This window comes from Dicentrarchus labrax, unplaced genomic scaffold (assembly GCF_905237075.1).
Source record: "Dicentrarchus labrax unplaced genomic scaffold, dlabrax2021, whole genome shotgun sequence".
Classification (NCBI taxonomy): domain Eukaryota; kingdom Metazoa; phylum Chordata; class Actinopteri; family Moronidae; genus Dicentrarchus; species Dicentrarchus labrax.
Window position 1 is genome coordinate 25573569 of NW_026136720.1, and position 288358 is coordinate 25861926.

Consider the following 288358-nt stretch of genomic DNA (forward strand, 5'->3'; position numbering starts at 1 on the left):
GACCCCCAACCCTGCATGACAGGGGGGCAAAAGATAAGATAGAACAGGACAGATTTAGGATAAAGCAAAGCTAAAGTAGACTATACAGTGAAATTGAACCAGACATTTATCCTCTAGATGACAATGCATCAGATGCTGTACTTCCGTCAAAAAGGAAGAGGACCACCCTCCCAAAAAACAAACAAACAAACAGACAGACAGACAAACAAACAAAAAAGTAGACACAATTATTATTTGACTCTAAATATAGAGTCTAAATTGGCTGACTATCTCCACAAGTATAGTCAACACTAACAGACATAAAAATAGAAAGATATAGACAGACATGACTACTCAGAGAGTAGTGTGTGTATGGTAACTGCTGTCTGCGGCAAATGGGAGCTTTTCCGACAGATGGGCACTATGGGAAAATAGCCAAAATAATAAAGTTCTTAATATTAACCCCAGAAGAGAAACTGGCAGTTCTTCTGACAAGATGAAGGGACAGCAGCTCCTCTGGCAGCTAAATATGTATTTGCTTGCCACAGCCTGAGTGAATCACAATCACTATCGTATTGTATAGCAACCAAAGAATGGACTGCATCTGTGACACATGTACATTTAATATGTATATGTAATATACGTAAATCTATTGTAAACTGCTTTGGTACATGCCAATAAAGCTATTTGAATTTAAATGGATTGCTCAGTGCCCTGCTTCAGCTGTCAGTGGGCCACTAGCTATATTTCTGATACTGATAGCTGCTTGAGCTGCTTCCTAGACTCCCAGGTGTCAAGGAGGAGAAAACATATCTCAGGGAAATTCTTCCTGCAGTCAGTGAAGGGCAGGAAGTAAACTGATGTGGTGCGGCTCACTACACTGACACAGAGAACTCTGGCATATCGTCTGTTCCTTTTATATATATAGTATGTAAGCAAGCAGAGGTGGAAGAAATATTCAGATTATTTACTTTAGCTGAAGCAGCAGTAGCACAGTGTAAAAAGGCACCACACAGTTTAATGTCTGGATGTGCAATGTCAGTACAAACTTTGACAAGACACTATGTCCTGAGTTAAATACATTTTGACACATTGATACAGTTTTGGATTTCGGCTCTGTTTTGGAGATGGTTATTCTTGTACAGTAGCTCAAACTGGTCTCATAAAATAGTCTATAGTATGTGAAGTCACAAAACACTAACGTAGTGACCAGGGGCACCGCCAGGAATTTTGGGCCCCATGACAAAAAAATCAAATTGGGCCCCCTCTGTGCAGCTGTTGTCACCACATTTCTCAGACCTAACTGTCCCATCAAAAGCTTTACATAACTCTAATTAAAGGCTTGCAACTGTCTTGCTTCTTGTAGTTCAATACTAGTAAAAGCACAATATTTACTGCTGGTGATTTGTACATGCATGCAAGTCTGCATACAGTATGCAGTTCACTATTTGATGCAAGATTAAAAACAACCATAAAAAATTTGCTAAAGGCTATCTTTTACAGTCTCAATGTATTTTATTGTAAAATTTCAAAATGGAAAATTCTTCTCAAATAAATTGCCCTTCATGATGGGAATAATAAAGTCTGTATCTATAGATGTCATTCCATAATTCAATCTAAATGAACGTATCAAACTGGATTATTTTAATATTGTCTGTATCTTAAATGCAGGCTCAGGTAAACTATTCACTGTTTCCAACTGTCCAGCAACCAGTACATACAGTAGGTTGTTGTTGTTTTTATTTTATTTCATAATGATCATTATGTGAGAAAATAATTGTTATTAATGTGTTTGAATTTCTGTCATTAATAAATATTTCATTTTCTTTTTTGTAATGGTAAAAAGAGCAAGAGAGAAATCCCCACAGACTCCCTGCAATGACGCTGACTGGCCTGTCATTGAACACAATGTTGCTCACCTTCTTCACTGGGACAGGGAGGGGTACAGTGATGGGGAGACTGGGGTGCTGCTGACTCATCTGTTGTTAAGTCTGCTAAAAGGGGCAGGGACAATGATTTAATGTGAATATCTTGCTAAACGTTTCCCTGAACTGATTATATGGTGATTAAATGTAGGCTAACACTAGTCTGTAGCTGACTATCTTATTTCACTATGGACATTAAGCCAACAGGTTAATACCACTCACAGACTATAGGCTCCTTTCTTGGTGAAACACTGGGTTACAGATTGACATCCTTTCCTTTGTCTTTCCTCTCTCTCTTTTCTCTCTTTCCTTTTTTGAAAACCAGATTTTGATTTACTAGGCAACATTGTGATCACTGTAGTTCTGGCACATCTACTGACTGCAACTAAACACGTCACTGATAAGTGCGCTAAAGCAGGACCAAACCATTTCATGCAGATACAGGAGGGTGGTCGGTCAATATGGATGTTTACTTTTTGGTCAATGGGGATATTGCCAAAAACAAGTAAAAACAAAGAGATGATTAATTCTATTATTATATTTGAAATATATATACTGAATGATGATGGTTTATATTTATTTTATATTAGTTTTTACCGCTGTCAGTCATGGGCCCTTGGAATTGTCCTAACTTTCCCCCCCTATACGGTGCCCCTGGTAGTGACTGTTAAATGAGGCACTGACGTAGCCCATAGGGAAAGAATTGATAAAAATTTCAGCAACAAAGAGAGAGTATGCTTTTATTTATTATTATTATTATTATTATTATTATTATTATTATTATTATTATTATTATTATTATTATTATTATTTAAGACCGAGGTCATATGACAAAAACTAGATTAAAAATTATTAAAGGTCCATTGTGTAACATTTATGACAATCTACTGGCAGAAATTGTATATAACATTAATTGATGTTTTTGTTCATGTATATTCACCTGATAATAAGAATAAGAATTTTTGTTACCTTAGAATTAGCCATTTTGTATCTACAGATGCTGTGGGTTGCCTTCCACGGAAGCCACCATGTTGAACTGCAATCTTTCTACAGCAGCCCAGAACACACAAATCAAACACTGGCTCAATATTTCATGGTCACTGTAGTTTCTCTCTTGTGCTTGCAAGGGGAGGGTCAAAGGCTGTCACCTTTTATTCAAATAAAAGGTGCCTTTAAACACACACACACACACACACACACACACACACACACACACACACACACACACGCACACACATATACGATAGATTGATATCTCACAATGAAAGAGGTGAAGAGGTAAACAACAGTGTGGCTTGTATGTGATTCTTATTTTTAAAACTGGAATATTTGGTATTGTTATGAATTATGTTAATTACTTAGGCTATTGGCTTATTTATTTAGTGTATCACTCCTTAAATTGATCACTGCAGCAAACAAAAATGTAACAAGAGGACACTTTGCTGGCTCTCTAGCTTTGCATTTTGTTATTATTTTATGAGTAAACACTTTATTTGAAGCATGCATGAGACTGACATGACACTGTTATGACAACAAGCCAGTCTGACAGTGTTTACAGTACCGATGTGGTTTTTCCTGCCGGGTTTTGCTCCTGGCATCCCGGGCCTGAGTCAGCTAAGTGTCACAACATTGTCTGGATGTATCTTCTAACAATGACATAAGTTCCCCACATTGTTAATGTGATGTGTGGCAGCCCAGGCCTGTGTCTGTAAGAGAGAGGGGGTGTGTGCATTACTGTCAGTGTAGAGAGAAAGGCACAAACAGTTATTTGACCCACAGGGAGATTTCTATTAATACTGTTGACAGTAGTGCCAATGACTGGTGATGAAATGTAATTCTCCTTCCAGTTTAATCTGAGTCATAAGAAGTGCCCTGTTCCTGGGACTGTCTTTCAGCACTACACAAACAACTAACCGTGCAAGGCAGCTGGACTTGTCCTTTTGCCCAGCTTCAATCTGTGCCCTTGTGTCCAGCCACAGTGGTACCGGACCAATCAGCGTCCGATAAGGAATACCTAGAAGCTACGGCATGAGCTGGGCATGGTTTACCGCTAGATGTGTGTGACGACGTGTGTGACGACGTGTGGGAGAACTGACTCTTTTTTCAAAAGAACAATGGTGGCTGCATGGAACAGCCTGTCGGCTCATCTGTTGTGACTAATAGCAGTCAGCATGAAATATCACTAAAACTGGGTGCTATCCAGGTGGACACTCATAGTTGTGTCTTTGCTTTATCTATTTTATTATTTTGTGCACCCAGCTTTTATTTATGTGTCTGGCTTGCAGTCTATGCTGCAAAATAGTAATATCAAGTAGTACCTTCATATAGTTTTGGTCCGTTTGTTTGTGAGAGAGAGAGAGAGACAGACAGTGAATAACATGGGGGATGAATGGGTATAGGAAGCAGAAGCAGAGGAAAAATAAAGTGTTACTTTCTGATTGTTTCACAGTGGTTGTAACCCACACACACTGCCGCACCACCCTTTGCTAATCACACCTGATTTGGTGTGAAGAGAGTGTATTACCATGACGGTGAGGCTAGAGGGCGGCTGTTGCTCAGTGGTGGAGTGGGTTGTCCACTAATCGGAATGTTGTTGGTTCGATCCCTGGCTCCTCCTGCTGCATGTTGAAGTATCCTTGAGCAAGCTACTGAACCCCAAATTGCTCCAGATGCTATATCGTCAGTGTGTGAATGTGAATGAATGAGCTGTCATCTTCTGTTCGATCGACTTTACCATCACTGTGTGAATGGACATGTGGCATGTAGTGTTAAAGTGCCTTGAATGATCGGAAGACTAGAAAGGTGCTATACAAGTACAGGTCCATTTTCCATTTACCTTTCTCACTTTTTCTTCAGTATGTTATTACCCTCTTTACTAGTTCAGGAACTATGTTAACTTAACAGCAGGCGAAACATCCAAAGATTACTGATACAAAACTTTGTGGCCAGGCCTTTACCAACCTCTACAGAAAACATTAGGAAAACCATCCATTAACCATCCATAACCATTTAAGCCTTTAAAGGCTTGCATGGTTAGGTTCCTGTCTACTTATGCAATCTGCTAACTACATGAGAGCGACTTACAGCTTGAGATCCTCTGGCAGTGCCCTACTAATGTCCCCAGAATCTTGACTTGTCACTATAGCTAGAACTCCTAAGATCTCAGGAAAGGAAACTATCTTCTTCCATTTTTTTTTTATTAAAATGTATTTTTATCTTGTGGCTCTTGCTTAACTGCTCTTATTTGTTGTAAATGTTTCAAGTTGTATTTACTAATTATCTTTACATTTTTTAATTTTTATTTCTTTTTTCTTCCTAGCTACATTTTCAATAGTGTATAAATACATTCTCTCTGTGACCCTTTGTGAAGTTCAGTGGTGTAGCAGTGCATATGGACAGGTATATAGGGGATTTACACTTACCTAAATAGATGAAGCCTGATATGACATTGTCAGTGTAAAGAACAGGTGTACTGTGGTCATGCTAGCAGTGGGACTTAATGGGAATGCCAGTCAACTGCTCAGTAAGTTGTTTTTTTGACATGTGTTTCAAACTGTAATATCCTTGTTTGATGGTTTTACATGAATTAAGGTTCAATGTTGATAGCTTTGGATATATTGTTTGACTTTTTGAAACTTACTTTCATCATACTTACTTTGATTTATGAACAAATTGTTGCAAAAATAAGACATTCACATCAGCCTCAGCTGTACTTTGTGTTCACTGCTAAATATCAGTTTGTCACTATAAGCATGTTGCCATGCTGATGGAAGCATTTTGATTTAGCATTTGGCTCAAAGCAGTTCTGTTCCTAAGTACAGCTTCAACAAGCTGCTAGCATGGAGGCTGTTGCAATAATAAAGGGGTGATGAAATAAAAGTATGTAAGGATGTTTATATTACTCAGCATCCTATAATAATAATGAAGCTAAATATTGTAAGCCCTCAAAGTAGCCAACTTAAAACCCTAACCCTAACCCTAATGGAAATAGCCTACTTGTGGGATCTATTTCGCATAATTTACACTTATTCTGACTATTTATGTAGCACTGCAGGGCAGCAAGTGAGGTGGGGGCTGCAACATTAGACCCCTGGACTCCATTCAAAGACAAATGACCACCACAAATGCTTTCCCTTCACTCTCTCCTGTGACCTCTCTCTACCAACCCTCTCTCTCTGTCACACGCACACACACACACACACACACACACACACACACACACACACACACACACCGACTTCAGCTTGATGTATTTCACGGCAGGTTGTCAGTAGGAAACAGGGGAGCCTTTGAGTCACCGTATACCACACTCCCCCTACACGCACACACAGAGGGCCTATATGTTCACACCACCTACCACCCTGCACACCCACAAACACACTGGAGAGCTGTTTGACATTTGGGCTTCCAACCAATGGGCAGGCAACAGGCACAAGGGCATTTTTACTGCTATGCCAGGTGCTTATAAGTGGTGCTGGCAGACTTGCTCTCCCTCCAGTTATACACACCAGCCTGGGGTTCCCTCACACTTGCTCCCAGTGACAAGAGAAGACAAGGGACACAGGGAGGAAATCTCTTTTTGTATTACCTGTCTATTTATTTAATCCTAAACCAGCTGAATCAGATACACGCAGAGATAACCAGACAGACAAACAGGGTATACACATACCTGCAAAGAAAAACAGCAAACAGTCATAATGTTTGGTTATGGTCGTAATAATTTTACCTGGAATGGAACTCTGAAAGAGCTTGAGAGCAGCTACCCAGCCATCTGCAAAGGTAGGCACAGTCTGAGAGTGTGTTTTTGTCTAGTGAGACAATCATCTTCTTACCTGAAATAAGTAGCCAAACTGAAAAACAGTTATGCAAAGTGACTTTTGCATAAGAGGCTGCATGCACACGACAGCTTATGTGTCCAGGGCAGTCAAACTGCACTGCTATCTCTGCTATGTGGCCCTGCTATGTCCTGAATGTGAGTGTGCATTCTGTGTCTTGGCTCTCCAGAGTAATGGGATGTCAGATCAGAGGCATAGCAGAGAGGAGCAAAGTACATCCAATAGTCCAATGGAACATAAGTGATTTGATCATGCTAAAAGAAAATCAGGGGAACCGTAAATCAAATTCAACAAAGCAAAAGACTGATACTCTCTACTTGGGCTGCCCCGCTGCCCCCAATGGTTGTTCTGACACATAACAATGTGATCTTAACTGCTTTTTTCGTTATCGTTTAACAGGCGGCTGTTCAAATCTATATATTTAAAGAAATTAATAAATATCATAAACATACTTCAACTAGTCGACTATTGGCTTTATTTAATGACTACTGGTTGACATTAGTTCGGGGTAGCCCTATTCTATACATTAAACTGATGGTGCAGAAGTTAAAGTTTAAGTTTAAAGTTTGGGCTGTCAATAAGTCTTAACCTGTGTCATAGTATATAGTATAGTAGTATATAGTTATATAGTGCTAGAAAAAATGACATCCATGGCATACAGTACACTACTTTCTGCTTACAACCTCATTTCCTGCACTTATGCTATGCGCTACAGTGCAAAAAAGCTTACCTAAAATACAAGAATTAAACACTGAATTTGAGGTAGTAACATGGCTGAGTATGCACTGGGGTTATAACAAATTTGTATGAAAGGAAAAGGCAGGGAAACTATGTCTATGGCACCCTCCCTCCACTGGGGGAGTAAGAAATAGTACAGCTAGTTGGACTGATGGATGAATTAATGGTAGGTGTGCCTGACCAGTCGGAGACGAGGGCGGTACCTGGAACAGGGCACGTGAATTATCATCCCCTGAATTATCATCAAACCAGAAAGAGTATCTGGACAGCTCCATAATGGAACAGGAAGTTAGGGCAGCTATCTAATCAATAAAATCAGAAAAGTCACCTGGGTTAGATAGCTTTCCAGCAGACTATTACAAGCCAGATCCTGAGATACTGGCTCCGTCACTAACAAAATTATCAAATAGCACTATTATTAGGGCAGCTACCAGCAACATTTAAGAATGCACTGATTTAATTGATTCTTAAGAAAGACAAGGACCTGACTGACCCAGGACATTTTAGACCTGTTAGCCTGAATGATATTACCTGTAAAATACTGACCAAGCTCCTTGCTCTGAGTCTGGAGAGGGTTTTATCACATGTAATTTATACAAATTAGGTCGACTTTGTCAGAGAGAGCCAGAGATACTTTTCACAACCAGACACACTTATACAGTAAATAGGGTTAGGGTTAGGGTTAGGTTACAGTAAATACAGTAGATGCGTAAATAAATAATAGGTCATAGAAATGACTAATGACTATACTAGTACCAAGGATCAATGATCTGGGTGGTTTTTATCACGCGCTGCAGAGTCCTCCTTTTATGCACATCTCATACCAGTTTGTTTGGTGTTACCAGTCAGGTTACCTTTTATTGCTCTTTTGTAAAAGCTAACAAGACCTTGGCACATCAGTGGAGCCAGGCTGAAATCTCATCAATTATTGAAGGGATTGCCATGAAATGTGGTACATTTGGTTTTTAATTATCCTATAAAATAACTTTCAGTCTAGTCTAGATGGATTGGGACAAAATTCTGACAATTTCTTTTACAAATTATGCAACTTCAAGTTAGAAACAAGATGAGACAAGCCAGTCTTAATACAAACATGCATGACACATTTAGTTATATACTCTCACAATTAATATTCAGTGCCTTTGTGATAGTCCTGACAGTCCTGAATGTCGCTGTGTTAGTTTATTGGACCAGTGCTGCATAGTATTAATAGGAGTTATTAAAGTAATACTCTTACACATGCACAGAACAACTGTCCCTGTTGCAACCAGTTCATGTTTACAGGAATAGTAAAAGGGGAAATGTGTGTTACAGTGATTTTTGTTCCTAAAGCATCCTTGGCTGCATTGGAATGTAAAGTGGTTCAACCCTCACCTCAGCAGTTACTACGTTGACACTGCTGTGCATGTGCGTTCCTCACACAGCATGTTACTATAGCAACATCACAGAGTAGCTGCAGAGTGTGAGAGTGGGAAAAAGGGAGTTTGAGGGAAAGAGTGTGCAAGTATTATGATCGTATGTGTGTGTATGGGTTGGTGTGACACAGGTGGGCATCGTAATTCAGCTGATCTGTTACCGTCTGCATGCAAACAGTCACCTTGCTGTCTCACCGACTGTCTGCTTGTGTCCCCAGAAGACACTGAGCATTCATAAAATCTCTCTTTGTATAAATGTACACAAATACACAATAGCAATAATAGTACAAAAAAGACTGACCAGTTAGGCTTGTTGAAGGTCACCTAATGATATATTAACTTCCTGTCAGCCAGTGTGTAATGGTGATATACAATTTTTTCAGCATAATCCAGATGAAAGGAAAAATGCCTCTTTAACCCTTTAACATTACATCATTATACTGCTATTTAACAATACAATTTTAGATTTGTATTAATGTATTTATATTTTTACCATAATACAATATTTTTTTTCTTCCTGAAAAACTAAATTTAATGCAGGCTTACGTAAGCATGGACCAACCAATTTCAACCAATAATATCATGACATCCACCTGTCAATCAATCTTCAACAGCAATACAGAGCGAAGATTCATTAGTTAAATAGCTAGCAACAGGGTAGCTGTTGAGTGAGTGTTTCTGAGGACCAGGCCTCACTGATTACTTTACAAAAACAGAACTTTATCACTTGTAGTCAGTAATCAGTTTGGCAGAGTCAGCTAATAAGACTGTTATAGCTGCTTGACAGGGGATGTAACACATTCAGCACTATTGGCTCCCAATAGTTCCACCCTAGATGCCTGTTTTTTTTTTCTTTTACAGGAAACAGGTATTATTATTATAATCATTATTATTATTATTATTATTATTATTATTATTATTTATGTTGCAGGTTGCTTTAAATACCTGAGGGTAGGTGAATATGACAGTATAAACAGTATGCACTGCATGTGTAAATTGATTGATTGATTGATTGATTGATTGATTGATTGATTGATGATTGGATAGATAAATACTTTATTAATCCTGAGGGAAGTTCAAGATTGATGATATTTACATTTTTTTAAAACAATGAGAATAATTTACAGGTACAGTGGATGTTTGAGTCACAGGGTTATTGCACAGGGATTGTTTCTGACACTGTGTGTCTGGAGATAACTGTTCATCAGAGTGATGGCCTGTTGGTAGAAACTGTTTCTGTTTCTGTTCATTTGGGCGTACAGTGCTCTGTAGCACCTACTGGAGGGGAGATGTTGAAACGATGATGGTGAAAGTAAATATTAAATGTGTCAAAGAGAAAAGAGTCTTTTATTTAATACATTTTATTGTATTGGAGGTTATTCATAGAGGGAAGAATTGTCTCTCAGAGCCTGTAATGAAGCTAATGAGTAGGATCTCATCCATAATGCTAAAGGTTGAGAGAAAGAGGGCCTCCTATGCTTCAGGTTTCATTTGCAGTGTGATTTATATTAGTAGAAATGGTCCAGGATCACTGTCATGGAACTGTCACAACACCAAGAAAAAACTATTGAACCACTGTCAACCTCTAGAGGCTGCAGTGTTAATTACAGACAACAATATCAGTTGAGAGAAGAAACAACATTCTGACACTGAACTTCCAAAGCCAAAAGGAGTCCTTCTCTGGGTAAGAAGAATGTGCTCAGGAAATGTTATGGGAATCTGCCTGATGATGTTTTAGAGCAGGGGTTCAGGGCCCCCACAAGATCAGTGATAGTGGTTTTGAGATGATTAACAGGATAGGGAAAAAACATTATTGATGCACAAAGTTACATTTATCATTGTCTTATTATTTTTTGATTCTGTACGTATCAGTGCAGAGTGCAGAGTGAGGAAAACACCAGACAGCTTTTAATTACACAAGTCATGTGTAAAATTACTCCCAATGCTATCTATCTATACATTTATCTTAAATAAGAGCAGAACATATGATGAGCCAGTTGCTGTGTATGATGGAAAGCCCAGAGTTGCATTTCACTGTCACAGCCTGTTGTTTGGAGGCATCAGTGAAATAGCTTAACAGCTGAATCAACACAAGGTCTTCCCTCATTAGTGAGGAAATGTAAGTGTGTGTGTGTGGGTGTGTGTGCAGTGTTTGTTGAGACAGGGGACTCCTGTCTGGGACAGAAGTGTGAGTATGATTTCATCCATAGATTAGCATTCTATCCCCGATGGGCATGACAAGGCCTATTTGAGTGGTTCCATAATGTCTCAAAAAGTTTGTGTGTTTGATGCCAAATTTTGATTACCCGTGTGTGTGTGTGTGTGTGTGTGTGTGTGTGTGTAAGAAAGACCCTTAAAGTCAGCACACTGTAAAATTCATGGGCTGAAAGTTAGGATTAAGGATGTGTATAATCAGGATGGTAAATGGTTAATGGACCTGTACAGTGCCTTTCTAGTCTTCCAACCACACAAGTGCTTTTCCACTACATGCCACATTCACCCTTTCACACACATTCACTCAGTGATGGCAAAGCCCATCGAACAGAAACTAACACATTCATACACACACCGATGAACAGCTTTGGGAGCAATTCAGCATTCAGTATCTTTCTCAAGGATACTTTGACATGTGGCACCAGGAGCAGGGGATCGAACCAACACCCTTCCAAGTAGGGGAAGACCCGCTCTGCCTCTGCACCACAGTCGCCCAGGATGTCCTTCAGCTTGACCCTGTGTCTACTACACACACACACACACACACACACACACACACACACACACACACACACACACACACACACACACACACACACACACCCCTTGGCTTTTTTACTGAAACTGATACAAGGTTCATTTTCCAGGGACCATACCAAAAAAACGCTTCTGCTGTGTAATTTCAGCATCAAGAGTAAGAGTGATATATATACACACACACACACACACACACACACACACACACACACACACACACACACACACACACAGCTCTTTCTTGCTCTTTCTGTCAGAGAGGTGTGAAGGGACAAGAAGGGGTGAGGAGTTCAGATGAACTTGATGCCACCACTGGAGTATAGAGCATTTGAGGGGTAGGGATGAGGCCATGAGGGGGTACAAACTATTTTGTCCCTGTCATCACCTCTAATGAGAAGAACCGACCTGATCTACAGATGGAAGCTTGTATACATCAGATAAATAACACAACAACTTCTCCAAATTCAGTGTGTCATTTGTCTGTGCCTTACAAAACTGTTACAAATCACTGTTGAAAATACATATATAAATCTGTGGAAATACATCTGTTTTATGATGTGACATTATGGTTAAGGTTTTGTTTTGTTTGGAGCTGTCACACCACCAAGCAAAAACAGTACTTTGTTGGACAGATCATGGTTTGCGTTTAGTAGTAGTTAGGGACTGTTAGGGGACTTTTATCTTCGTGATTACAACAATAGAGTGCTGCAAGGATAAAAAAAAAAATTTCATAGGCCAATTGTGAAAAATTGTTGATTGTTGAGTCTCAGTCAGTCTTTGCCAACCCATCAGCCTGTATTTGATGGCCTGGGAACATGAACACAACCTTGCTCCGAGCCACTTTGTTTGTTTCCCATTTACCATAATCCAGAGTGTTGGTTTTTGAATGCCTGGGAATGATACATAAACAATCAACTATCTTGCTCCAGAATGACTGACCCCACCTTTAACATGTGAACAATACACAAGTGCTCTTCTGCTAACAAGGATATCCAGATTTGGGTTAGAAGGTTATTTCAAAAGCCAAAACTTGTAAAGTGCATGGACAGATAGACAGGTACAATTTAAAAACAGGTCTTGTTCAATGAGCAAACACATTGGTAAAAAACAATCCCAAAAAATATAATGCAGCTTGTCCAGTTCACTATCATACGGTGGTAATACTCTTTTGCATCAAAAAAGATGTGACAGTTTAAGTGAGAGTTTAACAGTAACTAATGTAAAGGTGAAAGTAATCACATTGTGCATATTGTTGGTTATGTTATTTCAATAAAACATAGTTATCTGCTCTGCTCATTTTGATTCCTCCGAATTTCTCTAATGTTATTCATGGTTGATAATGAAATTGCTACACAAGACAATAGTTTCCAAATTGGGGCACAACAGAAAAAGAGTTGTGAGAACTATTGATGAGTGGCCTTTTTTCACAAAGGTCCACATTTTTAGTTTAGTTTTAGTTTTAGGGAAGTGTTGATTCAACTTCACAATCATTTTGCAGTCTGTGCTGCTGTTGAAATATATTTTCATACAGATAGGTGTTTAAGCTTTGCAAACAAGTTTTTTTTATAATTGTCTAAAGTTAGTTCACTGGCTCCAGAGGTTTCCCCCTGTGCTATGTTCAACACTGCAGAAATCACTGAATTCTTGTTGTTTTTTTTGTGTAAGAGTTAACTGATTGCTATAAAAAGTGGGATAATTTAAGGTTATTTTTTTAATAAGCCATCAAAATCCCTTATTGACTGAAGTCTATGACTGTATATAGATTGAATCCTGCAGCTGCCCAGCTGGCCTTGTCAAGGCCTTTTTATAGTGGCAGCCTTCTCAACATCACAGCACAAATGTTTTCTGGAGCGCTTTATCCTGGAGGGATAGGATTACACATGCACAGGCACGTGCGAGACAAAACAACACACATTAAACCACCCATATGTATGTTCATGTATCTAACAGTATTTTACAACATGACCAAAGCCCGTAGCAAAAGAGTTGCTTGTAAAAAAGGAAGACCATGAACAATGGAGTTTTGTAAATTTAATGTAAGATGGTATACAAAAGACACTCTCAGAAAGACATACATTCAAACACACACTGTCCATACTGAATACACATGCCTTCAGCAGTTCGACACACACACACACACACACACACACACACACACACACACACACACACACACACACACACACCCCCCTCCCTGGGGCTGGTGGGTATTCCCAGTCAAGTCAGGGGGAGTCTCAGTGTTGCTGCGCTCTCTCCTTAGGCAAAGCAATATTGCATGTGCACGTCTGTGTTGGTGTGAGAGAGGAGAGACAGGTGCTTTAAGTTTCGTGTGTGTGTGTGTGTGTGTGTGTGACGCTGTGTGCACGGTGGTGAGGACGCACTTTAAATTTCCTCGGTCTGCCTCTTTCTGATTGACAATCTCCATCTGACCGTCTTTTTTTCTATTTGTCCGTCTGCCTGATGATTTGTCTGTCTGTATGTCTGTTAAACCGTTTGTTTACCTTTCTGTCTGCCTGTTTGTTTGTCTGTCTGTCTGACCAACTGGTTGACTGGCACAGAGCGGCATCGACAAAATATGACAGCCTCCCCACACTCCTCTGGCGGCCTAGAAGTCCTCCTTTCCACTCTGCAGGTAGGGATCCACAGTGCAAGTGTGTTACTTGTATTAAGTATTGTTCATGCTATTTTATATACAGTGTCACAAAACTCACCACATGGCTGTTAAGTTTTTAGGGTTTTCTCTCTTTAGTTAGTAGTAATCGTTTTTTACAGAGTGATACAGTATTGCAGCAGGTTAGATGTGCGTCGTCACAACAATGAGGTGAGCAAGAACCGGCATCTCCTAGGCCGCCTTATTCACTGTGTAAAATTCTGTGGCTTGTTTGAGTTAGCTTTGCGAGGCAAGGATGAAAGCGAGGGGTCCAGCAACCCTGGGATTTTTCGCGGACTTGTCAACTTAGTGGCGTCGCTGGACGAGGTGTTTGAGGAGCACCTGAGAATGGCCACAGCCTTAAAGGGCACAACAAAGACGGTGCAGAATGAACTGCTGGATTGCATGGCATCTGTCACCAGAGAACGTAAATCGGCTAGATTCGTGGCAATCCAAGCAGATGAAACCATATAATTATTATTATTAAATGGTGAGTTGTGTTATGTTGTACTCTCCAAATTGTAAATAGTTGTATTGATTGCATATTGCCAGCCAAATATATACTGAATATGTTCTGGAAACTACAGTTTTAATGATAGTATAATATGTTTTGATTTGATTATCGCTATGGCATCCATGATGGCTATAAACTGTAGACTGTGCTAACAGTGATTTCATGGGCAAACTAGTAGATGACAATGTAGCTGTGTGTTTTACTGTGGAACCAAATTTATTATATTTGAGACATTTAAATTTATATAGCTTTACAAAAATACTGTACAGTATGTATAATTCATGTCATGTTGCCATCTAGTGGTTGAACAGGAAAACCAAATTAAACAATGCAATGTAACACTGTCAAGTTAGCTATCTGACTTTTATTTATTATTATTTGACCCATTGAACGGGTCATCTTAGCCATCGTTGCAACAGTTGCCCCCCCTGAGAAATTTGTCAGGAGCCGCCACTGATTGCACACATTCGGAATAACTGATGTGAGATTGTCATACGATCCAGCATAGGCGTATAATAAGTGATGAGACCATAGACACCAGAATTAGTCATGTATCCCTAGTAGATTTTGGGATCTGTTGCTCCATGCTGACATTTCAGAGAACAGTCTGTTCTCTGACCTCTGGCATTATCAAGAGTATTAAAATATCCTTCTCAAGTAGAAGTAAGAAGTTAAAATACTACTACTCTTAATAACAGTACTTCCGTACAGTTACTGTGAAAGGACTGTGGCATCCTAAATTTAGATTTCATTATGATGATGCCCTACTGACCAATTCATTAATGCTCTTCAACGTGTCCAAGGAGCCCATCTTTTCTTTGTTTAACAAGAAAAGATTTCTCACAGACTTACTCATATTGGGCATGAGGCTGACTCATGAAATCCTTCTGAATCCTTTCTAAAAGTAGTGCAGTGCAAGTTTTGAGATATGTCTCACAGAGATCGATTAATTAAAGCTTACTGCGCCAGATGTTTGTTAAACAGAATCATCGGGGAACTTGTCATTGGAAACTGTTCGGAAAAGGGTAGGCACTTTCAAAAAACTACTTGGCTTGGGATTCGTTACCAATTTTGAAAGGAAGTCTAAAATGTTGATATATTGTCTGTCATAGCTCCTTATGTAACTTTCCTTATCTTTGTGGTCATATTGCTAACCATTTCTTCTATTTTAAGAATCAACCTGCTTGATCTAACTACATGATGAGTAGGTGGATAGCAGCAACCTATAGCCTACGATACATGTTGTCATAGTAGTTCATGTTTACTAGCGTTTCATTGTATGAAATACAAACTAGCTGACCATAAGTTGATATTAAATCCTTCTTCCTGTGAGTTTAACTCAGCACTGATCTTTGCCAAGGTCATGGCAGAGGGAAATGACATTAACACCAGCTTCCAGATTGTATTTAATGAAGGCCAGGACTGTCATATCTGGCAATAAACCCACATGTATTCCATTTAGAAACACAAAGATAGAGAGAAATAAAATAATTAGAAGAAGGACAATAAACCAATTTGCAGCATAGCCATACAATTGCAAATTTCTACACATACAAGTCAAGGATAGCTTCAAAGATGTATTGTATGCAAAAAAAGAAGCAAATTTCCATAAACTGCAATAGACAAGACTGCCTAAGAGAGGTTTAATTACTCTATGAATTTACATGTTGGTATTATTATTCTATATAATTTGCATGGACATGTAAACATTACATGGACATAATTTTGCTGCTTTGGGTTATTGCTGTATCAAACATGTATCAAATGTGCATCCAACCTGATCCACATTGCGTACACTGTATATCAGGTTCTCATAGTTTGGTTTATGGTTGACACTGGAGCCTCGGTTGACAAAAATAATATTAATACTGTACATATTCTCTGGTCCCTCGTCAACATTAAGTGTTGCTGGAGCTTTAAATCCAACTGCATTGTAAGGATCTGCTCCCACCAGATTGAGATTTGAGACTGACTGACTTAAAAATGTATCATGTCTGCAGATGCCCCAAACGTGGATGGATGGGCCATCGATATACAGTTGTGACCAAAATTATTAGCCCCCCAGGATTTATGGAACATTTTCCTAAAATTCTTCCCAATGTTTGCAGCATTGATAAAACTCGATGTAATCAAACATTCACCAGTGCTTTTTAGTAGCTTTTGGTACATTTTGGAATATAAAATAACATTTTAGGCTTGCTTTATATCAAATATAGAGAAAAATGGGGATGTCAAACATATTAGCCCCCATGATGGGGTGGTCAATAATATTTGTGAATTCTTGCCTTCAAAAACACACCTAATTAACAAATCAGTTTTCAAACCACACCTGTGCAGTCAATTGGCTTCCTAACGACACCTGAACATTCAATCAGCATAAAAGGACTCCAAGGAACAGGGCACTTGAACACATTATTGAGAGGGACTACTTTTACTCACCATGCCAAAGACAAAGGAAATCAGTCTTGAGCTCAGAAAGAAGATAGTGGAGGCTCATGATAAGGGGGAAGGCTATACTGCCATTTCCAAGCGTTTCACAGTGTCTAGAACCGCTGTACGTTGCATCATTGCCAAGTACAAGGAGACAAATTCTGTAAGAAACAAACCTGGGCATGGTCATAAGCTCAAGATTTCAAGAACTCTAGAGAGGAAAATTGTCAAAGATGTCAGCAAGAATCCCCGGACATCTGCCAAGATGATTGTTGCTGACCTGGCCTCTTCTGGAGTTGATGTTTCAAGGAGCACAGTTGTGAGGGCTCTCCATCGTGGTGGGCTTCAGGGCCATCGTCCAAGAAAAACCCCTTTACTCAAAAAGCGGCACATCAAAGCCAGACTGAGGTTTGCCCGTGAACATTTGATAGGTAAAGATGAGTTTTGGAAGTCTGTGCTTTGGTCTGATGAGACTAAACTGGAATTGGATCTTGCTTATGTTTGGTGAAGAAAGGGAGAGGCCTTGGACCCCAAGAACACAGTTCCCACAGTTAAACATGGTGGTGGGAGCATCATGCTGTGGGGCTGTTTTGCAGCCTCAGGAGCCTTGTTTGGGTGCATGGCATTTTGAGGGATAATATGCAGAAATCTGCTCGTAGTCTATCCTTAGATCGTCGCTGGGTCTTCCAACAAGACAATGACCCAAAGCACACATCGAAATTGGTCCAACAGTTCCTGAAGGATACCAAAACCAAGGTCCTGGAGTGGCCCGCACAGAGCCCAGACCTCAATCCTATTGAGAATCTGTGGCGGGTGCTCAAAGTGAATGTCCATGCTCGGAAACCACGCAATTTGGACCAGCTGGAACAATTTGCAATGAAAGAATGGGCCAAAATCCCTCAGGAGACCTGTGTCAACCTAGTAAAGAACTACTCTAAGAGGTTGTTGTCAGTTGTGACTCAGAAAGGGTACACTATTGACTATTAATGGCCAGGGGGCTAATAATTTTGGATTTCTAATTTTTGCCCTTTTTTGTTTTAACTCATTGTATCAATAAAATATCCTTATCAAACTTGTCAACTTTTGTCTTTGTAGAGTATTTGTTTCCAAAATAACAAACATGTGTTGTTAATGGCCATTTCCATGGAGAAATCAAGAGTTTTGTCTAATTTCATAAGGGGGGCTAATCATTTTGGTCACAACTGTATCCAACAGTTCTTGTTATGACCTGGAAATGAGCCTTGGACCCAAGTGTGAACCTATCATGACATCACCTATTGGTTAGTGGAGTACCGTTTTGAAATCTGGAGTTTGCCATTATGGCAGTCACCATGTCAGTGGTGTTGACATAGTTCAAATTGAGCTGCACTCATTGGCAAACAATGGCAGCTTCCCTGGTCACACATGTTTGTATTACAGGTAAACAGTAAACTAAAATATGATTCTGAAAAATAATCAATGCAGTAATAGAATCATGATTCATATTTGATCAGCACTGCCTAGTTTGACAGCTTGATGTGAGTTTGTGTGTAGCGCTGGACAAGCTCACTGACAATGACATCCATCGCAAGGTAGCCACGACCTAGAGCATACCCTGCTTTATTGTCTAAATTACTCTAAATGGGACATTTACAAAACAAAAATCATACTGTATGGAAGAAGACTTGAAACTAGAGATTGACACCATAAATCCATTAGGAAACTCTTTACTAAGCTAACAAATTAAGTGGGAAGTAGTGGAGATAAATCTAAGAAGACTCAGTACACTAGATGTCTGTTTAGCAGCCCATGGAGCTGCCCCCTCCTGCCCATTAGAAAAAATTAAGACACTTCCGTGTTGCACTTCACAGCTCTGTCCAATAATCATAAAACTAAAACTGTTCACCCAAACGGTTCACCTGCTCCACCTCAGCTCCACTGATGTAAACAAGTGTGTCCGCTTTGCCACTTTTTTCCTAAAATCAGCAATCAGCTCTTTGGTTTTGCTATTGTTGAGCAGTAGGTTGTTTTTTGTTTACAATATTGTTGATTTCCTCCCAATACGGAGTCTCACTGTTGTTTGAAATCTGGCCAATGATGGTGGTGTCATCCACAACTTCAGAACAGAGATTTCTCCATGTCGGGGGATGCAGTAGTGGATGCACATCCTGAACAGGACGGGGCTGAGCTCACAGACCTGGGGGGCTCTGTTGTTCAGCTATAGTGTTGTGGAGGTGTGAACTGTCTGCATTTTGTTTGTGACTGCTATTTTGGGATTATTTTTGAGTTAACAAATGCTGATCACATCTTGTTTTGGAAATCTGTTACCCTGAAAGAACCAAAATCTGAAATGATCTTAAAACAATCCTCACTAAAATGCTTAATTATCTCAGGATAGGACACGATAAGAGGCTTGTGTACTTTGAGGGTCCAAGTCCAAGTGGGTTACACTGGAACAGAGTGAAATGTCTAAAGAGAGACCAAAACAAAAAGACAAGAGGATAACATAATTATTACCATTATATATTTTATAATAAGATACTGAGATAATCACTAGTATGACTATAGTCTAACCTTCAGTCTGAGTAATTTTGAATAAAAGCCAAGAAATCACAACCTGAGATCTTTTTTGTTGTTGTTGAAAACTGCAGGATGCTTTATGTCTAGTGGTGCCTTGGAGAGTGTTATTCAAGCCACCTTTATGACTAAATCTGTGCACCCCTGTAAGTCCCTGTGGGCCCTCAAGCTGTCCTGGTTTTCCTCCAACTATCCTCACCATGTTCTCCTTCCTCCAGCCTCCAGTGTATTATTGATGGTAAATATTAATGAACAGCAAGTTACTGATAAGCTGACAGTTTCAAAGATGAGAGAGTTCATCAGTACAGAAAATGACTAAACAGAATTGAACCAAAACAGTAGATCTTGTAATTAGGTATTAATCGAATTAGCTAACAAAAAATTCACACCTTAAGCTCCCTTCAATAGCTGTACTTTTTTGATCATAAGACACAACCTTTCTCATTCTTGACCTTTGAAATAGGCACAATGCCATAGCAGGGGTGGTGGGGAAAGGTCCAAGTTAAACAGATTGTTTTCACAGCAGTCTCGGTCTTTCTCTCAAGTGTACATGGTTTTGAATGTTTCTTCTCTTTTCTGCCCTGTGATCACAAAACACACACACACACACACACACACACACACACACACACACACACACACACACACACCAGCCTAATGCAAGCTGTGCTGAATTACTTTTCCATGACAAAATGAAAATCTCTTGTTTCAACATAGGCGACTAAAACACAAACAATCGCATTACATTAGACTACTGCAACCCCCATGCTCATACACCAGATACATTTGTACAAGGGCCAGAATTTTGTGACCAGAAAGTGAGACCAGAATCCCAAAAAAGATGGGAATCCATAATTACAACTAGATACTGAACTAGAACATACTCTCCACCAAGGAAGCAGTTCACTGAGGAGTGATGGTTAAAACCATAGTTAAAATCTGCAACTGCAGTCCTGAGTGGGGTGGCTGTGGCTCGTCCACTAATCGGAAGGTTGTTGTTGGGTTCGATCCCTAGCTCCTCTCGCTGCATATCGAAGTACCAAGATACTGAACCCCAAATTGAATGTGTATGAAAGAGTTAGTTAGCTAACAAAAAGTGGTATACAACTACAATCCATTTATGATTGGCATGATATTAATCATCTTTAACTGTTCTTGCGCTCTGATGCAGTTGCACCATTGTTGTGCATGTGACACTTCTATTTAAACAAATACAGTTTAATACTACAGGTCACAGAATTCTGGGGGCAGCTTAACAAACTATTGTCATTATAATAAACTTCTAATAAACACATTTCATTTCCTGTGACGACTACTTCATAATAAAAGTAAACTTGTGTTTTGCCAGTTAAATGCTGTTAATGTGAAGCTGCAGCAGCAGGAAATGTTTGCATTTGCTGTAACGTAATGCTGATTTTCTTTAGGTATTTCAGTACAGATGCTCTTCATGTAATACTGTCAATATTTAAATTTTGAAATAATTTTATCATTGGCCATGCTGCATTCTAGATGGGAAGCTTTGGCCGGCCGGATATGGCCCAGTTCGGTGCCCATGTCATACCCAGTCTCTAGGAACAATATTATTATGATATTATGACAATATTTTATTTACACGGCCCATACACATCACACCGGTGACTACAAATAATTCCTCTTAGCTGATTAGCTTGGTCAAGCAAAGTGTTGTGGAGAATTAGGTTTTTAAGTCATGTTACTCTTCTTCACCCTTTACATCTGCATTGAATAACATTGCAGCCATGATGCACCTGTAATCACAGAACACACATCAGCCTAGAGCTTTTCACACAGCACTAAATGGAGCCGGAGCCTTAATTAGTATCATTACTAACATTTGATAATCATTCATTATTCATATAGGAAGAATAAAGAAATTAAAATGCTAGCAGGGAAATCAAGTTTAAGGTTAGTAAGATTTATTTATTTCAAACTGACAGAAACCAGTGATACTCACCAAGCAAACATATGATCCAAAATATGCTTATCTTTCTCCTGAATCCGCTGTGAAGGCAGCAAGAGAGCCTTCTGTCCGTTGTTTTTCGCTCATTAGTTTCAGAGCACGTTTTGGTTAAGAATAATAATAAATGGTAAATGGACTGTACTGACAGTATATAGCTCCTTTCGACCATTTAATGCGCTACATACCACACTCACACCATTTACACACATTCAAACACTGATGGCAGTGGCTGTCATGCAAGGTGCCACCTGCTCACCAGAATGGAAACTAATCATTCATACACCGATGCTCAGCATCGGGAGCAATTTGGGACATGCAGAGAGAGGAGTTGACCTTCCTCCAACCTTCAGATTAGTGGACGACCCGCTCTACCTCTGAGCCACAGCCGCCACCAAGAAGAATAAGAATCCAAACAGTCTGAATAGGGCTTTCACAGTGCTTGGCTGCTCTGGCCCTTTATGACTTAAAATACAGTTTTAGAATGACTGCGACAAAGAATGCAGCTGTTCTCCAATAATTTTATTGTAATGATGATGCTTACTTTCATTCCTCCACACCCCTGAACATTTACTGCATGAATGGGTGTGATTGTTGGGTTGTCTGTTTGGGAAAGTGACAAAGGTTTTCTCATGCAAGTGCTTATATTTGCTACTTAAGGACTTTTGCCTTTTTTGGGGGGCTGGGAGCACACTGTTTAAGTACTCTGGGTGTTTCTCAAAACCAAGAATGCAAAGAATGGACTTGTGTTCTTGCTAGTTGTTCTTAGAAGAATGAACTCACGAGCACACGCAATACCGACAGCACAGAGTTCCAAAATAACAGGCAGGCTTTATCACCCAAGGATACTCTAAGCTTAGCTGATTACTCCACAACTGTATACTAATGATGTAATGTTTATTTAGAATAAAGCAATGGCTGTTCTGTTGTTCATTGTCATTATTGTTCATTACATTTTTTACAACTTAAACACCATTACTAATACTGCTACAAACAATATCAAAAATCAGAACTTATCCGTAGATCTGCTGCACCCTACATACATACTGCCATGCACACTAAGTACTGTCTTCATATTAACTTTCAGAATTGTCACACCATAACTACGTCAAAGCTATCACCTGTACTGTTCCTTTTGCCTGTCAATAGTACTTAACACTGTTTGATACCGCACTATAGCCAAAGGTAGCCTTTAAAGATCCAGTTTGTAGGATTTTGTGACATCCAGTGGTGTCTGTTCAATAATTTTTTGTAATCATGATGTCAATGGACGATGTCCATTGATGGCTCACCATTCAATAAGCACCCTGATTTCCTCAGATTTCCAGGTTGCTAGTGCGATGACTAAATAAAAATAATAAAAATATCTTAGTTGTTTTTGCTGCAATGGTCTGTGTTACTGTGGGGCAAGATGGGTCTGTGAGAGTGATTGCACATTAATCTCATTAATCGAAATCTACAAATATGTGTTGGTTTCTCGCCTCAAATGTTCTCAGAAGTGAATTTAGTGTTGAAATAACATATAATAAAAAAAAACAATACTTTACTCTGTTGTTTGCCTCTTTCTCTTGGGCTTTCCATTCCAAGCTGGAATACCTAAAGTAATGCTTGAATATCTGTAGTGGCGTGTTCAAGTTACCAATGCATCCGTGGTAAAATGGGTGTGGCAAGAACACTTCTGGGAATTTTAACCGTTCTTGGCAAAATGCAAACTTGCGTATTGGGACAGCACTTGGGCAGCAACAGATGACATTTCACAAGAACACAAGAACAAACAAGAACAGACAGTACAGGCAGATTGAGAAAGGTCCAATCATTACCATTTCAATATTCTATTGAACTAAGTTTGAAGTTCAGTATGTGAATTAATGTACTATACAGTAATTCTTGACAAAGTTCTCGAACCAAGATGAGACTTTCTCATCAGCACTGTCATTTTGAAGTATGAAGGTACTCCAGGAACGTTGACTGACATTGACACACTACAGAGCTGACGTGTGCTAACATACTGCTCTTGTGAAGGGCCATCAGTGTAGTATGTCAGTGAGCTGACTGTCTTGTTGATTGTCTGGCATGTAGGAATTTCATTTTGTTTGGCACTGTTTTACTGTTTTAAAACTGTTCAGACAGCCTTGGACTAGATAGGTAGCCCACAGTTCCACAGAATTTTGCCATTAATAGCTACTGTCACAAAAGCTGATCTTATCTCACTATTGACCAAATTATGACTTTCTTGCATTTCTGCCTTGATTGATCTCTGAAACTGAGTTTAAATAGCAGGGAGTGCAACATTTGAAGAATTGTTGCAAGACAACATTGAGTGGCGCATACTGGCGACTGTGGCTAGGAGGTAGGGCGGGTTGTCCACTAATCGGAAGGTTGTTGGTTTGATCCCTAGCTCCACTTCTGTATGTCGAAGTATCCTTGTGCAAAATATTGAATCCCAAATTGCTCCTGATGCTGTGCATCGGTATGTGAATGAATGAGTTAGTTTCTGTTCAATGGGCTTTGCCATCACTGTGTGAAAGGGCAAATGTGGCATGTAGTGTAAAAGTGCTTTGAGTGTTTCGGAAGACTAAGGGTGCTATACAAGTACATGTCCATCCATTTACATGGGCTGTGTAACATTTTCTTCAACATGTACTTTTCATGTTCTATTTTGTAATTCTACTCTTTACTTTTACATGGCTACATTTGCCATTAATACATTCATAAGGGATGGAGAGAATACTAGAGTATATTAGTAAGTAAAAGTACTGTTACTTTAAAGAAGTTTTAGTCAAATAGAAGTAAAATTACTATTGGTTGACCAATATGGATTTTTCAATGGCCCATGCCGATATTTAGAGGGCAGGACAACCGGTGGCCGACATATTATACCGATATCAAAACAAAGAAAATTCATGTAATATTTCATGACTCCATGCACATTGCAGTCTAATTTACATAGCTGTCTCAGCCAGTAGAAAGTTGTTTTAGATTTTTATGAATTAATGAACAATGAGAAATACATATAGAGAAAGGGGATGACTCACAGCAGTAGGTCACAGGTTGGATTCAGACCATAGGCTGCTGGAGCAAGGGCTCCGGGAACTTTACAGAAGCAACATATTATTATAAAATATATATATATACAGGGGGCCATATGGCCCGGTTCTACAAGGGTGCAAAAACATGCATTGCACCTTGAGTTTAATAATTTGCACCCTTAATGCCAAGCGCAAGGTGGTCTTATAGGGGCCTGGACTGTGTGGGCATCTCCATGCGCACCTTCTAATTTGGTCCATGTATGTTCAGCAGTGCAACCTGCAAAAGGGCTGGGTGAAGGTGAATATAGATCACAGGTGGTGATTATTAAATACTGTATCAAAATAAAGACATTGATTTGGCTTATACTATTATAAGCTATTTGACTGACACTCTTTTAGTAATAATTATCATGTATCTCACCTCGTACATGGTCATATAGTTCAGTAATTAATGTTACTTTAATTATCTTTTCATTAGTTAGAACCGCTGCCAATTATCTCAAAATGCTACTTTTAGATCCCGAGTTACCCCCGTATAGGTGGTACTGGACCAGCTCTCCGTTTTTAAAGGGTCCAAGCCTCTTGCCTGTGGGTATTACCCTGCCAGGTTCAGAAGAGGACTGTTTAAACTGGTGGCGAGGAGACACGCCTAGCTTCTAACTGCCTTCTTCCGAACGCCTACCCTGCTCACTCTAGTGCAGCACCTGACTGAATAGCCCTAGGGTCAAATACCACACTAGTCACGTCCGTTCACGGCAGCTCTCCTCTTATTGATCTGTGCACTTGGTAGTTGCTAGGATTATTTTTAGTGGCTTGTACAGTAAGCCCCAAGGGTCTGTTTAATTTATTTAGCTAGAGTAACCTGTTAGAACCTTCAAGTTGTTGAACACACTACCTAATAATTACTACCTGTATAGATGACATAAGTCTAATGTCCACAATTTATTCTTTAACTGCAGATGTTATATTTTATTGCAAGATTCAGCAAGGGCTAGCATACAGCATGAATTGATTCAAAATGGATTATTCACATCTACTGATAAAGATCAATTATCTCTGATATTAAAACAAATTGTTTAAATTTCAAACCCTGATGAGAAGGCCAGGGGCGCCGCCAGGAATTTTGGGCCCCATGACAAAAAAATCAAATTGGGCCCCCTCTGCGCAGCTGTTGTCACCACATCTCTCGGACCTAACTGTCCCATCAAAAGCTTTACATAACTCTTATTAAAGGCTTGCAACTGTCTTGCTTTTTGTAGTTCAATACTAGTAAAAGCACAATATTTACTGCTGGTGATTTGTACATGCATGCAAGTCTGCATACAGTATGCAGTTCACTATTTGATGCAAGACCATAAAAAATGTGCCAAACGCTATCTTTTACAGTCTCAATGTATTTTTATTGTAAAATTTCAAAATGGAAAATTCTTCTCAAATAAATTGCCCTTCATGATGGGAATAATAAAGTCTGTATCTATAGATGTCATTCCATAATTCAATCTAAATGAACGTATCAAACTGGATTATTTTAATATTGTCTGTATCTTAAATGCAGGCTCAGGTAAACTACTCACTGTTTCCAACTGTCCAGCATCCAGTACATACAGTAGGTTGTTGTTGTTTTTATTTTATTTCACAATGATCATTATGTGAGAAAATAATTGTTATTAATGTGTTTTAATTTCTGTCATTAATAAATATTTCATTTTCTTTTTTGTAATGGTAAAAAGAGCAAGAGAGAAATCCCCACAGACTCCCTGCAATGACGCTGACTGGCCTGTCATTGAACACAATGTTGCTCACCTTCTTCACTGGGACAGGGAGGGGTACAGTGATTGGGAGACTGGGGTGCTGCTGACTCATCTGTTGTTAAGTCTGCTAAAAGGGGCAGGGACAATGATTTAATGTGAATATCTTGCTAAACGTTTCCCTGAACTGATTATATGGTGATTAAATGTAGGCTAACACTAGTCTGTAGCTGTATCTTATTTCACTATGGACATTAAGCCAACAGGTTAATACCACTCACAGACTATAGGCTCCTTTCTTGGTGAAACACTGGGTTACAGATTGACATCCTTTCCTTTGTCTTTCCTCTCTCTCTTTTCTTTTTTGAAAACCAGATTTTGATTTACTAGGCAACATTGTGATCACTGTAGTTCTGGCACATCTACTGACTGCAACTAAACACCATAAGGGGCCTATCAGGCCGATCTGAAATGCAAGTAGCTTTGTGGGCGAATCTCGGGCGCTGTTGTATTATGCCGGCGGGATAATTGACTCTTGCGCCCGGCGCAAATCTAAAATGGGTTGGTCTGAAGTAGCTACATTAGTCATAGGTGTGGTTTGGGCGTAACGTGCAATAAACCAATCAGAGTGTCATCTCACATTCCCTTTGAAACAGAGGCACGCTTGTTCCATGGCGGATTGCTATTATAACGGCGGATTTGCCAGGCGCACACCAGGAGCGGTTCACAGCCAAGGAGACCGACGTTCTCGTCAGGGCCGTAAAATACCGATAATAAATAAATGTAACACAGCCATACAATCAAAACAATGTAATGCAGCTTCGCAGGAAGAAGACCCTGGCCTTGGGAGCAGTGCGCACGGGCCAGCTGAGGAGGGAGCAGCGCAAACACCAAGGTGCAGAGGATCCAGACCCACTACACGCTGGAGGACCACCCGTTCCTGCAGCAAACCCGGTTTGACATGCTGGAGCGGGAGCTGTCCAGTATTAAAGTATTAATGCCCGTCCTGACCGGGTGGCGATGTTGCTGCTGCCTTTCAGGCGCATCCCCTCAATCTGCGCCCTTAAAATAGCATCTGAATAAGCGCCACTGACTTTAGACTAGGTTTTTCCTGGTCTGTGGCGGAATTGTTTTCTGAAACAGCAAAATAGCACCAGGGAACATTTGCGCTGGAACACGCCTCCTCTTTTCGCTGAACCGCCCCCCAGAGCACAAGTTCATTCCCTAATTTAAGGCTTGCGTCGGTGGAGGGAAAATTCCAATGTGCGTCGAGTGCAAACTAGGAATTATACATGCGCCAGTGTACGAAGTCAATTGCGCTAAGTGCAAGATAGAGCCCTAAGTGCGCTAAAGCAGGACCAAACCATTTCATGGAGATACAGGGGGGTGGTCGGTCAATATGGATGTTTACTTTTTGGTCAATGGGGATATTTAACTTTTACTGCCAAAAGAAAGTAAAAACAAAGAGATGATTAATTTTATTATTATATTTGAAATATATATACTGAATGATGATGGTTTAATAATTTTATATTAGTTTTTACCTATTTTTTGGGGCCCCTGTCAGTCATGGGCCCTTGGAATTGTCCTAACTTTTCCCCCCTATATGGCGCCCCTGGAGAAGGCTGTAACTGAAAGGTAAATGTCCAATTTAAAGAAAAAGAGGGAAGGGGTGTACGGTCAATACAGTCCTCCCTTGCCTGCTGTACTGTTGGTTATTGTTGAAACTCCCGACTTTGTACAAAGTCCGCAAAGTGAACAAAAGAGTGATCCTTGGAGATCAATTGGAATCCTAAAGCCGGGTGGAAATGGTTAATCCTCCTCTGCTCGACACTCTCGTTTCGGCTTTAGGTTGTTGAACTTCTCTTTCTGCGATGTTGGCTTGTTCGTTGCTCTGTCTCTTAAGTTGAAATTCTAAGTTCAAAGATGAGTTGCTCCCAATGTGGTCGATCGATCAGCAAGTTTTGAACCCGAGAGCCGGCCGAGGACTAACCCCAATCCTCCTTGTGCAGCACCTTTTATCCCCCTTGTCTCCTAGGGTGTTGTTCGGTTCGTACCTAGTACTTCCTCTTTTGCTCCTCACAAGATGTTTCCTGCGTGTGCACATCCTTACATGGTGTGTCCTGTGTGTGTGCTCCAACTTCCCTTTTCTCTCAGCACCAGTCATGTCCGGTTGCAATATGTGCCTTTTTACCTAGTTACTCAACACTTCAACATGATTTGCTCTCTTGACCTTACTTTCCATAGTTCTATCTTATTACTATGCATTTATACTTATTATCAAATAATCAGGTTTCCTTTCATTGTTACATATTTCATTTTGTACTATAGAATCAACTTCAATCATTATACAGCTTTTGGTTATTATAATCTCTGTGCATTGCGTTATTCAGATGGAGAGTCCCTAATGCTCCGTTGTTATCTTTCTCCGTTACTCGATGGAAAGTCCTTTGCTTTCCAAAGTGGTTTTAGAGGATCAGGGATCTCAACTTACTTGACACTACATAATCAGTGTGATTAATCATCCAACAGATTAATCAGTCTATCTATAAAAATGATCTGTATAAGAATTTACACATGTAAAAGTACAAAGTAGGTCAGTTAAAATTAGTTAAAAAACATTACTGCTTTACATTTTTGTTAAAGGGGGTAAAACAAAAAGTTATATGATGATTATAATTTTGTGTGATAGAACTGTTAAATAAAAAAAAAACCTTTAGGTTCCAAAATAAACCAACCATTCCAAATTTCAACGTTCACACTGATGTTGAATTGCACCACTGAGCTTATATTCGCACCAACAAAAAATTATCTGTTTAAAGGCAATTTGGGTAGCATTACTAGAATTAACCAAGGAAGATGACAAAATGACACACACACACACACACACACACACAAACAGAGCCTGCCACATTATGATGGTTGACATTTTCCTCTGAGCAGTGAGTTTCATCCATCAGTGACTTAAGGGGAGACACTATACCTGTTGAATACACCATAAAACTTCCCTAGTTGATTACTTACATTATGGCAATTAATCATCAATAGTTAATTTAATTTCAATTCTGATGTCATAACAATGACAACACATAAAGGACATCACAGGAAAACGTACAAAAGCACATGAGCAGAAACAATAAGAGAAGCACTACTCCAGATTATGAGAGCTATGTTATGTTGTATATGCAATATGCAAATGAATCATTATCTAATGCTGACCCAAAACAAACTGCTATGACTTTTATTTGGTTGCAGCACTAAGTCGCAGGATACTACAGTAGGTTAATAGGTACATTTGACATAACTCATCTGACATAACTTACAGTAACTCACCACAACTCTGTACTGTCTCTATCTAAACATGCAGATTGTTGGCCACCAACAGGCTGTCTGCATGCAACACATTAAGTTATTTATATCAGGCAGATAGTTGGCCACAGAATGGGTTCTCTTCATACAACACACACATTTTAATGAGTGAAATGTTTGACCATCTCAAAAGATTTCTGTTGATAGTCCGTAATTTAACAAGCCATAGAATGTAGTCAGCCATACCAATACACCTCCAGTCCCACTGAGACCATTTTGAGCATTTGGATGAGAAACCTTTCTGGGAAGAGTGGCGTTACATCAACATGTAGAGTAAATTAGACATCAGATAGGTCTATGTAAACCTTTACTTTACTTTACTTTGTAACGTTTGTTGTGGGGATGGGTCCCTCACAGTAGGGGGCCCTATTGAGGTAAATACTGGCCACTTACCAACAAAAAAATAACTTTCGTTTTCACACAGGCGGCTGTGGCTCGGAGGCAGAGCAGGTCGTCTACTAATCATAAGGTTGTCGGTTCAATCCCGGCTCCTCCTGCCACATGTAGAAGTATCCTTGAGCAAGATACTAAACTCTAAATTGCTCCTGATGCTGTGCATCGGTGGGTGAATGTGGCACGTAGTGTGAAACAGGATTTTGTGAGACTATGGTGGGTAGACGCCAGACCCTCTAGGTGGGTCTGGGGCCATGCTCCCCCGGATGATTTTTATTTTTATTTTAGTGAAATGCATCAATCTGGTGCACTTTGAAAGCAAAATTAAGAGGCTAGATCCATGAAGAACTGTGTGCTCTTGTAAACAATTTAAATCATAAACACATTGGTTGTATAGATACGAATGGTGAAAACACAAAATCAACTAGAGCATACATCTGAGCCATCAAAGAAATTAAGCAAAAGTGGTTATCTGTGTTGAACTAGTTTATTTTTTAGCAAATAAAATAATAAATAATTAAACTGTAAGCTAAATTGTAATAAAAAATGAATTGGATTCGGAGGGTACATCATCAATTCGTCGTTAGTTGCAGCCTTAAGGGGAGACATGGCAGGCAAAAACATTTTGGGTTATTTTGTCTTCTTTCAGACTAGTGGAAAGAAAACATCCAAAATACAATTCAATTCAATTCAATTCAATTTTATTTGTATAGCGCCAATTCATAACAGAAGTTATCTCAGGACACTTTTCAAATAGAGCAGGTCTAGACCGAACTCTTTAACATTAATTACAGAGACCCAACAGTACCACCATGAGCAAGCACTTGGCGACAAGGGCAAGGAAAAACTGCCTGTTAAAAGGCAGAAACCTAGGACAGATCCTCCGGCTCTAGGTGGGTGGTCGTCTGTCTCGACCAGTTGGGGTGAGAGAGAGAGAGAGAGAGAGAGGGAGAGAGAGAGAGAGAGAGAGAGAGAGAGACAGACAGACAGACAGGTGCACAGCAACAACAGTATTGGCAATGGCAGTCAAGCAGGACCATGGCAGGAGGCTCCACCAGGATCCATGAGAACCTGCGAGACAAGAAAGCACAAGAACTCCGGGGAAGAAGTGGAGTTAGTAACATGCATTAAAGGGACATGAATGAGTGCAGAAAGAGAGAGGAAGAGAGTAGCTCAGTGCACCATGGGAAATCCCCCGATAGTCTAGGCCTATAGCAGCATAACTAAGGGATGGTTCAGGACTCACCTGATCCAGCCCTAACTATAAGCTTTATCAAAGAGGAATGTCTTAAGCCTACTCTTGAATGTGGTGAGGGTGTCTGCCTCCCGAACCACAACTGGAAGCTGGTTCCACAGGAGAGGAGCTTGGTAACTGAAGGCTCTGGCTCCTGTTCTACTTTTTAGAGACTATAGGAACCACAAGTAGCCCAGCATTCAGAGAACGTAGTGTTCTAGTGGGGTAATAGGGTACTATGAGCTCTTTAAGATATGAAGGGGCCTGACCATGAAGAGCTTTATAGGTGAGGAGGAGGATTTTAAATTCAATTCTACATTTTATAGGGAGCCAATGCAGAGTAGCTAGTACAGGAGAGATGTGATCTCTTTTTCTAGTTCCTGTCAGTACTCGTGCTGCAGCGTTCTGAATTAATTGGAGCGTTTTAATGGACTTATTGGGGCAACCTGATAATAAAGAGTTGCAGTAATCCAGCCTTGAAGTAACAAATGCATGGATTAGTTTTTCTGCATCTGTCTGTGATAGTATGTGTCTAATTTTTCTAATATTACGGAAATGAAAGAAGGCAGTCCTAGAGGTCTGCTTTATGTGGGAGTTAAATGACAAATCCTGATCAAAGATAACTCCAAGATTCCTGACAGTGGTGCTAGAGGCCAAGTTAATGCCATCTAGAGTGACTATATCTTTAGACAATGAGTCTCTAAGGTTTTTGGGGCCAAGAACAAGAATTTCGTTTTTTTCTGAGTTTAACATCAGAAAATTGCAGGTCATCCAGGATTTTATGTCCTTAAGACATGTTTGTAATTTAGATAATTGATTAATTTCATTGGGTTTGATTGATAGATATAACTGCGTATCATCTGCATAACAGTGAAAGTTAATGGAGTGATTCCTAATAATGTTGCCTAAAGGGAGCATATATAAAGTAAATAGTATTGGTCCAAGATACACATTTCTACAACTCTCCCTACATCCCTATTTACAAACCTGGCACCCTGAATTTGGACATTTAATTTTCCTGGGCTTTGAAAAAAACAGCTCTAATGCCCTTTGGTAGTTAAATTCCTCTGGACTCGGCCCACTGATGGAGACCCTCAGGCAGCCAGCCAGGTGCTCTCCTTGCAGCCTGTTACGTAGGTATGATTTGACCTGAAAATGAAGGTAACTACAATTAGCCAAATGAATGAAAATATTTTGAGCACACTGCTCTTTTAGTTAAGAAGAGCATGCAGTTTATCATGTAAGTGTAATGAGTTAAATGTTTGGCACACATCTCAGCAACATATTTATATGAAACTACTCTGACCTATTGCCCCTTTCTCTGCTGTTAAACTCACCTGCTGTCCCTCCCTCAGGAGAGGCCGTCTCCCCTGCTGTCCCTACGTGAACTACCTGCTCTGCTCTCTCAAAGTCTGTCCCTCTGTCAGTCTTTTTTATGAGTTTTACTGAAAATCTGTTAGTTACAAGGCTCACAGGGCTCTCGTCCGCGACGCCTTGTAAACGTTAAGTTAACTTACGTTGTCAGAGCCGCTGGTAATAACAAAGATTCTCTATATACATTTATACTTTCTGAACCGTCTCTGGTAATAACATTAACGTTATAAATAATAATAAACCTTTGCAGTAACGTTATCTGTTTGCTGTCATACATTGATCAGGATAAAATTGTGTTTGAACTAGTAGATTCTATAAAATTGGTTAACGTTTCTTACCTCAAACGATGTGCTGTGCTAAAATGCCTTGACGTCTCGGATGCTGTCAGGTAACTTTATATAGTCCAGTGCCCGTGTGTGTGTGTATGTGTATGAGTGTGCGCGCGCCACGTACAGCAACAGGGGGTAGGGGCAGAGCCGACTGACTGGGAGTGAGAGATGCTTTGCTGAAGCAGCGGCGCGAAACACAAGTTACAGATCTTTTATGTTATTATGATTTTTTTCCCCGGTTCATTCTGAGACTGTCGCGGGCCGCCACAGTCTAAGTAATTAATGGGAAACACTGCAAGTACAGGTCCATTTACCATTTACACATATATTAGTCCACAGAATACACATACATTATTTTAAGAAAAGATAACCTTTTGCATTAATTGTATTTTTCCTACTTTGTTTATCTGTCTCTGCAGAATGCAGGGGATGTGGAGAGCACCTTAAATATCCTCAATGTCCTTGATGAACTTCTGTCTGCTGGTAAGCCAAGTTCAGCTCTCAACCATGTAACTGCATTTACAGTAATATGGTAATATTAAGACCCAGAAATTAATATTTGTATTCTTCGGGGGCATGCCACTGAGGCCTTTATTTCAGACTCCATGCATGCAGTCTAATTTAGTCTTAATGTTCTGTAAAGAGGACATCATGGGCTTTGATGTAACAGACTTCTGTCTTTTTAAAATGGCAAAATGCAGCAAGGCAGTAAGGTAGATAAGTGATTTCTCAAGATGATGTCACTGAAGATGTACATTCCTCAAGATCAATGTGGCGCTCCTTGGTGGCACTGTGTCGCTGCCTTAATACCAGTAAAGATTTCCAGACAATTCCGCCCATCCATCATCCTCTTAAAATCAAGCTGTTTATCTCTGCATGATATACTGTATATAGCAGAGGTGGCATTGTTTTACAAGTCACAAGCAAGTCCTAAGACTTTTATGCCCTAATGTCATAATAAATGATTAATAAATTCCATTTTAACAACAGAACGAACAAGAAGAAATTAACTTTGGTATAATTTTTGATCTCGAGGTCAGTAATGTAATGTGAGGTCTTAATGGTTCTCTCCTGCAACATGATTAGATGCTATTGGATTTGTTCAAACAAAGTGGATCTAGGGAATTAAATGTCGACTCTGGAAATGAATTGCGTTATTGTTAGTTGATTCAGGAAATGAGGGGAAATCAATTGATTGGTGGTAAATAACATACTGTATCGTATCAATAATACTTTTTTAACTTTGAGTTTAAAGAAAGGTATCAACTATTTTCAAGTCAAAAGGCTCAAGTCCAAGTGAAGTCAGGAGTCATTGGTATTATGAAGTGCATGATTGTTTAGATAGCAGTTGTTTCAATGTAATCCTTTCTGGCAGGGGACACACCAGTATCCAGTTAACCCCTCCCTCTCTCTGTGTTCAGGTACAGATCGTCGTATCCACTATATGATCAGTAAAGGTGGCAGTGAGGCCTTGCTGACTGCACTGGTCAACACCGGCCGCAGTTTCACTCCCAACTATACCATCCTGCTTCCACTGCTGCACCTGCTGGCTAAAGTTGGACACAGAGGTGAGGACAGATGAAAAGATGAATACTAATAATATTGGTTCTACTTCTACTAATTAGCTACCCCACTAATTGGATTTGTTTACAACATAAAGTTGGTTAACATTGCAGATAACATGGTTTGCAAAGGGTTGCAGCTGGTGATGGAAAGTAACCAAGTACATTTATTTAAGTACTCTACTCAGGTACCAACAACCAATCAGAGCAGCAAAACGTGACGTAGCGCAGTTGGTAAATAAGCCTTACCAGATCCTGTTGGGAGCATGCATGCGAGAAGATGATGGCTCAATTTCAGGAGGGGCAAGGTGTGTACAATGAGGTGTGGTATTTCACCACCATGGACAGTATCATGGATTTATCATTAAACAGCAACCGTCTGATATCTAAGCAGCTAAAATAGAGCAGGTCTAGACCGTACTCCTTATAAAATTATTTACAGAGACCCAACAGTTCCCACCATGAACAAGCACTTGGCGACGGAGGCAAGGAAAAACTTCCTTTTAAAGAGTCAGAAACCTTGGACAGACCCTTCGGCTCTATGTGGGTGGTTGTCTGCCTCGACCAGTTGGGGTGAGAGAGAGAGAGAGAGAGACAGACAGAGAGAGAGAGAAAGAGAGAGACAGACAGAGAGAGAGAGAGAGAGAGAGAGAGACAGACAGACAGATGTGCACAGTAACAACAGTAGCAACAACTACACTAATAGTAGTGACTGATGATGATGAACACAAAGATGATGACAACGACAACAACGAGTAGCGACCACAGCAACAAAAATAACAATAATAATAATAATAATATTTCAGTAATATTAGCAATGGCAGTCAAGCAGGACCATGGCAGGAGGCTCCACCAGGATCCATGAGAACCTGCGAGACGAGAGAGCACAAGAACTCCGGGGAAGAAGTAAAGTTAGTAACATGCATTAATGGGACATGAATGAGTGCAGAAAGAGAGGGAGATGATGAGAGGAGCTCAGTGCATCATGGGAGTACCCCTGATAGTCTAGGTCAAACAACAACAAAGTAAGATTGACTAAACTAGTGAGCATTCAGCATTTGACATTCAGTGATGCTGGATGCCCAAACAGCCACACAGTCATACAATCAAGCCACATAATAAACCCCACATGACAACAAATTAGGCTACAAGTATGCACCATTACAGTCTATGGTCTGATTGCAATGTGTGTCCTGCCATTTGGCTACTACAGTAACAATTAGACATGGCAATCGGCAACACAAGCATGCTATTTCTTAAAAGGCCAGATAGCCAGCATCTATGACAAGCCTGTCATCACAAATAATGAATATGAAACAACTCACCTTTTTTCACCTTTGCATTTTAACCTGTTGGCTAGTAGAGTTAACAGCAGGACTCATGTCATACATGGAGGGTTGACTTGTTGAGTGAGTTTATGAGTGGAACACGAGACCACAAGATTCTTGTCTCTGCTCACTGGATTTAAAAAAACCAAAACTTTTATAATTAGGAAAAACAGCGAGAGAATGACGTCACACTCCTGTCTGTTTTATAGTAAAATTAGTTTAATTTTTATTTATGGAGCCTGGTGACGAGTGATAGCATGTCTGGTAAAAAAAAACATTTACAGGATCTGAATTGGTCAGAAGGGATCCTTTCCATGACACTTTTTTTGCCTGTCAGTGGCACTATTAGTAGACACGCTTTGACAGGTGGCTTTGTCCCCATAGATTAGCTAACATGGCAGCCATAGAAGCCAACTTTGCTGCTATTTTCTCATATAACTCATTGAATTAGGGGTTTATTTTTCCCTTTATTAGACAGGACAGCTGAGGATAGACAGAAAAGTGGGTAGAGAGAGACACAGAGCAAGGGACCAGGGGTCAGTTTCGAACCTACGACCACTGCTCGGCCTTTGTACATGGGGGTCCCAGCTTAGGTGAGCTATCTGGGCAGCCCAAATTAGGGGTTTATTATGATATTATTATACGTTGGTGATTATTGGAAAGACTGGAATTTTCAGTGTTTCATCTGCTGGGTAAAATTACTGGTTTTATCAATGGAGTCTGGTCTGTTCTGAGATGCTGGTGTACATGATAGCAGGTTCAACAGAAACAGCTTCAAAGCCAACAGATGCACATGGAGAGACTGACATGCACGTGCAGCAGAAGCGGAGAAGTGAACAATGCTTGGAGATCAAGGAGAGGGAGTGTTATGTCATTCTCAGCTAAGAACGCTGACTCCACTATATATTTACATAGCAAATAGATGTTTGCTGCTTTTATTAATGTTCTAAACTTCATATATATATGACCTTAAGTAAAGGATCTGAGTACTTGTTCAGTCATGTAAAGGACTTTGAAACGTTTTTGTGCTGTATAAATAAAGCATCATACACGTGCATGGAAATTTCCTTCTCTTGGTATCCACAAGTTTAATATATGGGCTGATTTTTGTGTCAGTAGAAATTAAATCTGAATTGCTCGACTTGAATAATTGCACTAAAAAACTGAATTTGAATTGCATAATTTGAATTTGTATTGTTAAACTTGAATAACTGTATTGAAAAACTGAATCTGAATAGCATAATTTGAATTTATTAGTTTGAAACTAAACTCACTAAAAATTCAACTTATGTACTTTCAAATTCAGTTCTCTAAATTCAAATTCAATTCTCAAAATTCAAATTCAGTTCTCTCAATTCAAATTCAGTTCTCTAAGTTCAAATTCAGTTCTCTCAATTCAATTTCAGTTCTTTAAATTCAAATTCAGTTCTCTCAATTCAATTTCAAACCACAAGATTACACTTTTAAGGTCACAGACGGGTCAAGGTGTTCAGTAAGAAATCCAGTGCAGATGCACAGAGCTCCTCTTTGGCTAATCATTTCCTGGACCTAGACATTGGCTAGTGAAAAACATGCTTAAAGGAGACATATTATGCCCCTTTTCAGGTTCATTTTTTTTCTTCATTTTTTATTTTGGTTTCATGTGTGAACCACTTTGACTGTTTTCACAACCTCGGTCAGTACAACACTGGACTGGCTAAAAGACTGTTCCTGAAAGAGGGATTCATACCAACTGTCTGTGGAGAGACGGCAGAGGAAGTAAATGTAAGTATTTTTTGTAGTAAAATAATAACTAATTTATGCTTTGTTTTTCATTGTTCGTGTACCGCTAGCACATGCTAACCGTTGTTAGCTACCGGAGCCTTAGTGATGCTAACGTAGTTATTGTTTGTTAAATGTGTTCAAGATGAACTTGAAACTTAAAAGGTGAGGTTCATTTATTAAGCCAGCTGGTGCAGATGTCTCCATATTTTTCTCCTGCTGCTATTTTTTATAGAGATTCACACAAAGTTTATGCCATGAATTACCAAGCTTCGTGCTGGGGTGTGTGTGTCTGTGATCGAGCTACCGTGAGAGAGAAATAGTCAAACTATGATCAAGCCTCCTTAGAAGCTAAGAACAAAATACGGGGAGTAAGTTATGGTGATTGTTTTTCATGATGCTTCTTGTGTAACTTTATACTGACGTGCTAACGTTATCTCAGCTAGTGTTAGCTTTGTTGTTATTCTGCTTCATTCAGGTGTGTGTGTGTGTGTGTGTGTGTGTGTTACGGTTTGTGTGTGTGTGTGTGTGTGTGTGTGTGTTAGTGTGTGTGTTACGGTTTGTGTGTATGTGTGTGTGTGTTACAGTGTGTAAATTAACTTGATCAACGTGCACCGGAGTTAACAATAGAGCTACTGTAAGAGAGAATTAGTCAAACTGCAGGGATTCATTAACGTACCGGAACTCAGACCCGATCGAGTTTCATGCTAATATTCTATATAACTTCCCTTTAACTACTAAGTTAAATGATCATGTAATGGTTTCGGTTGATTTTAAGGTGCTAAAGTAAAGACGAACTTCTTACCTTTCTAACCGTGTATCGTTTTAACCATTTACTTTTGCTCGGTCTTTACTAGAGTCGGTAAAAGGATGCTAACGCCGTTGATTTAGCCGTGAGCTGCCGGTGTCCTCAGTCGAACGGCAGCGTCTGCTCGCTGTAAACATTGAACACTGCTGGTGTTATGGGGGTATTAAGTTGTTCCTGAGACTGACAAACTAACATCAGAGAATGTCTAATAAGGGGAGAAGTTCCACTCTCGGTATACTTCCGGGTTCTCAACTGTTGCAGTTCCACTCTGGTTCCATATGAGGGCGCTCACAGGATGAGTGCAGAATGAATGGCGGTCTATGGAGCTATACCCTCAAAATCCACTTTTCTCAGGATATAATTTTTTGTCTAGTAATTTGAATGTTGCATTCGAAAGGGGATGCAAAGAAATTACACATTGCTGGGTGTTAGATTTTTTAGAGTCACTTATTTGCTTTAAAAAGTCTTTTAAAATGTCAATGACGTTATACACATCGTACGGCCAGAGATACTGCTTTACGGCAAGCCTCGAGTCACTTTGTGCTTACGCGCTCGGCACTTCCTTTTCTCTCGAGGCATCGACAACACAGACATAACGATAGGCAGATAAAAGTACCAGCAACCCAAAAAAAAGTTGCTGTGTTAAAAAAAAAGAACTTGGGCGAAAAAATCCACCTTAACATTCTGGTCCCGCTTCGGATGCCACGATGCCATCAAGCGGGATCTCTGGTCGTAATCAGTCCTTCACTGACCAATCAGCGTTCATTAGCAGAATGCTAGCGCGTTATGGGCAACAACAACTCAACCTGTAAGAAATCGAAAGGACGTAAGTACTCGTTCATTCAACTTTCGACCTATAACCCATGTTGAACTACAATCAAATCTGAGATTTCTCAATGACAATCAGGTGAAAGAGACAAATTTAGCCGTCTAGCTCCATCTGCTCCCATTCATTCTGCACTCATGGGTAATCGCCCCCAGTGGAACTCTGGTGGAACTGCAACCAAAATTCGGTACAATGGGACTTAATAGAGAGTGGCCAGGCTCTCCGTAGACGGGCTCTGCTAACATCAACTCATCTGGGATCGTACTTTCCTCCTTCAAAATAAGATACAATGCTTTAACAACTCTAATTTATGCAGTTATACCGCCACCTACTGGATATTTTGTTAAACACTTCTCATTTCAATCACTTGTAAAATACAAGCTGATGCATTTAATTTAGCAATTACAAACACATATGCTGTTTGCACATAACAATTACCTGTAATAGACTAAGTGCAGAGTTAGTGTGTAGCTTAATATAACAAATAAATGTTCATGCATACAATTATATTATTTAATCAAAAGACAAATGATATGACAAAAAATATTTTACTAAATGACACACATCTTGACAGGACAAAAAACAGCAATATATACAATGTATACAAAACAAATATATAAAGAATAATCAAATTAAAAACAAATTAAATAACAAACTTATCAAACATATTAAGACACCAAAAACACCAAAATTCGTCCTTGTCCAGCTCCGCCCAGCCGACACAAATGGTGTGAAACCATTTGGCACATTTGTTGCACTGGACCCACGGCACCAATCCCTCCGAGCAGACACCCGGAGGGTCAGGTTCCCTGCACTGGTCACACAGATCTTCCATGGTGGTGGTGTGACCTACTCCTAGAAAAAATATATTTAAGAATATGTTTTAAATAAGCCGACAGATCTCCTATAATTCCAGAGAAATCTGCCTTCAAGGGTCCAAAGAAAGTCATATCCAGAGGCTGCAGGATGTGAGACGTGTGTGGTGGAAGGCACAGGAGAATGACCTCCTCCCTCTTTGCCACCCGGACCAGCTCTGGATCCAGGTGGGATTTGTGCCCATAGAGGGCGTCGGGGACCCCCTCCTTGTAATAGGGCCCCCGGGGATATCCCCCTTTGTAAATTATGAAAGGGGGGATATCCTCCCCAGCCGCGTTGAGGCAGGCCAGGACGGTGATGTGGTCCCTGGTCCCCTGGGCCTGCCTATAAGCATAGGCCTTTCTTCTCGACGAGTCCAGCTGAAACCCCGTCTCATCGCAGTTATAGATTTGACGGGGTTTCTCCCTCAACCCGTGCTCCTCCATGGTTCTGAGGAGAGTGAAGTAGTGTTCAATCGGCCCCCTCTTTGCACAGGATGCCCTCCCACGGCCAATATTGTCTGGGGTCCGAGAAGTGAAGCACTGGCCTTGCCTCCTGCGGAAGTTGAGCCACCACGTCTGGCCCAACTTCCCCCTTCTCTCTTCTGGATGGCCCTCTGACCATGCACAGTCAGAGGCCACCCTTCCACTGACTCGGTCACTCAGGCTCGTTTTTGGGACCCCAAACTGTTTGGCTGCCTGCCCCAGACTCAGCCTGCCTGCTTTCACCTCCTGGATGGCCTGTCCCATGGCCTCCGGGGTCCACTTCCTCGTCTTCCTCTCCCTCTGGGGCAGCTGTCTGATGTTAGGCATCTAAAAGAGGCATATTATTTCAGAAATTACAGTAACATTTTTATAGGTATTTTATTTCATGTTGCATCAACAAGCATAAATGTATTTATCACATGCATACACACAAATATACTTACCTTAAACCAAAGCATTGTTTTTAACCATCTTGATGCACCTGTAAAGGAATAAAAGCAAATCTCTCTCTCACACACACCCACACCCCTTGCCTACCTTATGTCTCTCTCTCTTGTATTTTCTCTCTCTGTCGCTCTCTCGTCTTCTCTCTCTTTCTCTCTCTCGTCTTCTCTCTCTTGTCTTCTCTCTCTTTCTCTCTCTCGTCTTCTCTCTCTTTCTCTCTCTGTCGCTCTCTCGTCTTCTCTCTCTTTCTCTGTCGCTCTCTTGTCTTCTCTCTCTTTCTCTCGTCTTCTCTCTCTTCTTCTCTCTCTTGTCTTCTCTCTCTTGTCTTCTCTCTCTGTCGCTCTCTCTTTCGCTCTCTCACTTCTCTCTCTTTCTCTCTCTGTCGCTCTCTCTTTCTCTCTCACTTCTTCTCTCTCTTTCTCTCTCGTCTTCTCTCTTTCTCTCTCTTGTCTTCTCTCTCTTCTTCTCTCTCTTTCTCTCTCTCATCTTCTCTCTCTTCTTCTCTCTCTTGTCCTCTCTCTCGTCTTCTCTCTCGGCTTCTCTCTTCTCTCTCTTGTCTTCTCTCTCTTCTTCTCTCTCTGTCGCTCTCTCGTCTTCTCTCACTTCTTCTCTCTCTTTCTCTCTCTCTTCTTCTCTCTCTGTCGCTCTCTCGTCTTCTCTCTCACTTCTTCTCTCTCTCTGTCTCTCTCTGTTGTCTCTGTTCTCAGACAGAAACACAAGAGCAAAATTGAGTTTCAACAATACTGGTTTTATACATAAGGAGGTGTATCTATATAACCAATATTTTCTATCATAAAAGCCTCTACTGGCTTTCAACACATCTCTCACACCCCTCCCTCTCTCTTACTCACACGCACACACCAATAATATATAAATTATTACAAGATGACACCATGATAAAAAATATACTTTATTTATTTTAGCTTATAAACAAGAAAATACATCTGAATAGCTAATTTGAACCTTATTTTTGCATTAAATCTTCATGTGTACTGTGATACTTCACAGTTTAAAAAAACAATGCTGCGCTTGCTCTGTTCCTTTGTTCTTCTTTCCCGCGTCTGTAACTTTTTCAATTTCAATAAAAAAAATTGGCCTCCGCCCACCTCGACCACAGATTGTATAAACACAATATCCGACATTTTCAATAGCTAGACTAATCAGTGTAAACCTAGCTACGATATGTACCCATATGAGAGCTTATTTAAGCTGTTAAGTGAAAATAGAAACAGACTTTTAAAGATTGTCGCCCAAGCGCAATCTAAGCGTTCCCGCGGCTTTCCCTCATTAAAGTAACTTTCATATTATAATTATACATGTAAATGTTGATGTATATGTATGAAAAACCACATATAGACTCTGTAAAATGTAGAAATTCCTTGGACTTACGTTAGATGGCGATCGTGTGCTGGGAAGTACCGCGAAAAGACCGGAAACTGTGTCAAGCCGGAAGTCGTTCGGGTCCCGACGCCGGCAAAAACAGCTTTCGGGTCTGAGTTCCGGTACGTTAGTTTAGTATTATTCTGTAACTTTGCACCAAGTAGCTGGGGTTGCTCGCTAGGCTTTTTGTGGAGTCAAACAGCGACAAATAAAAGTGTTCTGATCCATATATATACTGAAGTATTGCTATTACTGACGATATAAGTGTAGGTCCAGTGTAACATCTTATACTCATATAATCTCCTATTGTATTATAAACACTGAGGCTCACTGCTTAATGTCTGTTATTGCACCAGGATCTTGTCACAACATCAGTTACAGTCAGTAAATGTCCTGTGTGTGTATCTGCTGCCATTAGCTAGACATTTGTGTTGGTAACCTCAGATTGTTTCAACAACACATCACTAGAGCAACAAGGGACCCACCAGAGACTCTGCTTTATTATTTTAGTTTATAATTTATGACTACTGTGAGCCACAATGAGCTGTTGTACTTGTATTATATTATACTGTATATTATATGCTGCCTTACAAGTAACACTGAATCTGCCTTGTTTTACAGGTGACCTGATGAAGCTCAGGTGTTCCTGGACCCATCAGAGGACAGAGACAGCTGCAGCATCAGGACAGTCTGGGTATCCAAAGGAAGACTCATCAAGATGAACACTGACTACAGAGCTCCATTACCAGCTCACACTTCAATATACTAGAAACCACCTTGATGGAGAACATGGTCTGCACAGTTTACATAAGAGTTATAGCTTTGTTACTTACAACATGTGTAACTGGAATATGAATGAAACATAAATAAAGTGTTTTACTTTTAAGAAGAGTTTTGGTCATTTTTAAATTCAGCAAGAAGTATGGTTTTATATAAATAGCATGTCATTTCACAGAGGTTTTATGAAGATTTGGATAAGAGATGAAAACCTGGTTCGTGTAACATCTATCAATATGAAAATGTGGAATTCAATCCTGTATTAATGACTGTAAGCAACACAATACATTACTGTCTCATATTCAAACTTTATTATGTTGGAAGATAAATGACATCATAATATATAAAATAAAACGTAAAACATAATTGCAGCTTTTACAAATATATGATTTAACTTTGGTAATAATAGTTTAAAGTTAAAATATCAGACTATGAAATATGGATACAGTACAGTTTAAAGTTGGTTACTTTGCAGTTTTTAAACCGCATCAACAAGTTACTTTATTAGATGATCCTTCAGTTATATTGACATGTTGTACAGGATAAAGTATCCCAGGGAGGTTTATGCCTCATTATGGTAAGTTTTCAAATGTACCAAAGTAATCATCATACTATTACTCTGATTACTTTGGTACATTTACTGGCTGTTTCATCACCAGAAACAACTGCTTGACTAATGTTGTTAATATTATGTAATATATAATATGTTTAACTTCACTGGGCTGTGTAGACTCTAGGTCACTGCTCACTGCTGAACCTGTAAAGACAAGCATAAAACACAGTGTTGGTTCTCATAATTAAGGTATAAACACTAACATTATGTGATAGATAGAGGTTAATATATATATAATTAATATAGCAGTATTTACCTGAGGAAAACGTCACAGAAAGCTGTAATCCTGATTGTTAATGTAGTTTATTTGTCCGTGATTTCAGGTCAGACTCCCGCTCTAACATGTCCGGTGGTGAAGTTTTTGGTTTAGAAGCAGTTATTGAATCAATATTAACGGTAGAAATGCAGCTAAACTCAGTAGCAGTGAGGAGCTACCTGCCGGCAACGCTGAAGCGGAAATGGGAGAGGCCGACCAATCAGAGCAGACTGGGCTTTTTCGGAGGGGGGCCTTAAAGAGACAGGAGCTAAAACCGATCGTTTCAGACAGAGGCTGAAAAGAGTGCTTTAGGCAGTATGAGAAAAATAATGTGTTTTTTGAACATTAAAACATCTAAACCTATTGTAGGAGAGCCACAAAATACAATTATGAACCTGAAAGGGGGCAAAATATGACTCCCTTAAGCATGTTTTTCGCTAGCCAATGTGCAGGTCCAGGAAATGGTCAAAACAAACGTACTGCTTAGCCAAAAGGAGCTCCGTGCATCTGCACTCGATTGCTCTTACTGAACACCTTGACCCGTCTGTGACCCTGGTTTGAAATTGAATTGAGAGAACCAAATTTGAATTGAGAGAACTGAAATTGAATTGAGAGAACTGAATTTGAATTGAGAGAACTGAAATTGAATTGAGAGAACTGAAATTGGATTTAGAGAACTGAAATTGAATTTAGATAACTGAAATTGAATTGAGAGAACTGAAACTGAATTTAGAGAACTGAATTTGAATTTAGATAACTGAAATTGAATTGAGAGAACTGAAACTGAATTTAGAGAACTGAATTTGAATTGAGAGAACTGAATTTGAATTTTGAGAACTGAATTTGAATTTAGAGAACTGAATTTGAATTGAGAGAACTGAATTTGAATTTTGAGAACTGAATTTGAATTGAGAGAACTGAATTTGAAAGTACATAAAAAGTTGAATTTTTAGTGAGGCTCAAATTCAGTTTCAAACTAATAAATTCAAATTCAAATTATGCTATTCAGAGTCAGTTTTTCAATACAGTTATTCAAGTTTAACAATACAAATTCAAATTATGCAATTCAAATTCAGTTTTTTAATGCAATTGTTCAAGTTGAGCAATTCAAATTCAGTTTCTACTGAAACAAAAATCAGCCCATAATATCACAATGCTATGAACTGTGGATAATTCCCTCAAGCAAGATCTCCAGAAATGCTGGCTTATGGAGGATAGTGTGGATACAATGCTCAAAATGTCTCCGGGAGAGCCCTCATGCGATGATTTGACATTTGGACAGCCCTTAAACCCTTGCGGACTTACTGGGAACGTATCTCAGAGTCTGTGATTCCATGAGTGTGGAAATTGGGATTGTTGTTGGCCTTCTGGGTCTATTTCATGGTCTCCTCCCAGTTGGATGTGTCTGGAAAACCTTCAAAGGAAGGTGCCCAAGAAGCTTCCTTCTCACATGCTTGAACCACCTCAGCTCCTTAATGGCTGCTTGCATTGGTTGTTTGTGATTGTCAGGGACCAAGCAAAAAAAGACAAAAGGACAAAGGTGAAAAAGTAAAAATTGCTTTAATAAGGCTTACAAATTTGATATCAAATGGTAAAAGTAGATAAATCCTAATATAACTCACTAGAAAAATAAGCTACAGAAGTTACAGCCTAAACGCAAATGAGGTCAACAAAGCAATATAAAATCGAAGGCTTCATCAAAACACAACATATCCAAACAGACCTGTGTGCCATCTTCTTCTCTGGATTTAATAGCCGGTCAAAAACAGCTTAAAGGTGCCTACTGTACAAGAATGTGTACCATCATGTCATTAATCGAGCACTTACATTTTACCCACTAGCCCTGTATTATTCAATTCAATTCAAATTCAAAATGGACTTTATTGGCATGAAAGTTTTTTTTAAAAACAATATTGCCAAAGCAAAGTATTCAAATACAATACAATAAATCAAAGATATATGCATTATGAACATTCTATTAGTTATATACAGTGTGTGTGTGTGTGTGTGTGTGTGTGTGTGTGTCTGTGTGTGTCTGTGTGTGCGAGTGCCTCAATCACTCACTGTCCCTCAGGTTGTGGCATGTTAATATATACTGGGCAGCAAGGTGTGCCCGCTCTCCTTCTCCGAGGAATATTTTTAATTTGGAGAGGTCGTTCAGCTCTTTAAAATCTGGTATCAAAGAGCTGAACTTGTTCAAATACATTTTTCTTGTATTATTTAATTTTGTACATGTAGGAGAAAGTGCATCTCTGTCTCAACCTCACCTGTTGAACAGTGACCACATTTTCTGTTTTCTTTTGGTTGCCATGATTTTCTGTGTCTTCCTGTTTCGATTGCCAGTTTGTGGTCACTGAGCCTGTACTTGGTTAGGATCTGTCTCTGCTTTCTATCTCTGACAGTAGAGAGATATTCTGCTTATTCATAATCTCAAAAAACTGTCAGTCAAAAATTTTTTATACCATTATATGTGAACACAAAAGACTATGTAGTGTTGTTTTAGAAAAAGGTCTGTGTGTAAAATGTAAACAAAGAAATATTAACAGCTGATGCAGCCGCCACAGTGATCATACATTTGTGTTTCTTGACAAAATATATTTTTAAATTGATGTGTGCAAAGTTAGTACATGAGTAATTACCGATATGTGTGTTTGTAAGCCAAAAGAGCCACACATAGGTGAAGTGGATCAATGAAGAGCTGTAAAAACTACACACAATGCAAACTTCAAATGCAAAAACATTTGTTTAAATGCTTAACAAAAGCATTTCAACCAGATAAACAGATTCAAGAATGATGAATATTTGTGTATATCTGTGTTTCTACAGACCGCCGTATAGGTATGAAAGCAGAGGAGGCTGGAGCTGTGCTGCTGACTCTGAATCTGCTCAAACAAAACATCAACCATGCCAGGAGAGCTGCAGCCTGCCTCTGGGTCATCCAAGTCCTCTCTTCATCAGGTACTAACACACACACTCTCACTACTCAAAACAATTTATGTTCCTTTCTCCCAAAGTTTTGTACTATTTATTTTCCATTCTCAGCACAAGGTTTCCTATTATCCTTGTTGCTTACAGTAGGGGACTTGTGCTGTGTTGTGATGAGGCAGGGCCAAAATGTGGTTGGGTTTTCTAGGGAAACTGGAAGCAGCTATGTCAGAATCAGAATCAGAAACACTTTATTAAATGTTTTTAAATGTTTTAAATTTCAAAGTCATGTACCTGTGTGATCTGGATGGTTTTGAATATACAAAGCGGGACAAATACCTTTTGAGTGTGTTGTTAGTGGGGTGTAAAAAGGCTTTGACCAGAAAATGGCTTAAGAGGACAAACCAACAATAAATGAGTGGATTGATATAATTTATAATATATATGTTATGGAGAAAATTACATTCAAACTAAGGACCCAAACTGCTATTTTTGAAGAGAACTGGTCAAAATGGCTCAGCTATGTGTTAACTGTAAGACCTGATTTCATATAGATCGCAAAGATAAGGTAGAATCCTTCTAATAAGAAATGTTTTTTCCCTATTTTCAAGCAGCATCTTTATATTTTTATGTATGATGTGCTTATGTTGACTGCTGTTTTACTTAATGCACAAATCCTCCCCTCGTCATGTTATGTTATGTTGTAGTTTTGTGCCCAGCTGGCACATATGTGTATGTTACTAAAAGAAAACAAATAATAAGTAAAAAAAAAAAAAAAAAAATACTTTATTGATTCCCAGGGGGAAATTTGTTTGCTACAGTTGTTGTTCCACTCACACAGCGTTAAGGAATAGTACTTATATAAAATATCCAACACAATATAATAGAATAGAAATTAATGTATAGGTATATACATATAGTAAAAGTAAAAAATAAAATAAAAATGAAAAATAGAAATATAATAAGAGCCTAAGAGATATAATAAAATAATAGTAGTAAAGTAAATGTAAATCTAACTGTAAGTGTAAACATATTCCACAGTGTTGCTTGACCCAGGTATTGCACTTGATCGACTTATTTCACATTAACAGCACCAGTTTGATGACTAATGACTCAGAGTTTGGACACTCCGAGGAAGGAGTTGTACAGTTTGATGGTCACCGGCAGGAATGACTTCCTGTGCCGCTCTGTGGTGCATCTAAGCAGAATGAGTCTTGCGCTGATAGTACTCCTGTGTTTGACCAGTTCATTGTGGAGTGGGTGGGAGACATTGTCCAAGATGGTATGAATCTTGGACAGCATCCTCCTCTCTGACACTGCTGTCAAAGAGTCTAGCTCCACTCCCACAGCGTCACTGGCCTTGCGGATCATCTAGTGAAAGGTTTGAATAATGACTTTACTCACCAATATGCTGCTGTTCATGACACTGATCAAGTAGATAAAAATAAAAGCATTCCCTGTTAACGCTGTCCAGAGTAAAACTGAATTATTACTGTTAGAAGGTAAATGATGTCAATACTATGTTTTGACATTTATTTCATAACTTATTTTAACTAAACTACATTTATTAAATTTTTTTGTTAAAACCATAAGAAAACTCAAACTTGCGGGTTTCAGATCACTCTAGTTGTCCGTGGCAGGGCACCTATGTTTAAACTCAGTAACTCAACAACTGTGTACTTTACTTTGTGATGGGATTCATGTTTTTAGTTTGTGTTCTACTTTCAGTTTCTACTGCAAACCTGATAGGAGAAAACCAGGGACTGGATGTCATCTACTGCCTCATCCCTCAGTATACCACCAAACATCTGCACACAATCAAGTATGTATACCTAGGTTTTGTGCGCTTACATCCCCATATCTAACCCTAACACATTCAAGAAACACCTATAAACTAGCCCCCTTTTCCATACACATGTGCTGGCTTGGCTATACTATATGACTGTATGACTCGGTGCACCAGCCCATCACAGCAGCATCTACATTACAACAAGAATGTGTGTATACAGGCAGAGAGAGCAGTTGTGTTTTAAAGCCCAAACAAACAAAGCCACCTTCATCTCTACAATATGTAGACTTGTTTTTATAGAAGAATAGCCGTGAACTAAGCTTTGCTTTTTTAGTGAACACATTTAATTTCCTGTAAATTATCTGCTTATACAAAAGCTTGTAGCAGGAAGCAGCAAAATCAGGAAATACTGGGTTTTCATCAGCAGTAAATTAACAGGACTCCTATACAGCTGAAAGTGAGCATGGGACAGTTAAATAAAGCAGATATCTGAAAGTACACTTTCACTTTGGCCCAACTCCAGAGAGCTCTGCACAACTCAGCACGTTTAATGCGTAATGGCAACACAAATCAGCACAGCATGTTTTGACTCTACAGGGCCAAAAGTGGAAAGGCTCTACTAGCCTTGACTTAGAAATGTCAGCTAATTTGCAAGTGAGTGATAGTTGACTAAGGTTATGGTCCCTGGCTGACCCACAACATGAAATAAAATCCTTTCCTTAGAACCAGAGCACACTGATGGGTCACTGACTTGTTTATTTATAATTTGGCAGTTTGTGTAGCTATAATTAAGCATCTGGTTGACTAGGCAAGGTCAAGGTAAATCTAGCTCTATAATGTCTTGGCCTGGTTCACCTTTTATTCATTTCAAATGGGAGTCAGTGATGGTTTCAGATGCAAATGTCTTCAATTGTATTGTTGGAGCAGCACCAAATAGGATAATTGCATTTGTGCAGAAAATAGCAAATACAAATTATTCTGTCACGACTGCATTAGAATGATTAATTGTGGTTATAAACAAGACATCACAAAACCCATTTGCTGCTCCCTGATGTGAGCTGTGGATATTGGTGGTCCATAGAGATATCAGTATCTGAGGTTTTGGTTAAGGCTGATTTCCCACAAAATTCCCACTATTATACAAGAATATCAAAATGTAATGGGGAGGCTACAGTGAAATTTGCTGGCCTATTTATTATTCCACTTCCACCACCCTGATGGCAAATATTTTATTGTTTTTGCTAAGGCTTTTATTTGTTTTGTTTATTGACTGTATTATAATGGCTCTACTAGTGGGGATGCCTAGTTTGATATCAATTAGGCGCTATGAAACTGTGGGTCACTGTTTTAGTAAAGCCAGATCTGTGAAATGTGCAGCATCTCCATGCACAAACTGCATGACAGTATTTAAATTTACAGGGAAACATCATTCCAGTATATTAACATATCATTTGTCTCAACACATCATCATTTCTCCAGAACTCATGCATAGACTCTTATTTAAGCCACCATCCTTCTCCTCTTGGATCGTATATCCTCTTCCCATCTGTCTCTGTCAGAACTGATGGCATTTGGCTCAAATAGCCAGCATCCTCCAGTATACCCAATGAAGCATACCAAGAGCACCAGGAGTACCGCCCTCTTGACCTGGCTCAATGCCAGGCATACCAGCCCGTGATAAACCACTAGTGAACATGAAACTCCCCGGTAGTGTGAGGGAATTGGATGCTCTGACATCACAAATTGAATGCCCTCAGGGTGAGTTTTCTGTATCATTTCTATGCAGGAACCTGCTGTTAATTGTTTTAACACAATTAGAAGATTCTGGGATTCCAGATTTCAAAACCAGCTGCTACTTTGGATAATTTGATAGAACTGGCAGTTGTGAATTCCTGTGATATAATGAGAGCAACGAGGCAGGAGATATGCAATTTCCCTTAAGTGTGAGAAGCAGTTAGACATGTCTCTCACACTGATTTAAACAATTATAGCTGTGATATGGCGACCATTAGATATGCTGGTTGGCTGCTGTCCACAATTTTAAAGCTGTAAAGTCAGACTGTCTGAAGCTGTACAATTTGAATCTGTCCATCTATTCTCACCTGTCAGCAGCAATTCATCACTCACTCCTGTCAGACCACTAAACACTGCGGTACCTACTATCCTCTTCAGATTGTTGCAGGTGTGAGCTACTGTAGACTGAAGGAGATATTTGACTTGGACATTTGTATTGCAAGGATGCTCATTTCCCCTGTACTGCCTCATGATGCGTTACTCAAATTTTCAATTTTGATTTGTGGTTTTCCAGGTATCTCTCTATTTGGAAACCACATATTGAACTGTAGTCTATAAATTAGGGGTGCAACGGTACACAAAATGTACAGGTCGGTGCATTTTTAATACAGCAGGGAAAACTCACAATATTGTGTCACATTTTGGATTAGATGAGAAATAGACTGAGCTACAATAAAGCAAAAGCAGAGGCGCTTGTCTTTGTAGAATCTTTTGTTTCCTTAGCACAAAGGGACATTGTAATGCCATTGACCCAGAATATCCCAATGGCTGCATCCCTGAAAAAATAACATTTATTTTGAGAGACTCCAGATCTGAGCCAGTACCTAAGGGCACTGACTGGAAAAATTAGCTTAACATACATGTTTTTTTACATGGTAGAAAATGCAAACACAGGGAGAACACAGAACACACAGAAAGGCCCTGCCCCAGTCTTGATTGTGAGGCCACAGCTGTTGTTGTCTTGTTCCGCTAATCGACACATTTGCGTGATGCCGTCATAATGACATGTTTGAAGTGTTTCCACAGACATACCCGACTTGAGCTGAACAATGCATCACACAGTTCGACACTAATCACAACTCATTGAGCTTAACTACCCTGGCCAAGGCGGCTGTCATGCTACAGCTGATAAACAGCAATTGGTGCACTGCCAAAACTTTCTGGGTCATATTCAAGCTCTAGAATTTCTATTCTACATGTGCAATTAGTAGACATGTACTATTATACTATTTTAGCAGTAACTGTTCTGGTCACAGAGCGAACCGACCAAACGTCTTGTGTGAACGACTCGGGACAGATATATGTACCATTGAACCCTTACTATAAATATTACTTTTGGCAATACATTTTGTTTCCCTGGTGATCATGGTGAGCAGAGACCAGTCCCAACAACTATAGTGATCTCTGTGAGGGAAAACTAAAATACACTCTGTCAGTCACATGCCTGTCAACCACAATCCAACATCATGTTAAACGTTGCTGCATCCAGCAGTAAATCATTATACCATGTCTCTTCAAATATCTCACATCCATTGAATCCTTCTCTCCTCTTCTATTTTAAAGTGACATGCTTAAAATGTTGGCCTTACTACCTCAAAAGCAGGACAGGAGCCTATAAAAACACAGATGAAAATCAGGTGGAGGGACATTCTTATAAAATTAGGTTGTGAATTTAGTTCTTACATGTGGTACCGTATGTCTTTTTACAGGCACTTTGAAAAAATATTTAGCAGGTTATTGGATCACGATGCCTGCCTCTATGTTCCTCTCTTCCGCCGGCACTTTCCCAGGTGCCTTCACCATTATTCGTTTGTTGTCCACCTGATCCCCTTTTTTAAATTACTTTTCTCCTTCTATTCCAGATCCTTCCATTCACATCAGCTCTTCAATCACCTCATTCCCCTCACCTACCTGCACCTCATTCCATGACCTGCCACTCATTACACATATACCAGCCCAGATCCTTCGTTCCTTTGTCAGTTTGTTGCTTTGTTGGTTCCATGCCTTGCTTTCTAGCTTCTAAACTTTTTCTACACATGGCACTAAACTCATGTAACACTATTTTTTGTCATTAAATTCCTGTACTGTTTCTGTCTGCATTTGGGTCTTACTCCTTGCTGCCTCACACTCACCAGCTGTGAGAGGAGAAGAGGATCTGGTGGTTCACAGTTTGGAATGCAAGCAGGTCTTCGTGTATGAGGGCAGAGGAGAGGGAGTTCGTGCTAGAAGTGTCAAGCGCTTCTGTCACTGCAAGCAGACCTGTCCAATTTGTACTGTAGCAGAGAAATGTCATGTATATGGTGATTCTGCAAGCAGCTTTGTACAACCCATATTGACATTTATTGTGAGGCGGCGACCTCTAGTGGCCGTAGCAATTATGACTGGAGCAGTCACTACCCTCATAAATAATTAAAATACAAACAAATTAATTAATTTTGTTTGGCACAAAATAATGGAAGACGTCAAAGGTCCCACATATGCAAGCAAAGGATTAAGAAGAGAGCATATAAAATGTATGAAATTTTTTTTGTAAGTTTATTTTCAATTTCAATTTCAATTTTATTTGTATAGCGCCAATTCATAACAGAAGTTATCTCAGGACACTTTTCAAATAGAGCAGGTCTAGACCGAACTCTTTAACATTTGAAGTGACTTAAGGTGTTAAGTATGTAAATAGTCATTGGATTGCACTTATATAGCACCTTTCTAGTCCTCTGGCCACTCAAAGTGCTTTACACTACAGCTTCAGGGGCTTCATTTGGGTTTCAATGTCTTGCTTCAACAACAACACTTCAACATACAGTGGAAGGAGCCAGCAATCGAAATGCTAACTCTCTGATTGGTGGAAGACCCGCTCTACTTTCTGAGCCACAGTATGTAGAGTCACTTATGTTATGTTAAGTCATTTACATAATGACTTATGTAACATACTTATTTTAACCCAGACATGATCTTTCCTTAAACCAACTAGGTAGTTTTTGTGTCCGAACCAAACCAAACTGATTATACAGTAAGTCAGAATAAAGTTACAGTCTGAGATAGGATTTTCCCCAATTTGGTATTACAGAAGCAAATCCTTACCAACTTTAGGAGTCCTATCTTATCTCAGATTAGGAAATCTTAAATATTCCATTCAACATTGCTTATTAATTTTTTATGTCTGTTGCCTTTTAGCTACATATAGCATATATGCTACTTTTCAGATTTTTCCGAGCTAAACAACATGACATGGCACCTAACTTTAAGACAGATGAGTTAGATTTGTTGGTAATGTCTGTAGAGAAATTGAAAGATTATATTTTTGAGAAATTAAAGAGAGAGAGTGAGTTGAACCTGTTGACATTTTGTTGGTTGTATAAAGCAATAAAAGAGCTACTATACAGATTAAAGATTTTGGGAAGCTAGGATGCTTGTGTAATACACTTTTCTTAAAGGTCCATTGAGGAGGCTCTTTTGGTAGAAATGGAATATAATATTCATGGTGTGTTTTCATTGGTGTATAATCACCTAAATATAGGAATTATATTTTTGTTACCTTAGAAAGAGATGTTGTACATATATGTACAGTTGGCATGGGTCGCCTTCCATGGAGTCTGCCATGTTGAAATGCCGTTTTGTATAACTCTAACCTGTGTTCTTTACCCTGCTGAAAGGCTTGCCTTTTCTTCCTTAGCGCTTCCTTTGGAATATTCTTATTTCCCTGCTTATAACATTTTCCACACAAACGTGTATATATCTGTCACCACAGTGTTAAGCTGTTGAGTGTTCTCACGGGTATCTAGGAATATGTCCCATGATGTATACACCCATTAAGTCACTACATTTGTTTTGATGCAACCCAGCCCTCTCCACCCCAAATGGCATAGCTTGATCATTGGTTAGGTGGTTTGGTGTGCATCTTACCTCAGGGAATATATATATATATATATGTTTGATGTGCTCCCAGGAAATATGGCAGCCGTATCCTAAACCTCACACCTGTCCACATCATCTTCCCGCTGGCTGACTGGCTGTTTGTTTATTTATTTTGGATCCCCATTAGCTGTGCCCTAAAGCACAGCTAGTCTTCCAAGGGCCCACACTGAGAAAACGTTAGTTGAAACAAATCAACACATTAAAAAAACATATATTAAACTTTAAGATCAACATAAATACCAAACATAAGACATACCAGGAAAGAAAAGATTAACATTTATAAGTAAAATATACACAATTTGTCTGTGTTTATGTAGTGTATGTGTAATGATTGTCACTTGTTATATGCACAACATCCTACAAATATGATATCCCAAGGTGTTTTCTTATTTCCCTTATAGTAATAATAGTAAGGGGGGAAAAAAATAAAGGAAGAGGAAAAGACTGGAACAGGAAATTTAGGAAAGCGGGACAAAAAGAGATGTTGACAGAAGGGATGATTTAAACTGCTTCCAAACTTTGGCTTTGAGTCATCACAGTATATTATTTAGGAAGTTTAAAGATGATATGACAGCTCCACAAGCAGATACACACATCTCACTGACTAAATGATAAATTCAATTTGAAGTCTGAAATAATAGTGAAACACTAACTACTACCTCTGTTCCTTTTCCAGGGCAGCCATTCATGCCTTTGCTGCTCTGCTGTGCACAAGTAAGTTTTTCATAACCTTCATCATTCACCAGCTGATGGTTTCCATCATACTGGAAGTAAATCATCATCATCATCATCATCATCATCATCATCATCATCACTACACAACACAACACAACTTAAACCCTTTCTCAAGTGGTCCACTGACAATGCTTGAGTTTCCATGTATTTTTCTTATTCCATGGATAACTGGTCATGCTGTGATAACATTACATCTCATTGAGATACAGTATACTGTACCTAGTTCAAATATAATGAATCCAGTAAAATAAATAAGAAATAATAAGGAATGGTATTACAGTTACAAGATGTTGGGGACGTGGGCCAAATGATCATGACAGCAAAGCCCTGCATGTTGAATTGGACAGGTGTATGGGCAGAGTCTTAATATAGCTGCATCAACATCAAACACCACTAGACAGACTCTGGCTCCCAATGGCGAAAGATAGCAGCAGCTGTATCGGGGATATTTTTAATTTTTTTTATTAATAGTGACAGCTGAAGATAGATAGGAAAGGGTGGCAGAGAGAGAGGGGATGACATGCAGCAAAGGGCTGCAGGCCGGATTCGAACCCGGGCCGCTGCAGCAACTCCACACATGGGTCGCCAGCTCTACCGACTGTGCTAACCGGGCATCCGTTTCTGGGTTATTTTGGCTTCATTTTTGTTCAGTGGTAGGAGGTGGAGACACGATGTCCATATTTTATGTCAATTATGTTAATCTGATCCCATAGTTTAAAAAAATGTGGAAGCTGGTTGAACTGTGGTAACAGCATGTGTATCTCATTGATGTTTCCTCCTCCTCCAAATGGACACAGTTCATTGAGGTTGAAGATTTTGTTGAAAGATTTCAAAATAAAGTAGAAAGCACAAGGTAAAAGGAACTGGAAGAAAATTGTGAATGTGTGAGACAGTGGAAGCAAGTATGACATGACTATTATTGTACTAATGGAATTAATGTTTGTTAGAGAACTTTGGCAACATTCAGAGGGATCCACTTGATTTGGAGACAATCAGGTTGCAGGACAGAGACTAAGGTCTGATTTTCATGAACATCTTTTCAACTGCAATAACAGCTCATCAGGGCTGATTCATCTTTATTTGTCTGTGTCCTGTGAGACAAATGCACAGCATCAAATTGTTTTGCTTTGAAACATTTCCTGATAACACTCATCTAGCTCCACAAAAAAACAGTTGTTTTATATATGTGATGTGATATTACATGAAGGATGAAATAAGCAATAACCACTTATATATGAAGGTTTGCATATTCATTCAATAAATTCAGGAGTCCAGGATTAAAGTGCACCAAGGATCATAGAAAGTGCTGCCAGTCATTCATTCACACTTTAAGCCTTACTATAATTTAAAGAGGTGAGTTCTATACAAATTCACCCACCATACAGTTGACTTGAATGACCTGGAAAGACCAAAACCATCTTTGTACTGGCTGTAAACAAGTTTAATTTTATTTAATTGATTTCAAGGGGACCAAATCCGACAAAATGGCAGGAATTAAGAATAATATTGAAATAGCCAGTCCTCTTGCTGATGGTCTTGTTTGTTTATTTAGTTCATATAAAGGCATCAAGTATTCACCTGGTTGTACCTTGTTTATAAAAAAGTGTAGTAATTTGGTCACTGGTTGATTTCAAGTTAAAAGTAACAAAAATAGCTTTTAAAACAAGTAAATCATTCCCCTTTAGTTAAACTTTTTCTTTCACAAACTGGCCCATAATGCTGTGCAAGCTTGTGCACACATTGGTGAACTTTTTTTCTCTGTCTGCAAAGTTTCCATCTGGTTGACATGCAGGAACTGGACTCAGGGGTTGTACATGTGGCTAAAGCTACAGATACAGTAGATAGAGTAGATATATAGAGTACAACTGCACACTTATTTCCATTTCTGATTTCTCCAGAAAAGCCACATATTTTTCTTCTCACCTGCATTTAGTTACATTTTTACCTGTTACATAACTTTTTTCGGGGTTACCCAACCGATGCAGTACTCTGCGGAGAGCTGACTTTTTTTTTGCCCTCATATGATTTTGTGACAGGGATCTGGTTTACAGTGTTTCAGTAAATCCTCTCCTCTCCTCTCCTCTGCTCTCTTGCTGGCTCCATGTTAAGTGTAAAAATGGCTGGTTCTGGGGATTCAGGGCATGTGTTGTAATGCTTTAGTTCTTCCTGCAGGGGTCACTGTTGCACTTTGTTTTCAGTCCTGTGGCATTTAGAGGTGAATGCCTGGATCAGTGGTGGTTCTATCTTGAATGACACCCTGGGCCAGACCCCCGTTCGAGCCTATTACCTATTTTTGTTTGCCATTTCACACAATTCAGAAAAACAAAAATGTTAATGAACTATAGGCCTGTATTTATTATATTATGAATGAAATGTGCGTTATTTGGAAGAAAGTCGAGGTGTGACTGACTTACAGTGGATCCCCCGTTCCCCCCCTTGTTTGTTCCATTAGGGAGACCAAGAGGTTAATGGTGCGTTCGTTTTATCCACCCGACTCGATCTGGGAGTCGATTTCCTGAGTTATGAACCGGAAGTTGCAAATAGAACGCTCCGGAGGACGTATAAAACGACTCGTTAAGTCATCTGAACTCAGAGGACCCGAGTTCAGTTACCAAGATGGCTACTCCGAGCATCACACGTAGTAAACATTGTGGTTTCCTACTATTTTAAACACATTTGTCTTTGTTGTAACCAAATGAAGAAGTCGTACACACAGCACTGTATACTGTTACCTATAGGCATGTCACTACAGTCTTATTATGTGTTAAATAATTAACACTTATTTTGTAGCTTGTGCAGCTGAAATTGGCTAGAGACGCTCCATGTTGCTATGACAACAATGCCGAGTCTTGAGCAGAAAGCAGAGCAGTAGCGTAACGTTAACGTTAATCAAAACGGAATATTCAGATATCAAACTGTGTGATATGATTGTGTAATATGTAATGAACATGTGAAATCCGCGTTGGGTGAACCGTAAACCAGATAATCACTATAAACGTTACGAAACGTCCAAACTGCCTATTGCAACCAAGCTCGTCGTGTTGTGTGCCAAACAGAACGCAAAAATCCGTGGTTACTCGTTTTCAAACACGGATGTGACGTCGCTCTTGAGCTGCAAGTCGCGATTACAAGACAAAACGAACGCACCATAACTGTCCCCCGCCCCCTTCCCCCTCTCACACAGCTTCTGTGCAGGGCGCCTTTTCATCAAGCAGGGGCGCTTGCAGCTGTAGGGGGCGCCAATTTGCCAATTCCCCACACAGTGATATAATAGAGCAGATAGATAACAGAAAACTGCTTTGCGGCGCAGAGGATTTTTTTTTTTAAGTGCTTGTCGTGCCACCCCCCATGTCATGAAAAAATGCTGCCCGCTTCGCCCATGCCCAAAACCACCACTGGCCTGAATCTGTTATTCTTTTCCCACACACATACTTCTTCAGTTTGAGACATTCTGAATGGAGAAAATTGTGTAATTTGTGTTCTACAATATACAAAATGTTTTTATGTACAGTACATTTGAATGTGTACACAAATTACATGGGGCATTTTGTGATCTCAACTCATTATAATAAACACAACAACTTGAATCTTTCATCATGTAGTCTGCTGATGAACCAAGACCCAAAAACCAACAATGTGTTAGTCTGTCTTTCAATACTTTAAGACTTCCTGTGTCTCTCAGCTGTAAGTCTGTTCGTTGTTACTGAAGATGTAACTCACAAATATAGGTTTTCTTTTTTTAAAGATTCAGTAATTTTCTAAAACACCTTAGTTACGTTAGTCAAACTATAAAAATAGACATTTTCACTGATGAATAAGGCACATTTGGTGCTCTATCAAAGAACATGTCAGCCAGTGTAACAGTGTGGCTCAGTGATGTATGTTACTGTAACTGTTCTGTATGGTATATTTCAGGCTTTGATACACACACACACACACACACACACACACACACACACACACACACACACACACACACACAAACACACACACACACACAGACACACAAACACACACCCACACACACAATACTTGTTAGTAGATATATTTATTGTTGGTCTGGATCTTTTCCTTTTGTTGACAGTCAAAATCTAGAATATTGCTGATCCTTTAAGCCAGGTCCTAAAAGGTCCAGTTTGTAACATTTAGGAATATAATATTAATAGCTAGGTTTTTAGTAGTGTATAATCACCAGAAAATAAGAATAGTGTTTTAGTTAGTATAGAACAAGCCTTTTGTATCTACAGATAGGGGTCACCTTCTGTGGAGTCTGCAATGTTGAACGCCATGTTTCTACAGTAGCCCAGAATGGCCAAACCAAACTCTGACCCTAGACAGAGCAGTTTGTGTAAAGTTTTGTGTATCATAAAGCATACCCTGCTTTATTGTCTATTTTACTCTAAATTGGAAAAATACACCGATCAGCCATAACACACATTTACAGCAATATGGGCTACAGTAGCTCGTCTGTTGGATCGGACCGCACGGGCCAGCCTTCACTCCCCACTTGCATTAATAAGCTTGCACCTTAAACCACTTTTAGAGGCTCTGACTCAGTCATCTAGCCATCACAATTTCATCAGCCATCAAAGTTGTTAAAATCGTTATGCTGCCCATTTTCCCTGCTTCTAACACATCAACTTGAGGACAAAATGTTTACTTGCTGCCTGTTACAGACCCAGAAGCTCTGCCCATTATATATACTGTCAATGTTTTTTTCTGCTGCCACCATAGATTCTCCTTTGTGCTTGGAAAGGGTGAAGCAAATTAATTTGCAATCTGCAACTACGTCCTTTAGGTCATTTTATCCCATCACAGTGCCTAATGATGTGCATATATGATACCTAGCAAGGCAGCTGGACTTGCGGGATCACAAAATGACTCTATCCAGGCTTCAAGTTTGTGGCCAAATTATAGTGGTACCAATCAGCATCCTTTGGGGAAGTACTAGCACCTAGGGGGTGGGCTCTAGGTGTGATGCAGTGAAAAGACACATTAAACAACATTGGCTGCTGCTAAGGAGGTTAGTGTAGATGCTGCTAGCATAAGTTATATTAGAACTGGAGAGTATTTCTGAAGTGAAAGAAGTACTGAAGACTTTTCTCTATGGAAAATATATTTTCCCTCTTCTTTCTGATTCTCCCGACTGACTTCAGAAAGAGTTTGACTACATTAAACGGTTTGTTGATATGATTGATATAAGTTTGTCCTTGGTAAACAGTGATTGGCAGATGCTTCATCGAATCAACTGCCAAGTAAGTTTTGAAAGTGCCTGTCCTTTTCAAAATAGCTTCCAACATAGACTTCTCAGATGGTTCTCTATAACAAACAATCTGGTGCAGTCAGATTCAGCGTTGGACTTGTTACTCCAAAAATGTAATTATTAATAATAATGTTTTTCAAAAGAAATATTATATTTTACTTATTACTCCCTGCCAACAGTAATTAGTTACTCTACAGGTTCTATTACTGTACTGCTACACACCACAAAACTGGTAATTATATCCTGTATTATATATTATATTCTCCCCCAAATTCATTATTTGCATGTGTGCCTCTGTGAATGTCAGGGTAATCATCCGGTAAGCGCAAAGGCTTAGTTTTTTTCTGCACCCTCTGAATTCATAACAGTTACAGGCTAGATCAAAAGCACACCTGGATCTGTCTGAAACATGGAGAGTCAAACAATCCACCATCAATTATTACTCAAATTTACACTGGTCAGGTTAATATGCACCTGCTCTGCAACTTCTGTTGAATATAAGCGAGAGTAAAAATAAACCTCTTCTGGTACTGGATATTAGTCAGCAGCACGGATTCCACAGAGAAGATGCAGCATCCTGCTTGATTGTTAGCCAGGGGGGCTGCAGATAAACCCTGCAGATCAACTCAGAAAATAAAGTGAGCAAATAGGGATGCTTCCTTATTTTCTCAAATTCAAATTCAAATCAGCTTTATTGGCATGAATGTAAGACAACAATATTGCCAAAGCTACAAATAAATTACTTAAGAACAATTTCATACATTTCATTAAATAAGTAAATAAAACAGTAAAAGTTGTTTGTGTGTGTTAGTAAAAAATAAAATAATAATAAAAAAATGAAAGAAAGTTAGAAAATGAAAATAATATATTAAAAATTAAAATAAATAAATAAATAAAATAGTAAGCGTGTGTGCGTTTTGGAAAATGAAAAGAATATATTAAAAATTAAAATAAATAAAATAGTAAGCGTGTGTGTGTTAAAAAAAATAGAATATATTAAAATTAAAATTAAATAGATAGATAAAACTGTAAGTGTGTGTGTGTGTGTGTGTGTGTGTGTGTGTGTGTGTCTGTGTATATATATTAAAAGACAAAAAATAAAAAAATAATTAATTACTTCAAAAAAAAGAAGAAAATTTTCCACTGGTTGTCCTCAGTTCGTAGCATGATCTCTCGGTCAAAACCTTTAGTCTTTCTCTTGTCAGAAGTCAATGACATATTTTTGTATGGTGACAGTTTAGATAGTGACTATTCCAGTGGCAGTGGGAGATTTGGAAGGCTCTAAGCTTTTTTATGATTTATGCAATATTGTACTGCGCTTCATGTCAAAGTGCCAATTTGCACAGAACATCAAGGGGACTGTGTTCACTCATAAACTAGAACATCGAAATGAGCCTGCTCTCGGTGTTTCACTTTGATCTCTAATGCAGTGTTTGGATTGAACATAAAGGCAGCAATTACACTAATATCAAGTCATATTTGTAGATTTAAAGTATTTTTCTTCCTGGTGACCAATATTTTAAATTTAGTTTTCCACCTGATCCAAAACTACTTTGGTAGTTATTTAATCAAACAACACTTATTCTGTGTTTGGCATCTCACCCACTACACTGCAGCGTCTTTGCTTTTCAGGAACAAATGAGGACCTGAAAAAATAGCTAAACATTCTGAATCCAAAGCAGCTTTTAGTACATTTCTGAACAGCAGTATTTACACTGCTTTGATTGTTCAAATTTGAAATAAAAATATTGAAGCTGGGCTTATCTGCAAAATTGGCAAACTACAAAAACATTCCCAGTGTTTTTTTGTGACTCACCGATAACAGTTTCATCCACTTAGACAATTAAGTTGTGCCTATTCCAAATTTCTAGTTGATTCATGTTAGTGCTATTAATGCTATTATGTTAGTTCTGATGAATGATGAATTACTTTGTCTACAGCTCCCTTTTTGTTTTAGCTGTTGTTTCTCTGTCTTCACTGACTAGAAGTTAGCCCAACAAGAGGCTTTATAAGAATAACTATAATGTTCATAGGTTAATGTGCAGCAAAGACAGTTATGGAATAACTAAATCTCATCAGATGCCCCCCAAATATAAGAGAGAGAAATTTGACCCCCCTCAAAAGTTGTCATCCTTCTAAACAAGTTTAAAGCTATAAACCGTAACATTTCAACATTTAAATGTGGATAAACACTAGAGCTATGTTCTATATGTAGTTGAGTCGTGTGCTTACATTATTCTAAATGTTTCTAACAGTTTTCAAACCCAGAGGATTCTGTAATTTTATTTAGGTAACAGTGCGTTTCATCGGTCGCCTGTAAATGGTGTCATATCCCCTTTGCGTCAGTGTTGTGGTTGTGTGCCAGAAGCTGTCAGAAGATTTTTATCCAGTTTTAAGATGCTGTGCTAGTTTAAACAATATTACAGAGAAAGGTACAAACATCTCGGACATGATTCAGAGGAGCAATTTCTCAACTGAACTGAATGACTTGGCCATTCCATCAGGGAACTGAGGTAATTTTTATGGCTCTCTTCAAAGCGACCAGACTCATCTGATACAAACAGGGATTTTACCTCAGGAGTTGCCTTGATCGGTTAGTTTGTTTATTTTACTGTGTGACGTGTGGTTTATAGAGAAAACATTTTCAGATTCTCCCTCTGATTTGTGTATGCTCTCCAGTGCTTGCCAAGCAGAAACTCTCTCATGCTTGGAGGTTGCTTTATACACTTGCTCAAAAACATCTCTTAGGGTGGAATACCTCCTTAAATCATCTTCAAAATGTGGTTGTCTTTTTTTTATTATTATTATTTTTTGGGGCTTTTATTGGATAGTGACAACTATTACTAATGATGCTGATGACGACGACGACGACGATAAGAGCTACAACAATAGGGGATGAAAAATAGTAATACTAATAATAATAATAACAATGATATTATTGCAGTGGGGATCAAGCAGGACCATGGCAACAGGCACCACTAGGATGATCCATGAGAACCTGCGAAACAAGAAAGCACAAAAACTCTAGGGGAAGAACAGAAGATGGTAACATGCGTTAATGGGACATGCATGTGTGCAGAAAGAGAGGGAGAGGAAGAGAGGAGCTCAGTGCATCATGGGAAGTCCCCCGGCAGTCTAGGCCTATAACTGCATAACTAAGGGAGGGTTCAGGACTCACCTGAGCCAGCCCTAACTATAAGCTTTATCAAGGAACGAGGAACGTCTTAAGCCTACTCTTAAAACTGGAGAGGGTGTCTGCTTCCTGAACACAAACTGGAAGCTGGTTCCACAGTAGAGGAGCTTGGTAGCTGAAGGCTCTGGCTCCTGTTCTACTTTTAGAGAGTATAGTAACCACAAGTAGCCCTGCATTTAGAGAGCACAGTGTTCTAGTGGGGTACTATGAGCTCTTTAAGATATGAAGGTGCCTGACCATGAAGAGCTTTTTAGGTGAGGAAGAAGGGTTTTAAATTCTATTCTGAATTTTATAGGGAGCCAGTGCAGAGAAGCTAATACAGGAGAAATATTATCTATTTTCCTAGTTCCTGTCAGTATTCGTGCCGCAGCATTATGAATCAACTGTAGCGTCTTAATGGATTTAATGCAGAAGCCTAATAATAAGAAGTTGCAGTAATCTCTATTATAACTAATAAATGCATGGGCTTTTGCTGCATTTCTCTGTGACAGGATGTGTCAGAATTTTGCATCGTTACATAAGTGGGAAAAGGCAGTCCTAGAGGTTTGCTATATGTGGGAGTTAAAGGACATATCCTGATCAAAAATAAGTCTGAGATTCCTGACGGTGGTGCTGGAGGCCAAGGTAATACCATCTAGAGTAACTGTATCGTTAGATAATGAGTTTTGGAGGTGTTTGGGGCCAAGTGTCTGAGTTTAACATTAGAAAATTGCAGGACAACCAGGTTTTTAAGTCCTTAAGGCATTCTTGTAATTTAGCTAATTGATTAATTGAATCAGGCTTGATCGATAGATATAACTGGGTATCATCTGCATAACAGTTAAAGTTAATGGAGTGATTCCTAATAATGTTGCCTAAGGGAAGCATATATAGGGTAAATAGAATTGGTCCAAGAACAGAACCTTGTGGAACTCCATGACTAACTTAAGTGTGCATGGAGGATTCATCATAACATATACAATCTGATATATAGGACTTAAACAGGCTTAGTGCAGTTCCTTAAATGCCAATTTGATGCTCAAGTCTCTGTAATAGAATAGTATTGTCAATGGTGTCAAATGCAGCACTAAGATCTTACAACACAAGTCCATTGTCTGATGTAATTAAAAGGTAATTAGTAACTTTCACCCCTGCTGTCTCTGTGCTATGTTTTACTCTAAATCCTGATTGAAAATCCTCAAATAAGATGTTCAAAGTCACACAACTGTTTGGCTACTTTCTCAAGAATTACTTAAGAATTAGCTGGTGATTAATTTTGTCTCTAATAGTAGTCATTTTATCATTAAAGAAGCTCATGAAGTCATTGCTACTGAAGGTTATAGGGATACATGCTTCAGTAGAGCTGTGACTCTCCGTCAGCCTGGCTACAGTGCAGAAGAGAAATCTGTGGTTATTCTCATTTTCTACTATTAATGTTGACTGAAGCTCAACTGGGACTTGAAGGAAGGGTCAGTTATTTATTTTTTCGACAGTTGCCGATAAAAAGGTACATAAATACATATGGTCTGGGAATGTTAGAGTCATACTGAAATTTGGAGTTCAGAGAAAACCTTTCAGAGGTTGTTTTGAGTTAGATATTTTGACTAATGAAATATATTTAAATGAAATGTGATGAATCCGTTCTCTTAACCCCTCTACTGTTGGGTCTTTGTAAATAATTTTATAAGGAGTACGGTCTAGACCTGCTCTTTTTGTGTCCTGAGAAACAATATTATGATCACTATCTTGTTGCTGCTGTTTACATTCCCCCAGATGCAAATTCAAAAGATACGCTGCAGAATTACACCGATCAGCCATAACATTATGAGTGCTTACAGGTGAAGTGAATAACACTTATTATCTCGTTATCATGACACCTGTCAGTGGGTGGGATATATTAGGCAGAAAATGAACATTTTGTACTTAAAATGTATGTGTTAGAAGGAGGAAAAGTGGGCAGCTTGAGGATTTGAGCGACTTTGACAAGGGACAAATTGTGACGGCTATACGACTGGGTCAGAGAGTCTCAAGTCCATGTGAGGCTTCACAGGTCTACGTTTAGGGTCCTAGTAACCTACATGAGAAATTCAGTGACATATTGTCTTCACAGAAAAATATATAGAGCTGTGTGACGTTTTTGTTATTGTTGATTCAGTTTTGTAAAATGAAAGCGTTTATGGAGCTGCTTTGTGTGGATCAGATTGGATGCAGAGCAGGTGACTGACTATCCAATTGGATAGTTTGGAATCTCAGATCTCAGATCAAAATCTCATACATTAATGGATTCTGTGTGGATTTGTGTGCACATTCTGTCCAGTCAGTCATTTATAAAGTATAGGTCAACAGAAGATGAAAGAGTGGAACATACTGATTTCATTCTCTCCCTCTCCTGTGTTTGTCTGTGTGTCTCCCTCACAGAGGATAACGTTTGCTCCGTGGTATCTAAGGGTTATATTTCTGGCCTTGTGCGGCTTTACGAGGACTGGCACAGCAAGGATACTCAACATGTTGCCCTATCAATCTGCTATGCACTGCTGCTCTGCCTCCATAAGGTCACCCACAGTACTGCAGGCAGACAGGCTTTCATATCCCAGGGAGGCCTTAGAGTGCTGTATCAAACTACACAGGTAAAGTTCAAATCCACCTTTTCCTGTTAAAAATTAAAGTAATACTGTAAACAGCTACTTTGATTCAGGGGTCTGCACAGGTTTACTTGGTTCCTTGCATCAGTTCTAACCAAGGATCTGAGTCAAGTTGGGTCCAAATAATATTCAGTTGTTTGTTTAAACGGGCACCAAACTGTAGGTGCAATCAATTAACTTTGTCTATCAAAATGATCAATTATCAAATATAATTATAAATAATAACTTTATTATATTAAAATACACTAAACTATTAATTTGGAACTTAGTTGCATATTATGGAAGCGTATTGCATTCCCTTGAAAATTTATTTTTTGGTTTGTTAATTATTTGTGTTTTTCTGAGTAAATTTTTTTTTTTTTTTGGTCTGTTTTTCTGAGTAATTATTTGTGTTTTTCTGAGTAATTAATTTTTTGGTTTGTTTTTTGGAGTAATTTTTTTTTCTGTTTTTCAGAGTAATTAATTTTTTTGGTTGGTTTTTCTGACAATTTTTTTTTTCTGAGTTTAAAGAGCATTTGAAACAATAGACGCATTCATTCCTTTATTGAGAGCTCGATTTAACGGAAACAAACATGACCGGCTTGTATAGTTCACTTAAGTTTTGCTTCGATCTGGGTTTAAGACAATGGGGGATAGTTTTTCGACTCTACGCAGGCACTTGATAGTTGAAGAAGGAGCATGTATGTGCGGGCAGGAATCACCGTTACTCAGAAAAACGGGGGAATACGAAAAACCTAAAAAAATCACTTGAAAAACAGAAAAAGATTACCCCGTAAAACAGGAAAATAATTAAAAAACATTTTTTCCGAGTGAATGCAATATGCTTCCATAGCATATTGTGTGTTTTGTTTTTTGCTTTATTATGATTTTAAATAAATGCTTTTAAATATACATGCTGGTTTATTTAATGTTGCATAAAAGTGAAGGATACCAACTTCTTCTATGCTGAGATCAAAATATTTAAATCCTAAGCTACAGATATGGTCATTTTTGGTAAAAGATATTCAATTAATTTTTAAACACGGTCAAACTAAAAAGTTTAGGCATAAGAACTACTTGGTTATATTTTTGTATCTAACACTGTAAGCTACCTTACGTGCTTTGGTTTATTGGGACATTGACAGCAGTCTCCTTAGGTAAAGTCCTGTGTTTGCTATTTCTGGCAGGTGTGTCCATTAAGGACGCTTAGGGCTGGAACCCTGCACGTCCCCAAGTGATACCTACAGCATCATACTTTTCTGCTAACTTTGAACTCAATTTCTTTGGAATTGAATTGTGCCATCACTGTTCTTTTATTCTGTTCTTCACTATACACAAGTCTCACCTCTAAATATAACCTATAACCATGGGTTAATTATTTACAACCACTTAAAAATTGATAAATCTAGCCTTAATGGTCAGAAAGAAATATTTGTATTGTTACTGATCAAGTGTGAGACTGAGCTGACAGAGCATTGAATCAGAATCAGAATCAGCATGTTTGTAATTCAGAACAAACTCAGTCCATTAATGGAAAAAAGCCTTTTGATTTACATAATTTTTGTTCTACTCCCCTGCAGGAACCTTAACAGCCTGTGTTCCATCATTGACTGATGATGTTGCTTAAATGTTATCTGCTTGTTTCTGGGCAGACATGTATGTTGAGTAAAGCTCTGGAGTCTCTGGTGAAGCCCTCTGTACAGCTGATGAGGAAGTGCCTTCCTAAAACTCCTCTACCACTGACATCAGATCAGTCTGCATACACCTTCCCCCTACCTGGAAGACCTCATACTGTCCCTGATATCGATGTGACTCCAGGTATTGTAGCAGAAGCACCCTTTGAAAGCAGTTACAGCCTTGAATCTGTGTATTTGTAATATATATAAAGAAAAGACACTTTTAAGCAATAACAGAAAACCTAATAATATTTGATGGAGTGCATTGCAGCTTCTTTTGTTATTTGATGGAGCATTCCTATTTTTAATGTATTGTTAAATGTATTTGGATGTAGTGTCCATATTCCAAGTGCATATCTCGTATAACTGAGTGGCTTACATTTTCAAGGCATCCTTAGTCTTCACTAATTCCTTGTTTTTGTCTTAACATTATTTTTGACTGTTTAAAATCACCTTTTATTTAAAACAATATGCTATTGTATTTACGTTTGTACACTGTTGATTTTACAGTGTTCACTTTACTGAACAGACACACAGATACAGGACACTGACATTGGCTGCACTGTTTTTTCTGTTATATCCAGATGAGAGCAGTGATGAGAGTGATGAGGAGGCTGAAAATAACAAAGAGACAGACTATGTAAGTGTGTGGCTCTATGTGGCCCTATATGCATGTTAGTGATGGGCACAGCAGTTGTTTTCAGAATACTGAATCACTATGAATGGAGCTTCAACTGTGTGTCCTAATCACTGAAGTGAAAGATGACTGAATGTTCTGTTCAGCTTGCTAAGTGAACTGAGAACACTCATTCATGAAGGATAAGTCAATGAGCTGAGAATTTAGGTAGATAAAGATAACAACCTGCAAACTCACGTTCAGTAAGCCAGATCATTTGGCTAAGCTCAGCACTAAGAGATGGCTCTTTCAGCTCCCAAACAACTTTTCATTTATTACCACATCTTGTTCTCTTTTATTATAGTAATAGCCACATTTATCAATCTTCACCTATGATTGGTATGTGTGTATGTGTTTGCCTTAAATATTCAATATACTAAACCATATAATTTCCAAAATACCATAATACCAGACAAACAAGGTAACTGCTGAAGTGTGATAAGGTTGTTGTTGTTATTGTCGTCAATTGTTTCTTCTTCTGAAGTAACAACAAATTGTGTAATAAGTCTGCATTATATAACAAAGTTTCACTTCATTATTTAGTAACACCTACATTTTGTAACAATTCACTACGTGTATGTAACACATTTCCGTTTCAATAATTACATATTATGGTGGCTATTACAAAATACAAGAGCACTTTTTATGATGAAAATATGACTTGTGGTTCCCCCTTTGGCATTAAAATTGACTTATCTTAGACTAAATAGCCACATAAAAGCAGTAACAAGATCAACTTGATATCATCTTACAAATACAGCCAAACTCAGGGACTTCATGTCAAATGTGGACTTACTTGCAATGGTCTTTAGACAGGGCTCCCCAAAACCATCAAAAAGTTTTAGTTTGTGCTGGCTTTGTCGCATTTTCTGTTGCCATGCTTTCTCTCACTTTGTTCTTTAAAGTAGATGATGTGTTTTGACTCTTTTGGTCTGGGTAGACTTTTTAGGACAAGTCAAGATGTGCAGTGTTTTTTGGCCAATCCTCATAATAATTTAACTTCCTCATACCTGATGCTCTGGCACCACCTATTCAACACACAATAAAGAAATCACCTGGAAACCACTTTGACCACCATGAGAGGGAAAAGTATTGTCTTTATCAAATCATGGTTTTCAATGCATTACCCAAATGATGCAACTAAAAAAAGAATTATGATGATTCTGAACAAACCTGTTGTCTTTTGTGAAATTCATGGTATCTGCGTAAATAGTGTAGATCCATCTAGATCTAGAAAATATCCAGTGACATAAATCAATGTGTCAGCATGCAGGGCTGTTCTATATTCTATTATATATATATATATATAACAAAAAACAAATGAAATCACTATAATCAAGCCAGATTACATTTGAAAAAATGTTATAAGGACTATGTGATTACATTTTTATTATGTCTTTAAAATATGGGAATTTTAATTGCCTGTTGGTTGTAGTGCTGGGTGGTTTTGCATAATGTTAACTATTTTTAAAAAACTGAAAAAAACTGAACTTAAAAATAAAACTTTAACACTGATTACTTTTCAAAGTTTGTTAGTTGTACAAACACTGACATAAAATGTATAAAAGTTAATTTTTATTTAAGTGTTCAAAAGAGATATTTCTCACATTCTCTATTGCACAAGACACAGAAAAGTTACAGCAGATTTTTCTGTTATGCACTGGTATGGCAGTATATGAAACATCACATCGTCACTGGGACAGTGGCTCAGAGGAAGAGCAGGTCGTCCACTAGTCGGAAGGCATCCTTGAGCAAGATACTGAACCCAGAATTGCTCCTGATGCTGTACATCGGTGTGTGAATGTGTATGAATACGTTAGGTCCTGTTCAATGGGCTTTGCCATCACTCAGTAAAAGTGCGCAATATTCATGGCATAAAGTGAATATGTGAAATTAGCTCTGTACTAGTTTTTCTCCTTTGATTAGGCAGACACTGCTCAGTAGACATACAGGATATACAAAGAATGATTAGTTTATAGCATGCAGTGACTAATGCTGCATTCCCAGTGTGGTAGCATGTGGTACACGGGAAAAGACAGATGTTCATATGTGTTCCACCATCTCTGTGAATCATGTGTGTATCTACAAACTATTTGTCCAAAGTCTTTAAGTGTCACAGCTCCCTCCCTATATCTAATCTAACATAATATATCATAATATAATATAATCTGTAACTCTATTTGGTCTGAAAGAAAAGAGATTCAATTTTGGTTAGATTATTCACTATTACGCTCCATTGTTCCCTTTGAGCTTTTATGGTCGGAATTATATAAGATAATATTAAATTATCATATTATATTATTACAGTTATGCAGTTGTTTTGGAAATACCAACGTATTTGGGGCATTCGGGGGCTTTTAGGGCATGCATCAAAGCATCAAAGTAATTATGTCATGACTTTTATTAACCAATAATGCCCCATTGTGAACCCGGAAAAGTTTTATTTTGGAAAAATACAGTATGAGAGATAGATGGTGGTAGAGAGGTAGAGGGGATTGGTGGTAAAGAGAGAAGGAGAGAGACATAGACAAAGGTGCACAGCAACAACAATAGCAACAACTATGCTATTATGTTCGTGACGTGCAACGGTAAGTGTACTGAGTCATTTCCTACCTGCTGTGTACAGTGTTTTCTGCTGTAACGTTCGCTCTGTCCAGTGAATGCTAAAAAGTTACTGTTTTACTTGTTACAGCGGTTATTTACCTGCTTAACATTTAAATGTAGACTAGTTCTATCTAAGGAGCTACTTCCTTCTTTTAGCGACTTTTCGTTCATTTTTCACACGCTAGCTTCATTAGCATTCGCCAAGTCCTTGCTCATGGTGGTACTGTTGCAACTCTATAAATAATGTTATAAGGAGTTTGGTCTAGACCTGCTCTATTTGAAAAGTGTCCTGAGAAAACTTGAATTGGCGCTATACAAATAAAATTGAATTAAATTGAATTAGCATTAATATTAAGTGATGACTTCTCCCTCTCCCTCTGCTCTGTCTTGCTCAGTGTGTCAGATGTTTAGCTATTCATCTGCCTCCTTTAGCGATAATGGTATTAAGTATAGTTTATTTACTGCGCTGGAGGCAAGGCTCAGTGAACAAGAGGCACGGCACCACACCACAGAGATATCTTTAGCCACTATAGTTAGCCAGCCCCCAGTAGTCGATGCGGGCCGACCCAAGGTAGCTTCTGCTAGCTGTCGACTGGTAGTTCCCGAGCAGCCAAGAAGCCATGGAGGCTGGGTGACTGTCCAAAGGAGGCATAGCCCCAGACAGCAGAAGCCCACGGTTCACCACCGACAGGTTCATGTTTCCAATATATTTTCCCCACTCAGCGACACACCCGCTGAGGAACCAACTCTGGTTATTGGCAGCTCCATAGTTAGGAACATGAATTTAGCGGAGCCAGCGGCCATAGTTAAATGTATCCCTGGAGCCAGAGCGGGCGACATCAAATCATATTTAAAACTGCTGGCTAAAGATAAACGTAAATATAGTAAAATAGTTATTCACGTCGGCGGTAATGACACCCAATTACGCCAATCGGAGGTCACAAAAATCGTCGGTGTGTAGATATGCAAAAACAATGTCATACTCATACTGATGACATGTATAGCCGCATGTTATGTCATTCCACCGCTGGCTGTCGAGATGGTGTCCAGAAAACAATGTGGGCTTCATAGATAACTGGCAGTCTTTTTGGAGAAAACCTGGTCTGATTAAGAGAGATGGCATCCATCCCGCTTTGGACGGAGCGGCTCTCTTATCTAGGAATATGACAAAGTTTATTTCTAAAACCTGACAATCCAGAGTTGGGACCAGGAAGCAGAGCTGCTGTCTTACACACTCTGCACTTCCATGAAAACAGTCACCCACCCAAAACCCCATAGAGACTGTGTCTGTCCCCCAACCACCTAAATTATTTAAAGAAATAAAAAGAGGAATTAAACATAAAAACCTAATAAAAATTTTAATTAACTCCTCAGTAGCACAAAATAAAAGAATGAAATGTGGGCTGTTAAATATCAAGTCTCTGCTGTTCTAGTGAATGCATTTATATCAGATTATGATATTGATTTACTTTGTCTTACTGAGACCTGGCTGTGCCACGAAGAGTATGTTAGCCTAAATGAATCCACCCCCCCAGTCATATTAATACTCACATTCCTCGAGGCATCGGCCGAGGAGGTGGAGTAGCAGCCATATATGATTTGAGCCTTTTCATTGACCCTAAACCTAAACTAAATTATAACTCATTTGAAAGCCTTGTTCTTAGTCTTTCTCACCCGACCTGGAAAACACTGCAGCCAGTTCTGTTTGCTATAGTGTACCGCGCTCCTGGCCCATACTCTAGTTTAGTCCTTAAATCAGACAAGTAATTATCGTAGGTGATTTGAATTTTCATGTGGATGTTAACAACGACAGCCTTAGTAATGCATTTATCTCATTAATAGCCTCAATTGGCTTGGAGTGTAAATAAACCCACTCATTGTTTTAATCACACTCTTGACTTCGTTCTATCATATGACATTGATATTGAACATTTAATAGTCTTTCCACAAAATGTTTTTCTATTTGACCATTATTTAATAACTTTTGAATTTCAATTATTAGATTACAAACCATTAGGAAAAAACTTCCTACAGTAGATGTCTATCTGACAGTGCTGTAGCTAAATTTAAGGAGGAGATTCCATCAATGTTTAATTCAATGCCATGTCTGAATATAACAGAGTCCAATAACAACTTTAGTCACTCCCAAATTGATCATCTTGTTAATAGTGCTGCAGGCTCACTACGAACAACATTAGATTCTATCGCCCCTATAAAGAGGAAAATATTAAAACATTGGAGGCTAGCACCGTGGTACAACCACCAAACCGCCAATTTAAGCAAAAAGCGTGGAAATCTGAAAGGAAATGGCGCTCTTCCAAATTATTAGACTATCGCTCAATTTGACAAGATAGCCTTAAAACCTATAGTTTGCTAGAGGAGCCTATTATTCAGGACCAATAGAAGAAAATAAGAACAACCCCAGGTTCCTCTTCAGCACTGTAGCCAGGTTGACAGAGAGTCACAGCTCTATTGAGCCACGTATCCCCATAACCCTCAGTAGCAACAACTTTATGAGCTTCTTTTATGATAAAATTATCACTATTAAAGACAAAATTAATAACCAAATGCCCTCAACAGGTATCGCTGTCTCTCCAAGTTCAGGAACTTCAACAAATGAGGTGTTCAGGTATTTACAGTGGGAGCAATAATTATTGATCCCTTGCTGATTTTTATAGGTTTGCCCACTTACAAAGAATGGAACTGTGTATCATTGTAATCATAGGTACATTTTAATATTGAGAGACAGAATATCACCAAAAAATCCAGAATAACATCGTACAAATTTTATATATTTATTAGAAACCTTTGTTGGCAAGCACAGAGGTCAGACGTTTGTTGTAGTTTTTCACCAGGTTTGTACAGATCTTGGGAAGGATTTTGGTCCACTCCTCTTTGCAGATCCTCTCTAAATCCTTTAAGTTCAGAGGCTGTCGCTTTGGAACTCGAAGCTTCAGTTCGCTCCACAGATTTTCGATGGGATTTAGCTCTGGAGACTGGCTAGGCCACTCCAGGACCTAAATATGCTTCTTTTTGAGACACTCCTTTATTGCCTTGGCCGTATGTTTTGGGTCATTGTCATGTTGGAAGACCCATCCACGATCCATTTTCAGTGCTCTCACTGAGGGAAGGAGGTTGTCGCCCAAAATTTCCCGGTACATGGCCCCATTCATCCTCCCCTCGATACGGTGAAGTCGTCCTGTCCCCTTAGCTGAGAAACACCCCCAAAGCATAAGGTTTCCACCTCCATGCTTCACAGTGGGGATGGTGTTCTTGGGGTTGAACTCAGCATTTCTCTTCCTCCAAACACGGCGAGTCGAGTTGATGCCAAATAGCTCTATTTTGGTCTCACCTGACCACATCACCTTCTCCCAAGCCTCCACCGGATCATCCAGGTGTTCTTTGGCAAACTTCAGACGGGCCTGTGCATGTGCCTTCTTCAGCATAGGAACCTTGCGCATGCAGCAGGATTTTAATCCTTCACGGTGTGGTGTGTAACTGATGGTTCTCTTCGTGACTGTGGTCCAAACTGCCTTCAGGTCATTAACAAGCTCCTCCTGTGTAGTGCTGGGCTGATCCCTGACCTTTCTAATGATCATTGTTATCCCACAAGGCGAGATCTTGCATGGAGCCCCAAAACGAGGGAGACTGGCAGTGACTTGTGTTTCTTCCATTTTCTAATAATTGCTCCAACAGTTGTAAACTTCTCACCAGCTGCTTGCTTATTTTCTTGTAGCCCATCCCAGCCTTGTGCAGGTCTACAATTTTGTCCCTGATGTCTTTAGACAGCTCCTTTGTCTTGCCCATGGTGGACGTTGGAATGTGATTGATTGTGTGGACAGGTGTCTTTTATACAGCTACATAACGATGTAACGAGTTGACACAGGTGTTTTAGGTAATGAGTTGAGATTAGGAGTGCTTCTTAATGGAAAACTAACTAGTCTGTGGGAGCCAGAATTATTGCTGGTTGGTAGGGGATCAAATACTTATTTCATGCAAAAAATATGATAATAAATTTATAAGATTTATATGATTTTGTTATTCTGTATTTTTTTTGTGATATTCTGTCTCTCAATATTAAAATGTACCTATGATTAAAATTATACATAGTTCCATTCTTTGTAAGTAGGCAAACCTACAAAATCAGCAAGGGATCAAATAATTATGTCTCCCACTGTATATAATGTGATTAGAATTGGTTCAAGCCCAGAACCTTGTGGAACTCCATGACTAACTTTAGTGTGCATGGAGGTGTCATTATTACAAATTAAGATTTATCTGATAAATAAGACTGTAGCAGCCGATAATGTAACAACAGCCAATAATGTAATACCTGCCAATAACGTAATAATTCTGGCCATTTTAAATGTAATAAAGCCAATAACGTAATAACTTGCCAATAATGTAATGACGTTTTTGAGCCAATAAGGTAATAACATTTTGCCAATAATGTAATAAGTTATTACGTTATTGGCTGGTTATTGGCACAGCATTAAAAAAATCCTTTGAAATGTAATAACTGCAGCCCATAATGTAATAATACATAAATAGGACTGCATTTCTTGGAAATAAAATATTTTTTCGTAGTTTTTGTGCAGTTTGCTCATCAAAAATAGATATAGTGGATGGCATAGTCGTCATATTCATTCATCAAGGGTATGTATTATGCAGCACTCTCTCTCCTTAAATATGTTTGTAAGCAACCAAGTCTCATAAAAACGTACCCTGGCTACGTTGGTCCATAGTGCAAAAACGTAGAGGGGTTACAATAATTGCCCTTAAACTGTACGACTGTTAAATTTTTTCTGCACATTCGTTTCATATTGTTTTGCATCCAAGTGACATGACTTTCAAGATCCCGGCCGTGAGAACAAATTACATGGTGGACGTTTCTCTCATTTTTAGTGAAAAAATCAATATTTGGAGTTAGTTTCTGAATAAATATGCGTTTTGATTACATTTCCAGCGAGAAATATATATTCTATTTTCATAATATTCATTCAGTGAATGTACATAATCACTCGCTTGCTCATTGTTGTGAAGATTTTTCAGATCTCGCTGTGAAACTGACTAGCTAGCATAGCTAACTAGCTGGCTAGCTATAGTAGTTGCTATCGCCTAGCATAGCTGTGGCCCCAGATTCCACATAATGGAAAATTAAATATCTCTTGTCTTAAAGATATTTGTGTTTTATAACGCAGCACTACAGTAGATTGACGTCAAATATGTCGCTTTTAATAATCACACCTTCAGTTATGAAGTTATTTTTGATAGCGGAAATAGCAACATTGGCCGTTACTATGGAGATGAGGACAGTCCGCTTTGCGTCACGCGAGCAGAGCAGTTGGCGCGCTGGTCTTCTGTTTTAGTTAAAATATCTTCATTAAACAATCATTGTTGTCTTTTCTTAGCATAGATCATATACATGCAGTATAATTATTTATTAGACAGTGTGTGATATTTGATATATTGGGTAGATATACGTTCCACAACCATAAAACGGAGGAACTACAACTGGGGTGCTGACGTCAACACAAGTACTAAAGAGGGGTCTAGGGGGTGGTAGTTTTTTTTAAATCCAGGGTTTTACCTAAATTTGGAAGTTGTAAATACTTAATTGGTGGCATTCCAGGGGTTTGAGGGGATGTCAAACACATTTTTGGCATCATACTTTAAATATTGTCTTGTTCAATGGGGGATTTTTTATTTTTACACCATATCCTACAGTGCCCCCCCCTTGGTGACTATGCTCACATTATAGCCCATGTCAAAACCTTTCTATAACAGTTGGTCTCATGTCTGTAACCCTTTTTGTCCCATAATTATAAGCCTTCAAATATGCCCTAAGGTTAAGAATTTTTTAATGCTGTGCCAATAACGTAATAACCAGCCAATAATGTAATAACTTATTACATTATTGGCAAAATGTTATTACCTTATTGGCTCAAAAACGTTATTACATTATTGGCAAGTTATTACGTTATTGGCCATTATTACATCATCGGTTGCTACAAATACTGGGCTCCAGACTAACTTTTTGCATTGGTGCACCAGCACAAAATGTAGGTGCACCCAAATTTTTCACTGCGTTGCCTTTAACGCCATATGGTCACCTTTTTATTGCTCTCCATAACTTTCATATAATGTGAATGATTTTTAAACAAGAATAAGGTGTAGAGAAATGCTTGTCTTTATTTGAAGCACAATTATATATAAAAAGAAAAATAGTGTTTAAAGTGCTTCACTGAGCTGAAATTCAAACTAAAACACTAAGCAAAATAAAACATTTCCAAATAAAAGTGCTTGTGCTTAAATTGCTTCACTGAACTGAAATTGAACATTTCAAACTCAAACATTTCAAGTAAAATAATTATTAATGATAATAATAATGATTACTCCTACCTGCCGCTGAAATGCAGCTGGGAGAGGGGCCACTTTCTCTACACACTTGTCACTGCATATCGTGTGTTTTTTAGACATGTTATGTTTTTTTAAAGTTTCGATACGAAACGTTGTTGACCCGCTCACAAATGCACTATTTCCGGCCCATATTCTGACCACACTCCTGACAGTACACGCAGTGCATTGCGTTATGTCCTTTGTTGTACCTCAGCCAGGGAAATTGTTTCAGCCAGTCCTGTCTGAAGGAATATATTTTGGCCTTTTTAATTTGGGTCTCGGAGCCGGGCTCTTTCCCAGACTCGGTTGTCTCCTCCTCTGGTTCCGAGTCTGATGCTGTCGCCGAAGGACCGGGGCTTGGCATCTCACCAGGGACCGAGGGCTCCGTGTCTTGATGGGATGGACTCTCAGAAGAGGGGATGGATTGGATTATAGTAGTAGGGCTGGTTGTAGGCTTGGTTTCGTTAATGAAAAAACGTTCAATATTTCTGCCTCTCTTCATTTTCCCTCGTTTTGTCGCGTTTATTTTATTTTTCCGTTTCAGTTAATCAGCTACTCTCACGCTCAGGTCGCGCGCAATTTTTAAACACACACAATTTAGCACGGTGAACAGGACCACAGCCATTCAGAGGCAAAGACCGGCCCGAGCTCTGTCTCTTATTGGTTTAGAACACGATATGATCCTACCATGAGCGTGTGAGTTCGGTCACAGGAGAACACAGCGCTTGCGTAATAAATTTGTTTTCACCCGGGCAGCGTCAGGTGCACCAGTGCGACCTAGAAAAATTATTAGTCGCCAAAATCAGTCACCAAATTGGACGCACTCTGGAGCCCTGAAATATGATGGTCAATGGTGTGAAATGCAGCACTAAGATCTACCAAAACAAGTACAGAGACAAGTCTATTGTCTGATGTAATTAAAAGATCATTAGTAACTTTCACCAGTGCTATCTCTGTGCTATGACACACTTTAAATCCTGACTGAAAATCCTCCAGTAAGCTGTTATGTTAAGAAGGGCTTGGGTTTTTCCCACTTTGTAAATAACATCTATGGGTGACAAAAGAAGCTTTGAACGGTGCTCCGATCATAAGATGACAATACACTTTCCCAAATTAGTTAATCTGGCTAGTAGCTTAGTAATGCTCTGCCCGCCATTCATATAAATTTTACTAAATGTTAATCAAAATTGGCCCACAGGGAGTTTATATATGACACATCCGGTTTAAATGGCCATTTGAATTTTGAAAATATCAGAAATGGATTCAGCATCCTAACTAACCCCTAAAACCACTCCAATATTATCCAAATCAGCCAAGCAGCTACTGAAATGTTGTACTAGCATTCTGCAGTTTCTATATGCTGGGGTCCCATACATTTCTAACTTTAAACTTTGGGGTAGTACAGTTCCGAGTTCATGTTTCTGGCATAAAATACTAGCAATGGTGGGTACGGCCATGCTCACCAGAGGTGGTGGTACTCAATAAGAAGTAAGGGTACTCATGTTGACAAAAAAGTGCTAGTACTCTGTACTGGTGCGTGCCGGCCTATTTCATGCACTGAAGTTAAATTTAATTTTAAAATGCAAGGTTGAATAGTAAAATTCTGCTTAGGCACCTCACCCCACTGCTATCACTGAAGTTGGGTAGATGAGTGCCAGTAATCTTAGTATTGCTTGAAATCTGGCAGATGATGGCCATGTTATCCACAAACTCACAACAGAGTTTTCTCCATGTTGGCGGTTACAATCATGGGTGCACAGTGTGAACAGGAGTGGGCTGAGCAAAGTGGTGTTGGTTCAGTTCAGTTCAGTTCAGTTATCTTTATTATCCCAAATGAGGAACTTGATTTGCAGTCAAGGGCACAAACAAAACAAACAAAAAAGAACACAGTTGTAGTAGTACAGACAAAAAGAAAGTACCAAAAACACAAAAATGATTCTATGCTAAAATAGGATTTTAAAATTACAAGTGCAAATTAAATGCTAAGAACATTTGCAATTACATGTGCAAATTAAGCAGGGATATTGCACAAGGAATAAAGGAATTTTACTCTTATTGCAATTCAGCCTTGGTACTCTAAATCTAAAGCCTGAGGGAAGAGTTTCAAACTCAAGGTGAAGGTGGCAGTATGGACCTGGCCTTGCAGAGAACCTGCAGGTCAAAGATAGCCAACTGGGAGTGTGAATGGACACCTATCACCTTCCCAGCAACCTTAACAATGTGGTTTTTATGGTTTATGTTCAGGTTGCTTGTTACAAGCAAGTGCTTGGTACAAGCAATCACAGAAAAAGTGACAACAGATTTAATAAATGGCTTATAAAAAAAGGAACAAACAATTTTCCACATTAAAAACATTGAACTTCCTAAAGAAGTAAAAAGGTTGCTGTCCCTTCTTACAGACTGCATCAAAATTTACTTCAAATTTCAAGTTTTTAACAATGACTTTTCCAAGGTATTTATACATTTATACATATTATACGTTCAACAATTTCAATGCCAGTTCCTTTGATGAAGGTCTGAGATGGTGGGTGGGTTGATTTCCAGTGGCGGACCTAGACATTTTATACAAGGGGTGGCCACAGGGTGGTCAAGGTATTATGAGGGGGGACGTATACTAGGCCTAATAAAGGAAAATCCTGGAATGCCGCAGTTTGGATTCAAACCCGGGCCAATGCAGCAACTCCGTACATGGATCGCCAGCTCTACCAACTGAGCTAACCTGGAGCCAACACTGGTATAAAAGAAGAGCTTTATGACGAACAGAAAGTGGCTGGAGGAAATGGACCTAAGTATCACTTTCATTTTCTGGCGTAGCAATTAAACCAGCGCACCGTCATTCATTCAGAAAATTAAAAACGCCCGTGGGAAAAGTCGGTGTCTTGGCAAAACAAAGAGAAGGTTGCACATCAAGGACACTAGACGCAACACTCAAGGATCAAATAAAGATGCCATTGGTATGAGAGTTAATGAACGACTTGCCTGGCTAGTTTCATGATGGGAGCTGCCCGGGCTGCTGATATCTGGGCTGGGGTCTGTCTGTTCCTGAACTGTGCCTGATTTGTTTTTTTTAGCAAAAAAGTTGGAAATATCTCCCTTCCTGTTCATGGTTATCTGTTTATTCTGCCTTCTCTGTTTGCGTCTAAAAATGTTTTTGTTTTCGACGTGACATGCAGTGACCTGTCAATCAACTGGGGTGGCACCCAGGGTGTCCAATCAGGTTCCAGGGGTGGCCAGTGCTACGCCCCTGTTGATATCCTTCTGAAATCAATGACAATATCCTTGGTCTTTGTGAAGCTTAATTTGAGAATTTTCCTCATCATCACAGCTTAACAAAGTCATCCACCACCAGTGCATGATCAGGTACATCTTTATGGAGCAGGATGATAACATAATCAAATTTCAGGATGTGCCTTTCCCCATTGTAGCCCAGGTGGAAAAACACACAATTAGAAGAGAGCATTTATTTTTATTTTGTATTTGTTTACATTTGCAAAGTTTTAAATGTCCTATTCTATTTGAATGCATCAGTCAGTTCACATAACCCCACGTGGGGGGTACCTAGCCCTCAACAGCCAATCAGGGGCTAGGCAGGCCACGTTCAGCTTGTCAGCTCGGAGGGGAAGTGCAGGCGCGTTGTTTTTTCCGGGTCTCTTGGATCTTAGCCGCAAGAAGGAGCGCAGCTACGTGCTAAAAGGACGGAAAAAAAGGAGAAAAACCCGGAGTTAAACCGTGATAGGAGAAAGATAAGACCAGTGCACTTACCTACTGGGAGTCCGGAGCCAAGTGACACGAGTTACATCGGCTAACCACTTAGCTTCCATCTTGTAAGCCGCTGCAAGCGCCCCGACATCGACGTGCTCGGCTTTGAAACACAGAGCAACGGCGAGAAACGTGTCCCTCTTAGCTGCTCTGGGGTTATTTTTCTGTTTCTCAGTGTGCTAACAAAAGCGGTGGCGGTACTAATATTTATGGTAGTGAACTGAGGTGAATAATGATGCAATGTTTTGACCATGTATATTGTGTCTATTATTTTATGCCGATGTATATAAAAGGGAAGTTGTTTATTTTGTTATTGCCAATTTAAAATAAGAAGTAATTTGATAAGTCATATGAGAGTGAAGTTACATTTTATTTTGTAAATGCAAGCTACTGAAGAAATTTATTTTATTTCAATTGTGAGTTTAAAGTAACTAGGAGGGTAATTTTTGGTGCAGTTTCTAAGCACACTTCTTTGATACCTCTGAAAGTTTTGATATGGATATGATATATTTTGAATATTTATGGTTACTTACCGTGAGCCTTATTGAAACACTGTTCATATGAACAGTAACCCATGTGAGTGCTTGAATGTTTAGTCCTCATATTTGAACTGATATCTTTTGAATGTTTAATGTTGTGCAACTGAAACTGAAGATTTGAGATTTATTAGGATTTAAGATACATGTATGAGGTTTGATGCAATATGTAGCATTATGACATTTAAACCTTTAATGATGCATCTGAGAATGAGAGTATAATAGATGTCACCTTGTTTATAGATCAGGTTTTTTGAGAGGACAGGAAGATTTGAGGACCAGGACGTTATCCTGATTGTGTCAGATGGCGAGCCAAAACCTTTGAAGAAATGACACCGACAAGGAGATACACATGTACACACTCACCCACATTCACACTTCATTCCCATGAACATTTAATATCAGGTGCACCTGCAATAATTTTCAGTTTGAAGGGCCCCAACGGACACTCTTACTTACTTTTAGTGTGCACACTTTTTGTTTTCTGGTCATTTGGGTATTTCTTTTATAATTTTGTATAAATTGAACATTTCTCTTTATTCAATGTAAAAATACAAGAGTGGCTACTCAGCAGTTATTCCTCTGCCTGATTAATTATTGCTGCTCAACGTATTGGCTCCTAACGAATTTGGTGTCTTCTGATTCTGACCGTGGTCTATCCTTAAAATTGGTTACACCGTGCTGGCTTCTACAGTCATTGGTGTAAAGAATGTAAAGCAAGGGGACAAGACACAGCCCTGAAGAGAGCCAGTGGAAGAGGAGCGCTGTTTGGACAGAAAGCCATTTACTCTCACCCTTTGAGACTTACATTGTAAATTTCTACAATCCAGCCCACCAAGTTTATATAAAGATTAAAATCAAAAATCAGTTTCTTTGCTAAAACATATGGCTGAATGTTATTGAATGCTAATGAGAAATCTAAAAATAAGTCTGGCATGTGTGACAGGACCTTCTAGGTATTTGTGCACAAAGTTAAGTAAAGTGACAGTGTTTCCTCTAGGATTTTTTTTAGCAGTGGCGGCAGGCCCGTCCGAAACAGAATTGACACTTCGCTGCGACACAAACAATATATTTACCGTTTTAATGTTTCCAGATGTTTGATAAGTAAGTGATTGAACGTTGTCCAATTAAAACGGACCCACCGCAGTGACGTTTTTGGTGGAGCTGTTAGTTTAATAGTCGACTTGGAAGAAAGCGAACATTTTGACAATAAGCTACATCAACACAACAGTATGTGGAGTTAAACTGGACAGCCCCAATAACCTCTGAATAGTTCTACTTGTTGTTACATTGCAATGTGAGCAGCAGCCAACGGGGGTACATTATGACGGCAGGATCATTTAAAAGGCAACCGTGACTACATTGTGTGTCTGCCCCATTTCTGATACCGTGGCGGCAGAAATTTAACAGCGGCGGGCCGCTGCTCCAAAATCAACATAGAGGAAACACTGAGTGATCAAGGCATCGATTAGAATCCTTCGAATAGAGTTCATTTTACAGTGGATTAAGTCTACAGACAGACAGGTAACAAATTAAAGTAAATATATGGGGCCATTATTGTAGGAAGACTATTTAAAAATGTGAGTGGAGAGTTGTGTAGCTGTATCTTAATCCGTGTCTGTGTAATCAGATTTTTAAATGTGTAAAAGGATCTCTAAATATGTATTGAGATTTGTAATGTGTAGACAAATCTGTAAATGCAGACGTAGCCGTTAATGGCTGAAAGGAGTCATCGGTTACAACAAGTCATCAGAGGCCCGGCCCCCAGAAACACTATAATTTTTCTTCTATTGTTTCTCCAACCTAATTCTTGTATAATTTGTGGTCGGATAAACAGTAAATTGTTATTCATCGTGAATATCAGATATTGTACAATCTCTGTACTATGTGCACATATGATTTACTGTTCTGTGCTATTGTGCTTTGACACATTGGCGAGGTATGGAGGTGGGATGTCACTAGGGATGGAAATTGATAATTAGGGCCCGAGCACTGACCGTGCAAAGGCCCTATTGTAATTAGGGACCGAGCCAGCGACTGCTGGAGGTCCCTATTGTATTTGCTATGTTACTTATTATTCTTCTTAGCTATTATTATTAGGGCCCGAGCACAAATCGTGCGAAGGCCCTATTGTATCTGTAAAGGCTATTAATAGGGACCGAGCCAGCGACCGCTGGAGGTCCCTATTGTATTTGCTATGTTTCTTATTCTTCTTACCTATTATTTTTAGCGCCTTTGACTGCGTTTTTGCCCCCCTGAACATATATGAAAACTCAATTTTATTTGGCAAAGTGGGCCACTAGCTGGTGCTGCTATCATAAGAAGTGCGTTTAGGCTAATAACTTCTGTATAGTTTGTCGCATATTCAACAACCTTATATCCACGCATTCGGTGAATGGAGCTGAATCTCTCCATATAGGCCACGTCCACTTCCGCTTATAATTTTGTTCCGTTATCACCTGGGGACCGTCCTGGCAAAAAGTAATTTGAAGAATTTTGGTATTTCAAAAAATAAGCACGTTACAACCAAAATTTTTAAGAGTGCGACTAATAATTTTTCTAGGTCGCACTGGTGCACCTGACGCTGCCCAGGTGAAAACATAACAGTTTATTTCGCAAGCGCACCATCTCTCTGTGTTCTCCTGTGACCAAACTCACACACTCATGGTAGTGTCCATCCCGTCAAGACACGGATTCCTCGGTCCCTGGTGAGATGCCAAGCCCCGGTCCTTCAGCGACAGCATCAGACTCGGAACCAGAGGAGGAGACAAACGAGTCTTGGAAAGAGCCCGGCTCCGAGACCCAAATTAAAAAGGCCAAAATATAAATAAACAATTTCCCTGGCTGAGGTACAACAAAGGACGTAACACAATGCACTGCGTGTACTGTCAGGAGTGTGGTCAGAATAGGGGCGGAAATAGTGCATTCGTGAGCGGGTCAACAACTTTCGTATCGAAACTTTAAAAAAACATAACATGTCTAAAAAACACACGATATGCCGTGACAAGTGTGTAGAGAAAGTGGCCCCTCTCCCAGCTACATTTCAGCGGCAGGTAGGAGTAATCATTATTATTATCATTAATAATTATTTTACTTGAAATGTTTGAGTTTGAAATGTTCAATTTCAGTTCAGTGAAGCAATTTAAGCACGAGCACTTTTATCTGGAAATGTTTTATTTTGCTTAGTGCTTTAGTTTGAAATGTTCAATTTCAGCTCAGTGAAGCACTTTAAACACTTTATTTTTCTTTTTATATATAATTGTGCTTCAAATAAAGACAAGCATTTCTCTACACCTTATTCTTGTTTAAAAATCATTCACATTATATTAAAGTTATGGAGAGCAATAAAAAGGTGACCATATGGTGTTAAAGGCAACGCAGGGAAATATTTGGGTGCACCTACATTTTGTGCTGGTGCACCTAAAAAAAAAAAAAAAGTGCAACCAATGCAAAAAGTTAGTCTGGAGCCCTGCGTTATAAAATTTGCACTTCCTGTAAATTTTTGGTCAAAAAAGTAAGTGGACCATTTCTCCACATTGGCATGTCCGGTTGACACCAAGCTTGGGTCCATAGTTCTCCATGTCTTCCTTAGACAACGTGCACAATTTCAGGCCATCGCCTGAAAACCCCCCACTCCATCAATGACCTGCGCCTGGCAAATGAGCTGAATGAGTTCTACTGCCGCTTCGACAGACAAAGGAGCAGTCCTGACACCGTCCCCCGTGACACCCCTCAACAGCCCCACCTCACCAGTCCCTCCCCCCAGCTCAGCAGGAGCGGGGGTCACTCCACAACTTCACACCTCTGTGAATCCCTCCTCCTCCACCACAGTTACGACTCTCTGCCTCCAGATTCTGTCTCTCCATCCAGCCTGAAGCACTGTTCTGAACAGCTGTCTCCGGTGTTCACGGACATCTTCAACACTCCAATCTCAATGAAACTTCACACGTTTGATAAGGGTCCCGCCTTGAACATGTCTACATGACAATATTCAGATATAGTGAGAGCGCCACCTACTGGCAACAGGAAGTAAGTGCTGCAATAATGATCTGATTTCCGCAAAATTTTCATGTTGTGGTCGGCACGTGTTACGACGGCATGTGACGCGGCCGCAGCACACCCCGAGTTGCGTGGAGTGCGAGGGCCCGTTCATCGCTGCTTGCAGCTTTATTTATTATTATTGATTCTCTGTGAAAAAAATACACATATATAGAGTAGAATAGAGACTCTTCATTACACAGATATTTATCATATTGTAGAAAGATGTTTCCACCCTTACTTGAAATGATAATTTTACAGGCATTACGACTAGCACTGTTGTCATCTTTCTTCATAAAATTAAGCCATGCTTTAGACCATTTCTTCCTCTCCACCATGACTTGTTGCAAGTTTTTCAGCAGTAGACACAAGTTTGACATCACTGTATTGCAATATGTAACAGTACGAAAGACATGCCAGCATTGATAAAAGGCATTGATAAGCTTAGAGGCATACGATTCCGATGAATCCGGACATTTGGAATCATTTCTCAACTAGAACTTGTTTCCCATCCCTACCTAGTCATTTTGAAAGGGCAATAGCTAATGGGGAAACTCTACTGACCTCAGTCAGGAACAGACTGTTTATGTTGTGTTGTTTGCGGCCTGGCCAAACAGAGAGAGAGGACAAAGACGAGATAGATGGAGTGGTCATTCCAGCAAAAAAAAAAAGAAGCTGATAAAGGCTAGTATCGTATTGACCCGAATATAAGACGACCCTGAATATAAAACGACCCCTCTTTTTCAAGACCCATATTTGGAAAAATACTTTTTATTTGGACAAAATTTCATTTGCATAAAAAAAAAAAATTCATTGTTTTCCTTGTACATTTCAACATCTTTGGAGTTTATCATGCGGGGGAAAAAAAACATAAAATCTTCTATAGCTCCGCAAATAGGCAAAGCGCAGAACGCACTTCACGGTTCTATGCCATATAACAGTGCAATTAAACGAGCATAAGGCTACTGGCTTAACTTGTGCAATAAACGGCGCACATTTTCTTGACAGTGTCAGAACAGTCTGCAAAATGTGAGAACAATAACATCCAAAAACACCACGAACAGTTTTTTTTTTCTTTCTTTCATTAAGCTGCATCCTCCGCATCACTGGGTTCCTCCTCCTCACTCGCACTTTCGTTGTTGCTAGCTTATGCAAATGAAGGCTAACACACCCACTCCAGCCGACTTGTTTACTGTACATGCTTGTTTACAGGATCACGTTAGGGTCACACTGCACTAAACGCTGACGGAGAGAAAAGCGCTCATATGGCGCTACCTATTGTTTTACATGGGTTACTCCTTAGACCCCGAATATAAGACGAGGCGTCATTTTCAGGCATTTCTCAAGGGAAAAAATATCGTCTTATATTCGGATCAATACGGTATTAAGCCCTTACACCAGAGTCACCGTTTGTGTTTCTCTGTCTAGGATGAAGACTTGGAGACTGACCTCAACCAACTTCGTATTCGTCCTGACCCAGACAGACCCAAAGATCTGCTGCCACAGTACAGCCGCCTCTGCCCTGAACTCTTGCATGACTTCCAGGTAAGCACAAAGGTTTGCACATAAGTAACAACAAGTCAGAGGTCACGGTTTCTCTTCTTTTCTCTTATTCAGTTTTTATGAACCAATTCTATACAAGAATTACATATAACAAAATCAATTGTGAGACCTATTGTCTTCATACAGTACTTGACAAAAAGTCAACAAATTACTAAATAAGCTATGTGTTTAAATCAGTTACAAAAGATGACAAAAGATTTTTCACCAGTGATTTGTTTTATTCTAGGTCAAATACTCAGTCAGTATTTCACAGTATACTGTGTCAAGATACAGCTAATGTTGCATACACATGAAATATAAAATGTCCCTAAAATATGCCCTCAGGCCATATATTGAAATATGTGGCGAGAATATGCCCAAATCTGTGGTGGAATATAATATAATAAAACACCATGTAATATTTTGACTTATATCAAAAGTATGATTTGTTGGTAATGATGTGCACTGTGTCCAGGACAATACTAAGCAGTCCTTCGAGGATTTCTGTTATGTTAAACAGAGGAACCAACAAGCAGAACACAAACTTGGTTGGTTATGATTACCAAAGACAGGCTTTATTGAGAACCAGCTGATGAAACGGTGATATGAAGCTCCTATGACAGCGATCCAGGCAGAGTGGAGCTGAAGGTGGAGGCAGTGTGGCTGATAGGAAGGAGCGAGCAGGTAGCTGAAGTGAAAGTGATGATCCTGAGGCACGGGAAAAAACAAGGTTAAGTTTGTCAGCACGAAGGGGAAATACGTATCTTAAATTTCTCTAACTGGCCAAGAAAGTTACTACCAGACATGTAGAGCCCACGATCTAGCGGAGAGTGGATGGAGAATCAGGGTTTATATACTGCAGGACTGATGAGTTTATGGCTGGCAGGTTTGAGCAGTCAGACAGGTGAGCAGGTAATCAGGGAGATAGACCAGGGAGGAGAAAACTAGAAACCACTGACCATAACAATTTCATAAGCTTTTTTATGGGATTGTTGCTGCCTGAAACAGCTGATTTCACAGCCGCTTTTCTAAAAATGTTTGACACGTTGCAACATTTTGCAATGAAATTTTGGCAGAAACTGAATTGCAAAAAAAAGAAAATAAATACAAATAAAAATGGTATAATTAATTCAAAATCAGAGGAAACAGTGAGAATAAAATCACTAGTAGTTTGGCGACGTAATGCTCAACTTTTCTTTGGGGGACTACTGTCATTGGTGAAACTCACAGGAGACTACAATAATTGATCAAATTTGCCGAAAAGTTGCGATGATCAGACAGAATTAAAAGGTTGCACAGAATTCAAGGGGATTGGTTGAATTTGCATGAACTGTTGTGATTACAACATCACAACTACTAACTGAAGAAATCAGTATTTGTGTTATGGCAAAATACATATTCATGTACGTGTATATCTGACTATGACCTCATTAAAAACTAAATTAAAATGTAACCTTTATTTATTTAGGGAGGTTTCACTGAAAGCAATGCTCTCTTTTTTTAGGAACGTCCTCATCACATTCACACCTGAAGCTGTCCAGTGCAACCACAATCTGATTTGCTGGCCACTGAGCAGCTCCAATGGAGTGGTTGTGGTTAAGGGCCTTTCTCAAGGGCATCCCAGATTTATCATGCCGATGTCAGGGGGGTCGAACTGACATACTCCTAGTCACAAGCTTGATTTCTAATCTATAGGGCACCACTGACCATGACATATGTGAGGTCATCAACATCAATACAAAATGAGTCCTTAGAGGCAAGAGATACATGCCAGGTTGGAATACAAATATTTAAACATGACATAGTTTATAGGAATTGTCGTACTCAAAGTTGAGAACACACTATATTCATACTAACTCAGGAACCATCCAGGAGATACTTGTACCAGATTGTCACTGTAAAACAGATGATGTGGTCAGGGTTTTAGATTGGTGCTTATTAATGAGAAAATTAAAAGAATTCCTTTTAAACTAAGTCATGTAATCATTCAAATAGAGTATAATTTTACTGTGGATTAAGTCTACATACAGATGGGTGACAAATTAAAGGAAAAACCTGAATAAATTAATACATTAAATTAAACATAACAAATGCAGATGCCACACAGGTCCACTCCATAGTTTAATTAACAAAATGAACATCCACTCATGCACTGTGTAATGTATAAAAATGCTGAGCAGGCCATGTTGATTCTGATTTTGTCAGAGGAATACTGTAGTGGGGTTGCAGTGCTTAAATGCCTCATTTTTTCTGAGGCACACAGGTACCTTTTACTGTTAGGGATATTCTCACTTTAATTTGCGTCATTGCCTCTTAAAATAATAATAATAATAATAATAATAATAATAGTAATAATAATAATAGTAATGTTGTTGTTGTTATTATTATTATTATTAGTAGTAGTAGTAGTAGTAGTAGTAAAATACAAATCAGTGTAACAAAGGCAGAATGTCAAGACTGGTTGCTCTGTTTGAAATATGCAGATTACCATCCTGACTTACATGGCTATTACTACTGGAGGACATGACTGATTATATAGAGAGACAGGAAATGACAATGTGTGTGTGTGTGTGTGTGTGTGTGTGTGTGTGTGTGTGTTCTAATTTCAAACATGGTCATGAACGTACATGGCTATTAGGAGAGGTAGACATGACTAATTATAGACAAAGCGGATAGCTCTTGTCCTCTGGAGATGAAAGTTCTGTTTGAACCAAGGCGGCTGTGGCTCAGGAGGTACAGTGGATCGTCCACTAATAAGAAGGTTGGCCGTCCGATCCTCTGCTCCTCCTGCTGAATGCTGAAGCAAGATACTAACCCCAAATGGCTACGATTCCGTGCATCGGTGGATGAATGTGTATGAATATGTATGAATGTTCGTTTCTGTTTGTGACAGGTCATCCATCACCGTGTGAATGTGACATGTAGTGTAAAAGCACTTTGAGTGGTTGGAAAAAACTGTATTTTGATCAAATACAGAAATCAGAAATAGACAATGCAGTAACAAAATCTTTCCTCACTGAGAATGACTTGTAGATAGATAGATAGATAGATAGATAGATAGATAGATAGACTTTATTAATCCCTGAAGGGAAATTGGGTCGTCATAGCAGCCAGGTACATTAAAATGCAATAAAATACAATAGAATGAAATACAACAATAGAATAAAATACTTAGATAAAAAAAGATAAATAGGTAGGTAAGGTACAAAGAGTTGTAGTTGCAAGATGGTGGTAATAGTACTGATGACATGATGGTAGTGTTATTGTTAATAACAGTATATAATGATAATATTAATAATATTTATAATAATATAATAATAATAATATGTATATATAATATTATGACTGAACAGATATACATGTATACACATAGATATTATACATTAATATTGATATAATGTAAACGTGTAATATATTCAGCCTGTGCAAGGTGTGCATACATACATATTGTAATATATATACACTATAGTGTATATATATATATATATATATATATATATATACACACACAAGATATGATATGGTATAATAGATACTTGACTATACAAGAAGATATACATACAATGGATAATATCTTATATATATAGCGTGCTGCGGCTGCGTCGCGTGCCGTTGCAACATGTGCGGACCACAACACGTGCGGACCACAACACGAAAATGTCACGTAAATCAGGTCAAAATCGCCACGCAGCGCTTTTACCTCCTGTTGCCAGAAGGTGGCGCTATCACCATGTCTGAATGTTGTCATGTAGTCATGTTCAAGGCGAGAGTGTTATCAAACACGTGAAGTTTCATTGAGATTGGACCACGTACGCTGAAGTTATGAGGACGTGTTCAGGTCAAAACTGTTTCAGAATATTTTAAGTTTATTGGAGATTGGACACTGCACACTGAAGTTATGAGCACTATTTTATGGCGAATCTGCTGAAATGGACAAGTTGTCACTGGCACGCGGTTTAATGTACAGTCACAGCTCAACTTTTCAATCAGTTTGTATGACGACAGAATTCAAAGTGGCCAACTTTGACCTCACGCCACAGACACGCCGTTGAACGTACAGTCTCAAATAGCACAACTTTTAATCAGCACCTTTTTTTGACTGTACTGAACAATTTTGAAGTAGATCCGATAAATTCCCTAGGAGGAGTTCGTTCAAATACAATGCGAAAAAATCACCGAAAATGCGCACGGAATTCACTATGGCCAACTTTGAGGGCACGCCACGGACACGCCCTTCAACGTACATGCACAAATAGCACAACTTTTAATCAGAACCATTTTTTGACTGTACTCACAAATTTTTAAGCAGATCCGATAAATTCCATAGGAGGAGTTCGTTCAAATACAACGCGAAAAGTTCGCCGAAAGTGAAAATCAAAATGGCCGACTTCCTATGGGGTTTCGGGTATGGGTCCAAGAGGCTTTTTTGTACATCCCAGCATGTAACACGTGCCTACCGAGTTTCGTACATATCGGTGAAACGTGGCGCCGGGGCTGCTGTTTTTTTATCCTGTAGGGGGCGCTACACACACGACGAACACGATTTTTGGTATGTGAGCTTCAGGCACCACTCTACACGTGCCCTGTGAATTTCATATTTATAACTATTACGGTCTCCGCACAGTGATTTTTCATGCCAAAAGAGTGCCACCTAGTGGCGTATTTTTTTTGTCCTTTTTAAGTGAGCCTCAGGGAGCCATGGGGAAGCATCGTACCAAGTTTCATCTTAATCACACATACCGTTGTAGAGATATAAACTTCTACATTTTAAAGAGCGCCACCTAGTGGCAATGGCCTGAAATTGTGCACGATGCTTAAGGAAGACATGTGGAACTATGGACCCAAGTTTGGTGTCAATCAGACATACCAATGTGGAGAAATGGTCCACTTCCTTTTTTGACGAAAAATCTACAGGAAGTTGAAATTTTATAGCGTTCTTATTTTTTGAAATTTCAAAAATGTTCAAATTACTCTTTTTGCCAGGGCGGTCCCCAGGTGCTACGTGAAAAATTTCGTGTGAATCGGACCAAGCGTGTAGGAGGAACACGAAAAGTAGTTTAAGGACATTTCGCGCTCTAGAAAAGAAAATTCTTGGCGGAATTGGGCGGGGCTTATATGGGGAGATTCAGCTCCATTCACCGAACGGGTGGATATAAGTTTTTTGAATGTGCGACAAACTATGCAGAAGTTATTAGCCTAAACGCATTTTTTATGATAGTAGCGCCACCTAGTGCTAGTGGCAGACCCGAAAGCAAAGCATGTAATATCCCTATTTTCACCAGGCCTGACCACTTTGCCAAATAAAATTGACTTTTCGTATATGTTCAGGGGGCAAAATCGCAGTCAATGGGGGCTAAAAATAATAATAAGAAACATAGCAAATACAATAGGGACCTCCAGCGGTCGCTGGCTGGGTCCCTAATAATAATAATATAATATTATTAATATAATACTTTATTGTATAATTGATACATAATATCAGCATGGTTTATATTAACACATATCACATATGATAGTATATGATGAAGTATATGTTCCACAGGTAGATTTAGTCCAGTTCTGTGATTGTGGATCTGACAGAGGCAGATGAGTTATACAGTCTTATAACAGTGGGGAGGAACGATTTTCTATATCGTTCCTTAGATCAGCGTGGTTGAATGAGTCTGTTGCTGAAGCTGCTCTTTAGCTTGTCCAGTGTTGTGTGGAGGGGGTGGGAGGGATTGTCCATGATTGCCAGCAGTTTTGCCAGCATCCTCTCCTCCACCACCTCCTCCAGGGTGACAAGCTTCAAGCCAACAACAGATTCAGCCTTTTTGATGAGTTTGTTCAGTCTGTTGGTGTCCTTTGCCTTGATGCCAGCACCCCAGGACATCGCAGCAAAGAAGATGGTGCTCGCCACAACAGACTGATAGAACATCTGCAACATCCTGTTGTAGACAAGGACCTGAGCCTCCTCAGGAAGTAAAGCCGGCTCAGGCCCTTCTTGTAGATGGCCTCTGTATTTGTGGACCAGTCCAGTTTATTGTCCACTGTGACACCGAAGTACTTATACGCCGACACCATATCCACATCGGTCACCCCGATGCTGACAGGAGAGGGCAGGGGCTTGTTCCTCCTAAAATCCACTACCATTTCCTTTGTCTTTGCCACGTTCAGCTGCAGGTGGTTCTCCCCACACCACTTCACAAAGCGGTCAACCAGGTCCCTGTACTCAGCCTCCCTCCCACCCTCAACACACCCCACAATAGCCGTGTCATCAGAGAATTTCTGCAGATGACACGACTCAGTGGTTCGGGGGAACCTGTCTGCCCTGAAGGAACATTTGCCGCTGGTTACACGATGGACTCCTGGGAGAAGTGGAGGGTCGTGTGCCTGGCGATTCTTTTAGAGGACATCGAGGATCTCTACATATTCGGAACCATGATAACAGGCTATCTACTGATTGAATTAGGCATTGCCCTGGTGTATCGGAAAATTCGGAAGTGTCAGCAGTCCAAAGCCCCATGAAGCTGCCCGACATGATTGATGGAGTGAGCAGAGCTGTTAATGCTCAGACTGTGGGTATAAACCGCAACATGGAAAACACCTTGGAAAGAGCTGTCAGCGCACTGATGGTGGTTATACACCGCAACATGGAAAACATCTTGGATAGAGCTGTAAATGCTCAGACTGTGGTCATTAACCGCAACGTGGATAACATCTTGGAGAAGTTTTCGGCTTTGCAAAGGAGAATGAATCGATTTGAAGACCAGAATGGACAAACAGAGTAAGTCGTGTCTATTGAAATGCGACTACTCGCCCTAACCCAAACAATCATAATCGAATCTGCATTCCGGCCCTCAGTAGCCAAGGCTGCTGCTGGAACAACTCCTCCAGGAGATCGCTTCTGTGAGACGCTCTGCCTTATTCCTCCCTCCCTTCCCACACGGACACCTGTTGATAGTTGACTCTGTTTAGGACCCGATCAGGGATGTCTCCATGGCAACCTGCTGTGTTATCGCAATGACACCATGTGAACTGAGGCACTGATTGAGAGGCTAGACGAAGCGACTCTCCAGGCTTATGTGCACACACGCACCCATGGATACTTACCCATGCGCATATGCAACTCCTCCCCTCTCCACTTATTTCTCTCCCCCCCCCACAAGTAATTTCCCCACAGGGATTATTAAAGTATTTCTGATTCTGATTCTTACTAATCAGATGGTCAGACAAAGTTCTTTAATCTCACAAACTGTGGTCTGCCCGTCAGATAGTCATCGACCCATGTGATGAGGGGAGCACTCACCTGCATGTTCTCCAGTTTGGCCTTCAGCAGTCCATGGGGCTGATATGCGAAATGCAGGGGGTCTTGCGATGCGCACACTAGTGGTCTGAGGTTTGCCAGGACCAGTCTCTCCATGACCTTCATGATGTGAGAGGTCAGTGCTACCGGCCTGTAGTCCTCCAGTGCCAAAGGACGTCCTTTTTTGGGCACTGGGACCAGGCAGGATGTTTTCCAGAGCGCTGGCACTCGCTGAAGGTGCAGACTGAGGTTGAAGAGGTGCTGGGAAAACTCCTGGCTGGAACATGCCTTCAGCACGCGAGGGCTGATGCGGTCCGGTCCAGCAGCTTTCCTCTGTTTGAGCCTCTCCAGCTCTCTCCTCACCTGGCTGGATGTGATGTGAAGTCCAGATTGGGGGGTGGGGTATGTGGCAGGGTCTGCGATGGGTGTCAGCAGTAGGTTTGGGGGTGGGGATGACAACGGTGATGCAGAGAGGTGTCTGCTGCAGGAGGTGGCAGGGGGCTGTGGGAGATGTGAGGATGTCCTGGGGGTGGGAGGTGTGAAAGAGTCCATGTTGGATGTCAGCACGGGGGTGGGGGATGGGGATGATAAGGGTGGTGGTGTGGGGCAGGAGGTGGTGGGGGGTTGTAGGAGTGTCCTGGGGTTGTTGCTCAGGGGTACATTAGGGGGGCTACATTGTCAATCACAAGGTAGCCCACGCCCTAACCTCCCTGGGGCTAGCGCACTGCCCAGGCCAGGGGAGGTAACTCCGGTATGTTGGAGAAACTAGCAGAGCAGCTAAATCAGAGTAAGAGGCTCACTGTGATCCGTTTAGTTGGCCTGTTAGTAAAAGTCAAGGTTTTGCATATTTTGCACTGACTGTATAATACACTGTGAGGATTAAGAAAGTTTACTGCATTTCTTGCTGTGTTGTGTTCTTGCCTGTTATATTTTTTGTTTTCCTGCTAGAACAAGGGGTTGGTGGCCATACCAGCTTATTTTTAGGGTTTTGCTAGTTGTAATTACCTTATTTATCAGACTGAGAGTCTGGCTGGTACACTGGCTTAATGCTTTTACAAAATGAAAGCTGTATGGAAGAAGACTTGAAACTAGAGATTGAGACCATAAACTTGTTAGGAAACTGTTTACTAAACTAATAAATCAAGTGAGAAGTCGGGTCATTTCAATTCAAAGTCAATAGTGGCCCTATCTGGAGAAAGACCCTATCCAGCCAGTGTTTCATTTCATATTGTTTGGTAAATGGTAAATGGACCTGTACTTGTATAGTGCCTTTCTAGTCTTCCGACCACTCAAAGCGCTTTTACACTACGTGCCACATTCACCCTTTCAGTGATGGCAAAGCAAACCCATCGAACAGAAACTAACATTCATACATACTCACACACCGATGCACGGCATCGGGAGCAATTTGGGGTTCAGTATCTTGCTCAGGGATACTTCGACATGTGGCACCAGGAGCCGGGGATCGAACCCACAATCTTCCGATTAAGGAACTACCCGCTCTGCCTCTTAGCCACAGCCGCCTTAATGTGGCTCCTATATTGTGTTAGAGAAGAGAGAGAGAGAGAGAGAGAGAGAGAATGTATTGAGAAAGGACAAAAATAGATTTAGTCAGAGACAGATGGGAGATAATGAATGTCTCAGTCCATCATAATGTTTCATGTCATAAAACACAGGATGCAATCTGACTTGACTAATGATAAATGGGCTAATACTTGACTAATTAGGAAGCACATTCACGCTCATATCTCAGAATATATATTATGGAAATTAAAGCCACCTTGATGAAAGGTTTTTTATCCTGAGTTGTTCACTGCATTAATAAGAATACAATGCCTGACAGCATGTTTCCTTCATCAAATACACCATGTGATATACATACGTGTATACTATATCTCCCATTGAGAACACATGTTGGCTTATACTCAAATCACTTCCAACTCCTCAAAATACTGCAGCTTGGTCAATGGCCCTCCACTTCATAATATGATGTTCTAGCAATATTCGGGTGCTCCGCCATCAATTCAGCAATGATTTCCGGGAAAGTTAGCAATAATAAATGAGCAATGTCTGGTTAGACTTTTGTTTGTATGGTTAACGTTGTGAATCAGTTGCAATTTGGTTAAGTTTAGGCATAAAAGTTCTGTCATGTACCCGACATAACTTGTACGTTACTTCAAAGAAATTGTTTACTTTTGGTTTCAGACAAGATACGAACAGCGGCCTTCTCGGCCGTGTGTTTGCTTAAGTCATCCATCAACCCGACCACCTCCATATGTGGACTTTCTCACTCTGTATACTACCTCACCTGACTTTGATGTGGGTGCATCCAGAAATTATGCTAGAGGGATACCTACAATGTCATATTTTGAAGCAGAGGTTCCACCAACCATGCTGCAGTATTTGATGACTTAGAAGTGAGATCGGGTTGGCAAAGCACACAACTGTCAGATTATATTTCTGATACAGTCCTTAAACATCTGCAGTGTCTGCAGAATCTGTGCTTCACATTAAAATGGATTTGGCAATTAGTAAATTGTATCTCCTCAGTCAAGTCAAATGTGATGTAGATACTGGAAGCCGCCAGTGAAACCAGACTTGGTGGACCGACCAGACTTCATTGACAAAACCAGTAATTTTACCTAGCAGATATTCATAAAACACACTTCAAACCTTTAGTTTTACCAGAGACAGCTGTAATATCACTATCGCTTGCCAAAATCCATAGACAATAAACAGTAATTTTACCTCACATATAACTGTAACATATTAACTTCATGTAAAACTCACTAAAACCATGTTAGTTAGTCTTTCCAGTGTTCCAACAATTACTAACTCTGATTTGGTTCAAATAAATCTTAAATTCACAGACGTAGATGAGAAAAACGGTTTTACTCTCCTCTGCTGCACACAAAGCAATGGAGCTATGGAAACAAACTTTGACTGGGGACATGTTATGTTATTATTTTGTGTCAAACTACCAGAATAAAAATGTTTAGCTTTTCTCCTGGCATGTAAAGACCTCGTCACTTGACAGCAATATATAGATATATAAGTTATTTTAAATATTTTATAATATGATACATTTTCTTGCTGAGGACTGTCTCCTTGGGTGAACTTTCACAAGATCATTAATCGTCAGTAAATGTGATCAGCTTAGGCTAACAAAGTGTAGGGTCATAGGAGACCTTTAAATATGAACTTGTTCATTTGGTGTGGTTAACTGGACTTTCATTGTGACTGGTCACTGCCTGTCACCTCATTCGGGCTCGTCCAGTTTGATGACGCGCAATGTCCAGGTGATGAAACTCCAGGCGTGGGGTTATTCTGTGTTCTCTTCTTCTTCTTCTTCCTCCATTGGACTGTCGGTAACGTACTGTGCATAGTCAGATAACTTAACAGGTTTAACGACTAGGCAAGAACTGTTTAATTACTGTTAATGTGACTGATGTGTTTTATTCAGGTTATTGTGGTTTTTGTATTGTGCTGTTGACCTGATTAACGCAGGCTACTGTAGTAACTGTAGCCTCTGAGACAGTGCTAAGGTGATGTTAGTTTAATGTTATGCTTCACACAGACACAGTCTTTGCATGCAACTAACTCCCTTTTAACAGAACCGTTAATCTAAGATGACATATACACATATTCGGCCTAAACCTCAGCACATACATGAGAAGAGGGAAATCAAACCCTCTTGCTTTCTCCATGTTCTTTGTCTCTCATCAACACGTGTTTCATACTCAGCTGAAACATCTGGTCAGAGGACAAAGGACACACACCTTTCTGGGGCGCAACCCCCATGTGCACACACACAGACACACACACACACCTTTTCCCTCAAACTTAGTTCCTTTAAGTTAGATTGTATATTGTGTATTTTCCTCTCTTTGCTTTTTACTATATCTCGTTAATAAATGTTTCTGTTTATACATGCTGGCCTATTTAATTTCGTACAGGGTTCAGTTTCGTACAGAGTGGGTGATACCAACTTCTTCTATACAGAGCTCCAAAGCCTTCCACTCTAACTATTATTAGTGATTTTGGTTATAGTTATAAATTTAAATAATAATCCGATTTCTAAATTAATAGTTTAGTGTATTTTTCTGAGACTGATCAATCAACGAACATTGTCATTCATCATTGTATGGTATGCTACTTTACAACCAGAATCGCTGTTATGTACAACTTTTGAGTGACCATATAATTCAGTTCATTAGACATTTAGTTAACCATACATCAACGCTTTCCAGATGTATGATGAAATATTTTCTCCAAAATCAGTGATAAACTTTTTGTTTATTGGCCCCAGAAACACTTCACTTGGGCAGAGAGAAAAGCTATTGTTAGCTAGCTAACAAATGATTCTTAGCTCTGTGTAGCTAAAAGTTGAAGATTGATTGACAGGCGGGTGCAATAATATTATTGATTGAAAGTTCACACTAGCATATACACATGTCACAGTTTATTTTACAGTAAGAAAAAATTTCATAAAAATACAAAGAAATGGATGTTTTGCTTTTTTTTTGCATATAGTGTTGAATTCCAGTATCATGGAACCTTTTAGAAGACCTTGGCTTATTTAGAGCATGAGTGCATTACCCTTTTTTTATATTATTATTAAGCTCAAAAACATTGTAGTTAACATTTCCTTATAAGTTTCCTTGTTTATCAAGTTTTGTTTTAACTTATCCAATAGTATGCTGTGTGTGGTGTTGATGTCAGTAGGAATGAAGATTGGTTTACATGCTGCTGCTTCAGACATGATGACACATGTGATGTGATTGTTCAAATTCCTTCAAAATTTACAAAATAAAGCGTGAAGCATGAAACTGGTGTTGTTGCAGATGTTAAAGACATGCTGGCAATCACATGACTGTAAATCCACATCTGTTTCTTACAGGAGCTGGATTTGAGTTCAGAGCCAGAGGAGAGTTCACCAGCATCATCATCGTCTTCATCAGATGAGGATTCTGTGCTGCTTAACAGTTTTCCTCCTCGCACCTCCAGGTGGGACAGAAGGAGCAGTAGTTTCAGCAGTGATTCATCACCTTCCCTTTCAGCGTCTCACTCGAACAAAGAAAGGGCCACAGAGGGGCACACACCAGGTTAGAGCCACTGAGTCTGATAACTTACAAAAGACATATCTCAACATACATTGCTTAAAGGTCCAGTTTGTAACATTAAGGAGGATCTATTAGCAGAATTGGAATATAACATTCATAGGTTTGTTTTCATTACTGTATAATCACCTGAAAATAAGAACTGTTTTTGTTACCTTAGAATTATCCGTTTTTATCTACAGACGCCATGTTGAACCACCATGTTTCTATTGTAGCCCAGAAAGAACAAACCAAACATCTAGATGGGTCTGATTTGCACTACTATGGGTCTGATTTGCACTACACAACTGCACCACTAGATGCCACTAAATCCTAAACATGAAACTTTAAGGCCTTTACACAGCTGGGATGTGACAAATACATTACATGAAAATGCGAAATAAGAATGCTTTTCATCATATATTTTTTATATATATATTATCATATATTTTGATGATATTTATCATCATTGGTTCAACATTTGACATATTATTTCCTTATAAAGTGTGAACAGCAAACAGTTACTTATTTACACACCCTACAGACACTACCAAGTGTATTAAGTATGCTGAAAATATTGAAAATATATTAGCACGCACACACTGTCAGTTGGGTAAGAAGTGGATGCAAAACTTTATCAAAATACTATGCTGTGAAAAAAAAAATTTATTAATGAGTGCTGCTGATTGGAATTTGGTCACATGCCTACTAACCATTAATTATACATTCACACTTGTAATCATCATAGACTATATTATAATCAGTCAGAAACGTTTACCTGAAAGCACTTGGTATGCTGTTCTACTGTGAAAAAATTGTTAATGCTTTCACATTTCAATAAATCTACTCACATGTCCAAGTCAAATCAAATTGTATTTATACAAAATCACAAATCACAATTAGCCTCAAGGAACTTTACAATCTGTACTGCTTCTTTAGACCCTTGATTTGGGAAAAGAAAATTTCCCCGGGGGAAAATTTTTTTATTATTTCACTTTTATTTTTATCAAGTGGAAATTCAAATGCACCATTTTCACTTTCTCTCTCTGCAGGTGCTGCCCTCTTAGAGGCTTGGGATTTCCACAGTCACAGCAGCATCCTCAGCACCAGCCCTAGGTTTAGGACCATGGTTAGAAAGGCAAGGTATGCTGAAACTCTCTGTTATCTCTGCATGTATGTTTGGGCAAAGCTTTTGTCAAGCTGTGATAATGATCAAAGGAAATGGTATCTGAAAACACAAAAGAAATTATATGTATTAGAAAGAATTCATTTATGACTTTGACCTCCATCCCTTCTCTCTCTACCCACCTTTCCTGTCTATCTACAGCTGTCACTGTCGAATAAAGCCAATAAAAGGCCAGAAAAATAACTTTAAAATAAAAAAAATAAAAACATTGACAGCATCTTATGCATATTATCCTTGTATACTGTAGAACATTAATATACATTTGGACTGAATGTGGGTAATGATTACTGGTATCTGACTGTTCTGCCTTTAGTTAATTTGTTTTAGTGAGTAAGATCATTTTCTTTGCCTTTGTCCGTTTTGCATATTTTTTGGTCATTTTGGACTCCTTTGTGGTCGTTAAAAGTCTTTCTGTAGTTGTTTTCTTTCTCTTTGTGATGTTTTTGTGTCTCTGGTATTTTGCCTCTCTTTGTAGTAATTTTGAGTCTCCTTGTGGTTGTTTTGTGTCTTTTGGTGGTCATAATCTTTTTGTTGTGTTTTTGTATGTTTCTCTGTACGTTTTTAAATGTCTTTTAGGTTGTTTTAAGTCTTTCTTTCAGCATTTGAGTCTCTTTTTAGCTATTTTGAGTGTGTTTGTCATGTTGCGCATCTTTGTGGTCATTTTATGTTTCTTTGAGGTTGTTTTGTATCACTTTGTTGTTGTTTCGCAACTCTTTGTGGTTGCTTTTGCATCTCCGAATCATTGGTTAACTAAAAAATATCATCATCGGGCCAAGCAGTTCCTATATTTAGTGTTCTTCATCTTTACAGTACATTTCATAAAGTTATTAATTAAATACATTTATCATGGAACATTTGTGTTGATCAGCTATTTGGAAAGTTTCATATAACAGTCACTCAGATACAGAAATATTTTTGTGACTTATTATTGTTTTCTGCTCCTAGGGAAGAAGCCCCCCCAGGTCAACGAGGGGATGAGCATGATGATGTGGAGGAGGGAGGAGAAGAATCCCACCATCGTACGACAATAGACAGGTTGTTGGAAAGACACGGAGCCTGTATTCCACACCATGAACCCAAACTGTACCGCACTGCAGCCGCCAAAACCATATCTATTCCAGGGTTCAATATCCTGGCTTTTCCTGATTTCTGGGGTCACCTCCCACCACCAGGACATGAACCCATGGTCCCACGCAAACCCAACATACAGAGGTACAATGCTTTAAAACCCTTAACTAATGGCTGTGTAGGACATGTAGCATGAACATAGAGATGGGTTTAAGAATGGTGAATTAAATTATTCATGTTCGAGGACATGAGAAGTGACTAAAACCCAGACTTAACAAACCCACATATGTAGAACCTAATGGAGAAAGCATATTGGCTGGTTATTTGTGGCTGGTCTTATGCTCTAACGAACAGAAATAGACACTCCCCGTTTCCTGATTTGTAAGTCTGTGGGAGTGGCTGTGGCTGTGGCTTAGGTGGTAGAATGCCTTGTCCTATAATCGTGGGTTGCTGGTTCAATTCCCAGCTCCTGCAGTCTAAGTTAGAGTGTCCGTGGGCAAGATACTGAACCCCAAATTATCGCCTATGGCTGTGCTGTCAGTGTGTGCGTAAGCTTAGTATCATTGTGGGCTCTTTGGAAGCACTATATCACTTCTAATGAGAAGGTACGCACCTTGCATTGTAGCCTCTGCAGTCAGTGAGTGAGGTATGTTGTAAAGTGCTTTGAGAGGTCAACAGACCAGAACAGCACTGTTTAAATACTGGTCCATTCACCACAAGCCTTGCTCCTAGATGTTAAAGTTACAGGCAGGAGTAGCCAGTTTGCAGCCAATAACAGCTGGGCAGGTATTGTATTTCAGAAAAACTTTTTATAAAAGAAAATAATTCCGTATCTGCTGTTGAAGAACAGGAGTAAGCCTACCTGCCTGACTACCTACCTGTGCTTTCTCTGCCCACACACTCATTGTGCATGAAAATGTGTTTTGGGGGAGTGTCTTTGGAGGGAGGTCTGGAGAGAGGGAGTGGGATTTTTCAGTTGCATACCTTTTAAAAATCTAGAATGTCTCTTGTTAGTTTCACAACATTACCAACCCTAACTTTAATGTTACTTTCAAATCATGCAGATGCTCTCCTCCTAGTCAAAAGTAATAACTGAAGCCCTGGGCCATTTCATTTACGAACAAGCACCCGTATTGCATTGTTGAAAATGCCATTTACATGAATGAAACTGACCTGTGTCCCAAGGTGAACAATACCATGTCAGCAGCATTTCCATTAAAAATTAGTGCTCAAAGTTTCCCATGTATTACCTACCGCATGTTCACTCTAGATAGCTGGCGCCCCATGTACCAAGGCTGAATCCGACCTGTGGTCCTTTGCTGCGTATAACCCTCTCTTGATCCTCTTTCCTGTCTATCTTCAGCTGTCCTATCCAACAAAGAGAAAAAGCCCCAAAACTATAACTATATTTAAAAAAATGCTGAATAGGAGGCTTGGACTAATTGTTAATATCAAGGAGGAGCAATACAGATTCCATCCTTGTTGTGAATCTGAAGCAGGGTTACTGAGGGGTCATGGGTGTTGTCGTGTGCTCATCAAGTCCAGTACTTGTGTTTTGTGTCTAATGTGTGTTAGTAGGCTGCATTTGCTTTCAAGTTTATAGAGTCTCTACATCTATGTTGTCTGCCTTGGTGATACTTTACTCCGCTGTAAAAGTGGCTTGATAATGGTTGTTGCACCCGCCATGGGTGCAATTGTACTTTTAGGTCAGTCTCTATTTTGATGAACAAATAAATACTCATATTAGTCTACAGAATCCAGTCTCAGCATATTAAGAAATTAATACCAGGTCTCGTAATCTTTCTGACTAGGCAGCCTGGAACCACTCTGACAAGCTTAGCAGAATAGGAAAAATGCTATTATTCCTAGAGAAGAAATGTTTATAACACAGTAACTGAACCTACTTTTTACTTGAGTCAAATTTATTTAGGGTTACATAGGGCTAGGCGATATAGCTGAAAAATGCTTCAGGGTAAAATGTAGAGATATAGACATATGAAAATTTGATGTGGCTCAGAGGCAGGTCATCCACTAATCGGAAGGTTGTTGGTTTGATCCCCGGCTCCTCCCGCCACATGTCGTGGTATCTTTGAGCAAGATACTGAAACACGAATTGCTCCCGATGCTGTGCATCAGTGTGTGAATGTGTATGAATGAGTTTGATGGGCTTTGCAATCACTGAGTGAATGTGTGTGAGAGCGTGAATGTGGCACGTAGTGTAAAAGCGCTTTGAGTGGTCAGAAGACTAGAAAGGCGCTATACAAGTACAGGTCCATTTACCATTTACCATGTCACCATTATCCTGGCCAAAATAATTGCAATTCATGATATTAAAGTGATATTCATAAAAAAAGAAAAAAGAAAATATACTCTCTACACTTACCTTACATTTTATCAATAAACAAGAATGTTATTGCATCACAGATTGGACACTTCTGATAGGACATTTCATTCCCTCTTGTTCTTTAGTTTGAAATATATAGCATTTTTGGTGGGTAATGCAACAATCAAGCCGAGCCTTCAGCCAAGGTGACAGATTTAGGATTTTGGAAAGATGCAGGTTCGCCCTTGTGACAATAAAAAAATAAATCAGGAAATCAATACTCTACCTGAGCTTTTTCAAGTCACTTGTGAGGCTATTTATGATTATCTTGATTCACATTTAATGAAGGTGAAAAAAGGCAGAATTTAACCACTTGATTGTTAAGACACAGAGGTAATAATTTTGGTAATAATGTTTTATCATACAATATTGTTGCTGAGCACACTGCTAAAACAGACTTCAGTCTAGAACATTTTCTTGTATTGAGCATAAAAAAGAATCTGGGTAAATGGGGTAAGCCAATTTAGCTTGGCTAGAATTCTTAAAACCAATTTACAAATATAACCACTGAAAGACTGTAATGAGCTTTAAAACTAGACAAAATTCCAAAAATGTGAGAAAGTTGTACTTTACAAGTAATGAAAACTTAGTTATTTAAGACAGACTTTCTGAAAATAAGTATTTTGGTCACTTTATTGAGCTGAAATTATGTTTACCTTAAGATTAATAGTTATTAAAAAAAAACTTACAGTAAGAGTCACAGTTTCTTCAAACAGCATAATAAAATAAGTGACTTTGTTTTAAATGAAGGCACCAGAAGCATTCTTATTTTTAGCCTTTTTTAAAATTAAAATATGAAAAGCTGAACAGCTGCTACATCTAAAACACTGGAACAGGACAACTTTCTCTTAAACTGAGAAGTGGTCTTACTGTTAAAATAAGGGAAATAATCTTGTTCCTCTGGAGATATTATGCAAACCATTGGTATATCTTATTAAGACAAATTTAGATATATTTTCTTAAAACATTATTTTTCTAATGCAAAAATGTGGTGGTCTACCTGCATCCTCAGCACCTTATCCACAAGTCGTGAGGGCTGTATTGTATTAAAAGCACTGGAGAAATCAAAGAACCGAATCTCACAGTGTTGCCTTATTTAAATGGCTCTTCCCCGCTACATCTCAAATTATCCTTTAGCAAGATACTGAACCCCAAATTGCTCCCGACAGACCATCACTGTGTAAATGTGGAAGGGCGATGTGGCATGTAGTGTAAAAGCACTTTGAGTGGTTGAAAGACTAGAAAGGCGCTATACAAGTACAGGTCTATTTACAATGGTGGTGTTCATCTACAATAAAGGAAGCTGCACTACTCGGTAAAGAGGGATTTTAAATTTTTCATGGCCTGCAGTCTTTGGTTTTTGGGTGACTAATTTTGCCCCACAGTGGGAGCAAAAGCTCAATAAGTAAATTTTCACTGTCAATCCAGAGGCAATTTACTTCTCCTGAATCTATATGAAGGCAGAAACAGAGGATCAGTCTCTTTGTTATACTCACATTTGATCTCTCCCTCCACATGCTCTTTTCTTCTTTAGCTCTTCTGCCCTATTTCTTATCTAACCACCTACATATTTTTGCAGTCTTCCTCTACTCATGCAGTCTTTCTTAGTCTCCCTGTCACATTCCATTATTTCCCCATCTGTTTTATTACGCCATCTTCCCTCTCTCTTTAGCAGATGTGACAACCATGATATCCTTCTGTAGCTGTGGCTTCCTTATTTGAGTCTTCCCTCTGTTTTTGTCCACTATATTCCTTCTTGTACCCCTCTGTCTCTCTTCCATCTGTAACCTGCCTTCATGTTAACCATACATGGCAGTAAATGGCATATAGTTTTCTGACACTAATTAGATCATAGACATACAATATATGAATAAAAACTAGATTGATCTAATGCAAGTTTAAGTAGAACTATCTATACATCATGCAGTAATTATGGTGCATATAAGGAGATGATGTTTAACACAGACTGAATGGACTGATGATGACACGGAGGAGAATAGACAGACAGAGCTGTGAGCAGAGAGGAATGTTTGTGTAAAACTCTCAACACTGTGCCCTGCATTTCAATGTGTCCCTCTTCATTTCTATGCTGATTGCTGCTGACAGCGAGTGCCACTGTTTTTTTTTTTAGCATCAGAGTCAGATTCAAGTAGTGTATTTCTGCTCCCTAGTACCAGCAGGTTCTTGTAAACAATAGAAAGTTATTTATCAAAATTACATCAGCACTCTAAGAGAACACTCAAACTGGATTCATAATTTGTCCTGGATTCATTAGAGTTTGTCATTTCAATCTGATTTTACCCAAGTACATCTGTAAACATGAAAGTTGTTTCTTAGGATTTTCCATCTCATCCACAATACATTTCTGGTCAAGAATAGAATACTTGCCTCATTGCTGCTGGGTGTAGCTAGCTACAGCAAACCTCGCAAACCCATGGCTATTTGCACAAGCTGTGTTGACATACTGCGAGTTGGGCTTCTCTCTTTGGCTGCACTTGATCTCAAAAGACAAATTGAAATCAAGCGCAGCCAAGCAAATCAATGCAAGCAAATTAATGGTGGCTTTCTTAGACACACATTTTCTCATATTACAGATAACAGTACACTAAAATACGTTTCTGAAAAGATTTGAGCTAGAAATAGGCAATGCAGTAAAAAAAAATCTTGATTCATATTTTATCAGAAAGACAGTTTAAGTTTGGTGCATTGCGCTTGACGGATTCACTGAGAATGACTTGTCAATCACCACACCCTAAAGCATTCACTGCTTTCACTAAATAAACATCATGTTGTATGAAAGAAGACTGAGAAAGAAGAAGAAAACAAGTTACCTTTGTTTGAGCAATCATACATTTTATTATTTAGAAAAAAAATATTATTATTTTAAAATGTGCTTAATTGAAAGTAGATTTTTTTTACATTGTACTCCCCGAATGGCTGCTATTGGTTTTTGAGAGGAATACTTTTTTCTTGAATTTTTTTGAACACTGGTAGTTTCTTGTAGTTGAATAATGTTTCGGTAATGTAGCTGTACTTGAAGACTTGTTGTATTTATTTATTCTTTAGCTAACCTATCCAAGTACATATAATGAATATGTATAGTTTTGTATTGCTTTACTGGAATTACTTTAATTTCATTTTGTGCACTTGGAATTAGTCATTTCTGTGACATTTACTGTGGGACACACATATAAAGAAGTTACCTTATTTTAGTTGTAAAGGAATCTTGGTTCACAATGAATCAATAAATCAATCAATAAAAGATATTAAAGATTTCCAAGTGTAAGTGTTTTGGAGGCCTTAGTGCAATTTGGATTTGAGATTAACTGTTGCATTGTTGAGATGTTGAGCTGCATGTCGGTAAAGAGAACTGTGTGAAGAGATCTGAAAACTCATGTGGGGTACACAATTATTTCCCAACTTCACCTTTTTTTGTATGTGTATTTTTTTCATTTATTTCACCTTTTATTGTGTCTATTTTCTTTGAGTTGTGAGGGGATGTGAGCCTAGGCATGTATGTTGTGAATGTGTATCTATGGCATTACGGTTAAATGTGTATGTAGAAGAGTGTGTGTATTTGTGTGTTTGCAAACGGAATGTTTTAACGTTGCTTCTCTGAGACATTTTCTCAGCACTTTCAAGAGCCCAACAGACGCTGACATTTAAGATGCAATTTCACTCTGAACTTAATCTAATTATGTTGCCTGTCTGTTGGCGCTCATCTAAAAAGAGAAAAATTTTTGGAGTCTGCAGTTAACAGAACTAATGTTAATGTTTAGGCTGCTCTGCGAATAAATTGCCTCAGGTGTAGAATAAGATTAGGCCTAATGTGAGGGACCTTTCAAGCTGTGTCTCATTTCAAACCCAAATGTTCTCATCCAGTCCACTTTGCCTCTGTCTTCTCAGGAACTGCTTTGGTTTTATAAAACACTAGAGCTCATCATGGAGCTGCCTGTTGCTGAAGATAGTAAATCAGAGTTTACACTGATCATTTAAACTGGTTAGACTGACATTCATGCTGTGTATTGGTTCATAAGTTATGCTGTGGAAATGAAAAGCCCAAATCAAGACAGAATCCCAGAGGACAAAAGAGAGCTACTGCAGCTACTGGTTCATTACATTCATCCTCTGTTCATCAGTTAAAGTGAAAAGTCCATGTACTATGTTTGATCCAACTTTATATCACAATATATTATTCATATTATTCCTAAGAGTTTTTGGTGTCATAAAGGTCAAAACATTTACTGCTCTAGAGCAACAGCATCTAGCATCCAGCAGCAGACCAAAACAAATGGATGCCACGGCTAATCAGACTATATTCACAAAACCTTTCAGTCATTTTACCCAGCAGTTAATCATACAGCACACCTTAAACTGGACAGAAACAAAACAAAACTCACCAAAACCGTTGGAAATAAACCCTTTTCACCAAGTTAGATGTGACAATATTCACCAATGCTGCAGCCTCTGGGTGACACTAGGATTTAGACTTTTTAATCCTGTTTCACAGTGGTGGTTTGGTGTTATTGGTTGGTGGAAACAGATGTGGCAGTCTAGGCAAATTCAATGTCACATCCACATATACGCCGTATAGGGGGGGAAAGTTAGGACAATTCCAAGGGCCCATGACTATCAGGGGCCCCAAAAAATATAGGCTTAATGTCCATAGTGAAATAAGATAGCCAGCTACAGACTAGTGTTTCCCTACATTTAATCACCATTTAATCAGTTCAGGGAAACATTTAGCAAGATATTCATATTAAATCATTGTCCCTACCCCTTTTAGCAGACTTAACAACAGATGAGTCAGCAGCACCCCTATCTCCCCATCACTGTACCCTCCAAGTCTCCCCATCACTGTACCCCTCCCTGTCCCAGTGAAGAAGGTGAGCAACATTGTGTTCAATGACAGGCCAGTCAGCGTCATTGTACAAATCACCAGCAGTAAATATTGTGCTTTTACTAGTATTGAACTACAAGAAGCAAGACAGTTGCAAGCCTTTAATTAGAGTTATGTAAAGCTTTTGATGGGACAGTTAGGTCCGAGAGATGTGGTGACAACAGCTGCGCAGAGGGGGCCCAATTAGATTTTTTTGTCATGGGGCCCAAAATTCCTGGTGGTGCCCCTGGTCACATCTATAGCTTTTTATGTACTTTAAACACAGTATTAATATTTGTTTGCCTGTATGTGCTTGTCTTTATCAGGCAGAAAGTGTTTGAAGATGTCCAACGTTTCCTGAATACTGATGACATCATCAACCAGGTAGTGTTTGACCTGGAAGACGAAAGGTATGCAAACAACTCAAATATACAATTGTATTCTAAGGTTTGGCCGTGACAAATGAAATATTTTGGTGATTTTTCATTGAAAAGATGTAAACACAGCCTTTTAGGGGTATAGGAAATATAACACAATATTTGCAGCAAACATAGTTTTGTTTTATTTCATAAATTGGACAAAAATAAAAAATAAATAATAATAATAATAAAAGTTTGGGTAACATAAGAGTTCTGCAGTCTCAGATTTTTTTTTACAAGGTTTCAGACCTTCATCAGCTTTTTGGGCAGGGGGGATAGTGCAGGTTGCCGAAACCTTTCCACATGCAGCTTTCATTTTTTTATTGTTGTTCATTTTACGAAACAAAACGAAACAATGCATGAATGCTTGCTGCAAATGTTATGTTTTATGTTCCATACTGGGGCTGTGTTTACATCTTTTTACATCTTATTTTGGGTGTTTTCTTTCTGCTAATCTAAAAGACATGGACATGGAAGCCAAAGGGGCCAAAATCTCAAAATTGAACAGTGCATGAAAAAACAATGTTTTTCCTTGTAGTCTCTCACCTTCAAGGTCCAGTGTCCACATTTAGGAGGATCTATTGGCAGAAATGGTTTATAATATTCATAGGTATGTTTTCATTAGTGTCTAATCACTTAAAAAACAAAAAAAGAAGAATGTTGTTGTAGCTAATGTCTTTTCGTCACCTTAGGATGAGCCTTTAATCAATCTTCTATCTACAAATGCTGTTGGTCGCCTTCCATGGAGGCAGCCGTGTTGAACTGCTATGTTTTTACAGTAGCACAGAAGAGACTTTTTTTTGTGACTTTTGCGGCCAAAGGGAGTTGGACGTTATCTGCAACTACGCTGCTAAATTCCACACACTGGTCCTTTAAGCTATCTATTTTATAAGACAAAGTTGAGTTTTTATTATTTTTGAATTCATTTGATTGTGAAAATGTTGGTTAATGTTGTTGTTCAAACGGAATGGAATAATTTGCCCTAAACTCCATTTGGTCATCTCTGTCTCTTTGTCTGCTTCTTTGTCTGTCAGTCTTCAGAGTCCATCTAATTCCTTGAGGTTTTTCTCTAAATTTGAATGTGGGAACCTAAGGAAGGCTATTCAGGTCCGCAGGTATAAACACACAGGCACACTGAGCATAACGTTAAAGAAGTTATTAAGAGGCAAATGTAATATTATTATTACTTCAAAAAAGTCCTAACTAAGAATATTATTGCAGGTAACTCAGTAGGACAAAATCCATCATCTTCACTTCTCTTCTTTTCTGTAGCTATGAATATGACCTCATATTGAATGCAGATGTTAACTGTTCCCAGCACACCCAGTGGTTTTACTTTGAAGTCAGTAACATGGTGGCAGACGTCCCTTACCGTTTTAATGTCATCAACTGTGAGAAGACCAACAGCCAGTTCAACTATGGTGAGTTGTTGTGTGTGTTTTATTATGTAAACAGCATTAATGACAGGAGCCAGGAGCCTGGTAACAAGCTTCACAGTGGCGTTTAAGAAACCTATGGGTGACACTTCAGATGCTACATTCATTCTTAATTATACAGTCTATAGTATGAATTGCCAGAACTTCACGGAAAAAGTATTGTGAGAGAACACAACCTCACCTGGCTGCAAAAGCACCACAGTGCCTGCTCACACTTCAGTCAAGCTGCCATAACTATGTCATGGGCAAAAAGGAAAGATCCTGAGGTCACCAAACGGGACATTATCCACTCCTCAGCTGGGCCTAAAGATTCTGTCAAACAGAATTGGTGACAAGGATTTGCCTTCTGTAGTCCAACACCCACTGGGAATACTGTTGACTGACGGCCAACAATGTGGAATCAGCTCTCCCTCAAGTTATACAGAGACTGGATGTCATGGCTGCTGCTGCCAGCCCTATGTTTCCCTATATATTGTCCATAAAAAATAGAAATGTTCCCATCATTTCATTTACACGGCCGTGTAGTTTAAATGTAAATGTGAACCGAGTAACCAGAAAGCATGTGTGATTTGTTTACTTGAGCGAGCGAGTGAGAGAGCAAGAGAGAGAGAGTGTGCAGTAGAAAGATACTGCCCTCCATCCCGCTCACTTCTGGAAATGCTTTGCTTTTTGAAGACGTGTTAATTAAAATATTACTACAGTGCTTTTACTTAAAAAAAAAAAAAAAAACGTAGTGAAATATGTTATCACTACCAACAGATCCTTTCACTGTACTCTTTTGCTGGGAGACACGCGCAACTCCTGGTAAAAATAGGCAAGACTTGACTCTCTAGTGAAGCGTCACTGCAGACGCAGCTGAGACGCACAGTGTGACCACGCTTATCTGTTAACATAGGCGCCGTAATAAAAATCTAGACATTCTCCATGCATACGCCACACAGACACGAGCTTTGTACGCACTTCAGATAGGGTTAAAATTTCTGACCAGTTCGGGTAATGGTAAAATGACCAAATTCCCCTAGAGACATAGTCTTGTGATACACCTACCAATTGTCTGGGGATTCCTAAAAGTTGCTTGAGTGGAGAATGGCCTCTAAACGTACGGCCCTTACTTCAAGGGCACGCCTTGTTTGTAAGTAGTAATGTGCCAAATATAAACAAAGCAAAAAACAATCTGAACTCTTTTGGTTCAGAGGAAACAGGTATCAATCATGGCAATGGTTGCCAGGTAAATAATTGATTCAATCAAGTTTGTGATGTAAAGAATAAAAAAAACCATGACACCTTTGCTTAGACTGCATATCTTTTATAATGGTAAATGGACTGAACCTATAGTGCCTTTCTAGTCTTCTAACCATTCAAAGTGCTTTACTCTATGTGCCACATCCACCCATATTCATACAGTGATGGCAAAGGCCATCACAAACAGACACTAACTCATAAATGATAAATGGTAAATTGACCTGTACTTGTATCAACTCAAAGCACTTTTTAACTACATGCCACATTCGCCCTTTGACACACATTCACACAGCGATGGCAAAGCCCATCGAACAGAAACTAACGCATTCATACACATTCACACACCGATGCACAGCAGAATTGCCAGTATTCCAGGTTCAGTGCCCATTTCAGGCACTGAACCAGGCTTAAACTCTAAATCCTGAAAACAGCTCTACAGGCTCAGCAGCGGGTCCTACCACAATAGACCATCTATTACAGCTAAATACACACAGAGATAAAAGGTTTGCAAAACACACTCAGTTTCTTCAGTAGCAATTACTATTCTTTTATATACACATACTACACACTGGTTCATACAATGGCCTTTGTACCAGAAAATAGCTCTTTTAACATCCCTCAGAAATCAGTTTAATTTCAGGAAGAAGTGAACGAAGAGAAGAAAGGGTTGCTTTACCAAAATAGTCTGTATCCAAGTGTACAGAAAATGCCTATTTAGAAAGACTGTAGATAGATAGACCTAGAGATTTGATGCTGTTTGATTCAACAAGAACAGTGGCTTTTTAACTTTACCAGGCTCTGGGCTTAATACAGCAATAGAAAAAACTGTGGTTAGAGTCAAGTCAAGTCACTCAGTATTTAAAATGAAAACAAAACAAACATAGGCAGGTATTCATTATTGTATCTCAAGTCAAGTGAATAGTTAACTTCCAAGTTCAGTCTCAAGCGTCAAATTACCAAGATGCAGTCACGAAACTGTACAAGTGATCACAATGAAGGCTGAGTTTGAAGATGGGCGTGGTCTTATGTCAACACGTTGATGGGTGTCATGGTTGGGTCTGTACTTTAAGTTTTATTGTCATTTAATTGTATCATTGTATGTGTTTTGTGCTGTTTTGTATTTTTGTATATATTTCTACAAAAAAATGCTTGTGCTGTACTGTGCAGTACTCTGGTATGTGGCAGTGGTCCATGCTATATACTTGTCAATATAAAATAAATAAATGTTATTGATTAATAAATAAATAGTATTACATTAGAGAAAAACCTTGTAAAATTATTATGTAGCATAAAGAAATACTATGGAGACTGTCACAGGAGCAGTTCACACACCAGCTACCAGTTTACTGCTGTGTGATAACACCATGGCTGTCTTATGTGGGTGACTGTCTATCTGTGTGTGTGTGTGTGTGTGTGTGTGTGTGTGTGTGTGTGTGCGTGTGCGTGTGTACTGCAGGAATGCAGCCAGTGCTGTACTCAGTAAAGGAAGCTCTGGAAGGTAGACCACACTGGGTCAGGAGCGGAACTGAAGTTTGTTATTTCAGGTATTTTTATCACCTAAAAGAGATGCTGGCAGTCCAATCGCATGTGTGACTTCAAACCGCTGAGATGGCTCTGTCCATGGAAATATATGATTTTGCAGAAAGTGCAGGATAGCAACTTGATCCCTTCATTAACTTTTATTGTGCCAGAATATTTCAGAAAACTGTCCTCTTTTTTAGGATACACAAAACCTAGTAGGAATTAGTCATAAGGGACTGATAAAACATATGATACAGCCTACAGACACTACTGGAGACTGATCTTTTATCTACACACTTTTTATTTTTTTCATTCACTATATTTTTCCTTCTAGAAACCACTTTTGTCCAGCTCGGGGCAGAAAGAGAACAACCTTTTATACTCTGACCTTTACCATCACCTTCAAACACAACGAGGACGTTTGCTACCTGGCCTACCATTACCCCTACACATACTCTGCTCTGAAGGTACTGATTTATCTAGTTAATCTGTCTGTCTGTCTGTCTGTCTGTCTGTCTGTCTGTCTGTCAGTCATGCATTAAGTTGCTAAGCCCTTCACTTTTTATATGTAATTTTATTCTTTTCTCTTGCCAGTCTAGTGAAGAATTCAAATCACCAACCTCCTAGATTCTACTTATTGTTAACTTGAATTATATAATAATAATATAATTATATAAGACAAGAAGACATATATAAGAAAAACAAATTATTGTTTTTGTACATACAGCTGTGGGGTCTCTGGTTATCCAAACCATAAGAAAGTAAAGACAATTTCAACAAAACACAAATGTTAATGCTACAGTTGTCATTTATTAGGCTGTTAGTGTGGTCTCTTTGGTATGGTCTCTGTCTCTTTGTTCGTTGATCACAATGTGTTAAAGCTAAAATAAAAACAAAAGTAATTGTACTTTGGTCTTTATTTGTTATCACTTTACTGTAAACTCTGTACTATACTAGTCCATTTACCAATTACCATTTGGCAGGTTTCCTATGCTCTGGATTGAACTTGCTCTGGGGGATAAGAGAATCTGATACTCTGTTTTGAGAGTATGAGAGACACATTTTATTCATACTTACATATCTACGTACTGATATAAAAAAAAAGAGAACATTATTAAAAACTTAAGAGACCCCTCAGTGCTAAAGACTGTTCGCCAGTATGTCTCAGGTAAAATTATGTTTTTCATGTGTAATTTGCAGCCTAATATTATTTGATAAGTTGTATATCAAAATATAATTCATCAAATTTCTTTTAAAGTCATCCCAACCATATCGTTATCCTTTGCTGTCGTTATAATTGTGATATGAAATCCACCATCCACTTGAGTGAGAAAGATTTTTAAAAAGACACATTTATAGTTATTATTATAGATAGTTATTGGTGTGGGCTGCCCTTAACACTAGCCTGGCTATGATGCTAACCAGCATTATAAATTAGGCAGGCCTGGGAGGAATGCGACTCAGTCAGGGCAGCTTGACCCCGTTTGTTGCAACATGCAATAGAGCACAAATGAAGAACACATGTCATACAGTGACAAAGTTTGTGAGTTTCTTCAGAGAGCAGAGGAAATAGAAAAGAGAAATACACCATTGAAACACAATAAAAAACATGTATTTAGTCAGGCAGTCTCATTGAGATTTAATAAAAAGTCACAAAGAACAACAGATAATGATTTATGCAGTAATGTAAAAAGAGGAGGATTTTACTGTTGTAGTGGCTGAGGTCAAATTCGAGTTTAAGACCTTTATTTGACCCAAAGGGGCAACTACACTGCACTGATGTCCCTGCAAAGATGAAGATTTTTTTTTTTAAGTTGATGATTAATAATTTGTGTGTATATATCTCCTCTAGAAAAGTTTCAGGTAAACCTTCTGATATACAAATGTAATCAAGAAATCGGTGTACTGGTCATGGGACATAGTGCTAGCAGATGCAGTATGGTTATTCTGATTATTTCTCTTTTTCTCATTTTGCACCCAGATATAAATGAAATGGTAAACATCATAAAGTGACCACAAAACAAAAAGGTCCTCGTGCATGGTGCTTGCTAAAAAAAAAGTTTAGATCAAATAATATAAGTCCAAGTTTTTTGCCCCCCACTCCAACAGTGTTCATAGGCCCCCCAAAAAAGTTAGAAATAGTTCTGGCCCTATACATTCAAATTAGGACTCTGTGGGTGCCTCTCTAGCATGTGCCGTTGAAGTCAGGTGACAAACAAAGAGTATAAACATTCAGACTTATTGGCTAATCAGAAGTAGCCCAGAATGGAAATTCACGTTTTTCGTGAGTTTCTCGGCAACCGTATTTCTCCAGAGTTGAGATCTGCAACTACACTGTTAGATGTCACTAAATCCACATTGGACCTTTAAAATGCAACCCAAAAACAAGTATTTTGAGTTGTCTAAACAGAGACATAAAAACATGAATAATGCTTTAGCATGCAGCTTTAAAACAACCAGTAGCAGTGTAATGCACTGCAGTGTTGACAGCTAAATTAATTGAAATTAAAGCTGCAAGCAGCGTTGAGCGGGACCTCGCACTCCACGCAACTCGGGGCGTGCTGCGGCCGTGTCACGTGCCGTCGTAACACGTACGGACCACAACATGAAAATCTCACGTAAATCAGCTCAAAATCGCCACGTAGCGCTTACTTCCTGTTGCCAGTAGGTGGCGCTATCACTATGTCTGAATGTTGTCATGTAGACATGTTCAAGGCGAGACTGTTATCAAACACGTGAAGTTTCATTGAGATTGGACCATGTATGCTGAAGTTATGAGGACGTGTTCAGGGCAAAACTGTTTCAGAATATATTAAGTTTATTGGAGATTGTACATTGCACACTGAAGTTATGAGCACTAATTTATGGCGAATCTGCTGAAATCGACAAGTTGTCACTGGCACACGGTTTGATGTACAGTCACAAATAGCTCAACTTTTCAATCAGTTTGTATGACGACAGAATTCAAAGTGGCCAACTTTGACCTCACGCCACAGACACGCCGTTCAACGTACAGTCTCAAATAGCAGAACTTTTAATCAGCACAATTTTTTGACTGTACTGACTAATTTTGAAGTACATTCAATAAATTCCCTAGGAGGAGTTCGTTCAAATACAACACGAAAAATCACCAAAAATGACCAAAAAAATCAAAATGGCTGACTTTGATGCCACGCCACAGACACGCCCTTTAATGTACATGCACAAATAGCACAACTTTTAATCAGAACCATTTTTTGACTGTACTCAAAAAATTTGAAGCAGATCCGATGAATTCCCTAGGAGGAGTTCATTCAAATACAAGGCGAAAAATTCACCGAAAATGCGCACGGAATTCAAAATGGCCAACTTTGACAGCACGCCACGGACACGCCTTCAACATACATGCACAAATAGCACAACTTTTAATCAGAACCATTTTTTGACTGTACTCACAAATTTTGAAGCATATCCGATAAATTCCCTAGGAGGAGTTAGTTCAAATACAATGCAAAAAGTTCGCCGAAAGTGAAAATCAAAATCAAAATGGCCGACTTTGTGGGGTTTTGGGTATGGATCCAAGAGGCTTTTTTATACGTCCCGGCATGTTACACATGTCTACCGAGTTTCGTACATATCGGTGAAACGTGGCGCCGGGGCTGCTTTTTTAAAATTCCTGTAGGGGGCGCTACAAACAAGACAAACACAATTTTTTGTGTGTGAGCTACAGGAACCAGTCTACACGTGCCCTGTGAATTTCATATTCTATTACGGTCTCTGCACAGTGATTTACCATGCCCCCAGACCGCCACCTAGTGGCGGATTGTTGACACATTTTTTAGTGAGCCTCAGGGAGCCATGGGGAAGCATCGTATCAAGTTTCATCTTAATCACACATACCGTTGTAGAGATATAAACTTCTTCATTTTAAAGAGCGCCACCTTGTGGCAATGGCCTGAAATTGTGCATGATGCCTAAGGAAGACGTGTGGAACCATGGACCCAAGCTTGGTGTCAATCGGACATACCAATGTGGAGAAATGGTCCACTTCCTTTTTGGATGAAAAATCCACAGGAAGTGCTAATTTTATAACGTGCTGGTTTTTTGAAATATCAAAATTCTTTTAATCACTTTTTTATTATGAGGGTCCTCAGATGCTACGTGAACATTTTTGTGCGAATCGGACAAAGCGCATGGGGGAACACGGAAAAGTAGTTTATGGACATTTTGCGCTCTAGCGGAGAAAAATTATAGGCCGAAGTGGGCGTGGCCTATATGGGGAGATTTAGCTCCCTTTACCGAACGCGTGGATACAAGGGTTTTGAATGTGCGACAAACTATGCAGAAGTTATTAGCCTAAATGCATTTTTTATGATAGTAGCGCCACCTAGTGGCCAACCCAAAAGCGACGCATTGAATATCCCCATTTCCACCAGGCCTGACAACTTTGCCAAATAAAATTTAGTTTTTGTATATGTTCAGGGGGGCAAAAATGCAGTCGAGGGGGGCTGAAAATAATAATAAGAAGAAGAAGAATAGGTAAGAAATAGAGCAAAAACAATAGGGACCTCCAGCGGTTGCCGGCTCGGTCCCTAAAGATAGCCGTGCTATAGAAGATGAGAGAGAGAGAGAGAGAGAGAGAGAGAGAGAGAGAGAGAGATACCAACAGTATAGATTATAATTAATTTATTGTAAATATTGTTTTCCTTTATTAGGGACTGAGCCAGCGACCACTGGAGGTCCCTATTGTATTTGCTATGTTTCTTATTAGGGATCGAGCACTGACAAGTGCAAGACCCTATTGTTCCTCTAGGAATTATTGTTATTATTATTCTGCCCCTTCTAACGCATATTTGGCCCCCGCAACATGCTCAAAATGCCATGAAAATTTGCACAAAATTCAAACGTAGCGAAAATACCGATATGACATTGTGCCCGTGCACGGGCGCCGCAAAACGGCTAAGCCACACCACCCAGAATCAGCCCCCAAGACACATAAGGCCCACATGTACGAAAATTGCTACACATGTGTATCATGATAAAAGAAGGAGAAAAGTCTCAAGGACCCATACCTCAAACCCAACAGGAAGTCCGCCATTTTGGATTTTGTGGCCATTTTTGGCTATTTACACACGTTGTATTTGAACGAACTCCTCCTAGGGCATTTATCGGACTGACTTCAGATTTGGACACAGCCATCTAAACACATTCACCATTAAAAGTTGTTTTGTTGTTTTCGTTGAACATCGTGGATGTGGCGTGGCGTCCCGTGTCGTGCAATTTCAAACCTTCGCCATGAAAGAGGGATTAATCATTACTTCTGCATACATGATCCGACTGCAACGAAACTTCACATGTTCGATAAGAGTCCCGCCCTGAACACGTCTATGTGATAATATTCAGTAATAGTCAGAGCGCCACCTAGTGGCAACAGGAAGTATCACGTTTTATACTTTCATGTTCTACTCCTAGCAGGATGATCAGATCCAGCTAAAATTTACTTATAAAATGCAAAACACATTGTTGATGATATGTGATGACTGCGATGAGTGGGCGTGTCTGTGGCGTGGTGGGAAATTTTGATGTACCGCCACAAAACCCGAATTTGCTGTAACTTAAATGTGTACATTGTCCAATCGGCTCCAAACTTCACTTGTCTGATAAGAGTCCTGCCCTGAACATGCCTATGTGATAATATTCAGTTATAGTGAGAGCGCCACCTAGTGGTGAAAGGAAATGTATTTTTTGTACGTTTATTTATATCTTCAAGCATATTGACCAGATCCAGCTGAAATTATGTGAGAAGTTCCTTAGGAGGATGAGGATCACATGTTATGAATCTTAAGAATTTGCATGGAACCATGTTGCCATGGCGACGCGGCAAAAATCAAAAAGATTCACACTTTTGGGGGGACTAAACATGCCTGAAAACTCATGAAACTTTGCACAGAATTCAGTGGTTCCGAACGCCGAGGTATTGTCTGTCTCTCGCTCTCTCTCTCTCTGTCTCTCTCTCTCTCTCTCTCTCTCTTACCCCAACTGGTCGAGACAGACGACCACCCACCTAGAGCCGGAAGATCTGTCCTAGGTTTCTGCCTTTTAACAGGCAGTTTTTCCTTGCCCTTGTCGCCAAGTGCTTGCTCATGGTGGTACTGTTGGGTCTCTGTAATTAATGTTTTAAAGAGTTCGGTCTAGACCTGCTCTATTTGAAAAGTGTCCTGAGATAACTTCTGTTATGAATTGGCGCTATACAAATAAAATTGAATTGAATTGAATTGTCTTGGTTCCGTGGATGGGCGTCGCAAAATGGCTTAGCCACGCCCCCCAGAGTCAGCCCCCAAGACACGTATGACTGACATGTATGAAAATTGCTACGCATGTGTATCATTATAAAAGAAGCAAAAAAGTCTCTTGGACCCATACCTCAAACCCAACAGGAAGTCGGCCATTTTGGATTTTGTGGCCATTTGCACATGTTGTATTTGAACAAACTCCTCCTAGGGCATTTATTGGACCGACTTCAGATTTGGACACAGCCCATCTAAACACATTCACCATTAAAAGTTGTCCTCTTCAGTTTTTTTCGTCAAACCTCCTGCCCGTGGCGTGGTGTCCCGTGGCATCCAATTTCGATCCTTCGCCATAAAACGAGGGATTCGTCATGACTTCTGCATACATGATCCGACTGAAACTTCACATGTCTGATAAGAGTCCCGCCCTGAACACGTCTATGTGATAATATTCTGTAATAGTGAGAGCGGCACCTAGTGGCAACAGGAAGTATCACGTTTTATATTTTAAAGTGCGTTTAGGCTAATAACTTTTGTATAGTTTGTCACACATTCAAAAAACTTATATCCACGCGTTCGGTGAATGGAGCTGAATCTCCCCATATAGGCCACGCCCATCACCCCCCATTGTTTTTTTCTGGCTAGAGCACAAAATGTCCGTAAACTACTTTTTCGTGTTCCTCCTATGTGCTTTGTCCGATTCGCACAAAATGTTGCACGTAGCATCTGGGGACCATCCTAATAATAAACTAATTGAAAGAATTTTTATATCTCTAAAAATAAGCATGTTATAAAATTAGCACCGCCTGTGGATTTTTGTTCAAAAGAGGAAGTGGAGTATTTTTCGACATTGGTATGTCCGATTGACACCAACCTTGGGGCCATAGTTCCCCATGTCTTCCTTAGCCATCATGCACAATTTCAGGCCATCGCCACTTGGTGGCGCTCTTTAAAATGAAGAACTTTGGCAACAGGAAGTATCACGTTTTATGCTTTCATGTTCTCCTCCTAGCAGGATGATCAGATCCAGCTGAAATTTACTCATAAAATGCAAAACACATTGTTGTTGATATATGTTGACTGTGGTGAGGGGGCGTGTCTGTGGCGTGGCGGGAAATTTTGATGTATCGCCACGAAACACGAATTCGCTATAACTTGAGAGTACATTGTCCAATCGGCTCCAAACTTCACTTGTCTGATAAGAGTCCCGCCCTGAACACATAGTGATAGCGCCACCTAGTGGCAACAGGAAGTAAGTGCTGCGTGGCGATTTTGAGCTGATTTACGTGACATTTTCATGTTGTGGTCCGCACTTGTTACGACGGCACGTGGCGTGGCTTGCAGCTTTAATTGCTATTATTATTTTTAATTCCAAACACTTGCTTTGGCAATATGTACAGTGTTATGTCATGCCAATAAAGCCATTTGAATTGAATTGAATTGACAGAGAGACAGAGACAGAGAGGACAGAGGTAAGGACAGAAGGACAGAGACAGAGACAAAGGATGTCATGTCATTATATACACAAAACACAACTGTAGATTGATTATTGTACAACATAAATGTACATACTGTAGAGGTATAAGCCAATAAAATAATACACAGAGGCATAACCTTAGCTCACTGGCTACTATAAACAACATGTCAATTGATTGGCTGCATCTGATGTCTGTTCAGCTCATGACAATCAAGATTATAGCACTAGTGCAAATCTGAGTGGTCAGTTATGGGCCCTGGGCTGCTGTGGGCCCCTAAGCGACTGCATATTATCTGCATATATGATAGTTGCGCTGCTGCATTTCCTTCAAAATTCATTTGGTAGCTACTGCAAATGCATGTATGCATATGTACAACAGAACCTACATGTCTACTTTACATACTCTTACATTTATTGTGTCTGTCAGGCTCATCTGAAGGTACTGCAGAAATCAGTGGATCCTGCCAAGGTGTTTTTCCGGCAGCAAATTCTTTGTAGCACTCTGGCTGGAAACTCCTGTCCAGTGGTCACCATCACTGCATGTCCTGCCAGCAGGGCCTGGAAAGACATCCACCAGCTACGTGAGTGCTGCTGTGTGTGTGTGTGTGTGTGTGTGTGTGTGTGTGTGTGTGTATAGGTGTGTGTGTATGTCTGATGAGCTGGGATAAAGGGTCAGAGTGATATAATTAGGGAGGCACCTGTTTGATAGCAAGTTGATGGAATGTGTGGGTGCAGACTATTATTGCAGTGTGTGTGTGCACAGTGCACACGTGTGTGTGAGCAGACAAAAGAAGGTGAACCAGCCAGGCATCATGACAGATACAGATATTGAATGCTTTGTTTGTTTTTCAGCACTTAATTGAAAGCCAGTGATCCTTAGCAGTTAAAAATATGAAGAAATTATTTGTTTAGGGGAAAACCATCCTAGGATATCGACATTAGCATAATATTATACTTGCTACTGTAGCTGCTATTACACACTCAGTATTTGTGCATTGCACTTATGCCATTTCACCTTTTCATATTACCACAAGCACTCCAAATGGTAAATGGATTGTACCTGTATAGCGCCTTTCTAGTCTTCTGACCATACAAAACGCTTTTACACTTAATGGCACATTCAGTCATTCACACAGTGATGGCAAAGCATCTGGAGCAATTTTGGGTTCAGTATCTTGGATATTTTAGTATCAAGGATACTTTGACATGCAGTGAGAAGAGCCAGGAATCAAACTGCCAACCTTACGATTAGTTTCCAACCCACTCTACCTCCAGCCACAGCTGCCAATGCTCCAACACAGTCCGCATTTCAGGAATTGAAAATAACTAATTAATTTCACCATAAATACTCATAACCATACAAATTGAAATAATCTAATTGACTCTTCCTAAATCCCGCATCTTTTAGCTATGTAATCCAATAACAGTTGAGCAGGCCTCAGTCAACACCACAAACTGTCCCATACAGTTACACTCTTTACCTCACAAAGTCTTTTACTGAGGTCATCAAGGAATGAAAATAGGTGCTCAGTATTGTATGTCCAGTTAGTATATGTATGCAACTGTATTACTTTTATTTCTTTGTACATGTAGGAGAAAGTAGCAAATTGCAGTAATCTTGTGAAATGTTTAAAAAGGTTTTCAATGTGAATGTAAAACAGTTTTTATCAACCCTAACCTATCACCTGCAAAACCATTGTTTTGTCATGGTACAGCGTGACTAGTGTGCACTCCTCACATAAAAATATTTAACTTAACTTTTCAGCACAGCGCTCCTCAGGGTCACACTTGGACCAGACAGCCCATCAAAATAAGCAAGAGGCGGGTTTATACAGCTTTACCACTTCTTGTTAATATGCCATTTACTATTCCCATTAATAGGTTAGCTAGCTAGTGAGCTATCTGTTTCACTGTGAGCAAGCTACAGAGCAGGTGTGTAGTGGGGGTAAACCCAAGTAACCTCAGTTATCCACCACTTTAAAATGATTCCAGAGTTTACTTATTTAGAGCTCTTTTCCTGGTAATCCTATTTAATCACCCAGTTGCGCATGCAGCCACGCAATCTTTTTTTAATTGGAACTGTGAGATTAGTAATGGTTTCGTTTTACTCGGGACCAGAATGGAGTTGTGAGCCTTGTGAAGACTTGTGCATGTTAGTGTATCATTTTTTATTCTTAAATGTTTAAATGTTTGCAGTTACCTCAACTAAACACAGGTGTCATCAACACAGGCTCAAATCTTAAAGATAACTCTAAATCACCAAAAAGAAAATCACCAAGGCAATGTGTAGCAACAATGAGTTGAGCCTGTGGTTCATCCCCAGTGAATATATCTACTGAACCAGCTGGATATTTTTCTCCACTAGCAATTAACTTTCTTTCCCTCGTAGCCCAATTTGCACTCCACATGGATTTTGTTCAGGTCACCTAATCTCATCCCAGCTGAAGGTGTTACTGTTGATCTCTAGTACTTCCAAAAAGGTTTCCAGTTGCCTTAAGGTGCAGCAGAGAGGAGATTTGACTCCATGTAAGGGCAGCTGATGTTCACTTGAACAAGGCAATTAACCTTAAAACCTTCAAACTGTGTAGTTTCACCGTGAGACTGATGGAGCAGAGAGGCTTCCAGGTATGCTTATGTATATTTGTGTTTGAGCATGTGTGTGGACTTTTTTTATCCTGAGGAGTGATGTGTGCATTTGTGTGTATGTTGAACAAACAAGCCAAACTTGAGTAGAAACAAAGCCTGCACACTAACAGCAAATCTGTTCCAGTCTTCTCCCTGTGTATGCAAATGGAATGCTAATCAGGTCTAATTACAACAAAACATGTCAATGGGTTTAAAGCAGTATCATGATTTTATCCTGTAGAGTGCACCTTACTGTATGAAAAGGTTGTACATCCACTCATTACAGTGAAAAACATGTTTGAATTTGAAGTATCATAAACTGACCGTATGTAAAGCCATTTCTGTGTCCTACTACAAGCTTTTCTTCTGAGGGGATGGATTAGACAAAGGAACCTGCTTCCTTCCTCACTCCTCTTGTCTCCAATTAAAAGCTGCTTCCAGTGCAATCACAGCTCATCTTTGAAAGCTATTAATTGTCAAACATTATCTCATTTAGCAGGACAGGCATTGCCTCTAGGTAGCTGGAGCAAGACTAGGATAGTTGCTCTGTCAAAATCTCTCTCACATCATTTTTGCAAGTGACTAGGTTTTTTCATTTGTCTTTCACACTTTGTCTTGTCTTGTCTTTTTCTGCACCTCTTCCTATGCTGAGGTAAAAATAAACTGAAAGACGCATTGAAGAATTGACTGTACCTCCTCATGCAGGAGTCTCCCATAGAAGCCTCCCAGTACATGGATCCCGATGTAGAACAGGGTGTTGAGTGTGTCTGAGTATCAAAGGCTTGCCCAGTCTGGGTTTTTAAATCTTTTTTAAAAAAAATCACTTAAATCTGAGCACAATGATATGCTCATTGCATACGCCTAGATTAGGCATTAATATAAACTTCTGTTGGTGGGACTGAGTCATTGTTTTGCAAGTCACAAGTAAGTCTAAAGTCTTTGCACTCAAATCCCAAGTCCCAAATCCTCCAAATTATCTTAGGTATCTTTTTTTCTAACTGGAATTAAGTGTCAAGTTGCTGGGAATGAATAACGTTAACGTTAGTTGATTCAGGAAATGAATTGGTTCTTGGAACACTTTTTAAATAACATATTCTTAATCTTTGTGGTTGAATCCAAATGAACTCACAGGCAGGCTTGAGGAGTAACTGATTACATCTAACAGGGTTAAGTAATCAGGATACAAGCACGTTTTTTATTACAAATTACAATACATTTTAATTTAATAAAAATGGGGACTTCACCTTTATTTTGTCAGAAAGGGGAACAATACCCAAGTACAGTGCAAGGTCTGCCTTCCAACTGTGAAAATGTCAATTTATAGCATAACGTTCATAAAGTGGTGTTCATTTGATTATCTCATTCAATAAAATGTGTATGTATCATAATCCTATGTTTACCACATAGCTTATTTTCAGCAACAATCCAAAATCCAATGGTCCCATTGCTTTTTGTCAAAGGAACCAGGGTGATGCCAACTTGCTGTGGCTCACAAAAATAAAACATCATCAATATGTAGCTCTTAGGCAGTTAGTTTCTAGCACTCAAAAGTATGTAGCACTTGTTGCTGAAAAATGGATAGAAAGACAAAACCCATGTTGTATCGGAGTCTGTTCTCCTGTTGATATGTGTAACACTATCTGAGGGGTAACAGACTTTGCCACAACAACCCGCGGCCGGGAGTGCAGAGTAGGTGCGCCTGTTGAAATGGCGGGCATTGTGGTAAATCTGTGGATCGGGCGGGTCAGGTCCTAAAAACAAACATTCTGATTAAAAGTAGATTGGTTGAGGGTGGGTGAAATAGTATGAAACACCTCTCTAATTCGGGATACTCTGAACATTCAATTTCCAATTCAATTCAATTTTATTTGTATAGCTCCAATTCATAACAGAAGTTATCTCAGGACCCTTTTCAAATAGAGCAGGTCTAGACTTAACTCCTTATAACATTATTTACAGAGACCCAACAGTACCATCATGAGCAAGCACTTGGCAACGGCGGCAATGAAAAACTGCCTTTTAACAGGCAGCAACCTAGGACAGACCCTTCGGCTCTATAGGTAGATGGTCGGCTGCCTCGACCAGTTGGGGTAAGAGAAAGAGAGACAGACAGACAGACAGACAGACAGACAGAGGTGCACAGCAACAACAGTAGCAACAACTAATAGTAGTGACTGATGATGATGAACATGAAAAAGATGATTGCGACGACAACAATGATGGGGGACAATGACCAGTGATTATAGTAATAATATTAACTGTAGTAATAATACTAGTAATAATAATAATAACAATAATATCAGTAATATTAGCAATGGCAGTCAAGCAGGACCATGGCAGGAAGCTCCACCAGGAATCCATGAGAACCTGCGAGATGAGAAAGCACAAGAACTCCGGGGAAGAAGTGAAGTTAGTAACATGCATTAATGGGACATGAATGAGTGCAGAAAGAGAGAGGAAGAGAGGAGCACATCGATCATGGGAAAACCCCCAGATAGTATAGGCCTATAGCAGCATAACTAAGGGATGGTTCAGGGCTCACCTGAGCCAGCCCTAGCTATAAGCTTTATCAAAGAGAAACATTTTAAGCCTACTCTTAAATGTGGAGAGGGTGTCTGCCTCCCGAACCACAACTGGAAGCTGGTTCCACAGGAGAGGAGCTTGGTAACTGAAGGCTCTGGCTCCTGTTCTACTTTTAGAGACTATAGGAACCACAAGTAGCCCAGCATTCAGAGAATGCAATGTTCTGGAGGGGTAACAGGGTGCTATAAGCTCTTTAAGATATGTAGAGAAAAGAAATTTTAAAGGGAGCCAGTGCAGAGAAGATAGTACAGGAGAGATGTGATCTCTTTTGCTAGTTTCTGTCAGTACTCGTGCTGCAGTGTTCTGAATTACTTGGAGCTTCTTAATGGACTTATTGGGGCAACCTGATAATAAGGAGTTGCAGTAATCCACAAATGCATGGATTAGTTTTTCTGCATCCGTCTGTGACAGGATGTGTCTAATTTTTGTAATATTACGTAATTGAAAGAAGGCAGTCCTAGATGTTTGCTTTATATGGGAATTAAATGACATGTCCTGATAACTCCAAGATTCCTGACAGTGGTGCTAGAGGCCAAGGTAATGCCATCTAGAGTAACTATATCTGTAGACAGTGAGTCTCCGAGGTTTTTTGGGCCAAGTACAAGAATTTTGTTTTTTTCTGAGTTTAACATCAGAAAATAGCAGCTCATCCAGGTTTTTAATTTCCTTAAGACATGTTTGTAATTTAGGTAATTGATTAATTTCATCGGGCTTGATCGATAGATATAACTGTGTATCATCTGCATAGCAATGAAAGTTAATGGAGTGATTCCTAATAATGTTGCCTAAAGGAAGCATATATCAAGTAAATAGTATTGGTCCAAGTACAGAACCTTGTGGAACTCCATGACTAACTGTTGTATTTATGGAGATTCATCGTTAACGTGTACAAACTGAGAATGATCTGATAAGTATGACCTTAACCAGCTTAGTGCGGTTCCTTTAATGCCAATTTGATGCTCAAGTCTCTGTAAAAGAATATCATGGTCAGTGGTGTCAAATGCAGCACTAAGATCTAATAATACAAGTACAGAGACAAGTCCATTGTCGGAAGCAATCAAAAGGTCATTATTAACTTTAACCAGAGCTGTGATGAACTCTAAATCCTGACTGAAAATCATCAAATAAGCCGTTGTTATGTAGAAAGTCACTCAACTGTTTGGCGACTACTTTCTCCAGAATCTTAGAGAGGAAGGGAAGGTTAGAAATCGGCCTATAGTTGCCTAAAACCCCTGGGTCAAGAGTGGGCTTTTTAAGAAGGGGTTTAATTACAGATACTTTAAAAGACTGTGGTACATATCATGACAATAAAGAAAGATTGATCATATCTAGTAAAGAAGTTTAGAATTATTTTCTTCTATTAGTGTTGAGTAATAGGTTCCTCTGGCTTTACGGAGGGCCTTTCTATAGGTTTTAAGACTATCTTGCCAAATTGAGCGATATTCTAATAATTGTTGATCGTAGTGAGCCTGCAGCACTATTAACAAGATTACCAATTTGGGAGGGACTAAAGTTATTATAGGACTCTGTTATATTCAGACATGGCATTGAATTAAACACTGAAGGAATCTCCTCCTTAAATCTTGCTACAGCACTGTCAGATAGACATCTGCTGTAGGAAGTTTTGCCTAATGGCTCATAATCTAGTAATATGAATTCAAAAGTTATTAAATAATGGTCAGATAGGAAAGGATTTTGTAGGAAGATTATTAAATGTTCAATATCAATGCCATATGATAGAACGAGGTCAAGAGTGTGATTAAAACAATGAGTTGGTTTATTTACACTCTGACAGAAGCCAATTGAGTCTATTAGTGAGATAAATGCGTTACTAAGGCTGTCATTGTTAACATACACATGAATATTAAAATCACCTACAATAATTACTTTAAATGTTTTACGGACTAAACTTGATAAAAACTCTGAGAATTCAGATAGAAAATCAGAGTAGTGGCCAGGAGTGCGGTACACTATAACATACAGAACTGGCTGCAGTGTTTTCCAGGTTGGGTGAGAAAGACTAAGAATGAGAGTTTCAAATGAATTATAATTTGGTTTAGGGTAAATTAAAACGCTCGAATCAAAATAAAACGCTGGAATAAATTGCTCCTGATGCTGTGCATCGGTGTGAATGTGTATGAATGCGTTAGTTTCTGTTCAATGGCCTTTGCCATCACTGAGTGAATTTGTGTGAAAGGGTGAATGTGGCACGTAGTGTAAAAGTGCTTTGAGTGGTTGGAAGACTAGAAAGGCGCTATCCAAGTACATGTCCATTTACTGTTTACCATTTACCATCGTGAAGTGAAGTGTTGGGAAAAAAATCTAAAAAGTTAAAGGTGCTATATATGACTTTCAGAATTGTAGTTGCACTGGAGCACCAGCATCTCAGACCTAAACAAATAAGACTCCAGACTCCACTGGAAAAAAATATTAATTTTGAATAAAAAAAATAAAAATAAAATACACAAAACTCACTTAAACCATGTTTCTAAGTCTTCCCACTGTTCAAACAAAAATCACGAACTCTGGTTTGGCCAAAATTAACTCTTAATTCAGAGTTAGATTTGAAAATATTCACAAAAAAGTCTGCTATGGCTGCCAAGTAACATTGAGAAACAAGTACGTCCACTAAAAGTGCTTCTTTCTAGCACTGACAGGCTTAGATTATTCTGTGTCTGACAACATTATGGAAAATATCCCTACAGAGATAGACCTTTTTAACCAGAAACAGCTGTAATATCACTATCGCTCGCCACCAGATTCCATAGACTAAACACTCATTCAACCTCACAGATAATCATAAACCACACATTATTATAACTCCCTGTAAACAAAATTAAACTTGCCAAAGCTGTCTTTGTTAGTATTTCCACTGTTCCAACAACAATCACAAAGTTTGGTAAAAATAAATCCTTAATTCACAGAGGTAGATGAGAAGTACAGCAGTCTCTCCTATTGCAATACAATATTAATTTTAAACTCTGATAAATTAACTGAGACAGACCATTTTTTTATCCACATGCTGTTCATCTGCACAGCAGCTGACTGTCATTGAGCTCAAACAACCCTGAATGATGACTCTTTCCCATCTGTTCACATGCTATCTGTATACCATTCACACTGTTATCACAGACACAGACACAAACACAAATATTAATTACTACCCTTGCAATACAATTATCACTTATGACCTCTGGTATCTGACATAATTGGCCAGCTGTCACTATGAGTGACTGAGCTTTACATACTGTTGTGATGGGTATAGAGTACACACTTTTAATTACAGGCCTGATCTGGATAATTGAAAGATGCCTGGCACCCAGGGAGCAGAGGAAATGTAGGCAAATATAGATGAAGCTTTATACTGAGTGGTGATTGACAAGGAATCATTGAGTTTAGAATTCAATTCAATTCAATTCAATTTTATTTTTATAGCGCCAATTCATAACAGAAGTTATCCCAGGACACTTTTCAAATAGAGCAGGTCTAGACCGAACTCCTTATAACATTATTTACAGAGGCCCAACAGTACCACCATGAGCAAGCACTTGGCGACGGGGGCAAGGAAAAACTGCCTGTTAAAAGGCAGAAACCTAGGACAGACCCTTCGGCTCTAGGTGGGTGGTCGTCTGCCCGACGAAACACTAGGAGAAACATTAGAAACACTCCAGGTACTTGAATTTCACAGGTAAGATCCCAGCTAGTAAGTAACTGAGCAAAAAGCTGCAGCTCAACTGTCCACATGCTGTATTATATCAACAGCTCTGTCTCTCTATCTGTCTCTGTCCAGGTAATCGCCCCTGTATCGTGCTAACAGGCCGTGTCCATCCTGGTGAGTCCAATGCCAGTTGGGTGATGAAGGGCACACTGGAGTTTCTCTGTAGCCAGGACCTGGTGGCCCAGGGTCTAAGGGAGGCCTTTGTCTTCAAGCTCATCCCCATGCTCAATCCAGATGGAGTCATCAATGGCATGTGAGTGGGAGGCACAAACAGTGCTCAATGCAGGACTCCACACCTCTCCCAAAACTGCAGCAAAGAACCCTTAGCAAACCAGTTCACATAATACCGATTAAGCCTCTCTGTATTTGTGGTCTGTCTCGACTTTCCTGCCATGCAGCACCAGTATTTATGTGTTTTACGTCAACCAGCAATACTGGTGTTTTTCACCAAAACAGGGAAATCTACTCATCAGTGGAAGCGGCCAAGTCCATCCTGAGAGGGTGCTTGAAGTGCTATTGACCTTTTTGTCAATAGCCATTTTGACATGAGATAGTAAGGTAAACACAGGTTCGATTCCATTCAGGTCCAACAGAGTCAGGGTGCTTCTATTGTGCATGTTGCACCAATGGCTGTTGAGGGGGTGTCCAGAAAACGATGTGGGCTTCATTGATAATTGGCAGATTTTCTGGGTCTCGTTACTTGGATGGCTCTCTTATCTAGGAATATACCTGACAACCCAGAATCGAGACCAGGAAGCAGAGCTGCAGTCTTACACGGTTGTCTGTGCTTCCAATAGAAGTCACCCACCCAAAACCTCACAGACTGTGTCTGTCCCCTCACCACCTAGATTATTTAAAGAGAAAGTTAAACATAAAAACCTAAAAAATAAAAATAAAATAATTAAACATGGACTATTCAATTCAATTCAATTCAATTCTATTTGTATAGCGCCAATTCATAACAGAAGTTATCTCAGGACACTTTTCAAATAGAGTAGGTCTAGACCGAACTCTTTTTTACCGAACATTATTTACAGAGACCCAACAGTACCACCATGAGCAAGCACTTGGCGACAAGGGCAAGGAAAAACTGCCTGTTAAAGGGCAGAAACCTAGGACAGATCCTTCGGCTCTAGGTGGGTGGTCGTCTGCCTCGACCAGTTGGGGTGAAAGAGAGAGAGAGAGAGAGAGAGAGAGAGACAGACAGACAGACAGACGGAGGCACAGCAACAACAGTATTGGCAATGGCAATCTAGCAGGACCATGGCAGGAGGCTCCACCAGGATCGATAAGAACCTGCGAGACGAGAAAGCACAAGAACTCCGGGGAAGAAGTGAAGTTAGTAACATGCATTAATGGGACATGAATGAGTGCAGAAAGAGAGAGGAAGAGAGGAGCTCAGTGCACCATGGGAAATCCCCCGATAGTCTAGGCCTATAGCAGCATAACTAAGGGATGGTTCAGGACTCACCTGATCCAGCCCTAACTATAAGCTTTATCAAAGAGGAATGTCTTAAGCCTACTCTTGAATGTGGTGAGGGTGTCTGCCTCCCGAACCACAACTGGAAGCTGGTTCATCTGCACAGCAGTTAAATGGTGATGGTTAAACATCGGGTCTCTGTCGTCTAAAGCTGTTCTAGTTAATGAGTTAATATCAGATGGTGATATTGATTTACTTTGTCTTACTGAGACCTGGCTGTGCCATAAATGAATCCACTCCCCCCAGTCATATTAATACTCACATTCCTCAAGGCACCGGCCAAGGAGGTGGGGTAACAGCCATATACAATTCAAGCCTTTTGATTAATTCTAAACTGAAACCCGGCCTAGAAAACACTGCAGCCAATACTATTTGTTATAGAGAACGGCGCTCCTGGCCTGTACACTTCTCAGTGTTCTCAGTTTTTATGAAGTTTAGTCCTTCAAACAGATAAAGTATTTATTGTAGGTGATTTTAATATTCATATGGATGTTGATAATGTTAATCTTAGTAATGTGTTTATTTCAATATTAGACTCAATTGGCTTTTGTCAGAGTTTAAACATATCCACCCATCATATGGCATTGAAATTGAACATTTAATAGTCTTCCCACATAATCCTTTTTTCTCTGACCATAATTTAATATCCCTGGAATTCCTATTACTAGACTACAAGCCATTAGGCAAAACTTGTCTATCTGATAGTGCTGTAGCTAAATTTAAGGAGGAGATTCCATCTGTATTTAATTCAATGCCATGTCTCAATATAACAGGACTCCTATATTAACCTTATTCCCTTCCGAATTGATCATCTTGCCAATAGGGCTGCAGGCTCACTGTGAACAACACTAGACTCTATTGCCTCTCTAAAAAAATATATTAAAACATAGGAGGCTAGGACCATGGTATAATCACCAAACCTCCTAATTAAAGCAAGAAGCGTGGAAATTTGAAAGGAAACTGGTCTACCAAGCTGGTAGAATCATGTTCAATCTGGCAAGATATTCTTAAAACATATAAAAAGGCCCTCCGTAATGCCAGAGCATCCTATTATTAAACATTAATAAAAAGAATGAAAGAAAGAACGACCCCAGGTTCCTCAGCGTTGTAGCCAGGCTGACAGAGAGTCATAGCTCTATTGAATCATGTATTCCTATAGCACTCAATGGCAATGACTTCATGTGCTTCCTTAATGATAAAATTATTACTATTAGAGACAAAATTGATCACTGCCTGCCCACAACAGGTAACGATATCTCTTCAAATACAGGAATCTTAACAGCTGTAAACCCAGATATTTTTTAGACTGCTTTTCTGCTGTCAATCTACATCAATTAACTTCAGTAATTTCTTCATTGAAGCCATCAACCTGTCTCTTGGATCCGGCACTTCTTTGCTAGATACGATCAATCTTTATTTTCAGGCTATGTACCACAGTCCTTTAAAATAAGTAAATAAATCCCTTCTTAAAAAGCCCACTCTTGACCCAGGGAATATAGCCAACTCTAGACCTATTTCTAACCTCTTTTTTTCTGTCTAAGATTCTTGAGAAAGTAGTTGCCAAACACTTGTGTGACTTTCTACATAACAGCTTATTTGAGGATTTTCAGTCAGGATTTAGAGTACATCACAGCATTTTACAGATGATACCCAGTTATATCTATCGATCAAGCCTGATGAAATGAATCAATTAGGTAACGTACAAGCATGCCTTAAGGACATAAATACCTGGATGTACTGCAGTTTTCTGATCTGAATCTTGGAGTTATCTCTGATCAGAATATGTCCTTCAATTCCCACCTAAAGCAAACTTCTAGGACTGCCTTTTTTCGCTTACATAAAATTGCAAAAATCCGACACATCCTGTCACAGACGGATGCAGAAAAACTAGTCCATGCATTTGTTACTTCTAGGCTGCATTACTGCAATTCCTCATTATCAGGCTTCCCGAATAAGTCCATTAAGACGCTCCAATTAATTCAGAACGCTGCAGCACGAGTACTGACAGGAACTAGGAAAAGAGATCATATCTCTGCTGTATTAGCTTCTCTGCACTGGCTCCCTGTCAATTAAGGGTAAGACTTCTTTAAACAGCCTAGTTCTAGGGTCTAGGGCCTAGGGTCTAACAGACAGATTGGGCATTCTGCAGCACAATTTCTGTCAGGAACTAGGCAAAGAGATCATTTTTCTGTATTTGTTTCTCTGCAATCTCTGTAAAATTCAGAATACAATTTAAAATCCTCCTTCTCACCTACAAAGCTCTTCTTGATTAGGCACCTTCATATCTAAAGAAGAGCTAAAAGTACCCTCTTACCCCACTTGAACATGCGCTCTCTGACTGCAGGACTACTTGTGGTTCCTATAGTCTCCAAAAGTAGAACAGAAGCCAGAGCCTTCAGCTACCAAGCTCCTCCTGTGGAACCAGGTTCCAGTTTCTGTTCGGGAAGCAAGAAACAGTCTCCACATTTAAGAGTAGGCTTAAGACGTTTCTTAACGTGAGTCAAGGTGAGTCCTGAACCATCCCTCAGTTATGCTGCCGGGGGACTTCCCATGATGCACTGAGCTCCTCTCTTCCTCTCCCTCTCTTTCTGCACACATTTCTTGGTGTTAGTTACACAAGACTGCACAGAGGGAAAATGTCCCTTGTCAAGCTTGTAAGTAGGCACATTTGTTGGGGTCACATTGATGCATGTCTTTCAGAGTTTCAGACGTATGTACAAATGTCAATTATGAGTCTTGTTTCTCAGGAATAAAGGTGGAACAACCGAAATGCAATTTGTACCAGAGTGGTAGTTTTCATGTCTGTGACATATTCTACCGATATATAGACAATGAAACTGTAATGAAAAGCAAATATATGTTGCTGGTATGATGATGATATGACTATGAACAGATCCTTTTCACTGTTTATATTTGCTGGGAACCACAGGGCTCACACATTAAGTAGGTGAGACCTCGACTCTCTAGTGAACATTGCTGCAGCAGCGCATATGTGCAGCTCAGTACGATGGACGTACTTGCTGAAAATAACTTGTCAATCATAAGGTAGCCACGCCCTAAAGCATACCCTGCTTTATCGTCTATTTTGCTCTAAATGGGACAATCGTTTACTAAAGGAACATCATGCCGTATGGAAGAAAACTGAAACTAGAGACTGAGACCAAAAACTCATTAGGAAACTGTTTGCTGAGCTAATACATCAAGTGATTCAGTGATTTTTTTTCATTTGTCCAGATTTTGAGATATATGTCTTTTTACGGATTTGGATATTTTTTAAATTTTTTTTAATTTATTGGTTTATTTTAGGGACAGTGTACATTAATTAAACATTCCTGTAAATGCACCAGAGTTAGCCAGAAGGCTATTTTCCATCTGTTGTCCCTGGTACAGATGTTCTAAGTCAACCTAAAAGTAAACTACAATACATGTACAATGTTAAAATAGAAAACAAAATTATCACAATAAAGACAATGGATTAATATACAATAGTTGAACATCACACAAGTGATTAGTTAAGACAGAGACTTAAAACACACACTCACTCACTCACTCTCTCTCTCTCTCTCTCTCTCACACACTCACACACACTCACACACGCACACACAGACACACACACAGCAAGGTGGCAAAATGGAAGCAGGTGGCAGCAAGGGAAGTCACGCACTAAGTGCGATATAATCACTAAGCCTAAATGTTTTAATGGTCACACATCTGATTGTGTATGAACCATTTTTTCAGGTAGAATTTAAAAGACGGATGTGAGTCCAATTCCCTAATGTGAGCTGAACTGGTGTTCCATTCTTGTGCTGCTTTGTGTGAGAATGTGGATTGACCAAACTGACTTTTCCTGAGTGGGATGATGCAGTCCCCTCTTGCAGCACCTCTTGTTGAGTGATATGCAGATGTTCGAACTTGTACAAATTTTTTGAGTGGAGGGGATGTCAGATTGTTGATGACTTTGTACATTAAACACATATTTGCATATTTTATAATGTTATCCCTATATGTGGGCAAACCAACCCTTAAAATGATTTTCAGCGGTCCATCGTCATGCTGTGTCTAGACATGTCATCCTGTTTCAGCTAGAGAAAAAAATAATAAATACATGGGGCATGGACATGGCACGTCACATAGACAGTTTTTTATATTGAGCAGCTTCAGTTGATTATAATGGATGCGCTCTACTGCAGGCATGCTGCAGCAGACTTAGTGTAAGACTTGACATGAACAATGTACCATCCAAATGCTCTTGAAGCAACCTAAATGTATGTCTGTCTTTCTCCCTGAACATTCCCTTATTTTATTCTGTGGGTGTGTGTATGTGTGTGATGTAAGTTTTGCAGCACAACTCTGACATTTCACAGGAATTAAGTTGGACACCGCAGGGATTTACTCATCGTGCTGTCAGGTTTCTCCCCCACTCTCTTTTCTTCTCAATTCTCTGAGCTTGAAATTGGTGTGAAATTGGAACAATATTGCCAAAGCATCAACACAGCTTTTTACTTTAAACCCCATTCCCTGGTTGGTTTGTGCGCATTTTGGGTCCTCAAAGTAATATGAAACATTTGAGGTTCCCTCATCAATTTTAGCTGAGTACGTGTCTTTTTATGTTGTGATTCAGTTTCTGGTGTTTCTAGGTTTTATAATTAGAAAATACAGACAGCAGAGAAATTGCTCCCACAAATTTGCCTTTTAGGCCACATTTGTATTTAAAGTCAGTGTGGATCAGGAGGATCTATTGTCAGAAATGGGATATAATACTCATAGGTATTTTTGTAGGGTCTAAGGGGACCTTTAAACATAAACTCGTTCATTTGGTGTGGCTCTATTGTGACGGGTCACTTCTTGTCACCTCATCCAGTCACATCCTGTGACTGTTACCCGATGCAACTTCATGACATGTGTTGTCCAGGTGATTAAACTCCTGACACACCGTCATTCTCTTTTTTCTCTTTACCCCACTCTCTCGCTAACCTCACTCGCCCACACCAGGTGATAAGCTCTCGCCCAGCCTGCCAACAAACAAAGCACAACAAAGTATTAAAGCACGGCACAAGAGCCTATCTTTTACTGTGATCCCTGGTTAGCCCACCGCTAACGGGATTCAACATCTGCAGCTTTTAACGAAAAGTCTGCCAGTTGATTTTACTGGAGCAACGCAAAGTTTACGCATCGCTGACATTGGACATCGCACTCACACAGCAGTGACGTTTGGACTTTGGAACCACATCTCTTTTCAGCCTGGCTCACAGGACTGCCAGCTGATTGTCACCGTCAACTCTCCTTCCTCCCTCCTTTGGACCGTTGGTAACATACTGGCCGGCCCGGCCCTAACCAATTTGGCGCCCTAGGTAAGATTTTAGGTGGCGCCCCTCTTGCATCGCAGTAAATTGCACACCTCCCTGCCCTTCCATGTGCATACATGGAAAAGTTTAAGACAAGGAGAGCGGCAGCAGAGACCCCCCAGGGTACAGAACAGAGCAAGCATCAATGGCAATCAGAAAATGACATTGATTAATTAGAAACAACATAAAAAGGAGGAGCTGGGGTGGAGGTGGGTGCAAAAAGGCTTGTAGAGGAGCAGCAGAGATAGGCAGGCAGGCTAAAGCAGCTTAAATAAGGCGCCACGTAGATGTTTGCCAATTGGATGCTTGAGGAAATCAGGTGAGCAGTCAGCTGACTGTGTATGGGATCCAATGGGAAGCTTAGAGGAATCAGCTGATGTATGTTTATGACTAGCTATGATTGTATGATATAGCTGTAACTGAAAGCTAAGCCTGACTTTGTGCCCTGCCTGAACTAACGCTATGCTCAATTTCAGTCAGGACCACTTTTGTCAAAATATCTTATATTCCAAGCAGAATTTTACATTTGGCGGTATGGCTCTGTTCTGGGACCTCCTTGTTCTTCCGCGTGCCTACGTGGAAAACCTTAAGGCAGGGAGAGCACACCTCCCTGCCCTTCCATGTGCATACATGGAAAAGTTTAAGACAAGGAGAGCGGCAGCAGAGACCCCCAAAGAACCAAACCAGGCAACCTCCCTTCCATGAGCTACATGGAAGTGCCATTAAGAGGAGCCAGCAGCGCAATTTTTTGTAAGAAATAAATAACAGTAATAAAGCCAATAATTTATGCAGATATTAGTTAAAGTAACTTGGCTGAGGATTAATAAAGAGATCCCTAAGAAGTTATGCTAGAGTGTATTTAAATTAAGCCAGCAAAAACATATTTCCCGAACAGAGTGTTATATTTGGTGGTGTGGCTCTGTATGGGACCTCCTTGTCCTTCCACATGCCTACGTGGAAACCTTCCATGTGCATACATGGAAAAGTTTAAGACAAGGAGAGCGGCAGCAGAGACCCCCAAAGAACCACACCAAGCAACCTCCCTTCCATGAGCTACATAGAAGTGCCAGTAAGAGGAGCCAGCAGGACTATAAACCAATACGTCTAAGCAGACACTAGTTGAAGTACATGGCTAAGTATACTAGAGATATCCCCAGAAATTTGCTATACATTGATGAATTTAAGCCGGAAATTACAGGGCACTCATTGCTTTTTGAGCATCAAGAATTGCTTGGCCTCAGGCAGGAGGTATCGTTCGTAAGCAGATAATGAACATTTACCCATAGCCTTAGCGTCGAGACAGGAGCTACGGATGCTGCATTTATGCGAATTGAATGAGGAGTTATTTTAATGTAGATTAGCTAAGCCAGATCGCATATACTGAGCAGTAGATAGCCTGTACGATTGCATGGTTGTGTTTACTCTAACACGGTTTGAGAAAATGGGGGGCAAGTCAGGCTGGATGGCGCTGCCTCCGGGCACAGCTGGCGAAATTCTGCAATTCAAACGGGACAAAAATCAGCAATTGTTATCCAAGCCTGGAATATGAGCTGCTCTAATAATGAATTTACTCAACATAGATAACCAAGTGAGGTGCCTTACAAATCTATTAATGAATGGAACTGAAGAACGCCCTTGTAAATGATGTTGGCAGTTGCCTCATTGTCGCAAAAACATGATTGTTCCCATGACCAGTCTTTTCCCCACAGAAACATGAAACAACAATTGTACATTCATTAAAAAGGTAGAAGAGGCATTAGCTGGCAAGGATGACAGTATTTTAGCCATATGCCTGCGGACCACTGATTATTAAAATACCCCCCCAAAACCTACGGAAGGGTGGTTATCATACAGGTCAATCATGCCACTTCTACTGTATGTTTGAATGAATTATATCTCCATTATGTCTGTACACAACACTGAAAAACTTGTGGATCCATTGCCCTTCCCTATATTGCCCCTCATGTCTGCTCCCTGTCTTCTAAGCTCAGCAAAGATGTTCATTAGTGATCTAGTAGATCATAGCAGTCACACTAGACCTTGCTGTTGACATAAAGCGCCCAGGGTGAACTGGCACACAGTGTTCGATTCATTTATATGTATGCTGCGTCTTTTATAATTAATGGCAAATGATGATTCTAGCTGCTCATTGTAAAAGAAGGAGATGCCATACCATTATCACACAGAAGAGATCAGGACTGGGGCTCGGATCTGCAGCCCTTCTCCAAGCTCACCATATCATGGAGTTCTCTATAAATCGGAGAGGTCCAGAAGCCTGGATATAGGGGAACTTCCCTGGGGAATAACACACATGCCAATTTAAGATGTCTAAGCAAGGAGAGCAGTTCTCTTTTGGAAATTACTACTGCCTGCTGCTTCATTACCTCTCTGATGCAATTTTTCATCAGTACACTATCTAGAGTGAAGCCTAGAACTCTAGCCTTACAGGGCCTGATGTTTCTCCTTGGATAGCGGAAGACCTAATGTTTAAAAGGTATATTTAAGAGCAAAAATGCATGGTCTGATTTTGAATTGATAGTCAACTAACAGAAAATCGTCTACAAGATGGAACACGAAAGCAGTTGCAGTTATTTAAAAGAATCCAGCAGAGAGCCTCTGACAGTGTCAAATATGTGGGGCTGCTGTAACAACCAAAGGTGAGCCTAACTGAGAAGTACATTTCTCTTCATTTAAACCAAACAGATGCCAATGTGAAGGTGTAATGCATGACTTAAATGCATCTGTGACATCTGCCTTGGCTAGCCATGCGCCTCTACATGCTTCCTTAATCAACTGATGGCATTGTAGATTATAGCATAAAATAAGGAAAAAGTGCCAGAGGATTTAAACTGTTTATGCCTTAGTTTCGCCTTTGCAAGAGCAGATCAATTAATAATTATGTTTTTTTTATTTTTATTTTTCCTGAATATCCCTGGTAGCTATACCTTAATGCTTGTTGAGAAGGCGATTTATGAATGGACCAATATGAACCTTTTTGTTATCCTTTCTTCAGTAAAGCATCGACTATCTCAGCTCTTTCAAAGCAGATTGTAGGTTTTGGCAACCAAGTCAGCCCAGCTAAGAAGCATGAACCGGCCCTATAACAGATAATTCAGTAAACAGCGTTTAGATGCTTTCTTCGCGCCTTCCCCAGCTCAGGGACATTTACTGGGGTTGCAGGTTTATCTCTCATGCCCCCTTTTTGAGAGGCAGCACGTTCTTCCCTATGGTGATTGGGACTGCACTTCCCAGCATTCTCGGCGGGAATGTGACGCCGTCAAAACAAGCTGCTGTGACGTCATCGTCAAGCGCTGCACCTGTGGGACCATGCGCTCTACCTGCAGACAGCGAAGAGGGAAACAATTGCGGAGGAAGACTGGCCGGCCTGACGTGCCAAACCGAACCCTGGACCCTTGAACCCATGACAGCAAGCGACAACCGGATGTTGGACAGAGCTGACAAGCAAGACAGGCAGAGCCGGGACCGGGACCGGAGCGGAGCCGCAGGAGCAATCCTCCCCCCTTCTGCAGATCCCCCAGAACCAGAGCAGCCGGACACAACTGTGGATGTTGTTCAAAAGCGACACTCTCCCCAACGCCGAGATCGCTGCTGAGACTTCACAATGCAATCGACCCGCCATGATACTCACCGCAGACAGGACAAGTAGAAACAAACGACAAACCACAAGTAACGCTCACAACATCCTGGCAAAAAGGCTTGTAGAGGAGCAGCAGAGATAGGCAGGCAGGCTAAAGCAGCTTAAATAAGGCGCCACGTAGATGTTTGCCAATTGGATGCTTGAGGAAACCAGGTGAGCTGTCAGCTGACTGTGTATGGTATCCAATGGGAAGCTTAGAGGAATCAGCTGATGTATGTTTATGACTAGCTATGATCGTATGATATAGCTGTAACTGAAAGCTAAGCCTGACTTTGTGCCCTGCCTGAACTAACGCTATGCTCAATACGTGATAAACCTGAGGTGGAGGCGACAGGATGATCACTTGATGCTGTTGAAGCGGCGATGACTGTAGATGGCCCAGGATTTGCAGGAGGTGGATTTAGATATTTCAACAGCGCACCTGAAGAGAGAAGAGGAGTAAGTGACACCGTTGGGTATTACAGTCTAATAATACATTAACAAAGAAATAATTTCACGAATAAAATTAAATGATAAAAATGAAAAACCTAAGAGATGCAAAACTTTCACTGTACTGTACATAAATGATATACAATGTTTCTGATATGCAAATTAGATTACAGTTAATCTTATTGACATTACAGTGAAATGCTTATTAGCCGAATCCAAAGAAGCAGTAAACTGCAGTATAATATAACATATGGGAATGTATTAACATTAATGATGTGCACTTTAACATGGATGTAAAGTGTAACACTATAAACACACTTTAGATAATACTGAACTATAACACAACAAACAACAAGGCTTACAACTCTAATATATAAAGGTGTGTGTGAAAGGAATAGCATTTGATTGACTGGTACAAGCAGAGCAAATGTTAGCTAACCAATAATACATACAAATAAAAATGTAGACAAATATAAACACCTGCTGAATAGATCTAATCTTTACAAATGTCCCTGAGAAATATAAGATGGGAGTATTACTTTTTTCCATAACAGCTGTTAGGCCCCTCCATAACATGAACTGACCTTAAAATGAGCTAAAGCTATTTATTGATTAGGAAACCGTATTAGACTAAAGGTTACTACCATTCTGCAACAGACAAATCATTTCATGACATTATCTCTACTGTACCTCTGTCTTTGTCACGTTTTTCCTCCTCTTCCTTTCTTTTTTTCCTTCCCTGGCCACCGGAAAGTTTTGGTCGTTTTGACATTGTTAATGGTTTCTGGGGTCACGTCAGAAAACTCAACCATCTCCCAGAGAGCAGGTAGAGTCTACTCAGTCAGAGGTGGAGGGGGGGCAGGGAGCTTAATAAAGTTTTATTATTATTTAATAGGCTTTGCTATGCAGTAAAATTAATGTGGGCTTATTTTTTTCATACTAAGAAATAATAGCATCAACTAGTTTTAGTACAAAAATATTGAAAGTTGCAACTTTTTTTTTTTCCCATTGTGGCACCCCCTAGATGGACGGCTCCCTTAGCATTTGCCTATACTGCCTATGCCACGGCCGGCACTGCATACTGGGCATAGACAGTTTCAGATAACTTAACAGTGCAAGGACTAATGTTACTGTACTGATGTGTTTTATTCAGGTTATGTTGTTGTGATGTTGATATAATTAATGCAGGTTACTGTAGTAACTGTAGTCTTGGAGACAGTGCTAAGGTGATGTTAGTTTAATGTTATGCTTCACACAGGCATTGTCTTTGCATGCCACTAACTTCCTTTTAACCCTGTAAGACCCAAATATAGAAAAACCTCTAAAAAATTATTTTACCTTTCAGATGTTGTTGTAGTAGGCCTTTGATGCAGAAATTAAAGAGTTTTTAAAAAATAATGTTTATGTAAGTTTATAGAGAAATGTTGTAATATTGCAACATTGGGCTTGGTGGGAGCAGAATTTCTGTATTTGTACTCATGTTGTCTGAACAACAATTCAGAACAACTACGGGTTAATTTGCAGGGTTGATTGCTTACTTAGCCCCATAAAGGTATATAACATTAATAATAATCACACATTAGTCATTTATTAAAAAACTGTTAAACAGGACAAAACTCTAGTTTTTCTAGCAACTTCTTCATTCTTTTTTTTTTCATGACTGACTTTCATTGTTAGTGAAAGTCCCAAAACAGTTCTTGTCCTCTGAAAGCAAGGCGAACATCACACTTGCTGCATTGGTGTTGGTGTATCCTTTATTGTAGTGTCTGCAGCGTCCCTCCTGTCTTCACTGGGAAATGTGCAACTAGGTCCTTGCGTACATCCAATGTAGGTGTGCACATCTCTTGGATGGTCTCTCTGAGCATTCGAGGGCTTTCTGATGTCACTGTCTGTGATGCTGGGCTCCCTTTGCCTGAAGATGGTCATCTCTTTGGAGTTCGAAGTGTTGTGTTTACCAGGATGAGAGAGGATGCTAGCTGTGCCTGAAACTGTCCCTGTTCATTGTCTCTTTGCTAGACATCTTGAGAGCTTTGCAGTCCGCTTGTAGAGGGCCAGGCATTGACCACAGCGAGGATGATGGTGTGCCAGAAGATGTACATGTACCAGCGACGGGATTTGTGGGGAACTTATATTTGGCTGTAATGGTCCACAATCCATACCTCCCTGTACTTGTTGTGGCCCAAATGTAGGCCTCTCACTTCATGTAGGTTCTGGTGGCTTTGGTGGTGATTTCTGCACGGTTCGTTAGCAAGGATGTGTGCGGCCCTGTTGTCATACCTTTGACGCACGATGTTGTGATCCCTCCACTCTGCGTCTAGCTTCTCCCCTTTTTTCAGCTCTTCTCGTTCAGGTTACGTTGGGTGGCGCCTGCCTGGCTGTTCCCACTTATATTCCCCATCGGGTTTCCTATAATGGACACGGTGGTGTTGTCTGCATACATTTTGTAGTTCTGACTTCTGGTGTGTGGGAGCTTCTCCTCCCTGACATCGTTCGTTTGGCTGTTCGTTGCTGCCTTGTGCGTCCCTCTGCCGATTCCGTTCTCCCCACACTTTGATCCCCTGGGTTTGGTTGCCTTGCATATATTGTTGTGCTGTGATTTCCCCTGATAGGATCTTTCTACTGCCTTGACGCTTGTTTGTCTCACTTTCTGCTAAAGATATGCATCCCATCACGCCATTTGTAACATCTGCCTTGCTACATACTGCGTTTTGTGTCTCTATTATCTACTAAAGGAAATGCATACCCCCCTTTTCCCCCCCTCGGACATTCCCTTTCCCGAACTGATTGTCTGTTGATATCCTCTTGTGGCAAGTCTGGATTTTAGGTCGTTGGTAATTAACTACATTTTTAGGATAAAACTTTTAAATCAGTCAATTTGACCAGAACCACAAGGGTGAATGTATACTGTCCATGTATAAGAAAATACTTTGTTGGGCGTGGTGTGTGGGGGATGCAACCTGTTTGGGCCCTGCAACAAGCCTGCTTTTTGACTCACACTCCCCGTGTTGTGATTGCACAATATTACAAGCTCTAAATGAAATTTGATGAATCTATCCACAATAACTACTATGTACATGCTCTGGCATTGTAATAACAACCAAAAAATGTAAGCTTTTCTTACTGATCTGATGATTTGTCCATGAACAAGGATGTTGTTAGAACCTTGAGTTGGTGGTTCTGGCCATGGGGGACTTATAAAAATGTCCTCCATAGCATTGTGGACTGACATGGACCCATGACTTGTAATGTGGTGACTGATATATCGTTGTTTTGATGGCTAAGGTAACGTTGTTTTTACAACGGTGTTGGGTTAACGGCACAGTTAATCTGAGATCACACACACACACACACACACACACACACACACACACACACCTTTTTCTTAAGCTTAGGTTTAAGCTGGATTGACTGATCAAGAGACAAATAAATTATTGGCTATCCTTTCCCTTCTTTAAGGGTGGTGCCCTGAGGATCATAGCATCCATTTTCATTAATGTATAATCACCTGAAAATGAGAATTGTGTTTTTGCTGCCTTAGAATGAGCTGTATTTATTTACAGAAGGATCTGTCATGTTTCTACAGTAGTCCAGAAAGGACAAATCAAACACTGGCTATAAATAGGGCTCTTCACTTTAGTTTAGTCACCATAGTTTCTTCTTCACACTTGTAAAAGGAGGATGAGGCGACTGGGGTGCAATCTACAACTTCACCACTAGATGCCACTGAGTCATATACACTTGCTCAAGTGTCTCCTGCTAGTCTCAAATTGTGAAAATAAATCATTCTATACAGCTGCTCTTCACTCTGTTGCATCATGGAACCCTGCCAACTTATTCAAAGCTGCATTAAAGCTGCAGGTAGGTAGCTTTGAGGGCGGCTGTGGTGCAGATGCAGAATGGGTCGTCCCCTAATCGGAAGGTTGTTGGTTCGATCTCAGGCTCCTGGTGCCACATGTCGAAGTATCCTTGAGCAAGAACTGAACCCTGAATTTCTCCCGATACCGTGCATCGGTGTGAATGTGTGTGAATGCATTAGTTTCTGTTTGATGGGCTTTGCCATCGCTGTGTGAATGTGGGTGAAAGGGTGAATGTGGCACGTAGTGTAAAAGCGCTTTGAAGGAAGACTAGAAAGGCAAGTACAGGTCCATTTACCAAATAACTTTTAGTCATATTTGCTGAAACCTTCACTAAATCCTGACAGTAGTACATGAGACAGATGATCTGTGAATTTATCAGGTTCCTCTGGCTCCTTCCAGTACTTACTTGCAAGAATCCACCGTGCCTGAACGAAAACAACGAGCTAGAGCCGACAACCACCAACCCAGTGTCTTTCCAACTTTCATGGCTGATTTTTTTCTTTCAACAGGGTTAGGGTTAGGGTTTCAACTTCCGGGTCAATCCCCGTCTCAGGCCAGGTGGAATTTTACAAATGGTAAATGGAAAATTGACCTGTAGTTGTATAGTGCCTTTCTAGTCTTCTGACCACTTAAAGCGCTTTTACACTATATGCCTCATTCGCCCTTTCACACACATTGGCAAAGCCCATCAGACAGAAACTAACTAATACATACACATTCACACACCAATGCACAGCATCGTGAGCAATTCTGAATTCAGATACATTGGCATGTGGTGGGAGTAGCCGGGGATCGAACCAAAAAATAAATAAATTTAATGCGCCATTAGATATGCTGTTCTAGGCTCATCTATGTTGAAAAGACAACTACTTCACAGACCCGGAGCTCTGTCTATTATATATACTATCACTGATCACATCTTAAGTTAGCTAGCAAATGTTGGCAAAATGCTAGATATCTAGCTAGCTAATCCACATCAATCGTTTGCTCGTTGGGTGTTTTTCCGACATTTTTTCCCCATTCATTCTTTACGTAGAATTCCCAGTTTTCTTTTTTTTGCCCTTATTGCCTTCATTTGATAGGGACAGCCGAAGATAGACAGGAAAGGGGGGCAGAGAGAGAGGATGACACGCAGCAAAGGGCCGCATGTCGGATTCAAACCCTGGGCCGCTGCAGCAAGGACTCAGCCTCAGTACATGGGTCGCCAGCTCTACCCACTGAGCTAACCGGGCACACGAATTCTCAGTTTTTTTATTTTTAACTCTTAAATACTCATTTATACTTTCAGCTAGAAACTCCATTCAAACTCTCAAATATTCCAGATCCTTCAGACATTTAAGCTATCATTTCATTTTTCAAATCTTATTAAAACTTATCAAAATAAAATAATAGAAGTCAAAAATTCTGTCTTAAACTAGCTAGATTAGTACATCAAAATGTAGAAAACTCACCACACGTTGTTAGCAGGCTCTCGTCTCGCCGATGATATCCCCATTTTGGTGATAGGAGTTAAAATCTCTATCTAATGAAGCCTCTAGACAATGTTGAGGAAAGTGGTCTCTTTAAACCCTTATCCTAGTGTGTTCTTTTAATGAAGCAATAGGAGAAGATTTAGTTTACTCAATAATCAGCTTTATTCTTAACATCAGTAGAATGTGCAAAGTTTACAGAGCTCTGGGTCCAGACTATAGTATCCCTGACAAGCAACAAAGTGTGTGTCAGTTCACGAAGTCCGACTCTCTATCTCTCCCTGACCCAGTGTTTTATAGTACATCCGTGAGAAACGTCACAATAAGGCGTCGTCTTCTTCCCATCAGCTGTAGGCGCCTTCTCTCCTCGTGGTATCTGACTCCAACATCATGCTGACGCCTCTGGGTGTAATCTGAAACTTCACATACAAATAGACATACATACAAATAGACAATATGCCTGTTCTTTGCTACAGATTGACTAACACTCTCTGTTCTCTGCAACACACTGATTAACACTATCTAATCTTCACATGTAAATGACAACTTGTTCATTTCACAATATGGAGTTGTTTTGCATGATTATGTGGCACTCCCTATATCTCAAGATCCTGTTGTACGGCTGCAGGGAGAAACTGTGATTAGTGTGACCCTAATCGTTGCTGTTAGTTTGCTGTTTATCCATCCTGTTTCTCAGTACGGAGTTCATGCAATATATCAGCCTTCTATTTATTACATGGTGCTCAATCATCCTTATTTGCTAATGCAACTTTAATCAACTTAATCAAACATATATGTTTTTAATCATTGGTCACATGACGGATATAAAACATAACATATCTTCAACAAGCAAAGAGATTGACTGACGACAGATTTTCAAGTATTCTTCAAGCTTTTACTAAATTCAAATCTTCAAAAATATTCAAGATCTTGACCATATTTAAGGACATTTATTCAACTTTTGAGTTCCTTTCAAAGCGATTGTTTCTCAGTTGTCTAACCACTTTTCATCATATTCAAACTCCCTTCTACGCTTATTCATCTTATATCTAATCATTCAGTTGGAAACAATATTAAACCTTATGAGACATATTCAACTTTTTAATCCAATTCATAGTAATTAGACTCTTTCACAGTTTTCCAACTACAACACCGGTTACTTCAGTTACTTCCAATAAATTAAAGCCAGTGATTCAGTATAACAACAGCTTTGTAGCTTTTATAGATTATTATTTAACTTTTAGGGCCAGCGTTAAAACTATAAGAATTCAAGTGCTACGGTGCTGGTTTGTTTATTGCACATTGTCCTATTGCATGATTTAGTATTGGAGTTCCATTTGAAAAGTGTCCTGAGATAACTTCTGTTATGAATTGATGCTAAACAAATAAAATTTAATTGAATGGAATTGAATTGAGTTCAGCAGCTTGATAGAAGTCGGGACGAACGGTAACTTCAGTCTGTTTGATTCGCACTTTGGCCCACGGAGTCTTCTTCCTGATGGCTGAAGGTTCGTATTCAGAGAAGAGGGGATGTTAAGGGTCCACAATGATTTTTTTCCCGCTTGTTTCATGACTGTGTGCTCATATAGGCTCTGTATGGGCTCATATTCTTTCCTCCTTATTATCCTCATAGCTATTTTGTGCGTGCTGGCCAGCCTGCTTTTCAGCTGCACTGTTAAGTTGCCAAACCATGCTTTGAATCCATATCTAATGATGCTCTCTAGGATTGCCCTGTAGAACATCACCATGATCTGGCTGCTCACACCATACAGTCGCAGTTGCCTTAGAAAGTACAGTCTCTGCTGAAGTCCAGCACACACGTGATCAATGTGTGTTTTCCAGCAAAGAAGGTTGTCTATATGGACACCTAAATATTTATACGAGGACGCTAATTTTCTGGTTTCTGATGACCACTGGCTTGTGGTCAGTCACTTCTCTCGGGTCAAAGACCATCTCCTGTATTTTGGTGACATTTACAATAAGATGGTTGTTGTCACACCACTTGATAAAGGTGGCTATCTCATTATGGTACACAGAAGGGTCCATGTCCTTGTGGAGAAGGCTCAAGATAGTGTACAGTGTAAAAAGTATAGGTGATATCACACAACCTTGTGGGACCCCAGTATCACTACATTTGATCAAGGAAGGGTTAACACTCATATCCTTGAGCTTTTCTAAAAGCAAATAGGGCTGCACTGTATTAAATGCTGAACTAAAATAAATAAATAAAATTCTAGCATAGGCTTTTGTGTTCTCAAGGTGCTTAGAAGTAAATTGTGAATTGCAGAGGATGGCATCTTAATCTTTCTGCGTTTGTTCTTATAGGCACATTGCCATGTATCTAAGTCTGGCTTGACTTCTTTCTTGAGCAGAGACACTACCAATTTCTCTAAACATTTCATGACAATAGAGGTCAAAGCTACAGGACGAAAATCATTATTCACTGTGGCAGAGGGCTTTTAGGCACTGGTGTTATGATTGTCTTCTTCCACAAAGCTGGGACAGTGTGAGTGTCCAAAGACCATTGGAATATGGGACACCATGGTGATAGCACAGCAAGAAAGTCCATCTGGCCCAGTTGACTTCTTAGTGCAAACCTTACTAAAAAGGGACTGTATACTGGGTGAGTCCACTTCCAGGCAGTGGATGGCATCAGTATCTGGCAAAGACAACCACATACTGTCATACTGCTGAGAGAAGTTTTGTTGCTCAAAACCTCAAGTAAAAGTCATTCAGCTCATTTGACTTTTGTTGTTCATCCACAGTGATAATAACTTATCCAAATCAACCATTAAATATAGTAACAATATAGTACTCTAATTTGAGTGTTTATAAAAATTAAAGGAATATTACATTTTTAGTAATAGGCCTATTTATTTGCTAATTTGCACGTCAAGAATAGAATGCAGCAGGAGCTAACAAATGACATATTAACAGTAAGCTGTATTTCCAAGGGCATCTGGCACCTATATGTCACAGTTGATTTTGATACTATAAACCCACAAAACAAACACCTAACCAAATTGCACTGCCTGTTTGTAGTTAAATGACATATTAATGTCAGCTGTAGGTTTTGTTAAAGCTTACAGGATAAAATATGATCTGGCAGCAGATTCCCAATGGCATTGTTGAAATGGGCACTACAAACAAATGTACACACACAGACATGCAAATTCACAGGCATGCCTGAGAGCAGGCAGCTGCAGTCCTGGGCAGAGGGGAGTAAATGTTGTGGAAAATATCAGTTTACGAAGAGTTTTAACTGTGTTAGATCCCTTTGTTCCTGTGTCTGCTACCCTGGGACAGCTGCGGCTGGGAGGCTACAGCACAGGCCTAGGGACTTAGATGAAGAGAGATGGTGAAAGAGATTAGTCCAAGACAGAGTAAAAGAGAGATGAAGGAAGGGAGGTAGAGACAACAGACTGAAGAAACTGCTGAACCTTAAAGGAATACACTTTGTTTTGGGGAAGTTCTCTTATTGGCAGTGGCGTGCACAGACTTTTTGATGGGCAGCGGGGGAAAGAAAAAGAAGGGCACATATAAGAGGCAACTTAAACCTGGCGGAAACCCTGATATGCAATGCTAACACAACTTAACTTTACTGGCTAGCTTGGAAAAGCTATTCCCACAAGACGTAGTGAGGTAGCTCCTCCTTAAACATGCAATAGGCATCTCTACCTAATAATAGAACTTAGAAGAGGGCAGTTGAGTGTTTTTTCCACCCAAGAGGGCAATTTAGTGTATTTTGCCTCCCAATAGGACAATTTAGGGAGTTTTGGCTCCCAAAAGAGCACTTTGGCACATGTTTTGGGTCCCAATAGGACACTTTAGCACGTGTTTTGGCTCCCAAGAGGGCACTTAGCACGCATTTTGGCTCCCAAGAGGGCACTTGAGGGCAGTTTAGCACACATTTTGGCTCCCCCCCTTGTGCACGCCACTGCCTATTTCAGAACTTGCCCATGAAATCAGTTGTTCCCAACTGGTTTTGCCTAAGTGCATCAGGAAATGAGACGGAAATAAACAAAGGGCAGTCAAGGAAACAGAAAGCATTCAAATGCATCGCAGCATCTTTATGTCACCTGACATTTGCGCATAAAATGACATGCCATTTCACCAATGTAAGTCTGTAGATGACATTCCCTTTTTTTTTCTTTTTGCATGTAATTTAATAACTCTCAGAAACAAATTGCCTTGTTATTCATACGCCACTTGGTGATACTGCTGGCGACATGTCAACAAGTTTTTCTGATCTGTTGCTGGCTACAGCAGGAAAACTTAATTTGTCTGTGCCTTCTGTTGTTACAAATCACTTTGGAAAATACATCTGTTTTATGATGTTACAGTGCTGTGGTTATGTTTAGTAGGGTTTGGGTTACTGGAACAACTGATGCATAAGGCAACAGTATTATTTTTGGAACACAGCCAGAGTTGACACAGTGAAAGAGTGTAAAACTCTGCTAGGAGCTCTGTGAGGCTCTCAGGAACAGTGGTGCTTTGACCTAAATGCTAACATCAGCATGCTAACATTCTGATCTTTAGCAGATATTTACCGTGTTTACAATCTTATTTTATTGTGTTAGTATGCAAACATTTGCTAATTGGCAGTAAACAAAGGACAGCTGAGAATGGGGGAAATATAATTAGTTTTGCAAGTATTTGGTCATAAACCAAAATATTGGATAAATACAGTGTAAAAGAAGTGGTTACTATCAGGCTTTACATTAGCCGGCACATGCCAGCTTTTGGCTGGTATCATATGTAGTTGTCCGGCAGATGAAAATATCATATAGTTTAATATTGTGTGACCTATAAGCTATGCCAAGATCATTTAAAAGGAAACTTATATTATGCAAAGGTTTAGTGGGGCGGCTGTGTTTCAGAGGAAGAGCGGGTCATCCCCCAATCGGAAGCGTGTTGGTTTGATCCCCGGCTCCTCCAGCCACATGTCGAAGTGTCCTTGAGCAGGATGCTGAACCCCAAATTGCTGTTTTATGTTTAAAATCTCTGGCAGCGGACAGCATGAAATCTGCTGGATCTGATCATCCTGCTAGGAGTAGAACATGAAAGTATAAAACATGATATTTCCTGTTGCCAGTAGGTGGTGCTATCACTATAGCTGAATATAATCACATAGACGTGTTCAGGGCGGGACTCTTATCAAACTTGAAGTTTCATTGAGATTGGACCATGTACACTTAAGTTATGACAGCTTCCTTTTTCATGGCGAATTGTCAAAATTAGACGCAAAGCCAGGGTCACACCGTTCAACGGAATGTCGTAAATAGCACAACTTTTCATCATGAATGTCTTTAGATTGCGCTAATTAAATTTGAAGTTGATCCAGTAAATTCCCTAGGAGGAGTTCGTTCAAATACAACGTATGCAAATCGACGAAAATGACCACCAAATGCAAAATGGGTGACTTCCTCTTGGGTTTGGGTTATGGGTCCAAGAGGCATTTTTGCTTGTCCCATCATTATAGACTGCGTACCAATTTTCATACATGTCAGTCAAACGTGTCTTGGGGGCTGATTCTGGGGGGCGTGGCTAAGCCACTTTGCGACGCCCATGTACAGGACCAAGACAGTACCTTAGCCTTTGCCACGACTGAATTTTGTGCAAAGTTTCATGAGTTTTCAGGCATGTTTAGCCCCCCAAAAAGTGTTAAAATTGTAACAGAAAAGCTGGCAACATGGTTCCACACAAGTTCTTAAGATTCATAAAATGTCATCGTTATCGTCCTAAGGAACTTCTGACAGAATTTCAGCTAGATAAGATAAATCTGCTGGAAGATATACATAAAAGTAAAAAATTACATTTCCTTTCACCACTAGGTGGCACTCTCAATATTAGTGAATATTATCACATAGATGTGTTCAGGGCGGGACTCATCCCTCTTTCATGGCGAGTCGTTGAAATTCCACGCCATGCCACACGCACGTCATTCGACAGAATGTCGTAAATAGCACAACTTTTAATCAAGAATGTCTTTAGTTGGCTGTGTCCAAATCTGAAGACGATCCGATCAATTCCCTAGGAGGAGTTTGTTCAAATACAACGTGCAAATCGGCAGAAATGGCCGCTAAACCCTTTATGGCCGACTGGGTTTGGGATATGGCGTCCACTGGATTTTTTGTTCGTCTAGATAAGATCTACGCGTGTGCCAATTTGTATGCATATCGGTGAAAGGTGCCCCGGATAGTACAGTTTATGGGCCCCTGAGGGGCCATTTTGCCATGCTCATAGTGGACCCCTTGAAAATACGAAAGCGGTTGCTGGCTCAGTCCCTAATAATATCAGTAATATTAGCAATGGGAGTCAAACAGTACCATGGCAGGAGGCTCCACCAGGATCCATGAGAACCTGCGAGACGAGAAAGCACAAGGACTCCAGGGAAGAAGTTAGTAAGATACATTAATGGGACATGAATGTGTGCAGAAAGAGAGGGAGAGGATAAGACGAGCTCAGTGCATCATGGGAAATCCCACGATAGTCTAGGCCTATAGCAGCATAACTAAGGGATGGTTCAAGACTCACCTGATCCAGCCCTAACTATAAGCTTTATCAAAGAGGAACATCTTAAGCCTACTCTTAAATGTGGAGAGGGTGTCTGCCTCCCGAACCAAAACTGGAAGCTGGTTCCACAGGAGAGGAGCTTGGTAGCTGAAGGCTCTGGCTCCTGTTCTACTTTTAGAGACTATAGGAATCACCAGTAGCTCTGGTAGGCAGTGTTCTAGTGGGGTAATAGGTTACTATGAGCTCTTTAACAAATGTAAAATCATATATATATTTAGACTGTTTGTCTTCTAGCGATCTTCATCAACTTCAATAATTTCTCCATTGAAGCCATCAACCTGTCTGTTAGACCCCTAAACCCTAGACCCTAGAACCTCGAACTAGTCTTACCCTTAATTGACAGGGAGCAAGTAACAAATGCATGGATTAGTTTTTCTGCATCCATCCGTGACATGATGTGTTTAATTTGTATAATGTTGCGTAAATGAAAAATGGCAGTCCTGGAGGTTTGCTTTATGTGGGAATTTTAGGGCATATCCTGATCAAAGATAACTCCAAGATTCCTGACAGTGGTGCTAGAGGCCAAGGTAATAACATCTCGAGTAACTATATCTTTAGACAGTGAGTCTCTGATGTGTTTGGGGCCAAGTACAAGAATTTCAGTTTTTTCTGAGTTTAGCATCAGAAAATTGCAGCTCATCCAGGTTGTTATGTCCTTAAGACATGTTTGTAACTTAGATAACAGATTAATTTCATCGGGCTTGATCAACAGATACTGTATACACACAAGTTGTGGTCCATCAAGGATCAAAAACTCACACCATAAGAGCAGTTTTTCTTACCTTATGCTTCTTGACTTTTGCAATACTTGTTTTTCATCTTTTTTTTTTACCTGATTCTGACAATAATCAGCTTGAGGAATCATGTAAGATTTACAGTAGCATGTTTACGGTTTGCTTGTGTTATTCAGTCTACATATGGAAGATATTAACTTCAAGTGGGTTTTCAATTAACCTGCATTATATTTTCTATTTATTTTCATAGTTGCGCTCTCTCAAATCACATTCACTTAAATACACCAGCCATAACCAACACCATAATACTGTGAGGTTAAACTGGTTGACCAAAAGCACTTACAGTACATATTTCCTATCTGTCTCTTCTGTTGTGTGTCTCCTCAGGAATCGCTGTGATCTGAACAGCGAAGATCTGAATCGTCAGTGGTCCAAACCACACCCGGTCCTCAGTCCAACCATCTACCATACCAAGGGTTTCCTGTACTACCTCAACAGTATAGGACGAACTCCACAGGTGAGATACATTATGCTCTTCTATATTTTTAACTTCTTATCTTGATGGACTAACATTACCAAAGTGGTTTACATTGCTTGTAACTGAAACATAAGCTAAGCATAGAAGTTGTCCAACAAATCAGCAAAGGTTGTTTTTGGAACACTAGGGGTGTAACAGTACATGCATTCTTTTATGTCTACTACTGGCACTCATGCAACAGAAATTCGAGAGAAAAGTTTTAGCAGTGCACCAGTCGTTGTCTATCAGCTAGACTCCTTGGCATAACCCAAACTTTCCTCATACATGCTTCCCCTTGGGCACATTATTCATAGACATAATCTCTTTTCATTTTTATGCTGATTATACACAGTTGTACTTGCCTGTTAGATCCACAGACCCTGGAATGCTGAGTTTGCTGAATAACTACCTTTGTGACATAAACAACTAGATGTTAAATAATTTATTTCTGCTAAACTCAAACAAAACAGAGATCCTTGTCATTGGCTCTCACCATGTGTCAATTCTGTTGGTCAGTCTGGTTGGACAGTAATTTTTGAGCAGAACACCACAAAGCTTGGGTATCATGTTTTTAAAATCTAATAATATAATTAAAATATTCAAAGATATGATATCTATTAACATTATAACAGGACACAGGGACCATTTTACATGCCTTAATCTCATTACATCTTATTACCTGCCTGCACCAAAAATGTATTGATCAACTTCAGACTGTAGAGAACAAAAAAAACATCAAGCATTTTACCGTACAAATAAAACAGTCCAGTTTTAGCTTCTTTACATTGGCTCCCAGTATGTTTTGGAGTTGACTTTTAGAGGTCTTCCTTGCCTTCCCCACTGCTATATCCCCAAACTTTTAGTACCGCACAGGCCAGCTCATACTTTGAAAGCCTCGGGCAGAGGTCTTTAGTCTATTTTTTCTATCCAGAGAGGGACAAAGCATTTGCAGTCAGGTGCCTGAGGCATATCAGGCCGGCTGAAGTCCCTTCTTAAAACATCCTTAGCCTTTTCCTAATTTTATTTCCTTTAATCATAAATGTTGTTGTTTTATCTGATTGAAATTTTCTTTTAAACTTGATGACTTTGGGACCTGAGTTTTATTTTATTTTTTGTGAAGCACTTTGTAACTATTATTATTATTATTATTATTATTATGTGTTGATTAGTGGAACAAGATGGTAAATGGTAAATTGACTGTACTTATATAGTGCCTTTCTAGTCTTTTGGCCACTCAAAGCACTACATGCCATACTCACCCCATTCCCACACATTCATACACTGATGGCAGTGGCTGTCATGCAAGGTGCCAACTGCTCACTAAAACAGAAACTAAGCATTCACACACATTCACACACCGATCACGCACAGCATTGGGAGCAATCTGGGGTTCAGTGTCTTGCTCAAGGACACTTCGACATGTAGCGAGAGGAGCCGGGGATTGAACCTTCCGATTGGAGGATGACCTGCTCTACATCTGAGCCACAGCACAACAACAAGACAAAACCAGCAGCATCTCACTGCAAATGCGGACCTACAAGAGTGTTCAGCACTACAATGTACCTTCACCTGTAATAAATAATTGTGTATATATATATATTAATAGAATAATTCCAAATAACTTTATTTATCCCTTAGGAACTTAAAGGTATCAATGCAAACACATCACATAACCAGACAGTCAACAAACAAGGAGTAAGCAATATATATACAAGTGAAATTTAACATGTTTAAAATGTTGGTTTTTAAAATACTTAAAATATTCAAAAGGCCACCAGTAAATATTGTAAAATATTTAAATATTATATATATATATATATATATATATATATATATATAAAATGCCACCAGTAAGACTAGGTATGCCTAGTAATGTCCATAAATAAAATAGTATATGTATGGTTCCACGTCCAGAACAATGATTATGCTGCTCATTCTGATGATCTTGTTCAGAGAGATCTTGTTATATTGAAGGTGATGATGGATTTGATGAAGCACCTATAAAAAGCTAATAAGACAGTTTTGTGAATTGGAAGTTCACAGTTTCCCTTAAGAAGAAGAGGCATTGCTGACATTTGGAGAAGATGATTTCACTGTACTGGTTGAATGAACTGTCTATGTCATTGATGGAAAGCAATGACCAGCTCCTTAGTCTTAGAGGCATTGAGTCTGGAACTGCCCTTTTGATTTAGTGGTATACAGGTCAAAGACTTACAATGAAGCATTATTTCTGTCATTTATTTGTTCATTTTCCTGCCTGACAATACACCAGTATTTGAGTGCATTCACTTTTACTGTAAGAGCTGAGCAGAAATAATGAGCTACTGTTAAATGTTTACACATTGGAACACTCATAATTTAGTAAAAACAAGACTAAAAGTCTAAAAGTCAGACCCAGTCCGTTTCTTTCTTTCCATTTAATTATAATCTGAGCCTATTCCAGCAATCACTCTGATGTTGTTTCCTGATTTCCTTTAAAACACAGAATAAATTAGATTCCAGCTGCAGCAATGAACAATTTGAATAGTTTAAATCAATGGGAGCATAATTAATACAATGAATGCCCTATTATTTACATCTTCCCTCACTATACCTGCAGCCGATAACTGAGGCTGTGGCTCAGAGGTAGAGCGGGTCATCCACTAATCAGAAGTTTGGCGTTTCGATCCCCGGCTCATATCGCTGCATGCCAAAGTGTCCTTAAGCAAGACACTGAACCCCAATTGTCTGAGTGTGTGAATGATTAGTTTCCGTTCTGGTGAGCAGTTGGCACCTTGCATGACAGCCACTGCCATCAGTGTATGAATGTGTGTGAATGAGGTGAGTGCGGCATGTAGTGTAGTGTAGTATAAGTACAGGCCATTTACCATTTACCATTATTCAGCCAGACACAAAGCTGAAAGGTGTAAATGTGCTCTGCATGAGCATATATGTCTGGCTGATGTCAGGCAAAAAATTGCACCTTCAAGCACAATGTGTGCCAAAAACTATCCCACAGTACAGTACAACAGCACTAGTCATCTGTTCCAAAACAGAACAGGAGGCATGGGTAGATTTTAATAAGGGTGTGTACATCTTGTTTCATACAGACATCAATATTGGTATCTTTATATCATAACTACAACCTTTCCCTAATCTTGAAGGCAAACTATGGTTTATTATAACTTGGGTTTTATTATCATGGCCCAGGTCATGGTGTTTATCAGTTATGATTTTATTGGAGGCACCAAAATGATCACACTCAGAAGTAGATGAGCCTTGAGAAACCTTTTGGGGTCCCTCCCCATTGCCACTGTGGAGGAACCTTTTCAGTCTAAAAAGGTTCTGCGAGTGTTTTGTTATTGATTATTGTCTGTACTTCATATATATATATATATATATATAAATGCAATTCATTGTTGAAACAAGTTTATCTATACAATATTGTCAATAACACTAACAGGTCAAGTAACTGAATATAACATACAATAAGAAAGCATTATTAGTTAATTGTTTTGTTTGTGTGGATGTTAAATGCAGCCCTACAAATCTCTGTGTCTCTCCGTGTTGCATGTTCCAGGTCTTCTGTGACTACCACGGCCACTCTAGAAAGAAGAATGTGTTCTTGTATGGCTGCAGTGTTAAGGAGACACTCTGGCAGTCGGGCTCTGCTGTTGACACTGTACGATTGAGGGAGGACCCTGGATATAGGGTAAGAAACACACACAGACAGCCAAATCGGCCATATGCGAGTGTGTGCCAGCCACTTCAGTTTAAAATGCGACGTGGTCTTTATGTCCAATTGGTAGCAGTTAAACCATAGAAACCACCAAGCAAATGTCTGCCAGTCTTTCTGCTTTTGATTGTCAATGTTTCTCTCTTTGCCTCTTCTTTCTCTATCTATCTTTCTTGCTCTAGACCATTCCAAAGACCTTGGATCGCATTGCACCAGCCTTTTCTTTCAACAGCTGCAACTATTTGGTAATATTAATTAACAGTTAAGGTTTTTTTGTATTTTTTATTATTTAAATCATTATCCCACATTTGTCTAAATTATTTCCTTTGACCATTATTGTAACCAGTATCTATGTTATTATTGTAGTTTTATGGATTGTCAATATTATTCTCCTCCTGATTACATTGTAATCATTTTATTATTTAGTGTGTCTTTTTTTTCTCTCCAGTGTTTGTGTTGTAAATATTATTGATATTATAAGGGTTTAAAGCTACAATAGGTAACTTTTATAAAGTAAACTTTTTGTCATATTAGCTATAACTTTCTCCTTTGCTCCTAGTGGCATTTGCAAGAATTCAATGCACCTGAAAATAAACCTATCTGAGCCAAGAAAGATGGTTGATTATTGAGTCTCATTCCAAGGTCAAATACAATTCTTTGGAAGACTCAACAATCAACTATCTTTAAACCACCAACCCAAACCCTCTAGGAATGAGACTCAACAATCAACCATCTTTCTCAGCTTTTTTTCACAAATGTTCTGTCTCATGCACTACTGGCAGAATATAGTGAAAGTTTTGGAAAATATTACAAAAAGTTATTTTTAGTAAAGCTACCTATGGCAGCTTTAACTTGTAAAGTCACAATAAAGAATAATGTGATATTAAAACCAAATCATATTTGATCTGTTTCCAATTTCACCTCCAGATTAATGTCTGATTTGAACTTGTCAGGTGGAGAAATCTCGCTCTGCCACCGCAAGGGTGGTTGTCTGGAGAGAAATGGGCGTGCTGAGAAGTTATACCATGGAGAGTACCTTCAACGGTTGTGACCAGGGAATATACAAGGTCTGTGTGATTGTGTGAAATATGCCTAAAGACACTTGCGACACTATGAGGTCCACTGGTAGCTAAAAGAAGCTCGGACCTCTAGTTTCTGTGCAGTAAATTGGTGATAATGCTGTAGCTGTATGTGTTCATTTTATTCTAGACGCATAGACTGACAGTCTCTATAACATTATACTGATATATTAAAAATATATCATCAACTCTAGCTAAAACAGCACACGTTACTATATGATGTGATAAATGAATAAGACTAAGAATACGATAAAAGTGTTTACCTTGTACCTTGTAAAGTAACAGAATACAGTACACTACAATAAGATCATATCTTAATAAGTTAACATAACAAAAAATGTAGTCACCCTATTGCCATGAAATAAACCTGACTCAAAAATGTATCGTTGAGATAATGAGCCAGTTGTTTTGAGTGGAATTCAATTTGTGCAGTATTAGGGATATAACTCCAGTTTGTTCCACTGACCATCAGGGGTTCAAATTTTATTTTAATTTAAATTTTTTTGTGTGGGTATTTACTGAGACTACAGATGTAATGACCACAGTTCATCTGATTTGCAAACAGTGCCACTCAATGAGACCTAATGTCGTGTTGTGTCCGACTTTTGACATGTGGTGCTCATGTCTGATAAGTAATAGAGCTTAAAACAAAGTGTTTTCTGCTCCTGAATTGTGAATACTGGGTATAGAGACAATACATTTGGAACTGTAGGTGTATTCATTTGGCACAAGGCTGTATTTGTGGAAATACTAGTTAAATCTCTAAGTCTGGTGTGTGACATTTGGAATTTTATATTGTATTCTGTCCCTACTAGGATGTAGTCAGGATGGCTAGCTTGGCAGATAGCTAAACATGCTATTTAATAAAAATCACAACATCAACAATAAAACAATAAAAGATAATAAGGGGAAAAAAACAGCTTTGCTTCAAGTCTTTTTCAGTGCAAAATAATCACAGTCAACATTCTGGCCACTCCCTTAAAGGGGGCAGCACACAGGTAAACACAAGTAATGCTTTATTTATATATTACTTTTTTTACACAGAGTTACAAAGTGCTTTACAAACAACAAATAAAAACACACAAACATATGTATGCATATATACATATAAATATGTACATGCATAACCATACCCAATCAAACAGACATAGGGAGCATGTAAATACAAACATAAGAAAGACGGAAGGATATGGAATGGAATTGCTTCTACTGATTCCGGTAGAGCTCTTTATGGTTCAGGTCTTCTGAGGGAGCTGACACAGATTCTATCTTCTAGGTTAAAAGCATAGCTGGAGTGAGTACAGTTGGCATGTCTGGATCTGATGACACAGGAACTATTGGCTGAGCATTCATTAGGGCAGCTACTATCTGCTATCAGTGTGATGAGAACTTCATGTGAGAGACTAGGGGAGTGCACCTAAAGCAACATGGCATCTTTGAGCAACCCCTATCATTCTTTCCCACACCCCTCCCATGTGGGAAGAGTGTGGCCTATTGAAGTCCCAAGTACAGCCCTGGTCCTTGAGGTAGGACTAAAGTTGGGCATTTTACGGTATTATTCTAAGTTCCTTGCAGGCACCAACAACATTTGTCCCAAAAGAGCTTAATTGGACCCATGATTGCAGTGAATCCTTTAAGGGCATTTATGGATTTTGATGTAGATAGAGAGACCTCCCCTGGTACAGCTAGCACAGACAGTCTATGGCCCAAATGCATCTAAGCCAGGGGTCTCAAACTCAACTTACCTGGGAGGTAGAGTCTGGGTGAGGCTGGGCTGCATCAAGTATTCCACAAAAAAAGAGTTTCAAGTATTCCAAAAAAAAAAAAGTACAACTGTTCCAATCTTCTCAATCTTTATTAATAACAGTTCAGAACATGAATGGTTCTTCAGGACATAGGCCTCTCTTACCTAGTCCTTATTGCAAGAGATCTGGCAGCGCTTCCTCTTACACAGCTGAGCCACATTTGGCTTGAGGGAGGAAGCAATTGAGACCCTCAGTATGGCTTGAAGATGCTCATCAGTAAGTCTGGACCTGTACTTTGACTTATTAAAGTTCATGGTGGAGAAGAGCTTTTCACACAGATATGTGCTCCCAAAAAGGCACATGGTCTGCTTGAACATCCTGAAAAGCTCAGGGAAGGTGGGGGGCAATTCTATCAAAAATTGTCCAAGCTTGTCTGCTTTTCCACTCACCTCCCTGAACTTGGCTTTGGGTTCAGAATTGCACTGCAGGTCAATTAGCTCCATTTGAAGCACAGGAGGGGCATCTTGCACATCGAAGGAGAAGGGGTCAGCAAAAATTTTAAAAGTGGCTCTGTATCTTGAAGTCTGCAAACCTGTGATCAAATTCCTCCTGTAGCTTTACAATGGCATCAGCATACTTCTCACCACTGAATGGTGTGCCCGCATCCATGAGTGCCTTGCATGGCAGAGGTTTGTCTGAGAGAGCTGGGCTTTCCATAACACAAGTTTTGTGGAGAATGCTCTGACTTGTCATAGGCAGCACTGACAAGCTGCACCTGGCCCTGTATATTCTTGTTCAGTACATTCAGCTCCTGTGTGATGTCAACAATTCTAGAATGTTAGCGCTGCATGAGTGGCAGCTAGTCACAACAGCTCTTAACTTTGTGGATCTCTTTAGTGTTTTTTATAGTGTTTTGTGTTTTTACTGTACTTTTTTTTAAAGGGGACATATTACGCAAAACCAATTTTTTAATCATTTGATTATGTACATTTGGGACTCTGGAGGGCCTATCAGCAGGCAAAGTGTGAAAAAAGATGACTCAGGCCATGATCGGTCACCCTTCTTTCTGAGGGTTGTCATGGCTGTTGTCAGGGCCTATTGAGATAACCATCCTGGCGTTTTCATGTTGTGTTTCGAGAAAAGAGTGCTAGTAGCCATAAAGAAATACATTTTTGCCATGTTTTTAAGAATAAAATGTGATATAAATCAGACTATGAATGATATATGAACAAACCCCCCCGTAAAACCCTTCAGAATATAAATAGTAATGGAACTACAAGGCTAGGTTTATATTATACTATATAAGTGCTAATTAATTGGAGACTTCTGGCTCATAGTATGGGAAAAAAATAATTTTGAGAAAATTCTTTAAAGATACACCAATCAGCCATAACATTATGACCACTGACAGGCAAAGTGAATAACACTGATTATCTCAATACCATGGCACCTGTCAGTGGGTTGGCAGCAAGTGAATATTTTGTCCTCAAAGTTGATGTGTTAGAAGCAGTAAAAATGGGTAGTGTAAGGATTTGAGCAACTTTGACAAGGGTCAAATTGTGATGGCTAGATGACTGGGTCAGAGCATTTCCAAAACTGCAGCTCTTGTGGGGTTCCCAGTTTGCAGTGGTCAGTCACTGTCAAAAGTGGTCCAAGTAAGGAAAAGTGGTGAACTGGCGACAGGAACATGGGTGGGCAAGATGATGCACGTAGGGAGCCTGATGAAGGTGATAGAACACACAGTGCCTATTTGATAAGTGTTACTGGCTGCTTGCATCCTATTGCACTAGACTAGTCCTGCTGTGAGTTATTAAAGTCAGGAAACTGACATTCAAGCAGAAGGCCACTGTAGGAAATGTAAAAAACAACAACAGATTGACTAGGGTAAAGTAACTTCGTATCCATCTCTCTTGCTCACTGTTTTGAGTGTAATTAAGTCCCGGGTTGATCACTGAGCCTCCAGTCACCATTCTAACCTTTACTTACAGAACACATAAAACTAGAACTATAAAGAGCCTTCAGCACTTTATGGTGTAAGTGCAAAAGAAGAGAATAAGTACAGCCTAATGTTAATAACAGTATGATGAGAGTTACAGGTAAAAAAAAAAGGGCGGAGATATTTAAAAAAATAAGCACGCTATAAAATTAGCACTTCCTGTAGATTTTTGGTTAAAACAGGAAGTGAGCATTCCTCCACATTGGTATGTCTGATTGACACCAAGCTTGGGTCCATAGTTTCCCATGTCTTCCTTAGGCATCATGCATAATGATACAGTATTCCAACAAAGCAGCCCCAGCGTATCACCAGTATGTATGAAACTCGGTAGGCACGTGTAACATGCCGAGACCTACAGAAAAGCCTCTTGGACCCATACCCCAAACCCCACTGGAAAGTCGGCCATTTTGATTTTAATTTTCACTTTCAGCGAACTTTTCGCCTTGTATTTGAACAAACTCCTCCTAGGGAGGATCTGCTTCAAAATTGGTCAGTACAGTCAAAAAACATTGCTGATTAAAAGTTGTGCTATTTGTGACTGTACGTTGAAGGGCGTGTCCATTGCTTTCTGTCAAAGTTTTTTTTTTCGCCTTGTATTTGAACGAACTCCTCTTAGGGAATTTATCGGATCTGCTTCAAAATTGGTCAGCACAGTCCAACAACATTGCTGATTAAAAGCTGTGCTATTTGTGACTGTAAATTTAACGGTGTGTCCGTGGCGTGCCGTCAAATTCGGGCATGGTGAAATTTATGGTGATTTTCCGCATTTTTTTGCGTATGTTATGTATTGTATGTGTTGTTGAGGAAAGTTATCTCTTTAAAGCCTTATCCTTGTGTGTTCTTTTAATGAAGCAATAGGAGAAGATTTAGTTTACTCAATAATCAGCTTTATTCTTAACACCAGTAGAATGTGCAAAGTTTACAGAGCTCTGGGTCCAAACTATAGTATCCCTGACAAGCAACAAAGTGTGTGTCAGTTCACGAAGTCCGACTCTCTATCTCTCCCTGACCCAGTGTTTTATAGTACATCCGTGAGAAACGTCACATTAAGGCGTCGTCTTCTTCCCATCAGCTGCAGGTGCCTTCCCTCCTCGTGGTATCTGACTCCAAAAGTCATGCTGACACCTCCGGGTGTAATGTGAAACTTTATTTTATGCAGATAGACATACATACAAACAGACAATACGCCTGTTCTTTGCTACAGATTGACTAACACTCTCTGTTCTCTGCAACAGACTGATTAACACTATCTAATCTTCACATGTAACTGACGACTTGTTCATTTCACAATACGGAGTTGTTTTGCATGATTATGTGGCGCTCAAGATCCTGTTGTACGGCTGCAGGGAGAAACTGTGATTAGTGTGACCCTAATCGTTGCTGTTAGTTTGCTGTTTATCCATCCTGTTTCTCAGTACAGAGTTCATGCAATATATCAGCCTTCTATTTATTACATGGTGCTCAATCATCCTTATTTGCTAATGCAACTTTAATCAACTTAATCAAGCATATATGTTTTAATCATTGGTCACATGACGGATATAAAACATAACATATCTTCAATTTGAATGAACTCCTTCTAGGGAATTTATCGGATCTACTTCAAAATTGGTCGGTACAGTTGTAGCGCCTGCAAAGTCAGAATCACATTGCTACACACCTTTCCATTAAAACACACCTCCATTCATGGCTTTCTCCGTCATCCACCCACATTCATCTCCTACTCCAATGGAAATAATCCACCGATCCCCGCGCAGTTTGAATCCGTCCTCCAGGAAGGGCATTTGGATGAGTGCAAGTCACCGGTGAACGAGGGAAAAAGAGTTAGAAGGAGAGTCCGTGGAGGAGAAGTGTGACAGCGGCATTAAGCGTGTTTTGAAGTCCGCGATATAGCCGTCTTGTGTATTAAATCCTCGTCGCTGGAGTTCAGTCGGCACAATTGCCTGTTGGATGTGTTTATTTCCTTGTCAGATAAGTTGTCTCAGGAGTCGGGAGAGGCCGGTTCCAGTGGAGCAAAGTTCGACTCTGACTGACTGACTAACTTTAAAAACTTAAAATTTTTGTTTTGGGTGTGTTGTTTGCTACACCGCAACGAGAGAAGCTGGTTATTTTGAGTTTATTTCTCAGCAAAAAATGGTGCTGATTAAAAGTTGTGCTACTGTACATTAAAGGGCGTGGCATCAAAGTCAGCCATTTTGATTTTTTTTTGTCATATTCTGTGATCCTCCTAGGGAATTTATCGGATCTGCTTCAAAATTGATCAGTACAGTCAAAAAACATTGCTGATTAAAAGTTGATTGGATGGACTTCAAATTCGATCACTCAATCTAGACACATTGGTGAGCAAAAGTTAATCAAATATTTACTGTGCGTCAAACGGCATGTCCGTGGCATGGCGCTGAAGTTCCACGTTTCGCAATGAAGAGTCTCACTATGAACGCAGAAGTGTTTTGCACGGTGTCTGAAATGCATGACGACGTAGAGCGTAGAGCGAGTCTCCCTCGGCTTCCGGCGATGAGGGCTTGGGCGTGGGGCGATGCGGGCTGGCTGCTGCTTGCAGCTTTAATTGTATAGAGATTTTTATATACAGTGTTGACAAATTGTACAGAGACAAACGGTGCTACATTATGTGGTTACTGAGTTATAGAGTCTGACAGCTGTTGCAATGAAACACCTATGGTAGCACTTCTTCTTACACTGTGGGTGCAGCAGTCTTGCTAAAAGAGCTGCTTAGAGACCTCACAGTTTAATGCAGGGGATGAGCGTGTTGTCCATGATTGACATCAGCTTGTCTATCATCCTCCTCCCACCCACCTCCTCTATGGAGTCTAGAGGGCAGTCCAGGACAGAACCAGCCCTCTTAACTATTCTGTTGAGATTTTTTCTGTCCCTCTTGGTGTAAAGTCAGTGATGACCTCCCAATATTCCTGATCGTTACCTTCTGATACACGTCTAGTCTACAGAAAAAGCGGTAATGATTCTGAATGTGTCAGAATAACCAGCAAGGAGACTGAACATTTAGTCATACCCAGTATAACATCATCATCATCGTCTTGTTGTTCAAAACACGGAATAAATACTTGCCGACTTATCAATACTTATTGTTGACAGACTTGATTGTAATTTACATCCTATCTCAACCAACAGTCAACAGCTGATATTAAAATTGACCAGTCTTCTCCTACCATGTTAGTTGCCTAAACTTAACCAGACCAGAAACAGCCATATGAATTGTTGTTTGATCTGTCATGTGACTAATTTTGAAAGGCACTGACAAATGACCCATAGTCATTTAGGTATGAGGACTTTTTAAGAAAAGCCTAAAGAGGAGTGTATCTTGGAATGTAGTTGGTGAAGTGTTTTTAGGTTCCTACAGATAGACAGGTCCCACTTGCTCCTCCCTCCTCAACTCTACCCGGGCTACACACACTTTTCCCAAATTGGGACTTTCTGACTCACTAAAAGAGTAGTGAGCTGTAGACCTACAAGCAGGCTTTAGAATATCTATTTTCAGAAAGCTGTGGGTGACACAATCTGTATGTGTTCTGTGTTTCTAGAAGAAGTCAACATTCAACTCATGGATGTAATTCTACATTTAATCAAATTAAACAAGAACCGAGAAAATCAGGGGAGGGAACATTTAGCTGTATTGATGTAACTAATTTGAGTCAGTAGCACTGACACACACACAGATTTCCAAGGCAAACAGGAGGGATGTCTAAATTCATGCTGCATATGTAAACCTTTCCTGCTCTTTCGCCGTCTTTCTCACCCCCCCAATTTTTTTTTTTGTAAAATACATATAACACGTATATAAAAATACAATATACACTCTTAGTAAAATATAATACTCTAATACTAAAAAAATTAAGCAATGGATACGGAACAATTAACACAGGCAGCAGAGTGGTGTGTTCTCTCTGGTAAGATTTAAGCAAAATCAGTAATCACAGTAGAAGACAAATTATGGGGGTATGGTACGGTAACACTTTACAATAAAGAACACAACATTTTGAGCAACATGGCAACAAATGAGGAACAAATGAGAAAGTAACTGCTAGTCAACCTTTAGTTAATGATTACCTCCTAACCAATTTTTTTATGAGAGGGTAATGATTAGTTAATGAATTAAGAAACAAATGTTTTTTAGAATAATTCCTAACCGAGGACTCTATAGTAGATAATGAGAAGTTACTAGAGAACAGACTAACATCCTATATTAATTAAACATTAGTTAATGATTAGTTCATGAATATCTATGAAACCATCATACTGACCTCTTCATCTCAACCTGCCAATGAATGGCACAAAACTAGTAACCACTCATTCATTACTAATTACTTAAACATTAGTTAATGTTTTAGTGGCCCCTTAAGTAAAGTGGCGCATGATACTGAGTGGTCAATGAGTACTAAATCATATTCATTATTTTATGATTAATGAGAGTGATTCCAATTGTCCCCCCCAGAAACAATGCTATAAATGCTCTTGAAAAGGCAAACCCATCTCTGTCATGGTTTTCTTTAAAAACAAATAGTTAGTGGCAAGCTTTAACAAATTGTTTTCTAGTCTACATAAAAAACAAACAAATAACATTTATTTTCATAGTTTTGTTCGTCATATAGATAAGCAATGATGATTGCTGGGCACCTATTCATGAGGAGCATACTCAGCATCCTTACTGTAATCTACCAAGGTCACCTGCTTTATTTGTGGGCAGGTTTTATTCACAAAAATGTCTAAAAAGCAGAATTTCCCACTGTGGAGCTGACCAGCACACATTTAGCAGAAGCGTAGAAGTAGTGGTATTGAAGGACATGAAACAATCCGAGCAGCACAGAATGCTCGTGCTGAAAGTGATTCATTACTATTTTGGGAGGTGATCATCAGGACATGTTTCTAGTTGTTGTCAGCAATAATTATTACACTTAAATTATATTAAATTATTAAAGTCAATTCAAACAAATAATTTTTCCACTGTCAAGAAAGGCAGACTGTCTGGACCTTGAGAAAACTGGTAAATGTGAGAAATATATCTCAAATGACACATAATGTACTGCCAAATATGAAATGTATGAGTGGTTCATTGCCCAGTGTTTACTCCCTTCCTTTGATTAAACTGAAAATAAACGGAAATGAATAAAAAGGGGGCAGGCAGAAACCTCAGCTTTAAAAATAGATTGTAGAGTCTTGTCCTATAACAACGTCAGTCCCTCCGAAATTGATAATCTTGTTAATACAGTCCCTCCAGAAAAACGCGATTATGCAATTGCATAATTCAATGCATAATCAGCCAAAGTCAGCATATTTATGCGGGGGCCGCATTTTTTCGAATACGTCGCACTACGTCGCTGCATAAATTGACGATTTCCATGCAAAATATGCGGGGCTCGCATGTTTTCATAATCACCGCATTTTCGTTGCAAAAAAGTCACATATATCTCAGCAGAAAGTTGAAATATATTGCGTTTACTTCACATAAAAGCAGCCATTTTCCCCTGTTGCTATGGGAACATTATGAAGTGACATAATTACGCGACGTGAACAACCAAAACCTCAAAGCCTTGGTCTTCCTTTACCACAACCAACGAGTCCGCAGTGGAGCATTTGAGAAGGAGGAGATGGAGGAGGAGGAGGAGGAGGAGGAGATGGACGTTCAGGGAGAGGGGATGGAGGATGAGGATGGCGAATGATTGGCCAGTGTTAGAGGCTACGCAGTTATAGTTTTCATTTACACAGTGGACTGTTGTAGTTTCATTCAGGAGTTGATGCAACTTTAGAGTTGTAAGATTGTACTGTTTTGTTACCAGTGGGTTAAATCATACTAGTTTCAAAAACCTTACAGTTGTAAGTATATTAGTAGTATGTAAATTTATGTTACAGTAAGAGATTGCACTTTGTGCATTGGAAGCACTTATTTTAACAGAAGATGTCTGTTTTGTATAGCTACCTCTGTAAAACAGGAAGCACACATTTAATTTTTTTATATTTTATTTATTCATTTTTACAGAAGTGGTAGCATATTCCTTTTGTAAAGCTACAGAACTTGTTTGACTCATCAATGTTTTGTAAGTTTGAGCCATGTGTTTATTAAGGTCTGAAATAAAATAATATGATAACTTAAATATTCCCAGCACTTTCTGTGATTTAGTATGCTTGCTTATCATAGGAAGTAATAAGAAATGACTCTTTACATTAAGGTAGTAGCCTAGTGAGAACAGGGTGTTGGGGTTTTATTTCATAAATATCTGCATATTCCATCGCATTTTTTAAGAAAACGTGCTGCATCATCAAGGATTTTTGCCCGCAACAATCACATAAAAGCTTTTTTTTGGAAGGACTGTTAATAGTGCTGCGGGCTCACTACGATCAACATTAGACTCTATCGCTCCTATAAAAAGGAAATTCTAAAAAACATAAGAGACTAGCACTTAGGTACAACCACCAAATTGAAGCAAAAAACAAGGAAATCGGAAAGGAAATGGCACTCTTCCAAATTATTAGAATGTCGCTCAATTTGGAAAGATAATCTTAAAACTTATAGAAAGGCCCTCCGTAATGCCAGAGAAGCCTGTTACTCAACACTAATAGAAGAAAATAAGAACAACCCCAGGTTCCTCTTCAGCACTGTAGCCAGGCTGACAGAGAGTCACAGCTCTATTGAGCCACATATCCCCATAAACTTAAGTAACAATGACTTCATGAGCTTCTTTTATAATAAAATTATTACTATTAGAGAGAAAATTAGTCACCAAATGCCCTCAACAGGTATCACTGGCTCTCCAAGTTTAGGAACTTTAACTAATGTAAACTCAGATATATATTTAGAATGTTTTTCTGCTATCATCAGTTAACTTCAATAATTTCTTCATCGAAGCCATAATCCTGTCTATTAGACCCCTTCCCAACTAGGCTGCTTAAAGAAGTTGTTCCCTTAATTGGCACTTCTTTACTAGATATGATTAATATTTCTTTATTATCAGGATATGTACCACAGTCCTTTAAAGTAGCGGTAATTAAAACCCTTCTTAAAAAGCCCACTCTTGACCCAGGGGTTTTAGCCAACTATAGACCGATTTTAAGTCATACTTATCAGATTGTTCGCAGTTTGTACATGTTAACGATGAATCTTCAATAAATACTACTACTACAATACTAGTCATGGAGTGCCACAAGGTTCTGTACTTGGACCAATACTATTTACTTTATATATGCTCCCTTTAGGCAACATTATTAGGAATCACTCCATTAACTTTCATTGCTATGCAGATGATATGCAGTTATATCTATTGATCAAGCCCGATGAAATTAATCAATTATCTAAATTACAAACATGTCTTAAGGATATAAAATCCTGGATGAGCTGCAATTTTCTGATGTTAAACTCAGAAAAAAACAAAATTCTTGTACTTGGCCCAAAAAACCTCAGAGACTCACTGTCTATTCAATTCAATTCAATTCAATTCAATTTTATTTGTATAGCGCCAATTCATAACACAAGTTATTTCAGGACACTTTTCAAATAGAGCAGGTCTAGACCGAACTCTTTAAAACATTAATTACAGAGACCCAACAGTACCACCATGAGCAAGCACTTGGCGACAAGGGCAAGGAAAAACTGCCTGTTAAAAGGCAGAAACCTAGGACAGATCCTTCAGCTCTAGGTGGGTGGTCGTCTGTCTCGACCAGTTGGGGTGAGAGAGAGAGAGAGAGAGAGAGAGAGAGAGACAGAGAGAGAGAGAGTGAGAGACAGACAGACAGACAGGTGCACAGCAACAACAGTACTGGCAATGGCAATCTAGCAGGACCATGGCAAGAGGCTCCACTAGGATCGATAAGAACCTGCGAGAAGAGAAAGCACAAGAACTCCAGGGAAGAAGTGAAGTTAGTGTCTAAAGATATAGCTACTCTAGATGGCATTACCTTGCCACTGTCAGGAATCTTGGAGTTATGTTTGATCAGGACATGTCATTTAATTCCCACATTAAGCAAACCTCCAGGACTGCCTTCTTTCATTTACATAATATTACAAAAATTAGACACATCCTATCAGATGCAGAAAAACTAATCCATGCATTTGTTACTTCTAGGCTGGATTACTGCAACTCTTTATTATCAGGCTGCCCCAATAAGTCCATAAAGACGCTCCAATTAATTCAAAACGTTGCAGCACGAGTACTGACAGGAACTAGGAAAAGAGATCATATCTCTCCTGTACTAGCTTCTCTGTACTGGCTCCCTGTAAAATGTAGAATAGAATTTAAAATCCTCCTCCTCACCTACAAAGCTCTTCATGGTCAGGCCCCTTCATATCTTAAAGAGCTCATAGTACCCTATTACCCCACTAGAACACTACGTTCTCTGAATGCTGGGCTACTTGTGGTTCCTATAGTCTCTAAAAGTAGAACAGGAGCCAGAGCCTTCAGTTACCAAGCTCCTCTCCTGTGGAACCAGCTTCCAGTTGTGGTTCGGGAGGCAGACACCCTCACCACATTCAAGATTAAGCTCAAGACATTCCTCTTTGATAAAGCTTATAGTTAGGGCTGGATCAGGTGAGTCCTGAACCATCCCTTAGTTATGCTGCTATAGGCCTAGACTATCGGGGGATTTCCCATGGTGCACTGAGCTCCTCTCTTCCTCTCTCTCTCTCTTTCTGCACTCATTCATGTCATTAGCTTTTAACATACAGTATATCAAAATAATTTCCACAGTTAATTTTGGGACTTTTCATAAAACAACAACAAACCTGTTGACACAAATGAAAAAGTGAGATATTAAATCGTAATATTTTTGTTGGGACATTTAGTATTATCCATAATTGTCACTACAGACTGCACAGGATCTCTAATAGTATAAAAGCACTACTCAAACTGACATAAGCAACAATATTAACTTTGCACTTGTCGAATGGAGGAAACAAAGGCATCGCCCTCTGCATGAATAATAAAATAATGCAAACAACCTGGTTTAGCTAGTGTTAGCTAACACATGTGCAAAGACAGTCAGTAAAGTAGTTGTACACCCTACCACTAAACACAAATGTGCATGAAAAATACACATAACCTCTTAAAATAACACAATTTTGATTTCTTACCTTGTTTTCAAACGTTTTCGACGGCCGTCGAAACGAGTTTCGAATGGCAGACAGCATAATTTGAAGCAGAGCGACCTGATATGAGATCATTAGGTCATATGACATGAAAACCTCTGGTCTGAAGTGAAAATACACCTTAAGTAAAAGTATTGCTTTTATTTTTTTCTCAGTGTTATTTACTTTTAGACAAACTAAACAAAATAACAACTTTTGTATCAAAGTTATCACATTATGATGTGGCTTCCGTGGTCACTCACTCACTCAGACAGACTCATATTTATCGGGCTGGCCCACTTTGTTGCGGTTCAACCAAATAAATGTGTGACTGAGTGAGTGCATGTGTTTACATGTGGGCATAAGCTTTATTTTTGTTTGGACAATTCTTTTCTTTTGTTCGCGTGTAGGGCCTGCAGACAGGAACCAGGGAGCTGCAGGAGATGGGCGTGAAGTTCTGCCAAAGCCTGCTGTCTGTAACCAAAGACACTCTTTACAGCAGGAGACTCATCAACCACATCGACCTGGACCACAACATCCTGGACCACAAATCTCACAAGTAAGACTCTATCATGGCAAGGCCTGTGGTATGTTCATTTTTATCAAAATGCCCTTATAGGAGCTCAAGCACAGAAGTCTCTGTTATCCAGGAACTTTTTCTTTATTGTTAGTACTTTTCCACTATGCATGCTGTCATAAAGCATTCAACACAAGTCAAGTTACACAGTATGTCCTTATTACACCTTATTGTTATTTAAAACCCTGTATTATACCATAATACACTAGATTTTTTTTTTAGATGATTTCAGCTGCAAATGGAAATGTTTGCATGTAGGTAATATATTTCTCTGTCCATTTTTTGCTCTTTACAGGCAGTTATTTTGGCAATGATTAAGAGTTTTGCAAGTCTAAATTGTTGAGTGTAGAATTTCAAATGATACATTAAGTTAAATGTTAGAAAAGAGAAAATTATTCATTTTTAACAACATCACATTTTATTTAACCATGTATACACCAAGTGCCCGGTGAGATCTAGTGTTTCTTGTATTTGTTACTGTGACAGTGCAAACTGTGGAGCAGAGTGAGCTCAGCCTTGTAGTTTTCAGAATTTTTGGCCTTAGGTCATAAATGGAGAGTCAAACAGCTGTGTGCTTACCTAAAGGTTGCCCCGGGCTACAATTGAGAGTGTGAAAGTGCTTATCCCGAAAGAAATCCATCACATATACAATACATATTTCTCCACTGACAGCAGCCTCAAGACCAGACCAAGACCAGAATGCATTTCAGCTTGCAGATCAATCCCTGTCTCCCTCACTGAATTTTGTGAACATCAACCAATAGCATGGTGCATGTTATGCAAACTAATATACGGATGTATGGTGGTTGGTATGTCGGATATGGATGTTAGCAGTGACGGCTGGTGGTGATTTTGGGTGGGTGGGCTAACAAATGCTTTACATTCATCAATACGTCACACAGCAGCAACAGTAGCATCACATCAAGTTACAGCAACAACATTGTATACTTTGTTATAGCAAGTGCTCTACGGCAACACTCCTGTCCCATTGTACTTCTAAGAAAGGATTTGTCCTCTTCAGTGTACTGAAATGAACACCTCTCTGACTCTGCAGATGTCATGGGGGTTGTGATGGCGATTTGCGTTACTTTCAGTGTTTCAGAAAAAGTTCTCTGAAGATTGCTCTCAGTCAGCATCCTCAAAAGTGACATTGCGGACTTTGGACCAGCAAACTCCACACTGCTGTACATCACCATCAGCTCACCTTTCAGTTTCTCTCTGCAGATCATTGGGTAATGTCCACATACAATGTCCAGCTGCATCTGCGGGAAAGTGTTCTTAAACAGCAGAAAGAGTTCAGGGTCAATTAGTTCGAAATACACAGACAAGTGCCTGGCTTTCTCAAAGCGAGCCTTTGACTGCTCGGCCATTATGTCGGCTACTGACACATCAGAGTATCCTGCGCGGCGTTGAAGCGCTTGCAGCGGCTGCAGCTGTGTCTGCATCTGGATGTGGCTGATTGTCGTCTGTGGTCAGCTTATCCTTCAGTTAAGATATGGAGCATGAAAAAATCTACAGGGCCTGTCTTGTTTTTAGAGATTCTGTGGTCCGTTTCTAAGAAAGCTGTAGAGAATATCTACATGCATGAGGGCAGAGTGGAAAAAATATTAAAAAAATAAAATAAAGCTAACGTCCCCCAGAAGTGCAGACAGGCCGTGCGCTTGTTGGATTGACACGCTGTCCCAAGAGTGATTGTCCCGTATTTTTTAAAAACACTGTTTCAAAGTGTCCTGAGGGTCAAACACGGTGTGGACGGTGCGGCTTTTAAAGTTCCACCTTGTCTGTCCTGACGCTTGGATCCTCCTGCCACACACTTCATCCAGGACTGCAGTTCTCTTGGGGACTTGGAGAAAAATGTCGCAAAAGCTGAGATGTTGGCAAAAAATATTCTGAGTGGTGTGTGAGATGAGCAGGCTGTTGCATGATCAGGTTTAACTGGTGGGCATAGCAGTGCGCAATGTGTGTGTGAGGAAACGTTTCCTTTAACATGGCCTGTAGGCTGGATGATGCGTTGCTCATTACAGCTGCCCCATCGTACGTCTGTGCAATCAGTTTGTTCTTCACTTATATGGCTGCAGCTTCTCCAGCAGCAGTGTTTCGAGTCCCGCCGCAGTTCTGTCCACTAACAGGGAGAAAGTGAGGAATCTTTCCACCACCATGGAGGCTTCAGTGATGTACCTGAGCACAATCCCACACTGGCTTACACAGGCCACATCTGTTATCTCGTCAGCTTGCACAGCCACAAAAGATGCCTGCGATATTTCATCCGCCAGTTTTTGTCCATATATAGCTAACATACAACTAGCAACTCATTTTGGCTGGTCTTAGATATGTACTTTGCAACCGGTGTGTTTGACAGGTGATCGGTTAATTGACTCTCTAAAAAAGAGAACTGGTCGACAAGGTCCCAAAACACGCCCCGCTGGAGTGAAGTGGGAGAGTCATCTGACCCCCTTAGGGCAAGCTTGTGTCCCCCACAAAATTTTATACAGTCCACATTCCGTGATAGTGAATGCCTGTTTTTCTTTACCAGCTCGTTGTGTCTCTGTACAGCGGTGCAGTGACCTTCATCAAGCTGACAGGCGAAGCGGTGACCTTCATCAAGCTGACAGGCGATGTTCACTTTACGAAGCAATGACAACTTTACACTATTTCCAATGTAAATGGATGGATGGTAATGGACCTGTACTTGTATAGCGCCTTTCTAGTCTTCAGACCACTCAAAGCGCTTTTACACTACGTGCCACATTCACCCTTTCACACACATTCACACAGCGATGGCAAAGCCCATCGAACAGAAGCTAATGCATTCACACACATTCACACACTGATGCACGGCACCGGGAGCAATTCGGGGTTCAGTATCTTGCTCAAGGATACTTCGACATGTGGCACCAGGAGCTCGGGATCGAACGTGGCTCGTGCTGCATTCATGTTTCCTAATTTTATCGGATAAATGTTTCAAATCCACAATTCCTTATTGGGTCCAAGCCGTGTCCCCTCCAAAAAGATGGGAAACAGAAAAGTGAATTCCTAGCTACACTTGCCGTTATCCAGTCCGTTCACTGAGACCACGTCATTTGGATGATGTGTCCCCAATCTCTTCACTTCCAATTTTTCCTCCAATGACATTAAAGAAAATTGATTAGAAAGTAAATAATCCACCTTGTTCATGTTCATGCTAACGCCCGCAATTGCCACAGTTGCTCACTTCCCGCTCTCCACATTCTACTACGAACTAGCCTCACTGTACAGTAGCTACTGTGCTGTGATTGGTCGAAGGTCACTGTACTGTAGCTACTGCGCTGTGATTACTCGAAGGTCACTGTACTGTAGCTACTGCGCTGTGATTGGTCAAAGGCACTGGCCTTTGGGCTGAATGAATTTAGCCCAAATGGGCAGCATATGAAGGGTGTGTGTCAAGACACCTGTCAATCAAAATTAAATGGAAGCTTACTAAGCTTGGGCTGGAATGAATTTAGCCTAAATGGGTGACATATAAAGGGGGCGTGTCACGACACATGTCAATCAAAATTGAATGGAAGCTTATGCTACTGTGCTTGGGCTGTAAAAATTAAGCCCATTCACAGGAAAAAACCCAAGATATATCATATATCCTGGGTTGTTAGTATAATTTTGCACAGATAACCAGCCTGTTGAGTATAATTTTGCACAGATAACCAGCCTGTTGAAGATGTCAAATGGAATTCTAGGAAATGTAGGAAATTGCCAACTGAAGTGGCTGTAGATGAGAGAGGTTGAAGTTGGTACTCCTCAAAAGTTAATCACACTATTTTCATCAATGTTAATTTGAAAAAGATTCCCCCTCCCTTCCCACACCTTAAATGGCACATGGGTCAAAACAAAACAAAGTAAACAAAAACAAAACAACAACAAAACAACAAACAAATGAAAAATAAATACATTCTGAGAATATATACACTGCATACACACATTTAAATACAAATAAATAAAAGAGACAACAGTCATAGATAATACTGACAGCCACCACTTCACAAAATATATCTTAGCTTAACTCTTACCCTCTCAAGGGCCCCCGATAGGGCATCAACCTTTTCTCTCTCTTTTGCATTACTGATTTGAGCCACAGAGAGTTCTAGAGGAATAATGTTGCCAAGGAAAGGATCCATTGCGAGATTAGGCGTTCATGACGAGGTTTACACCTTACTACTAACAATTTTTTGGCAACTGTCGGACCTAAAAGCAGAAGTCTTCTCTGACATTACTTACATTTATTCCATAATCATCATTCAAAAGTAAGACACAAGAAAAAAATAGGGATATTGGCTTCTTTTATATCAGACAACACAAGTACAACTGACATGCAAATAGGTTCCTACTTCATTAATATTATATAATGTGCAGATGGGTGTGGGACAAAGCTGGAATCGAAAACTTTTCCTAGGAGTCAGAAAGAATGTGTGAATACATTTAAATTTATGATTTGATCATTATAATTTCAGGATGAGCATGATGACCACATTTTCCCACACTCTTTTTCATTTAACAGACTCCTCCTTACAATTCTTAAAGTCAACATTCCAGACCTTGGTCACACCCAACGATGGGCATGTATCTTCTCAGAACGTCTTGTACATGTATATTGTACAAGATACAAAGCCCTCAAATTTAGGTTTGATCATTATGCAATTAAGAAGTGGCTGTATGGCAAATTATTTTTCCAAGTAATCCAATGAGGAAAATTGGTGTATGTCTATGCCATTTGTGAAGAAGATACTGAGATTGTGTAATGGTTCACAGATTTTTACATTAAATTTTTTTTAAAGATTTTCTGCAAAATGGAAAAATATAACTTTAAGTTAATAATCGCTCCAGAGCAATTTCTGCATCCATGTTTTACACTTGATTAAATAAACAATAAAAAATGTACATGAATTAGATTAGATTAGATTAGATTCAACTTTATTGTCATTGCAGAGTACAGGTACAAGACAACAAAATGCAGTTAGCATCTATCCAGAAGTGCAAAGCAGTGAAGTGCAGAGTAATGTGCATATGTAAAAAAATATGTAAAAAAAAGTAACAACGTTATAGAGGCAGACACCCTCTCCACATTTAAGAGTAGGCTTAAGACGTTCCTCTTTGATAAAGCTTATAGTTAGGGCTGGATCAGGTGAGTCCTGAACCATCCCTTAGTTATGCTGCTATAGGCCTAGACTATCGGGGGATTTCCCATGATGCACTGAGCTCCTCTCTTCCTCTCTCTCTCTCTTTCTGCACTCATTCATGTACCATTAATGCATGTTACTAACTTCGCTTCTTCCCCGGAGTTGTGGTGCTTTCTCGTCTCACAGGTTCTTATCTATCCTGGTGGAGCCTCCTGCCATGGTCCTGCTTGACTGCCATTGCTAATATCACTGATATTAGTGTTATTATTATTAGTAGTATTATTATTGCCACGGTTACTGTTGTGTCTGTTGTCGCTGCTTGTTGTCCCCCATCGTTGCTGTTGTCGTCGTCGTTGTCTTCTTCATGTTCATCATCAGTCACTACTATTAGTTGTTGCTACTGTTGTTGCTGTGCACCTGTATGTCTGTCTCTCTCTGTGTGTGTGTATCTCTCTCTCTCTCTCTCTCTCTCTCTCTCTCTCTCTCACCCCAACTGGTCGAGGCAGACGACCACCCACCTAGAGCCGAAGGATCTGTCTTAGGTTTATGCCTCTTAACAGGCAGTTTTTCCTTGCCCCCGTCGCCAAGGTCTTGCTCATGGTGGTACTGTTGGGTCTCTGTAAATGTTATAAGGAGTTCGGTCTAGACCTGCTCTATTTGAAAAGTGTCCTGAGATAACTTCTGTTATGAATTGGCGCTATACAAATAAAACTGAATTGAATTGAATTGAATTGAATAGATATATATGTCAATATACTGGCAAGATATTTGCCAGACATTATATACAGACAGCTAGATATGATTACACTATAGGTAGAAATGAAAAAAACACAGAAAGAAAGACAGTTCAGTGGGAGTTCATTGGGATGGGGGGTCTCCTCGATGCAGAGTTTAGCAGGCTGACACCTAATGGAAAAAAGCTGTTCCTGAGCATGCTATTATGCAACCTGTGTTCAGCATAACACCATATTTTTCCATATTATTACAGAAAACACATACGACAGAAACAAAAACAATGCTACAAGTGATGGGGCCTCCCTGACATGAGGCCACCACCCCATGCACTGACTTATTGCAATGGTGGATGTAAACATTAGCTGGTAACAAGCTAAACTTAGACTCTACAGTCATTAACAAACAACCTACCAGTGCCACAGAAGTACAACATGAACATCACTCTAGCCCAGTGTACTTAATGGATGTTACCAGCTTACCTGCAAAATGCAAAAATATCACTTTAGGTTTACAACCACTCCACAACGTTTTCTGCTTCCATCTTGTACACAGAGACTCTCATTTTCTGACGTACTCATGTGAGATTCCCTGTAGCACATACACTGATCACATAGCAACATTTTGACTAATATGAACACTTTTCTTTCCATAAATACATTTAATCACATAGGGAACACATGGGTTATCTACATATGACTTATTGCGTCACAATTACCAGCTGGGGCCAGGACAGCAATGGCCTGTCGAGATATTGGAACCATTAGTAGGGCCCTGCCAAAGGATCTCTACAATCAGGCTCATATGTAGTTAGCAGATCACAAATATAGGCAGGAGCCTAAAAACCACAAGTGAAATCTTGAAATCAATTTCTTCTTGCTTGTCTTAGGTGTTAAATTCCTGGCCTCAACGTTTTGTATCAGTTGTACTCAATTGGATGTTTTTTCAAAAGGTACACCTAGGATTTTGCTTTTTTTAACTTAAACATTAGATAAGGCACTCAGACTAGACAGGGTAGTGTCATTTTATTTATTAACTGCAGTGATATGAGAATACATAGATGGTAACAGGCTTTATCAAGACATAGTTGCACATCAGCCATATTGTTATAGCCTTATCTCTGTAGGTCTCTGTAAAGGTTGTGGACAGAAAAGGTCTCTGTTAAGATGTGGAAACAAAGGTCTCTGATTTCTGCTTAATTTTACAATGATTATTGCTATATTTCTGTCATAGGTAATATGTTTTTCAGCAATGCAGCCGAAAAAAGATTAAAGCAAAAACAGTCTGAAAGAGCTAGCCTACTGGCCACAGCATCTGAACACGAATTAGGTGCCATATTCAAAATCTCCTGATTTTCTAGATTTGAACAATTACATAATAAAGCTGAAAAAAATACAGATTAAAAGAAAAAATTAGCAAGTTTGAAGAAGTTACTGGTATCTGTCCTTCATTCATTTAATTTTCTTTCGGCACATTATTAGGTGAGCTGCATGCTTGTCAGAACAGCTAAGCAGTATTATTCATAAAATGTCATCAACCATTTAAATGTGAGTAAAGGAAGATCCATCACTGATTTCTTGTCATTTATGGGTAATTACAGCATTTATTTCCTGTGACATTGATGGGACTACCTACCTCTCCCTGAACAGTGTATGTCTGTCGACAATTCTTTGTCTGTCCAGTGTGATAAAGGGGTCTTCTCTTTCATATTTCACATTCTTATTCATCACACGCAACCTATATTAGTAGTAGAGTGAGCTGATGTCTTTTTTTTATTAAAGATTGCTGTTTTTACAAAAATCTTAATTACCTCCAAATGGAAATTGGATCATGCCTGTGTGACCCATTGGTGCTGCCAGCAGTTGCCTTTCACCTGCAGGAGGGCATAAGGTTCATGTTAAAATGAGATCCCTAACCCCCTCAAATTAATTGATTGATTTGTGGCTGATTTACAAACAACACTGCCAAAATGCTAAGTGGTGGTGGGGTTTCGATGCCACTGTGTTGAGTTTTTCACTTTCCTCAATCTGTCTTGCGTTTTCCTCTTTACAATATGAGGGGACAGACAAGAGCATGTCATGCAGCGAGGCAGTATTATTAACTCATCTGGGTTTGCAAGAGTTGCTTCCCTTTCTCAGGCAATACACACATCAATTGGACAAATCACAGTTTTTGCAGCCGGCGTCACTGTGATGTATAGTTACCTTTCTGGGAGGGGCACATCAGACTATGGCATAGGCTATGGTGTAGGCATCGCTGTACTTACAGTGTCGATATGATGCAGAAATAAAATCAGGCTTTTGGCGACAAAAAATACATAGGTGGAAAAAAAAAAGGATGGGTTTGAAAAATAATTTTCCTTGAGAAATATTTTGAGTGGAAAAAAAAGTATGGTAAAAGGGTTTAAGCACTCCCGGGTCATTGCTTCACATGTGATTTGGGAAACAGAAAACCCTGCACTGTAAAAAAAAAAAACATAACAAAACAAAACAAAAAAACTTCTCTCCCAGTTAGTCTTTACTATTTTTTAAAAAGTTTTAAGTAATGTATTAAAGCGCTTTTACACTACAGGCCACATTTGGCCTTTCACACACATTCACTAACAACTGCCCTTTCACACACATTCACTAATTCACAAACTAATGCTTTCGTACACATTCACACACTGATGACGCATCATCGGGAGCAATTCGGGGTTCAGTATCTTGCTCAAGGATACTTCGATATGTGGGGGGAGGAGCTGGGGATTGAACCAACTCTTCAGTTAGTTGACGACCCGCCCTGCCTCTGAGCCCCAGCTAAAATTTAAACTTTAAGTAATATTTATGGACCGAGCCAGTATCAACTGGAAGGTCCCTATTGTTTGTCGAATGTTTATTATTATTATTAGCACCTTTCATTGCATTTTTGACCCCCTGAACATATACAATGTTTCAATGAAATGTCCGTGAACAAAGTTCCGAGTTCCTTCTCAAAGTTGTTTTATCCAATTTGCATGAAACTATTTACATAGCATCTGGAGAACGTCCTGGCAAAGAAAGTGATTTAACGTATTTTGCTATTTCAAGAAATAAGCACCTTATAAAATTAGCACTTACTGTAGATTTTTCGTCAAAAAAGGAAGTGGACCATTTCTCCACATTGGTATGTCCAATTGACACCAACCTTGGGTCCATAGTTCCCCATGTCTTCATCAGGCATCATGCACAATTTCAGGCCATTGCCACAAGGTGGCGCTCTTTAAAATGAAGAAGTTTATATCTCCACATCGGCACGTGTGATTAAAACGAAACTTGGTACGATGATTGCCCATGGCTCCCTGAGGCTCGCTAACAAATGTGTAAAAAACATGCCACTGGTGGCAGAGTAAATCACTGTGTGTAATTATGAATATGAAATTCACAGGGCATGTGTAGACTAGAGCCTGTAGCTCACATACCAAAAATCGTGTTTGTTGTGTTTGTAGCGCCCCCTGTAATGTTTTAACAAAGCAGCCCTCTCATACCCCAATGACTCATACCCCAAACCCCACAGGAAGTTGGCCATTTTGATTTTCATTTTTGACATTTTCGCGTTGTATTTGAACGAACTCCTCATGCGGGACTTATCGGATCTGCTTCAAAATTGGTTGATACCGTCAGAAAACATTGCTGATTAAATATTGTGCTATTTGTGCATGTACGTTGAAGGGCGTGTCAGTGGCGTTCCGTCAAAGTTGGCCATGTTGAATTCCGTGGTCATTTTCGGTGAATTTTTCGCCTTGTATTTTAACAATCTCCTCACAGGGGACTTATCGAATCTACTTCAAAATTGGACAGTACACTTAAAAAATGTTGCTGATTCAATATTGTGTTATTTGTGCATGTACATTAAAGGACGTGTCCGTGGCACTGCCGTCAAAGTTGGCCAGGTTGAATCGAATGTTGAGCTGTGATGACATTTCTGGCATTTCAGGGCTTCAATTTGAAGCAAACTACTCCTACAGATTTTATCGGAATTGACTTCAAATTCATCGATCACTGCAATCTAGACATACTGATGATCAAAAGTTAATCAAATATTTACTGTGCGTCAAACAGCATGTCCATGGCATGGCACTGAATTTCCATGGTTCACAGTGAATAGTCACGCTATGAAAGTCTTTTGCATGGTGTCTGAAATGCGTGACAATGTAGAGTGGTCTCCCTTCCGGAGATGAGGGTTTGGGCGTGACGTGACGTGACGTGACGTGACGTGACGTGACGTGACGTGACGGGTCGTGACGGGTCGTGACGGGTCGTGACGTGGTGTGGTGCGGCTGCAGCGGGCACCTGCCACGCAGGCCCCGACACGGGGAGATGGTGAGGTCCCGCCCACCGCTGCTTGCAGCTTTAATTTCAGTTGCAATTGTTAAATTTTTAAGCACCCAAATAATGAACATTCAGGTAAAGGAGAAAAGAAGAAAGCAAAACAGGTGAAAGACAGCTGAAGAGGATATTTCCCGCATATTTCGACAGAAAACATATTCAAGATCACAAATTAAATCAATTAGGTGTGTATGTTTTTGTCCCTATGTCCCCTAAGGTTCCATAGTTATCAATAACTAACTATGGCTATAAATAATCAAGTTGTGCATTTAATGTCCTTATTTGAGGTCTGGTAATCTAGTAATTTAATTAATTCCATTTAATTAATTCCAGTAATTTCTACACCGGCAGCACATGTTCTTTGCTCTTTGTGAATCCATCTGTAGCCATGAACTACAGCAGAACCTTGGAGCTGAGTTTCTATCAACTGAATAACATTCCCACTATTATAAAATTTCCCCATAGAACAGAAAATAGAATGAGTTCAACAGAAGTAAAAGGTAAAACATGTTTACAGAATGAATCCATACTTAAGTATTTCTGGCCAGGATCAAAATAAAACAATTCAATTCGAGCAGACTAGAGCAACCATGTTGAACGGACATGAAAGACTATAAAACTCTGATTAATCCAACGGTATAAATAAAAGAAAAAGTCTGGTAATATTCTATATTTTTCTGACTGTCAACTAGACTAAAACCAATATAATAGATACAATAAATAAATAAATAAAAATTCTAAATGTATCAACCTACAAGTATGTGTGCTTTTGATAACAGCTACAGTGGCCAGCTGTTTTAGGAAATTAAAAGCTTTTTTTAAAAACTGTTTTTAAAGGTTATATATATGAAATTCACTTAACACAGGATATTGTACTAGAGCACCAGCATCACAGACCAAAACAAAACCATCTTTGTTAGTCTTTCCAATGTCTTTCCAGCAATCACCAATCGTAATTTTACTTTGCATATCAATTTAACTTAATAACTTCATCCAAAGTGGACAGAAACAAAATAAAACTCACCAAAACTGTCTTTGTTAGTCTTTCCACTGTTCCAACTTTGGTTGAAATAAAGGCAGTTTCAGTCGCTCTACTCAGCTGGAAACGTCTTCAGTAGGAACCACCATAGTCAGCGTAGGGAAGTCAAAAACTATTGAGAGAGAACAACAGACTTATCCTTTAATAGTTTAGGAATTATTAAGAAAAAATAAATGTATATTAAAATATAGATGCATGCACTGATGTTATATAATACAACGAAGAGGCCATATCAGAGCATCATTAATAATATAACAATCTCAAAAGATATTTTAGTCAGACAACTCACGTTTGAAATGTTTATTACAGCAGTATAGCATATTTCGATTTTGGCGTCTAGGCTACGACCTCATAATTCCCTGCAGATATGTTTACATAGAGATATTGGGGAGTGACAGGCAAATACCTTCAACCACTAGCTGAAGCTTACAGGTGGATGCTGGGGTGGTAGTGGGGCTTACAGCGCAGCAGGCAGCAATAGGGATGCAGGGCAACAGCAGCATTGACAGGGCAGAGGGAGAGATTAAATAGACCGTGGTTAGTAATTATGGACTGAGGCATGTCATGTGTGTATGGCAGCGCAACTCGAGTTGACTGCCTGAACTAGCTTACAGGCTTCACTCCATTAGTGTTAGTGACACATGTAAGTGTGTTCGTCAGTCCAACTAACCAATCACAGTTTACTCAGTCATCATCAATTCTTAATTAATGCTTTAATTAATCAGTGGAGATAAGGCATATGCCAATTCCGACTTCCTGAAAAGTATCTATGCATTATTAGTACAAAAACAACATATACAAATTAGAGTAATATTGAAATATCATGGGAGATTAAACCTAGAGGGATTGGCAATGTAGGAGTTTCTGTTTTTAATCACCTCCATTATGTTGTCATTAAGGGGGTTAACAGAGAGGTACCATGGATGCTATTTTCACTGTACAGTGTGTATTACTGCTAAAATACATGGCACATTGTTATGTCACTTTACAATAAACTGTGGTAAAAATTGTAGTTTATCATGTCATGCTGTTTTTAATAAATGTATAATTATTGTGTGTCACACTGTGACTGTTTTGTGTTTGGATGTGTTGGACACCTCCACCTCTTACACGTCGCTCTCCACAAATACTTGCTAGGAAGTATTTTTGCAACGGTAATGCAGCTCTGCACACTGGCTCTCATGCTGGTGTTGCTGTTCTAGTGTGATGTGTTTTCTGTATAGTATATGCACATTGCAGTGATTAAGGTGTGTGGTCATGACAGGTACTGTACAGCAGAAGATATTCCTCATAACGTTATGTGGCTCTGGCTCTGTAGGGTGTTGTGTGTATGTGGCCCACAGTGCATTGGCTGTCAGATATAATCCGATTAGACATTTTCTCTTGATAAACAATCCAATTGCATTTCATTACGTTATCCTGATTAATGCATTTTTATCAGGATTCACACTGAGCTTCTGTTGTAACTGAACTCTGAGTGAAATCTTGTTTGTGAGTCAAATATAAATCAGTTAATCTGCTTTTGAAAAGCCGTTTGATTACACTTCACTGCAGAAAATTGCAGTAATAAAGAAATTCTCTTAATGTTTTTCATAATTGTTTTGTTGATTTTTCAATCAAGAGTGTGCAGTTTTGTATACCTGAGTAACTGAGTTTGTCTTAGTCTGGTGTGGGTTTATATGAGATGTGTTTTGTAGTATTGAGTTACATTGTTGGATTGCATTGGCATGGCGTTCCAACATTACTGAAAAGCCAACATCATTATATTGAGACAATGATGATCTCAGTTTGGGTAATGAAGGCTGATGACCGTATTCTATAATTTTGTAAGTATGGCTTCCATTTATCAAAGTACTCCAGTCTTTCCTCATGAGAGTTACTGTATCTGTGTGCCTAACGCAATTCTAAAAAAAATAAAATATAAATTTTTACCTTACACAGGACAAATTATTTACAGATCAGATATGAATGCTGGAGCAGACAAAAATAATGCAATTCAATTTCAGACTTTAATTGATTTTAAATATAAAAAGTAATCTGCAGGGTCAGCCCCAAATATCTCCAAGAAGAATAAATGGTAAATGGACCTGTACTTGTTCTGACCAGAGCGCTTTTACACCACGTGCCACATTCGCCCTTTCACACACATTCACTCAGTGATGGCAAAGCCCATCAGACAGAAGCTAATTCATTCATACACATTTACACACCGATTCACAGCATCAGGAGCAATTTGGGGTTTGGTATCTTGCTCAAAGATACTTCGACATGTGGCGGGAGGAACCGAGGAACAAAATATAACAAAAAATAATTTTGTTGATATTTTTAAAAGGTCTCTGAAACATCTTTTGACATTTGACAGGTCTTGTATTGAATTGTAACTGCAAAGACAAATATATTACTGTACACATTCTTTGTGAAATATGATCATATTCAGGTGTAGATGTTTGGTGTAATATTGATCAGTTAGCAGACAGACAGACAGACAGACAGACAGACAGACAGACAGACAGACAGACAGACTTTATTGATCCCAAGCTGGGAAATTGCTGTGTAGCAGCAGCATTACACACAGCAACAACACAATGAAGTACACAGAACAACCTAGACATATAAAAAAAAAAGTATAAATAAGCATTTTATTAGCCTTTCGGAGAAGATGTGGGCGGCTGTGGCGCAGAGGCAGAGCGGGTCGTCCCCTAATCGAAGGTTGTTGGTTCAATCCCCGGCTCCTGGTGCCATATGTTGAAGTATCCTTGAGCAAAATACTGAATTGTAGGAATGTATTAGTTTCTGTTGGATTGGCTTTGCCATCGCTGAGTGAATGTGTGTGAAAGGGTTACATGTGCCATGTGGTGTAAAAGTGCTTTGAGTGGTCAGAAGACTAGAAAGATGCTATACAAGTACAGGTCCATTTACCATAAAAGTATTTACAGAGACCCAACAGTTCCTACCATGAGCAAGCACTTGACAACGGCGGCAAGGAAAAACTTCCTTTTAAGAGGCAGAAACCTCAGATAGACCCCCAGCCTAGGTAGGTGGCCGTCTGCCTCGACCAATGCAGCCCCGTACGCAACAAACTGTGATTCACTATGTGTTCTGACACCTTTCTGTCAGAACGAGCATGAACTTTTTCAGCAATTTGCCGCCCATGACACTTTCTCCGGTTCACCACTCTTCCTTACTTGGACCACTTTTGATAGGTACTCACTACTGCAGACAGGGAACACCCCACAAGAACAGCAGTATTGGATCATCTAGCCATCACAATTTAGCCCTTGTAGAATCCTCATGCTACCCATTTTTCCTGCTTCTAACACATCAACTTTGAGGGAAAATGTTTCACTTGCTTGTGATATAGCCCACCCACTGAAATGTACCAGATAATCAATGTTATTCACTTCAGGGGGGACTGTGGCTTAGAGTTAGGGTGGGTCGTCTACTAATCGGAAGGTTGGTTGATCCCTGGCTCCTCTTGCTACATGCCAAAGTGTCCTTGAGCATGACCTTTACCCCCCAGTAGCTTATGTATGAATGATTAGTTTCCTTGGTGAGCAATCGGCAGACACGTGTGATTGGGGTGAGTGTGGCATGTAGAGTACAGCGCATTAAGTGGTTGAAAGACTAATTTAATAGACTTAGGTCAGCTCAATTGTAAAGCACTTTGGATAAGAGTATTTCATATGCTTCATATTAGCCAATTTTGCTTTGCTTCCAGTCTCATCCAGTCTTCATACTAAGTTGGCTAACTAAGAATCTACTCCAGCTTTATACTTAAAACATACACTAGATTTATATCCATCCTCTCCTCTCATTCTCACATATTTGTCAAAAAACTTGATTCCTTCAATAACAAATATTTCAGTGCAAGAAACTGCCAAGGTCACATCATACTTTTTACAACACTCTTTTTTGCTTGTTATCTTTGGTTAGGTTTTTCATTAATTGTCTCCAGTCTGTTCAGATACCCTTGGATTGATAGTACAGACAGCTTTTTCCGTGGCTACTTTTTTAGCTGTTTGTATTAGAAGAGATCATGAGAGTTTAGTTCTGGGAAACCTTTGGCAGAAACAGACCCAACGATATGAAAGAGATCTTTGTGAAAGGAAGAGATATTTAGAAAGTCTTAGCTGGGACTGAGTGTGGAGTTAAGGCCAAGCCTCCAGTGCCTTCCCCTCCTGTGCTCTCTCACTCAGCCAGGAGAAGACACAGACTGCCTGCCTGTCTTGTTCTCTTGTCTCTGGGTTTCTGTCTTTCTCAAACACAGTCTCTGTACTGTCTGTCCTTATCTTTCTTCCTTTTCTCAACCCACCTCTCTCCAACTTTCTGCACCCACAAAAGCTTCTCTGTGTCTTTGAAAAAGCACTGTTTGAACTCTTGTTTAGCGCTATGATTCACAACTAGTATGGCAGCCTGCAAGGGCCTGCAACCTGCTGTGCTCAATGGAACACATTTAGTTCTGCCCTGATATTCTCTTTCAAAACTTTAAACTAGACTTAAAATAAGCAGCACTTTGTCAGAGAAAAGTTAGTCATTAGTCATTGTGGTTAAGTGCTTTGCTCCAGGGCACATTAGTCACTGACAGAGCAGCACATTTTCATATTCATTTTACTTGAACTAATCTCTAATGGTTCAGGATTCACATGCAACCATTTTAGTAACTCCTAAGCCTTAAACCAAAGTAATGCCAACCTCTTACACTTGTTTATGCACAGGGTAATAAGCAGTTAAACCAAAGCATAATTTTCTCTCTAGATATCTCACTTGAATAGATATAGCATCTGCATAAAGGATGTTTAGTATGTTAAACATAATAAAATACACTCAGTTGCCAGTTCATTACGTCCACACATGTAAAACTAATGCAGCCTAATTCGAGAGTCATGCACTATGCCTCCATGAATATTTGGTAATGGTAAATAGTAAATGGACCTGTACTTGTATAGTGCCTTTCTAGTCTTCCGACCACTCAAAGCGCTTTCACACTTCGTGCCACATTCACCCTTTCACACATTCACACAATGATGGCAAAGCCCATCGAACAGAAACTAATGCATTCATACACATTCACACACTGATGCACGGCATCGGGAGCAATTCAGGGTTCAGTATCTTGCTCAAGGATACTTCGACATGTGGAATATTTATTCTACCTTTGTTGATATTTATTGGGTGGACCACAATATGAGGAGAACAGATAAGTATAAGACAATATAATTCAACAGCACCACAAAAAATGCATCATGCCTCTAAAAATCTGACCGTTTCACTGCACTGTATACACATAGTGTGTGCACAATTATATTTGACTTTCTTATCCCCAAAATCATTAAAATCTTTCATGACCTCATTATAATTGCCAATCCATTTGACTATTGGTAACTTTATTTGTCAACATTACCTATAAACCTAAAGCTCCTTAAAACCAAAATCAACAATGACCTTCTAACTGTATAATTTAGGTTATTATGTACATACATTTTTTTGCTGCTTTTATGTTGTCTTTGTGTAAAGTGTCTTTGAGTATCCAGAATTATTATTATTATTATTATTAATACTAAGAATCCAAAATGAGTAGAAATTTGATTGAATCCAAATTCAAATTTTCTTATTTCTCCAACTCCTGATATTGGGTTTTAACTAGGAGGGGTTTTGCTCAGTTGCCAGATAGGTTCCCCCCCCCCATCCACCAGATGCACTTTTTTCATCATGCTGTTTAAGTGCCAGATTTAGTTTTTTCGATATGTATGTATTTTTATTGACAAATCCGTTTTATTTTTTTGCTCATCTGTGACTCAAATCAGATTTTTTCATGACAGTGTGAACAGTCCAAATCAAATTAAATTTTTTCAGTTCTATTTCAGACCAATTTCATAATGTTCAAATCAGATTCAGAATTCAGATGACTTTTACATCACTCTACATCGGCATTGTAATGAAGGGATACTTCCGTACAATAACCTTAATTTAATTCAATTGGAATCTGATATGGGCCACATTTAAAAAATAATGTTGACAGCCAAACAAAAAAACAATAAATCAGAATTGATCACTAGGCTTGCAGTGGAAAAGAGAAAGTTGACTAAGGCTTGCTCAACTGTTATTGGAGCAAAAAAGAGAGCGGGGCATAGGACGGTCATTTACATAATAATTTGCAGTGCATAATCATTTGGGGCGGGTGTGGCTCAGAGGTAGAGCAGGTCGTCCACTAGGTTGTTGGTTCGATCCCCGCATGCATGTCGAATTATCCTTGAGCAAGATACTGAACCCCAAATTTGCTTCCGATGCTGTATGTGAATCAATATGTGAATGTGAACGAATGAGTTAGCTTCTGTTCAATGGACGTTATCATCACTGGGTGACAGGGTAAATGTGACATGTAGTGTAAAAGTGCTTTGAGTGGTCGGAAGACTAGAAAGGTGCTATACAAGTACAGGTCCATATACCATTTACCAAAAACAAGCTGTCCTGCTTCATTGTCATTCATGGCACAAAGAAAACACACAAAATGAGTTGCTGTCATCAGTATGCTATAGACATAGGCTCTAAGTCCCTTCTGTGTACTTCACTCATACTCATTCTCTCTTCCCTTCCTTTCTTACTCCCTCCTCTCTCTCTGCCCTCTCTCCCTCTGTCTGTCTCAGCCACAGTAAGATGAAGATCAGTGTGCGTGTCACATCCTCTCTGTCCCAACAGAGTCCGGTGTGTCTCTACATGTTCTCCCACACACTCACACTCACACCCAGTGTGTATAATTAGATTACTGGTTACTGGGGCTTTCTGTCAGCTGTCAATCACAGTGACTGTAGCTGAGCTCAAGGTCACACTGTGTGAGGAGGACATATTAAAAAATTACAAACACATTGTTAGATGTGTTCATCATTACAGAGGCAGGTTATGCAAACAGCTTTCAGACCTGCAAAATTATTATTATTATTATTTTGTGGCTCAGAGCAGAGCGGGTCGTTCCTTAATCAGAAGGTTGTGGGTTCGATCCCCGGCTCCTGGTGCCACATGTCGAAGTATCCTTGAGCAAGATACTGAACCCCAAATTGCTCCCGATGCCGTGCATCGGTGTGTGAATGTGTATGAATGTTAGTTTCTGTTCGATGGACTTTGCCATCACTGAGTGAATGTGTGTGAAAGGGTGAATGTGGCACGTAGTGTAAAAGCGCTTTGAGTGGTCGGAAGACTAGAAAGGCACTATACAAGTACAGGTCCATTTACCATTTATTTTTGGGGGCTTTTATTGCCTTTATGATAGTGACAGCTGAAGATAGACAGGAAAGGGGGCAGACAGAGGGGATGACACGCAGCAATGGGCCACAGGTCAGATTCAAACCCTGGGCCACTGCACCAAGGACTCAGCCTTGGTACATGGGTCGCCAGCTCTAACCACTGAGCTAACTGGGCGCCCCGCAAAATTAATTTTAAAATAAAAAAACAGAGATCCCAAAGTGTGTAAAGATACTAAATGCAAGGCTGCATTCAATATTGTAACATACATGTAGAATATTTCATTTTTATGCAATGTTTCAGTTCCACACCATTAAGCACCAGATGACATCATCCTGGAACAGATTATATGTGGCTGTGTCCAAAATCCTCCATTCACTGTACACTATCTCGGAAGTTTTATGTGTAGCAAGCTGTAAATAACCTGTCAGTGTACAAGATCATCAACTCAGTTGACAGTAGGCTATAGGATGGACTATCCAGAATAAATAGACGTGCAACATGAATGCGTATTTTCACAAATGAATAAATACAAAGTACTTTGTGGCTATTTGTGCTGCTCTGCTCACGTTAACATGGATTTGTCTCGTGCCTATTGTCATAAGGGAAAACTAACTATACTACATTGAAAATAAAACAGCTTTTGGAGCTCTGGAAATGCCACCCAATATCAATCAATTTTCTTTCTCACAATGATTCAAATATATTTGATTAGGAGAGCTGAATTACAGATAAAACTGAGACACACTGCTTCTGGTACACATCTGCAAAACATTGATATTTACAATATGTATATACACCGATCAGCAACAACATTATAAGCACTCACAGGTGAAGTGAGTAACACTGATAAAGTTGATGGATTTGAGCAACTTTGACAAGGGCAACATTTTGATGACTGGGTCAGAGCATCTCCAGAACTGCAGCTCTTGTGGGGTGTTACCGGTCTGCAAGCTCCTGTAGCTCAAACTGCCGAAAAAGTTAATGCTGGCTCTGATAGAAAGGACACAGAACAGACAGTGCATTGCAGTTTATTTCGATGTGTTGTATATACATCACTTGCCGCATTCAATTAAATGCAAATTTTCTTGATGTCTGGTTCGTCATTTTAGACATTACCTAAAACTTAACTTGACCCAGTGGAAGGTCTGTGGGTGCTGAGGAGCTCAAGCACCCTCCTAAAAGCTAAAGTATCATTCAAACACTGACATATAAGAGTTAGCAGAAGATTAGCAGCGCTAAAGTTAAAAAAAAACTAAAGGTCCAGTTATCTTACATGGCGTTTCACTATGGTGAATCCATGGATAATAGTAACTGATTGGGGTTTTTTTTAGGCAGTTTTTGTATTTAGTAATATAACTGAACTAAAACTGGCCTTAACAGTAAAATTCAACAAAACAAGGCAAAAAAGAAAGAGGAAAATTGCTACCTGATACTCTGGAATGAACAAATGTTTCAAACATAATTTTTGCAAATGTTCGGAGTAAAGAAATGCATGTTTTTTAGACCTCAGGGTACACAGTGTATTAATGAACAACACATGATGTAACTCTTCTCTCATGTAGCTGTTTTGAAGATGATGAGCCTCCATGTGTCGAGGAGATTGAGTATTCCACAGACTGTCCAGCACTGAAAGGTACTGATCTGGATTCAGATGTCAACAGCAACATGGCCAATTTCTGACGGAGAGGGAGAGGGCAACGAAGGACACAGGGAAGCAAGAAATCGGCAAGGCAGCATTGGCCAATCACAGCAGCCAAGCATGAAGAGCTGCCTATTCCCTCGCCTGATCAAACAGGCTTCCATCAAGACACTCGGTGAGAAAAGAAACACGTGTAATGGCTTGAGCATCGCCAATGGAGAAATCACGAGTTAAAGGGATATTTTAAAATGTTTGAATTTTGTTTTCTTACTAGAGGTAGAGATAAGAACCTAATTTTTTATCTAAAAGGTCTTCAAATCATTGTGAGCTTTCCCCCTTGACACATATCTATCTATCTATCTATCTATCTATCTATCTATCTATCTATCTATCTATCTATCTATCTATCTATCTGCATAAATAATGATTAGCACAAGTTCATGGGTAATACACCTCCTCATTCAGTATTGATTCTTTGAAGGGTATTCCAAGTTGTCCAATTTTGTTGGTCTGGCAGTATGATCAACTTTGTTTAATTTCCAACTCACAAATCTAGAAGTCTAAAATGTGGACAACCTCCTATACACTGCATGAAAAGTGGAATGAGTGCAGCGTGGCACAGAGCTCGGTGAGCTCCTGGCTGCGAAAGGACGGAGGTCGCACAATCCACCCAGACACCCCGCCAACGTTGCCGTCTTCCGCATCAGACATCAGGTCTATGGTGGCGGACTTCCAAAGTTCCCCCTCTTCCTCATCTAGCACACTCTGTCTCGCTTCCAGCAGCTGTAAAAACAATCAATAAAGACAAGCAGTACTGCGCGATGCACAGCGTATGGACACAACACATCTTTTAATGCACCTGAAAAATAGTCACCAAAAAAAGTCTTATCCTCTTTCTTCTCGGTCGACCCTGAGCTGAACTCTTCACAGCTTCCGCCTGCGGTGCAAGGTCTGGTCTGAAGCTCCTGCGTGTCTCGTAATAGGTCTTACAGGCAGCTGGAAAACAATTAAATGAGAGTGGTATGAATAAAAAAAACGTAAGTCACAGTAAAACAAGGAAGGACAAAACAGTAAAAGTTACTTACACACAATGTCGTCATTATCAGCATTGTGTAAATCTGGACTTGCAGACATAGCTCCGAGCAAATAGGAGGTCACAGCCTCGTTATGAGGCGAGGTTAGTCTGTGAAAACAAAATGTACGGTTAAGATCGGTATCTATTAACGTATCTATTTCCTTATACAGCAGAATGAAAGCATATTCTTTAAATCTTACCCTTGCTCCGGTTCGTAGCGCCTACAATTTGTCTCCGAGTTGTGAAGACGGTGTACTGCTTCCTGTAAATTACAAGACAAAAAAATACACTTTTATAAAGCAAATTACACTGGTTCTGCTCACTTGTTCTTTTACAAGGCTACTAGGCTACTTTTAGCTTGGGCTACTTAAAAAAAACCTTTGCTTTTAGGCTAATTTTAGCTTAGCTAGTAGTCACCGAACATATTCTTACCGCATTCTTGGGATTGTGCACCCTTCTTCTCTTCTTAGAGTTAGTCTCTCCCTCATAGTTTTTCGACTCCAAAGCAGCCAACCTATCCTCCATGGACCGCAACCTGGAGTTTACTGAACTGCTGAGTTGAGTGAACTGCTCATTCACATCGGCAACAAACAGAGTAAGCTGACGAGACAGCCCACTGATAGCATTCAGCAATTTCTTCTAATTATTGAAATAAATTGTTTTGTTGTACTAACTCACTGGAGGCTTCTTACCGAACATGGGGGAAGTTTATTTTGTTCCTGACGAACACAGTGTATATCACGATCACATCATCTCTCACAGTAAACAGGACTAAATTCTTCTTCTTTCCATCTATTGCATTCCCAACAGGTAACAACTTACTCATCGCCTCCTAGTGGATCTGAGGACAATATATATATATTTCTCTCAATTCTTCACAGTTACTACATTTGTGTATCTTTTTTACATAACATTTGCCATTGCTAATGACATACACAGTAATTCATCTAGCATACTTTAATTAAATAAATCAATTCAAGCTAAAATTTAAGAGTCTATAATGAGGCTTTACTGAGCCTGATCTTATTTATACCAGAGATTTTCTTACCTTTTGGAAAAATGTCACCTGGGGTAAAACTCCCCCTGTTACCCTGATTTGCATTTGTATAGCTCACAGCATTTTCATTTACATGTTAAAGCCTCCCCTAGAATTAGGGGGAGGGGGGTCATGGGGGGGGACAACTTCCAAGCAAGGCCCACGTCAATTTCCGACAATTCACGGCAGTTTTACATGTTGCCTGCAAATTGCAGACGAAAATCCCACTTTTCATGCAGTGATAGACAAACGCACATAAAGTGATTATATCAGACCTGAATTCTCTTGAAGTTGGCTCTAAGTGAGGATCGCTTACAATCCTATCATGCCCTTTTAAAGCTAAGCTAAATATTACATGCTAACTACCGTCTGTCTCTTAAAAAAAGTAGCTTAAGTTAAATGTACATTTTTACCAGCTTGTAGATTGAACTTTTCTCACCTTCCAAAACAAAATTGCAAGCCTTAAAATAATGCTAGTCTGTATTTTGTTTGTTTTACTTTTAGTCACTGGGTGGGCAACAAGAGGCTGAAATCAGCTGGCAGTGTTCAGTCGCACTCCCTTATAAACTACTTAATTAAATTCAGGTGATGGTTTATTTTTATCAATGCACAGGATATGGATTATTTAGACTTACATTACATACATTTATACAACCATAGTTTAGTTGTTACAATAGTTGACTGTATTTAGTAGAGGTGTTGAAATTAATCAAATAATTGATGCATCACGATGCAGACATGGACGATGCTGCATCGATGCAGTGGCCGACCATAATCGATTATAACGCAATGATGTCGCTCGTTAATTTTTCCGGCCGCAGCATAAACATTCAAATGAAAAATAACATTCTCAGTAGCCTAACCCATTTCATCTAGACCAGTACTTCTCAAATAGTGGGGCGTGAGAGACAGGGGGGACTGACGGGGGAGGAGAGATGGAGAAGTTTCTGACAGGAGTAAAAAGAAAAATGGAGGAGAACTCAGAGGCAAGAACAGCAAGTGACGGTAACCGGCATAAACTTAATAAGACCAGGAAATACTACAAAGCCTACATAGCCTTTGGGTTTACCGTGAATACGGTCGGAAATGAGGAAAGACCTGTGTGTGTTTTATGTTTAAAAACTAAAAAAATAAGCCACTGGACTTTTTTCATCGGATACTTGATGAGTATCGCCAACAGGCCGGTCATTTAGTGAGCGTGGCATCAGTAAATAAAAACGCAGCGTTATCCTCGTACAAACACCGCCACATCGCAAGGTGCAAAAAACCATCACACAATAGCAGAGGAACTAATACTCCGGCAGCACTGGACATGGTCACAATCATAGGTGAGAAAAGTGCTGAGACACTGAATACTGTCCCTCTGTCTAATGACACGATCGGGAGACACGTGTGTGTGTGTGTTTGTGTGTGTGCTATCTGCTGTGTTCAGACTGTTAAATAAAAAAAGTTGTTTATATCTTACTACTTGTAGTTTTGGATGAAAACAACCATATGAAATAATATAGAAAACTATTATATTGAACTATTACTACTACTACTATGTTTTAAAGAGTTCGGTCTAGACCTACTCTATTTGGAAAGTGTCCTGAGATAACTTCTGTTATGAATTGGCGCTATACAAACAAAATTGAATTAGAATTAACTATACAGTATCTTAATGCATTCCGTCAAGTCAAATGTCCTATATGGCTTTAATAGAAAAAATTATTTGAAGCATCGTGATGCATCGAGGAATCGAATCGAATCGAATCGCTGACATGATAATTGTAATCGAATCGAATCGGGAGATCAGAGACAATTCACACCTCTAGTATTTAGCAGATTGAACTGTACTTTCGTAATTGCTGCTGTGCAAAACTTACACTTACTTGCTTGTATTAATCGATTCAAGTGTTGGAGACTTCAGAAAAACCACAGCATTGGTTGTTTGTTCAAAAAGGTTTGTGTAGGATTTAGTGGAATCCAGTGGTGAAGTTGCGGATTGCAACCATTTGAATACAGCTCAGCCTTCCAAGTGTGTATGAGAAACTACAGTGTCCGTGAGACTTGTATTTGGTTTGTCCATTATGGGCTACTGTAGAAAAATGGCAGTTCAACATGGCGGCCCCCACAGAAGAGGACCTGCTCCCTCTGTAGAAATAAATGACTCATTCTAAGTTAACATATACACAACGATTCTCATTTTCAGGTGATTACACTAATGAAAACATACCTGTGAACAGTTATTAAATTATGATATGTTAAGTGGAGGCACCCTGTGATGTCAGGGTTGCCATAGGTGCACGTGTGTGGCGTGCACATAGACTATAAAATCTGATATTATTTGACACTAATTTATTGCAAGTGTAAATAAAATATAACAAGGTTAGACAATGCTATGCTCTGAACACTACTAAAATGTTAGTAAGTAATTCTAGATACTGTAGGCAGTGTGCAAAACGGCTGATGAGAATGGAAGCTCTCTGTAAGTGCACTCTCTGGTGTATCTGCAATTAAATGAGTAAATATAAAAATATTATCTGAGCAGGATATCAGAGCAATTTACATTCTGTTATCAAACGGTCTATACGATTTGCCATATCCACACAGTCACATCTCAGTGCTCCCATTACAATCTTCTCCCTTTAGAACAGTTTGCTCCATCTGTCTGTCTAAGAAAAAGTAGGCCTATGCAGAACGAGATATAATCTACAATTTATTGAATGGAACGCTTTTATAGAATCTTAAGATAAGTGAAATTAACTATATAATGTCAAAAACGGTGGGCAGGTTAGGGTTAGGGTTAGAGGGTCAGAGGAAGAGCGGGTCGTTCCTTAATCGAAAGGTTGTGGGTTTGATCCCCGGCTCCTGGTGCCACATGTCAAAGTATCCTTGAGCAAGATACTGAACCCCAAATTGCTGCAACTAGTAGCAATTTACAACTAGTAAAGTTAGAAAAACTACAACACCACACCGGATCTAGCTAGACCGGAAACAAAACAACAGGCACGCCGCACACACTTGTTTAAGAGTCGTAGATGTTATGTTTTGAGTGGATGGCGAGCACGAGACGCCGAAATGGATGAATTCCTTGTTGTCTGAAAATGTCAACAGGCTTGTCTGTTTGAGTAACTGGCTCAAAGCAAAGAAGTAGTAGGCTTACCTTTTGGTAACCGTTACTGTTCATTCTTTCTGAAATAAGAGGCTGGGTTGAGCCTCTGATGAATAAAGAGCAATAGCCTGACTGCTATGTTCAAAGCAAACTTGAGAAAAGTAATAAGCCATGGTTTAACTTATAGGCTGAGTCCTAGTTTACCTTACATGTACACTTAAATAATGGGACAAAAAGAAATCAAGGGACATTTAGAATAGATAAAAATGTGCGATTAATTGCAGGTTAACTATGACATTAATGCGATTAATCGCGATTAAATATTTTAATCGTTTGACAGCACTAAAATGTACATTTTTAAAGTTTTCCTGCTGGACACTAGATGTCCATTCTCAGTGTATCGGCACTGTTGGCTTCCAGTTTCTACATCACACTGTACAAGTTCTTCCAAACTATTTGTGATGTCACAAATTATGCTGTGACCCCACCTCTTAAAATCAGCTTTTTAATGAGCATAGAGAAAGTTTTCACTTTCAACAGATGAATGTGAAAAAACATCCTTCTAGTGTCAAACTCTGCACAGACATTGATCGGGTGTGGACTTTAAGGATGAAATTACACTGCTAAAATCAAACCATTTACTGCTCCTCTTTTCTAAACATGAGTTTAGAGTAACATACTAAACAGTAATAATGAATATGGATGTAGTTTTATTCAGTGACGAGTCATCCACTTACTGGAACCAGGCTGCTGTCACTGCTGTGGTAGCTGGTCAGGCTGCTGTAGGGAACTGAAGAAAGCCTACCCACTCCTGGTAGTCCACATGGCGACAGTCCTGCACTCTGGTTTCTTATGTGGAGAGAAGAAAAAGCCTTTGTGGATCACACTTCACCTAAGAATGTAGTCTCCTAAACATTTTAGCAAAAACAAGCTTTTCAAAATGAAATGCGTCATTTTAAAAGTACAGGACTGCAGTGGAATAATATAACATTCTCACTATAATCCCTAAAAAGCTTACTCTCTCTCATTGTATGAGAGTTTTTTTAAACAGATGTGATAACAGAGGTAGCATTAATCCTGGCCAAACACTGGCCGTGTTGAAAAATACTGCTTCTGCTACATGATAGCTGAATTTGTGCATAAAATATGTATATATGATCAACACTCACTAGCAACTTGTCAAATTCTCCAGTATTGGTCAGTGGCTTTAAAATATGACGCTGCAGGTATCCCTCTAGTGTCATTTCTGATTGGGCTCTGTGAGTTCCACAGGCTCAGTGGTCAAGAAAGAAACAAGAAATATGCAATGTCTGGGCTATAAAATTAAAGCTTGCATGGTTAATGTTGTGAAAAGGTCAAGAATTGTCATGTTTTCATTACCTTAGAATAAGCTGTTATCTACAGATGCCTCAGACCACCTTTGATGGAGTCTGCCCTGTTGAATTGCCATGCTTCTACAGGCTTTTTCGCAGCCACTGTAGTTTCTCCTACACACTCGTCAAAATACATGCGGTGTACAGTCTCAATCTACAACTTTACAGCTAGATACCACTATATCATACACACTGGTCCTTTAAAACATGTTTACTTTTGGTTTCATGTGGGACACGAACAGCAATCTCCTGGGTTAAAGTCCACCAAGTCCATTTTTCTTTTGTGATTTATGCCATGTCCAAAAATTATGCTGGATGATACCTACAGCGACGTATTTTGGGACTTGTTGATATGATACAGTTTAAGGTTGTGCTGTAATCTCTTTCAGTTACAGCTTTCAGTGTGAAAGGTTTGTTTAACAGGTATCTGTATGTGTTATGATCATGTTTTTTTTTAAATATTTGTAATAGGCATGTAATATGTGAAGCACTTAGAGTTAATCTGTTTGTATTCTGGATAACATACAAAGTTTGTTTTCAGGGCAGTAAAACTTTGAACAAAAGAATGTGTCATTCATTGTGTTCATTGTGTTGTCTGTTGGGAAACACCATTTTCACCACTCACATCATTCATTTTGTTAACAAAGGGTAATGAAATACATAATATATATAATACTAAATATAAGACAAGATATTGACAAGACAGAAAAGACTATGAAATAAAAACTGTGACAAAAACTCAATATGACTTTTAATTTCAGGTTTTAATCTCAGTTTTGAGTATATGTACATCTACAATTATGTGACAAACAGGCAACTCCATCTGCTCACTTGATGTATGTTTTTCAGTGTTTCTGATTCTTGGTAATTTTCTTGATTATATGTCCAGTGTTTGTTTTTAAAATTCCTTTACATCAGATTACTCTTAAAGCAACATTATGTAAGATTTGATATGTATGCGATATGCCCCAAATTGCAACACCACTGTGTTAAATATGGACATTTGTTATGAATACAATACTTATGATCAAAAACTAGCAAGTCGACCACTTTGCTGACTTGGTACAGCTTGTGTGTCTAAAGTGACCACACTGATTGTGTTTTTCTGCTGCTATCTTTCTACACTTTGTTTGCCTTTGATAAATACAGTATAATAAAAGCTTTGTAACATATAAATAGATTTAATCTGAAATGCACGAAGGTGTTGAGTTTAAAAATATAATTTTTTTTTTTCATCTCTTTGATACAATGTACAGATACAGCCATTAAAACTGTAGTGAAAGTAGTTTATGTTGCTCGTGTAATTTCAATGACTATGGATAGGTCTTTTTTACTATCTATTCTTGCTGGGTACTGCACATGGCTCATAATAGGCAAGACTTCGCGTAAAGCACCACTGCAGCCACAGATGAGACGCACAGCTCATGTGGGCAGTGTGGTTGCTAGCGAACTAAAAAGCAAGACATTCCGACACGCACTGCAGACACAATCAGTGTGGCCCAGGCCTAACATCAAACAAGTGCAACAACACAAGGGGTTGAAGGTAAAACTGAAATGTTCATATTTTATTTTACTTTTGTGCACAGAACCAAAATTTAACCAACCTCAAGGAAAACTTTGCTGACGGCAGCAGATATCAGACATCTCCCAAATTTGGACTTACCCAAAAAAATTGTGAGAGAGATATCGGAGGTGCACCACCCTCAGCAATGTTTATCATGAGGTTTTGGGGTCAAACCAACTTTCAGTCAGAATCCTCATCTGAGTAATGCAGGAAACAGTCCAGGTCCCTGCTTCCTTGGCACGTTTCTGCTGCCATAAGTACACTGTATGGTGTCAAGTCGGTGTTAACTTGGAAATGCAAGTTAACTCAACTTGAATATTTCCTTTGTTCAATTTAGTCTTCGAGTTTAAAATACCTCGTACTTAAACGTACTTAATCTACATTTATGCTACTTTCCATTTCAAGTTAAGAGAATTAAATTACTTTTTTTTTAAATTTATTTAAGCTATCTTGACTGATAATTGCAAGTTTTGTTTGCTTTAATCATAACACTAAATTCTTGCAGTTCATCTGTTCAAAAATATAACATTTATTTGAATATTGTTATACATAAGGTTCAATATTGGGTTTTGGTACATCTCAAACATGTCTTCTAACCCTAAAAACAGTGTGTAACATGTACAACATACCTAAAAAATCAGTCTCAATATTAATATAACATCTATAATCCATATCTAACGTGGTCTTAGGTTGTTTCTGCCATTATGCTGGAGAAATGAATCAGCGTAAATAACTCAAACAACTTATTATAGACAGACAGACAAAAGATAAGGGTTGTAGACAGACAGGAGGTATGGATTGAGTTGTACCCTCACAGACAGATGGTTGGGTTGTACATTTAGGGGGATCTATTTGCGAAAATGGAATATAATATGCATAACTTTGTTTTCATTAGTGTATAATCACAGATGGTATATGGTCTGGACTATGGACTAATGATTAGACAGAACAGTCCAGAGTTGTAATTGACTAAAACCTGACAAAATCAATTATTAAGGTGTCTAAATATAAATGAAACTCATATGGATTTTTTATCTCATGACCAAGATGAGGATTGACTCTAAAAATAGCCTAACAAACCATTTACCACTAGGCTCACAGTATGGATGGCTGAGTCACCCCATTCAATCTGCAGTGTGTTATTTTTAGATGCTAAGCAGCTCCTGCGTTCCTAATCTCAACCATCCTAGGCTGGATATGATCCACTAGGGGGAGGTGTTCAGTCTCTGTAAGAGCAAGGAAGTAAAAGCAGCAGCAGTTTAAATGGTAAATAGACCTGTACTTGTATAGCAATCAGAATAATCTCTCATACAGCTTCACATATGGATACACACATACAGGTGACACATCAAAACCCCATATCTTTCTTTTTTTCTATTTATTCTCTTTTCTATCCTCTGTCTACCCCTTTTGTGTTTGTTTTCCAAAGAAATCTCTTACTTATAAAGGGAAGGGAGGGGGAGGGATAAGGAAGGGAGGGGTGGAGATCAGACAAGGGGAGAGTAGGTACAGGAGCCAGAGGATGGCTAAGGAAAGGCAATCCCTGTCTCAGTCAAATAAATTGGAATAAAATAAAATAAAAAATAAATAAATATTAATATGTTTTTTTTCTCCTCCCCTCACTCCCCACGCTTTCCTTTCTTTCTTTCTTTATTTATTGGTTTTCTTTTACTCTTGTTGTATTCTTGTCCTGTATGTACTTTAGCCTGTAGCCTTTTTCTTTTTTCTATGTTCTCCATCTTTTCTTTTCTATTTTCTCAGCTTCCTCTTGTTGCTCCTCAACACTTACAAATACACACACCTAACACACACACACACACACACACACACACACACACACACACACACACACACACATATACACATAGACACAAACATTCAAAGACACACTGGAATCCCTTACAATAGGCTGCACTGTACCCATATAATCTATCCTAATGCTAGATTAAATTAGATTAGACTATACTTTATTTATCCCACAGCAGGAAAATTCATTCGTCCAGTGTGAAAAAAAATAAATACAGATAAAAGACAGATATAAAAGCTATGGTGAGTAGTGGTGGTAATTGAAAACAGAAACTACAACATGATCAGGTGGTGCAAGGTGTTGTAGAGTCTGACAGCGGCAGGGATGAAAGACCTGCGGAACCTCTCCTTCTTACACCGAGGGTGTAACAGTCTGCTGCTGAGTCTCTTCCTGTCCCTCTCCGTACTGCCCCCCCTCCAGCAGACCACAGCATAGAAGATGGCTGAAGCCACCACAGAGTCATAAAGTCCTGAGGAGAGCCCTGCACACTCTGAAGGACCTCAGTCTCCTCAGCAGGTGGAGGCGACTCTGGCCCTTCTTGTAGAGAGCATGGGTGTTGTCAGTCCAGTCCAGTTTGTTAATTAGGTGAACCCTTGTTGATTTATTTATTTGTTTGTTTTTTGTTTGTTTTGGTCACACAATGTGTTAAGTTTGTCTTGTCTTGTTTTACTTGTCTGTGCCAAATCTCTGAAAATAATAATAAAAAAGAAGACATCAAAATTGAGATCTAAAATGGAAAGAACATTACAATTCTGATGTTAATGTAGAACAGATGTAATTTTGATGTCTCACTGGAAATAACATTCCAATCGTGATATCATAGTAGAATCCTTCAATTGTGATATCACAGTAGAACATTCCACACTCAAAAAAATGAAACATTGACTTTAATTAAATTTATTTTGTCAACAGTTCTATATAATTGAAAACAAAAAAAAATTACTTTTGATCAACAAGAGATATTTAAGCTGACCCAAATTAAGTAGGTTATGTTGTATGGACTTAAAGAATATATTAAGATGCAATATAGTTTACATTTTCCACTTCAACATTAATCTTACTTGTAGTCATAAGATAATAAATTTAAGTTAAAATAATTAACCATAATTAATTCATTAAATTCCTTGTTTACTAGTAAGTTTGACATAATTCTAGTTGGTCAACAGGTTACACACAAATGAATTGGGTAGACCCAACATATTTCTGTTATTTCCTTGCACTTGATCCTAAAAAAACAAAACAATAGGGAAACACCATAACCATTCTGGCACCGTAACTGTAACGCGTGTAATTAGAGCTGCAACTATTAATCAAGTAATAGATTGACAGATTTTATTTCACAGTTTTGAGTCATTTTAGATAGATACAATTTTCTGATTTCAGTTCAGTCTCTTAAAAGGTTAATAGTATATGTTTTGTTTAGTCAAATATGACTTGAGGTTACACAAAAATGTCAATCACAGTTTAGCAAAGCCCACACAACTTTAATAGTTTGCAAAATAATTGCCAGATTAACCAATAATGTAGACAATCATTAGTTGCAGCCCTGCATATAATAACCTATTCTTTCAGTTGGCAACATTCTGGTCCAACACTAACATTTGTATACTACCTTGATGCAGCACCAAATAAACCTAGCAAACATCCCTTTGTCAATAGGTCTAACAAAACAACAGTCTTGCTGGTTTGAGATTTTTTTGTAACAGAATAATGGTTTTAACTTTCTAACAACATACTTGTTGCTGTCAACATTTATTGTAGAATTGAAGGTAGAGAAACCTATTGATGTAATCTATATCTATGATGTAAACATTTTAATAAACATGGTAACTCATGTTGCAGCATTCTTTTAAGGTAGTGGTAGGTATATGCAAGATGGTCTAACAATAAAAATTCCTTGCAGTTGTCTTTGGTGTAGATTAAAGGCAAAAAGTGTATGCAATGTGATCTGAAAGCCTAACTTCCCTAGTAGTTATTTTTGGTGCAGCTTGGTGTTAAAGAGTCCACAAAATATCCAATAAGTTATTAATTGTGATGTGGCATGGTCTTCAACATTCTTTCACTTGTCACTGAGTAGTACCATAGGATTATCAATTTTCATTTACAGTAGTTTACCAAAGTTTGCTGAATCAGTTGTTATTTGTCTGAAGTGTCCACAGAACATTCCACACCTAAATCAATGTTTGGCTCAATCATACAGTTTGTTTTTGAGCACCTGTACCTTGGTTGAGAGTCTTACAGCATCCAGTTGAAAGAAGAGCTTCTGAAGTACTTCAAAGAGGCTTTCAGTTCCCGGGGATAACTGAGGTTCAGTGCATATATCACACCCATTAGGACTGCACATGCAGAGGCAATTTCACACCCTCAACCACTATTCCGACATCAGCTGGAAGAGTGGTGGCATCACCTCCCTCAACCTGGATGCTGTAGATGCCAAGGACAACTTGCTCAGGCTCCCTCTGAACAGCTGCATCAGAATCCTTTAAACAGCAGAGAACAAAAGCACAAAACCAAACTGAAATCCCAAAACAATTTTGCAGAATTCCAAAGAGTACATTTAGAATTTCAGGTTTCCATTACATACAGTAATAATTTACTTAAAACAGGATGATACTTAAAACAGTAATATGTATAAAAAAAATCAGGATGAAGTAGTGCGGTATGAATAATACATTTGAGAGAAACATTAAAACAGCTCACCCCAAAATCAAAAAATACACATTTTTTTCTCTTACCTGTGGTGCTATTTATCTATCTGGATTGTTTTAGTGTGAGTTGTTAAGTGTCTGAGATAAATACCAATCTTCTCTGAAGACGTCAGCCTTTTCTCCAATATAAGGGAACCAGATGCACTTGGCAAATTGGTGCCCAAATTGCCAACATTTTCTAACCTGGTTCCTCAAGATAATCCATAGACCTTGTTGTGAGCAGTAGGAACTATTTTCTTTTTACATCCATTTACTCATGGACAAATGGCTTGTGCTCATGACAACATAGAACCTCACTGAACTAGCCAAAGCAACAGTAGATGCACACTTTCGTCTGCGTGGTGATATAGTTGGCAGGTGTAGTTCAGTTGGTATAGTTCGGTTCAAAGAAAATAGTTCCTACATGAAAGTGCTCTGAAACTGTTGATTATCTTGAGTAACCAGGTCATAATTTTTGGAAAGAGACACTGCTGTTGAGATATCTCCCAAATCAGCAAATCACACTGTAGCATCCCCGGCTGAATGATGGTCTACTCTTTCACTGATGGTTCACAATGTATTTATTGACGAGCAAACATGACGACACTGTAGCTCCCTTAAACCTTAAGTACATCTGGAACACACTGTAAGAGCTACAGATGGAAACAAAAGTAAAATATTAATCTTTTATATTCTGAAGACAAACGTATTGTGCTATAGCCACACTTGACGAGCTACCATACTCCTTTTTACTTTTTTGGCAAGACCCTTTCAAAATAAAAGCTTGCAGAAACGCAAAACAATATTCAACTGCTATAGCGACTTATAAACGGTTTGTAACCTTTATTAAATATTAATTAAGCCCAGTGTCACTTTTTACAGTGCAGCTTACCATGCCATAGGTCCACAAATGGGTATCAATTTAAGTGTTCATCTTTGTTAAATGCAGAAAGATGATTTTGATTACTTTATTCTACTTTGAAAGAAAATATGATATGAACAACATTCCTCTTGGCTAAAGCTACATTGACCTTATCCATATAGAGCAAGTAAGAGTGAAGAGTAAAAAATGACCAAGTGCAAAATAGTATATCATAGCCAAGGCCCCTAACACACTCTTTTGAATTGCAAATCATACATTCACTACAAATGCAACTCACTGATGTGAGAAACTTCACTTATTGGATAAATGAACAGTAGAATTTTGTTGTGGTCACTTCAATTGGCCAACATTTGTTTGTACACATGATTTCTGTAGCTGTAATTTAAAACAAAATTCATACTAATGGTGAACTTTGGCAGTAATCTTTACTGACAGCAGAACATTGCAGGACCACAGTACACAGCTTTTTTATTAGGCCTATAGTATGAGTTGCTTGTGTCACACTTGAGAAAAAGAAGCTGAAGCGCCTTTAGCTAAGCACTGTAAAGAAAATATGTAAATGTGTTTTCCACAATCAGTATTTACAGAAAGAAAAATATTGTAGTTGCATATAACGTAACATTATGTGCTCAGAGATAAATACAAGGGTGAGGAGCAGCTTTAACTTATTTCCTTCTCCTGCAAAGGGACTTTGCAACATACTGAAGCTTGTGTTTTGTAGCATTAAATTTGCCTATAACCCATATGTGCTCTGTGACGCAACTATTTTTTTTACATTTATGTTAGCACATAGATTACACAACTTTAGGCTAATTCAAGTTCATAAACACTACAAACGTAATATAATTACAAATACAAGCAGACTTAACGCGAGACGAGAGTGGAATGTGAGGTGGTACCATTATCTCAATCCTACAGCCACATACCGGAGCTTTATTATAGCACATTTAAAGTCAACTTTACATTAACTGCTAGTTAGTCACCATTGCAAGGTTCTGACCTGGGTGACAATGTTCTTTATGGTGTGACATTACAATTGGAATGTTCTTTATAGCTTGACATAACAATTGGAATGTTCTTCACAGTGTGATATCACAACTAGATGTGTACTAAATTGACATCACTATTGGAATGTTCTTTCTTGTGTGGCATCACAGTTGCACTCAAATTTACTTAAAATACATGTATTTGTTGAGTTCAAATGTGTCCATGTAAGTGTGTCTGTCGTTGTATGTACAGAATATACAGATAAAGATATACTTCTTACATCCATAAGGGGGCAGTAATGAAATGCCAGCTGCCATAAAACACAAAGAAGAAGAGGATAAAGATGTTTTAGACTGCACATGCACAACGGCGCCATTTCTCTGTCTACCTTCAAATCTTATCGGAGTTACTTTTGGCGGAAAACTTGCTGTTGGTCTTTGCTTTCAGAGCTCGAAATGGTAGGAGGACATTTCTTCCCCCCTACCTATTTTAGTAGTATTTTCATAATGAGCATGACAGTACTTTATGTTTGTGATACAAGTCATCTTTGCCATGCTTGAGTAACATAGGTTTTAGAGTGCAGGACAATTGGGGGTTCAGTATCTTGCTCAAGGATACTTCAACATGAAGCAAGAGGAGCCAGGGATCGAACCGCCAACCTTCCGATTAGTGGACAACCCACTCTACCTCTGAGCCACAGCCACCCCTGAATATCAGGGTAGCTTCTAAAACACTATATTACAGTCTCAGATGAATCATGAAATAGTGGCTGTTAGGCCGAGTCAGGACAGACAGGTAGCAGGCTAGCCAGTTAAAGACCGGCAGGAGGTGGGCTAGCCAGGACAGAAAGGCTGCAGGCTTACAAATCCAAGCCTAACTGACTGGATGGTTGGCTGAGGTAAAGGCTGGTTGCTAGCAGACTGTGAAGCTAGCTAGAAACAGCTACTGAATCCAGCAGACTGGATGGTAGCAGGCCAAGTTGCAGACTGAAGGCTGGCATGCTGGAGGCCAACTGACTGGAGGCTAGTAGGCTGGAGACTAGCAGGCTGAAGTGAGGGCTGGTGGTTAGCATGCTGCAGGTTAACTGAGTAGGAGTAGAGGAGGCTGGGGTGGAGCTAGCATGGTATTGCCACCTGTAGAATGCTACCATGTTGGCACTCAGGATCCAGCTTCCAGAACACAGCAAGGGACTGTAAAAAACCTTGCTCCTCTCCATTAAAACATCTTTAGTCGCTGCAAAATCCTCACATGAGAACGGAAGGCTAAGCTGGTATCTCTCTAGTGGGTTCATGTTTAGTTAGTTTGTTCTATCATATTCAAAAAACAGCATCCAGGGACTGATTGGCTTGAGGAACACAGGCAGAATGATAAGTCATACGGTGAGATATGGTGATGACAGAATTGAGTATGTAAGTACTTTGACAATGTAGGGAAGTGAAAATGAAGGAGAAGATCAGATCAGGAAAGAAGCTCAAAGGAAGAAACATGAGAGAAAAGATTGTCTTATTGAACTTTCACCAACCTCCATTTTAATTTTACTCCAATACTTTGCTTAATGGAGCGAAGCCTACAAGCTTGTTCAGGCAGTCAACTTGAGCTGCACTGCACACACTACATGCCTCACAGTCCATAATCACTAAACAAGCACACCTTTCCAATCTGGTGGTCTATTTAAGCTGCAAAATTTCCCATCCTTCCCTCTGCTCTGTCAGCGCCGCTGTCCTGCATCAGTATTGCTGCCTGCTGTTCTATAAACTATTGCTGCCTGCTTTTCTGTAAGCTTTTGCTACCTGCTGCTCTGTAAGACCGACCACCACCCCAGCATCCACCTGTAGGCTCTGATATTTAAGGTATTAAGGTATTTGCTCATTACTACCAAATATCTCTTTTCTGGGGACGGCTGTGGCTCCGAGGTAGAGCGGGTCGTTCACTAATCAGAAGGTTGGCTTGGTTCGATCCCCGGCTTCTCTCGCTATAGTGTCCTTGAGCGAGACACTGAACCCCAAATTGCTCCCGCTGTGCATCGGTGTATAAGTTTGTGTGAACAATTAGTTTCCATTCTGGTGAGCAGTTGGCACCTTGCATGGCAGCCACTGCCATCAGTGTGTGAATAGGGTGAGTGTGGCATGTAGTGTACAGTGCATTGGGTGGTTGACAGACAAGTACAGTCCATTTACCATTTAAACATACCTGCGGGGAGTGATGAGGTTGGAGCCTGGACACCAAAATCTAACTCTGTTATACTGCAGAAATGAACATTTCAGATTAAATTAAAGCTGCAAGCAGCGTTGGGCGGGACCTCGCACTCCACGCAATACGGGGCGTGCTGCGGCCGCGTCACGTGCCGTCGTAACACGTGCGGACCATGACATGAAAATCTCACGTAAATCAGCTCAAAATCACCACGCAGCGCTTACTTCCTGTTGCCAGTAGGTGCCGCTATCACTATGTCTGAATATTGTCATGTAGACGTGTTCAGGGCGGGACTCCTATGAAATGTAAAGTTTCGTTGAGATCAGATAATGTACACTGAAGTTATGAGGATGTGTTAAGGGTGGGACTGTTACAGAATATGTGAAGTTTAGTGGAGATTGGACATTGTACACTGAAGTTGAGTACTATCTGTTCATGGTGAATGGTCGAAATTCAACGCAATGCCGCTGAAAATGTTACATGTTACACGTGCCTACCGAGTTTCATACATATCGGTGAAACGTGGCACCCGGGCTGCTTTTTTCTTATCCTGTAGGGGGCGCTATAAACATGACAAACACAATTTTTGGTATGTGAGCTTCAGGCACCAGTCTACACATGCCCTGTGAATTTCATACTCATAACTATTACGGTCTCCGCACAGTGATTTACCCTGCCACAAGAGCGCTACCTAGTGGCGGATTATTGACACATTTATTAGTGAGCCTCAGGGAGCCATGGGCAAGCATCATACCAAGTTTTATTTAAATCACAAATCCAAAATCTACAGGAAGTGCAAATTTTATAACATGCTTATTCTTCGAAATATCAAAATTCTTTGAATTAGTTTTTTATAAGGACGGTCCCCAGGTGCTACGTGAAATTTTTTGTGCGAATCGGACAAAGCGCATGGGAGGAACACGGAAAAGTAGTTTATGGACATTTCGCGCTCTAGCGGAGAAATATTAAGGCAGAAGTGGGTGTGGCCTATATGGGGAGATTCAGTTCTATTCACCGAACGCGTGGATACAAGGTTTTTGAATGCAGAAGTTATTTGCCTAAACGCATTTTTTATGATAGTAGCGCCACCTAGTGGCCAACCCGAAAGCGACCCATAGAATATCCCCATTTTCACCAGGCCTGAAAACTTTGCCAAATAAAATTGAGTTTTCGTATATGTTCAGGGGTTCAAAAATGCAGTCAAAGGGGGCTAAAAATAGTATAAGAAGAAGAAGAAGAAATTGAGCAAAAACAATAGGGACCTCCAGCGGTTGCTGGCTCGGTCACTAATTAAAGCTGCAAGCAGCGTTGGGTGGGACCTCGCACTCCACGCAACTCGGGGCATGCTGCAGCCGCGTCGCATGCCGTCGTAACACGTGTGGACAACAACATGAAAATCTCACATAAATCAGCTCAAAATCGCCACGCAGAGCATACTTCCTGTTGCCAGTAGGTGGCGCTATCAGTTTGTCTGAATATTGTCATGTAGACATGTTCAGGGCGGGACTCTTATCAAACGTGAAGATAATGTACACTGAAGTTGTGAGGATGGGTTCAGTCTAGGACTGTTACAGAATATGTGAAGTTTAGTGGAGATTGGACATTGTACACTGAAGTTGAGTAGTATCTGTTCATGGTGAATGGTCGAAATGCAACGCAACGCCACAGTTTGACGGAATGTCGTAATTAGCACAACTTTTAATCATGAATGTCTTTAGATTGCGCTGATTAAATTTGAAGTTGATCCGATAAATTCCCTAGGAGGAGTTCGATCAAATACAAGGCAAAAAATCACAGAAAATTAGCACAGAATTCAAAATGGCTGACTTTGATGCCATGCCACGGACACGCCGTTTGATGGAATGTCGTAAATAGCACAACCTTTAATCAGCACCATTTTTTGACTGAACTGACATTTTTTTGAAGCAGATCGGATAAATTCCCTAGGAGGAGTTTGTTCAAATACAACACAAAAAGTTCACAGAAAGTGAAATTCCAAATCAAAATGGCCGACTTCCCGTGGGGTTTGGGGTATGGGTCCAAGAGGCTTTTTTGTACCTCTCAACATGTTACACGTGCCTACCAAGTTTGATACATATCGGTGAAATGTTTTGAACCACTTTGCTAAATAAAATTGAGTTTTCGTATATGTTCAGGGGGGCAAAAACGCAGTCAAAGGCTAAATAATAATAATAGGTAAGAAACATGGCAAAAACAATAGGGACCTCCAGCGGTTGCTGGCTCGGTCCCTAATTAAATTTATCCTTGGTTATATTGTTGCTTAACTTTATATGTATACTATATGTCCTTGTTTGGATATGACATTACTATTTTTCTGTACTTTCTCCTAGTAGAACCACAAAAGCTCCATCCTATCTCGTTTTGGTCGTGTTCATCATGAACCTTTCTGGCCTCCAGCCCATAAACACTATCTTAATATGCCAGGACAGAGAACGTTGCTGATGAAGCTAACTTCTGGTCAGTGTCTGCTCTCTGGTAAACACTTAGATAAGGACTTACTCACTATTGTCCCAGGAAGATAACAATTCTCCCAGAATTGGCTGACCCCCGTTTTCTCATTACAGTGATTTATTAGTGCAATAGCCCTTTAATCCTAGCCAATACCAGAGTGCCTCTGTAACATTTCTTAAGGGCTTAGCACAGTACTATTGTAATGACCCAATTCACACAGATTAGAATACCAGGCACATCATTTGTGTGGGTCTCTTTAAACACGTTTAATTAAATGTTTTCTACTTACTGTGATGTATTGATGAGCTGAACACCTTGCAAAGTACTCCATTATTCCAGGATGCTTGACAAATTATAATTTGGATTCAGTGGCTGCATGTCAATTGTTATTTTAATTTAATTAATTTTTAAAGAGCATTGACTGACTTTTTTTCCCTGAACTTTAGCTACATGTTGTATTATCATTATTTTGGTAGTGCATGTATACAGTAACTTTACATAGAAAATAATCAGTGAAACAGATGTTTTTAAAAACAGCCATATCTTAGACTGAGTGTATTTGTCATACTATACACAGAAGATATTGAAATTTATATCAGAACAACATATAAAGAATCTGAATTTAGTTTATTGCCAGGTAGGTTTTTACACATACGAGGAATTTATCTTGGTGCATTGGTGCATAAAATATACAAATCACACAAAATCACACAAGAATACAATACTTTTTATAATATAAATAAATAAAGATAAGAAAGATAAGAAAAGATAAGAAAACTATACAGGGAATGGAAGTGCATTAATGTAATGCATATATACAGAGTGGGTATAAGAGTCAGTGTCAGTGGGGGGTAAAATAAATTAAATTAAATTAAATAAAAAACAATGTATACAGTTATCTATATACATATATAAATACATGTATTTACTCAGGAAATAATTTTGCAGTGCTGCTTTTGAATTAGCTTCAGGGGAAATACACGGATCAGCCATAACATTATGACTAACATGGGCACCCTGACTGGTCTGTGGTTGTGCTGCCCCATACACAACAAACTGCGATATACTGTGTGTTCACCTTTATATCAGAACCAGCATTAACATTTTCAGCAGTTTAAGTTACAGTAGCTCGTCTGTTGGATCAGACCACATGGACAAGCCTGTCTCCCCACATGCATCAGTGAGCCTTAAACCCTTAATACTGTAGCCAGTTCACCGCTTTTTATTCCTTGGACCCCATTTGATAGGTAATGACCACTGCAGACCAGGAACACCCCACATGCCATGATAACCAGATAATCAGTGTTATTCACTTCACCTGCCAGTACTCATAACATTATGGTCGATTGGTGTATAAACAGCAGTAACAAAATAGTGATGATAATACATCCACTATTACTGTGTTTGAGCACCAAGCATCATCAATGTAAAGACAGAGTCCGCCTCTTCTCGTTCTGCGCTCTGTCAGCTCAGAACACGGTCCACCCATTGAGGATCTGGGATGTTGATGGTCTCTGTAAAGATGTAATCACAACAGTCTCTTACTTCCCCATTGTCCCTGAGTTTCATTTCATCCAGTATAAACACCTGCTATGGTGGAGCTGGTCCGGCCAATCTGGCTGTGTAGGTCAAAGTACACTGCTCTTTAATCCAAACCCCCATGCTTTCTTTTCTGATGATTGTAGGCTATCTTTTAGGAAATGCCCTTGAAAACCCTCTTTGTGATTAAATGTCAGTAATAACACAACATATTGTATTTACATATGAACCTATATTTATGTCTTCTATTCTCTCAGATGATCAATCAGTTTAATCAATGAGCCTCATGCAAGAATAGGTTTTTATACTTATAACTTGTAGGGTGCTATGATAAATCACAACAGTACCATTTGTTGGTACAATTAATTAATATTAAATATAAAATCAGATAAATAATTAAATTAATAACTACAACCAATCCATTATTAATAGCTAAAGTGGAAGGCTTTGCAGTTCTGCATAGAAGAGGTTGGTATCACCCACTCTTGTACGAAATTAAATAAGCCAGCGTGTATAAACACAAGCATTTATTAAAGGGATAATAAAAGCAAACAGAGGAAAATACACTATAAACAATCTAACTTAAAGGAACTAAGTTAGACGAAAAAGGTGTGTCTGTATTTATGTCTGTGCAGTGATAACATGTAAAGCCGCATGTCGTCATTCCCCCGCTGGCTGTCGAGGTGGTCCCCAGAAAACAATGTGGATGCTTCATAGATAACTGGCGGACCTTCTGGGGAAAACCTGGTCTGATTTGGAGACACGGCATCCATCCCACTTTGGATGGAGAGGATCTCTTATCCAGGAATATGACTAAGTCTAAAACCTGCAAATCCAGAGTTGGGACCAGGAAGCAGAGCTGCTGTCTTCCATACTTTTCTGCGCTTCCGTTAGAGCAGTCACCCATCCAAAACCCCATAGAGACTGTGTCTGTCCCCTGACCACCTAAATTATTTAAAGAAATAAAAACAAGAGGAATTAAACATAAAAACCTAATAAAAATTCAAACTAACTCCTCAGTAGCACAAAATAAAAGAATGAAATGTGGACTGTTAAATATCAGGTCTCTGTCCTCTTCAGCTGTTCTAGTTAAAGAATTAATATCAGATTATGACATTGATTTACTCTCTTACTGAGACCTGGTTGTGCCATGAAGAATATGTTAGCCTAAATTAATCCACCCCCCCCAGTCATATTAATACTCACATTCCTTGAGGCACCGGCCGAGGAGGTGGAGTAGCAGCCATATATAATTCAAGCCTTTTAATTTATCCAAACCTAAATGAAATTATAATTCATTTGAAAGCCTTGTTCTTAGTCTTTCTCATCCGACCTGGAAAACACTGCAGCCAGTTCTGTTTGTCATAGTGTACCGCACTCCTGGTCCGTGCTCTGATTTTTTATCAAGTTTAGTCCTTAAAACAGACAAAGTCGACCTTAGTCATGCATTTATCTCATTAATAGACTCAATTGGCTTCTGTGAGAGTGTAAATAAACCCACTCATTGTTTTAATGACACTCTTGACCTCATTCTATCATATGGCATTGATATTGAACATTGAATAGTGTCAAGTAAGTTGAGATCCCTGATCCGCTAAAACCACTTTGGAAAGCAAAGGACTTTCTATCGCGTAACGGAGAAAGATAACAACGGAGCATTAGGGACTCTCCATCTGAATAACGCAATGCACAGAGATTATAATAACCAAAAGCTGTATAATGATTGGTGTTGATTCTATATTACAAAATGAAATATGTAACAATGAAAGGAAACATGATTATATGATTGTAACTGATTATTTGATAATTAATAAGTATAAATGCATAGTAGTAAGATAGAACTATGGAAAGTAAGGTCAAGAGAGCAAATCATGTTGAAGTGTTGAGTAACTAGGTGAAAAGGCACGTACTGCAACCAGACATGTCTGGTGCGGAGAGAATTGGGAAGTTGAGCGCACACAGCGGACAAACATCTTGTGAAGTTGAGTACACATAGGACCTGTACAATCTACAGCCAAGACGGAAGCGGCGGGCAGAGGAGGATTAACCATCTCCACCCGGCTACAGGTTCCAATTGATCACCAAGGATCACTCTTTCGTTCACCCTGCCATCAGAGACTGCACTGGTCAGAGACATTGCGGACTTTAAACAAAGTCGGGAGTTTCAACAGCAACCAACAGTACGGCAGGCAAGGAAGAACTATATAGGCCGGTACACCTCTTCCCTCACTCTACAAGCTGGATATTCGACCACTCAGCTACAAGCCTTTTCATCAGGGGTTTGAAATTTAAACAATTTTACTTAATATCAGACATGTAGTTATTCTTTATCATGAGATGTGAACAATCAGTTTTGAATCAATTTATGCTGTATGCTGGCCCTTGCTAAATCTTGCAATAAAAATAACCATTGAAGTTAAATAAATTGTGGACATTGGATTTATGATATCTCTTCAGGCAGTAATTATTAGGTAGTGTGTTCATAAACTTAAGGGTTCTAACAGGTTACTCTAGCCAAAGAAATTAAACAGACCCTTGGGGCTTACTGTACAAGCCACTAAAATAATCTTAGCAACTGACAAGTGCAAGTGCACAGATCAATAAGAGGAGAGCTGCCGATAATGGACGTGACTAGTGTGGTAGTTGACTCTAGGGCTATTCAGTCAGGTGCTGCACTAGGGTGAGCAGGGTAGGCGTTTGGACAAAGGCAGTTAAAAAGTCAGGCGTGTCTCCTCGCCACAAGCTTAAATAGTCCTCTTTTTAACCTAGTAGGGTAATACTCATAGGCGAGAGGCTCGGACCTTTTACAACAGAGAGCTGGTCCAGTATCACCTATATGGGGGTAACTCAGAATCTAACAATAGTCTTCATAACAAAATCCTTTTCTATCTGACCGTTATTTAATAACTTTTGAACTCCTATTATTAGATTATACACCACTAGACAAAACGGTAAACCTTCCTTTTACAGTCCCCTAATTATCTGGTAATTCATAACTCTTCTTGTTTAATTACCACCAGTATAAGAAGGTAAATACATGGAAACTACAGCTGAAGTACAAAGTATTTATCTGGTAAAATATTTGACAGTGCGCTAATTACCAGGTATTAACCCGGTAAAACATAGAATGTTCTTGTGTTATTTACACTAGTGAAAGAAGGTAAATACAGGGAAACTACAGCCAAAGTACAAAGTATTTACCTGGTAAAATATACTGCAATAACAGTGTATTATTGGGTAATTACTGCTGGTAAGTAAATACTGAGAAACTACAACTGAAACACGAAGAAAAAAATCTCCACTACTGCCCATCTTTTCAACTGAGTACCATGCAGTTGACAGGTTTAGGTTGGTAATTACTCAGATATAATTGTATAAAATATGGAATTGTTTCTATTTAAGTTGAACAATTATTTACCTGTTATCATCCTCTGCAGGAACGGTTTTCCTCTGCTGTTGTGGCCCAGTATATCTTCTTAAATATTGTGTACGTTCTTGCATATGGTTTTAGAACTTACCCAACATGTACGCTGAAACTGTACTTTAAAAGGAAGCCTTGCTTGTTTCCATGCTATTACTATGTTCTTACTAAATTATTTGTAATAGAATATTCCATTGTCTATGCAATTAAATTAATTTGTATCATTCATGTTCCACAACATTATTAAGTAAAACATGACAAATTACACAGTTAGTAAGATGAACCTCTACTGTAAAAGGAAACCTTGCTTGTTTCCATGCTATTACTATGCTCTTACTAAATTCTTTGTAATAGAATATTCCATTGTCTATGCAATTAAATTAATTTGTACCATTCATGTTCCATAACATTACTAAGTAAAACATGTCAAATTACCCAGTAAGTAAGATGAAAATGCACTGTAAAAGGAAGCCCTGCTTGTTTCCATTCTATTAACAGGCTCTTGCCATATAATTTGTAATAGATTACTCCCTTTTCCATGCAATCAACACAAACTTGAACCTTAGAAGTTCCACAACATTACTAAGTAAAACATGCCAAATTACCCAGTAAGTAAGATGCAACTGTACCACACAAAAAGGAATGTTTAATATCAAGATATAACAAAGGCACAGTGGAAAGTAACAAGATGTACCAAAGTTACCATGAACATTATTAAGTAATATATACTTATTACTAAAGATTCGGGGTTCAAAAACAAAAACAGAACTCTTCAAAATGTTAAAAATCTGAAATAAAGTATGCTGCCGTACACGAGCAGACTGTAAAGTAGGCAAAGACAAACTCAAAAACATATTACCTTTCAACAACCCTTCTACCCTTCAACTCCCTACCATAGGGAAAGTAGTAATGCGAACCCTCATTTCCTAAATTTGCATTTTATGGGTAGCAGCTCAGACTTTTTTTTCATTTGTTTAATTTTTTCTTCAAGCGGGTTGTTACCCTCCAGGAAGGTATTGCATGTTTTGTCGTAGTTTCCTCAGTGAACTCTGGCAGCAGCCCGAAATCTTCACCCTCTGCAGCAATCCACACCTCTGCAATGATTGCCATTAAGGCGATTGTAATTCTGTCAACGTTCAGCGATTCACAGCTGAGGCTGATGCTCCTTGTACGCCGAAATTCTTTTAGAACAGCTCTGTATTGGTGTACGACATCCTCTGGACCCTGAACTACAAGACAGATTATAAAATATGATCTATTACCATCATATCATAATCACACAAACATTAATAATCTTGATTTTACATAACAGGACATTCTAGAGTTAGAGAGGTAAATAACGTACATAATCTAGTCTCTGCACTCCTCTCCTTCACTCTACTCTTATAAAAGTGATTAATTCAATAAATAGTGCTTTATGATAGGCCCAGCCTATTGCATGTGTGCACGCTGGCACTGAACTTCTGCCAAAAGAAAATCATTCAACACACGAGGGTGATACATTGAAACTATAAGCAGGGAGTGCAGCAGCAAAACCCAGACAGAGCAGACAGCAGCAATGACAATGAACAGGCGGAAAGCACAACAGGGGGAGCTGGGGGCGGCAGTGGGTTGAAGTCGGCTAGTGGAGGAAGCAGCAAGAGAAGCCAGGCGAGAGCAGTTTAAATATTGAGCTTTGAAAGTGATTAGCCAATAGGAGAATTGGTGAAGTCAGCTGAGTGATCAGCTGATGGGGCTAGGCTTGCTTACTGCTGACGAATGATATAGAGAGTGTCATTGTGGCCTGCCTGAACTAACCCTATGCTTTATGAATATAAAAGATTGTAACACTGAGATGAAAATGTTCCATAGACTAAACTAGGTCCATTTTTGTCACCTGGACCATGTACAATAATCTGAAGGCTTCATGCGAAAAGCTATTAGCCACCCACCGACTCCATACTGAAGCACATATCAATACAGATGGTCCCGGATCAACACAGGAAATCGGAAAAATATAAAACAGAAAAGGCCATTTGAAGTTTTTAAAAAATAATAATTTGCATTCAAAAACTGTGGGTTTAAAACATTTCTGACTTTACTTTGAAGATCTCTGTGGGCCTTAATTGTTCTTGTTCTGTTTAACTAATATACAGTGTTTATAACAAATAGCAATCGTACTAAATTCTGTGTAGGACATGGTCAATATTGAAAATTAGCTTGCATCATAGTTGTTGACGATACCCTGCCCTTGGCAATACCCTGAACTATGATAACCTACAAGCCTAATATGACTGTATAATATAAGATGATTGTGAGCTATCCTTTTCATAATGATGAAAGTTACCTCTTTTTCAAAATTTTGCAGGGTTTTCCTTCTTATTATTCTTTCTCTTCTTATTATTCCTCTTTTCTTCTTCAGAGGAGGAGTCTGACTCAGAGTCACATGTTGAAGAGTCTGAGGAATCCATGCGCCTCCTTTTGTCGGACCCTTAAACAGAGTAACAAAAATGATGAAATAATTATTTTTCTAATAATTATTTTTTCTGATTTTGCGCTTGAAAAAAATGATCTTATTGTGGCGTATTTAAATTATTTGTGTGATATGGATACAAAATAAGCAACTAATTTAGACTATAGAAATAGCTTTCCATGTTGTTTTTGGGAAGAACACTGTCTGGATACCTTTGAAGATGTTGAGGGTCTGGTCTTCACTGGGTTGAGACCTTTCTGCCTAAGGAAATCCCGCTCCTCTTTCAGAAGTTGGTTCTCCTCTTTCAGAAGGCGGTTCTCCTCTTTCAGAAGTTGGTTCTCCTCTTTCAGAAGGCGGGCCTCCTCTTTTAGCAATCTATAATCCTCCTTAAACTTAGCCATGGTTGGGGCAGTAGTTGGAGCAGATGGCTGTGCAATCTCTTCCACTAAAAAAGATGCAAAGACAAAGGCAGGTGCTCGCCGTTAGTGTATTTCCAAAACCTGTTTTAATTATCAACCAGAGGAGTGTGCATGATAAAAAGTTTACACCGGGCGGCCATTATACACTTAATGTTTTTACTTGCAGTATATTATATTCTATTATTGTGTATTATTATTCTATTATTGTCAGACCATGCCTGGATATATTGGTTAGTACAGGTCAGTAAATGCCAACCGAGGGCACTACCCCTTGTGACAGGGGCAGCACCAATTACCTCTTTTGAGCCAGGAAAAACCCTTCCTGCAACCAAAAGCTAAACATAAAATACTTTTGAAGTATTTACATCCTTTTCAATAAAAAACTAAGTCACCTTCATTACCAGACTGCAGCATGTCATCATCTGGTGGGTTGCTGGTTTGTTTCGACTTAGTTTGTCTCTTACCCCGTGTCAATGGCATGACTAAATGTAAAAGAAAGAAAGAAAGAGATAAAGACTAGTTAGTCTGTTTTAGAACTTGGACTGTACTTACTAACAGGTGCTAAGAGCCATGGAGAGAATCCACCGCTCTGGTAACGTTTGTTCTCTGTTGTGTTTAATGAACATCAGTTACGATAATCAAAATGCAGTACAATAAAGGAATAACGTTATGCATCTAAATTTGAGAAAGGCTGGATCTATTCGTGGCAGCGGCAGCTAATAGTAGCACTTCCGGTGGCAGCTGCCACTGACTGCTGTCTCAGACACCGTGGCGAATTGAGCCAGCCCTTGCTGGAGACTAAATTTTCACTTGAGACAAAACAGTTAACTTATCCTGCATTATCAAAATACCTTGACAAAATGCTTCTTCTTTCCACGATAGTATGAAAACGTGATGTGTTTTGCCACTTTGCGCCGGCACCTTCTCCTTCTACCTGGCTAGCCTCCATGGGGGGAGCCAATGAATGGACTAGTCCATTAAATGGAATTAAACAGTTGGTAAGAGTAGTTGCGTATCAACAGTAAATGTGTACATCGCAAGTTCAGAATGGTATGTTCCTAGAGATCATGTGGAAATTTGGACAAAAATGCCCGCGCAGGTGGCGTTTATACACCCGGAAATCTGGTGCCCCCCGCCATTAAAACGCAAAGAAGAAGAATGCCCGCACAGAGCACAATATTTCAGTAGGCCTAATATAATATGATATTGATAAGAACATTAATTAAGAAGACAGCGCAAGGGGGTAAAAAGTTAATAAGATGGATGCAGATGGAGAGGTTGTTGGCAAGGAAGAAACAATGCCCTGTGTGCAACAACAGAATGAAATTCAAAAGAACCAACACAACCAAGGATGGATATAGGTGGTAAGTAAGGATCAATATGCCATTATATTATATTGTAACATTCAAATTGATCAAATCTTAACAGATTATCTTCATGTAGATTTTACTCTAGCTATTGTTTCTTTTACATCAGACTATAATCGTGATAGAAAGAAGACAAAATGAACTTATGTGAGCTATCTTTATGTAGGTTTAATTATTTGTATTATTTATTTATTTATTTAGTCATTTAACATTATAATTTTTTTAGTATAAAAATTTATATATTTTTATATATATATATATATATATAAGTGTAACCATGGCGATACTATGACAAACTGTTATGTACAGGTGCTGTAGAAGAAGAACCCACAAGGGCAGGGCCATCACAAGGTTCATCAGAGAGGGCTCAGTTTTCTCCAGACCAAATATTCCATTACCATCATGGATGAAAGTTATGCACAGGTTAGGTCCTCTCTCTCTCTCTCTCTCTCTCTGTCTGTCTTACACTGTTGTGTTTAAGTGTTTCAGAAAAACCCAATTGATGATATGTTGATAGTTGTCATATTTAGTCAATTTGGCCTCAGTTTGTCACAGGACTTGAGGAAGAGACAAGTAGACATGATAGAGGATTGAGTATGTGGAAGCAGCAAATCACTGACCTGAGTAACTACGCTGTTGCGAGAAATCTATGGTGAAGCAGTTAGGCGACTGGAAAGAAGACAAAAATGAGAATTGGAGGGAGGAGAGCTTTTGTAGCAATAGATGAGAGTAAATTCAGACACAAACAGAAGGTAAGGTCTGTTTATGTAAGTAAAATAGTCATTTCTGTTGTGAAAGTACAGTACATCTGAATTACTACAGTACTATAAATACATTGGAAACAGGTTTTCATAGAGTAAAATACTCCACCCAAATTTATCTATATTAATCTAAGATTAGAATCAGGTCTTGTTGATCAGCCTCAATGCTGCTGGTAATACTGCATTACATATATCTATTTCATAGCATACAAATACATATAATTAAGTCTGCTTAGAAAAATATGACACCTAAAATTTTGATTTGGACGCTAGCCCTATGAAATGTCATATGCCAGGTAGCACTACCATGACAATGGGGGTGAATCAGACAGCCCTGAAGTGAGTCTAACACTATAATTTCAGATGAATTTCATAAAAACATGACATTTTGCTTATTTTCAGTATGGACGTGGACGACATGGACCCACCTGGTGAAGACGCTCGTGAGTCTTTGGAATGCTGGAAGTGAAGAGGGCCCGTAGACGTCCTGTCTTAACCCTTTATCGGGCAAGGAACCATATATGGTCACTTCATTATGACGGTTTTAATTACACTTCTATGGCATATTTTGGTGGGTTTTTTTTATGGGTGATATACTTATATACACTTCAATGTTACGGCTTTCTTTCACAAATAATTCAAAGTGGGCTTGATCTTGATTTGCTTATGGCTTATTTATTACATATTTTCATAGTATATTGAGGTGACATATTTCTTCTGCAGCAGCTGTCTGCTCAGTCCTTCTATAGGAAGAGGAGGCCCGCTGTGCCACAGATTGTTGTTGTGCCGGCCCACGTAGATATCATTGACTTTGATTTTCAGACTAAAACTGACTTTTTCAAAAAAATCAAAACAGAAAAAATGTCTTCTTATATCCACCAATAACACTCCAGGGTTGAAATTTGAAATTTCCAAGTATTTCAATGAGTGCCCTATACAGGGTTAAAGCTGGTGGAAAATTGATCCAGGATGCAATTACTCACAATAATCTGAAAATATATCAGACCTGGAAGTGAGGTGATTAGTGATTCCTGGCGTGCCTACAACAGATTGTCACGTGAAGTATACATTCACTATCAGGTGAATCACCAGAGACATTTTGTACACCCTGGAAGTGGTGCTCACACACAGCACATTGAACGAGAATGGCGAAGTTTCAAAGAAGGCATCTACAGATACAGGGGAAACCTGACAGAGAGGGCCTTAAAAATGAATTTAAGGTTCATAGAATGGAACCACAGGCTTGGAAAGGGGCATAGGAAAGGCATTCTTGGACGCTTACATAAAGAGCATGTTACAAAGTGTAACAACCTTCCAACCCTTTCTCTTGTTTCAAAAACTGAAAAAAGCATGATCTCATAAATTACACAAGGTACAACTTCAACTTTTAACAAAATGTTAATTTCTTAATTGTTATTAATTGTTCATGGTTGCAACCATGTCAACGTTAACATCTTGTTACTTTCCACTGTGCCTTTGTTATATCTTGGTATTAAACATTCCTTTTTGTGTGGTACAGTTGCATCTTACTAATACTTACATAATTTGGCATGTTTTACTTAGTAATGTTGTGGAACTTTTAAGGTTCAAGTTTGTGTTGATTGCATGGAAAAGGGCATAATCTATTACAAATTGTATAGCAAGAGCCTGTTAATAGAATGGAAACAAGCAAGGCTTCCTTTTACAGTGCACTTTCATCTTACTAACTGGGTAATTTGACATTCTTTACTTAGTAATATTGTGGAACTTATATTATACAAATTAATTTAATTGCATAGACAATGGAATGTTTTATTACAAAGGATTTAGTAAGAACATAGTAATAGCATGGAAACAAGCAAGGCTTCCTTTTACAGTAGAGGTTCACCTTACTAACTGGGTAATTTGTCATGTTTTACTTAATAATGTTGTGGAACATGAATGATACAAATTAATTTAACTGCATAGACAATGGAATATTCTATTACAAATAATTTAGAAAGAACATAGTAATAGCATGGAAACAAGCAAGGCTTCATTTTCCACAACAGCAGAGGAAAACCGTTCCTGCAGAGGATGATAACAGGTAAATACGGGCAAAAATGTTCAACTTAAATAGAAACAATTCCATATTTTATACAATTATATCTGAGTAATTACCAACCTAAACCTGTCAACTGCATGGTACTCAGTTGAAAAGATGGGCAGTAGTGGAGATTTTTTTCTTCGTGTTTCAGTTGTAGTTTCTCAGTATTTACTTACCAGCAGTAATTACCCAATAATACACTGTTATTGCAGTATATTTTACCAGGTAAATACTTTGTACTTTGGCTGTAGTTTCCCTGTATTTATCTTCTTTTACTAGTGTAAATTACACAAGAACATTCTATGTTTTACCGGGTTAATACCTGGTAATAAGCGCACTGTGAGATATTTTACCAGATAAATACTTTGTACTTCAGCTGTAGTTTCCATGTATTTACCTTCTTATACTGGTTGGTAATTACACAAGAAGATGCTATGAATTACCATATATTTACCTGGTAAATACCTGGTAATTAGAGGACTGTAAAAGGAAGGGGTACCGGCAAAACTTCCTACAGCAGATGTCTATCTGACAGTGCTGTAGCTAAATTCAAGGAAGAGATTCCATCAGTGTTTAATTTAATGCCATGTCTGAATATAACAGAGTCCTATCATAACTTTAGTCCCTCCAAAATGTATAATCGTGTTAATAGTGTTGCAGGCTCACTGTGAACAACATTAGATTCTATCGCCCCTATAAAAAGGAAAATATAGGAGGCTAGCACCGTGGTACAACCATAGACATACAGTGGGTACGGAAAGCATTCAGACCCCTTTAAATTTTTCAATCTTTGTTTCTTTGCAGCCATTTGCTAAAATCAAAGAAGTTCATTTTATTTCTCATTAATGTACACTCAGCACCCCATCTTGACAGAAAAAAACAGAAATGTAGAAATTTTTGCAAATTTATTAAAAAAGAAAAACTGAAATATCACATGGTCATAAGTATTCAGACCCTTTGCTCAGTATTGAGTAGAAGCACCCTTTTGAGCTACTACAGCCATGAGTCTTCTTGGGAATGATGCAACAAGTTTTTCACACCTGGATTTGGGGAGCCTCTGCCATTCTTCCTTGCAGATCCTCTCCAGTTCTGTCAGGTTGGATGGTGAACGTTGGTGGACAGCCATTTTCAGATCTCTCCAGAGATGCTCAATTGGGTTTAGGTCAGGGCTCTGGCTGGGCCAGTCAAGAATGGTCACAGAGTTGTTCCGAAGCCACTCCTTTGTTATTTTAGCTGTGTGCTTAGGGTTATTGTCTTGTTGGAAGGTGAACCTTCGGCCCAGTCTGAGGTCCTGAGCACTCTGGAAGAGGTTTTCTTCCAGGATATCTCTGTACTTGGCCGCATTCATCTTTCCTTCAATTGCAACCAGTCGTCCTGTCCCTGCAGCTGAAAAACATCCCCATAGCTTGATGCTGCCACCACCATGTTTCACTGTTGGGATTGTATTGGGCAGGTGATGAGCAGTGCCTGGTTTTCTCCACACATACCGCTTAGAATTAACGCCAAAAAGTTCAATCTTGGTCTCATCAGACGAGAGAATCTTATTTCTCATAGTCTGGGTGTCCTTCATGTGTTTTTTGGCAAACTCTATGCGGGCTTTCATATGTCTTGCACTAAGGAGAGGCTTCCGTCGGGCCACTCTGCCATAAAGCCCCGACTGGTGCAGGGCTGCAGTGATAGTTGACTTTGTGAAAACTTTCTCCCATCTCCCTACTGCATCTCTGGAGCCACAGTGATCTTTGGGTTCTTCTTTACCTCTCACCAAGGCTCTTCTCCCACGATTGCTCAGTTTGGCTGGACGGCCAGGTCTAGGAAGAGTTCTGGTCGTCCCAAACTTCTTCCATTTAAGGATTATGGAGGCCACTGTGCTCTTAGGAACCTTGAGTGCTGCAGAAATTCTTTTGTAACCTTGGCCAGATCTGTGCCTTGCCACAATTCTGTCTCTGAGCTCCTTGGGCAGTTCCTTCGACCTCATGATTCTCATTTGCTCTGACATGCACTGTGAGCTGTAAGGTCTTATATAGACAGGTGTGTGCCTTTCCTAATCAAGTCCAATCAGTTTAATTAAACACAGCTAGACTCCAATGAAGGAGTAGGACCATCTCAAGGAGGATCAGAAGAAATGGACAGCATGTGAGTTAAATATGAGTGTCACAGCAAAGGGTCTGAATACTTATGACCATGTGATATTTCAGTTTTTCTTTTTTAATAAATTTGCAAAAATTTCTACATTTCTGTTTTTTTCTGTCAAGATGGGGTGCTGAGTGTACATTAATGAGAAATAAAATGAACTTTTTTGATTTTAGCAAATGGCTGCAATGAAACAAAGAGTGAAAATTTTAAAGGGGTCTGAATACTTTCCGTACCCACTTTATATACAGTACATAGACGCCGCATCGACTGTGGAGCAGCGTGCCTACAGGGCGGCCATCTTGGAACAGGGCTAGCAGAGGCAGCGGTGCATCAACCTACGAAGGAAAGAGGTACTCCTCAATCTCAAAGTAAAATTATTCGCTGAATTTTGGACCAATTTCTAAACATATTGATTTGTTAAAAATGTCACACATGTAGCTATGATACAGGGTGCTTGGATATTTAAAAAATGCTGGTTTTACTACCCAAATACAAATTCTACTTAATGTTATCAGCAGACGAGCTTCTGACAGAAGATTTGTGAATGAAAAGATGCCGGACTTCTGTGCCGTGTATGGATGCTTTAATGAGCGGAGCATACAGACCAGATCTCGTGGGAGACAGCAGATCCTATGTCTACAATAATAATAATAATGATGATGATGATGATAGTGATATAATTATAATAATAACAATAATAATATAATATTAATATAATGATAATAATAGTAATAACAGTAACAATATAATAATAATTATTATTATATTATAATTATATATATATATATATATATATATATGTATTATTATTATACTCAAATGCAATGTCCTTCAAGCAATACTTTAAATAAAGACCTGAACACACGTTTTCTGGGTTCTTTTCGTTCTCTTTCTGCCTGTCTGTCTGTCTGTCTGTCTGTCATGTCTGACGTTTGACAAACAAACCTCGTGAAAATAGCTTGACAACTGAGCGATTTATTATCACTTTTATTGTGTAGAAACACTATTCCTCCATAGATGTAACCCTAGATGGATGCACTGTAGGAGCGAGTGGCCCTGTTCCAAGATTATTATTATTATTGCTATTATTATCATTATATTATTATTATTATTGCTATATTATTATTGTGCCTTGCAAAGCAAGCACAATACTACTATCCCTCGGGCTTATTAGTGTGCCTGGAAAGCACACTACTATTATCCACCATACTTGATATTCTTATTGTTCTTCCGTACGTTTTTCGGTCGACTACTCCTCCCGCAGTTTTGGTCGCACATACACAAAAAGGTACCACGACGTGCAGGTCGGTGGGGACATTAGTTCTATGACTTTTTTAAGCGTTTCACCAAAAACAGTTTGCCAATAAATCGCCAAAAACCAGGCTAAAAAAATTAATGGGTGTGTATTGGCAGAATGCCCAACTGCTAAAAATTGCCATCTTCTGGACCTGGTCGCCTAGCAACCAAAGCCTGCAGCTCACAAGCTTGACTGTGAACAGGCATTACTCTCCAGTATCGTTTTTCGGTCGACTACTCCTCCCGCAGTTTTGGTCGCACATACACAAAAAAGGTATCAAGACGTGCGGCTCGGCTGGGACATTAGTGCTGTGACTTTTCTAAGCGTTTCACCAAACAGTTTGCTGAAAAATCGCCAAAAACCAGGCCAAAAAAATTAATGGGTGTGTATTGGTGGAATGCTCCCAACTAGAGTGTGTGACATTATCACTAGAGTGTAGAGAGAGAGAGAGAAATATTTGCCGAAAAATAAATTTGTAAACTGCTCTCAAGGCCACAAATGTCACTCTACAGAAATAATTTATAGATAGAAACGTAGGTAAATCCGTTGGGGTCGTAGTGATAACACTGCTGAAGCTGTCAGACAAATAGTTTTGGCGGGAAACGCACTGATGCGCCAGCAACACCCTCTCACAGCCCCATCTAATCCCATGTTAATTGGAGAGGAGAAATGTTTAAAGGAGCTCGTTGAACCTCTTCTTCCTCAATCTCCCGAGGTCACATTTTTTAACTTTACCCACTGAAACTCGGCAGTCCTATGGTCAACAAGATGGCGATGCTAACGGTCTTTTCGGTTTCCTCTCACATACACATACACGCACACACATAGCTAGCTACAGAGGAGTGTTTAAGGTATTAATAAGGTAGCGCTAGCTAGATAGCATGCTATAGAGTATGACATGGTATTAATATATGGGCCAGAGTCAGGCACACTCAAAATTTCTTTAGGAATTTTCTAGTTATTGTGCCTTGCATAAGCAAGCACAATACTACTCTTCCTCTGGCTTATTATTGTGCCTTGCATAAGCAAGCACAATACTACTATTCCCCGTGCTTATTATTATTCTTCCGTACGTTTTTCGGCGCGCTACTCCTCCCGCAGCTTTTGTCGCACGTACACAAAAAAGGTATCAAAACGTGTGGCTCGGTGAGGACATTAGTGCTATGACTTTTCTAAGCGTTTCGCCAAACAGTTTGCCGACAAATTGCCAAAAACCGGTCCAAAAAATGAATGGGTGTGTATTGCGAGAACCTTCAACTGCCAGAGTGCGTGACATCATCGCTAGAGTGTGAAAAAATTGTAGAAAAAATTGTAGAAAAATAAATTCGTAAACTACTCTCAAGACCACAACTGTCACTCTACAGAAATAATGTATAGATAGAAACGTAGGTAAATCCGTTGGGGTCGCATTGATACCACTGCTGAAGCTGTCAGAGAAACAGTTTTGGCGGGAGACGCACTGATGCGCCAGCAACACCCTCTCACGGCCCCATCTACTCCTATGTTAATTTTAGAGAAGAAATGTTTAAAGGAGCTCGTTGAACCTCTTCTCTCTCAATCTCCCCAGGTCACATTTTTTAACTTTAACCACTGAAACTCTGCAGTGCTATAGTCAACAAGATGACAACACTCACGGTCTTTTCGGTTTTCATTTCGGTCGTTCCTGACCATGGGTTCGAGGGGATTCATTTTAAATATTTCTGTCTCTCTCAAGAGTCTCAAGTGCTGTGGTCTCCGCTGGTTGCCACGACAACAAGGGCCTGCCAGTGAACACACACATACAGACACACACATAGCTAGCTACAGAGGCTGACAAGGCATTAATAAGCTAGCGCTAGCTAGCTGGCTAGCTAAAGATAATTAGAAGGTGGCTAACAAGCAAACAATTTAAAGCTGAATGATTTTAATATTAACACAAAATAAGTGCAATACACCTTAAATATTTTATCCTGCTATGAGCTGTTCCTTAATTTACATTAGCACTCCTTCAGGAGCATAATACAATTAAACACATTAACCAAAGCTAACACTTAGCTAGCGATTAGCGGTTAGCTAGCGATTAGCACGTAGCTAAGCGCTAGCTCTGGTCAATGTGTTTATGTGTGCTAGCTCTAGCTAGCTAGCTACAGAGAATGACATGGTATTAATATGCTAGCACCTTAAATATTTTACACTGCTATGAGCTGTTCCTTATGTTACATTAGCACTCCTTCAGGAGCATAATACCATTAAACACATTAACCAAAGCTAGCGCTTAGCTAGCGATTAGCGCATGGCTAGCGCTTAGGCTTTGGTTAATGTGTGTATGTGTGCTAGCTCTAGCTAGCTAGCGAAAGAGAATTAGAGGGTATTAAAATGCTAGCAAGAGAATTAGTAGGTAGAAGAAGGTATTAGAAGGCTAGCTAATTAATTAAAATGCTTTGCTTGCTAGAGAGGACAAGCCACTAATGTTCTAGCGCCAGCTAGCTACACAGAACAAGGTATGAATGTGCTAGCACTCGCTAGCTAGAGAGGACAAACGATTACTGTGCTAATTAAACGTCACAAAAGACACTGAAATTCTTAATTAGCCATCTATTTCAACTTGTTACACATGACACAAGTAATACAGATTTAGTAATGTAATAAAACATCAAGTTAAATTTATTTTGTGAGGAAGAAGACACTCAGACTGTAGTAACTGCACTATTGCACTATTGGGCTGAGGGTGGTGTTTCAAAATAAAAGTCTACAACATCACAACGTTCATTGTATGTTAACAGGTAGGGGGGTCTGGTGGACACTTTTCTAAAACTTTAAAAAACCTACACTGCCTATGACTGCACATAAAGAATAGTTTTCTTTCTTAATTATGTATTATTTATTAATATAAATATTGTTATTCATATTATTGATAGCATTACTTATTATTGGTGTTATTATTATTACTATTATTATTATTATTATTATTATAACTACATACTCATTATTCCCATCATTGTGGTTATTACTTATTTAGTTACTTTACCTATTTTAATTAAAACATGACGCTTCCTGCGTAATCCCTGGACAATATTATGCCAAACTCCATTTAAGAAATACAATATATTAACAATTATTTGCGCTTACCTAATAGCACATAACTGTAGAAACACAAGAAAAAACTCATCATATCTCAACAGTCTTCTTGTCAATTCGGCATCAATATAATACATAAATACCAACTTTTTGGCCGACTTTGTTGCGTCAACTGCTGCTATTTCTGTTTGTTCTCTCATATGAACACACACACGTTGAAAGCTTGATCTGTCACATACCTAAGCAATGGTAGAGGTCACATACTGTAAAACTACTCGGCAGTGTCAGTAATGTATGGGCCAGTGTCACAGGCCAGAGCAGGGCACAATCAAAATTTCTTTAGGAATTTTCTAGTTATTATTATTATTGCTATTATTATCATTATATTATTATTATTATTATTGTTGCTATTGCTATTGTTATATTAATATTATATTATTATTGTTATTATTATAATTATATCACTATCATCATCATTATTATTATTATTATTGTAGACATAGGATCTGCTGTCTCCCACGAGATCTGGTTTGTATGCTCCGCTTATTAAAACGACGTGGGCTTCATTGATAACTGGAAGCCTTTTTGGGGAAAACCTGGTCTGATTAGGAGAGACGGCATCCATCCCACTTTGGATGGAGCGGCTCTCTTATCTAGAAATATGGCGAAGTTTATTTCTAAAACCTGACAGTCCAGAGTTGGGACCAGGAAGCAGAGCTGCTGTCTTACACACTTCTCTGCGCTTTCTTTAGAACAGTCACCCACCCAAAACCCCATAGAGACTGTGTCTGTCCCCCGACCACCTAAATTATTTAAAGAAATAAAAACAAGAGGAGTTCAACCTAAAAATCTAATAAAAATTAAAACCAACTCCTCAGTAGCACAAAATAAGAGAATGAAATGTGGGCTGTTAAATATCAGGTCTCTGTCTTCAAAAGCTGTTTTAGTGAATGAATTAATATCAGATTATGATATTGATTTACTTTGTCTTACTGAGACCTGGTTGTCCCACGAGGAGTATGTTAGCCTAAATGAATCCACCCCCCTCACATTCCTCGAGGCATTGGCCGAGGAGGTGGAGTAGCAGCCATATATGATTCGAGCGTTTCAATGGACCCTAAACCTAAACTAAATTATAATTCATTTGAAAGCCTTGTTCTTAGTCTTTCTCACCCAAACTGGAAAACACTGCAGCCAGTTCTATTTGTTATAGTGTACCGTGCTCCTGGACCGTACTGATTTTATATCTGAATTCTCAGAGTTTTTATCAAGTTTAGTCCTTAAATCAGATAAAGAAATTATTGTAGGTGATTTTAATATTAATGTGGATGTTAACAATGACAGCCTTAGTAACGCATTTATATCATTAATAGTAGCTAGGAAATCTGAAAGGAAACGGCGCTCTTCCAAATTATCAGAATATTGCTCAAATTGGCTAAAGATAATCTTAAAATTTATAGAAAGGCCCTCCGTAATGCCAGAGGAGCCTATTACTCAGCACTAATAGAAGAAAATAAGAATAACCCTAGGTTCCTCTTCAGCACTGTAGCCAGGCTGACAGAGAGTCGCAGCTCTATTGAGCCACATATCCCCATAAACTTAAGTAGCAATGACTTCATGAGCTTCTTCTATAATAAAATTATTACTATTAGAGAAAAAATTAATCACCAACTGCCATCAACAGTTATCAGTGGCTCTCCAAGTTCAGGGACTTCTGTCAATGTAAACTTAGATATATATTTAGACTGTTTTTCTGATATCGATCTTCATCAGTTAACTTCAATAATTTCTTCATCGAAGCCATCAACCTGTCTATTAGACCCGATCCCAACTAGGCTGCTTAAAGAAGTTGTTCCCTTAATTGGCACTTCTTTACTGGATATGATTAATCTTTCTTTATTATCAGGATATGTACCACAGTCCTTTAAAGTAGCTGTAATTAAACCCCTTCTTAAAAAGTTCACTCTTGACCCAGGGGTTTTAGCCAACTATAGACCGATTTCTAACCTCCCCTTCCTCTCTAAGATTCTGGAGAAAGTAGTCGCCAAAGAGTTGTGTGAATTTCTACATAACAATAGTTTATTTGAGGATTTTCAGTCAGGATTTAGAGTTCATCTTGGCACAGAGACAGCTCTGGTTAAAGTTAATAATGACCTTCTGACTGCTTCTGTCAATGGACTTGTCTCTGTACTTGTATTATTAGATCTTAGTGCTGCATTTGACACCATTGACCATAATATTCTTTTAGAGAGACTTGAGCATCAAATTGGCATTAAAGGAACCGCACTAAGCTGGTTTAAGTCATATTTATCAGATCGCTCGCAGTTTGTACATGTTAACGATGAATCTTCAATAAATACTACAGTTAGTCATGGAGTTCCACAAGGTTCCGTACTTGGACCAATACTATTTACTTTATATATGCTCCCTTTAGGCAACATTATTAGGAATCACTCCATTAAATTTCACTGTTATGCAGATGATACGCAGTTATATCTATCAATCAAGCCCAATGAAATTAATCAATTATCTAAATTACAAACATGTCTTAAGGACATAAAATCCTGGATGACCTGCAATTTTCTGATGTTAAACTCTTGTTCTTGGCCCCAAAAACCTTAGAGACTCACTGTCTAAAGATATAGTTACCCTAGATGGCATTAACTTGGCCTCTAGCACCACTGTCAGGAATCTTGGAGTTATCTTTGATCAGGATTTGTCATTTAAAGCACATAAAGGAGACCTCTAGGACTGCCTTCTTTCATTTACATAATATTAGAAAAATTAGACACATCCTATCACAGACAGATGCAGAAAAACTAATCCATGCATTTGTTACTTCAAGGCTGGATTACTGCAACTCTTTATTATCAGGTTGCCCCAATAATTCCATTAAAACGCTCCAATTAATTCAGAACGCTGCAGCACGAGTACTGACAGGAACTAGAAAAAGAGATCACATCTCTCCTGTACTAGCTTCTCTGCATTGGCTCCCTGTAAAATGTAGAATAGAATTTAAAATCCTCCTCCTCACCTATAAAGCTCTTCATGGTCAGGCCCCTTCATATCTTAAAGAGCTCATAGTACCCTATTACCCCTCTAGAACACTACGTTCTCTGAATGCTGGGCTACTTGTGGTTCCTATAGTCTCTAAAAGTAGAACGGGAGCCAGAGCCTTCAGTTACCAAGCTCCTCTCCTGTGGAACTAGCTTCCAGTTGTGGTTCGGGAGGCAGACACCCTCTCCACATTCAAGAGTAGGCTTAAGACATTCCTCTTTGATAAAGCTTATAGTTAGGGCTGGATCAGGTGAGTCCTGAACCATCCCTTAGTTATGCTGCTATAGGCCTAGACTATCGGGGGATTTCCCATGGTGCACTGAGCTCCTCCCTTCCTCTCTCTTTCTGCACTCATTCATGTCCCATTAATGCATGTTACTAACTTCACTTCTTCCCCGGAGTTCTTGTGCTGTCTCGTCTCGCAGGTTCTTGTCGATCCTGGTGGAGCCTCCTCCCATGGTCCTGCTAGATTGCCATTGCCAATACTGTTGTTGCTGTGCACCTGTCTGTCTGTCTCTCGCTCTCTCTCTCTCTCTGCCTCTCTCTCTCTCACCCCAACTGGTCGAGACAGACGACCACCCACCTAGAGCTGGAGGATCTGTCCTAGGTTCCTGCCTTTTAACAGGCAGTTTTTCCTTGCCCTTGTCGCCAAGTGCTTGCTCATGGTGGTACTGTTGGGTCTCTGTAATTAATGTTTTAAAGAGTTCGGTCTAGACCTGCTCTATTTGAAAAGTGTCCTGAGATAACTTCTGTTATGAATTGGCGCTATACAAATAAAATTGAATTGAATTGAATTGAATTGAATTGAATTAAAGCATCCATACAGAAGTCTGGCATCTTTCATTCACAAATCTTCTGTCAGAGGCTTGTCTGCTGATAACATTAAGTAGAATTTGTATAAACCAGCATTTTTAAAATATCCAAGCACCCTGTATCATAGTTACATGTGTGATGTTTTTAACAAATCAATACATTTGGAAATCGGTCCAAAATTCAGCGAATAATTCTACTTTGAGATTGAGGAGTACCTCTTTCCTTCGTAGGTTGATGCACCGCTGCCTCTGCTAGCCCTGTTCCAAGATGGCCGCCCTGTAGGCACGCCACTCTAGTGGGCGGCAGTAGTCGATGCGGCATCTACGTATATATGTCTATGGGTACAACCACCAAACCTGCCAATTAAAGCAAAAAGCACGGAAATCTGAAAGGAAATGGCGCTCTTCCAAATTATTAGAATATCACTCAATTTGGCAAGATAATCTTAAAACATATAGAAAGGCCCTCTGTAATGCCAGAGGAGCCTATTATTCAGCACTAATAGAGGAAAATAAAAACAACCCCAGGTTCCTCTTCAGCACTGTAGCCAGGCTGACAGAGAGCCACAGCTCTATTGAGCCAAGTATCCCCATAACCCTCAGTAGCAACGACTTTATGAGCCTCAACAGGTATCGCTGTGTCTCCAAGTTTAGGAACTTTAACAAATGTAAAATCAGATATATATTTAGAATGTTTTTCTACTATCGATCTTGATCAACTAATTTCAATAATTTCTACATCGAAGCCACCAACCTGTCTGTGAGACCCCATCCCAACTAGGCTGCTTAAAGAAGTCATACCCTTAATTGGCACTTCTTTACTAGATATGATCAATCTTTCTTTATTGTCAAGATATGTACCACAGTCCTTCAAAGTAGCTGTAATAAAACCCCTTCTTAAAATGCCCACCCTTGACCCTGGGGTTTTAGCCAACTATAGACTGATTTCTAACCTCCCCTTCCTCTCTAAGATTCTGGAGAAAGTAGTCGCCAAGCAGTTGTGTGACTTTTTACATAGCAATAGCTTATTTGAGGAATTTCAGTCAGGATTTAGAGTTCATGTCTTAAGGACATAAAAACCTGGATGAGCTGCAATTTTCTGATGCTAAACTCAATTCTTGTACTTCGCCCCAAAAACCTCAGAGACTCACTGTCTAAAGATGTAGTTACTCTAGATGGTATTACCTTGGCCTCTAGCACCACTGTCAGGAATCTTGGAGTTATCTTTGATCAGGACATGTCATTTAATTCCCACATAAAGCAAACCTCCAGGACCGCCTTTTTTCATTTACGTAATATTACAAAAATTAGATACATCCTGTCACAGATGGATGCAGAAAAACTAATCCATGCATTTGTTACTTCTAGGCTGGATTACTGCAATTCCTTTTTATCAGGCTTCCCCAATAAGTCCATTAAGACAAATACATTTAATTCAGAACGCTGCAGCACGAGTACTGATAGGAATGAGGAAAAGAGATCATATCTCTCCTGTATTAGCTACTCTGCATTGGCTCCCCGTAAAATTCAAAATAGAATTTAAAATCCTCCTCCTCACATAAAAAGCTCTTCATGGTCAGGCCCCTTCATATCTGAAAGAGCTCATAGTACCATATTACCCCTCTAGAACACTGCACTCTCTGAATGCAGGGCTACTTGTGGTTCCTATAGTCTCTAAAAGTAGAAAAGGAGCCAGAGCCTTCAGCTACCATCTCCTCTCCTGTCGAACCAGCTTCCATTTTTGGTTTGGGAGGCTGACATTCTCTCCACATTTAAGAGTAGGCTTAAGACGTTCCTTTTTGATAAAGCTTATAGTTAGGGCTGGCTCAGGTGAGTCCTGAACCAGTTATGCTGCTCTAGGCGGGGGGATTTCCGATGATGCACTGAGCTCCTCTCTTCCTCTCTCTCTCTTTCTGCACACATTCATGTCCCATTAATGCATGTTACTAACTTCACTTCTTCCCTCCAGTTCTTGTGCTTTCTCGTCTCGCAGGTTCTCTTGGATCCTGGTTGAGCCACCTGCCATGGTCCTGCTTGACTCCTATTGCTAATATCACTGATATTATTGTTATTACTATTATTATTACTACAGATACTATTATTACTATGATCACTGCTCATTGTCCCCCATTGTTGTTGTCGTCATTGTCATCATCTTCTTTATGTTCATCATCATCAGTCACTACTATCAGTTGTTGCTACTGTTGTTGCTGTGCACTTTTGTCTCTCTCTCTGTCTCTATGTCTCTTTTTGTGTCTCTATGTCTCTCTCTCTCTCTCTCTCTCTCTCTCTCTCTCTCTCTCTCTCTCTCTCTCTCTCTCACCCAAACCACCCGCCTTGAGCAGGGGTCTGTCCGAGGTTTCTGCCGCTTAAAAATTATTTTTTCCTTGCCTTGGGTCTCTGTAAATAATCTTAGAAGGAGTTCGTTGTAGACGTGCTCTATTTGAAAAGTGTCCTGAGATAACTTCTGTTATGAATTGGCGCTATACAAATAAAACTGAATTGAACTGAATTGAATTGAGTTACTACCATAACCTGCGTTAATCAACAATACAATGTATTGTATAAAGTTACTGATGTGTACATCAGTAACGTAAACAGTAATTAGACAGTTCTTGTTTAGCCGTTAACCCTGTTAAGTTATCTGTCTATGCCCAGTATGTTACTGACAGTCCAATGGAGGGAGGAAGAAGAAGAAGAAGAAGAAGAAGAAGAGTCACGTTGAGCTGCGTGGATCAGCTGGTGGTCCTGTGAGCCAGACTGATCAGAGTTATGGTTCTGGAGTCCAAACTGTTTCTGCTGTGCGGTGTCCTCTGGTGCAGGTTGCACGAGGAAAGGCGTTTCACTCGTTGCTCTGCAGATTAAAATTAAGCTGGCAGACTTTCTCTTTAAAGCTGCAGATGTTGACTCCTGTTAGCCAGGTGCTGTCCAGGGATCACAGGAAAAAGCAGGCTCTTGTGCCACCGGTGTGGGCGAGCGAGGTGAGCAAAGAGAGAGAAGACAGGGAGAATACCGCTGTGGCAGGAGTTTTGTCACCTGGACATTGCGCGTCATCAAGCTGCATTAGGTGACAGGAAGTGACCCGTCACAATAAAAGTCCAGTTACCCACACCAAATGAAGGTGAGTGAGACCCTTAGATCTTTTTCCCATTGGGACTGGGAGTCTGAATGTTGGGGTTCGAGGAGGACTGGATTAAGGTGTTTGTCTGTCTGTCTTTTTGCTAAAGACCTGAATTGTTTATTCATCTCAAAATTGTAATCAAGGTATTTTGGGGGAAATTTTGAGAGGACTGATTTCAATTGAGAATATTGCAAAATCCATTCGAAGTAATATCTCCTTCTATTTAATTCAATTCAATTCAATTAAATTTTATTTGTATAGTGCCAATTCATAACAAAAGTTATCTCAGGACACTTTTCAAATAGAGCAGGTCTAGACCGAACTCCTTATAACATTATTTACAGAGACCCAACAGTACCACCATGAGCAGGCACTTGGCGACAAGGGCAAGGAGAAACTGCCTGTTAAAAGGCAGAAACCAAGGACAGATCCTTCGGCTCTAGGTGGGTGGTCGTTTGCCTCGACCAGTTGGGATGAGAGAGAGCGAGAGAGAGAGAGAGAGAGAGAGAGACAGACAAACAGACAAGTGCACAGCAACAACAGTATTGGCAATGGCAATCAACCATGGCAGGAGGCTCTACCAGGATCGATAAGAACCTGCGAGACGAGAAAGCAGTTTAGTTTTTCCGGATTCCTGCAGGATCTCATCCATTTAAAAAAAAAATAGACGACATCTGTGGCTGCAAGCAATTAAACGGGAAGACTGGGACAATGCGAAGATCAAAGATTCTCGTGTTTGTAGTGCTCACTTCATTTCAGGTAAGTCATCCTTTATCAGCCCTTTCTGTTAGATTAAACTAGAAAGCCTGGATTGTATGAACAGTTTTCTATACACTAGCCTATAACGTTAAGCTATGCAGGTTAATAGTTTTGTAAATGTCATGGACCTGTGGCATGCTACAGACGTAGCCAGCTACTAGTAGTTAGCCGTAGGCTAGCGCCAACATTGTGACAACAACGGTAGGGTTAAGCAGTGGTAAGTAAACAAATGTTTTCTGTAAACTGTAGACTGATTTATTAGTTAGGTGAAGTTTGATATCTGGCATTAATTGTGACCTGTGGCATGCTACAGACTTACCAGATAGCAGACTTAGCAGACTAGCTTTACATTAGTGCTTTCACTATGACAACAGTAGATTGCCTTGTAACGTTAATCAATACGTGCCATTCTTTTTTGTAGGAGAGGCATCACTTGACTCCAGTAGTCCTGACTTCGTGCCCTCCTTGTTTGTGTACATAGTAAATATCTATAAGGCTTGTCTGTTTCTCTCTTCCAACATCCAGAAAACTGGCGCAGTAGTCTAGACCACCTAGTACTAGTTATCTATAGTTATACTAGTAATCCTTATCAAAATGTCTTTGAACTCCTCTCACTAGCCCTCTCTTGAGTCACATGTATTTCTCTCTCCTTCTGTCTTATATGGACTGTGGACCTTGTTTAAATTCAATCAATACTTATTATATTGGTCTGATGTTTGTCAATGTATAAGCATGCCTCAAGGAGATACTAAGACATCAATGGTGTTATTGGCGATATGTTAAGTGTAGAATCTGATACCTGTTTATAATGAAAAAGATTACAATGACAGTATTTAAATTCCTCGTTAATATAAAATCATTAATTTCATGTAAATTCTATGATAACATTTCAACATCACAGCAATATTGTGCAGGCCTTGTTTAACTAGACAATGATTAAATGGTTTCACACGGCACTAATTGTTCCTTTTGTTTTCCTTTAGGTATCACAGGAAAAGGAAGAGAGATGAACACCCTGAAATGCAACCTGCTTCTTCCACGGCTGAAATGGAACAAGACTGTACCATTGACCACTGTACCATTGATCATTGCAGTGGTATGAATAATCTCTTAAATGCAAAGCTAAAACTAATGCAGTCTGATACACCAGCCCTGTGGTACCACAAGCTACACCTTCCAAAGTTGTCATCCTTTTTCACTAAACGTCTGTATGTCTGTTTTCTGTTCAAGATGAGGAGGAAGCTGAAGGGGACTGCCCAGTGTCAAGAGGGGAATATGATGATCTTTGCGTTAGACATCATCAACTGCAGGAAGACTACATCAGCCTGCAGCAGGACTGTTTTAAATTACGCCGTGAGAACGAAGAAGTAAGGCATGAATTACAGAATTCCAAATTTTCATACAGCAATGTTAAGAGTAGCATTGGACAATTACTGTTTTTTACTGGACTGACCATCTTTGAATGGCTCCTAAAAAAATTAGGTGGCAGTATTGAGGTAAGTCACCAAGCCCTTCCTCTAGAGGACCAATTGTTGATGGTCTTGATGAAATTAAGGATGGGCTTCAGTAACACTGACCTGGCATATAGATTTCATGAACAACAAGCACTGCATTTGATACAGTGCTTGTTCATTTATCAGAGCTGGATCTCTGTTATGTCTGTGGTCCTCAAGCCATTAATTAAAAGGCCACATAAGGGAGCTCTACTTAAAAATATACCCAAAACGTTCAAACGACACTTCAAAAAATGCCGCTGCATAATAGACTGCACAGAAATTTTTATAGCTCGACCTAGTAATTTGACTGCAAGGGCACATACCTGGTCTAATTATAAACACAATAATACATTGAAATATTTGATTGCCATCACACCTGCTGGGGCAATTTCATTTTTGTCTCCAGGGTGGGGTGGACAGATTTCTGATAAACAGATCACCAAAGAGTCAGGTTTCCTGGAACTGTTGGAGCCTATGGATGAGGTTTTAGCTGACAGGGGATTTTTAATACAGGATGAGCTTGCAGCAATCGGTGCCACTCTTCGTATCCCTCATTTTACTAAAGGGAAAAAGCAACTGTCTGCACAAGAAGTAGACACATCCAGACAACTGTCTCGGGTTAGGATTCATGTTGAATGAGTCATTGGTCGGTGGAAAAATTTCAAGATTTTACAAACTGTTATTCCTGTCTCAGGTTGATATGCTAGATGATGTAGTGATTGTGTGTGCTGCACTAACAAACCTCTGTAAAAGTGTGGTTCCCAAAGGCAGAGTTTCCAAATAAGTGATTAATTTGAAATGTTTAATGATTAATGCTTTTACAATCACTTTTGTATGTTGTCAAAATATGTATATATAAATATGTTTTGTATATTGTTTCTAGACATGTTCCATTAAAGAAAATCATATTATGGAAGAGTGTAACATTTATGGCCACTTGTTTTATTTAAGCTACTGGATAATGAAATGGAATTGTAAATGTCTTAAAAATATATGTGCATCTGCATACAAACAAGAAACAGTAACAAGTGCATCTGTATACAGACAAAAAAATACATTCAAGAAATGTAACAGAACACGTGAAGTGAAATGGTAGTTCACTAGTCAACACTTGGCTTCTGGCATTGACAAAGTAAACAGTCTTTTCTTCAGTTTTGACATTCTCTACATAACCAAGTTGCTGACTTCCTTTTGATCTGTGCACAGCTGTAATGGAAGTGGCAATCACATCTGGCACAGTTAATCATTTTCCCAAAATCTGGCCTTTCACAGATTTTGCAGACTGACTGTGCCCGCAAGGAAGGGTCATGTCTTCTTGTTAGGATCTCAGGCAACACAGTTGAAATGAAGGCATGTTGAGCCTTTGACAAATTCTCCTGCAGAAACTCTGTGTTTTTAAGGATGCGTTGCACTATAACCTCATTTCTCGTCCACAACACAAAGTCACAGTAGCTTACATCACTTTCAAACATATGTAGTTGGGTTTGATAGTAGTATGGGTGTGAATTCTTCAAATTGAAAGACTTGTCCAGGCAAAACTGCCTGTCTTCTGCGCTTCCCTGAAGACCATCACGGTATTTGTAAGGACACTTAATTTCTACCAAACCTTTGCCACAACAGGTACATCTTACCATGCCATCTGGTGATGATCCGAGGTGTGGCTCAGAAGGCCACACCACTAGGCCACAGGAACTTACACTGAAGTCTTGACGGTTTTCGACTATAAGGGCAGTGTAGGCTTGTCTTGCAGTTTCTTCCATGGACTTACCCCAGAGAACAGATGGGACATTTAGCTGTGTGTGGTTGTACTGCATTATCTCACTCAGGTAGGTGTTGCTGATATTGTCAGCTGTAGCCACACGATAAAACCTAGTACTTGTAATTCGACCAGCCCTGTAGGTTTGCCAATCCTTTGAGCTTGACTGCTGTCGTGTGACAAATTCCAGCCTTTCACACTGATAAGGTTGTAGTTTATTCTTCAGTCTGTGAAATGTGTCCTCACTTTTCACCTGCAATTCTTGTGGTGAGAGTTCCCTAAGTGTTCCATCAAACAAAGCAGTCAAGGGCTCGGGTAGGTTTCAGTCTTCCTCTGTATCAGTATCGGATGCAATTCAATTCAATTCAATTTTATTTGTATAGCGCCAATTCATAACAGAAGTTATCTCAGGACACTTTTCAAATAGAGCAGGTCTAGACCGAACTCTTTAAAACATTAATTACAGAGACCCAACAGTACCACCATGAGCAAGCACTTGGCGACAAGGGCAAGGAAAAACTGCCTGTTAAAAGGCAGAAACCTAGGACAGATCCTCCGGCTCTAGGTGGGTGGTCGTCTGTCTCGACCAGTTGGGGTGAGAGAGAGAGAGAGAGAGAGAGAGCAACAGACAGACAGACAGGTGCACAGCAACAACAGTATTGGCAATGGCAGTCAAGCAGGACCATGGCAGGAGGCTCCACCAGGATCCATGAGAACCTGCGAGACGAGAAAGCACAAGAACTCCGGGGAAGAAGTGGAGTTAGTAACATGCATTAAAGGGACATAAATGAGTGCAGAAAGAGAGAGGAAGAGAGTAGCTCAGTGCACCATGGGAAATCCCCCGATAGTCTAGGCCTATAGCAGCATAACTAAGGGATGGTTCAGGACTCACCTGATCCAGCCCTAACTATAAGCTTTATCAAAGAGGAATGTCTTAAGCCTACTCTTGAATGTGGTGAGGGTGTCTGCCTCCCGAACCACAACTGGAAGCTGGTTCCACAGGAGAGGAGCTTGGTAACTGAAGGCTCTGGCTCCTGTTCTACTTTTAGAGACTATAGGAACCACAAGTAGCCCAGCATTCAGAGAACGTAGTGTTCTAGTGGGGTAATAGGGTACTATGAGCTCTTTAAGATATGAAGGGGCCTGACCATGAAGAGCTTTATAGGTGAGGAGGAGGATTTTAAATTCAATTCTACATTTTATAGGGAGCCAATGCAGAGTAGCTAGTACAGGAGAGATGTGATCTCTTTTTCTAGTTCCTGTCAGTACTTGTGCTGCAGCGTTCTGAATTAATTGGAGCGTTTTAATGGACTTATTGGGGCAACCTGATAATAAAGAGTTGCAGTAATCCAGCCTTGAAGTAACAAATGCATGGATTAGTTTTTCTGCATCTGTCTGTGATAGTATGTGTCTAATTTTTCTAATATTACGTAAATGAAAGAAGGCAGTCCTAGAGGTCTGCTTTATGTGGGAGTTAAATGACAAATCCTGATCAAAGATAACTCCAAGATTCCTGACAGTGGTGCTAGAGGCCAAGTTAATGCCATCTAGAGTGACTATATCTTTAGACAATGAGTCTCTAAGGTTTTTGGGGCCAAGAACAAGAATTTCGTTTTTTTCTGAGTTTAACATCAGAAAATTGCAGGTCATCCAGGATTTTATGTCCTTAAGACATGTTTGTAATTTAGATAATTGATTAATTTCATTGGGTTTGATTGATAGATATAACTGTGTATCATCTGCATAACAGTGAAAGTTAATGGAGTGATTCCTAATAATGTTGCCTAAAGGGAGCATATATAAAGTAAATAGTATTGGTCCAAGTACAGAACCTTGTGGAACTCCATGACTAACTTTAGTATTTATGGAGGATTCATCGTTAACATGTACAAACTGAGAACGATCTGATAAGTATGACTTAAACCAGGTTAGGGCAGTTCCTTTAATGCCAATTTGATGCTCAAGTCTCTGTAAAAGAATATCATGGTCAATGGTGTCAAATGCAGCACTAAGATCTAATAATACAAGTACAGAGACAAGTCCATTGTCAGAAGCAGTCAGAAGGTCATTATTAACTTTAACCAGAGCTGTCTCTGTGCTATGATGAACTCTAAATCCTGACTGAAAATCCTCAAATAAACTATTGTTATGTAGAAAGTCACATAACTCTTTGGCGACTACTTTCTCCAGAATCTTAGAGAGGAACGGGAGGTTAGAAATCGGTCTATAGTTGGCTAAAACCCCTGGGTCAAGAGTGGACTTTTTAAGAAGGGGTTTAATTACAGCTACTTTAAAGGACTGTGGTACATATCCTGATAATAAAGAAAGATTAATCATATCCAGTAAAGAAGTGCCAATTAAGGGAACAACTTCTTTAAGCAGCCTAGTTGGGATCGGGTCTAACAGACAGGTTGATGGCTTCGATGAAGAAATGATTGAAGTTAACTGATGAAGATTGATAGCAGAAAAACAGTCTAAATATACATCTAAGTTTACATTGACAGAAGTCCCTGAACTTGGAGAGCCACTGATAACTGTTGATGGCAGTTGGTGATTAATTTTTTCTCTAATAGTAATAATTTTATTATAGAAGAAGCTCATGAAGTCATTGCTACTTAAGTTTATGGGGATATGTGGCTCGATAGAGCTGTGACTCTCTGTCAGCCTGGCTACAGTGCTGAAGAGGAACCTAGGGTTGTTCTTATTTTCTTCTATTAGTGCTGAGTAATAGGCTCCTCTGGCATTACGGAGGGCCTTTCTATAAATCTTAAGATCATCTTGCCAATTTGAGCGATATTCTGATAATTTGGAAGAGCGCCATTTCCTTTCAGATTTTCTAGCTATTTGTTTTAACTGGCGGGTTTGGTGGTTATACCAAGGTGCTAGTCTCCTATGTTTTAATAATTTCCTTTTTATAGGAGCGATAGAGTCTAATGTTGATCGTAGTGAGCCTGTAGCACTATCGACAAGATTATCAATTTCAGAGGGACTAAAGTTATTATAGGACTCTGTTAAATTCAGACATGGCATTGAATTAAACACTGAAGGAATCTCCTCCTTAAATTTAGCTACAGCACTGTCAGATAGACATCTGCTGTAGGAAGTTTTGCCTAATGGCTTATAATCTAATAGTATGAATTCAAAAGTTACTAAATAATGGTCAGATAGGAAAGGATTATGTGGGAAGACTATTAAATGTTCAATATCAATGCCATATGATAAAACAAGGTCAAGAGTGTGATTAAAACAATGAGTTGGTTTATTTACACTCTGACAGAAGCCAATTGAGTCTATTAATGATATAAATGCATTACTAAGGCTGTCATTGTCAACATCCACATGAATATTAAAATCACCTACAATAATTACTTTATCTGATTTAAGGACTAAGCTTGATAGAAACTCTGAAAATTCAGATATAAAATCAGAGCACGGTCCAGGAGCGCGGTACACTATAACAAATAGAACTGGCTGCAGTGTTTTCCAGTTTGGGTGAGAAAGACTAAGAACAAGGCTTTCAAATGAATTATAATTTAGTTTAGGTTTAGGGTCCATTAAAACGCTCGAATCATATATAGCTGCTACTCCACCTCCTCGGCCTGTGCCTCGAGGAATGTGAGTATTAATATGACTGGGGGGGTGGATTCATTTAGGCTAACATACTCCTCGTGGGACAACCAGGTCTCAGTAAGACAAAGTAAATCAATATCATAATCTGATATTAATTCATTCACTAAAACAGCTTTAGAGGACAGAGACCTGATATTTAACAGCCCACATTTCATTCTCTTATTTTGTGCTACTGAGGAGTTGGTTTTAATTTTTATTAGATTTTTATGTTGAACTCCTCTTGTTTTTATTTCTTTAAATAGTTTAGGTGGTCGGGGGACAGACACAGTCTCTATGGGGTTTTGGGTGGGTGACTGTTCTAAAGAAAGCGCAGAGAAGTGTGTAAGACAGCAGCTCTGCTTCCTGGTCCTAACTTTGGACTGTCAGGTTTTAGAGATAAACTTCGCCATATTCCTAGATAAGAGAGCCGCTCCATCCAAAGTGGGATGAATGCCGTCTCTCCTAATCAGACCAGGTTTTCCCCAAAAAGGCTTCCAGTTATCAATGAAGCCCACATCGTTTGCTGGACACCACCTCGACAGCCAGCGGTGGAATGACGACATGCGGCTATACATGTCATCACTGGTCACACTGGATGCAGTTTCTGTATCACTATTTTCTAGACTTGTCAGTACTGCAGCTCCAGGGGCTATAATCTGCAACTCTTGGATGTCATCATCTCTCAACACTGGGGAAGGGGAAATAGACAATTATGTCACTATAGAACATTTACAACAGTATAGTCACATTTCAACAACAACACTTGTTTTGTCTATCTCTCCCTCAATTTGTATAATATTTAATTTTAGATGGTTAGTGCACAATCTAGATCTAGATACTCTTATTTCCAGAATGTTGGGATTTACACAATCAAACTACCGTAACACTATACAGCAAGATGGCTGTAGAACAAACTTGATCCTTATGTGACATTACAATGTCAAAAAAAAAAAAAACTCGGGAGGAGTAACGAAAATAAACAAAATTAACTTTGGCAAAAGGAATCTTATCTATGCTCTGTCAACTATTACATGCCTGTGGCTCTAGCGGTGGCACTAGACCTACTCCTGACCGTTTCTGGAAGCTGCCTGTCTAGCTTGCCTGTCCTCTTTGGTTTGTGGAAGCTGATTTTCTTTAAAGGAGCTAGTTCAACTTCTTTCCTGCTTAAGTCTTTCCACGTGCACTCTCCAGAAGTGACTGCTGGTTTCTCTGTCCATCCCATTCTTACACAGATTTCAATTTTTAATAAAATTGCAGCTGCATGACTGCAGCATGACCCAAGCCTGAAATTAAATTACATATAATTTACATGTCAAACCATTATCCTTCATGTTATGAGTGGGTCTTGAAATTAACACTTGCTCTCAGCAAATTTGGGTCTGCAGATAAGACATACTAAGACTAAATACTAAATACTACTAACATGCCTACTATGAAACAAAATAAAAGTACTATAACTGGTAAAATGACAGACACAAGTTTAGTTTAGCAGTAGCTACCCTGGAGGAAAGGTGATGGATGCAGGGTACAAGTGATTAGTAGTCGTGACAGCGGAAGGACACCTTTCTCACTTCTGAAAGTGATGGATTAACGAGGATAACTAACAAGTGATGGATTAACTGGCTCTGTCTGAAATGAAAAGCAGACTGGTATTGTGTGGAGGCTAAACTTGCTATTGACGCAGAGCAGAGAAGAGGTAAGCTAGCAGCGACTGGGCTATGCTATGCTATGTTATGTTGAACTGAGAGCAAGTGCAATGAAGTTTAATAGTAGGTGTATATGGAATGTATTAGTGCAACAGGGTTTTCTATGGAAATAAACCCATCAAGTCAAGGAAATCAGTCTACAGTGCATCATCTCCAATGATAAATACTTACCCTGCCGTGCAGGTGCAATTTGCAGTATGGATGTAGCCTTCCCGCTTGTTGATCACAACCCAGGCTTGGTACATTGAGGTGTTTTTCCCTTGGCGCTGGCTCGGTAAAACCTCCGCTTTTAACACACAAAAGTCATCGCCTACATCGCTATATAAAACCGTCTGGACATGCCCACAGACTACGTAATTATAAGCGTCTAGCGATTTGTAGGCTCTTAGTTTTTCGCGTGTGTAAACACTCGGCTTGTCCACCAGATGGCTGTATATGGCGGGCCAGTGAATATCTGGCCACTTGCTAACGTTGTCTACCCATTCTGTTAGGAGCTCGGGGTCAGGCAGACAATCGCCATTAGCTAAAATAAGTTTGTTATGGTACTGTTCCCGGTCCTGTGGTGACAAAGACAGTGCATACCTTGACAGAATAAACCGCGCCATTTTTCTGACCCCATGCTGCGCGCGCATCCAACCTAGACGTTCGATGTTTACAAACATTGAAGGGGTCTATTCTCCACAATTTGTGAAATTTCTGTAATATTGTGATGCTGCCAACCGTTAACAGTGGGTTCCCTGCAGCTTTGAAACTGTGTAAGTGGAACAGGATTTTAATGAGATTCATTTATTTGTTTACTTTACAATGCACTCCTCCAGCCAGACCTAACTACCTGTGCTTTTCTCCTTTGTATAGTCCCACATTAAAAGGAATCTGGCGTTAAATACAAGATAGTACAAACACACATCTAGGAGGATAAGGATAAAAGATAAGACCATTCTGTTTATATTACCGAACAAAGATTTTGGAATATGCAGAGGAACTGAAGAAAATAAGAAACTTAATTTTGGGAGAATGTTCATCTTCAGCGCTGCCCCATAAAGGACAGAGGCAGTACTGACCACCTTCTAAGGTCTTCCTTTATAGAATACAATAAAGGTTGTGCATTAAAATATTTTATTAATAGGTGTAATAATCAATACACCCATGGAGGAAAGGGGTAGTCTTTGGCCTTTTGGTTAAAACTAAGCCATTACTCTTCACTGATGAGACAGGTTCATGATACAATGCTCCAATCTATTGATACCAGTTCCACCTCCTGTGCACTGCTAAGTGGCAGCCCATTGCTTGACCATCTCTCTAAGTTTGCATGTCTATATATGTGTGTGCATGATTGTATTTTTTTGTGTGTGTGAAACATAGAGTGAAAAGAAAATATCCGTATTAGGGATTAATAAATGTAGGACCTTGTCATCGTCTATTATCATCACAACAGACTCTTCTTTTTGGTTTCTTAATTCCACACTCATCATATTATTTTGATTCTTTCCCAGTTCAAAAAGGTCTCTCTCTCTGACTTTTTGACCCAGGAGGGGAGGTGAGACTGTGGCGCCGACAGTCTCCTGCACAGAGAGCCTGGTTCTTCTCAGATTCACAGGTGGTATCTCTAGGTGTCAATTTGTTTTATCCTCTTCAACAGAACACTGACTCCTCCATAGATCAGAACGACACTTCACACTTAGGCTCTGGAAAACGTTGTTTTCTGACAAGAGATGTGTGATAATTTAAATGCCTTTTTAGTTGTAAATCCCTATGGAATGGACATGGAATGTGTTTGCATCTCCTCTGATCTAAATTGTACCACCTCCAGAGAGAGGTTCCTTCAAGGTAATTTATGAGAGGTCCATTTGCTAGAGGACATTCCAATCCATAGCAGTAACAGCACCGGCATTGATATAGATTTAGTTTTGTTGGAGTACTATTGTAAAATGTCATCTTAACAGATTGCCATCCAGCATGAGAAGTTCGCAAATGTAATGCTTTTCTGATGTTCACATTCCCAGGTTGGACTAAGTTACAAAATCATGTGTAAAATGTCTGAATGTTTGATGGAGCCACAGTGCCAACATTTGGTAAGATTCTGGTATAGCATAAGGTGTCCTCAAAACGGACTTTCTTTTATAATTGTGTATTATTCCAAATGGTAAATGCCTGACACATAATTTTGTTATAAGAATTAAGCTAACACTATACGAAATATGTACAATCCATTAGTGTTGCTTCATATGCATGTTTGTGACATTTTAACTAGTTCTGCTTTTATTTTTACATCAAGTAATTTCGGTTATGTTATGTTAAAACATGTAAACTATGTATTAAGTCTTGGTGGATTCTGTGAACGGTGAATTATGATTTCGAAACTTTAAAACACGATAGAAGTAAGTTGATAAAGTTACAAATGTCAAAATATCGCTAAAGGAAGTGACGCGATTAGCCTTTCCGGATATGCCTCCAGACTAAAACATATATATAATATAGACTCCGGTCACTCCCTCTCTTCTTACTTTTACACTTCCAAAACTCTCCTCTTAAATTTGCTTTGGATCCATTCGTTCTTTACTCTCGTTCTACTTTTAATTTCTGTACTTTACTTCGTTTGAGACATGTATTGAATTTTCCCTCATGTAATAGTTTGCGGTGCTGAAGTATTACTTTTATTTTGAAGGCTCAAGACACGAACAAAGTTAATTCTTTTATACGTTTTTTTAGTTTATATGTATTGTCAAGTATTGCCGCCTTATTCACAGAAAGTGAACTTAATTTAACTCCTGGATTTATTGACTACAGAGGATTCGCAAGGCCAGCATTTCGTCCTACAGTTATTTTAGACAAGAAGTTGGATTAGTTCATAATCAAAGCCGAAGACCAACCACTCTGAGAAACTTTTCTTAAGACATTTATCATAAGCCAGAATGACATTGCAGTGGTTGACCGCTCAAGGAGACGTATAAACGTTTCAGTCGGACAAAGACATTATTCTCCAGACTATCTGCCTCCAACGCACTCAAAGCGCAAAAGCCGCGCTGGGCCTTGGACTGGAGCGCTTATTGCCACTGATATCGGTGACGACACGTTCTTGGACCTGTGATTCTGAACAGCAGCCGAGCAGTACCAGCCAGAGGAGAAAGATCCTGAAGTCCCTCCATCTCCACAAAAAGTAGGCTGAAACCCACATACACTGCTGGGGTCCCACACACTTCCCAAGAGTTGGTGTCTGTCTGTGAGCTTTGATTCCTATAGTTTAAGCTTAGAAGAATTTTTGATAAGGGCCTCGTAGTTTTAAAATTTACTTCCGTAATATTTTAAATTTACTGCCGTATCGCAAAATCCACCATTGCTCCTGAATCACCCAATATCAATAATTCATTTACTGTCCACATATTCTGTTGTTTGTTGTCATTTGTTTCTACATTATCATTTCATGCTATTTACTCTACATTAATTTAGTAAATAAACATATAACTGTATGTCGTTGTCTGTGCGGGTTTGTTTGATGTGGAAAATTGATGAATCGTGTAAAAGAAATCACTACTTTACAATATGAGATTAAATATAGATTTTGAAAATTTAATAAATTGATTTGAAACTGATTTGATTAGGTTCGTAGAATAATTTCCTCCGGATAATTCCAGTAACTAAACAACGGAGGTGGTGCCCCATTTACGAGTGTATTATTAGTCATCAGTGATTAATTATCTTTCTTATTGAATAGTAGTGTAACCCCTACATAAAGTATATCTTCTTCTTCTTCTTCTTTATGACACTTTATACTTCATCATGTTTTGTTTTATACTATGCCACCGATCAGCCATAATAATATAACCAAAGACTAGTCAAGTGAATAACACTGATTATCTAGTTATATTAGCACCTGTCAGTGGGTGGGATATATTAGGCAGGAAGTGAACATTTTGTCCTCAAAGTTGATGTGTTAGAAGCAGGAAAAATGGGCAGTGTGAGGATTTGAACGACTTTGACAAGGGCCAAATTGTTATGGCTAGACAACTGGGTCAGAGCATCCCCATAACTGCAGTTCTTGTGGGGTGCAGTGGTCAGTAGCTATCAAAAGTGCTCCAAGGAAGGAAAAGCGGAGAACCGGAGACAGGGTCATGGATGGCCAAGGGTCAGTGATGCACGCAGGGGAGCGAAGGCTGGCCCATATGGTCCGATCCAACAGAAATGCTGAAAAAGTTAATGCTGGTTCTGATAGAAAGGTGTCAGAACACACAGTGCATCACAGTTTGTTGCGTATGGGGCACAGATATGGGAGGTGGAGTGTTCATTCCAATTCCTTTATCAGCTAATTAAGCTAGATTCAATTGCTGCAGCCTAATCATTAAGCCATATAATTACAAGGCTGGGTCCCAGTGTTTTAATGACAGCTGTCCCTATGGAAAAGCATGGAAGATGCAAAGAGACCTGGCCCGGAGGCCCGCGGGCCCACCACTCACGGGAGGAACCATTGGGGTCGGGTACAATGCCAAATGGGTGGCAGTCAAGGCAGGGGGCCTAGAAAGACCAGACCCGGGCAGCAAAAGCTGGCTTTGGGGACGTGGAATGTCACTATGCCTATGATCTGTGGGGGGTGGAACTATTACGGTTGTTTGTGCTTATGCACCAAACAGCAGTGTAGAATATTCGGCCTTCTTAGAGACCCTGAATGAAGTCCTGTATAGGGCTCCAGTAGGGGACTCCATCGTTTTCCTAGGAGACTTCAACGCACATGTGGGCAATGATGGAGATACCCCCCGATTTGAACCAGAGTGGTGTTTTGTTGCTGGACTTCTGTGCTAGTCATGGTTTGTCCATAACGAACACCATGTTTGTACATAGGGATGCTCATAAGCGTACGTGGTACCAGAGCACCCTAGGCCAAAGGTCTATGATCGATTTTGTGGGGTGAGGGGGCCACTTCTCAGGGCCATCCAAGCCCTGTATTTCCAAAGCGAGAGTTGTGTCCGGATTCTTGGTCGTAAGTCGGACTCGTTTCCAGTGGGTGTTGGCCTCCGCCCGGGCTGCGCTTTATCTCCAATCCTGTTTGTGACTTTCATGGACAGGATATCGAGGCATAGTCGTGGGGGCGGGGGGGCGGGGGGGGTGCAGTTTGGTAGGCTGAGGATTGCATCGTTGCTTTTGGCGGATGATGTGGTCCTGATGGCATCATTGGCCTGTGACCTTCAGCACTCACTGGATCGGTTCGCAGCTGACTGTCAAGCGGCTGGGATGAGGATCAGCACCTCTAAATCGGAGGCCATGGTTCTCAGCAGGAAACTGGTGGATTGTCTACTCCGGTCTAGTCCTTACCCCAAGTGAAGGAGTTCAAGTACCTCAGGGTTTTGTTCACGAGTGAGGGTAGAAGGGAGCAGGAGATTGGCCGGAGAATCGGGGCAGCAGGGGCGGTATTGCGGTCCCTGTATCGCACTGTTGTCACAAAAAGAGAGTTGAGCCGAAAGGCGAAACTCTCGATCTACCGGTCGATCTTTGTTCCTACCTATGGTCATGAGAGATGGGTTGTGACCGAAAGAACGAGATCCTGGGTACAAGCGGCCGAAATGGGTTTCCTCAGGAGGGTGGCCGGCGTCTCCCTTAGGGATAGGGTGAGAAGCTCGGACATCCGCGAGGGACTGGGCCATAAAAAAGAGCCAACTTAGAGGGTTCGGGCATCTGATGAGGATGCCTCCAGGGCGCCTCCCGAGGGAGGTGTTCCTGGCACGTCCAGCTAGGAGGAGGCCACGGGGCAGACCGAGGACCAGGTGGAGAACTTGCTACCCCCGCAACCCGACCCCGATAAGCGGATGAAGATGAATGAATGAATGTCCAGCTTGAGCTTATCAGGAAAAAAGAACAGCTTGGGGGAGAAAAAAGGCAGACTTTTTTTTGTCTAGTTGTGTCTCAATCTGACTTCATATCTGCTGTGCTGTGTGTCTATCTTCTCTATGTGGGACTGTCTGTACCTTTCTGTTATCTTCACTTACTTTACTGGCACACCTGTTCAGTTAGTGATAACATTACCAAAGCATAAAAAAACACTTTTTCTAATATACACTGTGTACATGTTGCTATAGAACCTCACTTCAGTAACACTAATATTTAACAGAACCACTTACCATTAGGTGCCAAAACACATTTTACACGTAATCACCACTATAATCAATATATAATCACCAATAATATATATTTTACATAGGTATTTAACCATCAGTGTCTATAGCAGTTGCATTTGTGTGTGTGAATGTGTGCATCTTCTTCACCAAATACAAATGCTCTCTGTTGTAACTGCCCTTTTGATGAACCCTCCCCGACAGCAAATGTCCAATCACAGCTTTGTAACTGTAATCAGGTATGTCACAGGCCTGTAAAGCTTTGCATTTCTCTACATGTTGAATTGGTGTGCATGAGGCTCTAAGAAGAGCGATAGTGTCTAAAAGGTTTGGAGGGTTGCATCTTTTTTGTAGTCTTTCAAATACCTAAAACACAAGAGCAAACACGAGTAAGGGATTCATTCAATTTGATCTTTTTCTGCTCCAACATAAGCTGCAAATGTTAGCATGTCTGGCTAACTAGTTTAAGAGTTGATGCATCTCAGTCTTGATAGGGTTCCCACTCTTTGTAGGACATTTTCCAGGAGTGTTTCTAGGGGCGGCTGTGGCTCAGAGGCAGAATCGGACGGTTGTGGGTTCGATCCCCAGCCCCTGGTGCCACATGTTGAAGTATCCTTGAGCAAGATACTGAATCCCAAATTGCTCCTGATGCCGTGCATCGGTGTGTGAATGTGAATAAATGAGTTAATTTCTGTTCAATGGACTTTGCCATCACTGAGTGAATGTGTGTGAAAGGGTGAATGTGACACGTAGTGTAAAAGTGCTTTGAGTGGTCAGAAGACTAGAAAGGCGCTATACAAGTACAGGTCCATTTACCATTTCTTGACAATACCACTTCCTTACAAACAGTCATATAATTTACTGGTAGTTGTTTATGCGATTATCCTACCTAGGTTGACGCAGGCTATCTGTGTGAGTTTAATGTCATTAAACTTCTTCAGGACATCGTTAATCTCAGACCCCAGGTGGATGACTGAGGACCAGAAACCATGCTAAAGATCACGATCTGCCCACAAATGGCCCAGGGTTCCAGACTTCCATAGCAGAACAGCACATACAAGAGGAGCTCCTTATCTGTGACAGCTACTCCAAGCCCATCTATCAGAACACCAACAGGCAGCAAAAGACAACACAAGGAGCATAAAATATACATTAGACAACTCCTGTTGAACAACTGTTGAAGAACTGGAGTTGTTTACAAAAACATGTTTATACATTGGCCAAGAAAGGCTGATAGCCTTTCTATAGCCAAGGATTTTCATTATGTCAGGGGTCACCTAGAGAATCATAGTGTGAAGCAGAGGGCTGAGCGGCAGTATTTAGCGTGGATATAAGGTTTTTGCAGGTGTTATTAGCCTACACGCACTTTTCATGATAGTAGTGCCACTTAGTATCCAATTTTTCACCAGGCCTGACAACTTTGCCAAATAAAATTGAGTTTTCATATATGTTCAGGGGTGCAAAAAAGCAGTTAAAGGGGCTAAAAACAATAATAAGAAACAGAGCAAATACAATAGGGACCTCCAGCAGTCGCTGGCTCGGTCCCTAATTAACCCTTTAGGCGCCGGGTTTTATTTTGAAAAATACTAGATTTTGACATCTAAATTTCAGGAGGCTCTGGCTTGAAAGTGCTTTGAGATAGAGACACAGTATAAATGAGACAAATATTGAGAATGACCTAAAGTTTATCTAGGTAGTCAATTTTCCCATCTAATTTGCATATTGTGACGTCATATGGTGACGGCCATATTGGATAATATAATTTCCATGAAATACCTGATATTTTGAAAGAGACTTAAAGTTATTTCATCAGATTCACCCCCCTCCATCTATTTGTTACGTTGTCCACATATTAAATGAACAGGGAAAAGTAAATTGTAAGCCAACAGTCGTAAACGTGTGGACGTGCTACGGTAAGCGTACTGACTCACTTCCGGTTTACTTCCTGCTCTGTGTACACTGTTTGGTGCTGTAGCTCTGTCAGTGAACGCTAAATATAAATTAGTTTTACTCGTTACAGCGGTTATTTACCCGCTTAACATTTAAACGTAGACTAGTTCTACTTAAACACTTGGAGTTTCTCCCTCTTTTAGGGACTTTTCACTACTTTCAAAGTTTTTCATACACTCTAGTTTCATTAGCATTAGCAGTTAGCTATGGCTTCTCCCTCTCCCTCTCCTCTGTCCTGCTCAGTGTGTCAGATGTTCAGTTATTCCTCTGCCTCCTTTAAAGATAATGGTACCTGTATTAAATGTAGTTTATTTACTGCGCTGGAGGCGAGGCTTAGTGAGTTAGAGGAACGGCACCGCTCCACTGAGATATCTTTAGCCGCTATAGTTAGCCAGCCCCCGGTAGCCGGTGCGGTCCGACCGAAGGTAGCTTCTGTTAGCTCTGTAGATCCCCCGGTAGTTCCCGAGCAGCCGGGAAGACAGGGAGGCTGGGTGACTGAGCGAAGGAAGACTAGAACGGCGAAGCCCACAGGTCACCACCAACCGCTTCACGTTTCTAATACATTTTCCCCTCTCAGCGATACACCCGCTGAGGAACCAACTCTGGTTATTGGCAGCTCCATAGTCAGAAACGTGAAGTTAGCGAAGCCAGCGGCCATAGTTAAATGCATCCCTGGGGCCAGAGCGGGCGACATTGAATCAAATTTAAAACTGCTGGCTAAAGATAAACGTAAATACAGTAAGATTGTTATCCACGTCGGCGGTAACGACACCCGTTTACGCCAATCGGAGGTCACTAAGATTAATGTGGAGTCGGTGTGTAACTATGCTAAGACAATGTCGGACACCGTAGTTTTCTCTGGACCCCTCCCCAATGTGACCAGTGATGACATGTATAGCCGCATGTCGTCATTCCACCGCTGGCTGTCGAGGTGGTGTCCAGCAAACGATGTGGGCTTCATTGATAACTGGAAGCCTTTTTGGGGAAAACCTGGTCTGATTAGGAGAGACGGCATCCATCCCACTTTGGATGGAGCGGCTCTCTTATCTAGAAATATGGCGAAGTTTATTTCTAAAACCTGACAGTCCAGAGTTAGGACCAGGAAGCAGAGCTGCTGTCTTACACACTCCTCTGCGCTTTCTTTAGAACAGTCACCCACCCAAAACCCCATAGAGACTGTGTCTGTCCCCCGACCACCTAAACTATTTAAAGAAATAAAAACAAGAGGAGTTCAACATAAAAATCTAATAAAAATTAAAACCAACTCCTCAGTAGCACAAAATAAGAGAATGAAATGTGGGCTGTTAAATATCAGGTCTCTGTCCTCTAAAGCTGTTCTAGTGAATGAATTAATATCAGATTATGATATTGATTTACTTTGTCTTACTGAGACCTGGTTGTCCCACGAGGAGTATGTTAGCCTAAATGAATCCACCCCCCAGTCATATTAATACTCACATTCCTCGAGGCACAGGCCGAGGAGGTGGAGTAGCAGCTATATATGATTCGAGCGTTTTAATGGACCCTAAACCTAAACTAAATTATAATTCATTTGAAAGCCTTGTTCTTAGTCTTTCTCACCCAAACTGGAAAACACTGCAGCCAGTTCTATTTGTTATAGTGTACCGCGCTCCTGGACCGTACTCTGATTTTATATCTGAATTTTCAGAGTTTCTATCAAGCTTAGTCCTTAAATCAGATAAAGTAATTATTGTAGGTGATTTTAATATTCATGTGGATGTTGACAATGACAGCCTTAGTAATGCATTTATATCATTAATAGACTCAATTGGCTTCTGTCAGAGTGTAAATAAACCAACTCATTGTTTTAATCACACTCTTGACCTTGTTTTATCATATGGCATTGATATTGAACATTTAATAGTCTTCCCACATAATCCTTTCCTATCTGACCATTATTTAGTAACTTTTGAATTCATACTATTAGATTATAAGCCATTAGGCAAAACTTCCTACAGCAGATGTTTATCTGACAGTGCTGTAGCTAAATTTAAGGAGGAGATTCCTTCAGTGTTTAATTCAATGCCATGTCTGAATTTAACAGAGTCCTATAACAACTTTAGTCCCTCTGAAATTGATAATCTTGTCGATAGTGCTACAGGCTCACTATGATCAACATTAGACTCTATCGCTCCTATAAAAGGAAATTATTAAAACATAGGAGACTAGCACCTTGGTATAACCACCAAACCCGCCAGTTAAAGCAAATAGCTAGGAAATCTGAAAGGAAATGGCGCTCTTCCAAATTATCAGAATATCGCTCAAATTGGCAAGATGATCTTAAGATTTATAGAAAGGCCCTCCGTAATGCCAGAGGAGCCTATTACTCAGCACTAATAGAAGAAAATAAGAACAACCCTAGGTTCCTCTTCAGCACTGTAGCCAGGCTGACAGAGAGTCACAGCTCTATCGAGCCACATATCCCCATAAACTTAAGTAGCAATGACTTCATGAGCTTCTTCTATAATAAAATTATTACTATTAGAGAAAAAATTAATCACCAACTGCCATCAACAGTTATCAGTGGCTCTCCAAGTTCAGGGACTTCTGTCAATGTAAACTTAGATGTATATTTAGACTGTTTTTCTGCTATCGATCTTCATCAGTTAACTTCAATCATTTCTTCATCGAAGCCATCAACCTGTCTGTTAGACCCGATCCCAACTAGGCTGCTTAAAGAAGTTGTTCCCTTAATTGGCACTTCTTTACTGGATATGATTAATCTTTCTTTATTATCAGGATATGTACCACAGTCCTTTAAAGTAGCTGTAATTAAACCCCTTCTTAAAAAGTCTACTCTTGACCCAGGGGTTTTAGCCAACTATAGACCGATTTCTAACCTCCCGTTCCTCTCTAAGATTCTGGAGAAAGTAGTCGCCAAAGAGTTATGTGACTTTCTACATAACAATAGTTTATTTGAGGATTTTCAGTCAGGATTTAGAGTTCATCATAGCACAGAGACAGCTCTGGTTAAAGTTAATAATGACCTTCTGACTGCTTCTGACAATGGACTTGTCTCTGTACTTGTATTATTAGATCTTAGTGCTGCATTTGACACCATTGACCATGATATTCTTTTACAGAGACTTGAGCATCAAATTGGCATTAAAGGAACTGCCCTAACCTGGTTTAAGTCATACTTATCAGATCGTACTCAGTTTGTACATGTTAACGATGAATCCTCCATAAATACTAAAGTTAGTCATGGAGTTCCACAAGGTTCTGTACTTGGACCAATACTATTTACTTTATATATGCTCCCTTTAGGCAACATTATTAGGAATCACTCCATTAACTTTCACTGTTATGCAGATGATACGCAGTTATATCTATCAATCAAACCCAATGAAATTAATCATTTATCTAAATTACAAACATGTCTTAAGGACATAAAATCCTGGATGACCTGCAATTTTCTGATGTTAAACTCAGAAAAAACCGAAATTCTTGTTCTTGGCCCCAAAAACCTTAGAGACTCATTGTCTAAAGATATAGTCACTCTAGATGGCATTAACTTGGCCTCTAGCACCACTGTCAGGAATCTTTGAGTTCTCTTTGATCAGGATTTGTCATTTAACTCCCACATAAAGCAGACCTCTAGGACTGCCTTCTTTCATTTACGTAATATTAGAAAAATTAGACACATACTATCACAGACAGATGCAGAAAAACTAATCCATGCATTTGTTACTTCAAGGCTGGATTACTGCAACTCTTTATTATCAGGTTGCCCCAATAAGTCCATTAAAACGCTCCAATTAATTCAGAACGCTGCAGCACGAGTACTGACAGGAACTAGAAAAAGAGATCACATCTCTCCTGTACTAGCTACTCTGCATTGGCTCCCTATAAAATGTAGAATTGAATTTAAAATCCTCCTCCTCACCTATAAAGCTCTTCATGGTCAGGCCCCTTCATATCTTAAAGAGCTCATAGTACCCTATTACCCCACTAGAACACTACGTTCTCTGAATGCTGGGCTACTTGTGGTTCCTATAGTCTCTAAAAGTAGAACAGGAGCCAGAGCCTTCAGTTACCAAGCTCCTCTCCTGTGGAACCGGCTTCCAGTTGTGGTTCGGGAGGCAGACACCCTCACCACTTTCAAGAGTAGGCTTAAGACATTCCTCTTTGATAAAGCTTATAGTTAGGGCTGGATCAGGTGAGTCCTGAACCATCCCTTAGTTATGCTGCTATAGGCCTAGACTATCGGGGGATTTCCCATGGTGCACTGAGCTACTCTCTTCCTCTCTCTTTCTGCACTCATTCATGTCCCTTTAATGCATGTTACTAACTCCACTTCTTCCCCGGAGTTCTTGTGCTTTCTCGTCTCGCAGGTTCTCATGGATCCTGGTGGAGCCTCCTGCCATGGTCCTGCTTGACTGCCATTGCCAATACTGTTGTTGCTGTGCACCTGTCTGTCTGTCTGTCGCTCTCTCTCTCTCTCTCTCTCTCTCTCTCTCTCTCTCACCCCAACTGGTCGAGACAGACGACCACCCACCTAGAGCCGGAGGATCTGTCCTAGGTTTCTGCCTTTTAACAGGCAGTTTTTCCTTGCCCTTGTCGCCAAGTGCTTGCTCATGGTGGTACTGTTGGGTCTCTGTAATTAATGTTAAAGAGTTCGGTCTAGACCTGCTCTATTTGAAAAGTGTCCTGAGATAACTTCTGTTATGAATTGGCGCTATACAAATAAAATTGAATTGAATTGAATTAAACTAGAACTATTACTACCACAAAGCTCATGTAAACAGTAGGCGTTTTTTATGATTTTTTACCCACTACCACCCCCCCATTGAGGACACTTTTTCTTTTCTTTTTTATTCTCTTCTTCATTATTATTATTATTATTATTATTATCATTATAATATGATAATAATAATAACAGTAGGCGTCTTTTAGCTGCAGAGGCCTAATCTGATCTATCCAGATAAAAGTTTGTAGTATTTGTAGAGTGTGGAACCTCTCATTGCAAGGCACAGTACAGAGACAATATGAACAATATTGAGACCCCACCACATAGCCTAACAAATGGACAGGTACACATCTGCATCGGATGGCTGTGCCACTGCCACGCATGGACGCACCGTGACCGGCGCGGTAGAAAGACTGAAGACTAACGCTGGTCCCAGCGCTATTCTCACCACCCCCGCTACTTCTACCACATCCATTAGCTCCCCTACTGATACTACGAGTTTGTGTAGTACTCCCACCTATGTTGGGCAAAGGGTCGTGTGTTTGTGCTTGTGTGTTTTCCCTGCTCTGCCCGGCAGCGCCGGTGCAAAGACGCACCATGACTATCACGCTCACTAAACGCCCGGCGTCATCTCCTAAAGGTAGATTTTCCCCTTCAGAATCAGAGTCAGCGAATAGGAGACCCATCACTTCCCTAAGCGTCAACTTTTTGCTTGCCATTTTCGTTTATTTCGTCTCAATAACTCCTAAATCCAGTAATACCGCTTCAGCATAAATAGCGGCGTGGCGCACTATTTCCGGTTTCTCGCCCAACAGTTTGGACGGGTCTTCCTCGAACATTTTGCATTAAAACATGACGTTTTTCTGAGCTAAGGTCTAAGTACGGGATGTCTGCCAACTAGTGGAGGGGAGTATGAATAAGATATAGGAGGTGGAGTGGCAGCCATATATGATTCGAGCGTTTTAATGGACCCTAAACCTAAACTAAATTATAATTCATTTGAAAGCCTTGTTCTTAGTCTTTCTCACCCAAACTGGAAAACACTGCAGCCAGTTCTATTTGTTATAGTGTACCGCGCTCCTGGACTGTACTCTGATTTTATATCTGAATTTTCAGAGTTTCTATCAAGCTTAGTCCTTAAATCAGATAAAGTAATTATTGTAGGTGATTTTAATATTCATGTGGATGTTGACAATGACAGCCTTAGTAATGCATTTATATCATTAATAGACTCAATTGGCTTCTGTCAGAGTGTAAATAAACCAACTCATTGTTTTAATCACACTCTTGACCTTGTTTTATCATATGGCATTGATATTGAACATTTAATAGTCTTCCCACATAATCCTTTCCTATCTGACCATTATTTAGTAACTTTTGAATTCATACTATTAGATTGTAAGCCATTAGGCAAAACTTCCTACAGCAGATGTCTATCTGACAGTGCTGTAGCTAAATTTAAGGAGGAGATTCCTTCAGTGTTTAATTCAATGCCATGTCTGAATTTAACAGAGTCCTATAATGACTTTAGTCCCTCTGAAATTGATAATCTTGTCAATAGTGCTACAGGCTCACTACGATCAACATTAGACTCTCTCGCTCCTATAAAAAGGAAATTATTAAAACATAGGAGACTAGCACCTTGGTATAACCACCAAACCCGCCAGTTAAAACAAATAGCTAGAAAATCTGAAAGGAAATGGCGCTCTTCCAAATTATCAGAATATCGCTCAAATTGGCAAGATGATCTTAAGATTTATAGAAAGGCCCTCCGTAATGCCAGAGGAGCCTATTACTCAGCACTAATAGAAGAAAATAAGAACAACCCTAGGTTCCTCTTCAGCACTGTAGCCAGGCTGACAGAGAGTCACAGCTCTATCGAGCCACATATCCCCATAAACTTAAGTAGCAATGACTTCATGAGCTTCTTCTATAATAAAATTATTACTATTAGAGAAAAAATTAATCACCAACTGCCATCAACAGTTATCAGTGGCTCTCCAAGTTCAGGGACTTCTGTCAATGTAAACTTAGATATATATTTAGACTGTTTTTCTGATATCGATCTTCATCAGTTAACTTCAATCATTTCTTCATCGAAGCCATCAACCTGTCTATTAGACCCGATCCCAACTAGGCTGCTTAAAGAAGTTGTTCCCTTAATTGGCACTTCTTTACTGGATATGATTAATCTTTCTTTATTATCAGGATATGTACCACAGTCCTTTAAAGTAGCTGTAATTAAACCCCTTCTTAAAAAGTTCACTCTTGACCCAGGGGTTTTAGCCAACTATAGACCGATTTCTAACCTCCCGTTCCTCTCTAAGATTCTGGAGAAAGTAGTCGCCAAAGAGTTGTGTGACTTTCTACATAACAATAGTTTATTTGAGGATTTTCAGTCAGGATTTAGAGTTCATCATAGCACAGAGACAGCTCTGGTTAAAGTTAATAATGACCTTCTGACTGCTTCTGACAATGGACTTGTCTCTGTACTTGTATTATTAGATCTTAGTGCTGCATTTGACACCATTGACCATGATATTCTTTTACAGAGACTTGAGCATCAAATTGGCATTAAAGGAACTGCCCTAACCTGGTTTAAGTCATACTTATCAGATCGTTCTCAGTTTGTACATGTTAACGATGAATCCTCCATAAATACTAAAGTTAGTCATGGAGTTCCACAAGGTTCTGTACTTGGACCAATACTATTTACTTTATATATGCTCCCTTTAGGCAACATTATTAGGAATCACTCCATTAACTTTCACTGTTATGCAGATGATACGAAGTTATATCTATCAATCAAACCCAATGAAATTAATCAATTATCTAAATTACAAACATGTCTTAAGGACATAAAATCCTGGATGACCTGCAGTTTTCTGATGTTAAACTCAGAAAAAACCGAAATTCTTGTTCTTGGCCCCAAAAACCTTAGAGACTCATTGTCTAAAGATATAGTCACTCTAGATGGCATTAACTTGGCCTCTAGCACCACTGTCAGGAATCTTGGAGTTATCTTTGATCAGGATTTGTCATTTAACTCCCACATAAAGCAGACCTCTAGGACTGCCTTCTTTCATTTACGTAACATTAGAAAAATTAGACACATACTATCACAGACAGATGCAGAAAAACTAATCCATGCATTTGTTACTTCAAGGCTGGATTACTGCAACTCTTTATTATCAGGTTGCCCCAATAAGTCCATTAAAACGCTCCAATTAATTCAGAACGCTGCAGCACGAGTACTGACAGGAACTAGAAAAAGAGATCACATCTCTCCTGTACTAGCTACTCTGCATTGGCTCCCTATAAAATGTAGAATTGAATTTAAAATCCTCCTCCTCACCTATAAAGCTCTTCATGGTCAGGCCCCTTTATATCTTAAAGAGCTCATAGTACCCTATTACCCCACTAGAACACTACGTTCTCTGAATGCTGGGCTACTTGTGGTTCCTATAGTCTCTAAAAGTAGAACAGGAGCCAGAGCCTTCAGTTACCAAGCTCCTCTCCTGTGGAACCAGCTTCCATTTGTGGTTCGGGAGGCAGACACCCTCACCACATTCAAGAGTAGGCTTAAGACATTCCTCTTTGATAAAGCTTATAGTTAGGGCTGGATCAGGTGAGTCCTGAACCATCCCTTAGTTATGCTGCTATAGGCCTAGACTATCGGGGGATTTCCCATGGTGCACTGAGCTACTCTCTTCCTCTCTCTTTCTGCACTCATTCATGTCCCTTTCATGCATGTTACTAACTCCACTTCTTCCCCGGAGTTCTTGTGCTTTCTCGTCTCGCAGGTTCTCATGGATCCTGGTGGAGCCTCCTGCCATGGTCCTGCTTGACTGCCATTGCCAATACTGTTGTTGCTGTGCACCTGTCTGTCTGTCTGTCTGTCTGTCTCTCTCTCTCTCTCTCTCACCCCAACTGGTCGAGACAGACGACCACCCACCTAGAGCCGGAGGATCTGTCCTAGGTTTCTGCCTTTTAACAGGCAGTTTTTCCTTGCCCTTGTCGCCAAGTGCTTGCTCATGGTGGTACTGTTGGGTCTCTGTAATTAATGTTAAAGAGTTCGGTCTAGACCTGCTCTATTTGAAAAGTGTCCTGAGATAACTTCTGTTATGAATTGGCGCTATACAAATAAAATTGAATTGAATTGAATTGAATAACGCTCTATTAGGAGAAAACAGCTGTTTGATTCAGTACCGAGTCCTGTCGCAATTTTGCGACTTTGGCGCTTAAAGGGTTAAATTAAATTAAAACTTCACGGAAATCAGATCAAAGTTGCCATGCAGTGCTTAGCCAGTAGGTGGCGCTATCACTATATCTGAATATTGTCGTGTGGACGTGTTGGCAGGACTCTTATCAAATGTGAAGTTTCATTGAGATTGGACCACGTACACTGAAGTTATGAGGACGTGTTCAGGGTGAGACTGTTTTAGAATATGTGAAGTTTAGTGGAGATTGGACATTGTACACTGAAGTTATGAGTACTATTTTATAATCTGCTGAAATCGACAAGTTGTCACTGGCACGCGGTTTGATGTACAGTCACAAATAGCTCAACTTTTCAATCAGTTTGTATGACCACAGAATTCAAAGTGGCCAACTTTGACCTCACGCCACAGACACACCGTTCAAATACACAATATAATTGACCAAAAAATTCTAAATGTCTGACTTTGACGGAAAGCCACGGACACGCCCTTTAACGTACATGCACAAATAGCACAACTGTAAATCAGCATTATTTTCTAACTGTACTGACCAGTTTTGATGTTGGTCCGATAACTTCCCTGGGAGGAGTTTGTTCAAATACAACGCGAACAAATCACTAAAATTGAGCATGAAATTCAAAATGGCCGGCTTCCTGTTGCAAACGCTGCAAACACAGGAATGATGCAAAACCAAAAACACACAAACACATAAAACAAATGCAACAGAAAAACGCAGCAACAGAAAACTGCTGCAATCACAAAAACGAAGCAGAAGGAAAAACACACAAAACCCCCAAACAACTGCAAGAGATAATTGCTGCAAATTCACTCCACAAAACGGAAGTGCGCCAGGCCACTAGGGGGACCCGACCTGAGGGATGGACCAGTCCTGTGGGACCATCACTTGATGATCGTTCCAAGGATTTTCTCGTCATAGAATCTGGAAAAACCCTCAAATCTCACCAGGAGGACACATTACCAGCTTTATTAATGTTAAATTAACAGATGTAATTATATTCATGGGTGATCAAGTAACAGTAAGCTAAATTATGTTAGAATGGTAGAACTGTGACATTAATAGATACCTTTATGTCTTTGTTCAAATCCCTCTTTCATGGCGAAGGTTTCAAAATTGGATGCCATGGGACGCCATTCCACGTGCACACTGTTCGACGGAATGTCGTAAATAGCACAACTTTTAATCATTAATGTCTTAGATGGCTGTGTTCAAACCTGAAGTATATCCGATAAATTCCCTAGGAGGAGTTCGTTAAATACAACGGTTGCAAATCGCCAAAAATGGCCACTAAATCCAAAATGGCCAACTTCCTGTTTAGTTTGGGGTATGGGTCCAAGAGGCTTTTTTTTATCTTGATATACATGCATACCAATTTTCGTACATGTCGGCCATACGTGTCTTGGGGGCTGATCCGGGGGGATGGGGCTTAGCCATTTGGTGGCGCCCATGCACGGGTACAATTGCATATGTGAATTTTGGCCATGTTTTAATTTTGTGCAAATTTCCCTGATTTTGGAACATGTTGTAGCCGCCAAATATGCAGTCGAAGACGGAGAAAATAATAATTCCTTCCATTACAATAGGACCTTCGCATGATTTGTGCTCGGGCCCTAATTAAAGCTGCAAGCAGCATTGGGCGGGACCTCGCCATCAACCTACGTCAGGGCCTGCAAAAAGTGTTCAAAATGTGATGCGCCACGCCCAAGCCCTCATCGCAGGAAGCTGAGGGAGACCGGTCTACATTGTCACACGTTTCAGACACTGCAAAAGACTTCTCTCTTCACTGCGAACCGTGGAAATTCAGCGCCAAGCCACTGACACGCCCTTCCTTTTTTTAGTGGAGCATTTCTCAACATTGGTATGTCCGATTGACACCAAGCTCAGGTACATACTTCCCCATGTCTTCCTTGGGCATAGTGTACAATTTCTAGAGCTCATTTCTCTAAAATGAACAAGTTTATATCTCCACTTCGGCATGTCTGATTAAATGAAACTTGGTATGATGGTTGTCCATGGCTCTCTGAGGCTTGCTAAAAAATATGTCAACAATCCTCCACTAGGTGGCGCTCTGGTGGCAGTTTAAAAAATTCAATTCAATTCAATTCAATTTTATTTGTATAGTGCCAATTCATAACAGAAGTTATCTCAGGACACTGTTCAAATAGAGCATGTCTAGACCGAACTCCTTATAACATTATTTACAGAGACCCAACAGTACCACCATGAGCAAGCACTTGGCGACAAGGGCAAGGAAAAACTGCCTGTTAAAAGGCAGAAACCTAGGACAGATCCTTCGGCTCTAGGTGGGTGGTCTTCTGTCTCGAACCAGTTGGGGTGAGAGAGAGAGAGGGAGAGAGAGAGAGAGAGAGAGAGACAGAGAGAGAGAGAGAGAGACACAGAGAGACAGAGAGAGACAGACAGACAGACAAAGACAGACAGGTGCACAGCAACAACAGTAGCAACAACTACACTAATAGTAGTGACTGATGATGAACATGACAACAGCAACAACAGAAACGGTAGCTATAATAATACCATAACACTAATATTAGTGATATTGGCAATGGCAGTCAAGCAGGACCATGGCAGGAGGCTCCACCAGGATCCATGAGAACCTGCGAGACGAAAAAGCACAAGAACTCCGGGGAAGAAAATAACAGTGGTACTGTGCGTATACCATAATAGCTATGAATATGAAATTCACAGGGCACATGTAGACTGGTGCCTGTAGCTCACATACCAAATTCGTGTCACTTTTGTCACAATTTTTCGTCTTGTATTTGAACAACTCCTCATAGGGGACTTATCAGATCTACTTCTAAATTGGGCAGTACACTTAAAAAATGTTGCAGATCAAAAGTTGTGCTATTGGTGACTGTACGTTGAAGGGCGTGTTAGTGGCATGCGGTCAAAATTGGCCACGTTGAATCGAATGTCAAACTGTGATGCAATTTCTGGCATTTCACAGTGATTTTCAGCGTTTTTTTGCATTGTATTTGAATGAACTCCTCCTACAGAATTTATCTGATCTGCTTAAAAATTGGTCAGTACAGTTAAAAAATTTTGCTGATTTAAGGTTCTGCTATTTGTGCATGTACATTAAAGGGCGTGTCTGTGGCGTGCCGTCAAATTTGGCCAGGTTGAATCGGAAATCAAACAGTGATGACTGACATTTAAAATTCTTGTATCCACACGTTCGGTGAATGGAGCTGAATCTCCCCTATAGGCCACGCCCACTTCTGCCTATAATTTTTCTTCAGTAGAGCGCAAAATGTCTATAAACTACTTTTTTCGTGTTCCTCCTATTCACTTGTCGGATTCACACACATTTTTTCATGTAGCCTCTGGGACCCGTCCTGGCCAAAAAGTAATTTTAAGAATTTTGATATTTGAAAAGATAAGCCCGTTATATAATAAGCACTTCCTGTAGATTTTTCATCAAAACAGGAAGTACAGCATTTTTCCACATTGGTATGTCCGATTGACACCAAGCTTTGGTCCATAGTTCCCCATGTCTTCCTTAGGCATCGTGCACAATTTCAGGCCATCACCACAAGGTGGCTCTCTTTAAAATTAAGAAGTTTATATCTCCGCCTTGGCACGTGTGATTAAAACGAAACTTGGTACCATGATTCCCCATGGCTCCCTGAGGCTCGCTAAGTAAATTGTCAACAATCCGCCACTAGGTGGCGCTCTGGTGGCATGGTAAATCACTGTGCGGAGACCGTAATAGTTATATGAAATTCACAGGGCACGTGTAGACTGGTGCCTGTAGCTCACATACCAAAAATCATTTGTCGTGTTTGAAGCGGCCCCTACAGTATTTCAAAAAAGCAGCCCCGGTGCCACATTTCAAAGATATGTGTGAAACTCGGTAGGCATGTGTAAAGTGCCGAGATGTATAGAAAAGCCTCTTGGACCCATACCCCAAACCGCACAGGAATTCGGCCATTTTGAATTTGATGTTTACTTTCAGAAACTTTTTTGCCCTGTATTTGAACGAACTCCTCCTAGGGAATTTATCAGATCTACTTCAAAATTGGTCAGTACAGTCAAAAAACATGACTGATTAAAAGTTGTGCTATTTGTGACTGTACGTTGAAGGGCATGTCCGTGGCGTGGCGTCGAAGTCGGGCTTTTTTAATTTTTAGTCATTTTTGGCAATGTTTCGTGTTTTATTTGAACAAACTCCTCCTAGGGAATATATCGGATCAATTTCAAAATTGGTCAGTACAACCAAAACCAATTGTAGATGAAAAGTTGCGCTATTTGTGACTGTGCGTCAAACTGCGTGCCAGTGACTACTTGTCAAATTCAGCCGATTCACCATAAAACAGTACTCATAACGTCAGTGTGCAATGTCCAATCTCCAATAAACTTAATATATTCTGTAACAGTCTCGCCCTGAACACGTCCTCATAACTACAGTGTACGTGGTCTAATCTCAGTGAAACTTCACGTGTTTGATAAGAGTCCCACCCTGAACTTGTCTACATGACAATATTCAGACATAGTGCCACCTACTTGCAACAGGAAGTAAGCGCTGCGTGGCAATTTTGAGCTGATTTACGTGAAATTTTCATGTTGTGGTCCGCACGTGTTACGACGGCACGTGAAGCGGCCGCAGCACGCCTCAAGTTGCGTGGAGTGCGAAGTCCTGCCCAATGCTTGCAGCTTTATAATTATTATTATTTTACTAGTATTATTACTACAGTTACTATTATTACTATAATCACTGCTCATTGTCCCCCATCATTGTGGTCGTCGCCATCATCTTTTTCATGTTCATCATCAGTCACTACTTTTTGTTTTTGCTACTGTTGTTGTTGTGCACCTCTGTCAGTCTGTCTGTCTGTCTCTCACTCTCCCGCTCTCTCTCTCTCTCATCCCAACGGGTCGAGCCAGACGACCACCCACCTAGAGCTGAAGGGTCTGTCCTAGGTTTCTGCCTCTTAAAAAGGCAGTTTTTCCTTGCCCCCGTCGCCAAGTGCTTGCTCATGGTGGTACTATTGGGTCTCTATAAATAATGTTATAAGGAGTTTGGTCTAGACCTGCTCTATTTGAAAAGTGTCCTGAGATAACTTCTGCTATGAATTGGCGCTATACAATAAAAAATGTATTGAATTGATTATCAATGCCATATGATAGAACGAGGTCAAGAGTGTGATAAAAACAATGAGTGGGTTTATTTACACTCTGACAGAAGCCAATTGATTATTGATTATTAATGAGATAAATCCATTACTAAGGCTGTAATTCTTAACATCTACATGAATATTAAAACCCCCTACAATAATTACTTTGTCTGATTAAACTTCAGAAAATCAGAGTACTGGCCAGGAGCGCGGTACACTATAACATACAGAACTGGCTGCAGTGTTTTCCAGTTCGGGTGAGACTTAGAACAAGGCTTTTAAATGAATTATAATTTAGTTTAGGTTTAGGGTCAATTAAAAGGCTCGAATTATATACGGCTGCTACTCTACCTCGTCGGCCGGTGCCTCGAGGAATCTGAGTATGAATATGACTGGGGGGGATTCATTTAGCCTAACATACTCTTCGTGGCACAGCCAGGTCTCAGTAAGATAATCTGATATTAATTAATTCACTAGAACAGCTTTAGAGGACAGAGATTGATGTTTAACAGTCCACATTTCATTTTTATTTTGTGCTACTGAGGAGTTCGTTTGAATTTTTATGTTTAATTCCTCTTGTTTTTATTTCTTAAATAATTTAGGTGGTCGGGGGACAGACACAGTCTCTATGGGGTTTTGGGTGGGTGACTGTTTTCATTGAAGCACAGAGAAGTGTGTAAGACAGCAGCTCTGCTTCCTGGTCCCAACTCTGGATTGTCAGGTTTTTCACAAAAAGGCTGCCAGTTATCAATGAAGCCCACATCGTTTTCTGGACACCAGCTCGACAGCCAGCGGTGGAATGACGATATGCGGCTATACATGTCATCACAGGTCAGATTGGGCAGGGGTCCAGAGAAAACTACGGAGTCCGACTTTGTTTTAGCATATCTACACACCAACTCCTCATTAATTTTTGGGACCTCTGATTGGTGTCATTATTATAATATCTATCTTACTATATTCACATTTATCCTTAGCCAGCAGTTTTTTCTTTTTTTAAAGATTTTTTTGGGGGCTTTTGATAGAGACAGCTGAACATAGACAGGAAAGGGGGACAGAGAGAGGGGATGACGCGCAGCAAAGGGCCGCAGGTCGGATTCGAACCCTGGGCCACTGCAGCAAGGACTCTGCCTCGGTACATGGATCGCCAGCTCTACCCACTGAGCTAACCCCCTTAGCCAGCAGTTTTAAATACAATTTGATGTCGCCTGCTCTGGACCCAGGGATACATTTAACTAACTACTTCGCTAAATTCACGTTCCTAACTATCAATCTGCCAATAATCAGAGTTGGTTTCTCAGCGGGTGTTTCCAGATTTTCATTTTTGTGCTCCACAGTAGCTCCATAGTGACTGTTGTTCTCCTTATGATCCGCCTCCATGGTGATAATGTAATTTCAAGCTCTGTTGGGTCTGATTTTGTGTCCAAATGACATATGACTCTGAAGATCACTATTGCACATGACATATTACTTAGAACACCGTTGGACAGATGGAATTAGCCAGTGGATCAACAATTCTGTGGAAGAGACTGACAAAGAGAGAATATAGTAGTTGACTTTTTCCTATTTCTCTTTCTCCTCTTTACTTTTTCCATCCTGTATCTTTTCTCACCATTCCCTCGTCCCCCAATTTTCTCTTTCTCTCCATCCCCTCCCATCCCTTTCACTCTATCCCATCCTGAACAACTCTCAGCTCCGTTGACTTTGTAACTTATAGAGAAGATAATTCAATTTCATGTTCCATTGGCTCAGCCGACAGACAGTCAGAAATAAGCTGTGGCATCCGACTGCTTCAGGAGTGATTTTCTTCCTCTCCCCTGCTCTCTCTTCTCTCAGACCACTTTTCTTTCTCTTATTTCTTTGGCTGTTCCACCTTTCTCTCTCTCTCTCTCTCTCTCTCTCTCTCTCCCTGTCTATGCTTCTAGCTTGTTGCCACGGTCACTCTCTTTTCTCCTTGTCCCCCTTTCCTTTTCACACACTGACTTCCAATTTTCTCTCTCCGCATCTTCTGTGGTCTTCACTGTTATGCACTGTCTATCTCTCCTGCATAAACCTTTATTTCTCCAAAAAGTGTGTTTTTCTGGAATTTGTTTCCTTTTAAAACTGAAAATGCTTGTTGACCATTTACATACATGTATTTACTATTTAAAGTTTGGTTCAAGGGTTCTGAAACATTTCCCACTGTGTATCTGAAAAACTAAAGATTATATTTACTTTTCTTGCAATCAAAATCTTTTTATAATCAAGCATCAATATTTTGTGTTGACTCTGAAACAGCAGCCCAGATAGATTCCTATATTTTTTTTGGAACATTGAATCTATGATATTAGCTTTCCATTTACATATGACTCCATCAGCCAAAACAAACATTGGGCCGTAGGACCCTTTCCCTTACAATATGTGATTCATTTCAAACTTTTGATGGGTTAGCTTTGGGTCGGTCCACTGTAAGTTATCTGATGTCGCCATAACAGCGCTGAGAGGTGCACTCTCTCACCAGACATTCTGGCAGCGCTGGATAAGGAGAAACACTCACTCATGGTAACGTTACTGGTTTTCAGATGAGCTGTCACTTGAAGTAAACTGACATTAAATAGCTATTTTGTTAATTCTGTGAACTTTTATAAAGCAGCTAATGTTTCTCTTGATTGTGTTTGTTGATCCTGTGTGCTCATGGTTGCTGTAAGATATGAACATAAACTGTATCCCCAGAATGCAATGCGCCATTACGTTGTATTTTCTCTATTGGCAATGTTTCATTAATTTTGTTTGTCTCCCTCTTTTAAGTAGACTTTGTCTCCACCTCCACCCTTATCAGACTTTGTGTGTCAGACTCACCATTACTAATGAATACTGTTACTTTGGATGGTAATGGTAAATGGACCTGTATTTGTATAGCGTCTTTCTAGTCTTCCGACCACTCAAAGCGCTCTTACACTACGTGCCACATTCACCCTTTCACACACATTCACACAGCAATGGCAAAGCCCATCGAACAGTAACTAATTCATTCATACACATTCACACACCGATGCATGGCATTGGGAGCAATTCGGGGTTCAGTATCTTGCTCAAGGATACTTCGACGTGTGTCACCAGGAGCCGGGGATCAAACCAACAACCTTGCGATTAGGGCACGACCCGCTCTGCCTCTGCACCACAGCCGCATCCTGAAGTCAATAAAGACTACTTCAGAGGCAGAAAAGTGCCACTTGGCAAGTGGTGTCTGCCTGGAACTCCAAGTTAATGTGAAAGGGTTTCCAGTTTTTAAAACCACACAATTCCTGCCCATTCTTGGAGTCTTCAAGAACCTCCTCCAGCATCAGGCATTTGTGATTGGGCTGTTAGTTAAACCATCACTCAATGAATACCTGGAAGATTTTGTGACTGATGTTGAGGAGTTGGAGAAGATTCATATTCTAAGGAATCACCATGAATCTCTAACTGTTATACTCCAGCCTGAGCATTTGCAAAGAATTTCAAAGAACACTCAGGCAACTTAGGTGTGAGAAATACATGTAGGAGGGGGGAAATGTGAGCAAACGGATGTTATTCCTCAAACTAGTTTGGGCATGGTCAGTGGTTTCTCATTACTTTACACCTTGTCTGTGTGGGTGTCATCAGGTGACTCTTGTACCTGTGATTCAAGGATCCACTGGCCTGCAGGATATCAGTGTTTGAGGTGAAGATGCCCTTTGACAAGTTCTTAAAGATCAGGATAAGTGTATCAGTGGAAGTTCGCACAAAGGCTGAGATCCCCGAAGGAGGTAGAAGTGTCTGAATTCTGCCAATTCCTGCTTTATACTGGTCCTGTGCTCCTTAAAGACCTCCTGCATACTGCAGTGTACCAGCACTTTTTACTTCTTTTTGTTGCAGTGTTCATACTGTCAAAAAAGGCACTGTTTGAGGGGCACACTGAGGCTCTAGTGTGATTTGCTGTCAGGTTGTGAAGTGGATTTCGGATAAAGCATCTGTAGAACACAGCAAGTGGAATGTTTAGGTGTAAGGAGAGAGAACACATCAGGGCCTCTGCACCATTGTTTCATTGTGCACAACAGTAGACCCAATATGACACAGAACTGTTTACCCTTAAACTGGACTAAGCCAACAGCCATATCTACATTCAGGAAAAGGGAACAATAATAAGGAATATAATTGTTGAGAAGGAAGAAGCCCATCCTTAGCGCTGATCCTGTCAGGTTCAAAGTTTACTTCTGGATGAGTCCTAACTTGTTTAAGCAGCCTTATGCCCTGGTGGCCCCGAGGATCCAGAAGGTCCACACCAACAGGAGGGAACCCATCTCCACTGAGCAACGTCTGTGAATCTGCCTTCTGTGAGTAATATCTTTTTCTTTGAAAAGACCTGTTCAGTAATACAGTGTAATACTGTGTTTTTTAAAATTGTGAAGCACTTCATTTCTTGACAGTGGTCGAATGTAACTAAGTACTTACTCTACTACTGCACTTAAAGTGTAACTACACCCTTTAGTTCGGCTAGCTCCCTCTTTCTAAGCAAATTATGCATCAGAGACCTGCAAAAAGAACCCGACCAGAGTGACTAACAGACTGACTGCAGCAGCATAGCAGAATCAGAGAGAGCTGTTAGTCAGAGCTAATGAGCAGCTGCTGTCAGACTAGGGTGGCCATTTCCTTCACATCAAAAAGGAGGACACTTTGCATACACGCAAGCAGATATTTGTTTGGTAGGATCCGGTTTTAAATTTTAATGTTTTTCCACCAGATTACATAAAGGTGCATACACATACCACATAGCTAATAATAAATATACAAGATACAGCTCATGACAACGTGCCCTTCCAATTCAGATTACATAGGTCTAATAAACATCATACAGAAACTGTTCTTAATGTTTTTATCTGGATAGATAAAGGGTAAAAAAATGCAGCACCTTCTGTTTCAGATGTATAGGCTTTGCCTAGGCTTTGTCTATACATATGAGTATGAGCATTTTCAGAATTTCAGTCCAACAACGACTTTAGCTCAGGTTAGGTTCTCTGTTGCTGAGAGCTTGATTGACAGCCTGGTGGTAGCAACTGCAGCAATCTCCAAATCAACACATGGCTCATTTGAATATTAAAATTAGCCATGTGTTGATAGGTCACCACACGAAAATGTAACCAATGAAATTACTTATTTTGACACACATTTTTAGCCAGTAAGTATTAAACTAACTAGGTAATGCGTCAAAAGGCGGACCTTATTAGTTATTTTCTCAAAAGGAGGACAAATGAGTGTCAGGCTTAAGGCTGCGCCTGCAGCCAGACAGGGCATTTAAAAGCTGGACTGTCCGGCCACCCTATGTCAGACCCTCCGTGTCCACACTTGAAACACAAAGAGTCTGCTGGAGCTTTTACATGGTCGTTTTACAAAGTTTTTGTGTGGTACCTGTGGTTTCTGTGTGGTGTTGAAGTTGAGCTAGTGGCTGTGTTGTAGCTAAGCTAGCTAGAATGTCAGTGTGTGGGATCAAGGTAAACATTGCAGTCCGGTGGTGTTCCTACAGCCATCCAAAAGTCTCAACCATATGCTGTCAATAGTCGAAACTACTGCAGCAAAATAGAAAGTAGAGGGTTAGCAAAAACAAGCCTAAACACCTGTGAATTATGCATTTCAATCAGTATACATTTGAAAATGAGCACAGCAGTTTCACAGACTCCTACTTAAAGTAGAGGCTGTGGGAGGTAGGCTGTCCTTCTCTGATTAGAGGGCCTTAACACTATTTTTTTTTAAAAATGTAAATGTTGTGACGTAGAGTCGCCCCAAACGGTCCACTCTACCTCAGCATTTGTCTTAAGATGTACAGGGTGATTTAAAATAGATCACCCTGTACCCCATTGTTTTCTTGCTACATTTTATAATTACAATTACAATTTATATATTTGTCAACTAAAACCCTCATTAAAGAAGCAAAAGTAGCAGGGTACTACACAAATTTTAAGGCAGCTGTAGGTTTCAGATCCTACTTAACAGTTACGTATTAAGATATTAAGATTTTTATTTTAATAAATGTTTCAATATTTTCAAGATCATGTATGTAATTCCCTCTTTCATATCATATACTTAGGCTGAGTAATCTTTGACTTAATAGCTTTAAAAGCAATTGACAGTGGTGGAAGAGGAACTCGTATATTTAACTTAAAAGCAATACTGCTCTTCAAACAATTACAAAAAGTATTAATAGTGTGAAGTAAATTGTACTTTAAGTATATGCTATGCTCTGGTAACACGTGTCAAATGTCATACCAAGGATATTTTTTATTACATGACAGCATACAGATGTGTTATTTTCAATTCAATTAAATTTTATTTGTATACTTTTTTATTTGTACTAGGTGGCGCTCTTTTGGCATGATAAATCACTGTGCGGAGACCGTAATAGTTATGAATATGAAATTCACAGGGTACGTGTAGAGTAGTGCCTGAAGCTCACATACCAAAAATCGTGTTTGTCGTGTGTGTAGCGCCCCCTACAGGTTAAAAAAACTGCAGTCCCGGCGCCACATTTCACCGATATGAACGAAACTTGGTAGGCACGTGTAACATGCCGGGACGTACAAGAAAGCCTCTTGGACCCATACCTGAAACCCCACAGGAAGTCGGCCATTTTGATTTAGATTTTCACTTTTCGCGTTGTATTTGAACGAAGTCCTACTAGGGAATTTATCGGATCTTCTTCAAAATTAGTCAGTACGGTCAAAAAATGGTGCTGATTAAAAGTTGGGCTATTTGTGCTTGTACGTTGAAGGGCGTGTCCGTGGCGTGCCGTCAAAGTTGGCCACTTTGAATTCTGTGGTCATACAAACTTATTGAAAAGTTGAGCTATTTGTGACGAATTCAGCTGATTCGCCATAAAACAGCACTCATAACTTCAGTGTGCAATGTCCAATCTCCAATAAACTTCATATATTCTGTAACAGTCTCGCCTTGAACACGTCCTCATAACTTCAGCGTACGTGGTCCAATCTCAATGAAACTTCACGTGTGTTATAACAGTCCCGCCCTGAACTTGTCTACATGACAATATTAAGACATAGTGATAGCGCCACCTACTGGCAACAGGAAGTAAGCGCTGCATGGTAATTTTGAGCTGATTTACATGAAATTTCATGTTTTGGTCCGCACGTGGAACGACGGCACGTGGACGCGGTCACAGCACGCCCCGAGTTGCGTGGAGTGCGAGGTCCCGCTCAACGCTGCTTGCAGCTTTAATGTTCCTATTAGAATTGTTGCCTGTTTGACCGCATATTTGGCCCCCGCAACATGCTCAAAAAGTCGTGAAAATTTGCACAAAATTCAAACGTAGCGAAAATACCGATATGACATTGTGAAAAGTCTCAAGGACCCATACCTCAAACCCAACAGGAAGTCCGCCATTTTGGATTTTGTGGCCATTTTTGGCAATTTACACACGTTGTATTTGAACGAACTCCTCCTAGGGCATTTATCGGACTGACTTCAGATTTGGACACAGCCATCTAAACACATTCACCATAAAAAGTTGTGCTCCACAGTTTGTTTCGTAGAACATTGTGCCCGTGGCGTGGCGTCCCGTGGCATCCAATTTCGAACGTTATATACTGTAGGGTAGCTTAATCTACAGCAATGCATCATATTCTGTAAGATCATCATATGAGTGTAGTGTGGCTGTCCTGTAAGAACCACATATCTGTAAAAAGTCAACTTTTTATGATTTCAGAAAAAAAAAAATGTTTGATAAGAGTCCCGTCCTGAACACGTCTATGTGATAATATTCAGTAAACGTGAGAGCGCCACCTAGTGGTGAAAGGAAATGTCATTTTTTTTTATACTTCCATGTTCTACTCCTAGTAGGATGATCAGATCAAGCTGAAATCTAGTCAGGAAATGCAAAACATGTTATTGATGATATTTTTCTTGATTGTGGTGAGTTTTTGTTAAAGGGCGTGTCCGTGGCATGGCGTCAAACTTTGATGTACCGCCAGAACACACAAAGTTGCTATAACTTGAGTGTACATAGTCCAATCGGCTCCAAACTTGCCTGATAATAGTCCCGCCCTGAACACGTCTATGTGATAATATTCAGTAATAGTTAGACCGCCACCTAGTGCTGAAAGGAAATGTATTTTACGTACTTTTATTTATATCTTCAAGCAAATTGACCAGATCCAGCGGAAATTATGTGAGAAGTTCCTTAGGAGGATGAGGATCACATATTATTCAATTCAGTTCAATTTTATTTGTATAGCCTCAATTCATAACAGAAGTTATCTCAGGACACTTTTCAAATAGAGCAGGTCTAGACCAAACTCTTTAAAACATTAATTACAGAGACCAAACAGTACCACCATGAGCAAGCTGTTAAAAGTCAGAAACGTAGGACAGATCCTTCGGCTCTAGGTGGGTGGTCGTCTGTCTCGACCAGTTGGGGTGAGAGAGAGAGAGACAGAGAGAGAGAGAGAGAGAGACAGAGAGAGAGAGAGCTAGAGACAGACAGACAGATAGGTGCACAGCAACAACAGTATTGGCAATGGCAATCTAGCAGGAGCATGGCAGGAGGCTCCACCAGGATCGACAAGAACCTGCGAGATGAGAAAGCACAAGAACTCCGGGGAAGAAGTGAAGTTAGTAACATGCTTTAATGGAACATGAATGAGTGCAGAAAGAGAGAGGAAGGGAGGACCTCAGTGCATCATGGGAAATCCCCCGATAGTCTAGGCCTATAGCAGCATAACTAAGGGATGGTTCAGGACTCACCTGATCCAGCCCTAACTATAAGCTTTATCAAAGAGGAATGTCTTAAGCCTACTCTTGAATGTGGTGAGGGTGTCTGCCTCCCGAACCACAACGGGAAGCTGGTTCCACAGGAGAGGAGCTTGGTAACTGAAGGCTCTGGCTCCTGTTCTACTTTTAGAGACTATAGGAACCACAAGTAGTATAATATGATAAATATATTATGAATCTTAAGAATTTGATGGAACCTTGTTGCCATGGCGACGCGGCAAAAATAAAAAAAATTCACACTTTTGGGGGGACTAAACATGCCTGAAAACTCGCAAAATGGCTTAGCCACGCCCCCCAGAGTCAGCCCCCAAGACACGTATGACTGACATGTATGAAAATTGCTACGCATGTGTATCATGATAAAAGAAGCAAAATAGTCTCGCCATTTTGGATTTTTTCACGATTTGCACACGTTGTATTTGAACGAACTCCTCCTAGGGAATTTATCGGACCGACTTCAGATTTGGACACAGCCATCTAAACACATTCACCATTAAAAGCTGTGCTCTTCAGTTTTTTTCGTCAAACCTCCTGTCCGTGGCGTGGTGTCCCGTGGCATCCAATTTCGAACGTTATATACTGTAGGGTAGCTTAATCTACAGCAATGCATCATATTCTGTAAGATCATCATATGAGTGTAGTGTGGCTGTCCTGTAAGAACCACATATCTGTAAAAAGTCAACTTTTTATGATTTCAGAAAAAAAAAATGGGTAAGAGGGTTTTTAAATAGTTTATTTAGTTTAAGAAGTAGGGGAGTTTTCTCAACCCATAAAGCATTCAAAACATTCAACATCAACACATCTGGAGGTACCAGTTTTTTACTGGACAGGAAGGGTATAAAAACTGGTAATCTGAAAACAGCTGAAGCTTTTAGACAAATGTAGTACAGTAGAGATACAGTGCTGTGAAAAAGTATTTTCCCCCTTTCTGATTTCTTATTTTTTTGCATATTTTTCACACTTAAATGTTTCAGATCATCAAACACATTTTAATAGTAGACAAAGATTAGTATATAAAGTAGTATAGTAAATACAAAATGCAGTTTTTAAATGATGATTTTATTTATTAAGGGAAAAAGCTATCCAAACCTACCTGGCCCTATGTGAAAAAGGAATTGCCCCCTAAACCTAAAAACTGGTTGTGCCACCCTCGGCAGTAACAACTGCCATCAAGCGTTTGCGATAACTTGCTGAATTTTGGCTCACTCTTCTTTGCAGTTGTTTTAATTCAGCCACATTGGAGGGTTTCAAGTATGAACAGCCTGTTTAAGGTCATGCCACAGCATCTCAATCTGATTTAAGTCCGGACTTTGACTACGCCTCTCCAAAACCTTAATTTTGTTTTTTTAAAGCCATTCAGAAGTGGACCTGCTGGTGTGTTTCGAATCTGCTGCATAACCCAAGTGTGCTTGAACTTAAGGTCACGGATTGATGGTTGGACATTCTCCTTCAGGATTTTCTGGTAGAGAGCAGAATTCATGGTTCCATTAATTTACGGCAAGTCGTCCGGGTCCTGAAGCAGCAAAGCAGCCCCAGATCGTCACACTACCACCACCATGTTTGACTGTTGGAATGATATTCTTTTTATGAAATGCTGTGTTAGTTTTACGCCAGATGTAACGGGATGCACACCTTCCAAAAAGTTCAACTTTTGTCTTGTCAGTCCAGAATATTTTCCCAAAAGTCTTGGGGATCATCGAGATGTTTTTGTGAGACGAGTTTTTGTGTTCTTTTTGGTCAGCAGTGGTTTTTGCTTTGGAACTCTCCCATGGATGCCATTTTTGCCCAGTCTCTTTCTTATTGTTGAGTCATAAACACTGACCTTAATTAAGGCAGTGAGGCCTGCAGTTCTTCAGATGTTGTTCTTGGTTCTTTTGTGACCTCCTGGATCAGTTGTCGATGCACTCTTGGAGTAATTTTGGTAGGCCAGCCACCCCTGGGAAGGTTCACCACTGTTCCAGGTTTTCTCCATTTGTGGATAACGGCTCTCACCGTGGTTCGCTGGAGTCCCAAAGCCTTAGAAATAGCTTTGTAACCCTTTCCAGACTGATAGAATGAATGATTTTGTTTCTCATCTGTTCTTAAATTTCTTTCTTCTCACAGCATTATGTGTTGCTTTTTTAGATCTTTTAGCCTACTTCACGTTGTCAGACAGGTTCTATTTAAGTGATTTCTTGATTCAACATGTCTGGCAGTAATCAGGCCTGTTGTGGCAAGTGAAATTGAACTCAGCTTTCCAAAAAAAAAGGTTGATCACAGTTAATTCATGATTTAACAAGGGGGGCAATTACTTTTTCACATAGGGCCAGGTAGGTTTGGATAGGTTTTTTTCCCTTAATAAATGAAATCATCATTTAAAAACTGCATTTTGTATTTATTCAGGTTATCTTTGTCTAATATTGAAATTGGTGTGACGATCTGAAACATTTAAGTGTGACAAATATGCAGACAAATAAGAAATCAGGAAGGGGGCTAATACTTTTTCACAGCACTGTATATAAAGTTGCAATAAAATGTTAATACTTGAGTAAAGTACAAGTACCTCAAATGTGTACTTGTGTACAGTACTGGACTACAACCACTGAAAAAGGGAGCAGTTTTGTTCACTTTTTTATGAGGTAACTTTAATATTACTATTACTTATAATCACATTTTGTATTTGAAATTAGTGAATATCATCTAATATTTTTTAGATCCAGAATGCATCCTCGGTGGAGACCCTGCAAACCTAATTATATAGAGCAGCACCATGTCCAGACTACAAGGTGCTTCAAACATGTTAATCTAGTGGAGGAAAAGCACTCTATTGTGAAAGATTACCTGAGATGGTACATAATTGACACGAACCAACGGTGCAATTGAAAGGTATTTTTATTGTTTGTTGGTGTCACTGACTCATACCTGGCGTAGTAACTACTACATAGTAAACATTTAACTTTGCAGGCAACCTGTTGTATTTCACATTCAGGGATGGACTTCTTCAAGAGCACTTGCAACAGCATCATTCAATTCAATTAAATGTTATTTGTATAGCGCCAATTCATAACAGAAGTTATCTCAGGACACTTTCCAAATAGAGCAGGTCTAGACCGAACTCCTTATAACATTTACAGAGACCCAACAGTACCACCATGAGCAAGCACTTGGTGACAGGGGCAAGGAAAAACTGCTTTTTAAGAGACAGAAACCTAGGACAGACCCTTCGGCTCTAGGTGGCTGGTTGTCTGCCTGAACCAGTTGGGGTGAGAGAGAGAGAGAGAAAGAGAGAGAGAGACAGAGAGAGAGAGAGCTAGAGACAGACAGACAGACAGGTGCACAGCAACAACAGTATTGGCAATGGCAATCTAGCAGGAGCATGGCAGGAGGCTCCACCAGGATCGACAAGAACCTGCGAGATGAGAAAGCACAAGTGAGAGAGAGAGAGCTATAGAAAGGAGGTGTGACAAGAAGGATCGACCACCATGAGCAAGCACTTGGCGACAGTGGCAAGGAAAAACTTCCTTTTAAGAGGCAGAAATCTAAGACAGATCCCTCGGCTCAAGGTGGGTGGTCGCCTGCTTCAACCAGTTGAGGTGAGAGAGAGAGCGAGAGAGAGAGAGACAGAGAGAGAGAGAGAGAGAGAGAGACAATGGTGCACAGCAACAACAGTAGCAACAACAGTAGCAACAACTACACTAATAGTAGTGACTGATGAGGATGAACATGAAGAAGATGATGACGACGACGACAACAACAACAGCGGTAAATGGACCTGTACCATCAAACAGAAGCTAACGCATTCATACATACCCCGATGGGGGACAATGAGCAGTGATTATAGTAATAATAGTATCTGTAGTAATAATAACAGTAATAATAATAATAACAAAAATATCAGTGATATTAGCAATGGGAGTCAAGCAGGACCATGGCAGGAGGCTCCACCAGGATCCATGAGAACCTGCGAGATGAGAAAGCACAAGAACTCAGGGGTAGAAGTGAGGTTAGTAACATGCATTAATGGAACACGAATGTGTTCAGAAAGAGAGAGAGAGGAAGAAAGGAGCTCAGTGCATCATGGGGGATCCCCCTAGAGCAGCATAACTAAGGGATGGTTCAGGACTCACCTGAGCCAGCCCTAACTATAAGCTTTATCAAAGAGGAACGTCTTAAGCCTACTCTTAAATATCGAGAGGATGTCTGCCTCCCGAACCACAATTGGAAGCTGGTTCCACAAGAGAGGAGCTTGGTAGCTATAGGCTCTGGCTCCTGTTCTACTTTTTGAGACTATAGGAACCACAAGTAGCCCTACATTCAGAGAACGCAGTGTTCTAGTGGGGTAACAGGGTACTATGAGCTCTTTAAGATATGATTTAACTATGCCATCCGCATCATCCTCCAAGGTCGATCCTTCTTGTCACACCTCTTTTCTATAGCCTCCTCAGTCCCATCTCTTCACAATCATGTCACACTGGACAATGAATGTAAAGTGGAACTAAAATTATGGCACCAGTTCCTCTCATCATGGAATGGCATTTCATTCTTTATTGTGACCACACCACCAAGCCAGAAGACATCCAGCTATTCACAGAGGCAGCAGTTTCCGTCGGCTTCAGTGGCTACTTCGGTGGCAGGTAGTTTTTCAGGCAAATGGCTGCCCAAATTCCTTCTTCCTCCGCCATCTGCATAATGTATCCAGTCATTATAGCAGCGATTCTTTGGGGTTACAAATGGTCCAAAAAATTATTATTACCATCCCCCCCGACAGCACCGTCATCAACATCATAAACAAGGGACGGTCCCACTGCCTAGACATAATGTAGGTCAAAAGGAAGCTCACCCTGGTTTGGCCTAGTATAGTCTTTAATTCCCTTCCCCTTGATGTTCTGACACTTTCTAATTTTATCTCATTCGCCCATTCCATTCTTAATATTAAATCTATCCATCTAACTAACCATCCAAGTCTACATCAGCGGCAATAACTTATTCATTAAACTGTCCTCTGCGGCACCATGCTCAGAGTGTCGTTCTTCAATCGGAAGGTTGTGTGTTCGATCCCCGGCTCCTGGTGCCACATGTCGAAGTATCCTTGAGCAAGATACTGAACCCCAAATTGCTCCTGATGCCGTGCATCAGTGTATGAATGTTAGTTTCTGTTCGATTTGCCATCACTGAGTGAATGTGTGTGAAAAGGTGAATGTGGCACGTAGTGTAAAAGCGCTTTGAGTGGTTGGAAGACTAGAAAGGCGCTATACAAGTACAGGTCCATTTACCATTTACCATGTTAATTAAAGGTCTCCGAAAGACTGAAGCACATTCTTCACTAAAACGTTTGACCCTCACTTCAGACCTTCTTACCCGCTGCATCAGAACTCTCTGTGCAGGCTATTGATCCCCTGAGAAGATCCTAGAATCTATGTTCCTACTGGCATTCTTAGCCTTTTCACAGCTTCTACCCTCAAATACGATCCTTCTTACCATGCAACCATTTCCAACATTTCAATTCATACTAGACTTAATCAACTCCAGGCTAACCAGCAGAGCTTCCCCACAGGACCCTCTGTCATTCATATCCCTAGAGCAATTCTCAGGGCATTTCATTCGTATTGGAGCTGCTTCCACTGCTTCCAGGCAGGGAATCCCAGATAACATCAAACTACTCATTAAACTCCTCGGCAGATGGTCTCAGACGCCCATGCTCATGTTAATTTGACGTTTTTTTGGGGGCTCTCAATTCCCTCCCACCATTTCGCCAAATTCCTCCATCCATCCATTCATCCACTTATTCACAAACCTATTTTTCCTCCATTTATTCATCCCTCACCCTTCCTTCCCATACCCCTTCATCCCTCAACCCACGACCCCTACCACTCATCCCTCGACCCTCATCCCTTCTAATCTTCATCCCTCAACCCATTCCCAATCCATTTATTCCTCCTACAGTTTATCATATTGGTTCACATTCATCCATTATGTGCAATAAACCTTTCTAATTCCATACCTTCATTGGTGTGGTTAGTGAAACAAGTGTATAGGGAAACAGTGTTGGCAGCAGCAGCCACACAGCTGACACACTCAGTGGGAATGCCTGAGATGCCATGTGCTGCTTAAGTGGTGTTAGATGCAACAGCAACCAACACCTTCAAACTTTGTTACATGTTTGTTTTAACCTGTTATCTGTTTTCTTGTCTTTACTTCTGAAACATGTATTACCTATGACAGAAATATAGTGATCACAAAGGGAAGTGCAGGGTTTGGAATAAAGAGTAGACATCACGGCAGGTGCTGTGGCCTCAAGAAGAGAAGAAGAGAGCTTGAAAGAAGCCATGCTGCCCCAGCTTGGACTGCTCCTGGCTCTGGCCAAACAACATGAAATCAGAAACTGTTGTGCCCACATCTTTTCAGAGATCAAAGTAGATGGACATTTGATCTTTTAACTTTTTACTCAGCAATAGTTGGCTGCATAGATAAGGGTGATGACGGTCAATATAGGACTGTGGTGGGCAACTTTGTCACTTGGACTGAGCTTAATCATCTGCAGCTCAATGTGACAAACACTAAGGAGCTCATAGTGGATCTGAGGAGGGCAAAAACACCAGTGACCCCTGTTTCCATCCAGGGGGTCCCTGTGGACACTGTGGAGGAGTATAAGTACCTGGGGGTGTACTTTAATAATAAGCTGGACTGGACTAGAAACACTGAGGCTGACTGCAAAAAGGGCCAAAGCCGACTCTTTTTCCTTAGGAGGCTGAGGTCCTTTAACATCTGCCGGACGATGCTGAGGATGTTCTATGAGTCTGTTGTGGCCAGTACGATCTTCTTTGCTGTCACATGCTGGGGCAGTGGGCTGAGGGTCGCAGACAACAACAGACTAAGCAAACTGATCAGGAGATCCGGTGATGTCGTAGAGGAGGAGCTGGACACCCTGACGATTGTGGCAGAGAGGAGGATGCTGTCCAGGCTTCAGTCCATCTTGAACAATGTCTCTCACCCTCTCTACAACACACTGGCCCAGCAGAGGAGCACCTTCAGCAGAAGACTCCTCTCACCCTGATGCACTACAGAGCGCCACAGGAAATCATTCCTACCTGTGGTCATCAATCTCTACAACGCCTCCCTCAGAGAGTAATTCTGACTCAAAACATAGACAATCAATTCTTTTGCACTTTTTGCACATTACATATATATATAGTTATATATCTATATATATTTTTTGTGCTGAATATAATATATATATATATATATATATATATATATATATATATATATATATGTTATTTGTATAATATGACGTTTGTATATCTGGAGTGTTGTAACGAAAATAATTTCCCCCTGGGATAATAAAAGTATTTCTGATTCTGATTCTGATTCTGATTAATGTGAAAATTAAATCATATTTTTATCACTATCTTGTTGCAGTAAGCTCACACCCCATACTATTATATATTGTATCTAGTTTAGAGAATGTCCAAAATTGAAGGATTTAATTATCTGGGGTGCATAATTGAATCTTCATCTTCATCTTGAATGCATAATCGGTGGGGCTTTCAAAAAAACATTAGGAATCATCCTCTTCAATCACACATACATTTTCAATATGGCTAGGATTCTTGCTCTAGAACAGAGAAATAGACAGATTAGTGGCCGATTTCACATCACCACCTCAGAAAAAAATTGATACAGTAAATTCACAGTAAAAAAATGCTGTATATCCCCGATTAGTATGATCACAGGTAGCTGTGGTCAGCATTGTTTCTGCACAGGACAGCATATGCAGCAGTGAAAATGCTGTAGATGTGAAACCTGTAATCATAAAGCCAATAGCGAGAGGATGCTGAAGATTAGATGCTGTGTGTCTGTTGATGAAACACTAAAGCCTTTGACACAGGCCATCATGTCATCATAATCACCACACAGTGTGGAGGGTGTGGGATGAGAAAAGAGACACTTCGAGAGACAGATGAGAACCGAGCAAATTTCCCAGTAAAGCTCAGAAGATGCAACACAATAGAGAGAAAACCTAGAAGACAGACAGGCAAACGGCAGAAGAAGCCATCATCTGATACCACCACTAACCCCCCGACCCTGCCAATTGGTTCCGTGATTGGTTAAAATAAAGTCCCACTCTGAAGCACTCTGACACCCTGTAACCGATCAGAATCGAGCATTCACCCAGACCATGGTATATGCCCAGTTTCTTTGTAGAAGCTAGTTATTGACAAAATACAGGCCCAGATATCCAGAGATCTGCAGTGCACTATCTACATTGACAGAGACAAGCAACTACATTGATGCCAGGCAAAGGTGGGAAGTAAACTTAAATTTTTCAGGTACTTTACCCCCTACATTTTTACACAAAAATATCTACTTTCTACTCCTAACAGTTTAAAAATAGGCTTGTTACTATAGTTTTAATAGGGGTCCCCCTATCATTTCACACCTTCCCAACATCAAGACCGGTGCACAACAGATGTAACATGAAGAAAACAACATAAATAATGTAACAGTTGCAAACGATTGACAGTATATATAGTGGACAGAGCTTCTGGGTCCGTGAAGTGAAGTGACAGAGAAATGTCTTAAACCTGAATTCTATGTAATGGCCAACAGGGGGCAGCTACATTTGCTGCAATTAAAAGATGACAGAAGTCTTAAAAAGAATTGACCTGACTTCTCACTTGATTTATTGACAGTTTCCTATTGAGTTTATGGTCTCAATTGCTAGTTTCATGTCTTCTTCCATACAGCATGGTGTTCATTTAGTACATTATAGTCCCATTTAGAGTTAAATAGACAATACAATAAAACAGGGTATAGTTTAAGGTGTGGCAAGTCATTCTCAGTGAGTCCGTCCGAATCAAGATTATGTTACTGTGTTGCCCATTTCTTATCTAAAATAATTTCAGAAACATACTTTAGTGTACTGTTTAACACTAGAACATGTGTGACCAGGCGGGTCACCACTGTTCCCTGCTAAGGACTAGTCAAAACCAGCAGCCACCCCCTGCTTAAATAAAGAATGTGTGTACTTTTGCGCTCTCAATCAGGCTGGGCCAGAAAAAGCACAATTTTTTCCTGTATTCTGTTTTATACTTTTCCCTGAAGAAGTCTTCCAAATAACACACGGTCTGCTTATTATTGTTCTTTTTTTTCATCTTAATACAGTGGAGGGAAAAAAAGTGTTTTACAAGTGTTTTAACCCATGTTTCTTCTCTTAAAAAGAATCCCAGAGTTCCCGACTATCCACTTAACTGCACAGTAAACATGCCCAGAGCTGTAACAGCTCTCTTGTTACAGTAGCAGTTAATTAGGTTGGTCAGGAGGGAGCTTTATTGATTGACTCAGTTAATTGGTCATTTAACTGTCCAATCCCACAGGCCCATTCACCAACACAGCTACTGTTTCAGGTTGTGCGGGTGTGTGTGTGTGTGTGTGTGTGTGTGTGTGTGTGTGTGTGTGTGTGTGTGTGTAAATGTGTGCGAGACGAAAAAAAAACATCCGAAACCCACACTGTCTGCACTAACAGCCTGATACCTTCAAGCTATATTCTGCTTCAGCAATGTGGGCGCAATAAGAAAAAAACACATTTCCCCTGTTTATAACATCATTGCAACTGGTTTGAGAAGTCAAGAAAATGTCTGTCCAGTTCAACGCAACCAAACTCAGATCAAACTGTCAAACTAGTGGTGATCAAATTTTAGTACGTCACCACTGATGTAAAAAACAACAACATGGCAACGGCTGTAGGGTCAAAGGAGACTTTTAAACATGAACTTGTTCATTTGAAGTGGTTAAGGGGATTTTTATTGTGACGGGTCACTTCCTGTCACCCCATTCGGTCCCTTCCTGTGACTGAACCTGATGCAGCTTGATAATGTGTGATGTCCAGTTTGTAAAACTCCTGGCATTACGTTATCCTCCTCTCTTCTCTCTCCTCTCTTACGCTCTCGCTCACCTCACTCGCCCACACTGGGTGATACGTTTTCGACCTCTGTGCAGCACATACATGAGGAGAGGGAAATCAAACCCTCCCGCTCCTCCATGCTCTTTGTCTCTCACCAACACGTGTTTCATACTCAGCTGA

At 39.7% G+C, this 288358-nt stretch overlaps 2 protein-coding genes and 1 long non-coding RNA gene across 5 annotated transcripts; 1 reads left to right on the forward strand and 2 right to left on the reverse strand.

Moving 5' to 3' along the window:
- Nucleotides 1–6397: 6397 nt before the first annotated feature.
- LOC127353683 (cytosolic carboxypeptidase 4) lies at nucleotides 6398–200527 on the forward strand. Of its 2 annotated transcripts, XM_051383150.1 has the most exons (27): nucleotides 6398–6683; nucleotides 14202–14275; nucleotides 33664–33727; nucleotides 34666–34812; nucleotides 47166–47297; nucleotides 48993–49086; nucleotides 55439–55476; nucleotides 66351–66559; nucleotides 68206–68371; nucleotides 68814–68869; nucleotides 87670–87786; nucleotides 99969–100173; nucleotides 101220–101310; nucleotides 102299–102565; nucleotides 110010–110093; nucleotides 111137–111217; nucleotides 111375–111523; nucleotides 114237–114324; nucleotides 114636–114768; nucleotides 122475–122628; nucleotides 131046–131226; nucleotides 154909–155038; nucleotides 158598–158729; nucleotides 158936–158998; nucleotides 159707–159820; nucleotides 173072–173220; nucleotides 193307–200527. In XM_051383150.1, the coding sequence occupies exons 1-27, from the start codon at nucleotides 6602–6604 to the stop codon at nucleotides 193422–193424; spliced, it is 3318 nt and encodes a 1105-aa protein (XP_051239110.1). In that variant the 5' UTR covers nucleotides 6398–6601; the 3' UTR covers nucleotides 193425–200527. The 2 variants fall into 2 exon arrangements, with proteins under 2 accessions (XP_051239110.1, XP_051239111.1); XM_051383151.1 differs by lacking the exons at nucleotides 111137–111217; nucleotides 111375–111523; nucleotides 114237–114324.
- Nucleotides 30996–133063, reverse strand: LOC127353806 (uncharacterized). Of its 2 annotated transcripts, none has more exons than XR_007881352.1 (2): nucleotides 132086–133063; nucleotides 30996–31176 (listed from the first exon to the last, which is right to left on the reverse strand). It is a non-coding gene; the product is annotated as an uncharacterized LOC127353806 (long non-coding RNA). The 2 variants fall into 2 exon arrangements; XR_007881351.1 differs by lacking the exon at nucleotides 30996–31176 and adding an exon at nucleotides 130667–130848.
- On the reverse strand, nucleotides 40197–41437 carry LOC127353772 (uncharacterized). Its single transcript, XM_051383330.1, has 2 exons — nucleotides 41313–41437; nucleotides 40197–41196 (listed from the first exon to the last, which is right to left on the reverse strand). Exons 1-2 carry the CDS (start codon nucleotides 41325–41327, stop codon nucleotides 40348–40350), a joined length of 864 nt encoding a protein of 287 aa, XP_051239290.1. The 5' UTR covers nucleotides 41328–41437; the 3' UTR covers nucleotides 40197–40347.
- Nucleotides 200528–288358: the final 87831 nt, after the last annotated feature.

What these genes read in the sequence shown, in the direction of transcription:
- LOC127353683 (XM_051383150.1), top strand. Translation starts at nt 6,602, where the DNA reads ATGTTTGGTTATGGTCGTAATAATTTTACCTGGAATGGAACTCTGAAA. An exon ending in AAGGCTATTCAGGTCCGCAG is followed by an intron (nt 111,218 to 111,374) that starts GTATAAACACAC and finishes TCTTTTCTGTAG; the next exon opens with CTATGAATATGACCTCATAT. An exon ending in GGGAGGACCCTGGATATAGG is followed by an intron (nt 158,730 to 158,935) that starts GTAAGAAACACA and finishes TTCTTGCTCTAG; the next exon opens with ACCATTCCAAAGACCTTGGA.